This window comes from Pseudophryne corroboree, chromosome 10 (assembly GCF_028390025.1).
Source record: "Pseudophryne corroboree isolate aPseCor3 chromosome 10, aPseCor3.hap2, whole genome shotgun sequence".
Classification (NCBI taxonomy): domain Eukaryota; kingdom Metazoa; phylum Chordata; class Amphibia; order Anura; family Myobatrachidae; genus Pseudophryne; species Pseudophryne corroboree.
The window spans coordinates 114,251,793-114,540,150 of NC_086453.1; the positions used below are offsets into that span (position 1 = coordinate 114,251,793).

The 288,358-nt window shown below is 45.2% G+C and overlaps 1 protein-coding gene across 2 annotated transcripts; it reads left to right on the forward strand.

The window, feature by feature from the left end:
* Window positions 1-22,646: 22,646 nt before the first annotated feature.
* On the forward strand, window positions 22,647-230,179 carry LOC134965074 (sulfotransferase 2B1-like). Of its 2 annotated transcripts, XM_063941637.1 has the most exons (8): window positions 22,656-22,754; window positions 68,393-68,453; window positions 78,928-79,069; window positions 136,461-136,669; window positions 137,920-138,046; window positions 138,638-138,732; window positions 208,503-208,683; window positions 230,026-230,179. In XM_063941637.1, the coding sequence occupies exons 3-8, from the start codon at window positions 78,934-78,936 to the stop codon at window positions 230,139-230,141; spliced, it is 864 nt and encodes a 287-aa protein (XP_063797707.1). In that variant the 5' UTR covers window positions 22,656-22,754; window positions 68,393-68,453; window positions 78,928-78,933; the 3' UTR covers window positions 230,142-230,179. The 2 variants fall into 2 exon arrangements, with proteins under 2 accessions (XP_063797706.1, XP_063797707.1); XM_063941636.1 differs by lacking the exon at window positions 68,393-68,453 and having other exon boundaries at window positions 22,647-22,754.
* The last annotated feature ends 58,179 nt before the right edge of the window (window positions 230,180-288,358 follow it).

Here is a 288,358-nt window from a genome sequence, read left to right on the forward strand (position 1 = left end):
GTGCCCCCGTTACCAAATACCATCTAGGTTCCACTTCTCTAGGCAGGCGATACCGAGAATGTACACGGACGTCAGAAAAAGACTCACCAGTGTCCTAAAAAATGCAGTTGTACCCAATGTCCACTTAACCACGGACATGTGGACAAGTGGAGCAGGGCAGGGTCAGGACTATATGACTGTGACAGCCCACTGGGTAGATGTATGGACTCCCGCCGCAAGAACAGCAGCGGCGGCACCAGTAGCAGCATCTCGCAAACGCCAACTCTTTCCTAGGCAGGCTACGCTTTGTATCACCGCTTTCCAGAATACGCACACAGCTGAAAACCTCTTACGGCAACTGAGGAAGATCATCGCGGAATGGCTTACCCCAATTGGACTCTCCTGTGGATTTGTGGCATCGGACAACGCCAGCAATATTGTGTGTGCATTAAATATGGGCAAATTCCAGCACGTCCCATGTTTTGCACATACCTTGAATTTGGTGGTGCAGAATTTTTAAAAAAATGACAGGGGCGTGCAAGAGATGCTGTCGGTGGCCAGAAGAATTGCGGGACACTTTCGGCGTACAGGCACCACGTACAGAAGACTGGAGCACCACCAAAAACTACTGAACCTGCCCTGCCATCATCTGAAGCAAGAAGTGGTAACGAGGTGGAATTCAACCCTCTATATGCTTCAGAGGTTGGAGGAGCAGCAAAAGGCCATTCAAGCCTATACAATTGAGCACGATATAGGAGGTGGAATGCACCTGTCTCAAGCGCAGTGGAGAATGATTTCAACGTTGTGCAAGGTTCTGATGCCCTTTGAACTTGCCACACGTGAAGTCAGTTCAGACACTGCCAGCCTGAGTCAGGTCATTCCCCTCATCAGGCTTTTGCAGAAGAAGCTGGAGACATTGAAGGAGGAGCTAACACGGAGCGATTCCGCTAGGCATGTGGGACTTGTGGATGGAGCCCTTAATTCGCTTAACAAGGATTCACGGGTGGTCAATCTGTTGAAATCAGAGCACTACATTTTGGCCACCGTGCTCGATCCTAGATTTAAAGCCTACCTTGGATCTCTCTTTCCGGCAGACACAAGTCTGCTGGGGTTCAAAGACCTGCTGGTGAGAAAATTGTCAAGTCAAGCGGAACGCGACCTGTCAACATCTCCTCCTTCACATTCTCCCGCAACTGGGGGTGCGAGGAAAAGGCTCAGAATTCCGAGCCCACCCGCTGGCGGTGATGCAGGGCAGTCTGGAGCGACTGCTGATGCTGACATCTGGTCCGGACTGAAGGACCTGACAACGATTACGGACATGTCGTCTACTGTCACTGCATATGATTCTCTCACCATTGAAAGAATGGTGGAGGATTATATGAGTGACCGCATCCAAGTAGGCACGTCACACAGTCCGTACTTATACTGGCAGGAAAAAGAGGCAATTTGGAGGCCCTTGCACAAACTGGCTTTATTCTACCTAAGTTGCCCTCCCACAAGTGTGTACTCCGAAAGAGTGTTTAGTGCCGCCGCTCACCTTGTCAGCAATCGGCGTACGAGGTTACATCCAGAAAATGTGGAGAAGATGATGTTCATTAAAATGAATTATAATCAATTCCTCCGTGGAGACATTGACCAGCAGCAATTGCCTCCACAAAGTACACAGGGAGCTGAGATGGTGGATTCCAGTGGGGACGAATTGATAATCTGTGAGGAGGGGGATGTACACGGTGATATTTCGGAGGATGATGATGAGGTGGACATCTTGCCTCTGTAGAGCCAGTTTGTGCAAGGAGAGATTAATTGCTTCTTTTTTGGTGGGGGTCCAAACCAACCCGTCATTTCAGTCACAGTCGTGTGGCAGACCCTGTCACTGAAATGATGGGTTGGTTAAAGTGTGCATGTCCTGTTTATACAACATAAGGGTGGGTGGGAGGGCCCAAGGACAATTCCATCTTGCACCTCTTTTTTCTTTAATTTTTCTTTGCGTCATGTGCTGTTTGGGGAGGGTTTTTTGGAAGGGACATCCTGCGTGACACTGCAGTGCCACTCCTAGATGGGCCCGGTGTTTGTGTCGGCCACTAGGGTCGCTTATCTTACTCACACAGCTACCTCATTGCGCCTCTTTTTTTCTTTGCGTCATGTGCTGTTTGGGGAGGGTTTTTTGGAAGGGACATCCTGCGTGACACTGCAGTGCCACTCCTAGATGGGCCCGGTGTTTGTGTCGGCCACTAGGGTCGCTTATCTTACTCACACAGCTACCTCATTGCGCCTCTTTTTTTCTTTGCGTCATGTGCTGTTTGGGGAGGGTTTTTTGGAAGGGACATCCTGCGTGACACTGCAGTGACACTCCTAGATGGGCCCGGTGTATGTGTCGGCCACTAGGGTCGCTTATCTTACTCACACAGCTACCTCATTGCGCCTCTTTTTTTCTTTGCGTCATGTGCTGTTTGGGGAGGGTTTTTTGGAAGGGACATCCTGCGTGACACTGCAGTGACACTCCTAGATGGGCCCGGTGTTTGTGTCGGCCACTAGGGTCGCTTATCTTACTCACACAGCTACCTCATTGCGCCTCTTTTTTTCTTTGCGTCATGTGCTGTTTGGGGAGGGTTTTTTGGAAGGGACATCCTGCGTGACACTGCAGTGACACTCCTAGATGGGCCCGGTGTTTGTGTCGGCCACTAGGGTCGCTTATCTTACTCACACAGCTACCTCATTGCGCCTCTTTTTTTCTTTGCGTCATGTGCTGTTTGGGGAGGGTTTTTTGGAAGGGACATCCTGCGTGACACTGCAGTGACACTCCTAGATGGGCCCGGTGTTTGTGTCGGCCACTAGGGTCGCTTATCTTACTCACACAGCTACCTCATTGCGCCTCTTTTTTTCTTTGCGTCATGTGCTGTTTGGGGAGGGTTTTTTGGAAGGGACATCCTGCGTGACACTGCAGTGACACTCCTAGATGGGCCCGGTGTTTGTGTCGGCCACTAGGGTCGCTTATCTTACTCACACAGCTACCTCATTGCGCCTCTTTTTTTCTTTGCGTCATGTGCTGTTTGGGGAGGGTTTTTTGAAAGGGACATCCTGCGTGACACTGCAGTGACACTCCTAGATGGGCCCGGTGTTTGTGTCGGCCACTAGGGTCGCTTATCTTACTCACACAGCTACCTCATTGCGCCTCTTTTTTTCTTTGCGTCATGTGCTGTTTGGGGAGGGTTTTTTGGAAGGGACATCCTGCGTGACACTGCAGTGACACTCCTAGATGGGCCCGGTGTTTGTGTCGGCCACTAGGGTCGCTTATCTTACTCACACAGCTACCTCATTGCGCCTCTTTTTTTCTTTGCGTCATGTGCTGTTTGGGGAGGGTTTTTTGGAAGGGACATCCTGCGTGACACTGCAGTGACACTCCTAGATGGGCCCGGTGTTTGTGTCGGCCACTAGGGTCGCTTATCTTACTCACACAGCTACCTCATTGCGCCTCTTTTTTTCTTTGCGTCATGTGCTGTTTGGGGAGGGTTTTTTGGAAGGGACATCCTGCGTGACACTGCAGTGACACTCCTAGATGGGCCCGGTGTTTGTGTCGGCCACTAGGGTCGCTTATCTTACTCACACAGCTACCTCATTGCGCCTCTTTTTTTCTTTGCGTCATGTGCTGTTTGGGGAGGGTTTTTTGGAAGGGACATCCTGCGTGACACTGCAGTGACACTCCTAGATGGACCCGGTGTTTGTGTCGGCCACTAGGGTCGCTTATCTTACTCACACAGCTACCTCATTGCGCCTCTTTTTTTCTTTGCGCCATGTGCTGTTTGGGGAGGGTTTTTTGGAAGGGACATCCTGCGTGACACTGCAGTGACACTCCTAGATGGGCCCGGTGTTTGTGTCGGCCACTAGGGTCGCTTATCTTACTCACACAGCTACCTCATTGCGCCTCTTTTTTTCTTTGCGTCATGTGCTGTTTGGGGAGGGTTTTTTGGAAGGGACATCCTGCGTGACACTGCAGTGACACTCCTAGATGGGCCCGGTGTTTGTGTCGGCCACTAGGGTCGCTTAGCTTAGTCATCCAGCGACCTAGGTGCAAATTTTAGGACTAAAAAAAATATTGTGAGGTGTGAGGTATTCAGAATAGACTGAAAATGAGTGTAAATTATGGTTTTTGAGGTTAATAATACTTTGGGATCAAAATGACCCCCAAATTCTATGATTTAAGCTGTTTTTTAGTGTTTTTTGAAAAAAACACCCGAATCCAAAACACAGCCGAATCCGACAAAAAAAATTCGGTGAGGTTTTGCCAAAACGCGGTCGAACCCAAAACACGGCCGCGGAACCGAACCCAAAACCAAAACACAAAACCCGAAAAATTTCCGGCGCTCATCTCTAATATATATATATTATATACAATTATATATATATCCAATATTTGAAGAAGGCACTCACCAGACTATAGTTGAACTGCAAAAAGGCGTTTATCAAGTTTCACATCAAAAGAATTAATGCATGGTTGGTCGACGTTTCGGTCCTAGCCGGACCTTCTTCCAGACCAGAATATACAACCGTCACAATCATATATCTAGTGACCAACAAAGTGGAGCTATATACCCAGCCAAAACCCGCCCTGTATTCTATGAACCAATAATAATACTACTTTAATTAGATAAATCGTATATATGACACACATGATCCAGACACTGTGCTTATACATATAAATATATATCCACAGTCCATACTGCCAAACAAGTCGATTGTACCTGTATAACGAAGCGCTATCCCTCTCCTCACAAATGCATGTATCGTCGGTGGAACGCACGCCACTGGTGACCCGCATATGACTTCCGCCTCAGTGAACAGACCAGTCACTTCCGGACTCGCGGTCATTCACTGAGGTTACAGTGGAACGCATCACATGATTGACACGCAAGGCGCTTTCGCCTGCATGTGTGTTGTTGCTGGAAAGGGCAAAGAGCGCAACGGAATGGAGTAATTGAAAAAAAGACAACAGTAGTACACTGGAGGCATTGAGTGTCAAAAAATGAGTGCCAAAAAATGATGTGTGCCACAACAAAAAATAAAAATAAAATAAAATTGCTGACTTAAATTGAGGCGGCTTAGAGAGGTATTAATAGCTCCACATTGTAAATACAATAATGCAATCCATGAAACTATTGATAAAGAAAATAACACACTAAACACTTAACTATACTCACATAACTAACAATACATTTAAAAAACATATAAATATAAGTATATTTATGTGCTATGACTGAAAAGCTACATGGCCATGGTGAATACCCGTGAAATGCAAATAATATAATGTATCCACATAAATACGTATTTAAAGGGAAAATATGCATTCAAAGAAAAACACTAAGATGGTTCTGTTCATTCAGTCCCCTTGGTGATACAGTCCCCAGATAATGTATCCAGTATGCTTCTCTTTTTAAAAGTAGTGTGCCTCTATCACCTCCTCGTAGAGGTGGTGGAATCCAGTCAATCATCATATGCCGCAATGTGGTAAATTGATGTTTAAACTGTAAAAAATGGAGTGCTACAGGTTTATCCGTTTTTCCGCTGGTGAGTGCCAACTGTATTGAGGATCTGTGCTGGTTGATCCGTTCACGATAAGTTCTAATAGTTTTCCCCACATACATTTTCCCACAGGGGCATGTGAGATAGTAAACCACATGATCCATCAAACAGGTTAAGTGGTATCGCAATTCAATTTTGGTGCCATACAGTGGGTGACTGAAACAGCGTCCAGTTATCATAGCTCTACAGGTCATACATTTCAGGCATTTGAAACAGCCTGGATTCACATTCAGCCATGTAGTACCAGGAGTCGCCGACGGTCGCATGGTGGGTCTCATCAGCATGTCCTTCAAATTAGCACCTCTTTGCACACTTAGCAGAGGTGGTCGGACACCGACCTTCTTGAACTTCGGATCAGTGCTGATCAAGGACCAGTTTTTCTTGATTGATCTTTCCACATTATGTAGGCCAGTATTGCAACTGGTCTTAAATATAATGCGATCACGGGTCCTGTTTCTATTGCTGACCTTATTCACATGCAGTCTGCGAGCCTTATTCAAACATCTGTCAACCACTGTAGCTGTATAGCCGCGTTCGATAAATCGCTGTCTGCACTCAAGCAGTTGTTTGTCGGCATTGGTCTCATTGGAATTATTTCTTAGAACTCTAAGAAATTGAGAAACTGGTAGGTTTGATTTTAAACTGTCTGGATGGTGACTAGAGGCCCATAGCAGAGTGTTCCGATCCGTAGGCTTACGGTACAAGGTATACTCCAGTATTGATGGTATATCTGGGTTTTTGTATATCGCAATGTCCAGAAAATTAATGCTAGACTCACTCACTGTAGCAGTTAATTTAATTGGACTAGTCAAAGCATTCAGGGTATCCACCATGGTAAAAAACAGTTCGACGGAGCCCCGCCAAACGATAAAGAGATCATCAATGTATCTCTTGTAACATACAATGTGCTCTGCATAATTATGCAAGATGTTTTCGTGTTCATACTTTGCCATGTACAGATTGGCGAACCCCGGGGCTAAATTCGAACCCATAGCGGTGCCCGCCAACTGTACATAGTATTCATCCTGATATTGAAAATAATTGCATTTAAGAACCAATCTGATCAAACTCAAGATAAATTCAATGGGTGGGCCCTCATACGGTCCCTTCACCAACGCCTCCCTCACAGCATCAATTCCCTCTTCATGTGGAATAACCGTGTATAACGATGTCACATCTAGCGTGACCAATACACAGGTAGAAACATCATCAGTGATGAGAGCCAATGTCCTCAGGAGATCACTTGTGTCTCTAATATAGCTATCCATCGCCTTCACACAGGGTTGAAGAAAATGATCAACAAACCTGGCCAGTGGTTGTAATAGAGATCCTTGTGCCGATATTATCGGCCTCCCTGGTGGTGTGGTTAAGGATTTATGTACCTTAGGCAAGGTATAAATGATGGGGCAGATAGGATAGGCCACGGATAGATATTCAAAGACCTCATCATTGATCCACAAGTGTCGTAATGCATGTAACAACAAATCATCAACCTCTTTCTTAAACCTAGGGGTTGGGTTATAGGAGATTTTAAGGTAAGTATTGTTATCAGATAGCTGTTTTCTGATCTCAGTATCATAGTCAACAAAATCTTGGAGAACCACTGCTCCCCCCTTATCCGCATTCCTAATAACCAAATTAGTGTTGCGTTTGAGATCTCTCAATGCTTGCCACTCACTTTTGGTTAAATTAGAGTGTCCCTTATTGTCATTGCTGTTTAGTGACACCTCGTTGTCAATCACTTGTAAAAAGGTTTTTAAACTCGCATTATTAGAGACAGGATCGAATTTACTGGTGTTTTTAAATTTACTAAATGATCGTAATTCAGGCTGTGGTTGATTGTTGATAAATTTATTATCATAAAATTCTCTAAGGCGTAATTGGCGACCCATTTTATATCTTTGAATAGACCAATCAAAAGATTTAAAATGGCAGGTGGGCACAAAAGACAAACCCTTACTTAGCAGGGAGGTTTCAGCCTCTGATAATACGTGGGTAGAGAGATTAAATATTAGGTTCGGGAACCTCTCCCTCCTCGTCCTCGTGGTTTTGAACCTCCCCCTCCGCGGGTGGGGTCGCCTGTGGTAGCTTTGGCTCTCCGAGCTCTGGTGCCCGGTCCTAAAAAAGAGGATGAGGCTCCCGACCCGGATGGTGGTACACTGTCTGTAAACTCAGAATCAGAAGAAGAGTATCCCTGTGGATAATTGAATCTTTGTTGCCTATGGTTATACCTGTATATATATATATATATTAAACTGGTGGTGATTGATTATTAAACTGGTGGTCACTTCAGGACAGGTCACGTTGCAACTTGCAACTAGTACTCCGAGGCCTAAGCAGACAATCACAAAATATATTATTATACTGGTGGTCAGTGTGGTCACAACAATGGCAGTGTGGCACTGACTCTGGCAGCAAAAGTGTGCACTGTACGTTATATGTACTCCTGAGTCCTGCTCTCAGACTCTAACTGCTCCCCACTGTCAGTGTCTCCCCCACAAGTCAGATAATACACTTACAGTCACACTATCTAATCTATAAATATCACTTCAGCAAGTAGTATAGTAGTATACAGTAGTACTCCTCCTAATAATGCTCCCCGAAAATACTGTGTCTCTCTCTTCTCTAAACGGAGAGGACGCCAGCCACGTCCTCTCCCTATGACTCTCAATGCACGTGTGAAAATGGCGGCGACGAGCGGCTCCTTATATAGAATCCGAGTCTCGCGATAGAATCCGAGCCTCGCGAGAATCCGACAGCGTGATGATGACGTTCGGGCGCGCTCGGGTTAGCCGAGCAAGGCGGGAAGATCCGAGCCTGCTCGGACCCGTGTAAAAAACCTGAAGTTCGGGCGGGTTCGGATTCAGAGGAACCGAACCCGCTCATCTCTAATCACTACTGCAGACTCCCTGGGCTGCTATGTGTGGGACACTCTGCAACAGATATCAGTGTAGAAGCAGATTTTCCGTGACAGCGAGTAAACAGTACCTCACGCTGAGCAGTCCACTTTCTGAAGACCCTGGCAGCGTTTTCTGGCCACAGCTTCTGCACAGCAGAAGGCAGTGGAAATAGGAGTGTTACATCTTTCTCACTGACACCTAACCCTACTGCTGCTAGAGCCCAGCAGCCGTCTAGTGCCCTTTAGAGATGAGCGCCTGAAATTTTTCGGGTTTTGTGTTTTGGTTTTGGGTTCGGTTCCGCGGCCGTGTTTTGGGTTCGACCGCGTTTTGGCAAAACCTCACCGAATTTTTTTTGTCGGATTCGGGTGTGTTTTGGATTCGGGTGTTTTTTTCAAAAAACCCTAAAAAACAGCTTAAATCATAGAATTTGGGGGTAATTTTGATCCCAAAGTATTATTAACCTCAAAAAACATAATTTACACTCATTTTCAGCCTATTCTGAACACATCACACCTCACAATATTATTTTTAGTCCTAAAATTTGCACCGAGGTCGCTGTGTGAGTAAGATAAGCGACCCTAGTGGCCGACACAAACACCGGGCCCATCTAGGAGTGGCACTGCAGTGTCACGCAGGATGTCCCTTCCAAAAAACCCTCCCCAAACAGCACATGACGCAAAGAAAAAAAGAGGCGCAATGAGGTAGCTGACTGTGTGAGAAAGATAAGCGACCCTAGTGGCCGACACAAACACCGGGCCCATCTAGGAGTGGCACTGCAGTGTCACGCAGGATGTCCCTTCCAAAAAACCCTCCCCAATCAGCACATGATGCAAAGAAAAAGAAAAGAAAAAAGAGGTGCAAGATGGAATTATCCTTGGGCCCTCCCACCCACCCTTATGTTGTATAAACAAAACAGGACATGCACACTTTAACCAACCCATCATTTCAGTGACAGGGTCTGCCACACGACTGTGACTGATATGACGGGTTGGTTTGGACCCCCCCCAAAAAAGAAGCAATTAATCTCTCCTTGCACAAACTGGCTCTACAGAGGCAAGATGTCCACCTCATCTTCACCCTCCGATATATCACCGTGTACATCCCCCTCCTCACAGATTATCAATTCGTCCCCACTGGAATCCACCATCTCAGCTCCCTGTGTACTTTGTGGAGGCAATTGCTGCTGGTCAATGTCTCCGCGGAGGAATTGATTATAATTCATTTTAATGAACATCATCTTCTCCACATTTTCTGGATGTAACCTCGTACGCCGATTGCTGACAAGGTGAGCGGCGGCACTAAACACTCTTTCGGAGTACACACTTGTGGGAGGGCAACTTAGGTAGAATAAAGCCAGTTTGTGCAAGGGCCTCCAAATTGCCTCTTTTTCCTGCCAGTATAAGTACGGACTGTGTGACGTGCCTACTTGGATGCGGTCACTCATATAATCCTCCACCATTCTATCAATGTTGAGAGAATCATATGCAGTGACAGTAGACGACATGTCCGTAATCGTTGTCAGGTCCTTCAGTCCGGACCAGATGTCAGCATCAGCAGTCGCTCCAGACTGCCCTGCATCACCGCCAGCGGGTGGGCTCGGAATTCTGAGCCTTTTCCTCGCACCCCCAGTTGCGGGAGAATGTGAAGGAGGAGATGTTGACAGGTCGCGTTCCGCTTGACTTGACAATTTTGTCACCAGCAGGTCTTTCAACCCCAGCAGACCTGTGTCTGCCGGAAAGAGAGATCCAAGGTAGGCTTTAAATCTAGGATCGAGCACGGTGGCCAAAATGTAGTGCTCTGATTTCAACAGATTGACCACCCGTGAATCCTTGTTAAGCGAATTAAGGGCTGCATCCACAAGTCCCACATGCCTAGCGGAATCGCTCCGTGTTAGCTCCTTCTTCAATGCCTCCAGCTTCTTCTGCAAAAGCCTGATGAGGGGAATGACCTGACTCAGGCTGGCAGTGTCTGAACTGACTTCACGTGTGGCAAGTTCAAAGGGCATCAGAACCTTGCACAACGTTGAAATCATTCTCCACTGCACTTGAGACAGGTGCATTCCATCTCCTATATCGTGCTCAATTGTATAGGCTTGAATGGCCTTTTGCTGCTCCTCCAACCTCTGAAGCATATAGAGGGTTGAATTCCACCTCGTTACCACTTCTTGCTTCAGATGATGGCAGGGCAGGTTCAGTAGTTTTTGGTGGTGCTCCAGTCTTCTGTACGTGGTGCCTGTACGCCGAAAGTGTCCCGCAATTTTTCTGGCCACCGACAGCATCTCTTGCACGCCCCTGTCGTTTTTTAAAAAATTCTGCACCACCAAATTCAAGGTATGTGCAAAACATGGGACGTGCTGGAATTTGCCCATATTTAATGCACACACAATATTGCTGGCGTTGTCCGATGCCACAAATCCACAGGAGAGTCCAATTGGGGTAAGCCATTCCGCGATGATCTTCCTCAGTTGCCGTAAGAGGTTTTCAGCTGTGTGCGTATTCTGGAAAGCGGTGATACAAAGCGTAGCCTGCCTAGGAAAGAGTTGGCGTTTGCGAGATGCTGCTACTGGTGCCGCCGCTGCTGTTCTTGCGGCGGGAGTCCATACATCTACCCAGTGGGCTGTCACAGTCATATAGTCCTGACCCTGCCCTGCTCCACTTGTCCACATGTCCGTGGTTAAGTGGACATTGGGTACAACTGCATTTTTTAGGACACTGGTGAGTCTTTTTCTGACGTCCGTGTACATTCTCGGTATCGCCTGCCTAGAGAAGTGGAACCTAGATGGTATTTGGTAACGGGGGCACACTGCCTCAATAAATTGTCTAGTTCCCTGTGAACTAACGGCGGATACCGGACGCACGTCTAACACCAACATAGTTGTCAAGGACTCAGTTATCCGCTTTGCAGTAGGATGACTGCTGTGATATTTCATCTTCCTCGCAAAGGACTGTTGAACAGTCAATTGCTTACTGGAAGTAGTACAAGTGGGCTTACGACTTCCCCTCTGGGATGACCATCGACTCCCAGCGGCAACAACAGCAGCGCCAGCAGCAGTAGGCGTTACACGCAAGGATGCATCGGAGGAATCACAGGCAGGAGAGGACTCGTCAGACTTGCCAGTGACATGGCCTGCAGGACTATTGGCATTCCTGGGGAAGGAGGAAATTGACACTGAGGGAGTTGGTGGGGTGGTTTGCGTGAGCTTGGTTACAAGAGGAAGGGATTTACTGGTCAGTGGACTGCTTCCGCTGTCACCCAAAGTTTTTGAACTTGTCACTGACTTATTATGAATGCGCTGCAGGTGACGTATAAGGGAGGATGTTCCGAGGTGGTTAACGTCCTTACCCCTACTTATTACAGCTTGACAAAGGGAACACACGGCTTGACACCTGTTGTCCGCATTTCTGGTGAAATACCTCCACACCGAAGAGCTGATTTTTTTGGTATTTTCACCTGGCATGTCAACGGCCATATTCCTCCCACGGACAACAGGTGTCTCCCCGGGTGCCTGACTTAAACAAACCACCTCACCATCAGAATCCTCCTGGTCAATTTCCTCCCCAGCGCCAGCAACACCCATATCCTCCTCATCCTGGTGTACTTCAACACTGACATCTTCAATCTGACTATCAGGAACTGGACTGCGGGTGCTCCTTCCAGCACTTGCAGGGGGCATGCAAATAGTGGAAGGCGCATGCTCTTCACGTCCAGTGTTGGGAAGGTCAGGCATCGCAAACGACACAATTGGACTCTCCTTGTGGATTTGGGATTTCAAAGAACGCACAGTTCTTTGCGGTGCTTTTGCCAGCTTGAGTCTTTTCAGTTTTCTAGCGAGAGGCTGAGTGCTTCCATCCTCATGTGAAGCTGAACCACTAGCCATGAACATAGGCCAGGGCCTCAGCCGTTCCTTGCCACTCCGTGTGGTAAATGGCATATTGGCAAGTTTACGCTTCTCCTCCGACAATTTTATTTTAGGTTTTGGAGTCCTTTTTTTTCTGATATTTGGTGTTTTGGATTTGACATGCTCTGTACTATGACATTGGGCATCGGCCTTGGCAGACGACGTTGCTGGCATTTCATCGTCTCGGCCATGACTAGTGGCAGCAGCTTCAGCACGAGGTGGAAGTGGATCTTGATCTTTCCCTAATTTTGGAACCTCAACTTTTTTGTTCTCCATATTTTATAGGCAGAACTAAAAGGCACCTCAGGTAAACAATGGAGATGGATGGATTGGATACTAGTATACAATTATGGACGGACTGCCACGGTTAGGTGGTATAAAAAAACCACGGTTAGGTGGTATATATTATAATAATAATACAATTATGGATGGACGGACTGCCTGCCGACTGCCGACACAGAGGTAGCCACAGCCGTGAACTACCGCACTGTACACTGGTTGATAAAGAGATAGTAGTATACTCGTAACAACTAGTATGACACTATGACGACGGTATAAAGAATGAAAAAAAAAACCACGGTTAGGTGGTATATATTATAATAATAATACAATTATGGATGGACGGACTGCCTGCCGACTGCCGACACAGAGGTAGCCACAGCCGTGAACTACCGCACTGTACACTGGTTGATAAAGAGATAGTAGTATACTCGTAACAACTAGTATGACACTATGACGACGGTATAAAGAAAGAAAAAAAAATACCACAGTTAGGTGGTATATATTATAATAATAATACAATTATGGATGGACGGACTGCCTGCCGACTGCCGACACAGAGGTAGCCACAGCCGTGAACTACCGCACTGTACACTGGTTGATAAAGAGATAGTAGTATACTCGTAACAACTAGTATGACACTATGACGACGGTATAAAGAAAGAAAAAAAAATACCACAGTTAGGTGGTATATATTATAATAATAATACAATTATGGATGGACGGACTGCCTGCCGAGTGCCGACACAGAGGTAGCCACAGCCGTGAACTACCGCACTGTACACTGGTTGATAAAGAGATAGTAGTATACTCGTAACAACTAGTATGACACTATGACGACGGTATAAAGAATGAAAAAAAAACCACGGTTAGGTGGTATATATTATAATAATAATACAATTATGGATGGACGGACTGCCTGCCGACTGCCGACACAGAGGTAGCCACAGCCGTGAACTACCGCACTGTACACTGGTTGATAAAGAGATAGTAGTATACTCGTAACAACTAGTATGACACTATGACGACGGTATAAAGAATGAAAAAAAAACCACGGTTAGGTGGTATATATTATAATAATAATTAGAGATGAGCGGGTTCGGTTTCTCTGAAACCGAACCCGCACGAACTTCATGTTTTTTTTCACTTGTCCGAGCAGACTCGGATCCTCCCGCCTTGCTCGGTTAACCCGAGCGCGCCCGAACGTCATCATGACGCTGTCGGATTCTCGCGAGACTCGGATTCTATATAAGGAGCCGCGCGTCGCCGCCATTTTCACACGTGCATTGAGATTGATAGGGAGAGGACGTGGCTGGCGTCCTCTCCATTAGAAATTAGATTAGAAGAGAGAGAGAGATTGTGCAGAGTCAGACAGAGTTTACCACAGTGACCAGTGCAGTTGTTGTTAGTTAACTTTTATTTATTTTAATATATCCGTTCTCTGCTATATCCGTTCTCTGCCTGAAAAAAAACGATACACAGCAGCAGCCAGTCACACAGTGTGACTCAGTCTGTGTGCACTCAGCTCAGCCCAGTGTGCTGCACATCAATGTATAAAAGGCAAAGCTTATAATAATTGTGGGGGAGACTGGGGAGCACTGCAGGTTGTTATAGCAGGAGCCCCCAGGAGTACATAATATTATATTAATTTAAAATTAAACAGTGCACACTTTTGCTGCAGGAGTGCCACTGCCAGTGTGACTAGTGGTGACCAGTGCCTGACCACCAGTATAGTAGTATATTGTTGTATGTATTGTATACTATCTCTTTATCAACCAGTCTATATTAGCAGCAGACACAGTACAGTGCGGTAGTTCACGGCTGTGGCTACCTCTGTGTCGGCAGTCGGAACTCGGCAGGCAGTCCGTCCATCCATAATTGTATTACAATATATACCACCTAACCGTGGTATTTTTTTTTCTTTCTTTATACCGTCGTCATAGTGTCATACTAGTTGTTACGAGTATACTACTATCTCTTTATCAACCAGTGTACAGTGCGGTAGTTCACGGCTGTGGCTACCTCTGTGTCGGCAGTCGGCAGGCAGTCCGTCCATCCATAATTGTATTATTATTATAATATATACCACCTAACCGTGGTTTTTTTTTCATTCTTTATACCGTCGTCATAGTGTCATACTAGTTGTTACGAGTATACTACTATCTCTTTATCAACCAGTGTACAGTGCGGTAGTTCACGGCTGTGGCTACCTCTGTGTCGGCAGTCGGCAGGCAGTCCGTCCATCCATAATTGTATTATTATTATAATATATACCACCTAACCGTGGTTTTTTTTTCATTCTTTATACCGTCGTCATAGTGTCATACTAGTTGTTACGAGTATACTACTATCTCTTTATCAACCAGTGTACAGTGCGGTAGTTCACGGCTGTGGCTACCTCTGTGTCGGCAGTCGGCAGGCAGTCCGTCCATCCATAATTGTATTATTATTATAATATATACCACCTAACCGTGGTTTTTTTTTCATTCTTTATACCGTCGTCATAGTGTCATACTAGTTGTTACGAGTATACTACTATCTCTTTATCAACCAGTGTACAGTGCGGTAGTTCACGGCTGTGGCTACCTCTGTGTCGGCAGTCGGCAGGCAGTCCGTCCATCCATAATTGTATTATTATTATAATATATACCACCTAACCGTGGTTTTTTTTTCATTCTTTATACCGTCGTCATAGTGTCATACTAGTTGTTACGAGTATACTACTATCTCTTTATCAACCAGTGTACAGTGCGGTAGTTCACGGCTGTGGCTACCTCTGTGTCGGCAGTCGGCAGGCAGTCCGTCCATCCATAATTGTATTATTATTATAATATATACCACCTAACCGTGGTTTTTTTTTCATTCTTTATACCGTCGTCATAGTGTCATACTAGTTGTTACGAGTATACTACTATCTCTTTATCAACCAGTGTACAGTGCGGTAGTTCACGGCTGTGGCTACCTCTGTGTCGGCAGTCGGCAGGCAGTCCGTCCATCCATAATTGTATTATTATTATAATATATACCACCTAACCGTGGTTTTTTTTTCATTCTTTATACCGTCGTCATAGTGTCATACTAGTTGTTACGAGTATACTACTATCTCTTTATCAACCAGTGTACAGTGCGGTAGTTCACGGCTGTGGCTACCTCTGTGTCGGCAGTCGGCAGGCAGTCCGTCCATCCATAATTGTATTATTATTATAATATATACCACCTAACCGTGGTTTTTTTTTCATTCTTTATACCGTCGTCATAGTGTCATACTAGTTGTTACGAGTATACTACTATCTCTTTATCAACCAGTGTACAGTGCGGTAGTTCACGGCTGTGGCTACCTCTGTGTCGGCAGTCGGCAGGCAGTCCGTCCATCCATAATTGTATTATTATTATAATATATACCACCTAACCGTGGTTTTTTTTTCATTCTTTATACCGTCGTCATAGTGTCATACTAGTTGTTACGAGTATACTACTATCTCTTTATCAACCAGTGTACAGTGCGGTAGTTCACGGCTGTGGCTACCTCTGTGTCGGCAGTCGGCAGGCAGTCCGTCCATCCATAATTGTATTATTATTATAATATATACCACCTATCCGTGGTTTTTTTTTCATTCTTTATACCGTCGTCATAGTGTCATACTAGTTGTTACGAGTATACTACTATCTCTTTATCAACCAGTGTACAGTGCGGTAGTTCACGGCTGTGGCTACCTCTGTGTCGGCAGTCGGCAGGTATCCAATACTAGTATCCAATCCATCCATCTCCATTGTTTACCTGAGGTGCCTTTTAGTTCTGCCTATAAAATATGGAGAACAAAAAAGTTGAGGTTCCAAAATTAGGGAAAAATCAAGATCCACTTCCACCTCGTGCTGAAGCTGCTGCCACTAGTCATGGCCGAGACGATGAAATGCCAGCAACGTCGTCTGCCAAGGCCGATGCCCAATGTCATAGTACAGAGCATGTCAAATCCAAAACACCAAATATCAGAAAAAAAAGGACTCCAAAACCTAAAATAAAATTGTCGGAGGAGAAGCGTAAACTTGCCAATATGCCATTTACCACACGGAGTGGCAAGGAACGGCTGAGGCCCTGGCCTATGTTCATGGCTAGTGGTTCAGCTTCACATGAGGATGGAAGCACTCAGCCTCTCGCTAGAAAACTGAAAAGACTCAAGCTGGCAAAAGCACCGCAAAGAACTGTGCGTTCTTCGAAATCCCAAATCCACAAGGAGAGTCCAATTGTGTCGGTTGCGATGCCTGACCTTCCCAACACTGGAGGTGAAGAGCATGCGCCTTCCACCATTTGCACGCCCCCTGCAAGTGCTGGAAGGAGCACCCGCAGTCCAGTTCCTGATAGTCAGATTGAAGATGTCAGTGTTGAAGTACACCAGGATGAGGAGGATATGGGTGTTGCTGGCGCTGGGGAGGAAATTGACCAGGAGGATTCTGATGGTGAGGTGGTTTGTTTAAGTCAGGCACCCGGGGAGACACCTGTTGTCCGTGGGAGGAATATGGCCGTTGACATGCCAGGTGAAAATACCAAAAAAATCAGCTCTTCGGTGTGGAGGTATTTCACCAGAAATGCGGACAACAGGTGTCAAGCCGTGTGTTCCCTTTGTCAAGCTGTAATAAGTAGGGGTAAGGACGTTAACCACCTCGGAACATCCTCCCTTATACGTCACCTGCAGCGCATTCATAATAAGTCAGTGACAAGTTCAAAAACTTTGGGTGACAGCGGAAGCAGTCCACTGACCAGTAAATCCCTTCCTCTTGTAACCAAGCTCACGCAAACCACCCCACCAACTCCCTCAGTGTCAATTTCCTCCTTCCCCAGGAATGCCAATAGTCCTGCAGGCCATGTCACTGGCAAGTCTGACGAGTCCTCTCCTGCCTGGGATTCCTCCGATGCATCCTTGCGTGTAACGCCTACTGCTGCTGGCGCTGCTGTTGTTGCCGCTGGGAGTCGATGGTCATCCCAGAGGGGAAGTCGTAAGCCCACTTGTACTACTTCCAGTAAGCAATTGACTGTCCAACAGTCCTTTGCGAGGAAGATGAAATATCACAGCAGTCATCCTACTGCAAAGCGGATAACTGAGGCCTTGGCATCCTGGGTGGTGAGAAACGTGGTTCCGGTATCCATCATTACTGCAGAGCCAACTAGAGACTTGTTGGAGGTACTGTGTCCCCGGTACCAAATACCATCTAGGTTCCATTTCTCTAGGCAGGCGATACCGAAAATGTACACAGACCTCAGAAAAAGACTCACCAGTGTCCTAAAAAATGCAGCTGTACCCAATGTCCACTTAACCACGGACATGTGGACAAGTGGAGCAGGGCAGGGTCAGGACTATATGACTGTGACAGCCCACTGGGTAGATGTATGGACTCCCGCCGCAAGAACAGCAGCGGCGGCACCAGTAGCAGCATCTCGCAAACGCCAACTCTTTCCTAGGCAGGCTACGCTTTGTATCACCGCTTTCCAGAATACGCACACAGCTGAAAACCTCTTACGGCAACTGAGGAAGATCATCGCGGAATGGCTTACCCCAATTGGACTCTCCTGTGGATTTGTGGCATCGGACAACGCCAGCAATATTGTGTGTGCATTAAATCTGGGCCAATTCCAGCACGTCCCATGTTTTGCACATACCTTGAATTTGGTGGTGCAGAATTTTTTAAAAAACGACAGGGGCGTGCAAGAGATGCTGTCGGTGGCCAGAAGAATTGCGGGACACTTTCGGCGTACAGGCACCACGTACAGAAAACTGGAGCACCACCAAAAACTACTGAACCTGCCCTGCCATCATCTGAAGCAAGAAGTGGTAACGAGGTGGAATTCAACCCTCTATATGCTTCAGAGGTTGGAGGAGCAGCAAAAGGCCATTCAAGCCTATACAATTGAGCACGATATAGTAGGTGGAATGCACCTGTCTCAAGTGCAGTGGAGAATGATTTCAACGTTGTGCAAGGTTCTGATGCCCTTTGAACTTGCCACACGTGAAGTCAGTTCAGACACTGCCAGCCTGAGTCAGGTCATTCCCCTCATCAGGCTTTTGCAGAAGAAGCTGGAGGCATTGAAGAAGGAGCTAACACGGAGCGATTCCGCTAGGCATGTGGGACTTGTGGATGCAGCCCTTAATTCGCTTAACAAGGATTCACGGGTGGTCAATCTGTTGAAATCAGAGCACTACATTTTGGCCACCGTGCTCGATCCTAGATTTAAAGCCTACCTTGGATCTCTCTTTCCGGCAGACACAGGTCTGCTGGGGTTGAAAGACCTGCTGGTGACAAAATTGTCAAGTCAAGCGGAACGCGACCTGTCAACATCTCCTCCTTCACATTCTCCCGCAACTGGGGGTGCGAGGAAAAGGCTCAGAATTCCGAGCCCACCCGCTGGCGGTGATGCAGGGCAGTCTGGAGCGACTGCTGATGCTGACATCTGGTCCGGACTGAAGGACCTGACAACGATTACGGACATGTCGTCTACTGTCACTGCATATGATTCTCTCAACATTGATAGAATGGTGGAGGATTATATGAGTGACCGCATCCAAGTAGGCACGTCACACAGTCCGTACTTATACTGGCAGGAAAAAGAGGCAATTTGGAGGCCCTTGCACAAACTGGCTTTATTCTACCTAAGTTGCCCTCCCACAAGTGTGTACTCCGAAAGAGTGTTTAGTGCCGCCGCTCACCTTGTCAGCAATCGGCGTACGAGGTTACATCCAGAAAATGTGGAGAAGATGATGTTCATTAAAATGAATTATAATCAATTCCTCCGCGGAGACATTGACCAGCAGCAATTGCCTCCACAAAGTACACAGGGAGCTGAGATGGTGGATTCCAGTGGGGACGAATTGATAATCTGTGAGGAGGGGGATGTACACGGTGATATATCGGAGGGTGAAGATGAGGTGGACATCTTGCCTCTGTAGAGCCAGTTTGTGCAAGGAGAGATTAATTGCTTCTTTTTTTGGGGGGGTCCAAACCAACCCGTCATATCAGTCACAGTCGTGTGGCAGACCCTGTCACTGAAATGATGGGTTGGTTAAAGTGTGCATGTCCTGTTTTGTTTATACAACATAAGGGTGGGTGGGAGGGCCCAAGGATAATTCCATCTTGCACCTCTTTTTTCTTTTCTTTTTCTTTGCATCATGTGCTGATTGGGGAGGGTTTTTTGGAAGGGACATCCTGCGTGACACTGCAGTGCCACTCCTAGATGGGCCCGGTGTTTGTGTCGGCCACTAGGGTCGCTAATCTTACTCACACAGCTACCTCATTGCGCCTCTTTTTTTCTTTGCGTCATGTGCTGTTTGGGGAGGGTTTTTTGGAAGGGACATCCTGCGTGACACTGCAGTGCCACTCCTAGATGTGCCCGGTGTTTGTGTCGGCCACTAGGGTCGCTAATCTTACTCACACAGTCAGCTACCTCATTGCGCCTCTTTTTTTCTTTGCGTCATGTGCTGTTTGGGGAGGGTTTTTTGGAAGGGCCATCCTGCGTGACACTGCAGTGCCACTCCTAGATGGGCCCGGTGTTTGTGTCGGCCACTAGGGTCGCTTATCTTTCTCACACAGTCAGCTACCTCATTGCGCCTCTTTTTTTCTTTGCGTCATGTGCTGTTTGGGGAGGGTTTTTTGGAAGGGACATCCTGCGTGACACTGCAGTGCCACTCCTAGATGGGCCCGGTGTTTGTGTCGGCCACTAGGGTCGCTAATCTTACTCACACAGCTACCTCATTGCGCCTCTTTTTTTCTTTGCGTCATGTGCTGTTTGGGGAGGGTTTTTTGGAAGGGACATCCTGCGTGACACTGCAGTGCCACTCCTAGATGGGCCCGGTGTTTGTGTCGGCCACTAGGGTCGCTTATCTTACTCACACAGCGACCTCGGTGCAAATTTTAGGACTAAAAATAATATTGTGAGGTGTGATGTGTTCAGAATAGGCTGAAAATGAGTGTAAATTATGTTTTTTGAGGTTAATAATACTTTGGGATCAAAATTACCCCCAAATTCTATGATTTAAGCTGTTTTTTAGGGTTTTTTGAAAAAAACACCCGAATCCAAAACACACCCGAATCCGACAAAAATAATTCGGTGAGGTTTTGCCAAAACGCGTTCGAACCCAAAACACGGCCGCGGAACCGAACCCAAAACCAAAACACAAAACCCGAAAAATTTCAGGCGCTCATCTCTAATAATAATACAATTATGGATGGACGGACTGCCTGCCGACTGCCGACACAGAGGTAGCCACAGCCGTGAACTACCGCACTGTACACTGGTTGATAAAGAGATAGTAGTATACTCGTAACAACTAGTATGACACTATGACGGTATAAAGAATGAAAAAAAAACCACGGTTAGGTGGTATATATTATAATAATAATACAATTATGGATGGACGGACTGCCTGCCGACTGCCGACACAGAGGTAGCCACAGCCGTGAACTACCGCACTGTACACTGGTTGATAAAGAGATAGTAGTATACTCGTAACAACTAGTATGACACTATGACGACGGTATAAAGAAAGAAAAAAAAATACCACGGTTAGGTGGTATATATTGTAATACAATTATGGATGGACGGACTGCCTGCCGAGTTCCGACTGCCGACACAGAGGTAGCCACAGCCGTGAACTACCGCACTGTACTGTGTCTGCTGCTAATATAGACTGGTTGATAAAGAGATAGTATACAATACATACAACAATATACTACTATACTGGTGGTCAGGCACTGGTCACCACTAGTCACACTGGCAGTGGCACTCCTGCAGCAAAAGTGTGCACTGTTTAATTTTAAATTAATATAATATTATGTACTCCTGGGGGCTCCTGCTATAACAACCTGCAGTGCTCCCCAGTCTCCCCCACAATTATTATAAGCTTTGCCTTTTATACATTGATGTGCAGCACACTGGGCTGAGCTGAGTGCACACAGACTGAGTCACACTGTGTGACTGGCTGCTGCTGTGTATCGTTTTTTTTCAGGCAGAGAACGGATATAGCAGAGAACGGATATATTATATTAAAATAAATAAAAGTTAACTAACAACAACTGCACTGGTCACTGTGGTAAACTCTGTCTGACTCTGCACAATCTCTCTCTCTCTTCTAATCTAATTTCTAATGGAGAGGACGCCAGCCACGTCCTCTCCCTATCAATCTCAATGCACGTGTGAAAATGGCGGCGACGCGCGGCTCCTTATATAGAATCCGAGTCTCGCGAGAATCCGACAGCGTCATGATGACGTTCGGGCGCGCTCGGGTTAACCGAGCAAGGCGGGAGGATCCGAGTCTGCTCGGACCCGTAAAAAAAACATGAAGTTCGTTCGGGTTCGGTTTCAGAGAAACCGAACCCGCTCATCTCTAGTGCCCTTCATGATAAAACACTACTCCCAGCTAGCTAACAGCACCTGGAAGTCACTAGGTGGTGCAGATAGCGTCCGGGTTGCATTTCAGCAACTGGAACAGAAATCCCGGAAGTGCGGCGGCCAGAGCAGGCAGTCGCTGACAGTGTTAGCCAGCCCGCAGAAGGACACATGGAACCGGCCAAGCAGGGACTCTACCGGTACCCCGGTGGGCCAATTCGCCCCTGGGTGCAGCAGTATAAACTCCTGAAAATTTGTCGAGTTTTGGTCAGAGATGTGTGGAAAAGATATCTACCATAAACTTTTTACTCCAGAGTTTTGGCTATAAAAATAATTAGAATAATACAAAGAAGATATTTCCAACATATTCTTTGTATTTTTCATATACTTTATATAGTCAAATCTCTGGCACAAATGTTAGTATGACAGGAAAGGCTCTACCTCACCTGCCTCACCCTACAGCACGTCACTGCTCTCTGCAGGTCTTAAATCTGCCCCACGTTCAGTGCAGCATGGTTTTGCCAAGGTACACAGTTACTTGCCAATTTTTTTTATTCACGCTCAGTTTGTCCTTCCTGATAAATAACCAACAGCTGCAGAATGGGAGGAGTAGAATTACGTGTGCTATCAGAGCTATTATATTAAGGCAATACTGAATGAGCACATTCACAGGGTACAAGGTCTTTTATAGTAAACAAGCTGCTTTTCCAGAACTTTGTAATTGGGAAACTAAGCCACTGGACTGAAGGTACCTCATTCTATTAAGATTTCTCACTCTGTACCTCATTTCATTTCCGAATATGTCCTAACACTTGATTACCATACCACTGTTGAAATATGTTATGAATTAAATTATTTTAGAATAGCATTTGTTACATTTCAGAGTAGATTCAAGTGTGATTGTTTTATTTTTTATTTTTACAGGGGAAGGTGTAAGTTTAATATTTTATTTTTGGGCAGTACGGATGGTGTAGTGGTTAGCATTACTTCCTCACAGCACTGAGGTTATGGGTTTGATTCCCACCATGGCCGTAACTGTGTGGAGTTTGTATATTCTCCCCAAACTTGCGTAGGTTTCCTCCGGGTACTCTGGTTTCCTCCCACACTCCAAAAATATACTGGTAAGTTAATTGGGTCCCAACAAAAAAAAATTAGCCCTAGCGTGTACTGTATGTGTAGTAGGGAATATAGATTGTAAGCTCCACTGGGGCAGGGACTGATGTGAATGGACAAATATTCTCTTTAAAGCGCTGCAGAATATGTGTGCGCTATATAAATAACTGGAAATAATGAAGCAATGTACCCTGTTAAATGCTCTATCCACTAATTATGGCTTTTTGAGAAATACTGTATGCTTTAAATAGTACTAAATTCAGGTTTTCCTACAGACATTGGCGTTTCTATAATGGGTGCAGTGTGTGCGAGGCACACGGGCCCCCAGGTCTAGGGGGGCCCACCCCGCACACACTGCACCCATTTGCTTAATACTTACCTCTCTGAAGTCCCCCGTCGAAGCCATCCCTTTTCGGCAGCGCAATAGAGTTTGAACACTAGGGGGAACTAACTGTATTGCGCCTGCTGAAAACTCCGGAAAGATGGCACGGCGGCCATTTTTCCGGAGTTTCGCGCATGCGCATTAGCAAAATCTTCAGGAAAATGGCCGCCGCACCGTGTTCCCGGAGGTTTGCGCATGCGCAATAGAGTCTGTTCTCAGACTATTGCCGCTGCTGTGGAGAAGAATGGCACCGCCGGGGGACTCCGGAGAGGTAAATATTAATTAGTCAGAGAGGAGGGGGCCCCTGAAGCAGAAGGCTGCACACGGGCCTCCTCCTCTCTTAAAACGCCCCTGCCTACAGATGTGTATGTAACAAAAGTGTAGTGCCAGTCACACAAAATAAGAATTTACTCACCGGTAATTCTATTTCTCGTAGTCCGTAGTGGATGCTGGGTACTCCGTAAGGACCATGGGGAATAGACGAGCTCCGCAGGAGACTGGGCACTCTTAAAAGAAAGATTAGGTACTATATCTGGTGTGCACTGGCTCCTCCCTCTATGCCCCTCCTCCAGACCTCATTTAGGGAACAACAACTGAGCCTCATGCAACAGATGGCTCAGAACAATAACCCTATAGTTAAGCAATAACTATATACATGTATTGCAGAAAGTCCGCACTTGGGACGGGCTCCCAGCATCCACTACGGACTACGAGAAATAGAATTACCGGTGAGTAAATTCTTATTTTCTCTGACGTCCTAGTGGATGCTGGGTACTCCGTAAAGGACCATGGGGATTATACCAAAGCTCCCAAACGGGCGGGAGAGTGCGGATGACTCTGCAGCACCGAATGAGCAAACTCAAGGTCCTCCTCAGCCAGGGTATCAAACTTGTAGAATTTTGCAAAAGTGTTTGATCCCGACCAAGTAGCAGCTCGGCAAAGTTGTAAAGCCGAAACCCCTCGGGCAGCCGCCCAAGAAGAGCACACCTTCCTAGAGCCCACCTTCCTCGTGGAATGGGCTTTTACTGATTTAGGATGCGGGACGCTGACTCTAGCCGTCCTGGAAACATAGATTTTCAGGGCCCGGACTACGTCCAGCAACTTGGAATCCTCCAAGTCCCGAGTAGCCGCAGGCACCACAATAGGTTGGTTCAAATGAAACGCTGATACCACCTTTGGGAGAAATTGGGGACGAGTCCTCAATTCTGCCCTGTCCATATGGAAAATCAGATATGGGCTTTTACAGGACAAAGCCGCCAATTCTGACACACGCCTAGCTGAGGCCAAGGCCAACAGCATGACTACCTTCCACGTGAGATACTTCAACTCCACGGTCTGAAGTGGCTCAAACCAATGTGATTTTAGGAAATCCAACACAACATTGAGATCCCAAGGTGCCACTGGAGGCACAAAAGGGGGCTGAATATGCAGCACTCCCTTAACAAACGTCTGAAGTTCAGGCAGTGAAGCCAGTTCTTTTTGAAAGAAAATAGACAGGGCCGAAATCTGGACTTTAATGGATCCCAATTTTAGGCCCATAGTCACCCCTGACTATAGGAAGTGCAGAAATCGACCCAGCTGAAATTCCTCTGTTGGGGCCTTCCTGGCCTCACACCAAGCAACATATTTTCGCCATATGCGGTGATAATGTTGTGCTGTCACATCCTTCCTAGCTTTTATCAGCGTAGGAATGACTTCCTCCGGAATGCCCTTTTCCATTAGGATCCGGCGTTCAACCGCCATGCCGTCAAATGCAGCCGCGGTAAGTCTTGGAACAGACAGGGCCCCTGTTGTAGCAGGTCCTGTCGGAGCGGCAGAGGCCAAGGGTCCTCTGAGATCAGTTCTTGTAGTTCCGGGTACCAAGTTCTTCTTGGCCAATCCGGAACGATGAGTATAGTTCTTACTTCTCTCTTTCTTGTTATCCTCAGTACCTTTGGTATGAGAGGAAGAGGAGGGAACACATAAACCGACTGGTACACCCACGGTGTCACTAGAGCGTCCACAGCTATCGCCTGAGGGTCCCTTGACCTGGCGCAATATCTTTTTAGCTTTTTGTTGAGGCGGGACGCCATCATGTCCACCTGTGGCCCTTCCCAACGATTTACAATCAGCTTGAAGACTTCTGGATGAAGTCCCCACTCTCCCAGGTGGAGGTCGTGCCTGCTGAGGAAGTCTGCTTCCCAGTTGTCCACTCCCGGAATGAACACCGCTGACAGTGCTAGCACGTGATTCTCCGCCCATCGAAGAATCCTTGTGGCTTCTGCCATCGCCATCCTGCTTCTTGTGCCGCCCTGTCGGTTTACATGGGCGACCGCCGTGATGTTGTCTGACTGAATCAGCACCGGTTGGTTTTGAAGCAGGGGTTCTGCTTGACTCAGGGCATTGTAAATGGCCCTTAGTTCCAGAATATTTATGTGTAGGGAAGTCTCCTGACTCGACCACTGTCCTTGAAAGTTTCTTCCCTGAGTGACTGCCCCCCAACCTCGGAGGCTTGCATACGTGGTCACCAGGACCCAGTCCTGAATGCCGAATCTGCGGCCCTCGAGAAGATGAGCACTCTGCAGCCACCACAGCAGAGACACCCTGGCCCTCGGGGACAGGGTGATCAACCGATGCATCTGAAGATGCGATCTGGACCACTTGTCTAACAGATCCCACTGAAAGATCCTTGCATGGAACCTGCCGAAGGGAATTGCTTCGTAAGAAGCTACCATCTTTCCCAGGACTCGCGTGCAGTGATGCACCGACACCTGTTTTGGTTTCAGGAGGTCCCTGACCAGAGATGACAATTCCTGGGCCTTCTCCTCCGGGAGAAACACCTTCTTCTGTTCTGTGTCCAGAATAATGCCCAAGAACAGCAGACGCGTCGTAGGAATCAGCTGCGACTTTGGGATATTCCGAATCCAGCGGTGCTGTTGTAGCACTTCCCGAGATAGTGCTACTCCGACTAACAACTGCTCCTTGGACCTTGCCTTTATAAGGAGATCGTCCAAGTACGGGATAATTATAACTCCCTTCTTTCGAAGGAGTATCATCATTTCGGCCATTACCTTGGTAAATACCCTCGGTGCCGTGGACAGACCAAATGGCAACGACTGGAATTGGTAATGACAGTCCTGTACCACAAACCTGAGGTACTCCTGGTGAGGTGGGTAAATGGGGACATGTAGGTAAGCATCCTTGATGTCCAGTGACACCATGAAATCCCCCTCTTCCAGGCTTGCAATAACCGCCCTGAGCGATTCCATTTTGAACTTGAACTTCCTTATATAAGTGTTCAAGGATTTCAAATTTAGAATGGGTCTCACCGAACCGTCTGGTTTCGGTACCACAAACATTGTGGAATAGTAACCCCATCCCTGTTGAAGGAGGGGAACTTTGAGTATCACCTGCTGAAGGTACAGCTTGTGAATTGCCGCCAGTACTACCTCCCTTTCCTTGGGAGCAGCTGGCAAGGCTGATTTGAGGTAACGGCGAGGGGGAGACGCCTCGAACTCCAGCTTGTATCCCTGAGATACCACTTGTAGAACCCAGAGATCCACCTGTGAGCGAACCCACTGGTCGCTGAAGTTCCGGAGACGCGCCCCCACCGCACCTGGCTCCACCTGTGGAGCCCCAGCGTCATGCGGTGGACTTAGTGGAAGCAGGGGAGGATTTTTGTTCCTGGGAACTGGCTGTCTGGTGCAGCTTTTTCCCTCTACCCCTGCCTCTGGGCAGAAAGGACGCGCCTCTGACCCGCTTGCCTTTCTGAGGCCGAAAGGACTGTACTTGATAATACGGTGCTTTCTTAGGCTGTGAGGGAACCTGAGGTAAAAAAGTCGACTTCCCAGCTGTTGCTGTGGATACGAGGTCCGAGAGACCGTCCCCAAACAATTCCTCACCCTTATAAGGCAAAACCTCCATGTGCCTTTTAGAATCAGCATCACCTGTCCACTGCTGAGTCCATAATACTCTCCTGGCAGAAATGGACATTGCATTAATTCTAGATGCCAGCCGGCAAATGTCCCTCTGTGCATCCCTCATATATAAGACTACGTCTTTAATATGCTCTATGGTTAGCAAAATAGTATCCCTGTCAAGGGAATCAATGTTATCTGACAAGGTATTAGACCAAGCAGCTGCAGCACTACACATCCATGCTGAAGCAATTGCAGGTCTCAGTATAGAACATGAGTGTGTATACACAGACTTCAGGATAGCCTCCTGCTTTCTATCTGCAGGCTCCTTTAAGGCGGCCGTATCCTGAGACGGCAGTGCCACCTTTTTTGATAAGAGTGTGAGCGCCTTGTCCACCCTAGGGGATGTTTCCCAACGCAACCTGTCCGTTGGCGGGAAAGGGTACGCCATTAGTAACCTCTTAGAAATCACTAATTTCTTATCTGGGGAACACCACGCTTCTTCACACAATTCATTTAACTCATCAGATGGGGGAAAAGTCACTGGCTGCTTTTTCTCCCCAAACATAATACCCTTTTTAGTGGTAACCGGGTTATGTCAGAAATGTGCAACACATTTTTCATTGCCGTAATGATGCATCGGATGGCCCTTGTGGACTGTACATTTGTCTCATCCTCGTCTACACTGGAGTCAGACGCCGTGTCGACATCTGTGTCTGCCATCTGAGGTAGCGGGCGTTTTTGAGCCCCTGATGGCCTCTGAGACGCCTGGGCAGGCGCGGGCTGAGATGCCGGCTGTCCCAAAGCTGTTACGTCATCGAACCTTTTATGCAAGGAGTTGACACTGTCGGTTAATACCTTCCACATATCCATCCACTCTGGTGTCGGCCCCGCAGGGGGCGACATCACACTTATCGGCTCCTGCTCCGCCTCCACGTAAGCATCCTCATCAAACATGTCGACACAGCCGTACCGACACACCGCACACACACACACACACAGGGAATGCTCTGACTGAGGACAGGACCCCACAAAGTCCTTTGGGGAGACAGAGAGAGAGTATGCCAGCACACACCAGAGCGCTATATAACAGAGGGATTTACACTAACACAAAGTGAATTCGCCCCCAATAGCTGCTTCTATAACCTTTTGCGCCTAAATTTATGTGCCCCCCCTCTCTTTTTTACCCTTCTCGTAGTGTATACTGCAGGGGAGAGCCTGGGGAGCGTCCTTCCAGCGGAGCTGTGAAGAGAAAATGGCGCCGGTGTGCTGAGGGAGATAGCCCCGCCACCTCCGCGGCGGGCTTCTCCCGCTTTTTTAATAATATTAATGGCGGGGGATTAGGCACATATACAGTTTATAACTGTATTATGTGCACATTTGCCAAAAAGGTATACATATTGCAGCCCAGGGCGCCCCCCCCCCCCCCAGCGCCCTGCACCCACCAGTGACCGGAGTCTTCAGCCGCCGATTTTCTCCTGGTTCTTCCGTCTTCTGGCTCTGCAAGGGGGACGGCGGCGCGGCTCCGGGAACGGACGATCGAGGTCGGGCCCTGTGTTCGATCCCTCTGGAGCTAATGGTGTCCAGTAGCCTTAGAAGCACAAGCTAGCTGCAAGCAGGTAGGTTTGCTTCTCTCCCCTCAGTCCCTCGTAGCAGTGAGTCTGTTGCCAGCAGATCTCACTGAAAATAAAAAACCTAACAAATACTTTCTTTTCTAGTAAGCTCAGGAGAGCCCACTAGGTGCATCCAGCTGTGGCCGGGCACAGATTCTAACTGAGGTCTGGAGGAGGGGCATAGAGGGAGGAGCAAGTGCACACCAGATATAGTACCTAATCTTTCTTTTAAGAGTGCCCAGTCTCCTGCGGAGCCCGTCTATTCCCCATGGTCCTTACGGAGTACCCAGCATCCACTAGGACGTCAGAGAAATAAAATATTATTAGCTTTCTGACTAAGCAGGAACAAACCTATGCAAGTCTATGTTCAGCTGTATCTCAAGCTGCATCCAGCATTGTATCAGATTTACTTCAGGAGTAACCAGTCTGTGTACATAGGGCCTAAGGGGTCTATTTATTAAAATTATTTTTACTAAAATAATGTGAAATGGGTGTGAAAACACCCTTTTTCACATTATTTTAGTATTACCTGAATGTATTAAAGGGCATTTGAGCAGTTTTCATGAAAAACTGCTCCAAACCCTTTAATTCACATTTTTTTAGTAACCCACATCGCATTCCCCATACTTATAATGGGAAATGAGATGTTGCCGAATTTACTAAAAAAAAAAAAGTGAAACAAAAACGCAGTATGCCCTGTGATAAACTCGCCAGCTCAGGCTGGCGAGTTCACAGGGTAGCACTGCGAAAAGCACCGTTTTGCCCAGCTTTCTCTGCCCTTGGCAGAGAAAGCTGAGCGGGGACCCGGCAGAGTGATCAGATCGGTGTGTCCGAGAGACACACAAGCTGATCACAGTGTAAAAAACCCCCAAAACAACCCATACTCACCTGTCCAGGGAGCCGGAGTCCGCTGCTCCGGTGAGCGCTGCCAGGTGCCGGGTCCCCCATGTGCTGCAAAGTGACCCTGGTGCATTAAAGTGACGCTGCAAAGCGGCAGCGCACTTTACAGCACCGGGGGTCAATGCAGCGCACAGGATCCCGCGCCGGGCAGTCCAGCAGGAACAGCGTGGACCGGCTCCCTGGACTGGTGAGTATATTGATCTTCTGGGGGGGGGGGGGTTTCACTGCGCACGGGGGTAGTCGCAATGGGGGGGACGACCAGGCGGTGGCACATGCGCAGCAGGACATTGGGGTATTTTTTCAGAAAAACACCCTGATGATGCTGCAGTGTATCATCGCAGGGACAGAGCTAGACCACAAGCTCTGTCCCTGCATGCAATAATTGATACATCCCTGCGATGTAGTCAATTATCGCAGTGCGAGTTGGGGCGATTTTATCACCTGTCATCCACATCCTGGATGAAGATGGTGATAAATAGGCCCCTAAGTCAGTAGGAATCACTATTGTGATCCGCTGCGCAGTTTTCCGATTATCAGGAAACTGCACAGGCCCTGTTCTGCACATGTCCAGAGCGGGTCTTGCATGTTGCCCACATTTCTCTGACGTCCTAGTGTATGCTGGGAACTCCGTAAGGACCATGGGGAATAGACGGGCTCCGCAGGAGACTGGGCACTCGAAAAGAAAGATTAGGTACTATCTGGTAGGGATGTGCACTTGAAATTTTTCGGGTTTTGTGTTTTGGTTTTGGGTTCGGTTCCGCGGCCGTGTTTTGGGTTCGACCGCGTTTTGGCAAAACCTCACCGAATTCTTTTTGTCGGATTCGGGTGTGTTTTGGATTCGGGTGTTTTTTTCAAAAAACCCTAAAAAACAGCTTAAATCATAGAATTTGGGGGTCATTTTGATCCCAAAGTATTATTAACCTCAAAAACCATAATTTCCACTCATTTTCAGTCTATTCTGAATACCTCACACCTCACAATATTATTTTTAGTCCTAAAATTTGCACCGAGGTCGCTGGATGACTAAGCTAAGCGACCCTAGTGGCCGACACAAACACCTGGCCCATCTAGGAGTGGCACTGCAGTGTCACGCAGGATGGCCCTTCCAAAAAACACTCCCCAAACAGCACATGACGCAAAGAAGAAAAAAAGAGGCGCAATGAGTTAGCTGTGTGAGTAAGCTAAGCGACCCTAGTGGCCGACACAAACACCTGGCCCATCTAGGAGTGGCACTGCAGTGTCACGCAGGATGGCCCTTCCAAAAAACACTCCCCAAACAGCACATGATGCAAAGAAGAAAAAAAGAGGCGCAATGAGGTAGCTGTGTGAGTAAGATAAGCGACCCTAGTGGCCGACACAAACACCTGGCCCATCAAGGAGTGGCACTGCAGTGTCACGCAGGATGGCCCTTCCAAAAAACACTCCCCAAACAGCACATGACGCAAAGAAGAAAAAAAGAGGCGCAATGAGGTAGCTGTGTGAGTAAGCTAAGCGACCCTAGTGGCCGACACAAACACCTGGCCCATCTAGGAGTGGCACTGCAATGTCACGCAGGATGGCCCTTCCAAAAAACACTCCCCAAACAGCACATGACGCAAAGAAGAAAAAAAGAGGCGCAATGAGGTAGCTGTGTGAGTAAGCTAAGCGACCCTAGTGGCCGACACAAACACCTAGCCCATCTAGGAGTGGCACTGCAGTGTCACGCAGGATGGCCCTTCCAAAAAACACTCCCCAAACAGCACATGACGCAAAGAAGAAAAAAGAGGCGCAATGAGGTAGCTGTGTGAGTAAGCTAAGCGACCCTAGTGGCCGACGCAAACACCTGGCCCATCTAGGAGTGGCACTGCAGTGTCAAGCAGGATGGCCCTTCCAAAAAACACTCCCCAAACAGCACATGACGCAAAGAAGAAAAAAAGAGGCGCAATGAGGTAGCTGTGTGAGTAAGCTAAGCGACCCTAGTGGCCGACACAAACACCTGGCCCATCTAGGAGTGGCACTGCAGTGTCACGCAGGATGGCCCTTCCAAAAAACACTCCCCAAACAGCACATGACGCAAATAAAAATGAAAGAAAAAAGAGGTGCAAGATGGAATTGTCCTTGGGCCCTCCCACCCACCCTTATGTTGCATAAACAGGACATGCACACTTTAACCAACCCATCATTTCAGTGACAGGGTCTCCCACACGACTGTGACTGAAATGACGGGTTGGTTTGGACCCCCACCGAAAAAGAAGCAATTAATCTCTCCTTGCACAAACTGGCTCTACAGAGGCAAGATGTCCACCTCATCATCATCCTCCGATATATCACCGTGTACATCCCGCTCCTCACAGATTATCAATTCGTCCCCACTGGAATCCACCATCTCAGCTCCCTGTGTACTTTGTGGAGGCAATTGCTGCTGGTCAATGTCTCCACGGAGGAATTGATTATAATTCATTTTAATGAACATCATCTTATCCACATTCTCTGGAAGTAACCTCGTACGCAGATTGCTGACAAGGTGAGCGGCGGCACTAAACACTCTTTCGGAGTACACACTTGTGGGAGGGCAACTTAGGTAGAATAAAGCCAGTTTGTGCAAGGGCCTCCAAATTGCCTCTTTTTCCTGCCAGTATAAGTACGGACTGTCTGACGTGCCTACTTGGATGCGGTCACTCATATAATCCTCCACCATTCTTTCAATGGTGAGAGAATCATATGCAGTGACAGTAGACGACATGTCCGTAATCGTTGGCAGGTCCTTCAGTCCGGACCAGATCACAGCATCAGCAGTCGCTCCAGACTGCCCTGCATCACCGCCAGCGGGTGGGCTCGGAATTCTGAGCCTTTTCCTCGCACCCCCAGTTGCGGGAGAATGTGAAGGAGGAGATGTTGACAGGTCGCGTTCCGCTTGACTTGACAATTTTGTCACCAGCAGGTCTTTGAACCCCAGCAGACTTGTGTCTGCCGGAAAGAGAGATCCAAGGTAGGTTTTAAATCTAGGATCGAGCACGGTGGCCAAAATGTAGTGCTCTGATTTCAACAGATTGACCACCCGTGAATCCTTGTTAAGCGAATTAAGGGCTCCATCCACAAGTCCCACGTGCCTAGCGGAATCGCTCCCTTTTAGCTCCTCCTTCAATGCCTCCAGCTTCTTCTGCAAAAGCCTGATGAGGGGAATGACCTGACTCAGGCTGGCAGTGTCTGAACTGACTTCACGTGTGGCAAGTTCAAAAGGTTGCAGAACCTTGCACAACGTTGAAATCATTCTCCACTGCGCTTGAAACAGGTACATTCCCCCTCCTATATCGTGCTCAATTGTATAGGCTTGAATGGCCTTTTGCTGCTCCTCCAACCTCTGAAGCATATAGAGGGTTGAATTCCACCTCGTTACCACTTCTTGCTTCAGATGATGGCAGGGCAGGTTCAGGCGTTTTTGGTGGTGCTCCAGTCTTCTATACGTGGTGCCTGTACGCCGAAAGTGTCCCGCAATTCTTCTGGCCACCGACAGCATCTCTTGCACGCCCCTGTCGTTTTTTAAAAAATTCTGCACCACCAAATTCAAGGTATGTGCAAAACATGGGACGTGCTGGAATTTGCCCATATTTAATGCACACACAATATTGCTGGCGTTGTCCGATGCCACAAATCCACAGGAGAGTCCAATTGGGGTAAGCGATTCCGCGATGATCTTCCTCAGTTGCCGTAAGAGGTTTTCAGCTGTGTGCGTATTCTGGAAAGCGGTGATACAAAGCGTAGCCTGCCTAGGAAAGAGTTGGCGTTTGCGAGATGCTGCTACTGGTGCCGCCGCTGCTGTTCTTGCGGCGGGAGTCCATACATCTACCCAGTGGGCTGTCACAGTCATATAGTCCTGACCCTGCCCTGCTCCACTTGTCCACATGTCCGTGGTTAAGTGGACATTGGGTACAACTGCATTTTTTAGGACACTGGTGAGTCTTTTTCTGACGTCCGTGTACATTCTCGGTATCGCCTGCCTAGAGAAGTGGAACCTAGATGGTATTTGGTAACGGGGGCACACTGCCTCAATAAATTGTCTAGTTCCCTGTGAACTAACGGCGGATACCAGACGCACGTCTAACACCAACATAGTTGTCAAGGCCTCAGTTATCCGCTTTGCAACAGGATGACTGCTGTGATATTTCATCTTCCTCGCAAAGGACTGTTGGACAGTCAATTGCTTGGTGGAAGTAGTAAAAGTGGGCTTACGACTTCCCCTCTGGGATGACCATCGACTCCCAGCAGCAACAATAGCAGCGCCAGCAGCAGTAGGCGTTACACGCAAGGATGCATCGGAGGAATCCCAGGCTGGAGAGGACTCGTCAGAATTGCCAGTGACATGGCATGCAGGACTATTGGCATTCCTGGGGAAGGAGGAAATTGACACTGAGGGAGTTGGTGGGGTGGTTTGCGTGAGCTTGGTTACAAGAGGAAGGGATTTACTGGTCAGTGGACTGCTTCCGCTGTCGCCCAAAGTTTTTGAACTTGTCACTGACTTATTATGAATGCGCTGCAGGTGACGTATAAGGGAGGATGTTCCGAGGTGGTTAACGTCCTTACCCCTACTTATTACAGCTTGACAAAGGCAACACACGGCTTGACAAATGTTGTCCGCATTTCTGGTGAAATACTTCCACACCGAAGAGCTGATTTTTTTGGTATTTTCACCAGGCATGTCAACGGCCCTATTCCTCCCACGGACAACAGGTGTCTCCCCGGGTGCCTGACTTAAACAAACCACCTCACCATCAGAATCCTCCTTGTCAATTTCCTCCCCAGCGCCAGCAACACCCATATCCTCCTCATCCTGGTGTACTTCAACACTGACATCTTCAATCTGACTATCAGGAACTGGACTGCGGGTGCTCCTTCCAGCACTTGCAGGGGGCGTGAAAATGGTGGAAGGCGCATGCTCTTCACGTCCAGTGTTGGGAAGGTCAGGCATCGCAACCGACACAATTGGACTCTCCTTGTGGATTTGGGATTTCGAAGAACGCACAGTTCTTTGCGGTGCTTTTGCCAGCTTGAGTCTTTTCAGTTTTCTAGCGAGAGGCTGAGTGCTTCCATCCTCATGTGAAGCTGAACCACTAGCCATGAACATAGGCCAGGGCCTCAGCCGTTCCTTGCCACTCCGTGTGGTAAATGGCATATTGGCAAGTTTACGCTTCTCCTCCGACAATTTTATTTTAGATTTTGGAGTCCTTTTTGTACTGATATTTGGTGTTTTGGATTTTACATGCTCTGTACTATGACATTGGGCATCGGCCTTGGCAGACGACGTTGCTGGCATTTCATCGTCTCGGCCATGACTAGTGGCAGCAGCTTCAGCACGAGGTGGAAGTGGATCTTGATCTTTCCCTAATTTTGGAACCTCAACATTTTTGTTCTCCATATTTTAATAGGCACAACTAAAAGGCACCTCAGGTAAACAATGTAGATGGATGGATACTAGTATACAATTATGGATGGACGAGCGACTGCCGACACAGAGGTAGCTACAGCCGTGGACTACCGTACTGTGTCTGCTGCTAATATAGACTGGATGATAATGAGATGAAATCAATATATATTATATCACACTAGTACTGCAGCCGGACAGGTAGATATATTTATTATGTAATGACTGATGACGGACCTGCTGGACACTGTCAGCTCAGCAGCACCGCAGACTGCTACAGTAAGCTACTATAGTAGTATGTATAAAGAAAAAAAAAACCACGGGTAGGTGGTATACAATTATGGATGGACGAGCGACTGCCGACACAGAGGTAGCTACAGCCGTGGATTACCGTACTGTGTCTGCTGCTAATATAGACTGGATGATAAGGAGATGAAATATATATATATATATATATATAATATCACTAGTACTGCAGCCGGACAGGTATATATATTTATTATGTAATGACTGATGACGGACCTGCTGGACACTGTCAGCTCAGCAGCACCGCAGACTGCTACAGTAAGCTACTATAGTAGTATGTATAAAGAAGAAAGAAAAAAAATCCACGGGTAGGTGGTATACAATTATGGATGGACGAGCGACTGCCGACACAGAGGTAGCTACAGCCGTGGACTACCGTACTGTGTCTGCTGCTAATATAGACTGGATGATAAGGAGATGAAATCAATATATATATATATAATATCACTAGTACTACAGCCGGACAGGTATATATATTTATTATGTAATGACTGATGACGGACCTGCTGGACACTGTCAGCTCAGCAGCACCGCAGACTGCTACAGTAAGCTTCTATAGTAGTATGTATAAAGAAGAAAGAAAAAAAAAAAAACACGGGTAGGTGGTATACAATTATGGATGGATGAGCGACTGCCGACACAGAGGTAGCTACAGCCGTGGACTACCGTACTGTGTCTGCTGCTAATATAGACTGGATGATAAGGAGATGAAATCAATATATATTATATCACACTAGTACTGCAGCCGGACAGGTAGATATATTTATTATGTAATGACTGATGACGGACCTGCTGGACACTGTCAGCTCAGCAGCACCGCAGACTGCTACAGTAAGCTACTATAGTAGTATGTATAAAGAAGAAAGAAAAAAAAAACCACGGGTAGGTGGTATACAATTATGGATGGACGAGCGACTGCCGACAAAGAGGTAGCTACAGCCGTGGACTACCGTACTGTGTCTGCTGCTAATATAGACTGGATGATAAGGAGATGAAATCAATATATATATATATATATATAATATCACTAGTACTGCAGCCGGACAGGTATATATATTTATTATGTAATGACTGATGACGGACCTGCTGGACACTGTCAGCTCAGCAGCACCGCAGACTGCTACAGTAAGCTACTATAGTAGTATGTATAAAGAAGAAAGAAAAAAAAAAAACCACGGGTAGGTGGTATACAATTATGGATGGACGAGCGACTGCCGACACAGAGGTAGCTACAGCCGTGGACTACCGTACTGTGTCTGCTGCTAATATAGACTGGATGATAATGAGATGAAATCAATATATATTATATCACACTAGTACTGCAGCCGGACAGGTAGATATATTTATTATGTAATGACTGATGACGGACCTGCTGGACACTGTCAGCTCAGCAGCACCGCAGACTGCTACAGTAAGCTACTATAGTAGTATGTATAAAGAAAAAAAAAACCACGGGTAGGTGGTATACAATTATGGATGGACGAGCGACTGCCGACACAGAGGTAGCTACAGCCGTGGATTACCGTACTGTGTCTGCTGCTAATATAGACTGGATGATAAGGAGATGAAATCAATATATATATATATATATATATATATATATATATAATATCACTAGTACTGCAGCCGGACAGGTATATATATTTATTATGTAATGACTGATGACGGACCTGCTGGACACTGTCAGCTCAGCAGCACCGCAGACTGCTACAGTAAGCTACTATAGTAGTATGTATAAAGAAGAAAGAAAAAAAATCCACGGGTAGGTGGTATACAATTATGGATGGACGAGCGACTGCCGACACAGAGGTAGCTACAGCCGTGGACTACCGTACTGTGTCTGCTGCTAATATAGACTGGATGATAAGGAGATGAAATCAATATATATATATATAATATCACTAGTACTACAGCCGGACAGGTATATATATTTATTATGTAATGACTGATGACGGACCTGCTGGACACTGTCAGCTCAGCAGCACCGCAGACTGCTACAGTAAGCTACTATAGTAGTATGTATAAAGAAGAAAGAAAAAAAAAAAACCACGGGTAGGTGGTATACAATTATGGATGGACGAGCGACTGCCGACACAGAGGTAGCTACAGCCGTGGACTACCGTACTGTGTCTGCTGCTAATATAGACTGGATGATAAGGAGATGAAATCAATATATATTATATCACACTAGTACTGCAGCCGGACAGGTAGATATATTTATTATGTAATGACTGATGACGGACCTGCTGGACACTGTCAGCTCAGCAGCACCGCAGACTGCTACAGTAAGCTACTATAGTAGTATGTATAAAGAAGAAAGAAAAAAAAAACCACGGGTAGGTGGTATACAATTATGGATGGACGAGCGACTGCCGACAAAGAGGTAGCTACAGCCGTGGACTACCGTACTGTGTCTGCTGCTAATATAGACTGGATGATAAGGAGATGAAATCAATATATATATATATATATATAATATCACTAGTACTGCAGCCGGACAGGTATATATATTTATTATGTAATGACTGATGACGGACCTGCTGGACACTGTCAGCTCAGCAGCACCGCAGACTGCTACAGTAAGCTACTATAGTAGTATGTATAAAGAAGAAAGAAAAAAAAAAACCACGGGTAGGTGGTATACAATTATGGATGGACGAGCGACTGCCGACACAGAGGTAGCTACAGCCGTGGACTACCGTACTGTGTCTGCTGCTAATATAGACTGGATGATAATGAGATGAAATCAATATATATATGTATAATATCACTAGTACTGCAGCCGGACAGGTATATATATTTATTATGTAATGACTGATGACGGACCTGCTGGACACTGTCAGCTCAGCAGCACCACAGACTGCTACAGTAAGCTACTATAGTAGTATGTATAAAGAAGAAAGAAAAAGAAAACCACGGGTAGGTGGTATACAATTATGGATGGACGAGCGACTGCCGACACAGAGGTAGCTACAGCCGTGGACTACCGTACTGTGTCTGCTGCTAATATAGACTGGATGATAATGAGATGAAATCAATATATATATATATATATAGAATATCACTAGTACTGCAGCCGGACAGGTATATATATTTATTATGTAATGACTGATGACGGACCTGCTGGACACAATCAGCTCAGCAGCACCGCAGACTGCTACAGTAAGCTACTATAGTAGTATGTATAAAGAAGAAAGAAAAAAAAACCACGGGTAGGTGGTATACAATATTATATATATATTATATACAATTATATATATATATATATATTAAACTGGTGGTGACTGGTGGTCAGGTCACTGGTCACACTATCAGCAACTTGCAAGTAGTACTCCTAAGCAGACAATCACAATATATATTATACTGGTGGTCAGTGTGGTCACAATGGCAGTGTGGCACTCTGGCAGCAAAAGTGTGCACTGTACGTTATATGTACTCCTGAGTCCTGCTCTCAGACTCTAACTGCTCCCCACTGTCAGTGTCTCCCCCACAAGTCAGATAATATACAGTCACACTATCTATAACTTCAGCAAGTAACTAGTACTCCTCCTAATGCTCCCCAAAATTACTACTGTGTCTCTCTCTACTGTCTCACTCTCTTCTCTATAAACGGAGAGGACGCCAGCCACGTCCTCTCCCTATGAATCTCAATGCACGTGTGAAAATGGCGGCGACGCGCGGCTCCTTATATAGAATCCGAGTCTCGCGATAGAATCCGAGCCTCGCGAGAATCCGACAGCGGGATGATGACGTTCGGGCGCGCTCGGGTTAACCGAGCAAGGCTGGAAGATCCGAGTCGCTCGGCCCCGTGTAAAAAAACATGAAGTTCGGGCGGGTTCGGATTCCGAGGAACCGAACCCGCTCATCCCTACTATCTGGTGTGCACTGGCTCCTCCCTCTATGCCCCTCCTCCAGACCTCAGTTAGATTTCTGTGCCCGGCCCGAGCTGGTTGCACACTAGGGGCTCTCCTGAGCTTCTAGAAAGAAAGTTTAAATTAGGTTTTTTATTTTACAGTGAGACCTGCTGGCAACAGGCTCACTGCATCGAGGGACTAAGGGGAGAAGAAGCGAACCTACCTGCTTGCAGCTAGCTTGGGCTTCTTAGGCTACTGGACACCATTAGCTTCAGAGGGATCGACCGCAGGACCCGTCCTTGGTGTTCGTTCCCGGAGCCGCGCCGCCGTCCCCCTTACAGAGCCAGAAGCATGAAGATGGTCCGGAAAATCGGCGGCAGAAGACTTCAGTCTTCACCAAGGTAGCGCACAACACTGCAGCTGTGCGCCATTGCTCCTCATACACACTTCCCACTCCGGTCACTGAGGGTGCAGGGCGCTGGGGGGGGGGGCGCCCTGAGCAGCAATAAAAACACCTTGGCTGGCAAAATAACCACAATATATAGCCCCAGAGGCTATATATGTGGTAATTACCCCTGCCAGAATACAGAAAAAAGCGGGAGAAAAGTCAGCTGAAAAAGGGGCGGAGCCATCTCCCTCAGCACACTGGCGCCATTTTTCCCTCACAGTTCCGCTGGAAGGAAGCTCCCTGACTCTCCCCTGCAGTCTACACTACAGAAAGGGTAAAAAAGAGAGGGGGGCACTAAATTTAGGTGCAGTTTAATACTATAAGCAGCTATAAAGGGTCATAATTCAGTTAGTCCCTGCATTATTATAGCGCTCTGGTGTGTGCTGGCATACTCTCTCTCTGTCTCCCCAAAGGGCTTTTGTGGGGTCCTGTCTCCTTTAAGAGCATTCCCTGTGTGTGTGCGGTGTGTCGGTACGGCTGTGTCGACATGTTTGATGAGGAGGCTTATGTGGAGGCGGAGCAGATGCCGATAAATGGGATGTCGCCCCCTGTGGGCCGACACCAGAGTGGATGGATAGGTGGAAGGTATTAACCGACAGTGTCAACTCCTTACATAAAAGGCTGGATGACGTAACAGCTATGGGACAGCCGGCTTCTCAGCCCGCGCCTGCCCAGGCGTCTCAAAGGCAATCAGGGGCTCAAAAACGCCCGCTCCCTCAGATGGCAGACACAGATGTCGACACGGAGTCTGACTCCAGTGTCGACGAGGTTGAGACATATACACAATCCACTAGGAACATCCGTTACATGATCCCGGCAATAAAAAATGTGTTACACATTTCTGACATTAACCCAAGTACCACTAAAAAAGGGTTTTATGTGTGGGGAGAAAAAGCAGGCAGTGTTTTGTTCCCCCATCAAATGAGTGAATGAAGTGTGAAAAAGCGTGGGTTCCCTCGATAAGAAACTGGTAATTTCTAAAAAGTTACTGATGGCGTACCCTTTCCCGCCAGAGGATAAGTTACGCTGGGAGATATCCCCTAGGGTGGATAAGGCGCTCACACGTTTGTCAAAAAAGGTGGCACTGCCGTCTTAGGATACGGCCACTTTGAAGGTACCTGCTGATAAATAGCAGGAGGCTATCCTGAAGTCTGTATTTACACACTCAGGTACTAGACTGAGACCTGCAGATAGTGCTGCTGCAGCGTGGTCTGTAACCCTGTCAAACAGGGATACTATTTTGCGAACATAAGACGTCGTCTTATATATGAGGGATGCACAGAGGGATATTTTGCCGGCTGGCATCCAGAATTAATGCAATGTCCATTCTGTCAGGAGGGTATGAGAGACCCGACACTGGACAGGTGATGCTGACTTTAAAAGGCACATAGAGCCTTATAAGGGTGAGGAATTGTTTGGGGATGGTCTCTGGGACCGCGTATCCACAGCAACAGCTGGGAAGAAAAATTTTTACCTCAGGTTTCCTCACAGCCTAAGAAAAGCACTGTATTATCAGGTACAGTCCTTTCGGCTTCAGAAAAGCAAGCGGGTCAAAGGCGCTTCCTTTCTACACAGAGACGAGGGAAAAAGCTGCACCAGTCAGCCAGTTCCCAGAATCAAAATTCTTCCCCCGCTTCCTCTGAGTCCACCGCATGACGCGGGGGCTCCACAGGCGTAGCCAGGTACGGTGGGGGGCCGCCTCAAAAATTCAGCGATCAGTGGGCTCGCTCACAGGTGGATCCCTGGATCCTTCAAGTAGTATCTCAGGGGTACAAATCTGCCTTGCCGACAACTCCCTCAGGCAGGGAGGCTGTGCTAGAGGCAATTCACAAGCTGTATTCCCAGCAGGTGATAGTCAAGGTGCCCCTACTTCAACAAGGACGGGGTTACTATTCCACACTGTTTGTGGTACCGAAACCGGACGGTTCGGTGAGACCCATTTTAAATTTGAAATCCTTGAACACATACATAAAAAAATTCAAGTTCAAGATGGAATCGCTCAGGGCGGTTATTGCAAGCCTGGAGGAGGGGGATTACATGGTATCCCTGGACATCAAGGATGCTTACCTACATGTCCCCATTTACCATCCTCACCAGGTGTACCTCAGATTTGTGGTACAGGATTGCCATTACCAATTCCAAACACTGCCGTTTGGACTATCCACGGCACCGAGGGTCTTTACCAAGGTAATGGCTGAAATGATGATACTCCTTCGAAAAAAGGGAGTTTTAATTATCCCGTACTTGGACGATCTCCTTATAAAGGCGAGGTCCAAGGAGCAGTTGTTGGTCGGAGTAGCACTATCTCGGGAAGTGCTACAACAGCACGGATGGATTCTATACATTCCAAAGTCACAGCTGGTTCCTACCACACGCCTACTGTTCCTGGGGATGGTTCTGGACACAGAACAAAAAAAATGTTTCTCCTGCAGGAGAAAGCCAAGGAGCTGCCATCTCTAGTCAGAGACCTCCTGAAAACAAAAACAGGTATCGGTGCATCACTGCACACGAGTCCTGGGAAAAATGGTAGCTTCTTACGAAGCAAAATTCCATTCGGCAGGTTCCATACAAGAACCTTTTAGTGGGACCTCTTGGACAAGTGGTCGGGATCGCATCTTCAGATGCATCGGCTGATAACCCTGTCTCCAAGGACCAGGGTATCTCTACTGTGGTGGCTGCAGAGTGCTCATCTTCAAGAGGGACGCAGATTCGGCATACAGGACTGGGTCCTGGTAACCACGGATGCCAGCCTTCGAGGCTGGGGGGCAGTCACACAGGGAAGAAATTTCCAAGGACTTTGGTCAAGTCAGGAGTCGTCCCAACACATAAATATTCTGGAACTGAGGGCCATTTACAATGCCCTAAGTCTGGCAAGGCCTCTGCTTCAAAACCAGCCGGTACTGATCCAATCAGACAACATCACGGCAGTCGCCCATGTAAACCGACAGGGCGGCACAAGAAGCAGGATGGCGATGGCAGAAGCCACAAGGATTCTCCGATGGGCGGAAAATCACGTCTTAGCACTGTCAGCAGTGTTCATTCCGGGAGTGGACAACTGGGAAGCAGACTTCCTCAGCAGACACGACCGACACCCGGGAGAGTGGGGACTTCATCCAGAAGTCTTCCAACTGTTGGTAAACCGTTGGGAAAGGCCACAGGTGGACATGATGGCGTCCCGCCTAAACAAAAAACTAGATATTGCGCCAGGTCAAGGGACCCTCAGGCAATAGCTGTGGATGCTCTAGTGACATTGTGGGTGTACCAGTCGGTTTATGTATTCCCTCCTCTGCCTCTCATACCAAAGGTACTGAGAATAATAAGAAAACGAGGAGTAAGAATGATACTCGTGGTTCCGGATGGGCCAAGAAGAGCTTGGTACCCAGAACTTACAGAAATAATATCAGAGGACCCATGGCCTCTACCGCTCAGACAGGAACTGCTACAGCAGGGGCCCTGTCTGTTCCAAGACTTACCGCGGCTGCGTTGGACGGCATGGCGGTTGAATTCCGGATCCTAAAGCAAAAGGGCATTCCGGAGGAAGTCATTCCTACGCTGATAAAAGCCAGGAAAGAAGTAACCGCAAACCATTATCACCGTATTTGGCGAAAATATGTTGCGTGGTGTGAGGCCAGGAAGGCCCCAACAGAGGAATTTCAGCTGGGTCGTTTTCTGCACTTCCTACAGTCGGGAGTGACTATGGGCCTAAAATTGGGTTCCATTAAGGTCCAGATTTCGGCTCTGTCGATTTTCTTCCAGAAAGAACTGGCTTCACTGCCTGAAGTTCAGACTTTTGTAAAGGGAGTGCTACATATTCAGCCCCCTTTTTGTGCCTCCTATGGCACCGTGGGATCTCAACGTGGTTGAGTTTTCCTGAAATCACATTGGTTTGAGCCACTTAAAACTGTGGATCGGAAATATCTCACGTGGAAAGTGGTCATGTTATTGGCCTTGGCTTCGGCCAGGCGTGTGTCAGAATTGGCGGCTTTGTCATGTAAAAGCCCTTATCTGATTTTCCATATGGATAGGGCAGAATTGAGGACTCGTCCCCAGTTTCTCCCTAAGGTGGTATCAGCTTTTCACTTGAACCAACCTATTGTAGTGCCTGCGGCTACTAGGGACTTGGAAGATTCCAAGTTACTGGACGTAGTCAGGGCCTTAAAAATTTATATTTCCAGGACGGCTGGAGTCAGGAAAACCGACTCGCTTTTTATCCTGTATGCACCCAACAAAATAGGTGCTCCTGCTTCTAAGCAGACTTTTGCTCGCTGGATTTGTAGCACAATTCAGCTGGCGCATTCTGCGGCTGGATTGCCGCATCCTAAATCAGTAAAAGCCCATTCCACAAGGAAGGTGGGCTCATCTTGGGCGGCTGCCCGAGGGGTCTCGGCTTTACAACTTTGCCGAGCTGCAACTTGGTCAGGGGCAAACACGTTTGCAAAATTCTACAAATTTGATACCCTGGCTGAGGAGGACCTTGAGTTCTCTCATTCGGTGCTGCAGAGTCATCCGCACTCTCCCGCCCGTTTGGGATCTTTGGTATATTCCCCATGGTCCTTACGGAGTTCCCAGCATCCACTAGGACGTCAGAGAAAATAAGATTTTACTCACCGGTAAATCTATTTCTCGTAGTCCGTAGTGGATGCTGGGCGCCCATCCCAAGTGCGGATTGTCTGCAATACTTGTTTATAGTTATTGCCTAACTAAAGGGTTATTGTTGAGCCATCTGTTGAGAGGCTCAGTTATATTTCATACTGTTAACTGGGTATAGTATCACGAGTTATACGGTGTGATTGGTGTGGCTGGTATGAGTCTTACCCGGGATTCAAAATCCTTCCTTATTGTGTCAGCTCTTCCGGGCACAGTATCCTAACTGAGGTCTGGAGGAGGGGCATAGAGGCAGGAGCCAGTGCACACCAGATAGTACCTAATCTTTCTTTTAGAGTGCCCAGTCTCCTGCGGAGCCCGTCTATTCCCCATGGTCCTTACGGAGTTCCCAGCATCCACTACGGACTACGAGAAATAGATTTACCGGTGAGTAAAATCGTATTTTTTCCAACAGCTGGCAGTCTGCGGGAACATCGATCGCATTGTTGATCTCAGGCTGTGACGCAGTCAAAGCGTTGGGATCGCAAATACAGTAAAGAGGTGTTTAACACCTCCTACTGCATTTGCATTAGTATGGATCGCACTTGCAAAGCTGCCTGCAAGCAGCTTTACAAATGCTATCCATGCTGAATGAGGGCCTTAAGGGGCGTACACACGTACCGATGTATACAAATATGTGTTTTGAGCAATCTAGCACAGAATGCTCAGCACACATCTCTCCCCAACTCAGCACACAGTGTGTGCTGAGCGAGGGAGGTGGGAACAGGGGGGACGCTCACTTCACCCAGTGGTGATGTGAGCGATCTAACTAGATTTGGTCTGCATGCAGGCCAATTTAGAGACAGCAATAACAAAGTGCAGGGCCGCACATCACTATCGCAATGGGCCATACACATGGAGAGATGTATGCTTAATTTCTAAGCAATCTAGTCAGATTGCTTAGAAATTAAGTATACATCTCCCAGTGTACCCCACTTTAGACCACACAATAGTGCAGATATATCATAGATGTGGAGATACAGTATATCGTAGATGTGGCTTGACAATCTTAGTAGAAAATCGCATTACCCTGTTTGTACAAAATACAATAGGATTCCATATAAAACACAGTTATATACAAACAGAAATACCTAAAACGGTTTAATTTAAAATGCAAACCTGTTTTCCCCTTTTAAGAATGAAAGGAAAAACAATTATGTAAAGTGTTATTGATTTATGGAATCATATTTATAAATTATATTAATATTTAATATATCATATATGATTATTAATATATGGATATATTTTAATTAAATATGCGTTTATCATATATATCTGCAAATATATTATCTCAGGCTTACAAACTAAGTGGCTGATAAATATATGCAGTCCTTATACATATGACTTATGAAATTATGAAGTTATGATTCCTTAAAGAGAGTTCAAACTTGGAATTCACAGCTCTGATCATGCCGATTGTTTATTTACAGGCAAAATCAAATCATACAGAATAGGATATACACAGTGGTGACATATATACTAATAATGTTTATGCTTCCTTAACTATTGTACATACATAACAAAACACAAACAGTTTCACAAACTTTGACAATTACTAACACAGTTTAATCTTGCAAGTTACCAATCCTTTCCGCTCTCTCATGCACCAAGCTTCCTTCTGCATCTTCTACTTCATCTCCTGTTCTCTCTTCCTCCTGACTACTAACTTACTGACTGAATTCATGTGTATATACTGTATACCTATAACTTAACCATCTGCTGGTATGTTCTCATAGTGTTTTCAATGCAAAAGATAATTATAGGTTTGCCATTTACATTCCAAGGTGTCATAAAACAAACATTGAACTAAGATGGCTTGTCCTGCTCAAGAAGGCATGGTGTCATAAAACGTGTCCATTGTACTGCTGTAAGGTGGTAAACAGGACATGTGTTTTGGGGTCATAAAATGTAGTCCTTCCTTATACTGTACATCAAAGACCTTCCTTTGGTCATTTGAAGTGTAACAATATTTGTTTGCCTTGGGTGTTAGCATCTACAATTGGAACTTGTTGGTACAGTAGAAGTTCAATAGATCTTATGTTGTCATTGTTTTTGGCCTGCCATATAACTGGACAAAAGCCATATGACTTACACATTTCCTAAGATATGCAGATCCTTGATTGTGGTCTTAACTCTGCACCTAAACATTCACCTACACACACAAGCATATGTTTGCATATTATGGGCCTAAGCCAAGTGACCTATTCAATTTATCTACCAGATTCTAATTATTTATTTGTTGTGAATCAAGCATACAGTATACATATACATCCATCTATATACATGTTACTAAATTCTCTAAATATATAACTAATATGTTCAAACCTATTTCAGATTATATTCCTTACTATATATATATATATATATATATATACCTATACTATTCATTATGGTTAAATCACCTATTTATAATGAATTATATTTTAATTCAGACAATATCCATTACTCTAATACACAGGTTCTCAAACTCGGTCCTCAGGACCCCACACGGTGCATGTTTTGCAGGTCTCCTCACAGAATCACAAGTGACATAATTAGCTCCACCTGTGACCCTTTTAAAATGTATCAGTGAGTAATTAATACACCTGTGCACCTGCTGGGTTACCTACAAAACATGCACTGTGTGGGGTCCTGAGGACCGAGTTTGAGAACCACTGCTCTAATATTATATTAAGTGCGAACAATTACCCTTATGGCAACGGTGTGCCTATTACATAACTGAGACAGTCCCAATATAAGTATCATGTGAAGACAGCTCTGCAACATGATCAGCTACACAAGGAAAATAGATTAAGTAATACAACATTACTCAAATAGAGAGTGCTTTATAATTAATTAATAAAAAGGATTTATTTAGAAAAAATCCATTCAAGGTTTATAAAGATTTAAAACATAACTATCAGAGTTGGACTGGTCCACAGGGGTACCAGGGAAACCACCGGTAGGCCCCACTGCCTGAGGGCCCACTCCTTCCTCTAGGGATCAGGTTCCAGATTGGGCTCCTGTTTTATAAACGGTAGATATGTTGCATTACACTGCACTAAACTATTGTGTATTTCAAGCTGCTGTGGAGGCTGGCCACACCCCCTTTTAAGCTGGCCACGCCTCCCCCTTTTAAGCTGGCCACCACACAGTGATGGGCCCCTATCACTGCATTCCCCCGGTGGGCCCTTCCTGCCCCAGTCCGACACTGATAACAATAGTACCATTATAAAAGACTTATGGCTCTCTCCTTATCACCAATAATAGTTGTATCTGTGCTCCAATCCCATTTCCAATACAAAGTCACAGTATTTGTGGAATGGATACAAAGTCTCAAATACCAGTGGTGGGTCAGCGGTATGCTACTACCATCCTGTGCTCTGTTAATTGATCTCACCAGCTTGATCTTTAGTTGTCCTGATTGCACAGTCTCTTGCGCTCCAAAGAGCTGATCAGCTGTGATGTAAGTTTAGCAAGTGCCATGTTGTGTGCACCGGGAGGGAGGCTGCAGCTCACGTATCTTTGTCCATCCCCATAATGTCCGGGTAGCAGTCAGCAAAGGGAGCACAAGGTGAGGGAGAATGCCATCTGTCTTTAATTGTCCTTAACGTGTTTCTCCATCGTTTTAGTGTGGTCGTTTCTTCAGAAGGAAAGGATATGGTCTGTACTCCCAATGGTCACTTATTTAACCGCGTCAACTAACATCACAGCTGATAGGCACTTTGGAGCACAAGAGACTGTGCAATCAGGACAACTAAAGATCAAATAGATCTTTAGTTGTCCTGTCCTGTGCAATCAAACCAAGTAATCAGCACTATAAGCTGTGTGAGATAAAATCACAAATTTATTCATATGTAAAACTTATATAGAAAAATTATTAATACTGTTGCAACAGATTTAAAAGAAGGGCAAGAAAAGCACTGCTCATAGAAACCATAACACGCTGGGAAGTAATTCCATAAGAGGAGCCACAGTCCTAGGGAAGGAATTGTATTTGTACTTGTTTACAGTTTGCCGTGTGCGGGTTAGTCCTCCATTAGGTTAGCACTTCCTGAATATAAAGGAGGTTCCTTTTTAGTCTGTGTTACTGCTGGTACTTGTATAGACCAAGCCAGGTATTATGGCATAAATTCCAAACCGCGTCACAATGTGGTTCCAGCGGCTCCCAATTGTGGGCTTCTAGGCAATCCTCAGTTGTTCACTGTCCCAGGCTTAACACCAACGCATTTCACTGCTTCAGCAGCTTTGTCATGGTGTGTGTGCAGTGTACAGAGTGCCCTTATATAGCAGTGCTGATCAGAAATGGCCCACAGGTGTGTACTGAACAATTAACACAATATATATTAAAAACAAAATCTTATCCAGCTTATTTAACATGTGACATATCAGAGAGACAGTCCCAATAAATTAACACTTGAAATGAGGTTTAGAACTTATTAAATCCTTAATATTTCTATTGTATTGTGATCATGTGATCGCAAAAAAGCCGGAAGTCATGAACCTTCCTGTTTACCAATTGCTTAGCGACCGAGAGCCAAGCCTCGTTCTCTGCTCAGCGCTCGAATACGTAGCTAAGTGATTTTAAATATTGTGGTCACATGATCACCCCTTATAGCACAACAGGCTGGTGGCTTGATGAGGAGTCTCACCTATGAGACACTACTAAGTCCCACGTATGTACCCACTCGGTCACATGACCACAGTCGCGGTCACGTGACCGCAACCGCGGCCACATGACCGCCTGAGTAGGTTTCGTTATCTAGTAACAAGCGCCCAAGCAGCAAGTTTATATATTGGACTATTTGTCCGTACCGGCGGTCATGTGACCGTTAATGTTAGACCGGTTTGCCTGTTAACAGTCAAGGGGTGGGATATTAAAATCTCAACCTATATTCCTCATATCACTAAAAAAACAGTTGGTAAAAGAATAACCATTAGTACAAGGCAATATTACAGATATAGAAAATTACAAAGAGATGTTTTCTAAAAAAAAAGGATTTGATAGCAATAGCAAAAAATTACAACATTATTGTATCATTATCATAAACTATAGTTCCACATTCATTAGTTGGGAACCTACTAATCTAATGCAGCTCATTGTAAATAGACACATAGACGAGCATAGAATAATAGACGGATATAAAATATGAAAACCACAAATTGTTACATTGTTAGGAATATTCATATTGATATCACTGATGTACCTAGTGATAAACCAAAAGAAAGCACAGAGAACAACAAAAATAAAGAAGAATAAAATAAATTAAATACTTGAACTCTAAAAAAATATATATATCACAGGATCACATTAAGCTGTAATGCCTAATTTAAACCATTTGGGTATAATGAATCCAATTGGAACGTCCAGAAAATTTCCTGTTTACACTGTCCGGTAAATCTATCGCCCCCTCTCTGTGTTTTCTTAATGTGTTCCAGACCTAAAACGGTCAATGACTCAGGATCCTTATTATGGAATTTCGCAAAATGTCTGGAGACACTGTGTTTGGTAACACCATTAATGATGTTTCTACAGTGTTCCATAAATCTAAGTTTGAGGCTTCTCGTAGTTCTGCCTACATAGTTCAAATTACATCCACATTGAAGACGGTAAATAACCCAAGTAGTATTGCAATTTATAAAACTAGATATTTTGAGTATTTTTTGATCAATGGGAGATATTACCTCATTAGTTTTATTGCATACATATTGACAAGTTGTACATTTATTGGCACCACATTTGAAAAAAAAAACCTTATTTCCGACCTTAGCCAGGAACTATCCTTCAGAGGTTTTGGATGTTCAATTCTCAATTGACTAGGAGCCAACATTGGCCCTCATTCCGAGTTGTTCGCTCGCAAGGCGATTTTAGCAGTATTGCACACGCTAAGCCGCCGCCTACTGGGAGTGAATCTTAGCTTCTTAAAATTGCGAACGAAAGATTCGCAATATTGCGATTACACATCTCGTAGCAGTTTCAGAGTAGCTTCAGACTTACTCGGCATCTGCGATCAGTTCAGTGCTTATCGGCCCTCATTCCGAGTCGTTCGCTCGGTAAATTTCATCGCATCGCAGTGATTTTCCGCTTAGTGCGCATGCGTAATGTCCGCACTGCGACTGCGCCAAGTAATTTTGCAATGAAGATAGTATTTTTACTCACGGCTTTTTCTTCGCTCCGGCGATCGTAATGTGATTGACAGGAAATGGGTGTTACTGGGCGGAAACAGGCCGTTTTATGGGCGTGTGGGAAAAAACGCTACCGTTTCCGGAAAAAACGCAGGAGTGGCCGGAGAAACGGAGGAGTGTCTGGGCGAACGCTGGGTGTGTTTGTGACGTCAAACCAGGAACGATAAGCACTGAACTGATCGCAGATGCCGAGTAAGTCTGAAGCTACTCTGAAACTGCTACGAGATGTGTAATCGCAATATTGCGAATCTTTCGTTCGCAATTTTAAGAAGCTAAGATTCACTCCCAGTAGGCGGCGGCTTAGCGTGTGCAATACTGCTAAAATCGCCTTGCGAGCGAACAACTCGGAATGAGGGCCATCGTTCCTGGTTTGACGTCATAAACACACCCAGCGTTCGCCCAGACACTCCTCCGTTTCTCAGGCCACTCCTGCGTTTTTTCCGGAAACAGTAGAGTTTTTTCCCACACGCCCATAAAACGGCCTGTTTCCGCCCAGTAACACCCATTTCCTGTCAATCACATTACGATCGCCGGAGCGAAGAAAAAGCCGTGAGTAAAAATACTATCTTCATTGCAAAATTACTTGGCGCAGTCGCAGTGCGGACATTACGCATGCGCACTAAGCGGAAAATCACTGCGATGCGATGAAATTTACCGAGCGAACGACTCGGAATGAGGGCCATAGTTTTCAAGGATTTATATTTCCTGAAAATAAATTCAGGTTAAAGAGGCAGTATTTTTAATAAAATTGGCTTGCTGACTGACAGGCAGAGGCGTTCGCTGGGCTGGTGAGGGCGGGCCGGTGGCGTTGGGCCGCCGTTTTGGGGGTGCGGTCTGGGCAACGCAGGTGTGCCCAGACCATTTGGGGGGTGGGCCGCGGTGGCTGTATGACATCACATGCAGCTGCTGCAACCCGGAGAGCAATGTTAGTTCCCCAACAGCACGCAGGAGCTGTGCTGGTGGGGCGCTACTCTTCAGGTACAAAAGCATCGCCGCCATGGGTAGTGTGGGCAACATCACCTCAGTTTGCCCACACTACCTATGGAAGAGCTGCAGCGCAGCCGGTTTCCTGCACTGCCGGCTACTGGCACTCCAGTGTGAGAGAAGTCGACATGACGTCTCTGCGTACAGTGCGGCTATCCTATTTGGGCGGAGCCAGTACCGGCTATCCTATTTGGGCGGAGAGCTGGAGGCACTCGGCAGCTATAGGTATTGCAGCTTCGAGCGGGTGAGCGTGTCGGTTTGAGGCACTGCCCGCACAGTCCTCCTTGCAGCCTTGACCTGACAGGTGGCTCGGGGGACGGACTGGATCTGTTGCTTGACTGGGTGCAGGTCTCCGTGGCTATTTGAAATGTGATGCCGGGCTGGCTTGTGAGCCAATCAAAGCTCATGGTCTGGCAGCCAATCAGCTGCTGCCAGTCTGCGAACTCTGAGTGGGTGACGGCTAGCACCACATTTGAAATAGCTGCGTGCCCTTACAGCCCAACGCCCTGCGCGGCTGCTCTACTCGAACGTGCCTGGAGCCGGCACTGCTTAGATGGGTCCCGGAAGTCATAGTGTACTGAGCGGCCATGCGCTATTCTGCAAATTTTAGCCTGCTATATGTTCTCAGTCAAATATGAAAAGGATAGATTGTTGTGTGACTTGGCGCTTATAGGGATCACTAATCTCCTCTAGCCAGCTGCTGTTTCTTAAAGGGAAATACTCTACCCTTAATGCCACATACAGAGAAAAAAAACCCAGAAGAACAGCGCTTGGCTAAAAGAGATTTTTATTTACTCTAATGTATTAAACAATAAAAATTATGTTTGACCGGTCTATACACATACATAAAAACATTTATAAACAATAAACCACTGTATAGAACCACATTGCTGTGAGGCACTCCATGGTAAAGTTCGTTAAGTAAACTTGTCCTTGGATGCAGGGCCGGTTCCGGGGCTTCTGGCGCCCCGGGCGGCATTAGGGGGTGTGGCTTCATACAGGGGGCGTGGTCAGTTATCCCCCTGTACTGTTGTAGGATGTGCGGTGCGCGATGACGTCATCGCACACCGCACAGCAAAGGTCCTCTCCACGAAGGTAAACTAGACGCTAAGTGATGACGTCAACGCGCACCGCACATCATTACAGTGAAGGTCCTCTCCAGGAAGGGAAACTAGACGCGTAGCGTCTAGTTTCCCTTCACAGCGGGCAGCCCACGATGGGAAACTAGACGCATTGCGTCTAGTTTCCCTTCACAGCGGACAGCGGGCCGCGACAGCGGGGGGCCCCACAGCAGCAGCGGATCTTGCCATGGTGCGGCGCCCTCCGGATGGCGCCGGCGCCCTCCGGAAGGCGGCGCCCCGGCAAAAGTCCTGCTTGCCCGTGGCAAGATCAGCTACTACTTGGATGTATTATAGAATAATTCTGGAATCCCCTTCCTGGTCAGGAATAAAGTTATTAAAGGGAAAGGAGGTTATCCCAATGAACATAAAACACTCACATATGGATTCCACTACGTTCCAAGCATTTGCAGGGCGGGTGTCTGACGTAAATTCCGGGACCGGACAGGCTAAAGTGATCGCAGCGGCTGAGTAAGTTCAGACCTACTCAGAAACTGCACAAAACTTTTTTGTACAGCTTGGCTGCACAAGTGTTCGCACACTTGCAAAGCTAAAATACACTCCCCTATAGACGGCAACTATCTAATCGCAACGCTGCAAAAAGTTGCTAGCGTACAATCAACTCGGAATGACCCCCTAAGTCCAGTCTAATGGTGCTCACTTGTGCTGCATCAGTCCAGTGGTGGTGTCTGGGAGTAGTGCGGCAAACGCAGGCGTATCCAGGCGTTTGGAGGGCGGATGTCTGACGTCAATTCCGGGACCTGCAATGCTGGATTCATCGCACAGGGTAAGTAACTCTTACCCTGGTCTTGTTCTACACAAAACTTTTTTTGCGTAGCAGGGCTGCATGAGCGATCGCAGCCTTGCTACGCAAAAATACACTCCCCCATAGGCAACGTCTAGTTGATCGCACTGGCTGCAAAAAATTGCAGCGTGCGATCAATTCGGAATGACCCCCAAAGTGTACTATATTGCACTGTTTGACAACTATTACTACTACTACTACTACTACTACTACTACTACTACTACTTTTTTAAAAATGTTTAAAGATTTAGAACATATTAACATGGATCAACACTTGGAATACTTGTGAATAAAATTTGACCTAAACATTCGAATGGTGCAGGATCCCACCAGTCGGAATACTGACACCGGGATTCCAACGTGGATCGAAATGCCGGCGCTAGGATCCTGAACGCCAGAATCCAGAGCGAACGTCTGCCGGGACTCAAGACTGGTAAGCTGCGGAGGAGTCGGGGGAGATTAGATTTAGGCTGGGGAGGGGGGGGGGACGACATGATTAGACTGCAGTGGGGGGGATATTTGTTTAGGCTCTGGGGAAGGTTAGGATTAGGTACCAAAGGTGAGGGTTAGGGTCAGGCTTCGGGGGTGGGGGGGTTTAGGAAGGTTAGGGATCGGGGATAGTATACTTACCAAGTTGGTGTTGGGATCCTGAGCATCAGGATGCTGCTGTAAGCATTCTGATTGCCGGCATCCCAAGCGTCGGGATCCCAATACAATCCCATTCAAACACAAATACATAGAAGTACAAATTAAAAATATCAACTACAACTACTAATGGATACATTCATAATAAAATCAAGACTAATCAAGTAGTACATTCATGAAACGTAGGCAGCCCCCAGCATGTGAGGAGATGGACATAGATCTTGCGGCAGATGCAGTGATCTGCGACCAAATTTAAATAAGGTCCTATGTCCATATTTTCATGGAATTGCCCATACATAAAGTTCTGTTCTCACAAATACATTAAACATTCTCCGCATAAATTGCTCATTTTATGCACCACAGTAGTATCCTCATTAATGTTATGCCCCATAGTAGTGTCCTAGTTCATATTATACCACGCAGTGCCCCAGTTCATATTATGTCACATAGTAGTGCCCCAAGTCAACAATTTCCACACATTGTACTGACTCCAGTACTCATGTCACACAGTTCCCCCGGCTCACATTATGCCACAAAGTACTTAATTAAGCAATTCCGAGTATCTAACAACTTCAACTGTGTGCACTTGAGTCAAGCCATAGAGGCAACCCAAGTAAGCCTCTGGGCCCAATAACAATGGCACTCCCTGCACCCACTATAGATGGGAGGCGATCATGAGGCTGCCTGTCAGGATCCTGGTGGTCACAATGCCGACGCCGGAATCCCGACAGGCGGTGAAATGCCTCCACCATAATACCGGCAAGACAGGCTATTCTCCCTCTGTGGGTGTCCACTACACCCATAGAGGGAGAATTTAACCTGAGAGCCCGCAAGGGGCTTTCTAGTGCTCGCCCCGGCGCCGGCATACTGGCGGCCGCGATGCTGCTGTCGGTATCTTGACAGCTGGCATCCCGGCTGCCGGTAAATAGTATGTATTCCCTATAACTACTCTGATGCCTTCTGGTGCCTTAGGTTGCTTGATTGCTTCCTGCTTCTCAGCTAACAATACATAAATACAGCCCAGAGCCCCAGGTCCTCTTAATCCACTACTGACCGGCATAGATTCAAGCAGGAAACATAAGCAGCTGAACAAAAATAATGTATTTGTTAAAATTATTTTTAAAATATATTGAGCAGCATTAATATTTAAGCATAAGAAACTATACATTCCAATAGTGCGTTTTGTGATCACATTTGTATTAGGTATGTGTGGCCGGCACTTTTCGTGTTTTGGTTTTGGATTTGGATCCCCGCTCGTGTTTTGGAGCTGGATTGGTTTTGCCAAAACCACCCTTCCGGCTTTTGGTTTTGGATCTGGAGGATTTTTGAAAAAAACATAAAAACAGCTAAAATCACAGAATTTGGGGGTAATTTTGATCCTATGGTATTATTAACCTCAATAACATTAATTTCCACTCATTTCCAGTCTATTCTGAACACCTCACAAGAGAGACACTACGGAGGCTTTAAACCTAGGATTGAGCACGGTAGCCAAAATGTAGTGCTCTGATTTCAACAGATTGAACACCCTTGGATACTGGCAAAGCGAATGAAGAGCTTCGTCCACAAGTCCCACATACTGAGCGGAATCTCTCCATCTTAGCTCTTCCTTCACTTTCTCCATCTGTTTCTGCAAAAGCTTGATGAGGGGAATGACCTGACTCAAGCTGGCAGTGTCTGAACTGGCAAGTTCGAAGGGTTGGAGATCCTTGAACAACACAGAAATCATTTTCCACTGCACTTGAGTCAGGTGCATACCACCTCATTTGCCTATGTCATAGGCGGATGTAGAGGTTTGAATGGCCTTTTTCTGCTCCTCCTCTGAAGCATATAGAGGGTTGAGTTCCACCGTGTTACAACCTCTTGCTTCAGGTGATGGCAGGGCAAGATCAAGAGTGTTTGCTGGTGCTCCAGTCTTCGGCACGCAGTCGCTGATTGGCGAGCGTCCCAAAGTTTTTCGGGCCACCGAAGGCGTTTCCGGCACGGCCCTGTTGTTTCTCAAAAAATGCTGCACCACCAAATTTATTGTGTAAGCAAAACATGGGACATGCTGGAATTTGTCCTGATTTAATGCCCGCACAATATTGGTGGCGTTGTCTGTTATCACAAATCCCCAGGAGAGTCTAAGTGGGGTTAGCCATTGGGCGATGATTTTCCTCAGTTTCTCTAAGAGGTTGTAGGCGGTGTGCCTCTTACTGAAACAGGTAACACACAGTGTAGCCTGCCTTGGAGCGAGCTGGCGTTTCTGAGATGCTGCTACTGGTGCTGCTGCTGTTGTATCACCGTGCACAGCAACATGTACCCAGTGGGCTGTCACAGTCATATAGTCCTTAGTCTGCCCTATTCCACTTGTCCACATGTCCGTGGTTAAGTGGACAGTGGGTACAACTGCATTTTTTAGGACACTGAGGACACTTTTTCTGACGTCTCTGTACATTAACGGTATCGCCTGCCTAGTGAAGTGGAATCCAGATGGGATTTGGTACCAGGGACACACTACCTCCATCAGTTGTCTAAATCCCACTGCACCAATGGCGGATACCGGACAGACATCTAACACCAACATAGCTGTCAAGGCCTCAGTTATCCGCTTTGCAACAGGATGACTGCTGTTATATTTAATCTTCCTCGCAAAGGACTGTTGGATAGTCAATTGCTTAGTTGAAGTAGTACAAGTGGTCTTCCGACTTCCCCTCTGGGATGACGATCGACTCCTAGCAGCAACAACAGCAGCAGTGGACGTACCACTCAAGGATCCTCACGGAGAAATCCTGGTTAGGAGAGGACTCATCAGTCATGGCAGTGACATGGCCTGCAGGACTACTGATGTTCTTGACTGAGGAGGAAATTGACGTTGAGGAAGTTGGTGGTGTGGCTTGCAGGAGCTAGGGTACAACAGGAAAAAGGGATTTAGGTGTCAGTGGACTGCTAAAGGTCTTACCCAAAGTTTCTGAACTTGACAATGACTTCTGATTGATGCGCTGCAGTTGATGTATAAGGGAGGATGTTCCTAGGTGGTTAACGTCCTCACCCTTACTTATTATGGATTGACAAAGGCAACACACGGCTTGACACCTGCTGTCCAAATTTGTGGAGAAATAATTCCACACCGAAGAGGTGGCTTTTTGGTATTTTGCCCAGGCCTGACAATGGGTATATTCATCCCACAGACAACAACTATCTCCTCCCGGTGCATGATTTAAACAAACCACATCACCATCAGAATCCTCCTCGTCCACTTCTTCCTCAGCTCCAGGAACACCCATATCCTCATCCTGGTGTACTTCAACAGTGACATCTTTAATTTGAATATCAGAAACTGGACTGTGGGTGCTCCTTCCAGAACTTGCAGAGGGCAAGCAAATGGTGGAAGGAGCCACCTCTTCCCATCCAGTGTTGGGAAGGTCAGGCATCGTAACCGCCGGCACACTTGGACTTTACTTGGGGATTTGCGATACCATTTTAGAACGCACAGTTCTTTGCTGTGCTTTTGCCAGTGGGAGGATGAGGGCTTCCATCATCATGTGAAGCTGAACCACTAGTCATGAATATAGGCCACGGCGTTAGCCATTCCTTGCCACTGTCGTAAATGGCTTATTGGCAAGTTTGCATTTCTCCTCAGACGATTTAAAAAAAATAAATTTGGTTAATTTTACTGAACGTTGGCTTTTTGGATTTTACATGCCCTCTACTATGACATTGGGCATTGGCCTTGGAAGACGACGTTGATGGCATTTCATCATCTATGTCATGACTAGTGGCAGCAGATTCAGCACTAGGAGGAAGTGGTTCTTGATCTTTCCCTATTTTATCCTCCAAATTTTTGTTCTCCATTATTTTGTGGGAGTTATATAACAATGGCCCTCATTCCGAGTTGTTCGCTCGCTAGGTGCTTTTTGCAGCCGTGCAAACACTAAGCCGCTGCCCTCTGGGAGTGTATTTTAGCTTAGCAGAAGTGCGAACGAAAGGATCGCAGACTAGCTACAAAATAATTTTGTGCAGTGTCAGAGTAGATCCAGACCTACTCAGCGCTAATGATCACTTCAGACTATTCAGTTCCTGTGTTTTTCCACACACTTCCTGAAAATGGTCAGTTGACACCCAGAAACGCCCACTTCCTGTCAATCACTCTGCGGCAAGCAGTGCGACTGAAAAGCATCGCTAGACCCTGTGTGAAACTACATCGTTCGTTGTAATAGTACGACACGTGTGCGCAGAAGTGCCGTTTTTTTGCCTGATCGCTGCGCTGCTACCGAAATCTGCTAGCGAACAACTCGGAATGACCCCCAATATGCGGCACAGGAGAGCATACCCCTAAACCACACACACATGGCAAAGTCTGTAAAAATTATTTGGATAATAACCCTTTCATTTGGAGTTATTATAATAATATGCAGCACAGGAGAGTGTACCCTTAAACCACACACACATGGCCTGTAAAAATTATTTGTATAATAACCATTTTATTTGGAGTTTACTATAATAATATGCAGCACAGGAGAGCATACCCCTACACCACACAGGGCAAACCCTGTAAAAATTATTAGGATAATAACCCTTTTATTTGGAGTTATTATAATAATATGCAGCACAGGAGAGCGTACCCCTACACCACACAGGGCAAACCCTGTAAAAATTATTTGGATTAAATATTAATAACCCCTTTATTTGGAGTAAATAATGTACAGCACAGGACAGCACCACTGAAGTTATACGGCAGTACCACTGGACTGGACTTATGCAGCAGCACCACTGGACTTATGGCAGAACAGGACACCACCACTGGACTTATGGCAGCACAGGACACCACCACTGGACTGATGCAGCACAAGACAGCACCACTGGACTGGATTTATACAGCAGCACCACAGGACTTATGGTATCACTGGACACCACCACTGGAGTGACTGGACTGATGCAGCACAAGACACCACCACTGGACTGATGCAGCACAAGACACCACCGTTAGACTGGGCTTAGGGGGTCATTCCGAGTTGATCACTCGCTAGCAACTTTTTGCAGCGCTGCGATCAGATAGTTGCCGCTTATGGGGGGTGTATTTTAGCTTTGTAAGTGTGTGAACGCTTGTTCAGCCGAGCGGTGCAAAAAAGTTTTGTGCAGTTTCTGAGTAGATGTGAACTTCCCCCACTGCAGTCTAATCATGTCCCCCCCCCTCCCCTGCCTAAATCTAAACTCCCCCCGACCCCTCCGCAGCTTACCAGTCTTGAGTCCCGGCAGATGTTCGTTCAGGGATACTGTACCATTCGAATGTTTAGGTCAAATTTTATTCACAAGTATTCCAGGTGTTGATTCATGTTAATATGTTCTAAATTGTGTAATGTCTTTAAACATTTTTTAAAACATAATAGTAAACAGAAATAGTAGTAGTAGTAGTAGTAGTAGTAGTAGTAGTAGTAGTAGTAGTAGTAGAAGATGTCAAACATTGCAGTATAGTACACTTTAGGGGTCATTTCAAGTTGATCGCACACTGCAACTTTTTGCAGCCAGTGCGATCAACTAGACGCCGCCTATGGGGGAGTGTATTTTTGTGTAGCAAGGCTGCGATCACTCGTGCAGCCCTGCTATGCAAAAAAAGTTTTGCGTAGAACAAGACCAGGGTAAGAGTTACTTACTCTGTGTGATGAATCCAGCGTTGCAGGTCCCGGAATTGATGTCAGACATCCGTCCTCCAAACGCCTGAATACGCCTGAGTCCGCCGCACCACTCCCAGACACCACCACTGTACTGATGCAGCACAAGACAGCACCATTAGACTGGACTTAGGGGATCATTCCGAGTTGATCGCTCGCTAGCAACTTTTTGTAGCGCTGCAATCAGATAGTCGCCGCCTATGGTGGAGTGTATTATAGCTTTGCAAGTATGCGAACACTTGTGCAGCCGAGCAGTACAAAAAAATGTTGTGCAGTTTCTGAGTAGGTCTCAACTTACTCAGCCGCTGCGATCACTTCAGCCTGTCCGGTCCCGGATTTTACGTCAGACACCCACCCTGCAAACGCTTGTAGTGAATCATGTCATCATAGCCTCGTCCCCTGCATTTCAATGCCAATAATGTCATTTGCTCATTTGCATTGCCAGGGGTGGGGCTGCGATCATCCCTTGGTGAACCGACCTGGCTGCTCCCCAACGAAGGGAGCAGCCAAAACATCAGCATGTATGCGGAGTCATCATCTCTTCATTCCAAGGCTAATTTACAAAGGTTCATGCACGCCATATGCCAACCTCCTAATGCACCCACATGCATTTGGCTTTATTTGTTTCGTGAATTAGAGGAGATCAGGGAATGGAGAATGAGCATTTAGGGGAGTTTTCTTATGTTTTGCAGAGAACGCACAGGGGTATATTTACTAAGGTCCCGATTTTGACCGAGATGGTGTTTTTTCTTCAAAGTGTCATCTCGGGAATTTACTAAACTCAAATCTCGGCAGTGATGAGGGCATTCGTATTTTTTTGGAAGTCAAAGAAAAAAAATACGAATGAATACACCATCGGTCAAATACGACTGTTTTTTGATACAACTCAGTAATTTACTAAAAAAGTGTATTTCACGAACACTGCCGGCAATAGCCAAACACTGCCGTGAAAAAATACAAATCGTAAAAAAAAGCAAGTTTAAAACAGACCTGCTTTTTTTTACCGTGTTCTGATAGGCATGCACGGATCCATGAGATCCGTGCCTGTTTATCAGTGGGAAGGGGTGGGAAAGTGTTACATTTTCTGGAAAAAAATGCGTGGGGTCCCCCCTCCTAAGCAAAACCAGCCTCGGGCTCTTTGAGCCGGACCTGGTTGACAAAATATGGGGGAAAAAATGTCAGGGGTTCCCCCATATTTAATCAACCAGCACCGGGCTCTGCGCCTGGTCCTGGTTCCAAAAATACGGAGGACAAAAAGCGTAGGGGTCCCCCGTATTTCTCCTTCATCCACTAGGGGCCACTGGAGCGTAGTTACAATGGGGAAATAGTAGGCAGTAGTTGGGAGCTGGCACTTTAAAATTCTCACACTGTGGCTAGCTCCTCCCCTACTATCTCCCCTCCAAGCCTGTCTTAGTTTAGTGCCCGAGGTAGCTGGTTCACTTGGGTTTAGCTGAAGAATTTTCTATTTTTTCTTTATTATTTTATTTTTCTTTCACACACGCACAGACTGGCAGCTCTGCCACTGCCAGTCTGCACCGCGGGAGCTGCCGGCGGGGTCCCATCGCAGCTGCGTGCGGCTCGGGATGGGCCCCGGCTGAGGGAGACACAGCTCTCCTGAGCTGGCCGGACACCGCTGCGTGCGGCGCATGTCGGGACCACTCCATCCAGCAGAAGATTCCGGCAGCATGGCAGCGGTGAGTATCAGTGGCCGGACACCGCTGCGTGCGGCGCGTGTCAGGGTCACTCCGTCGGCAGAAGATTCCGACAGCACAGTATACGTGGCCGGACACCGCTGCGTGCGGCGCGTGTCGGGGCCACTACATCGGGACAGCGGTGAGTACAATTTATCCCCCTCCACTGTTGTATAATTTTACATTTACAGTGTGCCCACTGTTTATTTACTCAATTTAACTGTGCAGTGTGCTGAGTGATAGAGGGCATTTCTGGCGGCACTCACCCAGAGAGATCCCGGCTCCCCTCTAATAAAAGCCTTTGCTTAAAATTTAAAATGGGCGCCATTGAGGTGGGGGTGGAGCTTTAGCCCGCTCTGCACAGCGCCCGCTCTGTGCAGAGGGCTCAGCGCTTCCCGGCAGCGGCATACATTGCCGGCGGGGGATACAGGACGCTCACCGCTTCAGCTACACTGAAGCGGGTTAGTTTTAAATTTGGCGCCGAAACGGGGGGGCGGAGCTAACTCCCGCTCTGTACAGCGGGCTCAGCGCTTCCGCTCCCCGGCCGCTGCAGCATGCCGCTCACTGCTTCAATCACGGCCGCTGAAAGCTCCTTCCCCTACACTGACATAGTATCATGCCTGGCTGTCCTGTGCATGATACATAAGGAGGGGAAGGACCTTAATTCCGCTCTCCTCAGCGGGCTCCCCGCTCCCCGGCCACGGCTCACAACGCTCTATAGCCCAGAGGGATCTCTCCCTGCAGGGGAGACCTTTACCGGGCATTTCATAGAGGAAGCCTGCTCTGTAACAGGAGCTGTGTCTCAGCTCAATAAGGTTCAGGGCTAGTTGCATAACACTAGTATAGCAGATTAAGCAGAACCCAGGTTTTCTCTACCCTATTGGCTAGGAGTGTATATTTATTGGGTTCACTATTATATCACCCTGGAATATGTATTTCTCTACCCTATTGGCTAGGAGTGTATATTTATTGGGTTCACTATTATATCACCCTGGAATATGTATTTCTCTACCCTATTGGGTTCACTATGTGTATAGATATATATGTAATGTATTTATATCACCCGGGCATATGTATTTCTCTACCCTATTAGGTTCAATAGGGGTGTGTATAGGAGATACAGATATTTATAGATGGATATATGTGTGTGTATATATATATATATATATATATATACTGTATATACCATATATAGTGGATACAACAAAACCCTTCCACAATGTTTATTAATAACACAGACCTGGGTTCACATTTCCACATAGCTCTTGCCACATAACAAAATTTTCCCCTGGCTTTTCTCGCAGGCGGGCCGCCATTTTGAGAAACCAGTGGAACCTCAGAGAAACAGGTGTTGCACCAGTTCTTCTTAATTTAGCGGTACAAATAATGCTATTTGTAATTTGGGGGACTGTGTGTGGCATCAGAAGAATAGCCGCTGTGGCTCAGTACGCTAGTAGCAGGGACATTTATATATAAAAAAAAAAAAAACTTAAGAGGAGATCTCATAGCCTAGTGGCTAAGACTCCTAACCCACAGCACAGCGTTACCAGTTCAGGTCTCTGCTGCTCCAGACATAAGTTTATTTGAAACATATCTGTCACTGCACTTTATAGTGCAGACATTACATAGGGCTACGCTTCTTTAACCCACCTTTTCTCTTTTTGTTCGTATCACCTGGTACAGTCAGAGAAATCCCTGTTAGGTGTGGATTGTGCAGTGAAGCCATCTGTTCAGCCCTCAGCGCAGCTACAGCACGCTACTTTTTGAACACAGATTATGCAGGTAATGTCACTATTAACCAGAGACCCTGTACGTCATTTCTCCTCTCCAGGTTTCTAAAAGAACCTTGCTAACCTTCCATGTTACACTGCAGATGAGAGGCCTCTCTTTAAGGAGGCGATACATGTCCAGGATACTGATTATGTTTCGTGGAGTCTGAACCAGTATCTCAGAATATTGAGGCGTATTGAACAGCAGTTCGTCTGGTGCTGCAGGTAAAGGAGTCGGACTCTTCAGGTCCCCCGGGGTTTGACGCCAAGGAGGAAATGACAGCGACTTGTTCAGTTTCGGATGAGCTGGATATGCTCCGGTAGGCGGCCGGGAGACATCCGAATTCACAATTTCAGGTATCGAACAATGTTTGTTTGCCTAGCCTATCCTTTTCCCGCAGATAGCAGGAAACGATATCAGACCTCTCCAGGGTATACCCCTCAATGTCTCACCGGTCCAACAGGCTGCCGTTTTCCTGGGGCAACCTTGCTGAAGGATCCATCTGAGAGACATATGCCGCAGCAGAGGTTCGACCTTGTCCGGAGCAGGTAGGTTGTGGAACAATTGTACTCTAGGTTACATCTACTGATGCTTTGGGACAGATCAGAGTCACGATTCTGCTTTATATTCTTTTGAGGTCTTCACGTCTGTATACTCGGAACCTGCATTTTCGCTTCGGCTGTCTTAACCCGACGACCTCTGGGGCTGCGACAGTGGCAGGCGAACAGGGAATCCTAATGGGCAGATGGTTCACGGGAAGGAACTTCCTGCATGATTTCTCGAACCATTGGGGTAAGTCTACTTTTCTTTCCCCTACTGCTGCCCCAGCTCCAAGACGGACATTTACAGGTCCTTCCTTTAGATCTTTCCGTGCCCTTTCAGGGTTTCGACTCCATGTCAGGGGCGGTATCTCCGTCACCAAGGGATCTCATGGTAACGGGCTGAATCAAAGGTTCAGCATCCTCGGTCCAGTCTGATTTTAGGTCCTCCAACACACCCACAGGTCAGACCTTCCTACCACCTGGGAGGTCCCAGGGTAGGCGCAGGTCTGTGGTCTTTCTGGGAGGACTGGGAAGGCTTGGGCGGTTACAGACTCGATTTTGGAGTCCAACCATCTCAGGGGTCCCTCGGCAAGGGTCGGCCGGTTTACGATGACAAGAGAGTCATACTGCAGGCAGCGCTCCATATGCTTCTAACCGCATAGGGTGTGGATCCCTGTTGTCACATATCATTTGAATCAGAACGGTTCTCAGACCTTTGTTTTCTTTTCACGTGCCGAAGCCAGATGGCTCGACCAGGCCTATTCTAGCCTTAGAATCCTTTCAGTCTGTGATTGCTAGTTTTGAACAAGAAAGTGGGTTTTACGTGTCCCTTGTCTTCAGGGATGCCGGTTTACTGAACTCCGTTGGGTTTCCTCATCGGGCTTTTCTCATATTCGCATTACAGGATACTCATTTTCACGGTCAGTCCTTTCCATTCAATCTCTCTTCCGCTCCCACGGGTTCAGGAAGATCACAGAATAACTCTTTTTTAAGGGCAGGAAGTGATGTTGGTTCTCTAATTGGACAATCTACTGCTAGTATCCCACTATGCAGATTAGGTGGCTTCTGAATATCCGAAAGATCCAGGAGTTTCGGGTTCGACCCGGATCCAATTTATGCTCCTAGTAGACGTTTCTCAACCCGGTCCGTCAGAGGATTTTTTTCCTTCCTTGGCACCAGGTACTCTCTCTCTTCAGTCAAGTTGCGACGCAATGAGTGGTCGCCTACATTCCCCTCTGAGCGGAGGACAACAATCTTTTTTCCAGGTCAAGCCGCCAGGTCAGACTCCCGGGTGAGAATACATTCCCCGGAGTTTTGTCAGCTGGTCCGCTGTTGGCGGAGATTTCGGATCGACCTCAGGGCATTCTAACTGACTCTTTAACCCTTTACTACTCTCGGACGTGAGCTCTGGCGGCAGTAGCCGAGGATGCCCTTAGGGTTCCTTGGAGTTTCTGGTTAGTCTATCCTGCCTCCTTGTCTATTTCTACCTCACTTTCGGTAACACAGGAGGGGAGAATGCGCGCTAGTCCTCTCGGTGGCTCCGGTTGGGCCACGCATGACTTAAAGATCCAGCCTGCACCTGTTGTCAGTAGAGGAGCCTTGGCTCCTACCTCGACTGGACTGTCTACTTCAACAGGGTCCTTTTCTTTGTTCAATCTTACACTGAGTTCGTTTAACCGCGTGACTGTTCACGAGACCTCAGAAGGGAGGAGTTCCCTAGTTCGGTTATGCCTACTGGGCCCTGATTTCAGAAGTCTGTTACCTCTTCTCGCTTTTGCCACTTTTGGAAAACTTTATAGGGCATAGTGAGGATAATAGGGGTTTTTCCCTTTCTTTCAGTTACCATTCAGCCGTCATCTTGAGTTTCTCTGGGAGATTTTTGCTCGGCTGCGCTTCAAAATATATTGACCTGAATTTTAAGTCTCTGTCCTTTCGGTTTTCTTCCAAAAGAGAGGAGCCTGGCGGCTGTAAGTTCGGGCTCTCTTTCAGGGAGTACTCTATTGGCAACTCCCCCAGCTGAGTTTCAGACTCAGCGGTCGTTTCTTCCAGAAGGGGATGTCCGTTTTTCATATAAATCTGACACTAGTGTTTTCGGCCCTTTTTGAATGTTGTCAGGGCTCACCGACTTTCTCGACAGAGAAATTAGGCTATTCGACGAAGTGTTTTCTTCTTTGTTCTGTACGATGCTCACGTACTAAATAGCCGGGGTTCCAGCATACGCTGGGCTGTTGGATACATCTGACCATCAGACAGTCCTCTTGGCGGTTGCTCGGAGCCTCCGCTTCCGTTTTCATCGCACTCTACGAGTGTTGTGGGACCTTTGTGGGCGGCTGCCCATGGGGTCTCCATGAATACTTTGTCGAGCGGCTACTTGGTCGGACCGACATTCGTTTTGTCAAATTCTACAAGTTTGACACTTTTGCGGCCTCTGCATCACAGTTTGGCCGAGCGGTTTTACAGGACTCTCAGCGCTCTCCCACCCGTTTTGGGAGCTCTGGGACGTCCCCATTGTAACTACGCTCCAGTGGCCCCTAGTGGATGAAGGAGAAATCAGGATTTTGGTACTTACTGATAAATCCCTTTCTCCGATTCCACAGGGGCCACTGGACGCCCGCCCAGCGCTGTTCCTCCTTGTTTTTTGCTTAACGGTTTGCAGATCACTATATGACTGCTTGTTGAGTTCAGGCTAGCCTGGTTTTTTGTTAAATTCTGTTCCAGGTTTGGTTTGTGTTCTCCTGGTTTACAGGGCGTCATTAACCTCCTCTACCTTAGGGTTTGTTTATTACAGCTCTCCTCGGGCACAGTTTTACGAAGACTGGCTTGGAGGGGAGATAGTAGGGGAGGAGCTAGCCACAGTGTGAGAATTTGAAAGTGCCAGCTCCCAACTACTGCCTACTATTTCCCCATTGTAACTACGCTCCAGTGGCCCCTGTGGAATCGGAGAAAGGGATTTATCGGTAAGTACCAAAATCCTGATTTTTTAAACCAGCACCGGGCTCCACTAGCCAGGTACATAATGCCACAGCCGGGGGACACTTTTATCTAGGTCCCTGCGGCCCTGGCATTACATACCCAACTAGTCAACCCTGGCCGGGGTACCCTGGAGGAGTGGGAACCCCTTAAATCAAGGGGTCCCCCCCCCTCCAGCCACCCAAGGGCCAGGGGTGAAGCCAGAGGCTGTCCCCCCCATCCAAGGGCGGCGGATGGGGGGCTGATAGCCTTTTGAAAAAAATGTGAATATTGTTTTTAGTTGCAGTACTACAAGTCCCAGCAAGCCTCCCCGCAAGCTGGTACTTGGAGAACCACAAGTATCAGCATGCGGTGGAAAACCGGGCCCGCTGGTACCTGTAGTACTACTACTAAAAAAATACCCCCCAAAAAACAGGAACTGATTGGCTGGTACTTTGTCACAGCGGGCCCGGTTTTCCACCGCATGCTGGTACTTGTGGTTCTCCAAGTACCAGCTTGCGGGAGAGGCTTGCTGGGACTTGTAGTACTGCTACTAAAAACAATATTCAATTTTTTTTCAAAAGGCTATCAGCCCCCCATCCGCCGCCCTTGGATGGGGGGGACAGCCTCTGGCTTCACCCCTGGCCCTTGGGTGGCTGGAGGGGGGGGGACCCCTTGATTTAAGGGGTTCCCACTCCTCCAGGGTACCCCGGCCAGGGGTGACTAGTTGGATATGTAATGCCAGGGCCGCAGGGACCTAGATAAAAGTGTCCCCCGGCTGTGGCATTATGTACCTGGCTAGTGGAACCCGGTGCTGGTTTCAAAAATACGGGGGACCGCTACGCTTTTTGTCCCCCGTATTTTTGGAACCAGGACCAGGCGCAGAGCCCGGTGCTGGTTGATAAAATATGGGGGAACCCCTGACATTTTTTTCCCCATATTTTGTCAACCAGGACCGGCTCAAAGAGCCCGAGGCTGGTTTAGCTTAGGGGGGGGGGACCACGCGCATTTTTTTTTAATGATTTGTAACAATGTTATTTTTTTATACGAAAGGTGCACAATGAAGCCCTGCACGGATCTCACAGATCCGGCCGAGATTCATTGTGTTAATGTCAGCAGTGTTTTACTATTCACTCCCGTAAAACACTGCCAATAAATACGAATAACATCGACATCGGAAAACACGAAAATGCAGAATACGACAGCTTAGTAAATTAGTCGTAATAAATTCAAAAAGTTGCAAATTTACACTTGCGATGTCATTCGTGTTTGAACTTTAACCTCATTCTGAAAAATACGAATTTTAGTAAATATACCCCACAGTCTGTGTGTTTCCAAAAGACCAGAAATTGTTAGTCTATATTAAAATGTGATTGGTGGACAGGTAGACGCACTTACACGCTAAAGAAATATTGGGATTTAACACTTTTTGCTGTTAGTAAACAGCATTATTTTTTAATCAATATTTTATTTACTGAATGGAATCTTTAATGTCTTTTCTGTTTTAAACAGACATTAAACTACACATACAATCCATTTAAATTTGTTGTGCAGTAGAAGAAACATTGGGCAAGTAAGTTTTTAATCGTGATCAAGTTTTAATTGCAATACAATCTCTTGTTTTGTGCAGTTATCAGTTTCCATTATTTGTTAGCGATAATGGGTAAGAGATAAGATAGAATGTACTCTGACCTATATAATGCTTTTATGATGAAATTCTCTGTATGACAAATTATTTACTGGAATGCACAAATCAGTTATATTGTAATACAAGATGTGTTTTGCTTGGTGTATGATGCAAGGTTCCTTTATGATTGGATAAGAGATCATGCAGAAGAGAAAGTTTTCATCTGAATGAATGAATTGCATCCTCCACATCCAGTAAACCATAGACAAATTGTGTTTTTCAATGGCTAATGGAAGGGTTGTGCCTGACTCATTACCACTATGACATTTAGCTTATGTACAGTACTATGCCTTGGAGAATGACAGTTAGGAGCTGATTGGTTGGTAAGTTTTCTCTTTCCACTTTAACACTGTCCAAGGCTTAGTACACCTGCCCCATACAAACATATGTAATAAATGGGTACTAAAACTGTTAGTATCTTTCCTTTCCTTACAGTTATTAGGCCAGGGGGTTCCTGTGAGTGAGAAGAACTAAAGCAGCTAAATCAGTTTAGTAACAGTTCTCAGGAGCATGAAAGGTAGCGGTTATTCTAGAGAAGTAGAAAAGAAAAAAATTCCCCCAGCATGCTGTAACAATCAGCAATAAGATATGAATGCTACATAATAGAAATATAGTGATTTGTATATATCTGCAAACATGTTTGGACTGGCCCACAGGGGTACCCAGGGATCTATAACCTATAGATCTATAACCTATAACCTATAGGGATCAGGTTCTAGACTGTGCACTTGAATACATTGTACATATGTTACCTTATGCTGCACAGGACTGTGGTGTATTCTCTGCAGAGCATTGCTGTTATTAATCTGTTTCCTGATGCACTGCCAGTATTTACTATATATATTTATCAAGGGGACTAAACAAAGCATTCTCTAATGGTTACCCAAACCTCTGTGGCAGCTGGCCACACTCCCTCTGGAGACTGGCCACACCTCTAAACATGGGTCCCTACAACTGCATTCCCCCCGGTGGGCCCTTCATACCCCAGTCCGCAAATATATGATTAAGCTACCAGTCCATATCAAGGGATGTGCGTTCCTGGCAGTCCCTAATGCGACATGATATTAGCACTCACTCAGGGTCATATACAGTAATTGCCGCTCCCCCAACCCCCTGCCTTGCAATCTCTGCCTTGCTTACTTCATGCCATCAGGCCACCTTCCACTTGCTCATACCTCGTGTCACCTGAGTGTCTCCCCCCTTCCCCTAGATTGCAAGCTCCTTGGACCATGGCCCTCTTCCCTACTTTTCTTACAGTCCTCTTCTCTCACAGTTCAATTACAGCTCTCTCCTACACAGCGAGCATCTATACCTACATCTCCTCTCGCTTGTAACCGTTCATCTCTTCTAACGACTGCTTGCCCCTAGTAGTATGCTGATTACTCCTTTGCTTAATAATAATAATAATTTTATTTAGCGCTCTTTCTCCAATAGGACTCAAAGCGCTTAACAGATACATAGCATAATATAGTACAGAAAATAATGAAGTACAGAACAGCTTTTCATAAAATACAGAAGCATGAAGATACTAAAGGGACATTATGGAAATGATTGAGTAAACAGGAAAGTCTTGAGTCTACTTTTGAAGGATTCTATAGTTGGGGCCTCTCGCACTGTGCTGGGAAGTGAGTTCCATAGAGTCGGCGCCGCATGACTAAAAGCTCGACCCCCAGATGAATTACGGGAGATTCTAGGTACTGCTAAAAGTCCTTCATCTACAGATCGCAGTAATCAAGTGGGGCAGTAATGGAATCAGAAGCTGCTTCAGGTACCTTGGTCCCTGGTCATGTAGCGCTTTGAAACTCAGTAAGCCAATCTTGAAGATGATTCGCCATCTTACAGGCAACCAGTGAAGGGAGTAGAGTATGGGTGTTATGTGGCTAGAACGGGGCTGGTTAGTTAACAGCCTGGCAGCTGTGTTTTGCACCAGCTGTAAGCGGTGCAATACTTTTGCTGGGAGACCAAGGTAGAGGGCATTACAGTAGTCTAATCGAGATGATACAAATGCATGTATGACTTTTGGCATACATGACTTTTGCTTCATCTCAGCTGTATTGTGTACTGAGAACTGGGGTGCTAATTGTTACCTGTGCTCTGTTTTAGTTTTTCAGTTACTGTAATGTTACAGTCTGTGTAACCTTTATTTCTGTAATGTGTGTCATATGTAGAGATGTGTAGCGGCAATTTTCCGGGTTTTGTGTTTTGGATTCTGTTCCGTGGTCATGTTTTGGATTCTTACGCGTTTTGGCAAAACCTCCCTTAAGAATTTTTGTCGGATTCGGGTGCGTTTTGGATTCAGGCTTTTTTTTACAAAAAACCCTCAAAAACAGCTTAAATCATAGAATTTGGTGGTAATTTTGATCCTATAGTATTATTAACCTCAATAACCATAATTTCCACTTATTTCCAGTCTATTCTGAACACCTCACACCTCACAATATTGTTTTTAGGCCAAAAGGTTGCACCGAGGTCACTGGATGACTAAGCTAAGCGACCCAAGTGGTCAGCACAAACACCTGGCCCATCTAGGAGTGGCACTGCAGTGTCAGACAGGAGGACAGATATCAAAAAATGCCCCTAACAGCACATGATGCAAAGACGACAAAAAGGTGCACTGAGGTTGCTGTAAGCCTAAGCTAAGCGACACAACCACCTGGCCCATCTAGCAGTCTCACGCAGTAGCTGAATGTCAAGAGTGGGCCGCAATTGTTCAGTCCACTGACAGCATCTCCAGTACGCTCCAATCACTTTAAAAAATATATGCAATTGGTGGACTTATACGGCAGTACCCCAGGACTAATACAGCAGTCCCCCCTGGACTCATACGGCAGTGTCACACAGGATGGCACTTTTCAAAAACTAGGCCCCAAACAGCACCTCATGCAAAGAGGTCGAAGAGGTAGCTGTATGACTAAGCCAAGCGACACAAACAATTCCAACTGGAATTATATGACCAAATCACTGGAATTATTTGGCAAGATCACTGTAATTAATAATTATAAATCACTGATATTAATTGGTAAAATCACTGTAATGCTACGTCCAGATCACTGGAATTAATTGGCAAAATCTCGCTATCGCCTGCCTAGTGAAGTGGAATCTAGATGGGATTTGGTACCGGGGACACAATAACTTCATTAATTGTCTAAATCCCACTGCACTAATGGCGGATAACGGGCGCACGTCTAACAGCACATTGATTATACTGAGCACTGATGATACTAAGGAGAACTGACACTGAGCAGCACGATGCAGCACAAGACACTGTACTAGTATTAGTGAGCAGCACAAAAGCCCTCTGGAATTGTCACCCCCCAGATACCACTGTGACTGGAATGATGATGACCTATGCACAGTGACAGGACACTACCACAGCACCCTACAGCAGCAAGATGCAGCACAAGACACTGGACTATTAGTAATGTACTGTAGTATACTGGTCACCACAATGCAGTACAAGACAATGAGTAGTGATATTGAGCACTGATGAGGATACTAGAACTGACACTGGGCAGCGAGAACAGCACTGGACTATTGTACTGTAGTATACTGGTCACCACAATGCAGCACAAGACAATGAGTAGTGATACTGAGCACTGATGAGGATACTAGAAGTGACACTGGGCAGCAAGAACAGCAATGGACTATTGTACTGTAGTATACTGGTCACCACAATGCAGCACAAGACAATGAGCACTGATCCTGAGCACTGATGAGGATACTAGAACTGACACTGAGCAGCGAGATGCAGCACTGGACTATTGTACTGTAGTATACTGGTCACCACAATGCAGCACAGATACTGAGCACTGATATTGAGCTTTCCACTCAGAGAACGTAGCCACGTCCTCTCGCTCTCTTGACAATGCACGAGTGAAAATGGCGGCGACGCGCGGCTCTTTATATGGAATCCGAATCTAGAGAGAATCCGACAGCGGGATGATGACGTTTTGCCTCATTCGGGTTTTCCGAGTCAGGCGGGAAGAACCGAAGCTGCCTCGGACCCGTGTAAACCACGTGGAGTTCGGGGGGGTTCGGTTCTCGGAGAACCTGAACCCGCTCATCTCTAGTCATATGTATGGCGCTGCAATTCTTTTGTGGTGCCTTATTAAAAATTTTAATAATAATAATAATAATAATAATAATAATAATAATAATAATGTTATGTAGTGTAATAGTAGCACATACATGAATATATCTAAATTGAGAGCCAAGTCACCTGAAGTAACCCCTAGATTCTCCAAATGGCAGCTTCAGCGATATTATTTTCAGAAGTGTGGGAGATAACTTTTCTCTTTTTATTAAACTACTAGTAGTAAAAATAACAGTTATTCCCGTGGTCCCATAGTCACAGTACAAAGTCTGCCACTTTGAAAGGTCAAATTAGTTCAATCAATAATGGAGATAAGTGACGGAATAAATAAACAGCAAGAATTGCACAATACATGAAACGAGCTACATCAATCAGATTTTTGGCTTCAAGAAAACAAATTGAAGAATTTATCATAGTTATGAGCAATAACATAATGGTAGTACGTAAGAGCCATAGCCAGCTCTTGACATAAAAGGACATTAGGATGAAGAAATAGGCACCACAGGCTCATCAAGACTATGATCTTCTAATGTAGGTGCATCCTCCATATAATGAAAAAGTGGTAGCTATACAAATGCACCAAAGCTCCCCACATGATTTATATAAAGAGTGTGGCCTGGGTACCCATCATGCCCCTTTATAAGCCAGAGTCCCCTAATATCTTTTATTTGTTATCCAATCCCTCCTCATATACCATATCATACCTCCCAACATGACCCTCTCCAGGAGGGACACAATGCTCCGCTTCTGGACTTCCCTCTTAATTTATGATTGTCTGCACCTGTTTTGAACAGGTTAATGGGTAAGAAAGGTGTTTCAGCACAGGTGATGGCAATCCTAAATTAAGAGGGAAGTCCAGAAGCAGAGGATTCTGTCCCTCCTGGAGACAGTCATGTTGGGAGGTATGCCATAAGAATCCTCTCATATCCGTTTCTCTGATATCAAATCTGGGCCCCTTGTGGTACCTTAAGTGGGGGTGGGGGGAGGGTGTAGTGGGTGGGTTAAGTACAAATTGGAAGTACCTAGTCCTTGGTCAGCTTCTCGTTTGAGATACTCTTGCTGTATCACACCCTCGCAGAGAGGCAAGGACAGTACCCAGAACAGACACTAATATGTATGATTTAGATGGTAAGTAAAATAATTATGGTACTTATTCTGCAACCAGGATGTATGTTTAACTAGTGCAGCTCAATTATTCAAGGATAAAGATATTATCAATGTATACAATAAATCTTGCAATAAATGCATTAACACTCTTACTTTAGTTCAACACATATAAACACTTCTAAAAGACATTAACATCCTAACGGGCGGAATGTACAGAACTTTGCAATTTGGATGCATACATATTGCCATTGATAACATGCCTAGAGAACTTAATAATGCCAGTATGTATGCACAAAGGTGATTAAAACTGCAAAGGGAGTTCTTCCGATAAGAGCTGTACTTTGCGATGATAGAACTTCTGGATTTATGACCTGGGAGTCCTTCTGCACATGCATGGCGGCTGGCCAGCGTATGTGCAAGCCACTGGGGACACTGGGAAAAAAGTCCATAAGCTTCTTTTAAGCAAAACTATCTATAGAGGGGATTGCTCATCTGGTACCAGCTCCAGAAGGTTTTGCCCATATTTTGACCTTAGTGCACCACGCCAAAAGTATTAAAAATAAATGCAGTATATGTCAGCCTCCATACTCTGTATCACTAGTAGTATATATTATCATTTATCAACAGTGAGGCTTACAGCACATACTAACTCTGACAGGAAAGTCTTTGGATAACAAAGTCCAATATGTAATAACCTAAAACAGAGAACTTGAATGGTTATAGTTTAGTTCTTTATAAAGACATTATGTCAGGTCGTTGCACAATGAGACCTTTGCATGTTGGCTAGCAAAGAAATACACTCCTCATTCATTACAAAAGGATTTCATTCAGTAGATTAGATCTTCCTAAACTCTGCTATTACAATCCAAGTTTAAGGATATCAGTGCTTGAGCAAAGGTGGCTTAACTAGTAGCTCAGTCAATTTAATCTGAACTCAAGCATGGATTTTCCTTTAAAACTTGGACTGCAATGGCAGAATATGTTTTTCCTATGATTTGAGACTTGCTGTATGTAATAAATTCCAAGTTGGCTGGAGGTTCGGGTTCTGGGCTGAACTCAGACTTTTTTTAAAGCGGCAATTATTTACAAGGCATGGTTTTTCTTTGTACACGATTGCCACTTTAAAAAAAACTTCAGAGTTTGGCCGGGAACCCGCACCTCCGACCAACCCGGATTTAATTACATATGACCCTCTGAGTGTGATTACTAGCAGCTTAAATTTCCTCATCCAAATGGTCTGTTCCTCAAGGTCAGACTCTTCCTCCAAATGCATGCACAACAATGTAGATGGATGGAAGTACTGGTCACTGAAGCTTTATTTCTATTCTCTTAGCTCTGCTTCCTGCTGAGACTCTAGTGGCTTTGCTGAAAGTCTCTGTCACTCTAATCTCAAATTGTCTTCACTCAGCCCTGATGTCTCCATCTCACAAGATGGACACCACAGCTGTTCTACTCACACCCTCCTCAAACCAGCTTCCATCTGATCTCTCATAGGGCTTAATTCAGACCTGTTTGATCGCTAGGGTTTTTTTGCAGTCCTGCGTTCGCATAGTCACTGCCCATAGGGGAGTGTATTTTCGCTTTGTAAGTGTGCGAACGCATGTGTAGCAGAGCTGTACAAACAGATTTTGTGAAGTCTCTGAGTAGCCCAGGACTTACTCAGCCGCTGCGAACACTTCAGCCTGTCCGGGACCGGAATTGACATCAGGAACCCTCCCTGCAAACGCTTTTTCCAAACATTCCCATGAAACGGTCAGTTGACACCCACAAACAGCTTCTCCCTGTCAATCTCCTTGCAAACGGTCATGTACAAACCCATCGCGGAGCGGCTATCTGCTTTGTACCCGTGCACCGCGCCCGCACATTGCGGTGCATTCACATGCGCAGTTTAGGCCTGATCGCCCGCTGTACGAAAATGCAGCCCAGCGATCAGGTCTGAATTCAGCCCATAGTCCCTGCCCCACTGGAGTGTAATTCCCTAAAACACAAACAGTGTTCTTTATGGGCAGACTAGATGGGCAAATTGGTTACTATCTGCTGTGAATTTCTATGTTACTTTCCAGATATGAGCCCATGCTTTGATTTCTATCAGCAGCATTTAACCAAAGTGAGAACATTTAATACCCCTCTTAATAAGGATAAGTGTGTGTGTGTGTGTGTGTGTGTGTGTGTGTGTGTGTGTGTGTGTGTGTGTGTGTGTGTGTGTGTGTGTGTGTGTGTGTGTGTGTGTATAGTTCTTCATAGAAAAGTAAATCACATAATTGGGTGACAAACAAATTAATTGTTTTAGTCAACCTAACTAACATGACCACCTACTGTAGCAAAGTAATTTAATACCACTGACCTTGGTAGACTGTACATTATCATTCAATATTTCAATATTAATAATTGTATTTATAGTGCTTTTCTCCAAAAGGGCTCAAGCCACTCCTGACCCAGAATAAATACCATGCATTCCAATTAATTTCTAGCACCACAGTACCAGGAGTAGTAGATGTTTGATCCAGGAGGGGAAATGAAAGCCCTTAATACGTCAACTCAACCCATGACGTATTAGTAATCCTGGAGCTAAAATTACTGAATACTCCCTAATCACTAATCTGATGTTTAGTCTGCCCCATCATGGCCCTAATAATAGCGTCACCTACTGTCTTTGTCTATGTGCACTCAACTTAATATCTCCTGCATAGTTAAATTAGTAAAAAGTTGTACTTGGTGGTTGTAATTGTGGAAAGTTGGGTGAGGTTACTCGCTAGATGATAAAAGTAGGTCATTATTTATTTATTAGCAGTTTCTTATATAGCGCAGCATATTCCGTTGCGCTTTACAATTAGAACAACAATTATAGAACAAAACTGGGCAAAGACAGACAGACAGAGGTAGGAAGACCCTGCTCGCAAGCTTACAATCTATAGGGAAATAGGCATTGATACACAAGGATAGATGCTACCTGTCACATAATGGTTCCCCAGGTTGCTAGGTTCTTAATGGGTTGTATATGATATGATCACCCAGCAATGTTGGAAGACAAAATGTGAGTTTATGTGGACTGTACAGAGGGGATGTAACATGATAGGGAAGCTGTGAAGGTTATGTGTGTGGGTCTGAAATTTGGTAGGCTTGTCTGAAGAGATGAGTTTTCAGAGAACGTTTAAAGGTTTGGAGACGAGAGGAGAGTCTTATTGTGCGTGGGAGTGCATTCCACAGAGTGGGTGAAGCCCGGGTAAAGTCCTGTAATTTTGAGTGGGAACAGGTAATACATGTGGATGAGAGACGCAGATCTTGTGCAGAGCGGAGAGGTCTGGTAGGGAGATATTTTGAGATGAGTGAGGAGATGTATGATGGTGCAGTTTGGTTAATAGCCTTGTATGTAAGTAAAAGTATTTTATATTTGACACGGTAGAATACCAGTAACCAATGGAGGGACTGACAGAGCGGATCAGCAGATGAAGAACGTCTGGCGAGGAAGATTAGCCTCGCAGCTGCATTTAAAATGGATTGAAGTGGTGATAGCCTATGTTTGGGAAGACCAGTAAGGAGACTATTACAATAATCAATGCGGGAGATGATGAGTGCATGGATTAGAGTTTTTGCAGTGTCTTGTGTAAGATAAGGGCGTATTGGATATGTTTTTAAGGTGCATGTAACATGATTTAGAGACAGATTGAATGTGTGGAACAAAGGACAGTTCAGAGTATGTAATAAAAGTAGTATGTTAGTAAACTGACAAACAAAGAATATATTGGAAAATATGGCAGGGAAATGGAGAGATACATCAGAGTAGTCAAAAGAAAATGAATATATTTTAACAAAGAAAGGGTATAATAAATATGTTATACAAATTAAAAACACAATATGGAGATAACTTAAAATATATTCAAGCAAAGAAATAAACCGATATAAAAAGTCTAAAACAAGAAGAAAATCTTCTGTGTAAAAATTGGAACACACATAACTATAAAGAATTACATCATATTATCAAGATGGGCTGCGTACTGTAGCTGGGGTAGTCTGCCATGTAAGCGCAGACTTTTATTCATTTTGCAATAGGTTAGTTGATTCCTCAGCAATATAACCTGGATCCACTGTGTACAATCCACTAGGGAAATATGTGCACCAAGATCTGGGCCAATATGCAAGCATCATCATTGTGTAGGCAGTACAACCATCCATCAAGCAGATCATAGATTAGAGTATAATGATTATTATTATTGATGCCGGAGGGATTCTGCCTCTTGTCTAGATCAATATTCTTCTCATTTGTCCCCTAATGATACACACTACAGGAAAATCCTAGAATAAACCATGGCGTCTACTGCACACAAGGGAGCGTTTGAGTAGCGTTGTCGGTCTGTTCAATTTTAAATGTTGCTATAGCTGCTATTCTACATAGCTAAGAACTATAACTTTTATGGTTTCTACAGAGAAAGGGTTCATGTCTCTGAATTTCACACCCTATGTGCCCCACACATTGATGTTTCCAACAGAGTAGCAAAGGAAGCAGTTACAGAGCATTGTGCAGCTGCCGCTATTGGTGCTCTGCTATGTCTGTAGCCATTAAGTTCACTGCTGTGTGACCACTGTCACAAGAAAAATCACAGAATACTGTGTGTCAGAGTCATCATTCTTCTTTATTCCTCCTGACATTAAAATCTGTCCATAGGGAAATAAAAGTTTTTTGATCCATTCCGCTTTTAAGCAGTAAATGCAGAGCTGGGTAAGGGTGGATTGGTGACGATGAATAGACTGATGCCGCCATTAAAGCAATATTAGAGAAGATGAGGGCTGGGATGTCCCTCCCTGGAAACCTTGGAGCTCCATCAACATTTTGCTACGGGGCCCTAAGGTTCTGTTTACACCCCTCATCTCACTGTATACTGACTGTGAGGTACAGTATCTTTCTTTAACCCAGTACTGAACTGTACAGTAGTTTAGCAACTTTGTATTGTATAGCAGACCACCATGGTCCACACCGTCACCCAATAATTACTGGGATATAGCGCTTATCTAATCACACCACCTGAACACTAGCTGAAACCTTCTTCAAGATTACTGGCTGCAAATACTTTATCTCTAACTAGGTCTTTTCAGTTCTTTGTAAGGTAATATCTAAAAAGTTGAAGATTTTAATATCTATATATTGTTTTAATCTGTCTGCAGATAAAAATGACATTTGATTATTTCACATACAAAGGAATCAGATTTGCCAATCAAATACATTCAGAGGAGAGACTCAATTATGCAGAAAATGGATTTGAAGTTTGGGATGATGATGTCTACAATGTAACTTACCCCAAATCAGGTAATAAATAATGATGTCTACAATGTAACTTACCCCAAATCAGGTTTGCGTTGTTTTTCCATGATGACTAATGTCTGGCTCACGTGTGTGTGTGTGTGTGTGTGTGTGTGTGTGTGTATATATGTGTGTGTGTATGTATGTATATATATCCAAATGCACCCAAACTTCTAGGATCCGAGCGTACTTGAGCCAGGTGTTCCTGTCAGACTCTGTTTCCAAATCAAGGCAAAGCGTCATACTCCTGGCGTCAGATTCTTGTGGGTTTTGAATTTTATGTAAGGGACTCGCAGCCGTGACTTGGCATCATTTCACTTTGTTCTCAGTAATACTGCTGTGTGCTGCACTGTACTCTGCTGGTTAAAGTGGCTGTGCTGTGTCCAGAAACTCTGGACTCCATACAAGTGGCTGTCCTGTGTCTATCTGCTCCACTGCTGCCGACACATCTGTCTAGTGTCCAGTGCTGTTCTCGGCTCCAGTGTAAAAAACAAAAAAGTTAAAACTTTTTTTTTTAAGTAATCAAAAAGCTTTAATGTTTAGAAAAGTTAGAAAAAGTTTTGGGCATTACCCCACAGTGCATCCGTTATGTAAAAGTACTGTGACTCCACATGCCGTACCCCACTGCGTTCACTCTATCAAATACAAAGGTAGATGTACTGTATGAACCTGCATTATGTACTTTAGTGGTAGCTGCACATAGTATGTTTAGCAGATACAGCTTCTACTTATGTGTTATTGTGATCTTCTGGGAAATTGACCGCAACAGTTGTAGTATTAACCTACTAAAAGGGGAGCTACTGTATATCACGCCCCTCATTAAAAGTTAAAGGTGCCAATGTACAGTATTGAGTCTTTGAATCCAAAAAGTTTCACACCTAGCTATTTCTTTTTTTTTTAAGATTTCCACTTCTCTCTCATCTTGAACTACCGTGTGTTTTACCATTTTAATAGATACATTTAGTAATTAAGTGTTCCTGACATTCTGCAAAATGTCTAGGGACACTGTATGGTCACCTTACTGTATTTGGAAAATTCCTTATATGCCAAAATTTTGTTTCAACTGTCTTTCAATCTTCCCAATATACTTCACACTTTTTATCATGTACTCTATATCACATGTGGTGTTTGACAGTTCATAAAACTTTCTATTTTGTTGGCTCTGGAGTTATTAAAATGACTAAAGTTCATACTTTGAAGTGAGTACAGAGATAAAAGCCCTTAGATTTCCTTATCCAATTATTATCTTTTATCATGGGGAGAATACTAGGAGCCTGGGAATCTTTTAAGGATTTTGCTATTCTGAAAATATTTTTTTTCTTTGTTTTTTAAAGACCTTCCCAAGGATTGAATACAAGGAGAGAACATTCAAATATCTACTCATTATATTCCTTATTTGTTTTTCTTTATTGTTCTATTTAGTTATAAAAGAAACAAAAAAGAACTTAACTTTATCCTGTTTATCCTTATAGTTCAATAACTCACATAAGGAAATGGCTTTAGCTTTTACTACATTCTTTTATCAACTTCTCTGGATATTTTTTCTCTATTGGCTGTGTTTATTTTACATATTTTGGCATCTGTTATCACTGTTATAACACAGGATAACCAATAAAATGGGGCACCAATATTATATTATAAATATGTCTCCAGTATACCACCAATAAAATGGAACCTGTATTAATTACCATGGGTGTTTTGTGGGTAATAAGAGAATTTTCTCCCACCCGGTAACAAGGAAGCTCCATCTAGAAGAGCCCTCTCCGTCCCCCAAATCTTTATTTAAACTTAGCAAAGTAAAAATGTATTTTCTAACAGTAAGATTGATGAACTGGGCGGGCGTGTACACACGCCCGCCCAGTTCAGCTATCAATCACCGCCGGCTGCATAATGTGTACGGCCGGGCGGCTGATCGCCCGTACACACACAGCGATACATCGGCCGTTCAATAGAACGGCTGATATATCGGCCAGTGTGTACCCACCTTAACTGCAATTATCCTCCTCATTTACAGTATTTGTAAGGTGTCAGAAATAGTATACCTGAATACTAACTAAACATAATAGCAAGATGTGAGCACAAATACAAGCAGGTGATCCTCCCACCAGGCGTCAATGTGCAAGTTCTGCCACTGAACTTGTTGGCTTGGGCACTGCTGCTCTCCGATCTTCATCTCTTCATCTTGGTGACTCTATTAGTTTGCTCCCTCCACAATGGGAATCAACCTGGGACCATGGGCATGGCGGCCAGACAAGCTACCGTTCGGCCACAGAACATGGCCTTTTGCTAGGACACAACATTCAATTCATACTATAGGCCGCCTACCCACCCCTTCCCTTCCTGTGAGACTTCTTATTTCACAGACAGGGAGAACAGCTTAAATGAATAACAAAAGAGTATGTAAATGAAGGGCTCATGCCGGCTTTGGTTGGGGGAAGGGACCCAGAGAGAGGTCCTTTGCAATTGTGTGTTTTGTTTTGTTTTTTTACTTTGCTGCTACATTAGTGTAAGTGATTGCGAGCGGCCTAGCCCAATATACAGTATAAGCAGTAACTGCTTACACACTACTCCTTGTGTAAAGAGACACAAACTCATGTGTTTATAGAAGCAGTGTTTCTTTGGTCCTGACACAACACAAATATTTTCTACAATGGCCCTAAAGCCCACTGTTGAGTGTGTCATTGCTGCCCATGCGTTATTGGTGAAATTGTAAATATACCCCAAAGTCTTTCTTTTCTTGTTATATTGCAGTGTGTCCCCAACTGTGTAGAGTGCTTTTCACTGTGTGCATTGGTGACGCTCAATCATTTCATAATGCAAGCTAATCTTTTTCTGTGTTCACATTTCTAGTGAATGTAGGAGTCCTAAACGTGTAAAAAAATAATATACATCCGATCGTTACTTAATTAGGCCTTCTGTCATCTGTATGCTCCTGGAACAGTGATATTAATGGTTATTGTGATTTATTAATTGCTTATTCAAATGCCTCAGTGTTGTGAATGTGTTTGTTTTATTCTGCACCTTTTACTTTTTTTGTCTTGATATACATTTTATGTCATTTGGACATTGAAGGAGCTGAGGGAGGTGATGTGAGGTGGTTATTGTACAGTATATTGGACCTCATTCTGGTCCAGTTGATGTTGCTACTTCTTGCTCATGGGTCCTGCTATGTAGGAAGTAGGATGGCAGCAGATTGTCAGTGATAGACAGTCTGCTGCCACTCTGGGGAGGGGTGGCAATTACCTCAGTTTCCCATAACGGAGGCATGTTTCTGCTGTTTAAGGGAGAGAAGAGGCCATGGATCTCCGCAAGCTGCCTGATGGGGAGCCAGTGATCTGATCAAGCAAAAGGATAAAAACAGCGCTACCAGGTGCTAATATTCATACAAATATGCACATTTTAATAAATGATGTTAAATACCATAAACACATACACATAAAATCAAATGAACATCAAATACAAATAAAATAAGCCTCAATGCCAGTAATATGACCAAAGTGATTTGGCCAAGTGATGATTGAAAATGTTCCAATGCTTTAACATGCAATGACCATTTGATAAAGCAGCCAAACAGACAGTGAAACGCATTAGGTTGCCAGCCTATGACCAGGACGTCGCCAGGCCAGTGATTGGGACCATCTGCAGTGGTCCATGCAATTGACCATCCGTTGCTTTTTATAAATTTGGACATTTATGTTTGGGATGACCCACAGTGGTCTTTAGAGCTCTTACCCATTCAATATTCACCCATCCGGAGACCGATCCAGAATCTGTTTATGTGGACGTTTAATAAAAGGGGAGAACCACCATTTACATTGGCGTAGGACAGAATCATCTTCACCTCGCTAGGTGGAATACCCGGCTATCTTTCCACTTGGGACCTGGTAATTATAAACCGGTTATCGGTGCATGGTCATTGCATGTTAAAGCATTGGAACATTTTCAATCATCACTTGGCCTTTATAGAGTCCATGGAAAATCACTTTGGTCATATTACTGGCATTGAGGCTTATGTTATTTGTATTTGATGTTCATTTGATTTTATGTGTATGTGTTTATGGTATTTAACATCATTTATTAAAATGTGCATATTTGTATGAATATTAGCACCTGGTAGCGCTGTTTTTATCCTTTTGCTTGCTTTGCCACATGTGGTGACTGACTATCACCCTAATCTAACAGCCGCTCAAGAAATCAGCTCTGTTAAAGCGCCCGGAAAGAATATACTAATTTATTAGTATATTTTTAAAAACATTTTCTGTTAGCCAGTGATCTGATGCCTGCATCCTAGGACACAGGTGAGATCACAACTGCAGCAGGAGGTGTCTACTTGTAATAGACACCTCCTGCTCCATCACCATACAGCGCTATCACTGCTGCTTCCAAGGAAGTGACAGCCACTCCATCTACATCTGAATTAGGCCTATTTTTCCTATGTTTTATATAATTCACTAGAATAGTTTCTGTATGTCAAACTTTATTATTGTTCTTAGACACAATGATTTTTTTTTTAAATAACAGTTTTTATTTAGGTTTCAGAAAGACAAAATCCAAGAGTAATAGTACAGTTCTCATACATTGTCCGAAAAATAACAGAATTGAATAAATGACATAAGTCTACATCAGAGGATCTCAAACTCGGTCCTCGGGAGCCCACACAGTGCATGTTTTGCAGGTAACCCAGCAGGTGCACTGGTGTATTAATTACTCACTGACACATTTTAAAAGGTCCACAGGTGGAGCTAATTATTTCACTTGCGATTCTGTGAGGAGACCTGCAAAACATGCACTGTGTGGGCCCCCGAGGACCGAGTTTGAGAACCTCTGGTCTACATAATACAGTAACCCTAGGGCAGAGTGCTCAATTTGCCAAACGTGTACTTCCAATCTTGGCAACAAACAAATAAGAAACATAACAAATGCAAAACAGAGAAAACATCAAACAGTGTAAGTAGAGAGATAAGAAGAAAGAGTACAAGACAATGACACAAAAGGGGAAACGAGAAGACAAAAGTAAAACTCTACAATATTTGTGTTCGTAGGAGCGGCATTACCAGGCATTGGTATAAGGAGGTAGAAGAGGAATATCTATTACATTAAATCAATGTCAGACTGAGGGGAGTGCAACTGCGACAAATCTGTGGAATCATTAGGGAGTATGGTATGACCCTGCCGTCCCCTAAATTCCCTCCATTTCATCCAATTTCTTTGCACCGAGGGAGGCGATATAGAATACGCACCTCCTGCTGTTTCAAACTAGAAATGCTTGTATTATTAATAATAGTGTGGATGGTGGGTATTGACTGTGATTTCCAGAGTTGGCCTATTGCCGCTTTAATGGATATGAGGATATGACCAGCAACATACCTATTACAGTTCAGTAGGGCATGTGTTGAATAGTGGAATAAGGCAAACATGGGATTCAATGGCATCTCTAAACCCAGCACTTCCCGCATAAGAGAGAACACTTCCGTCCACAGCGGCCTAAAGAACGGGCACTCCCAGAAAATATGTAAAATGTTGCCCACATGCCTACAATTTCTCCAGCAGAGTTGGGACATCGAGGGCCAAATGCTATGAAGCCACTGCGGAGTGAAGTACGCCCTGTGACACAACTTATAAAACATTTTGGAATGTTGGAGACATTTAGAAATTTTGAAACACATTAAGGAGATCGTGTCCCACTCCTCCTCTTGGAGAACAATGGAAAGATCACTTTCCCATTTAAGCTGCGAAGGAGTCTTAACCATTTTGGTCAGAAGAACAATATACTAATACCACTTAGAAATTCCACCTCTATGACCAAGGGAGGACAGTCTAGAGTATAAAGGAGCTGGAAGGGAAATGGGACATCTCATCCCTCCAGCACAAGAATAAAGGCAATGGCGTATTTGTAAGTATTTAAAGAAGTCATGTTTAGGTATATTGAAATGGGAGTGTAAGCTAGAGAAGGGCGCTACACTTCCTTTCCGAGCAGAGATCCTTCAGAACCACAATCCCAGCATCTATCCAAGCTTCCAACGTGAGATTAGGGATGAAACTGGCAATAGTTCTGATAGGCAGGTTCACTGCTGGCAGCGAGATAGCTGGGTCAGACGCTACCACCAGATGCCAAAGCTTTAAGGTACTTCTAATCGCTTCCCCAGGGCCCTGCCATTTTGGAACACCATGAACAGGCAGCACGAAGAGATCCCTTATGTCAATCAATCCCAGAAAAGACCGTTCAATAAGGACCCATGGTTTAGGGTTGTGCGTGGAGAACCAGTCCCGAGCCTGGCTGAGAAGACAGGTGGAGTGGTACGCATCCAAACTGGGATAAGCTACCCCTCCAGCATTCTTTGGTAAAGTCAAAACCTGCCTAGCAATGCGGGGTTTAGACCCTTTCCAAATAAAGTGAGAAAAGATTTTGTTAGCCCGCACACTAAGAGGTTTGGGGAAGCTACGAGGGATAGCCCTGAACAAGTAGAGGAGTTTTGGGAGCAGTATCATTTTGGTTGCAGAGATACGTCCTAGCCAAGAAATTTCGTGAAGGGACCATTCTTTAATTTATTTTTCAAACGTACTTAATAAGGGTGTATAATTGCAATCATATAAATCCCTGTCTAGCGAGAGGTGAATACCCAAATATTTAATAGACCTCACTTGCCAAGCATTTCTGTATCTGTCCTTTAGCAAAGTCAATGTTTGTAGTGGAGTATGAAACGGTAGGGCTTCCGTTTTAGAAGTATTCAATTTATAGTAAGATATACTAGAATATGTATCCAGGATATTATGTAGGACTGGGAGGGAGGTATCAGAATGGGTTAAACAGAGCAAGATGTCATCTGCGAATAAACTGATCTTGTGATTCAATCCCCCTATCTCGGGACCTGTAATGGTCGTATCAGACCTAATAGTCTCGGCCAGGGGCTCGATAGCCAAAGCAAAAATGAGGGGTGACAATGGGCAACCCTGTCTAGTGCCGTTCGATATAGTGAACCCCCCTGACAGACACCCGTTAACAAACACCCTTGCAGAGGGAGCGGAGTACAAAGCAAAGACAGAATCGAAAAACCTCCCACAAAATCCAAATTTACTGTGAACAGATCGCAGATATCCCCAATAGCAGAGCCGGCCATAGGCATAGGCAAACTAGGCAATTGCCTAGGGCATTTGATATGCCTAGTGGCACCAGCAGCTTCTGCTGATTAAAATGATATGCGGCATGCCTATATTCTGTGTGTAGCATTTCATATGCAGATACAGCCACAGTCTCACACAATATATAGGCATGCTGCATATCATTTTAATCAGCAGAATCTGCTTGTGCATCCTAGCCACATAGCAATACAAATTGAGGCAAGATTTATGAGGACACATCTGTATCCAAGCAGAGGTAGAGGTCACAGTGTTAGTGGCAGTGTGAGTGCTGTGTGCATGTGAGTGGGTTGGTTGTGCAGTAGTGTTCGGAATATGTGTAAGGAGCAATATGTGTGTCATGTAAAAATGCATTAATAATGTGCAACATATGTGTAAGGGGCACTATGTGTGTCATTATGTGTATACGGGCATTAATAATGTGCGGCATATGTGTAACAGGGTACTACTGTATGTGTGTCATTATGTGTATAGGGGCACTAATAATGTGCAGCAAATGTGTAGGGGGCACTATGTGTGTCATTATGTGTATAAGGGCATCAATAATGTGTGGCATATATGTAAGGGACATTATGTGTAAAAGGGCATTAATAAAGGTTGTCATAATGTGTAAGGCACATTATGTTTATAAGGACATTAATAATGTGTAAGGGGCATTACTGTGTGGAATTATGTGTATAAATGCATTACTAATGTGTGGCATTATGGGTATAAGGTGCTCTACTATGTGGCGTTGCGTATAGAAAGGGCACTACTGTGTCGTCTAATATGAATAAAGAGCAATAGGGTGTAGTGTAATGTGAAAAAGAAGCAATTCAGTGTGATGTAATGTGAAGAAAGGGCTCTACTGTGAGGAGTAACGTTTATAAGGTAAAGTGATACTACTGTGGGATGTAATATGAATTATGGGCACTATCGCATGATCAAATGTGAATAAATTTGCAGTACTGTGTGGCGTAATTGGAATTGGGGTTATTGTTGTGTGGCCATGCCCTTTGCCAGCAAAAACACACCCCTTTTTGGGCTGTGCGCCAAATGTGCGAACTGTTCCTATTTAAAATATAGGGGGTACAAACACCAAAATAAGGACTACTATGGGTGAGGGGTGATGGTGCTGGGAAAGAGGTGCAAGGTCAGAGGCGGAACCAGCGGTGGTGCTAGGGGGCACCAGCCAAAATCTTGCCTAGGGCATCATATTGGTTAGGGCCGGCTCTGCCCAATGGAGTCTGTCGAACGCCTTTTCGGCGTCCAATGAAAGAATCAAAAGGGGCGTTTTATGTGCATTGCAATACTCCATGACGTTATAAACTCTCCGAGTGTTGTCCAGGGCCTGCCTGCCTGGGTCAAAGCCAACCTGGTCAGCAGCTATGAGAGGTGGTAATAGCGGGCAGAGGCGATTAGCGATAAGCTTCGCAAAAAGCTTTACGTCTGTGTTTAACAAGGCTATAGGACGGTAATTTTGGACAGATGTAGGAGGTTTACCTGGTTTAGGGATAGCAACTATCTGTGCTTCAAGCATTTCCCTAGGAAACCGCCCTACATCTGAAGCCTCATTAAAAACTGGCAACAGTACTGGGGCCAAGTCAGCCTTGTATGGTTTATAGAAATTGGATGGGAAGCCATCAGGACCAGGCACTTTATCTATCGGGAGATCATCAATAGCTGCTTTTAATTCCTTTAAGGTCCAAGGGGAACTAAGGGACAGGCAGGTCGACGAGTCCAGCATCGGGAGGAAGATTTTATTCAGAAAAGACTGAATTTCAGTCTCTAAGGGCTGGGGAGTAGCTGGGTCCGACTGTAAACTGTACAGTTGAGAATAATATTCTGCGAAGGTGTTTGCGATATCATAAGGATCGAACACTCTGGAGCCAGTGGAGGAACAGATATAATGAATTCTAGCTTTAGCTCGTTTACCTCGTAATTTCCTGCCCAAAAGTCAACCCGCCTTATTTCCAAATACATAAAATCTCTGGTTCAGGCGAGCAATATTACGTTGCACCTCCCGAAGAGAGAAAATATTCACCTTCTCCCTAGCAGCAAGCAAAAGTTTAAAAACAGTTCTATTTTGTGGATTAGCCTTATGCGCCAATTCAAGTCTGTCAGCTTCACGTTCAGCCAATCGTCATTCAGCATTTTGAGAGCGTTTGAGCCGTGAAGCTGCCTGAATTGCCGATCCCCGTTCTACTGCTTTAAGGGAGCACCAGTTGTTAAAGATCGAGGTGTCTTCTGGTTTGTTAATTTCTAGATATAACTGTATAGAACGTTGTATGACAAGAAATGCTTCAGGATGGCTAAGAAGGAAATTCCACAGCCTCCAGGGACCTGGAGATACCTTACGGGTACCTGGGTCCCATACTACCAATAATGGGGAGTGGTCAGACCAAGACATCGGCAAAATGGTTACTTTCCTAATAGCCGCTAACGACTCCTTATCAGTCAACAAAAGGTCAATTCTAGAGTACGAGGAGTGGACATGCGAGTAAAAAGAATAGTCCCTAACCGTAGGATGTTTAGTCCTCCACACATCGTAGAGATCATACTCCCCGAGTACGTGTCGAAAACCAGCGTTCTTATCAGAAGCAGTCCTAATCATAGATGAGGTAGTTCTAATGGGTCTGGATTTATCCATAGAGGGGTCTACAACCATGTTAAAAATAAAATCCCCCAATATTATAACAGCCCCTTTAGCCTGATTCTGTATTAGGGAACACAATTTCCTGCAGAACTCAAGTTGCCCAGAGTTCGGCGCGTAGCATGAGACCAAGGTAACCACAGTATTCTCGAGACGACCTATTAATATAAGGTACCGACCATCGGGTCCACTATTTGGGATTCTAAGTTAAAAGGACAGTTTAGGGAGAATAGTATCGCAACACCAGCCTTTTTTGAGGGGCCATTAGCCATATAGCAGGTAGGGAATCGGCTATCGTTAAATCTTGGGGGGTCAAGTTTCCTAAAGTGAGTTTCCTGAATAGCTACCACATTCACCTTTAGTTTATAGAAGTAGGACAGTGCTAATTTACGCTTCTGTGGGGAAATCAGGGGCAGATGTATTAACCTGGAGAAGGCATAAGGAAGTGATAAACCAGTGATATGTGCAAGGTGATAACACACCAGCCAATCATATCCTAACTGTTAATTTACATATTGGAGCTGATTGGCTGGTGCCTTTATCACCTTGCACATATCACTGGTCTATCACTTCCTTATGCCTTCTCCAGGTTAATACATCTGCCCCATAATCCCTTAACATTCAGTGATACCAACTTAACCATAGCTGAGTAACCGGGGAGCGAGCTAACCGCTTAAACCAACATGTACATAGAAAAACACTACCAGATCCTGAACACTCTAACACATCAGAGCAATAAACATGGGGAAGACACGACACAAAAGGGAAACAAACAGAGGGGGAAAAGAAAGAGACGACAGAAAAACGAAAAAGAGAAAGCAGACACCGTAAAGATACAGAGTCATAGTAAGGCGCCAAAACATCCAGCACCTCACACTACAAGATAGAGAGGTTAGTGGCCAACCTCCCCGCAATCAAATAACCGAAAAACACAAAACTTGGTAACCATATGGTCATACGGCATAGAGAACAAATAAGGGAAAGGCAATATAAACATGCTATCTTGAGTAGATCACTGAGTTCTAGATCCAGCAAATTATCATAGTGCCTAAAACAAAGATATCAATATGAAACATTTTGCGTACACCTAGCTCCCAAAATGTAACGTTAAACAATGCATAAACGATCAGAACTGGAAAAAAAAGGGAAACATGAACTCAATAACGGTAATCAGCAAAGGCAATGTCCATAGCAACCCTTATAGCAAGACATTATGAAAAGATAGCACCAGCTCCATGATGGGCGTTCCTGGCAAAGGAATGCAGCACAGGCAAGGCCCTATTTCTCAACCGTCGACCAGTCCTGCTGGAGTCGGCGGTCAGGAGAGCCGGTCCCGCGATCTCCCCCTAAATTCCATTTATGAACAAGTCTCATACCGTCTTCTACTAAAGACACAGCAATAGTAGAACCTTCTCTAGAAACAGGTGCGTGGGGAAGCCCCACCTATAAACAATACCAGCTTTCCGAAGAGCCACGGTGACAGGTTGAAAAGAACGTCTTTTGGTGAGGGTATACTGCGATAGGTCACCAAAGAGTTGAAGCAAACCTAAAGCCTCAGCTGTGTCAGAAGAAGGTCTAGCCGCCTTGAATAGGGACTCCTTAATGTGGAAGAAGTGGACTCTCATTAGGACATCCCTCGACAACTCCTCGGGAGCACTGCGAGCCTTCGGAACCCTGTGAATACGGTCTAATATCAGATCAGATGAAGTGGCGGAGGGCAGGAGTTTCTTGAAGACCTCAATAGTATAGTCATGAAGGCTGCTATTAGAAACTGATTCAGGGACCCCCCTGAGCTTAAGGTTGTTTTTTCGCGAGCGATCTTCCAGATCCGCCACTTTATCCCTCAAGGCAGCTACTTCCCCCTCAAGGGCAGTGGCGTAACTACTGCCCCCGCAGTCCTCGCGGTGGCTTGGGGGCGAGGGGCTGCGGGGGCGCCACTGACTTAGAACAGATTGACATGCGGACGAGCGTCCGCATGTCAATCTGCGGTCTCCTTCCCTCCGCTGCTGTGTTGGAGGGACACGGAGGGCACCGCGCGCGCCTCTCCAGTCCCTCCTGGCTCTCCGGCCGATCTAATAAAGGAAGTGCCGTTCGTGAGCTCTGATTGGCTCACGAACCGGCACTTCCTTTATTAGACCTGCAGGAGAGCCAGGAAGGACACGGGAGAGGCGCGCGCTGTGCCCTCCGTGTCCCTTCAACACAAAGGAGCGGCGGGGGTGGGGGAATAGGGGAGCAGGCACTGTGGGGGAATATCTGGCACTGAGGGCATTTACCTGGCGGCACAGTGGGGGAATATCTGGCACTGGGGGCATATACCTGGCACTGTGTGGAGGAATATCTGGCACTGGGGGCATATACCTGGCACTGTGGGGCAATATCTGGCACTGGGGGGAGCAGGCACTGAGGGGGCTTATGTGACACTGTGGGGGAATATCTGGCACTGGGGGCATATACCTGGCACTGTGGGGTAATATCTGGCACTGGGGGGAGCAGGCACTGAGGGGGCTTATGTGGAACTGTGGGGGAATATCTGGCACTGGGGGCATATACCTGGCACTGTGGGGGAATATCTGGCACTGGGGGGAGCAGGCACTGAGGGGGCATATGTGGCACTGTGGGGGAATATCTGGCACTGGGGGCAAATACCTGGCACTGTGGGGGAATATCTGGCACTGGGGGGAGCAGGCACTGAGGGGGCATATGTGGCACTGTGGGGGAATACCTGGCACTGGGGGCATATACCTGGCACTGTGGGGAAATATCTGGCACTGGGGGCATATGTGGCACTGGGGGGGGGTATATTTGGCACTGGGGGCATGTACCTGGCACTGTGGGGGAATATCTGGCACTGGGGGCATATGTGGCACTGGGAGCACGGCCCTACCAACAAGCACTACCCCCTAGCAACGAGCATGACACCCAGTGCATGAAACCCCTGGCAACGAGCATGACACCCTGAGCATGAAAATCCCTGGCACCGTGCATGGAACCCAGAGCATGAAACCCCTGGCAACAAGCAGGTAATTTAAAAGTAATTAGAAGCCTTACTGTAGAACTTAATGTGTAATGGGCATTACGGTGTGTGGCATAATGTATCACGGACATTGCGGTGTGTGTCATAATGTGTCAGGCATTACGGTGTGTTGTATACTATATCACGATCATTGTGGTATGTGGTATAATGTCTCAGGGTCATTGCGGTGTGTGTCATAATGTGTCACAGACATTGTATGTGCTATAATGTATCAGGGGCATTGCAGTGTGTAGCATAATGTATAACGGGCATTGCGATTCCTGTCATAATGTGTCACAGGCATTACGGTGTGTGGCATAATGTGTCGGGGGCATTACAGTGTGTGCATATTGTGTCATGTGCATTATTGTGTGTGGCATAATGTCTAAGGGCCATTGCAGTATGTGGCATAATGTATACTGGGCATTACTATAAGGAGGAAAAATGACAAATAATGTAAGGGGCATGAATCAGGATTATTTTTCTTTCCTGTGGTGGCTAACGTCTGGGCGTGCAGGTTGCAAAACTGGGGTATAAGGTAGTATTTCCCTGCAATGCCACGCCCCTTTATGCGAAGCCACGCCCATTTCAACGAAGCCACACCCCCTTTTGGCGGCGTCCCTTTTCTACTGCCAATTTTTTTTTGGGGGGGGGCGCCGAAGAACTTTTTGGCTTGGGGGAGAAAAATTTCTAGTAACGCCACTGCTCAAGGGTATTGTGAGAGTCGATGAGGGTGTTATGAGAGCCCACCACCTCGCCCATTTTTGTTTCCAGCTGACCGGTTCTCTCGCCCAAATCCTCAATAGAGCTCTGACAGGATTGCAACATGGCCCGAAATTCTGATGCCACTTCGTCCATAAACTGGTGTAACAGAAGCTTCATGTTAATAGCAAAAAGAAATACAACTCTGCGCTGGACAACAAAAGGCAGCAATCAATACCTTCTGGTGTTATCAAAACCAGAAAAAACAAGTATACAATGCAAAAGATGATATTATTTTGCGCCAATTTTTAATGGTAGATAGGAAATTTCAGTTATACAGTTCTTACTGTGAATAGTTCATTCGTCTTCTTAAGTGTATTGACTCATCGAATGGGGATGTTCACATGGAAAAAGAAAACAAACAAAATGTCCCAATGTATAGTATTGTCTTGATGGTAACAGTCAAAAAGATAAAAGAATATGGGATATATTCAGATCCTCCACTCAGTGGTGATAGAAGGCATAATGGGATCACCCAAATAAGTGCGGTGGTCAGGGAAAATTATGCTCACTTCAAAGCTTACTTTCAAAAAGTCTGGTCCATGCATATAAAGGTATCTTTAAATGGGTCCTGGGATGGCGTCCTCTAATGGGTAATACAGCCCCTCCACAGGATATATATGGAAAACGGGAACAAGAAAGATGCTCCAATGTGTAATACAGGTATGAACTTTTTAAAATGGAGAATACAGTAACCTTTAAACCGTGATGTTAGTAGGTAAGGGTCACCCACGAAGTGTGTCTCAATAATAAATGATGCTCACTTTAACGCTTACATAAAAGCGATGGATCCATACATATAAAGGTATCTTTCGATATTCTTTATCATCTATTCATCTGGCATGAAATCGTACATGTATGCTTACTTGAATTTAGCGTTGTCCACTCCTATAGCGGTTTCTTTCAGATCTCCTTCCCCATGTGTATGGAAGTAGGTAAAAAAACCGTTTGTATATAAAAACGGACTTTATTAAATAAAACAAAAAATGATAAAAATATAAAAGTTGCTTTTACACAGATACAGTCACCTGTTTCAGGGAAGGTGTAACAATGACAGCACAAAGTGGCAGATGAATAATCCAAAGGGCCCAAATTACCACTTCCACATGAGCTGAATCCCCCAGGTAACAGATCTGAGCAACATATGTTGCCTACTGTCAAGGCTTCGTTATCCTCCAAAAGTGGCGAGGAAGGGGAGTTATGAGTTGAGGATGCGGTCGCCATAGGAGAGGAAAGTGTAGGCGAAGGGGTCGGTCCGGACGCAGGAACCCCTTTCTCCTGAGACTTGTTACGATAAGGAGAAGGCTTAAAAAAGGCGACTTGAGAAATCTGTTTGGAGGCTTTGTGCTTCTTCGGAGGCATGATATAGCACTTCCCAGAGAAAATTTGAACACCGGTAGAAGGGGAGTACAGCGAGGGCCTCAGTACAGCAGGATGACTTCTATGCCATGTGTGAAAGTGTGTCGGTTAAAGTGACTGCGGGGAGGCACGGGAAGATCACATTTTAGAGGAGATCACATCCTATCATAACAACAGCAGGTTATAGATGGTGGCAACAGAGAAGTGGTGCCAATCAGGCTAGGACAGCGGGATGGTTATACTTAGAAAGTCTGCTATAAATAAAGGTTGAAAAGTTGAAAAAGCCCCTGACAGCCTTGGGTGTAGAGAATGGGCTGGCTGAATTACAGCCCTGCGGCAATAGAGAGGCCCAGGTGAATGAGGCAGATGTCAGTATGTTATAAGTAGGACCCGCTGTGGCCGCCCTCCCGGCTGGATCTTCACCCAGCTTCAGCCCCCGGACCCAGTGCAAGGCGGATGGAGGCCGCAGCCGCCTAGTGACAGAGGGAGCCGCTCAGCCCGCCGGTGCTGCCCAGTGAGCCGCTCACAGTCGTGGACGGACTGCTGTAGGGGCGGAGGTGCCACGCATGCCGCAGGACCTCCGGGCGCCAAGGGACAAGCAAGTGGGGGGGAGCTCACCAGCCACACGGGGCCGCCGCCGCCGCCGGACTCATAGGATCAACACTTCAGCCGCCAGGTCACGGGAGAGACTCTCACGGGTGCTGCCGCAGCTCTCATCGTGGGGGAAGGCGCACCTGGACTCCACTGCAGAGAAGGTACGCTCAGCCAAGCGCCCAGTCTGGGGGGAGACACACACCACAGTCCCCGGCTTCTCAGTGAGGGGAAGGCCACAACCCGCAGGGACCCTTAAAAGAGTCCCCCGGCTCCGTAGCTGCAGCCCCTCGATCACATGCACTGGGGGTTAATTTCTAGAGACTGTGGGGGTAGCGGGAGTCCCCAATATTGTAGATACTTTGCCAAAAGTGTAGAGCAAGCAGGAGCTCTCATAAAACACGTCTCCTTAGCTTGCAGGCTAGGCCACGCCCCCCGACACAATGATTTTTAAGATATTTCACTACACATTTAAACTGCATCCCCATCAGATAAATCATGCCTGCAGTTTTTTTGCCACCTCCATTTTGCCATTGCCGTGCGCTGGTAGAGAAGCTGGGGCCACTTGATTGCATTTGCCCCCCAGGCTAAAAGTTATCAGCCAGCCCCTGGGAGGAGGTTAGGTTTAGGATGCAGGGGGAGGGTTAGTGTTAGGCTGCGAGGACGGAAGGGTTAGTTTTAGGTACCCCTGGGGAGCATTGGGTTAGGTGGCGGGGGGAGGCTTCGGTTTAGGCTGCTGGAGGGGGGGGGGGGGATTTAGGTTTAAGCACCACCGGGGAGGGTTAGGCTGATAAAAGGGAGGGTTAGGTTTAGGGAGCCATTGGGGAAAGGTAATTATACTTACCTTCCCCTGTCAGGATTCTCAACATCAGGATGCCATGGTCGGTATTTTGACTGCCCGCATATCAATCCCAACCCGTATATTACAGTACTGTATATACACCATAATATATATAAATAAATGAATTAAAAAGCATCTACAATAAAGTAGTTCTAAAACTGCAAGCATTGTTTGACTTTACGATGGAGACTTCACGCATGCGTAGTGGCGGTTTTCAAAAGCGACACCTGATGAATGAACAGCAGTATTGCACTCACCGGAGAATCAGTTCTTTACACTGCGACTGAATACGCCTCCTTGTGACTGAATACGCCACCCTGTATTCAGAGGCAAACTTGATGCGACTAGTTTTTTGCACTAAACACCACACGTAGGCTGAATGAACGTGGCTACATCTGTATGTTTTGGGCTTCGTAAATGACCATAAGTAACATAAATAACCCGCAACTCCTTAATGAAATAAGTATAACTCGCATCTAATCAAGAGCTGGCTGTCATCAGATTAATACATCATATGTTTCCACTTCTTTTTCATCTCCCTCACCAATTCCTGATGCTCTGGAGCAGAGACTCTTAGAGCTGGGAAAGTTACATCATAAAATATGACATAGGTCTGAGGCAGACACTTCACTAAGTGTTATGCACACCAGTGCCTGCAGGAAAGTACTGGTGTCAGGACTGTTATGCACTCCAGTGCCTGCAGGAATGTACTGGTGTTTGAACTGTTATGCAAAACAAATGGACTTACAGACAGACTGGGGAATATGACATAACGTACACAGAAGGTGATAGGGTAACAAAATACACACAAAGTGAACAGAGAAGCCCAGAGGCTAAGGAACTGGGTATCTCCCTTGTATTAGAACTGCTCAGATGGGAAAAGCAAGATGTTGTGTTTTAATACGTAGAGAACCCGAAATGCTGTTGCTAAGGGCAACAGCAAAACCCTAAAGGGTTACCAACGGGTGTGGCAGTAAACTCCTTGGTCAGAGATGGAATGATAGACACAAGGAGAGTCTCCACAATCCTAATTCTCACTTGCAGTGCACAGGTTCAGTTTACTGCCACTAAACTGACCCCTGACACCTAGCACAGTGAGACAGGATTAGACAGGCAAGTCTTAGAATACAGCCGCAAACTTGCTAAGTTCACAGAGTAGTAACAGAACCTCAGCAAGCTAAACGACTGACTCCAGTCTTACTGCTAGGTCTGGATTGGCAGAGTGTAATACCAAATCCCCAGGCCTATTTGCAGTAAGCAACAAACAAATACAAAGCTACACAGTACTGGCTAACTTTCAGAAACTGACTAACCAACAAAGATTCAGCAGCATCTGCTTACCCTGAGAAGAGGCCTTATAAAGCAGGTGCTGTCCACGCCCCACTCAGACCTCACAGACTGTGAGCACAAAAACCAGCACCGGATCCCCTGCCATGCACAGAGCCTATAACCACTGCACAGCAAAAGACCCGAACCGGAGTATCAGCTGCGCTCAGGTCACTCCGCTAGCACTTGTCTCCCGGTTGCCATGACGACGTGGCAGCACAGGGCAGGAGACCCTAACAGTACCCCCCCTCTGACGAGGGGTCAAAGAACCCCTACCACCGGGTTTATCGGGGAACTGCGAGAAGAAAGAGCGTATCAGTCTGGGGGCATGAAGATCACAACTGCGCACCCACGACCGCTCCTCCGGGCCATACCCCTTCCAGTGCACCAAAAATGACAGCCGACCCCGAACCACCTTGGAGTCAAGAATCCTTTCAACAACAAACTCCCTCTGGCCACGTATCAGAAGAGGGGAAGGTCTTCCACTGGAAGAAGGATTACTAATCGCCCGTTTTAAAAGGGAACAATGAAATGTTTTATTGATACCCAAAGAACGGGGCAGATCTAACTGAAATGCCACCGGATTGATAACCCTGGTGATCTTATAAGGGCCGATGAACCGGGGGCCTAACTTATGAGATGGCTGTCTCAACTTCAAATTCTTGGTAGACAACCAGACGAAGTCTCCTAATTTGAAGCTGCAGGGTCTTTTCCGCTTATCAAAAACCCTTTTGGTCACTAATGACACAGACACAAGGGCTTTCTTCACTTTCCGCCAAATACCTCTAAGGACCGAAACCACAGAGGAACCACCAGGCGTGGAGTCCAGGGGGTCAAAAGAATTGGCCTTAGGATGATGCCCATACACACAAAGGAAGGGAGAGATCCCTGTAGCAGAGTGAGCCGCGTTGTTATAGGCAAACTCCGCCATGGACAGATGAGCAACCCAGTCAGTCTGACACTTGGAGACATAACACCTGAGGAACTGCTCCAAGGACTGGTTCACCCTTTCAGTCTGCCCATTAGACTGCGGATGGTAGCCCGACGACAAGCTGACAGAAATCTGGAGATCGGAACAAAATGCCCTCCAGAATTTGGCCACAAACTGGGATCCGCGGTCAGAGACCACATCAAGTGGCAACCCGTGGAGACGCACAACATGCAGCATAAATAATTCAGACAGGCGTCTGGCCGATGGCAGCCCAACCAGTGGAACGAAGTGCGCCATCTTCGAAAACCTGTCAACGACAACCCAGATGGCTGTCATCCCCGAGGATTTGGGCAAGTCCACCACAAAATCCATTGAAATGTGGGTCCATGGCTTAGATGGGATAGAGAGTGGATGTAATGGGCCAACAGGAACCCCTCTAGGAGTCTTATTTCGGGCACAGATGTCACATGCCCGAACCCACTGATCCACATCCTTAGCCACCGAGGGCCACCACACCGCCCTAGATAGCAACTCCCGAGTTCTGGCAATACCCGGGTGACCTGCAGACTTCTTGGCATGGAATTCCAGGAACACTCGCTGTCTTAACCTAGGAGGCACAAACAAAAGACCTACCGGAAGGTCTGGAGGAGCCTGCTCCTGTGCTCTAAGGACTAATGATAAGAGGTCCTGGGTAATGCCCACTTTAATACATGATGGGGAAACAATGGGCAACGGCTCCTCGGTGGTCTCCTGGATTGGAGCAAAACTCCGCGAGAGCGCATCAGCCTTGATGTTTTTTGACCCAGGGCGATATGTTATCAAAAAATTAAAGCGAGCAAAAAACAAAGCCCATCGTGCCTGCCTGGCATTGAGACGCTTCGCTGACTCTAAATATGCCAGATTCTTATGGTCAGTGAGAATTGAGACCACAAACTTAGCCCCCTCAAGCCAGTGTCTCCACTCCTCGAGTGCATCCTTAATAGCCAACAATTCCCGGTTACCCACGTCATAATTCATCTCGGCAGGCGAAAATTTACGGGAAAAGTAAGCACAGGGATGAAGGCGATTATCAGACACTCCCATCTGAGAAAGCACTGCCCCAATACCCATCTCAGAGGCATCCACCTCCACCACAAAAGGACGCTCTGGATCTGGGTGTCGCAGCACCTTGGCCGAAACAAATGCCCTTTTGAGACGGGCAAAAGCCGCTTTAGCCTCACAAGACCAGTGAGCAACATCCGCCCCTTTCTTAGTGAGTGCCACCAAGGGCGCCACTATAGACGAAAATCCAGCAATAAATCGTCTATAAAAATTCGCAAAGCCCAGGAAACGCTGAAGCGCCTTCAAACTAGTGGGCTGCACCCAATCCAGGACTGCCTGTACCTTGGAACCCTCCATTTGGAAACCTTCTGGGGAGATAATATATCCTAGAAATGCGATTTGCTGAACTTCAAATTCGCACTTCTCCAGCTTCGCCCCAAGCCGGTGGTCTCTGAGTTTCTGGAGGACTAAGCGTACATGCTTCCGATGTTCCTCCAGGGAATGGGAGAAGATTAGGATGTCATCTAAGTATACAACTAAGAATCTATCCAAATATTCCCTGAGCACATCATTCATGAAATCCTGGAAGACTGCCGGGGCATTACAGAGCCCAAAAGGCATCACCAAATATTCATAATGCCCTGAGTGGGTATTAAAGGCAGTCTTCCATTCATCCCCCTCTCTTATTCGGATTAGATTGTACGCACCGCGTAGGTCAATCTTAGAAAAAATGGTGGCAGTACGAAGCTGGTCAAACAAGACCGAAATGAGAGGCAGTGGGTATGAGTTTTTAATTCGTGATACGGTTCAATTCCCTGAAGTCGATGCAGGGTCGCAACGAACCGTCCTTTTTACCCACGAAGAAGAACCCCGACCCAACTGGAGACTGTGAAGGTCTGATAAATCCCTTAGCCAAGTTCTCCTGAATGTACTCTGCCATAGCCTGAGTCTCAGGACGTGACAGGGAGTACAACCTGCTCTTGGGAAGCTTAGCATTTGGCAACAAATCAATGGCACAGTCATAGGGGCGATGGGGAGGTAGTACCTCTGCAACTTTTTTGGAGAACACGTCCGCAAAATCTGCATAACACCCTGGCAATCCTGGCAAACTTAGCTGCGAGAGCCTGACTGGAAGGCTCAAGCAACTCCTGAAACAATCAGTACCCCAACTAAGAATCTCCCCAGAGACCCAGTCAAATTGAGGATTGTGGGCCCTTAACCAGGGTAACCCCAACACCAATGGGGCAAAAGTACAGACAGTCACATAAAAGGACAATTTTTCAGAGTGTGTGGCTCCAATAAACAAAGAAATCTGGCTAGTGCAAGAGGTAATTTTACCTTGGGATAATGGTTCCCCGTTTAACCCACAAATCTCAATTTCCGATGCCAAGGGTACTAAGGGAACAGAGTGTTTCAGGGCGAATTGGCGGTCCATAAAAACCCCGTCGGCCCCACTGTCCACAAAGGCCTCAGTCTTGACAGTTTGACCGAGGATCTTCAAGGTCACCGGAATGATAAAAGTCTTCTTGGGAAATTCTGACTTCTGGCCTGACAGGATATTTCTCATCACCCTCAGGCCCTGAAGTTTTCCGGCTTTTCAGGGCATGATACTACCACATGACCTTTATTCCCACAGTACAAACACAACCCCTGCTGTCTCCTCCGCGTCTTCTCACGCGAGGAGAGGTGGGTAGCCCCAATCTGCATAGGCTCCTCGTCAAATTCCTCAGAGTCTGAGGTTCCCTTGGGAAGGAAGGAAATCTCAGTCTCCCTTTCAAGCCTACGCTCTCTCAGCCGTCTATCCACCCGGATGGATAACTGCATGAGCTGATCCAAGCTATCAGGCAAGGGATATTGTACCAGTTGGTCCTTTATCTGGTTAGAAAGACCCCTTCGGTACTGGTGTCTCAGGGCTGGGTCATTCCACTGGGTATCATGGGCCAACCTCCGAAACTCTGTACAGTAAACCTCAACTGGCCTTCGCCCTTGCTTAAGGATCGAAATCTGAGCCTCGGCTGAGGCCGTCTTGTCAGGGTCATCATACAACATGCCCAGTGCCGTAAAAAAAGCATCAACACTTTTAAGCGATGGAAAGTCAGGCTGCAACCCATATGCCCAGACCTGTGGGTCTCCTTGTAGCAAGGAAATCACTATGCCCACCCGCTGAATCTCCGACCCAGAAGACTGAGGCCTAAGCCGGAAGTATAGCTTGCAGCTCTCCTTGAAACAAAAGAACTGCGAGCGATCTCCAGAAAAACGATCCGGGAGATTTACTTTCGGCTCCTTAACCCCTGCAGGTGCTGCTGCTGCGGGAGCTCCGCCAGCAGCCTGGGAGGTGTGCATTTTAATGGACAAATCATTAAATTGTCGAGTCAGGACCTGCACCTGATCGACCACCTGTTGCAACGTATTTTGAGGGGTATGCTCCATATTCCCACAAAATTTCAACAGGAGTATTAGGCTGCTGAATATGTTATGCACACCAGTGCCTGCAGGAAAGTACTGGTGTCAGGACTGTTATGCACTCCAGTGCCTGCAGGAATGTACTGGTGTTTGAACTGTTATGCAAAACAAATGGACTTACAGACAGACTGGGGAATATGACATAACGTACACAGAAGGTGATAGGGTAACAAAATACACACAAAGTGAACAGAGAAGCCCAGAGGCTAAGGAACTGGGTATCTCCCTTGTATTAGAACTGCTCAGATGGGAAAAGCAAGATGTTGTGTTTTAATACGTAGAGAACCCGAAATGCTGTTGCTAAGGGCAACAGCAAAACCCTAAAGGGTTACCAACGGGTGTGGCAGTAAACTCCTTGGTCAGAGATGGAATGATAGACACAAGGAGAGTCTCCACAATCCTAATTCTCACTTGCAGTGCACAGGTTCAGCTTACTGCCACTAAACTGACCCCTGACACCTAGCACAGTGAGACAGGATTAGACAGGCAAGTCTTAGAATACAGCCGCAAACTTGCTAAGTTCACAGAGTAGTAACAGAACCTCAGCAAGCTAAACGACTGACTCCAGTCTTACTGCTAGGTCTGGATTGGCAGAGTGTAATACCAAATTCCCAGGCCTATTTGCAGTAAGCAACAAACAAATACAAAGCTACACAGTACTGGCTAACTTTCAGAAACTGACTAACCAACAAAGATTCAGCAGCATCTGCTTACCCTGAGAAGAGGCCTTATAAAGCAGGTGCTGTCCACGCCCCACTCAGACCTCACAGACTGTGAGCACAAAAACCAGCACCGGATCCCCTGCCATGCACAGAGCCTATAACCACTGCACAGCAAAAGACCCGAACCGGAGTATCAGCTGCGCTCAGGTCACTCCGCTAGCACTTGTCTCCCGGTTGCCATGACGACGTGGCAGCACAGGGCAGGAGACCCTAACACTAAGATAATAGGCAGTGCCAAATTAAGGTCCACATGGGCCTGGAGCTGAGATTCCGGAAGGGCCTATTATGTGCTGTTGCAGGTAGTGTGATCATCGCAATAGAGAAGTTCTCCCGGGTGGGTAGGTGGTTGCTGTGACATACTATATCACTGAACTACCTCCCCACACTAAAACACTACATTCCCGCACTGCACTTCATCCCCACACTATATCACTATGATACTTTTCCACACTACATCCCTGCAGTATATTACTACACTACCTCCCCCCACTACATCTCCACACTATTTCACTATTCCACACCACATTACTGCACTACAATCCCACATCACATTACTGTGCTACTTTCCTCCACCACATTACTGCGCTACCTTCCTGCACCACCATACTGCGCTACCTTTCTGCACCACAGTACTGCACTACCGTACTGTGCTACATTCCTGCATCACAATACTGCGCTACCTACCCTCACCACATTACTGCGCTACCTCTTCACACACAATATAACTACATAGCAGTACTACTTCACTGTTCTGACTCCCCACAGTACATCCAGCACTATACTACCTCCTCACTCTGCTCCACTACACTACCTACCCATACTTAACTACCCTACCTACCAATACTACATTACTACACTGCTCCACACTAACACAGATGCTACATAAAAGCAGTAAATCCCCTCAATACATCACTGCATTACACTCCACTAACCCCACCTCCCATTCAGAGCCGGTGCAAGGTTTCTTAACACCCTAGGCCAGAGGTTCCCAAACTGTGTGCCGTGGCTCCCTGGGGTGCCTCGGGACACTTGCAGGGGTGCCCTGGGTTGGTGGTCCAGGACCAATTCAAATTATTCATGGTCAATATAATAGGAAAAACCAGTGCAGGTGGCTGCCAGTCATAAAATATGTGGCCAAACAAAAGCAAATCTTGTCCCTCCCCACACAACTGACCCTAAGGATGACATATAAACGCAATCTACTTAATGTAATATTTCTTTCTAAATTTCTCAATAAGACATTTTTGGCCTAGGGGTGCCATGAAAAAAAACCCTGATATTCTGGGGTTCCGTGATTACAAAAGTTTGGAAACCACTGCCCTAGGCAAATCTTTGGTGCACCCCCCCCCCCCCCCCCCCACTCACATACCCAGACCCTCAGGTGAAGAAGTGCAGGGGTGGCATCTTGTTAGTTTCACAACAGCCACCGCCTGATAACTGTGAGTTAGTACCACACCAATAGAATTTGATGGCAGATAAGAAGAACCACGTGGCCCATCAAGTCTGCCCTTTAGGGTTAAGGGCTAAAGTATTAGGTTTAGGTTTGAATTAGGGGTTAGGGCAGTGGTAGCCAACCCTGGTCCTCGAGAGCTACCAACAGTTCACATTTTCCAGCTCACCTGGCAGGTGCACATGTGCAGTTAATACTAACTGTCACATTTTAAAAGATCCACAGGTGGATTCTGTGAGGAGACCTGGAAAACGTGCACTGTTGGTAGCTCTCGAGGACCAGGGTTGGCTACCCCTGGATTAGGGTATTATGATTAGTTCACTGGGTTGGGTTAGAATATTAGGGATAGAGTATTAGAATTGTTTTAGAGGTTTGGGTTATGGTTAGTTTGGGGGATGGCGTTAGGGTATTAGGGATGGTTTATAACTGGGTTTATTTCTCAAAAGTGACATAGTGCAGTCAATCAAGCTGATGTTTCGGTCCCTTAATTATGGCACAACCTTCATCTGCAAAGGAAAATAGAAAATAACCTGTCTCCATAATTTTTGCCTGAAATAGAGAAGCCCACAATAATTATTAATAACTCCTGATGTTGGCATAGGACAAACCAGAAGTGCCACTGTTTAAAATGCCTTAATAGAATTCTCACTTAAATAAATAGGCAACTCAATATCTATATGACATACAGTGGCCATATACACTCATCACCATGGATAGGGTACTATGCATGCCACTCTATCCACAGACAGCAGTCCCACAGCTCTGGTTCTCATAATCACAGAGGGCTGTGTGGAACACATAAACACATGACAGGACACTTAACCAATGCAGTGTGATGACTGCTCTGTGCTGCGTTCCACCCACGTCTGCAGTGGAACACAATCACATGTATATAAGCGGGCAATTAACAGACCATACCTTCCAAGTATTCAAATCTATTCTAAGTCACCTCTAAATGCACTACTACTTTTTTTCTACATAAATTTACCACCAAAATTTACATATGGGCTTTTACACAAAATACATACAGGCAAATGTATCTGGTGACAGGTTTTTGCCAATCCTAACAATATATCGGGATCAGGACCTAGACACTGTCTAGGTTGACCACTATTGGCAGTAAGTAGGTCGACATGGTTTCTAGGTCGACAGGGCCTCTAGGTTGACATGTTCTAGGTCGACATGACAACAGGACGACATGAGTTTTTTTTTGGTTTTTTTAACTTTTTCATACTTTACGATCCACGTGAACTACAACTGGGAACGGTAACCTGTGCCGAGCGCAGCAGTAGTGGAGTGAGGCACCTTGCCTGAAGCTCGCAAGCCATGCAAGGGGACACGGTGCACTAAATGGGGTTCCCGGTCACTGTAGAGATGAGCGGGTTCGGTTCTCAGAGAATTGAACCCTACCGGACTTTGCCTTCCGAGTTAGGTTCCGAGCCAGGCTCGGGTTTTCCCGCCTGACTCGGAAACCCGAACGCTGCAAATTGTCATCATCCCGCTGTCGGATTCTTGCGGGATTTGGATTCCATATAAGGAGCCGCGCGTCGTGGCCATTTTCACTCCAGTCTCGGTGAGTGTATTGAGAGGACGTGTCCTCAGTGTTCAGTGTCTGTGTGGGGGCGGGAAAGTGAGGTGGCGAGTCTTGTGCTGTGTTGTGCTGCTCAGTCCAGTCCAGTGTAGTCAGTGTATTGTGCTGCATCAGTCCAGCCAGTCACAGTGTTGGTGTCCTCTGCTGCCATATGTCCAGTGTAGCTGTATAAAGTGGTGCTGTGTTGTGCTGTCCAGTCCAGTGTAGTCAGTGTATTGTGCTGCATCAGTCCAGCCAATCACAGTATTGGTGTCCTCTGATGCCATTTATCCAGTGTAGCTGTATAAAGTAAAGATGTGCACCGGAAATTTTTCGGGTTTTGTGTTTTGGATTCGGTTCCGCGGCCGTGTTTTGGATCCGGATGCGTTTTGGCAAAACCTCCCTGAAAATTTTTTGTTGGATTCGGGTGTGTTTTGGATTCTGGTGTTTTTTTTTTTTTAAAAAACCCTCAAAAACAGCTTAAATCATAGAATTTGGGGGTAATTTTGATCCCATAGTATTATTAACCTCAATAACCATAATTTCCACTCATTTCCAGTCTATTCTGAAAACCTCACACCTCACAATGTTATTTTTAGTCCTAAAATTTGCACCGAGGTCGCTGGATGACTAAGCTAAGCGACCCAAGTGGGCGGCACAAACACCTGGACCATCTAGGAGTAGCACTGCAGTGTCAGACAGGATGGCACTTAAAAAAATAGTCCCCAAACAGCACATGATGCAAAGAAAAAAAGAGGTGCACCAAGGTCGCTGGATGGCTAGCTAAGCGACCCAAGTGGCCGGCACAAACACCTGGCCCATCTAGGAGTGGCACTGCAGTGTCAGACAGGGTGGCACTTAAAAAATAGTCCCCAAACAGCACATGATGCAAAGAAAAAAAAGAGGTGCACCAAGGTCGCTGGATGACTAGCTAAGCGACCCAAGTGGCAGGCATAAACACCTGGCCCATCTAGGAGTGGCACTGCAGTGTCAGACAGGATGGCACTTAAAAAAATAGTCCCCAAACAGCACATGATGCAAAGAAAAGAGAAAAAGAGGTGCACTGTGTTCGCTGGACGGCTAAGCTAAGCGACACAAACACCTCAATATCACAGGAATTATTTGTTCTAATCAATGGTATTATTGGTCCAAATCACTGGAAGAAAATGACAAAATCACAGGAATTATTCGTTCTAATCAATGGTATTATTGGTCCAAATCACTGAAAGAAAATGACAAAATCACAGGAATTATTCGTTCTAATCAGTGGTATTATTGGTCCAAATCACTGGAAGAAAATGACAAAATCACAGGAATTATTCGTTCTAATCAATTGTATTATTGGTCCAAATCACTGGAAGAAAATGACAAAATCACTGCAATTATTTGTAAACATTTGTAGAAAGTCGCTGCTTTCTGATTACAGAAATGCTCAGATATTTCTGCGAATCCACAATCCCTTCCAAGAGGAAAAAGAAATTGAGAAACCGTTGTTTGAGAACGTTTGTTCTCTTTCTCTTACAAAGGAACAAACCACTTTCCAAGAAGACTGACGTTTTTGGGGTTATGGAGACAATGTTTTTGAATATAAATCCTAAAGCAGGTGGTGTATTAGACCAAAAGAGTGCAAGAGACCAGCCATGCAGTTTCTGAAATATTATGACAAAATGTTACTGTATTTCATAAGCACTCATTCCTAACTCTGCTAAGTACTGTTTGGTATACTGTATCTGACTTCCATGAGGTAGTTGTCCATTATTTCAGCTTCCATTGACCTTTTTGAAAGTGGTAGAAGTTATCGATTCTTTTTTTTTATTTTTTTCCCCTATTTTTAATTTTCTCCTGCATAGCCCAGTAAAATGTTGCAATGTTAAGTATTGATTTGTGCCTTCTGGGGGTCCACTTCTTCACCAAACCCAGCCAAATCTCATCCTAACCCTCTGTTCCACGTTCTCTATGTACCCCATCTGTGTCACCCATGTCTGTCTACCCCTCCCCTTTAGATTGTAAGCTCTCACGAGCAGGGCCCTCTTCCCTCATGTGCTTATCCTTTGTCTTACTTTAATAATCTTCAACTGTACCACATCCAGCAGTCTTCTGCAATCTGATACTTATTCCAGTGTCATCTGCTGATGTAACTATGTTTATTTACCCTGTACTTGTCCAATACTGTCATCAACTGTAAGTTGCTGTTTTCCTTTTTGATTATTTATGTACTCTGTAATTGGGCGCTGCGGAACCCTTGTGGCGCCATATAAATGAATGATAGTAATAATAACTATATAGGGTGTATAATCCCCAGGTGTATCTCACACATCGCTCAGTACAGATTACAGGATGTATAAAATCACCAGGTGTATAACACATGTCGCACAGTACAGTATACATACTGCTTACAATAATGCAGCACAGAGATAGTATACTTGACACAGAGCTGCAAGATACACAGCAATGGCCTACTGTACTTTACTATATATGTATACTGCTGGTCACCAAAATGCTGCACTGTCCTACTATATACTGCTCACAATAATGCAGCACAGAGATAGTATACTTGACACAGAGCTGCAAGATACACAGCAATGGCCTACTGTACTGTACTGTACTATATATGTATACTGCTGGTCACCAAAATGCTGCTCTGTCCTACTATATACTGCTCACAATAATGCAGCACAGAGATAGTATACTTGACACAGAGCTGCAAGATACACAGCAATGGCCTACTGTACTGTACTATATATGTATACTGCTGGTCACCAAAATGCTGCACTGTCCTACTATATACTGGTCACAATAATGCAGCACAGAGGTAGTATACTTGACACAGTGTTGCAAGATACACAGCAATGGCCTACTGTACTGTACTATATGTATACTGCTGGTCACCAAAATGCTGCACTGTCCTACTATATACTGGTCACAATAATGCAGCACAGAGATAGTATACTTTACACAGAGCTGCAAGATACACAGCAATGGCCTACTGTACTGTACTATATATGTATACGGCTGGTCACCAAAATGCTGCACTGTCCTACTATATACTGGTCACAATAAAGCAGCACAGAGATAGTATCCTTGACACAGAGCTGCAAGACACACAGCAATGGCCTACTGTACTGTACTATATATGTATACTGCTGGTCACCAAAATGCTGCACTGTCCTACTATATACTGGTCACAATAATTCAGCACAGAGATAGTATACTTGACACAGAGCTGCAAGATACACAGCAATGGCCTACTGTACTGTACTATATATGTATACTGCTGGTCACCAAAATGCTGCACTGTCCTACTATATACTGCTCACAATAATGCAGCACAGAGATAGTATACTTGACACAGAGCTGCAAGATACACAGCAATGGCCTACTGTACTGTACTACATATGTATACTGCTGGTCACCAAAATGCTGCACTGTCCTACTATATACTGGTCACAATAATGCAGCACAGAGGTAGTATACTTGACACAGTGTTGCAAGATACACAGCAATGGCCTACTGTACTGTACTATATGTATACTGCTGGTCACCAAAATGCTGCACTGTCCTACTATATACTGGTCACAATAATGCAGCACAGAGATAGTATACTTTACACAGAGCTGCAAGATACACAGCAATGGCCTACTGTACTGTACTATATATGTATACGGCTGGTCACCAAAATGCTGCACTGTCCTACTATATACTGGTCACAATAATGCAGCACAGAGATAGTATCCTTGACACAGAGCTGCAAGATACACAGCAATGGCCTACTGTACTGTACTATATATGTATACTGCTGGTCACCAAAATGCTGCACTGTCCTACTATATACTGGTCACAATAATTCAGCACAGAGATAGTATACTTGACACAGAGCTGCAAGATACACAGCAATGGCCTACTGTACTGTACTATATATGTATACTGCTGGTCACCAAAATGCTGCACTGTCCTACTATATACTGCTCACAATAATACAGCACAGAAATAGTATACTTGACACAGAGCTGCAAGATACACAGCAATGGCCTACTGTACTGTACTATATATGTATACTGCTGGTCACCAAAATGCTGCACTATCCTACTATATACTGGTCACAATAATGCAGCACAGAGATAGTATACTGTACACAGAGCTGCAAGATACACAGCAATGGCCTACTTTACTGTACTATATATGTATACTGCTGGTCACCAAAATGCTGCACTGTCCTACTATATACTGCTCACAATAATGCAGCACAGAGATAGTATACTTGACACAGAGCTGCAAGATACACAGCAATGGCCTACTGTACTATATATGTATACTGCTGGTCACCAAAATGCTGCACTGTCCTACTATATACTGGTCACAATAATGCAGCACAGAGATAGTATACTTGACACAGAGCTGCAAGATACACAGCAGTGGCCTACTGTACTGTACTATATATGTATACTGCTGGTCACCAAAATGCTGCACTGTCCTACTATATACTGGTCACAATAATGCAGCACAGAGATAGTATACTTGACACAGAGCTGCAAGATACACAGCAATGGCCTACTGTGCTGTACCATATATGTATACTGCTGGTCACCAAAATGCTGCACTGTCCTACTATATACTGGTCACAATAATGCAGCACAGAGATAGTATACTTGACACAGAGCTGCAAGATACACAGCAATGGCCTACTGTACTGTACTACTATAATACTGGTGGTCCCCAGTCCCCACAATGCATCACACTGAGCACAGATATTTGCAGCACACTGAGCACAGATATGGAGCGTTTTCAGGCAGAGAACGTAGATATTTTCAGCACACTGAGCACAGATATTTGCAGCACACTGAGCACAGATATTTGAAGCACACTAAGCACAGATTACGGAGCTTTTCAGGGAGAGAACGCAGCCACGTCCTCTCCGTTCAATCTCCAATGCACGAGTGGAAAATGGCGGCGACGCGCGGCTCTTTATATAGAATATGAATCTCGCGAGAATCCGACAGCGGGATGATGACGTTCGGGCGCGTTCGGGTTAACCGAGCAAGGCGGGAATATCCGAGGCTGCCTCGGAACCGTGTAAAATAGGTGAAGTTCGGGGGGGGGGGGTCGTATCTTGACGAACCGAACCCGCTCATCTCTAGTATAAAGTGGTGCTGTGTTGTGCTGTCCAGTGTAGTCAGTGTATTGTGCTGCATCAGTCTAGCCAGTCACAGTGTTGGTGTCCTCTGCTGCCATATATTCAGTGTAGCTGTATAAAGTGGTGCTGTGTTGTGCTGTCCAGTCCAGTTTAGTCAGTGTATTGTGCTGCATCAGTACAGCCAGTCACAGTGTTGGTGTCCTCTGCTGTCATATATCCGGTGTAGCTGTATAAAGTGGTGTTGTGTTGTGCTGCATCAAACCAGTGGTAGTGTCCTGTCCTGTCCATCAGTCACTCCAGTGACGAAGCAGTCACAGTGGTATACGCTGCTGCTATATGTCCACTGCTACAGTATTATAATAATAATAATAACAACAACCACAAGTCCCTTACAGTGTTGTGTTGTGCTGCTTCAGACCAGTGGTAGTGTCCTGTCCATCAGTCATTCCAGTGACGATATACGCTGCTGCTATATGTCCACTGCTGCCGTATAATAATAATAACAACAACCACAAGTCCCTTACAGTGTTGTTGTGTTGTGCTGCATCAGACAAGTGGTAGTGTCCTGTCCATCAGTCATTCCAGTGACGATACACGCTGCTGCTATATGTCCACTGCTACAGTATTATAATAATTATAACAACAACAATTACAAGTCCCTTACATTGTTGTTGTGTTGTGCTGCATCAGACCAGTGGTAGTGTCCTGTCCATCAGTCATTCCAGTGAAGAGGCAGTCACAGTGGTAGACGCTGCTGCTATATGTCAAATGCTGCCGTATAATAATAACAACAACAGCAACAAGTCCCTTACAGTGTTGCTGTGTTGTGCTGCATCAGACCAGTGGTAGTGTCCTGGCCATCAGTCATTCCAGTCATTCCTGTGTCGCATATTGTCTTATATAAATCCCAAAAATAAATGGAGAACAAAAATTTGGAGGATAAAATAGGGAAAGATCAAGAACCACTTCATCCTAGTGCTGAAGCTGCTGCCACTAGCCATGACATAGACGATGAAATGCCATCAACGTCGTCTGCCAAGGCTGATGTCCAATGTGATAGTAGAGGGCATGTAAAATCCAAAAAGCCAAAGTTCAGTAAAAAGAACCAAAAGAAGAAATTTAAATCATCTGAGGAGAAACGTAAACTTGCCACTATGCCATTTACGACACAGAGTGGCAAGGAACGGCTGAGGCCCTGGCCTATGTTCATGGCTAGTGGTTCAGCTTCACATGACGATGGAAGCCCTCATCTTCCCGCTAGAAAAATTATAAGAGTTAAGCTGGAAAGAGCACAGAAAAGAACTGTGCGTTCTGAGATGGTATCACAAATCCCCAAGGAGAGTCCAAGTGTGTCAGCGGTTGCGATGCCTGACCTTCCCAACACTGGACGGGAAGAGGTGGCTCCTTCCACCATTTGCACGCCCCCTGCAAGTTCTGGAAGGAGCACCCACAGTCCAGTTCTTGAATCTCACTGTTGAAGTACACCAGGATGAGGATATGGGTGTTGCTGGCGCTGAGGAAGAAATTGACGATGAGGATTCTGATGGTGATGTGGTTTGTTTAAGTCAGGCACTGGAGGAGACACCTGTTGTCCGTCGGATGGAGGAACCCATTGTGATGCCTGGCAAACTACCAAAAAAGCCACCTCTTCGGTGTGTAATTATTTCTCCACAAATCCGGACAACAGGTGTCAAGCTATCTGTTGCCTCTGTCAATCTGTAATAAGTAGGGGTAAGGATGTTAACCACCTAGGAACATCCTCCCTTATAGGTCACCTGCTGCGCATTCATCAGAAGTCAGTGTCAAGTTGTCAAACTTTGGGTAAGAGAGCAAGCAGTCCACCGACACCTAAATCCCTTCTTCCTCCTGTACCCAAGCTCCTGCAAGCCACACCACCAACTCCCTCAACGTCAACTTCCTCCTCAGTCAGGAACATCAGTAGTCCTGCAGGCCATGTCGCTGGCAAGACTGAAGAGTCCTCTCCTAACCAGGATTCCTCCGTAGGATCCTTGAGTGGTACGCCTGCTGTTGCTGCCGCTGCTGTTGTTGCTGCTGGGAGTCGATCGTCACTCCAGAGGGGAAGTCGGAAGACCATTTGTACTGCTTCCAGTAAGCAATTGACTGTCCAACAGTCCTTTGGGAGGAAGATGAAATATGACAGCAGTCATCCTGTTGCAAAGCGGATAACTGAGGCCTTGATAGCTATGTTGGTGTTAGACGTGCGTCCAGTATCCGCCATTAGTTCAGTGGGACTTAGAGAATTGTTTGAGGTACTGTGTCCCTGGTATCAAATCCCATCTAGGTTCCACTTCTCTAGGCAGGCGATACCGAGAATGTACACAGACGTCAGAAAAAGAGTCACCAGTGTCCTACAAAATGCGGTTGTATCCAGTGTCCACTTAACCACGGACATGTGGATAAGTGGAACAGGTCAGACTAAGGACTATATGACTGTTTCAGCCCACTTGGTAGATGTATGGCCTCCCGCAGCAACAACAGCAGTGGCACCAGTAGCAGCATCTCGCAAACGCCAACTCGTTCCAAGACAGGCTACGCTATGTATCACCACTTTCCGTAAGAGGCATACAGCTGACAGCCTCTTACGGAAACTGAGGAACATCATCACAGAATGGCTTACCCCAATTAGACTTTCCTGGGGATTTGTGATATCGGACAATGCCACCAATATTGTGCGTGCATTACATCTGGGCAAATTCCAGCATGTCCCATGTTTTGCACATACAATTAATTTGGTGGTGCAGAATTTTTAGAAAAATGTTCGATGTCGATGGCCCGAAAAATTGTGGGCCACTTTCGACATTCTGCCACTGCGTGCCGAAGACTGGAGCGCCATCAAACACTCCTGAACCTGCCCTGCCATCAGCTGAAGCAAGAGGTGGTAACGAGGTGGAATTCAACCCTCTATATGCTTCAGAGGATGGAGGTGCAGCAAAAGGCCATTCAAGCCTATACATCCACCTACGATATAGGCAAAGGCGGGGTAATGCACCTGACTCAAGCGCAGTTGAGAATGATTTCCGTTTTGTGCAAGGTTCACCAACCCTTCGAACTTGCCACACGTGAAGTCAGTTCAGACACTGCCAGCTTGAGTCAGGTCATTCCCCTCATCAGGATTTTGCAGAAGCAGCTGGAGAAATTGAAGGAGGAGCTAAGACGGAGCGATTCCGCAAAGTATGTGGGACTTGTGGATGGAGCCCTTCATTCGCTTTGCCAGGATTCAAGGGTGGTCAATCTGTTCAAATCAGAGCACTAAATTTAGGCCACCGTGCTCGATCCTAGGTAGCCTACATTGTATCTCTCTTTCCAGCAGACACAAGTGTGCAGAGGTGCAAAGACCTGCTGGTTAGTAAATTGTCAACTCAAGCGGAACGTGACCCGTCAACCAGAGCCGGCCCTAACCAATATGATGCCCTAGGCAAGATTTTGTCTGGTGCCCCCTAGCACCACCGCTAGTTCCGCCTCTGACCCTGCACCCCTATCCCAGCACCATCACCCCCCATAGCAGTCCTTTTTTTGTTTTCCTACCCTCTGTAATTTAAATAAGAACAGTGTGCACATTCGGCGCACAGCCCAAAAAGGTATGTGTTTTTGCTGGCAAGGGGGCATGGCCACACAATAGTACCCCCAATTCAAATTATGCCTCACAGTAGTGCAACTTTATTCACAATTTATCATACGATAGTGTCCCTTATTCACATTACATCACACAGTAGTACCAATTTACCTTATATACGTTACTTCTCACAGTAGTGCCCTTCATTAACATAACATCATGCTGAATTGCTCTTTATTCACATTACACCACACCATATTGCTACTTATTCACATTACACCACACCATATTGCTCTCTATTCACATTAGACTACACAGTAGTGCCTTTTCTATACGTTACGCCACACAGTAGAGCACCTTATATACATAATGCCACACATTGATAATGCATTTATACACATAATACAACACAGTAATGCCCCTTACACATATTACACACATTATTAATGTCCTTATAAACATAGTGCGCCTTACACATTATGCCAACCCTTATACACATCATTTCCCTTACACATATGGCGCACATTGTTAATGCCCTTATACACATAATGACACACATAATGTCCCTTACACATATGCCGCACATTATTAGTGCCCTTATACACATAATGACACACATAGTGCCCCTTACACATATGTTACACATTATTAATGCCCTTATACAAATAATGACACATATAGTTCCTGGCGTGAGTCAACTGGCTGCTCTGCTAACGTTGGGTGCCTATTTTTATGAAAATGCATCTTATTTGCATTGCTATGTGGCTAGGATGCACAAGCAGCTTCTGCTGATTAAAATGATATGCAGAATGCCTATATATTGTGTGCGACTGTGGCTGTATCTGCATACGAAATGCTGCACACAGAATATAGGCATGCCGCATATCATTTTAATCAGCAGAAGCTGCTTGTGCCCCTAGGTATACCAGATGCCCTAGGCAATTGCCTAGTTTGCCTATGCCTAAGGCCGGCTCTGCCGTCAACAGCTTGTCCTTCAATTTCTCCCTCCACTGGGGCTGCAAGGAAAAGGATAAGATTTCCTAGCCCACCCGCTGGCGGTGATGCAGGGCAGTCAGGAGCGAAAGCTGACATCTGGTCCGGACTGAAGGACCTGCCAACGATTACTGACATGTCTACTGTCATTGAATATGATTCTGTCACCATTGAAAAAATGGTGGAGGATCATACTGTATGAGTGACAGCATCCAAGTAGGCATGTCCGACAGTCCGTATGTATACTGGCAGGAAAAAGAGGCAATTTGGATGCCCTTGCACAAACTGGCTTTATTTTACCTAAGTTGCCCCCCCCCCTCCAGTGTGTACTCCGAAAGAGTGTTTAGTGCAGCCGGTAACCGTGTCAGCGATCAGCGTAGGAGGTTACTTCCACTAAATGTGGAGAAGATGATGTTCATCAAAATGAATTATAAATTCCTCCGGGAAGACCTTTACCAGCAATTGCCCCCAGAAAGGGACCTGTGATGGTGGATTCCAGTGGGGACGAATTAATACTCTGTGAGGAGGAGGATGTACATAGTGAAATGGGTGAGGAATCGGAGGATGAGGATGAGGTCGACATCTTGCTTCTGTAGAGCCAGTTTGTGCAAGGAGAGATTGATTGCTTCTTTTTAGGTGGGGGCCCAAACAAACCAGTCATTTCAGCCACAGTCGTGTGGCAGACCCTGTCGCTGATATGATTGGTTTGTTAAAGTGTGCATGTCCTGTTTATACAACATAAGGGTGGGTGGGAGAACCCAAGGACAATTCCATCTTGCACCTCTTTTTTTCTTTGCATCATGTGCTGTTTTGGGACTAGTTTTTTTAAGTGCCATCCTGTCTGTAACTGCAGTGCCAATCCTAGATGGGCCAGGTGTTTGTGCCGCACACTTGTGTCGCTTAGCTTGGCCATCCAGCTACTTCATTGCACCTCTTTTTCTTCTTTGCATCATGTGCTGTTTGGGGACTAGTTTTTGAATAGTGCCATCTTGTCTGCAACTGCAGTGCCACTCCTAGATGGGCCAGGTGTTTGTACCGCACACTTGTGTCCCTTAGCTTAGTCATACAGCCACCTCGGTGCAACTTTTAGGCCTAAAAACAATATTGTGAGGTGTGAGGTGTTCAGAATAGACTGGAAATGAGTGGAAATCAATGTTATTGAGGTTAATAATATCGTAAGAGCAAAATTACCCCCAAATTCTGTGATTTTAGCTGTTTTTATGTTTTTTCCAAAAATCATCCAGATCCAAAACCAAAATCAAAACACGGAAGGGTGGTTTTGGCAAAACCACGCTAAAACCAAAACATGAAAGTGGAATTAGAACTAAAACCAAAACACAGAACACAAAAACTGCCCGCCACACATCTCTAGTGAACATAGAGTCCCTGTCGTCCTAGAAACCATGTCAACCTACTTACTGTCGACCAATAGTGGTCGACCTAGACACTGTTGACCTAAGTCTAATCTACCTAACATACCACACCCAACACATCACTGAAAATTTACATACATGAAAAACAGACAATGTAGAAAACCTACAGTCAACCAAAGATTAAGAGGCCCATTTATCAAATAATATTTGCGGCTATGTTCCCGAAAACAGACGGTTAGTCGCAAATATTAAGTTTCCCTGGAATGTATAAAGGAGGGATCACATGCTGCGATCCCTCCATTGCCTCCAGCAGCCGAATCCCACACAGGTTTCTATGGGGGATGCGATGCTGCACGATATTGTTCCCAGCAGCTATCGCCATCTTTTGATTGTGGTAGCCCATTGTAGCCTACGGGCTATGGATCATGGAAAGAAGTTCTGGCTGGGTTCCCTGGAACCCTCCGCTGGAAATGGCATCAGTGCATCGCGGTCACGTGTGACCGTGCATGTGCAGGACCCCTGGCAGCCCGCAAAGCATATCGCAGGGACCATATCGCAGGGACCGTTCGGAGCCAATATCCCTGCAGGTGCTGGGTTATACATTAACCCGATAGGATCGCACATTGCATTACAATTCTGGGCAGTTAGATCCTGCCCAGATCACATTCACTATGCAATCAATGATAAATGGGCCCCTTGAAACATAGAATTTGATGGCAGATAAGAACCATTTGGCCCATCTAGTCTGCCCCTTAGGGTTAGGTTATTAGGGTTAGGTGTTAGAGTAGGATTAGGGGTTTGGTTGAGGTATTAGGGTCAGGATTAGGGTTATGTGGGTCAGTGTCAAAAGTTTTACTAAAGTCTAGATAAACTATCTATTACTTTAGTCACCAAGTCAAAAAAGTCCTTTCATCTACAAGTAGATCTTACTATCTGCTTTATGGCTCGTTTTTATGACACGCCTCTCATTTGGCAGTACACGACCGCGCTTTTACGTGTTTCTTTCACACACTGCCTGAAATGCTTTTTCAAAAGTAGGAAAGTATGATTGGGGGTGAGGGCCAATAATTCAGCACACATGTCTGTACCGGGTGTAGTATGGTATGCCGGCGGCCAGCATACCAGCGCCGGACTACCGACCGCTGGCATACTGACAGCTGGGCGAGCGCAAATTAGCCCCTTTCGGGCTCGCTGCGCTCGCCATGCTGCGGGCACGGTGGCGCGCTAGGCACACCACACTATCTATTCTCCCTCCAGGGGGGTCATGGACCCCCAAGAGGGAGAAAAGGTGTCGGTGTGCCGGGTGTCGGGATTCCAGCGCTGGTATACTGAGCACCGGGATCCCAACAGCCAGCAAACTGAGGACCACCCGTCTGTACCACATAGTTCAGTTTACAATCATTACAGCCCTTATATTACAACTATGGACAAGGAATCCACATATCCAACAAACAGACTACATACTTTACTAAGCCATAATATTAATGAAGTACTAATGGGATCAGCATTGTTAGACTAAAGCGGTGATCTTAGCTGGTTAATTTCATCAGCTATAAGATCATGTATGGGCTTCAAAAGCAACTTTATACATCAGACCCTTGTATTTGATCAGATATTGCAGCATCCAACCACAGAGTGCAGTTACCCATGCATACCTCCCAACATGACCCTCTCCAGGAGGGACAAAGGTGGTCATTCCGAGTTGATCGCTCGCTAGCAGTTTTTAACAGCCGTGCAAACGCTATGCCGCCGCCCTCTGGAAGTGTATCTTAGCTTAGCAGAAGTACGGACGAAAGGATCGCAGAGCGGCTGCAAAAAAAAATTGTGCAGTTTCAGAGTAGCTTCAGACCTACTCAGCGCTTGCGATCACTTCAGACTGTTTAGTTCCTGATTTGACGTCACAAACACGCCCTGCGTTCGCTCAGCCACGCCTACGTTTTTCCAGGCACGCCTGTGTTTTTCTCTGACGTCCTAGTGGATGCTGGGAACTCCGTAAGGACCATGGGGAATAGCGGCTCCGCAGGAGACTGGGCACAACTAAAGAAAGCTTTAGGACTACCTGGTGTGCACTGGCTCCTCCCTCTATGACCCTCCTCCAGCCCTCAGTTAGAATCTTGTGCCCGGCTGAGCTGGATGCACACTAGGGGCTCTCCTGAGCTCCTAGTAAAGAAAGTATATTTTAGTTTTTTATTTTCAGTGAGATCTGCTGGCAACAGACTCACTGCTACGAGGGACTAAGGGGAGAAGAAGCGAACCTACCTGCTTGCAGCTAGCTTGGGCATCTTAGGCTACTGGACACCATTAGCTCCAGAGGGATCGAACACAGGGCCCGACCTCGATCGTCCGGTCCCGGAGCCGCGCCGCCGTCCCCCTTACAGAGCCAGAAGCATGAAGATGGTCCTGAAAATCGGCGGCAGAAGACTTCGGTCTTCAACAAGGTAGCGCACAGCACTGCAGCTGTGCGCCATTGCTCCTCATGCACACATCACACTCCGGTCACTGATGGGTGCAGGGCGCTGGGGGGGGGGGGGGGGGGCGCCCTGAGCAGCAATATTAACACCTTGGCTGGCAAAATAATCACAATATATAGTCCCAGAGGCTATATATGTGAAAAATACCCCTGCCAGGATCCATAAAAAAGCGGGAGAAAGTCAGCCGAAAAAGGGGCGGGGCTATCTCCCTCAGCACACTGGCGCCATTTTCTCTTCACAGTGCAGCTGGAAGACAGCTCCCTAGGCTCTCCCCTGTAGTTTTCAAGCTCAAAGGGTTAAAAAGAGAGGGGGGGGGCACTAAATTTAGGCGCAAATCTGTGTATTATAGCAGCTATAAGGGAAAAATCACTGTGGGTAGTGTGAATCCCTGCATTATATAGCGCTCTGGTGTGTGCTGGCATACTCTCTCTCTGTCTCCCCAAAGGACTTTGTGGGGTCCTGTCCTCAGTCATAGCACTCCCTGTGTGTGTGCGGTGTGTCGGTACGGCTGTGTCGACATGGTTGATGAGGAGGCTTATGTGGAGGCGGAGCAGATGCCGATAAATGTGATGTCGCCCCCTGTGGGGCCGACACCAGAGTGGATGGATAGGTGGAAGGTATTAACCGACAGTATCAACTCCTTACATAAAAGGCTGGATGATGTAACAGCTGTGGGACAGCCGGTTTCTCAGCCCGCGCCTGCCCAGGCGTCTCAAAGGCCATCAGGGGCTCAAAAACGCCCGCTACCTCAGATGGCAGACACAGATGTCGACACGGAGTCTGACTCCAGTGTCGACGAGGTTGAGACATATACACAATCCACTAGGAACATCCGTTGCATGATCTCGGCAATGAAAAATGTGTTACACATTTCTGACATTAACCCAGGTACCACAAAAAAAGGGGTTTTATGTTTGGGGAGAAAAAGCAGACAGTGTTTTGTTCCCCCATCAGATGAGTGAATGAAGTGTGTGAAGAAGCGTGGGTTCCCCCGATAAGAAACTGGTAATTTCTAAAAAGTTACTGATGGCGTACCCTTTCCCGCCAGAGGATAGGTCACGTTGGGAGATATCCCCTAGGGTGAATAAGGCGCTCACACGTTTGTCAAAAAAGGTGGCACTGCCGTCTTAGAGTACGGCCACTTTGAAGGAGCCTGCTGATAAAAAGCAGGAGGCTATCCTGAAGTCTGTATATACACACTCAGGTACTGTACTGAGACCTGCAATTGCCTCAGCATGGATAGTGCTGCTGCAGCGTGGTCTATTACCCTGCCAGGACAGGGATACTATTTGCTAACCATAGAGCATATTAAAGACGTCGTCTTATATATGAGGGATGCACAGAGGGATATTTGCCGGCTGGCATCCAGAATTAATGCAATGTCCATTCTGCCAGGAGGGTATTAGGGACCCGGCAGTGGACAGGCGATGCTGACTTTAGAAGGCACATGAAGATTCTGCCTTATAAGGGTGAGGAATTGTTTGGGGATGGTCTCTGGGACCTCGTATCCACAGCAACAGCTGGGAAGAAAATTTTTTACCTCAGGTTTCCTCACAGCCTAAGAAAGCACCGTATTATAAGGTACAGTCCTTTCGGCTTCAGAAAAGCAAGCGGGTCAAAGGCGCTTCCTTTCTGCACAGAGACAAGGGAAGAGGGAAAAAGCTGCACCAGACAGCCAGTTCCCAGGATCAAAAATCTTCCCCCGTTTCCTCTGAGTCCACCGCATGACGCTGGGGCTCCTCAGGTGGAGCCAGGTGCGGTGGGGGCGTGTCTCGGGAACTTCAGCGACCAGTGGGCTCGCTCACAGGTGGATCCCTGGGTTCTGCAAGTAGTATCACAGGGATACAAGCTGGAGTTTCGAGGCGACTCCCCCTCGCCGTTACCTCAAATCAGCCTTGCCTGCTGCCCTCGAGGAGAGGTAGTACTGGCGGCAATTCACAAGCTGTACTTCCAGCAGGTGATAATCAAGGTACCCCTCCTTCAACAAGGCCGGGGTTACTATTCCACAATGTTTGTGGTACCGAAACCAGACGGTTCGGTGAGACCCATTCTAAAATTGAAATCCTTGAACACGTATATACGAAGGTTCAAGTTCAAAATGGAATCGCTCAGGGCGGTTATTGCAAGCCTGGACGAAGGGGATTACATGGTATCACTGGACATCAAGGATGCTTACCTGCATGCCCCCATTTACCCTCCTCACCATGAGTACCTCAAAATTGTGGTACAGGACTGTCATTACCAATTCCAGACGTTGCCGTTGGTCTGTCCCCGGCAACGAGGGTATTTACCAAGGTAATGGCCGAAATGATGATACTCCTTCGAAAAAAGGGAGTTATAATTATCCCGTACTTGGACAATCTCCTTATAAAGGCGAGGTCCAGGGAGCAGTTGTTCGTCGGAGTAGCACTATCTCGGGAAGTGCTACAACAGCACGGCTGGATTCTGAATAGTCCAAAGTCGCAGCTGGTTCCAACGACGCGTCTACTGTTCCTGGGTATGGTTCTGGACACAGAACAGGAAAAAGGGTTTCTCCCGGAGGAGAAGGCTAAGGAATTGTCATCTCTAGTCAGAGACCTCCTAATACAAATACAGGTGTCGGTGCATCAATGCACGCGAGTCCTGGGAAAGATGGTAGCTTCTTACGAAGAAATTCCATTCGGCAGGTTCCATGCAAGGATCTTCCAGTGGGATCTGTTGGACAAGTGGTCCGGGTCGCATCTTCAGATGCATCGGCTGATAACCCTGTCTCCAAGGGCCAGGGTGTCGCTGTTGTGGTGGCTGCAGAGTGCTCATCTTCTAGAGGGCCGCAGATTCGGCATACAGGACTGGGTCCTGGTGACCACGGATGCCAGCCTTCGAGGCTGGGGGGGCAGTCACACAGGGAAGAAACTTCCAAGGACTATGGTCAAGTCAGGAGACTTCCCTACACATAAATATTCTGGGACTAAGGGCCATTCACAATGCCCTAAGTCAGGCTAGACCCCTGCTTCAACACCAGCCGGTGCTGATCCAGTCAGACAACATCACAGCGGTCGCCCATGTAAACCAGCAGGGCAGCACAAGAAGCAGGATGGTGATGGCAGAAGCCACAAGAATTTTCCAATTGGCGGAAAATCATGTGTGAGCACTGTCAGCAGTGTTCATTCCCGGAGTGGACAACTGGGAAGCAGATATTGCGCCAGGTCAAGGGACCCTCAGGCGATAGCTGTGGACGCTCTGGTAACACCGTGGGTGTACCAGTCGGTGTATGTGTTCCTTCCTTTTCCTCTCATACCCAAGGTACTGAGAAAGTGAGAATACTAAGAAGGAGAGGAGTAAGAACTATACTCGTGGTTCCGGATTGGCCAAGAAGAGCTTGGTACCCAGAACTTCAAGAAATGATCTCAGAGGACCCATGGCCTCTGCCGCTCAGACAGGACCTGCTGCAGCAGGGGCCCTGCCTGTTCCAAGACTTACCACGGCTGTGTTTGACGGCATGGCGGTTGAACACCGTATCCTAAAGGAAAAAGGCATTCCGGAGGAAGTCATTCCTACGCTGATTAAGGCTAGAAAAGATGTGATCACAAAATATTATCACCGCATATGGCAAAAATATGTTGCTTGGTGTGAGGCCAGGAAGGCCCCAACGGCGGAATTTCAACTGGGTCGATTTCTGCACTTCCTACAGTCAGGAGTGACTACGGGCCTAAAATTGGGTTACGTTAAGGTCCAGATTTCGGCTCTGTACATTTTCTTCCAAAAAGAACTGGCTTCACTGCCTGAAGTTCAGACTTTTGTTAAGGGAGTGCTGCATATTCAGCCCCCGTTTGTGCCTCTAGTGGCACCGTGGGATCTCAACGTGGTGTTGGATTTCCTGAAGTCGCATTGGGTTGAGCCACTTAAATCCGTAGAGCTAAAATACCTCACGTGGAAAGTGGTCATGCTGTTGGCCTTGGCGTCGGCCAGGCGTGTATCAGAATTGGCGGTTTTGTCATGCAAAAGCCCTTATCTGATTTTCATATGGATAGGGTGGAATTGAGGACTCGTTCCCAATTCCTTCCTAAGGTGGTATCAGCTTTTCATGTGAACCAACCTATTGTGGTGCCTGCGGCTACGTGGGACTTGGAGGACTCCAAGTTACTGGACGTAGTCAGGGCCCTGAAAATATATGTTTCCAGGTCGTCTGGAGTCAGGAAAACTGACTCGCTATTTATCCTGTATGCACCCAACAAGTTGGGTGCTCCTGCTTCTAAGCAGACTATTGCTCGCTGGATCTGTAGCACGATTCAACTTGCACATTCTGCGGCTGGACTGCCGCACCCTCAATCTGTAAAAGCCCATTCCACGAGGAAAGTGGGCTCTTCTTGGGCGGCTGCCCGAGGGGTCTCGGCTTTACAACTTTGCCGAGCTGTTACTTGGTCGGGTTCAAACATTTTGCAAAAGTCTACAAGTTTGATACCCTGGCTGAGGAGGACCTTGTGTTTGCTCATTCGGTGCTGCAGAGTCATCCGCACTCTCCCGCCCGTTTGGGAGCTTTGGTATAATCCCCATGGTCCTTACGGAGTTCCCAGCATCCACTAGGACGTCAGAGAAAATAAGATTTTACTCACCGGTAAATCTATTTCTCGTAGTCCGTAGTGGATGCTGGGCGCCCGTCCCAAGTGCGGATTGTCTGCAATACTTGTATATAGTTATTGCCTAACTAAAGGGTTATTGTTATGAGCCATCTGTTAGTGAGGCTCAGTTATATTTCATACTGTTAACTGGGTATAATATCTAGAGATGAGCGGGTTCGGTTCCTCGGAATCCGAACCCGCCCGAACTTCATGTTTTTTTTCACGGGTCCGAGCGACTCGGATCTTCCCGCCTTGCTCGGTTAACCCGAGCGCGCCCGAACGTCATCATGACGCTGTCGGATTCTCGCGAGGCTCGGATTCTATCGCGAGACTCGGATTCTATATAAGGAGCCGCGCGTCGCCGCCATTTTCACACGTGCATTGAGATTGATAGGGAGAGGACGTGGCTGGCGTCCTCTCCATTTAGATTAGAAGAGAGAGAGTGAGATTAATTTGAGACAGAGACACTTGATTTACTGGAGCTTAGGAGTACTGTAGAGAGTGCAGAGTTTAGTAGTGACTGACCACAGTGACCACCAGACAGTGCAGTTTTATTTAATATAATCCGTTCTCTGCCTGAAAAAAACGATACACAGTGACTCAGTCACATACCATATCTGTGTGCACTGCTCAGCCCAGTGTGCTACATCATCTATGTATATATCTGACTGTGCTCACACAGCTTATAATTGTGGGGGAGACTGGGGAGCAGTGCCAGTTATAGGTTATAGCAGGAGCCAGGAGTACATATTATTAAAATTAAACAGTGCACACTTTTGCTGCAGGAGTGCCACTGCCAGTGTGACTGACCAGTGACCTGACCACACTGACCACCAGTATAGTTAGTAGTATACTATATTGTGATTGCCTGAAAAAGTTAAACACTCGTCGTGTGACTTGTGTGGTGTTTTTTTTTTTATTCTATAAAAAACTCATTCTGCTGACAGACAGTGTCCAGCAGGTCCGTCATTATGTAATATATACCTGTCCGGCTGCAGTAGTGATATATATATATTTTTTATATCATTATTTATCATCCAGTCGCAGCAGACACAGTACGGTAGTTCACGGCTTTAGCTACCTCTGTGTCGGCACTCGGCAGTCCATCCATAATTGTATACCACCTACCCGTGGTTTTTTTTTCTTTCTTCTTTATACATACATACTACATCTCATTATCAACCAGTCTATATTAGCAGCAGACACAGTACAGTACGGTAGTCCACGGCTGTAGCTACCTCTGTGTCGGCACTCGGCAGTCCGTCCATAATTGTATACCACCTACCCGTGGTTTTTTTTTCTTTCTTCTTTATACATACATACTACATCTCTTTATCAACCAGTCTATATTAGCAGCAGACACAGTACAGTAGTCCACGGCTGTAGCTACCTCTGTGTCGGCACTCGGCAGTCCATCCATAATTGTATACCACCTACCCGTGGTTTTTTTTTCTTTCTTCTTTATACATACATACTACATCTCTTTATTAACCAGTCTATATTAGCAGCAGACACAGTACAGTACGGTAGTCCACGGCTGTAGCTACCTCTGTGTCGGCACTCGGCAGTCCATCCATAATTGTATACCACCTACCCGTGGTTTTTTTTTCTTTCTTCTTTATACATACATACTACATCTCTTTATCAACCAGTCTATATTAGCAGCAGACACAGTACAGTAGTCCACGGCTGTAGCTACCTCTGTGTCGGCACTCGGCAGTCCATCCATAATTGTATACCACCTACCCGTGGTTTTTTTTTCTTTCTTCTTTATACATACATACTACATCTCTTTATTAACCAGTCTATATTAGCAGCAGACACAGTACAGTAGTCCACAGCTGTAGCTACCTCTGTGTCGGCACTCGGCAGTCCATCCATAATTGTATACCACCTACCCGTGGTTTTTTTTTCTTTCTTCTTTATACATACATACTACATCTCTTTATCAACCAGTCTATATTAGCAGCAGACACAGTACAGTACGGTAGTCCACGGCTGTAGCTACCTCTGTGTCGGCACTCTGCAGTCCGTCCATAATTGTATACCACCTACCCGTGGTTTTTTTTTCTTTCTTCTTTATACATACATACTACATCTCTTTATCAACCAGTCTATATTAGCAGCAGACACAGTACAGTACGGTAGTCCACGGCTGTAGCTACCTCTGTGTCGGCACTCGGCAGTCCGTCCATAATTGTATACCACCTACCCGTGGTTTTTTTTTTCTTTCTTCTTTATACATACATACTACATCTCTTTATCAACCAGTCTATATTAGCAGCAGACACAGTACAGTACGGTAGTCCACGGCTGTAGCTACCTCTGTGTCGGCACTCGGCAGTCCGTCCATAATTGTATACCACCTACCCGTGGTTTTTTTTTCTTTCTTCTTTATACATACATACTACATCTCTTTATTAACCAGTCTATATTAGCAGCAGACACAGTACAGTAGTCCACGGCTGTAGCTACCTCTGTGTCGGCACTCGGCAGTCCATCCATAATTGTATACTTGTATCCATCCATCTCCATTGTTTACCTGAGGTGCCTTTTAGTTGTGCCTATTAAAATATGGAGAACAAAAATGTTGAGGTTCCAAAATTAGGGAAAGATCAAGATCCACTTCCACCTCGTGCTGAAGCTGCTGCCACTAGTCATGGCCGAGACGATGAAATGCCAGCAACGTCGTCTGCCAAGGCCGATGCCCAATGTCATAGTACAGAGCATGTCAAATCCAAAACACCAAATATCAGTAAAAAAAGGACTCCAAAACCTAAAATAAAATTGTCGGAGGAGAAGCGTAAACTTGCCAATATGCCATTTACCACACGGAGTGGCAAGGAACGGCTGAGGCCCTGGCCTATGTATATGGCTAGTGGTTCAGCTTCACATGAGGATGGAAGCACTCAGCCTCTCGCTAGAAAAATGAAAAGACTCAAGCTGGCAAAAGCAGTAGCACCGCAAAGAACTGTGCGTTCTTCGAAATCCCAAATCCACAAGGAGAGTCCGACTCCAATTGTGTCGGTTGCGATGCCTGACCTTCCCAACACTGGACGTGAAGAGCATGTGCCTTCCACCATTTGCACGCCCCCTGCAAGTGATGTAAGGAGCACCCGCAGTCCAGTTCCTGATAGTCAGATTGAAGATGTCAGTGTTGAAGTACACCAGGATGAGGAGGATATGGGTGTTGCTGGCGCTGGGGAGGAAATTGACCAGGAGGATTCTGATGGTGAGGTGGTTTGTTTAAGTCAGGCACCCGGGGAGACACCTGTTGTCCGTGGGAGGAATATGGCCGTTGACATGCCTGGTGAAAATACCAAAAAAATCAGCTCTTCGGTGTGGAAGTATTTCACCAGAAATGCGGACAACAGGTGTCAAGCCGTGTGTTCCCTTTGTCAAGCTGTAATAAGTAGGGGTAAGGACGTTAACCACCTCGGAACATCCTCCCTTATACGTCACCTGCAGCGCATTCATAATAAGTCAGTGACAAGTTCAAAAACTTGGGCCGACAGCGGAAGCAGTCCACTGACCAGTAAATCCCTTCCTCTTGTAACCAAGCTCACGCAAACCACCCCACCAACTCCCTCAGTGTCAATTTCCTCCTTCCCCAGGAATGCCAATAGTCCTGCAGGCCATGTCACTGGCAATTCTGATGATTCCTCTCCTGCCTGGGATTCCTCCGATGCATCCTTGCGTGTAACGCCTACTGCTGCTGGCGCTGCTGTTGTTGCTGCTGGGAGTCGATGGTCATCCCAGAGGGGAAGTCGTAAGACCACTTGTACTACTTCCACCAAGCAATTGACTGTCCAACAGTCCTTTGCGAGGAAGATGAAATATCACAGCAGTCATCCTACTGCAAAGCGGATAACTGAGGCCTTGACATCCTGGGTGGTGAGAAACGTGGTTCCGGTATCCATCATTACTGCAGAGCCAACTAGAGACTTGTTGGAGGTACTGTGTCCCCGGTACCAAATACCATCTAGGTTCCATTTCTCTAGGCAGGCGATACCAAAAATGTACACAGACCTCAGAAAAAGAGTCACCAGTGTCCTAAAAAATGCAGCTGTACCCAATGTCCACTTAACCACGGACATGAGGACAAGTGGAGCAGGGCAGGGTCAGGACTATATGACTGTGACAGCCCACTGGGTAGATGTATGGACTCCAGCCGCAACAACAGCAGCGGCGGCACCAGTAGCAGCATCTCGCAAACGCCAACTCTTTCCTAGGCAGGCTACGCTTTGTATCACCGGTTTCCAGAATATGCACACAGCTGAAAACCTCTTACGGCAACTGAGGAAGATCATCGCGGAATGACTTACCCCAATTGGACTCTCCTGTGGATTTGTGGCATCGGACAACGCCAGCAATATTGTGTGTGCATTAAATCTGGGCAAATTCCAGCACGTCCCATGTTTTGCACATACCTTGAATTTGGTGGTGCAGAATTTTTTAAAAAACGACAGGGGCGTGCAAGAGATGCTGTCGGTGGCCAGAAGAATTGCGGGACACTTTCGGCGTACAGGCACCACGTACAGAAAACTGGAGCACCACCAAAAACTACTGAACCTGCCCTGCCATCATCTGAAGCAAGAAGTGGTAACGAGGTGGAATTCAACCCTCTATATGCTTCAGAGGTTGGAGGAGCAGCAAAAGGCCATTCAAGCCTATACAATTGAGCACGATATAGGAGGTGGAATGCACCTGTCTCAAGCGCAGTGGAGAATGATTTCAACGTTGTGCAAGGTTCTGATGCCCTTTGAACTTGCCACACGTGAAGTCAGTTCAGACACTGCCAGCCTGAGTCAGGTCATTCCCCTCATCAGGCTTTTGCAGAAGAAGCTGGAGACATTGAAGGAGGAGCTAACACGGAGCGATTCCGCTAGGCATGTGGGACTTGTGGATGGAGCCCTTAATTCGCTTAACAAGGATTCACGGGTGGTCAATCTGTTGAAATCAGAGCACTACATTTTGGCCACCGTGCTCGATCCTAGATTTAAAGCCTACCTTGGATCTCTCTTTCCGGCAGACACAAGTCTGCTGGGGTTCAAAGACCTGCTGGTGAGAAAATTGTCAAGTCAAGCGGAACGCGACCTGTCAACAACATCTCCTCCTTCACATTCTCCCGCAACTGGGGGTGCGAGGAAAAGGCTCAGAATTCCGAGCCCACCCGCTGGCGGTGATGCAGGGCAGTCTGGAGCGACTGCTGATGCTGACATCTGGTCCGGACTGAAGGACCTGACAACGATTACGGACATGTCGTCTACTGTCACTGCATATGATTCTCTCACCATTGAAAGAATGGTGGAGGATTATATGAGTGACCGCATCCAAGTAGGCACGTCACACAGTCCGTACTTATACTGGCAGGAAAAAGAGGCAATTTGGAGGCCCTTGCACAAACTGGCTTTATTCTACCTAAGTTGCCCTCCCACAAGTGTGTACTCCGAAAGAGTGTTTAGTGCCGCCGCTCACCTTGTCAGCAATCGGCGTACGAGGTTACATCCAGAAAATGTGGAGAAGATGATGTTCATTAAAATGAATTATAATCAATTCCTCCGTGGAGACATTCACCAGCAGCAATTGCCTCCACAAAGTACACAGGGTGCTGAGATGGTGGATTCCAGTGGGGACGAATTGATAATCTGTGAGGAGGGGGATGTACACGGTGATATATCGGAGGATGATGATGAGGTGGACATCTTGCCTCTGTAGAGCCAGTTTGTGCAAGGAGAGATTAATTGCTTCTTTTTTGGGGGGGTCCAAACCAACCCGTCATATCAGTCACAGTCGTGTGGCAGACCCTGTCACTGAAATGATGGGTTGGTTAAAGTGTGCATGTCCTGTTTATACAACATAAGGGTGGGTGGGAGGGCCCAAGGACAATTCCATCTTGCACCTTTTTTTCTTTTCTTTTTCTGTGCGTCATGTGCTGTTTGGGGAGGGTTTTTTGGAAGGGCCATCCTGCGTGACACTGCAGTGACACTCCTAGATGGGCCCGGTGTTTGTGTCGGCCACTAGGGTCGCTTATCTTACTCACACAGTCAGCTACCTCATTGCGCCTCTTTTTTTCTTTGCGTCATGTGCTGTTTGGGGAGGGTTTTTTGGAAGGGACATCCTGCGTGACACTGCAGTGCCACTCCTAGATGGGCCCGGTGTTTGTGTCGGCCACTAGGGTCGCTTATCTTACTCACACAGTCAGCTACCTCATTGCGCCTCTTTTTTTCTTTGCGTCATGTGCTGTTTGGGGAGGGTTTTTTGGAAGGGACATCCTGCGTGACACTGCAGTGCCACTCCTAGATGGGCCCGGTGTTTGTGTCGGCCACTAGGGTCGCTTATCTTACTCACACAGCGACCTCGGTGCAAATTTTAGGACTAAAAATAATATTGTGAGGTGTGAGGTATTCAGAATAGACTGAAAATGAGTGTAAATTATGGTTTTTGAGGTTAATAATACTTTGGGATCAAAATGACCCCCAAATTCTATGATTTAAGCTGTTTTTTAGGGTTTTTTGAAAAAAAACACCTGAATCCAAAACACACCCGAATCCGACAAAAAAAATTCGGTGAGGTTTTGCCAAAACGCGGTCGAACCCAAAACACGGCCGCGGAACCGAACCCAAAACCAAAACACAAAACCCGAAAAATTTCAGGCGCTCATCTCTAATAATATCACGAGTTATACGGTGTGATTGGTGTGGCTGGTATGAGTCTTACCCGGGATTCCAAATCATTTCCTTATTGTGTCAGCTCTTCCGGGCACAGTATCCTAACTGAGGTCTGGAGGAGGGTCATAGAGGGAGGAGCCAGTGCACACCAGGTAGTCCTAAAGCTTTCTTTAGTTGTGCCCAGTCTCCTGCGGAGCCGCTATTCCCCATGGTCCTTATGGAGTTCCCAGCATCCACTACGGACTACGAGAAATAGATTTACCGGTGAGTAAAATCTTATTTTTTGATCACTCCCTGAAAACGGTCAGTTGACACCCAGAAACGCCCTCTTCATGTCAATCACTCTGCGGACAGCAGTGTGACTAAAAAGCTTAGCTAGAGCCTGTGTGAAACTACTGTGGCTGTTGTGAAAGTACCTCACGCGTGCGCATTGCGCCGCATACGCATGCGCAGAAGTGCCGTTTTTTTTGCCTGAACGCTGCGCTGCGACCGAAAACAGCTAGCAAACAACTCGGAATGACCACCAAAATGCTCTGTTCCTGGACATCTCTTAATGTAGGATTGCCCTCACCTGTGTTGAACTAGTTACATGATAAGAAAGGTGTTTCAGCACAGGTGATGGCAATCATAAATTAAGAGGGAAGTCCAGGAGCAGAGCATTCTGTCCCTCTTGGAGAGGGTCATGTTGGGAGGTATGGCAGTGTCATGTACACCTGCATCTGAAATAGGATAGGGCAATTGGACAAGTAGCTCACTGGCTGCTTGGCAACTGTGACAAACAGCAAGACTGCAACATACAGTATGTGTGCACCACAACCACTGCTTAGCAGAGGAAGGAAAGCAGGTCAGTCATCGGACTTCCCCGAACAGTGCAACATTACATTTGCTCACAACAGCACAGGCGAATTAGCCAGCAGGGCCAATGTCCTAACACTAATTTATATACACTGGGAGGCAATGTACAGCTATAACTAGACTAGATCAGTATATACAATACAAGTTATGAAAGTAGAAAAAAAATCATATCAGGTGCAACAAAAGGATTTGAAAGCTGTTATACTGATTGAAGTGCAGGCAAATATGGACGAGATCGTCCATATTGGCCTACATGTACAGGCGACGGGGGACCAGCGATGAACGAGCGCGGGGCCGCGCATCGTTCATCGCTGGAGCCTCCACACTTGAAGATATGAACAGTATCTCGTTCATTTATGAACGAGATCGTTCATATCTTTGACTGATGTCGGCCAGTGTGTAGGGCCCTTAAGTTGGAGAAATCATCAGCCGGTGGAGCCAGGAAGCGCAGGCTGCTATTGTTCTTGGTACCCAGGGAGAAGGTTCCGCCCCCAGCCTCCTCCTCAGGCTCCAGCAGCTTCTCGTCCTCACATGACTTGTCAGCGGTAGGAGCGGATCTTCTACCCGGCCATCGGGGTGGCGGGGAAGGGGGAGTGAGCGTTGCAGGAGTGGTAGGCGGGGACCAGGCCCGTATCATGCGTCTCTGACCCGCCAGAATAGACAACGGGTGAGCAGGGAGCAGGCGCCTCACAGTCCGCTCAGCGCACATCCTATGACATACATCATTTTTAAACTGTATTCAGCACCGCCCCCTCAAGTGCCGGCGCCCATAGGCAGCTGCCTAATGGTGGCGCCGGCCCTGCTCCCATTACATTAGATCATACCTGACCCTCCACAGGCAGTTACCTATAAGGATGATGTCTGTGTCACTGTGTCTTTTAGAGATGGCTACTGAATTGCTGTCTCAACACAATGACTCGAATCATTTAGAAGTTCAAATTATTCGAGTCACTCACAGTTTGGTGTGTTGAGACAGCCCCCAGTAGCCTCTCCCAGTCAGTCGGGTGTGGTATGGAAGGTAGATAGTAACTAGGTCGACAGTGTCTAGGTCGACCACTATTGGTCAACAGTAACTAGGTCGACAGGGTCTCTAGGTCGACAGGGTCTTTAGGTCGACAGGTCAAAAGGTCGACATGAGTTTTTTTATGTTTTTTTGGTGCTGTTTTCTTCGTAGAGTGACCGGAAACCTCAATTAGTGCACATGTCCCCTCGCATGGCTCGCTTCACTCGCCATGCTTCGGGCAAGGTGCCTCGCTCCGCTACCACTTCGCTCGGCACAGATTACCGTTCCAATCGTAGTCCACGTGGATAGTTAAGTATGAAAAGGTTCAAAAAAAGAAAAAAATGTGAAAAACTCATGTTGACCTTTTGACCTATCGACCTAGAACTTGTCGACCTAGAGACCCCGTCAACCTAGAAACCCTGTCGACCTAGTTACTGTCGACCAATAGTGGTTGACCTAGATAGTGTCGACCTAATTACTGTCGACCTAGAGAATGGATCCCCAGTCAGTCAGTGATTGGGTAGCAGCACTCCTGGGTCCCACCCCCTGGGAGGGAGCAGCTCAGTGTCAGGGCTGCTGCTGCTGCTGCTGCTGTATCTGACTTCCTGTGAGACTGAGTTGAGACAGTGGAGACTATTCAGATTACTTAATAATTAATTGCAGCTGAATAGCTGACACACTACCAGAGGTCTGAGTCACTGTGCACTGACTGCCTGTGAGACTGATGCAGACTCAGTGGAGATGGATCAGATTCATTCAGTGCAGCTGAATATCTGACATACTACCAGAGGTCTGAGTCACTGACTGCCTGTGAGACTGATGCAGACTCAGTGGAGATGGATCAGATTCATTGATTCATTCAGTGCAGCTGAATAGCTGACCACTCCAAGATGTCTGAGTCAGGTGTGGATTATTGGGTCGACCCTGTCTAGGTCGACAGTCACTATGTCAACCACTGAAGGTCGACAGTGAGTAGGTCAACACTGACTGAAGGTCGACACATGACTAGGTCGACAGGTATGCAATGTTGACATGGTCGTTACGTCTACACAATTTGTTATTTTTTGGGGGGGTTTCTTGACCCGAATTTCCATTTGAAACCACTGACAGTTGAAACGAGTTTGCTCGTCATGCTTCAGGCACAGTGTCTCGCAACACTCGCCACAAGGTTTATAACCAACTTTATGCCCACTTGGATAGAGGAGGTATGAAAAGGTCCTAACCCCCTAAAAAAACGGTGTCAACCTTTTGTGTGTCGACCTTGCCCATGTTGACCTAATGACCATGTCAACCTTGCATACCTGTCGACCTAGTCATGTGTCGATCTTCAGTCAGTGTCGACCTACTCACTGTCGACCTTAAGTGGTCGACCTAAAGACTGGATACCATCTGTGTCACTCTCTCCATGAGTCCAGCACTGCCAGCAGTCTCTGCACTCACTACATGTGCACAGTCTGCAATGCATTACAAAAGAGCCATGTACCCTACCGAGACACTACACTGAGCTGAGTCATGTGTCTCAACTCAGTTCAATGTACTGTATCTCTTTGCCCATGACTAGTCTCTTTCCTCGGGTTCCAGGCTGCAGGCACAGAACCTCCGCCCCTGGAGAATCTGCACAGGGAGGACAGGCTCAGATAGGACAGGGGATGAGGAGAGGCTGGCCTGAGGATGGGGGAGGGAGGAAAAGAAGGCAGCTGGGGCTATAGAAGTAGGAGGGGGCAGGCATGGACCTGGAGGTGGGAGGGGCTGTATGGATGTCTCTGCCTAGTCACAATGCAGCAGCAGGATAGCCCATAGCTGGGGAGGGACAAGCCACAGCATCCTAGCATGTCAGACTCGGTACACCGTCAGAGGTGAGCAGCAGGGCAGGCGGGACTAGGTGCATGGGTAGAGGAGGAGGGGTTTGATGCTGGAGGGGGCGGGGCCTAGGACACTGCAGGCTGCAGTAGAAGGAAACATTTATTTCCGATCTACAGCACCATAGAGATATGCAGTTTTGGAGAGTGGGCCTGTAGCTGCAGCTCCATTAACCCTATTGTTAATCCGGCCATGATGAAAGGATGTGTATGAGGAGTCATTTAACTTCTGTAATCCTATTAAAAACCAGTGTATACCTCAGATCTGCACAACATGCAGCATAGTTTCACTCAGATACTTGCAGTTCAGGTTGGCATGAAAAGGACACAATTACGGTCAACAGGATGACATGGCCTGCACTCTAACAAATCAAACCTATATTAAGTTTGTGTCCTTCGTCTTCCTGCATTTGTTTGATTGAAGCCACATATCACTCATTTCTAGGGAGAACAGCAGATCTTCATTGAGGCAGCATTAATATCTTGTAATATCCATGCTCTGCACAGGCACTTCTTCCTTCACAGAATGCAGCAGAAGAGCACCTCCCATGACTCCCACAGGACAGGCCGCACTCTCAGAATAAAAGGGTTAAAAAAAAAAGAACAAGTGAAGGATGTGAATGGTGAGAAGTAATAGAGCACCACAATCTCGCTGGGTGCTCCTTGACACCTCTTCACAGCTGATCAGACATGGCACACCTTAGAATTAAAACCTGCAGCAATATCATTGCAAAAGTACTAATGCGTCCAATAAATCAGCCTCATGGTATCAATTTAAAAATGTTTAATATTTCAGGACCACTAGTGGCTATTTTTTTTTACTTACTAATATCGCCGCCCCCCCCCCCCCCCCCCCCCCTCATCTCCACTCATCTGTATTTTTGGAATGCCCTCTTACTTCTAGTATCAATTTTGCAGCCTTCTAACTCCAGTCCATTCCACATCGTAGCACTGCTGCCTGACTTCACTTACTTATCCCATGAGAATACAGGTATCCATTATTGTGTAGCTGGGGGTGTGCTCTGTGCTCCCTATAATGGTTACTTGTATGTTCAGATATCCGTGCAGCCCAGGTTAGAGTAGGAAACTCTTCGGTTGTTTCCTTGTTTTTTTGCAATCTCTAGGGGGAAGGGACCAACCTTTGGCGCTACTGGATAATGCTCAGCAATGGTAAATTCCTAAAGAGTGAATAAATCGCAGTTTTGTGCAAAAAATTATTAAATTAATTAGCCTGTTATAAGATCATGAATAATAGTTGATAACAAGAGAATACAGTGTAATTCTATTTCCTATTTCTGTGTAAATTGAGGTATGTAGATATTGTAAAGTATATACAAAGTATATATGAGTAGAATAAATAAATAAAATAATGGAAATAGGATCTTTCTATAATTGAACTTGTTTAATAGGCTAATAGTTTGTTAAAATGACAGTATTTTTACACACCTTAATACCTGAGCGCGCTCTTTGCGGTATAAATACTAACATACAGTATAATTGTCAGTATAATTAAAACAATTATCACATTGTATATAAATGTATATAAATAGAAATATAAAATTAAAAAGTAAAGGAGACTTGCCTGACGAGTCACTATTTTCTTACAGAACTGGAGACCGGTCTCCTTTACTTTTTAATTTTATATTTCTATTTATATACATTTATATACAATGTGATAATTGTTTTAATTATACTGACAATTATACTGTATGTTAGTATTTATACCGCAAAGAGCGCGCTCAGGTATTAAGGTGTGTAAAAATACTGTCATTTTAACAAACTATTAGCCTATTAAACAAGTTCAATTATAGAAAGATCCTATTTCCATTCTTTTATTTATTTATTCTACTCATATATTCTTTGTATATACTTTACAATATCTACATACCTCAATTTACACAGAAAGAGGAAATAGAATTACACTGTATTCTCTTGTTATCAACTATTATTCATGATCTTATAACAGGCTAATTAATTTAATAATTTTTTGCACAAAACTGCGATTTATTCACTCTTTAGGAATTTACCATTGCTGAGCATTATCCAGTAGCGCCAAAGGTTGGTCCCTTCCCCCTAGGTATCCGTTATTGTCTCCTCTCAAGAAACAGCATCCTTGTCTTCTAAAACATACATAAAATCCTAATTTGCCATACCACCAGCTGAGTATCTCTTACTCTCTCATAAATGCTATACTGTAATTACTTTCAACTTAGGACAAAATTCTGAGGAACCTAACTCTACACCTCTTATTCTCTGAGGAGAGGCATGATATTAAAGAAATCTACATAGTGGGACTGGGATGATTGCCACATATTATTGGAGATATTTTCATTGAACATAGCATTGAACATATTTGTATCCACATAAGCAGTGCTCCATAGATTTCTATGGGTCTGTTAAAATGGGCAATTTACCAATTTACCAATCTCTGAAATCTTAGCTATCTTTAGACGGCATATAGGCTGAGTTTTCACGATCTCAGTATCTCTCCCAGCCAGCCTACACTTGTGCTTGTCCTCCCAATGTGCAATAGTTAAGCTGCTGTCCTTCCCGCCAGTAAAGTTATCACGTGATGCTCGGCACCAGGAGTCAGAAGAGCTTCTCCAATCAGGGCTCAGCACATTTTACCCTGATCCCCACTGCTAATTATATCCATCTTGGAAGGACTGTGGGCGGGATGTATGAAACATTGGTGAGAGATAAAGAGGAGCAGTTGGCCAAAGCAACCAATCAGGTCCTGTTACTTCAAAGACTGTCCCAAATAAATGACCGTTAGAAGCTTATTGGTTGGTTTGGGTATTTCTCCACTTTATCTCTCTCCAAGGCTTGATACATCTTCCCCTCGTCCTTCCAGTAAATTCTAGGTGCCGCACCTAATTGAGTAATCGAAATCTCCCCACTGGCCAAAACTGCAGATCTTTCCATTTATTTTACTGTAGTATGCCAAACCTGAGCCCTATTGCTTATCAAGAAAATGAAATATATATTAATAATCTAGAAATACTACTGTTTTGAATTTCTCTATTTCTAGGTTCTAACTGGATTATACAGATCTTGAATTTAATAAAGCACAAAGGAGATGCCACACTTAGCAACAGTGTACCAATCTACGCGAGATCACCATGGTATGAAACTATTACTGCTGAACCACAGATCAAGGTCCTTGTGCCTCCTAGAATTATGTCTACCCATCTACCAATCAACATGTTTGCAAAATCTTTTTTCAAGTCTAAAGCTAAAGTAAGCAAAACATGGAAAATAGAATGTTTTAATATATAGGAGCAGGATAATGAGACTCGTAATAGAGCTTACATTATTAAATTATTATTCAACTCATCCTCAGGCTGTTAGAATGGGTGCTGAGACATCACAATATTCACTTACTTATGAGTGTGTTTCATCTTCACAGTTAAACAAATACAATTTGCAGATGACACCAATGTGGTGTGCTTAATTGGGGATGGTGATGAAGACCTGTTTAGGGCAGAGGTGCATTGTCTTGTAAAATGGGGGAGGCTAATCAATTGTTGCTAAATAATAAGAAAATAAAGGAAATTACAGTATTTTAGGCAGACAGAGAACAGATCTGCACTTACTGTACATATAAGATGGAGAAATGGAGAGGGTAAGGGAGTTTAAGTTCCTAGTGGAAATATATTTTAGAAGATCACACATTGCTTCTGTAGTGGAAAAGGTGCAGCAATGCATAGGCTGTGTGCTGCAAGCTTATCCAGAAACAGGTTTGAACAATTTTTATAGATGTGTTATTGAGAGGTAGGGGTCTATTCATGAAGCAGTGAAAAGTGTGGAACAGTGAGCCTGTGGAGAAGTTGCCCATGGCAACCAATCAGATGTTCCGTACAATTGTACAGTATGAAAATTATAAATGTTGCTTCAATGCTGATTGGTTGCCATGGGCAACTTCTCCACTGGCTCACTTCTCCACACTTTTCACTGCTTCATGAATAGACCCCTTAATGTGTTGCCATTGGATTTCCTCGTCAACTGTTTTTGGAATTACACTTCATTTGTGTTTGATGCGTTTGTAGTGATAATAAACATCTGAATTGAATTCTAAAGGTAAGTATTTACTATTACTAATACTGGTCATGCTTTTATAGCCAGGTTTTTTGGGCATGTTACGATGTGTGTATACTGCATGTAAGTAAGCTAAACAGTGGTTGTCTCATCAACATAATGAGAAGACCTCACCATGGCCTAGTCTGAGAAGAAAATTGGCCAAAAAGGAGACATTACAACTGTTACAGAAAGCTACATATTGCCCATTGTCTAGTTTAGACAGGCTGTAGAGCATAAAAACTTTGATATAATAATTAATAAGAAGAATTTTATTTATATAGCGTTCTTTCTCCAACAGGACTCAAGACGATATGTAGGAACATTTTGGAAAAATGTGTGGCTCAACTTTTAATTGTATCGAAACTGCATTTACATATTTAGCTAGTGAACATAATGCTTGTTTTCCTTAGATTATCTACACAGTGCGAAATCCTAAGGATGTCGTTGTATCTTTATTCCATTTTACCAAGATTATCAAAGTGTTTTCAGAAGTTAAACCGTTCCAGGAAGTCTTGGATGACTTTTTGCAGGAAAACGGTGAGTTTATTATACATGGCTCTTTTTTTATTAGTCTGAAAATCATTGGAAGTTCTGGAATGTTTATGCATTTGCAAAAATTTTATAATACTGTATGTAAGGGCACTGAGAGCAAGGTCTGTCTCAGTGGCAGACATGTGGTGGCACATCAACATCAGAAGATATTCAGTGATCTCAATGAGATGTGGCCACATCCCCATAACCTTGCCAAGTCCCACTATACTATTGCTGGTGAACTTTTCTCATTATGTCCTGTAATATTCTTCAATGAGTGGAGAGTCAAGTGCACATACTTCGAAGTAAATTTTGTCTATATAGTACATAATTAATTGCCAAATGGGAAGTGTGTTAGGAGAAAAGAAGGAAAGCTGATATTAAGCTCACAACTATTTGTAGATGTAATTATGCCTATGACATATCACTGGTCTAGATGCATGGCTACTGTGGTGAAAACTGCACCATAAGGTGACCACCCTGCTTTTGTCCCCATCTGCTGGTTATTTTTTTTTTGCTAATTCTGGTTTATAATAAGAGTATACAGTAATTATTTTAGATTTTGTTTAACACACTGTACAATTGCTTTACTTTCAGCTATGTATGGCTCTTGGTTTGAACATGTGAAAGGCTGGATGCAAATGAAGGATGACAGCAGATTCTTTTTTATTGCCTATGAGGAGCTCCTGCAGGTATGGTTAAGCTACACCCAAACTGTCCACACTGACACGCAGGGCAAATGTATGCCATCTCCGTATTTCCTCTTGGTATTCCCACCACACGCTATTTGTGTGTATTTCCTTGTAGTAGGGAATATAGATTGTAAGCTCTGTGGGGCAGTGACTGATATGAATGACTAAATATTCTCTGTAGAGTGCCACAGAATATGAGTGCACTATATAAAGGTTTATAAATAAATAATTACATTTACAAACATACACTCACATTCTGCAGAAAATGTAGATTTTTTTTTTTTTTTAAATGTTTATTTGTTATTTATTTTATTTTTTTAAGTTTATTTATTTGGTTTTTCAAGCAAAACCAGACAAAATCATCCAAAAAGGCTGCAAGGGTCAGGCATGAATATAATGGAAGGGTCTTGTTAATACAAACAACAAACTTGGATTGTACCTATACAAATAAGTAGACAAATAAGGTTTTGTAAATTAGACACCAATAATGGGAAGGAAGGGGGAGACAAAGGGGGACAAAGGGGGACACATCATGAGAGGGGGAGGTACGGGTGTAGGTGATTATATACGCTAAATCATAAAAACAGATACAAGCAAAATATATGGAACAAGCTCACAACAGTTTCCATACAACATAGAAAACTGTAGGCTAATCAAGATGTTTCATTAGAAACCACTGTGTATTTTCAAATAACTTAGATATATGCTGTTGCATAGATATTTCCAAAAAGTTGCTGAAAGGTTCCCATTTGGAGCAAAAAATGTTGACGCCTTTCTCAACATCCGGGATAGTTGATCTCCTGTCAAAGTATAGAAGTTGTAAAAGTTTGTGTTTAATATCCTATTTTTTCCCTTTTTAATAGAATCGAATACATACAAGGCTCACAATAAATATCACAAATATTTATGTACTGCCCTGTCTGCTTTGGGTTCGTTATGCCTGCAGTCAGAATGCCGGTGCTCAGAACACCGACTGCGGCATCTCGACAGTGTGAATCCTGACAGGGGGAAGGTAAGTATACTTGTGTGGTGGTATTCCAGTGCCAATATTCTGTTCCCATTCGGGATTCTTGCACCGGCATTGTCAGGTGTATCGGGATCTCGGCATCAGTATTTTGACTGCCAGGATCGCGACCGGATCCCCCCTGTCTTGTGGGAGTGTCATGGGAGTATGAAAAGCTTGTGTGTACTGGGAAGGGAAATCTGTTTCTTACGGATCTCCAGCACCTAGCATGGAACTGGTGCAAGTGCACCTGCTAATGATGAATGTCGCTGCAGCTGGCATAAAATCACTGTGCTGCTGCGCTTCCCACTTGCAGACCCCTGCATTAGTCCTATGGATTCTCACGGCTGCCAGCAACTACAGCCAATTTGTGTGTGAAGCAGAATTATCTCCTAGAACCGGGCAGAGTATGAAGGCAGAAAAATCTCAAAGCGCCACCTTCCCTATTTTCCTTCTCTCCTGAATTAAAACAGTGCAGTTTTCACCTAAAATACAGCTTTGTTTGGTCTCATTTATGGCTTACTGTACATGAGTCATGACAGTGAGAGAACACCAGGGCTGTTATATTACATTTTGACACATTTGGGTGCATGAAGCATATTGGGCAACATGCACTTGGAAGTGTATTTTTCTGGAGTGTGATTAAAAGGTACTAACTATATTCCATTATATACAGTGTATAGGATGAGACCCAGATCTTTCCAGCTCAAAGATCTTTTACTGGTGCAGCAATATGAAGCTAGATGGTTATAGGAAGCTATGGATTCTGTGTGGGGCTGGAGGGATCTGTCCACACAAGGAAGAAATAGGAGATGTAACCACACCTATGGGCTGCCCAGTGTATACAACTGTCACAAGCCATCGCAGCCCGTGACTTCCCCGCAGCGTCTGGTCATTGGTAAGTGACCAGACGCTAGTGAGGCTTCAGCTTCCCTGGCCGCCGCTCCCTTGGTAACCAGGGACGTGGGTAGCTTCCTGCCCACCGACTCCCTAGCAACCGGGGATGCTGGTGGAAGGGGCTGCACTAGGGATTTGTGATTGTGCAGCAGGACAGCTGCACAGAGTTGTTCATCAAGGGAGGCTTGGCTGTGCTCAGGTGGTGATTGGCTCATGCTTCCTTTATTGCCTGTGTCTGCCTCTCATCAAATGCTTGTCATAGTTCTAGACTACATCGGGAACCCTTGTATCAAAGGATTATCTTTGTCGATTATTTGCATGCTTTTCTGTTAAAGTCTGCTGCAGAATTCCTGTGTCCAGCTCTATGTCAGCTGCATTATCTGTCACGTGTAATTTGGTTATTCCTCTCTATTTAGGTCTTGTTAGCCTGTTATGTTTATACATCTCTCCCTCATGCTTCTACCCTCCTGCATTCTTCCTCACCTCTGTATTCTCCAACTCCACCAATTTATCCCCATGGGCAGTAAGCGCAGGAGTTCCAAACTCAAACCGATGTGGCTTAACAAGAAAGTCAAGGCTGAAATCATTAAAAAGAGGCAGTTTTAAAGGCATTTAAATCTAATGGAAAGGAGGATTCATTCCATTACTACAAGGAATGCAATAAAAGATGCAAAAATGCAATAAAAGCAGCTAAAATTGAAAATGAAAAGCTAATTGCTATAGAGAGTAAAACCAGTCCTAATTTTTTTTTAAATACATAAACAGTAAAAGGTTAAAAAAGGAGAACATAGGTCCATTAAAAGATGAATTTGTAGTATTGTTAAATTATGACGGATCAAAAGCAGAAATACTGAACACATTTTTTTCATCAGTGTTCACCAGAGAAGAACTAACAGTGGGAGTAGTTCATAGCGATAGTGACAGTAAAGTTTCATGGTTAGATTACTTATTTAAGTGAAGAAGTAGTCAGGGAGAGATTACACAAAATAAAGATTAATAAATCACCTGGCCCGGACGGACTTCATCCGAGGGTTCTTATGGAGCTTAGGTCACAACTAGCAAGACCCCTGTACTTGATTTTCAATAGTTCAATTAGATTTGGCATGGTACCAAACGATTGGCGTATAACGGGGGTAGTGCCATTATTTAAAAAGGGATCCAAAAATCATCCAGGTAACTACAGGCCAATTAGTTTGACATCTATAGTGGGGAAAATATTGGAACGAATTCTAAGGGATAGCATACAGGAGTATCTACAGACCACTAAGATTATTAGCAAGAACCAGCACGGGTTTGTGAGGGACAGATCATGTCAAACTAACTTAGTTAACTTCTATGAGAAAGTGAGCGCCAAGCTTGACCAAGGAAAAGCAGTGGATGTGGTCTACTTAGATTTTGCAAAAGCCTTCAATACAGTGCCTCACAGGAGATTAAACATCAAATTAAAAGAGCTTGGCCTAGGAAAAACTGTTTGTACATGGATAAGTAACTGGCTGGAACAGGGTACAGCAAGTAGTTGTCAACGTGATGTCCTCAAGCTGGACACCGGTTTTCAGCGGAATTCACAGGGGTCCGCACTCGGGCCTCTACTGTTCAACATATTTTTCAATGACCTAGAAATAGGCCTGGAAAGCACAGTGTCAATCTTTGCAGATGATACTAAACTGTGTAGGGTAATTAACTCAGAAATAGACGTGGAGTCTCTGCAGAATGACTTATCTAAACTTGAAATCTGGGCGTCTAAATGGAGAATGAGGTTCAGTATAGAAAAATGCAAGGTTATGCATTTTGGGACTAAAAACAAACTTGATGCTACATATTAAATTGGGAAAGTCTAGGGGTAACAGTTTTGGAAAAGGATTTGGGGGTACTCATTGATAATAAACTTAATAACCATATACAATGTCAAAGCACAGTAAAGAAGGCAAGTAAGGTGTTAACGTGCATTAAACAGGGAATTGAGACAAGGGACCAGGATGTAATTCTGCCACTGTACAAATCATTGGTACGTCCGCACCTGGAATATTGTGTTCAGTTTTGGCCACCACTGTATAAAAAAGATATCGGTAAACTTGAGAGGGTTCAAAGACGAGCTACTAAATTGATTAAAGGGCTTGAGGGACTGGATTACGAGTAAAGGCTTACTAGGTTGAACATGTATACATGGGAAAAGAGGCATCTAAGAGGAGACATTATTAATGTCTTCAAATATGTAAAGGGGCACTACAAAGAGTTATCAGAGGAATTTTTTATTAAAAGAACTCTGTTTAGGACACGCGGGCACACGCTGAGGCTGGAGTAGAGGAAATTCTGCACGCAACGGAGGAAAGGGTTCTACACTGTTAGGGCAATAAGGATTTGGAATTCCTTGCCAGGGAAGGTGGTAATGGTGGACACTGTAAATGCATGTAAAAGGGGATTGGATGAATTTCTGATTGAAAAGTATATCCAAGGTTACAACACTAAAAATAATGAAGTTGTTAATCCGGATGTAACGTAATTTGTAGTTGAAAAGAATATACCTGATGGCGCAATCAATATAAATAATGTTGTATATAATATAATATCTGTCACCTTGTGATCATATGACAAATGGTTTTATTTCGTCAGACCTCAGAAGCCTGTCTCTAATGGCTTCAATATAACAAATACAATTTATAAGGAAAAGAGGTCGCGCTATAGAACCAATTAATTATTCCACACCATTTCCAATTAAAAATATTTATTTAAAACATATAACCATGTAAAAACATAAATGTATATTTTATTCCTAGAGTATTAAGGTTTGGTGTGGTCACAACACCCTCGACTGCATACCAATTATAAATTAATATTTCTCATTAATAAAATGTGCTGAATAGTATAATGTCCAGACCGGCAATATATTATGCCACAATTTCAGTCTGTAATAGGATCCTTTATGTTAATTTGCACCCAATGATAGTAGGACACTGATGTTTTCGTCCAGACACTATGCACCACAATTGTAAAGATCACAGGTACCTTTGCTCACTCTGTCCCTTGTGCTTGTAATACGGGACCTGTTTGCAAGTTTGAGGAGCTTATATGTGTGACCCGAGCGTCCCCGGGATTACACAGTATAATGGACAACTGTTACCTGCGATTTGTAGCGGTGTGGTGCATGTACATATGGCAGTTTCTGTGTCCGTTTAGCAGGATGAAGAAAGGTTTCCGTACGGGCAACCCGACAGTTCCCACGAGGGGGCAAATGCTGTTGCTCAGCCCGCTCCAGCGGTCAGCCACCTCGCTGCTCCGGCTTCCAAAGAACACTGTTCTCTCCGACACCGTGCGATGGTAACTTCCACGGTTTGCTCGTAGCAGGTGCCAAGTGCTCTGGAAATGCCGGGAGAAGGTCTGAACCATTCAGCAGTCAGCGATCACTTAAACAGGGAGTCCTAGACGCGTTTCGTAACATCCAGTTACTTCTTCCATAGGCGGTACCGCCTATGGAAGAAGTAACTGGATGTTACGAAACGCGTCTAGGACTCCCTGTTTAAGTGATCGCTGACTGCTGAATGGTTCAGACCTTCTCCCGGCATTTCCAGAGCACTTGGCACCTGCTACGAGCAAACCGTGGAAGTTACCATCGCACGGTGTCGGAGAGAACAGTGTTCTTTGGAAGCCGGAGCAGCGAGGTGGCTGACCGCTGGAGCGGGCTGAGCAACAGCATTTGCCCCCTCGTGGGAACTGTCGGGTTGCCCGTACGGAAACCTTTCTTCATCCTGCTAAACGGACACAGAAACTGCCATATGTACATGCACCACACCGCTACAAATCGCAGGTAACAGTTGTCCATTATACTGTGTAATCCCGGGGACGCTCGGGTCACACATATAAGCTCCTCAAACTTGCAAACAGGTCCCGTATTACAAGCACAAGGGACAGAGTGAGCAAAGGTACCTGTGATCTTTACAATTGTGGTGCATAGTGTCTGGACGAAAACATCAGTGTCCTACTATCATTGGGTGCAAATTAACATAAAGGATCCTATTACAGACTGAAATTGTGGCATAATATATTGCCGGTCTGGACATTATACTATTCAGCACATTTTATTAATGAGAAATATTAATTTATAATTGGTATGCAGTCGAGGGTGTTGTGACCACACCAAATCTTAATACTCTAGGAATAAAATATACATTTATGTTTTTACATGGTTATATGTTTTAAATAAATATTTTTAATTGGAAATGGTGTGGAATAATTAATTGGTTCTATAGCGCGACCTCTTTTCCTTATAAATTGTAATTTGTAGTTGTTAACTAGTCATAAAACATTCTTCAGCAGGTACATTAAAATCAACTCAACTTAATAGTTGTTGAAAGCGATGGGCATTTTGCCTCTTTTCGACCTCAAATACTACGTTACTATGTTCAGAGTCCTCAGTGTTATATGTACTTCCTGAACCCGACAACTAAAAAAAACCCTGAACCCGACAACTAAAGGGGATCCATGTTTACACATGGATCCCCTTTCCCCGACGGCCAATCAGGGAGCCAATCACATCATAGCGCTCTCCTGATTGGTTGTGCGCTCCTGACCTGTCAATCAGGAGGAGTGCTTAGGCTATAATGGAGGTTCGCGATCCTCCATTATAGTCAAGGGTTGGAACTTTGTGGCCTGCAGTAAACCATGAGGTTAACTGAGGTCACTTTTGTGGGTGACCTTAATTTACCTCCTACGCTATAAAGAGACCCCCCCCCCCAGTCTGTTTCTACTCATTTACAAGACCCTGGATCCTGCTATTGTCAGCTACATGATTAAACAAATCCAGGCTGTCTATTTGTTTAATTCTAAAAGATTATGATTTTATGAATAGCCTAAAGGCCCATATAGACGGGCCGATTTGGGAGAGATGTGTGCTGAGCGAACCGCACATCTCTCCCGCCGCTCAGCACAGCGCGATCTGTGCTGAGCGTGCGGGGGGAGACGGGGGGGGGGGCGCTCACTTCACCCAGCGGGTGAAGTGAGCGACCCGCTAGATTGGCCTGCATGCAGGCCAATCTAGCAGCGGCGATAGCGATGTGCGGGGCCGCGCATCGCTATCGCTGAGGGGGCTACACACGGAGCAATCATGCTGATATTCTAAGCAATCTAGTCAGATTGCTTAGAATATCGCTCTGTGAGTACCCCCCTTAACACATTACTCCATTTCTGTGATTTACAGTATATGGTGATTGAACAGCACTGCACAAAATTAATTTATTTTTTGCATTGACTTTATGCAGTAAAAATGGTTGTTTCATTTTAATACAGTATGTTGTTACAATCAATAGCATTGCATACTGTATTGGAATACTGTAGTACTAACTGTAAAAAAAGTACTATACAGTGAGAGTCGCAATTGCTTCATAACCTATGTTTATTAACTGTGTAATATACATGCTGATTGAATTGCACAACACAAGATTAACTTACTATGCATTAGCCATATGCATTGAAATATGTACTTGCTATACTCATGAATTGATGTGTTGTCTCCAATAATAACATTGCACAAGAATAATCTATTATGTAGAAGCTCTACACAGTGCGAACTGTATTCTGCTATACCTAGTAATTAAAATACTACTATAACATATCTGCTCACTACCTGATACTTTGTTCTCTGTACTCCCTCTCATACATATCATAGGAGGTATCCAGCAATGCTTATTTAAAGCATCATTGCTCCCCCTTTTGGACAGCAGAAGTGTACCACTTTACTGCACTTTCTATATTGGAGATTTGGTCGTATCACACCCTCATTGCTCATTCAATGTGTAAACAGATTAACAAAAGCAGAAGTTGTCCAGCTCAATTTTGTTTCTGTGAATCTCTCTTTTCTTTTTTAAGAAATTAGGGGAGTTGATCGCTCGCTAGCTAGTTTTAGCAGCCGTGCAAATGCTATGCCGCCGCCCACTGGGGAGTGTATTTTAGCTTTGCAGGAGTGCGAACGCATGTGCAGCAGCGCTCTGCAAAAACAGTTTGTGCAGTTTCAGAGTAGCTCTGAACCTACTCAGCGCTTGCGAGCACTTCAGCCTATTCGTGTCCGGATTTGACGTCATACACCCGCCCAGCGAATGCCCAGCCATGCCTGCGTTTTTTCAGACACGCCTGTGTTTTTGCAAACACTCCCTGAAAACGGTCAGTTGACACCCAGAAACGCCCGCTTCCTGTCAATCTTCTTGCAGCCGTCAGTGCGACTGAAAACTTCGCTAAAACCTGTGAACAACCACAACTGGCTTTGTACCCGTACGTCACATGTGCACATTGCAGGGCATACGCATGCGCAGAAATGCCAATTTTTAGCCTGATCGCTGTGCTACGAACAACGGCAGCTAGCGATCAACTCGGAATGACCCCCTATATCTGGTTATTTGAGCTAAAAAAAATGCTCAACTGTTCATAAACATTTGTCTTTATTGTGGCATAAACTATGAATGTATTCTCAGCTTCCGCTTACCAAAAGTGTACATAAACATAACAGGTCACAATAGTCCCATTCTTGCTCATCATATTACTGAGCTTTGGAGAAATCAAGTTTAGATTTCTTTCATTTTGGAACTCAATGTACTGTATTTCTCGTGACTGAACCACTGATGTGATTGAACCATTAATGTTATGTTGCAAAACTGTTTCCATTAACTCAGATTTTGGATAAGCACAACTTGTGGTTTCTTTACTTGAACAATAATTATATTTTTCCTGAAATAGTAACCACTGCACTGAGAATTTCCTTGATAATATGTTACAAAACTGTTTTTTTTCTATATATATGTTTGGAGAAACAAAGCCAATACTGTCGTTTTTTTTATTTCTCTATTACAGTTGAGAAATGATACATCCCGTGTGATTGAACTCAATAAGTGTAAAAAAACAAAAAACTTCTCACTCTGATTGTCACCCTAAAATTGGGCCCACTAACCCAAAATCCCTTTTCCTCCCCTATTGGTGTACACTTTATTGTGGATATTTGGGCGGAAGGGGGAAACAAAACAGACCATCTTTTGTAGTCACTGCTCTATTTATGCAATGACCGAAATTTGTAATAATTTTATTTAATACCTTTTTATTAATATGTCTATGTTGCCTTTTCTGTTTTTAAGTGTATATTAATAAAATGTATGTTGTATTCAGTCTTTACACATATTTAAGCAAATATAAATATAAAAGTGTGCCCCAGATAGGCTAACAGTCCTTCTTGCCCTTGCAAACCCCTTTAACACAGTTTTATGAACTATTATCTAGGAGAACACCAACACAGGGATATTTAAAATCATTGATAATATAGCTGCATGTTGGTAATACATCTAATATATATATATATATAGGGATGTAGAGGCCGGCACTCTCTCCAAATGATGATAAATACCCAGGTGCCTCCAGAACTGGTCTCCCGACCATGTATAGACAGAGGATGACAGTGGCACTCTCTGGATTTGGAAAATAAATACAGGACACGGCGGTCACTGTTTCACATATCAACGTTTCGATAATTTAATATCGTCATCAGGATAAAAGACAAGACAAAATACACACATTTAAATACCCACTCACCCCACCTCGTGCATCCAGGTCATCGCCGCGGACGCCGGGTCCTCTGACGACACCCCATCGCGCTGCGCACTTCCTGTGCGCCCGGCAGCTCGTGCGGTGACCTAGCAACCAATGTAAACAAATGTGATGTCACTGTGCACCATGGAAACATAACACAACACTGACGGTCCGGAACTTCTATTGACGGAATCAGGTCAAAACTGGTAGCAGTTAACATAGATCTGAGATCACCAATACATATAGAGCAAATGTAAACATAGTTTGCAACTCAAATAGTGAATAAAGCCAATGTGGCTAACGGGATCAGATCTAAACTAAAAACTACGACCACGCTCTTTATCAATAAATAGTCTGAATAGATACAGGCAATTGTGTATGTAGAGTAACAGATTATTTAAGAGCATACAATGCCGCACAACCAGTAATAATAGTGTAAAGTAAATCATACCATATTAAGTAAAGCTATCAAGAAATGAATGCATATCTTCTACAAAAAGTCATCTGTAAAAATCATCTCAAAGAAAACAGTCAAGGGGGAGATGTTCATTTAAGCCATTGGGGGCAATGGTATTCAAACGGTGTATCCACCGTGTTTCTCGCTGTAATAGCGCTTTGCCTCTATCCCCACCTCTCAAACATTTAGGTTCAGAATCAATGATTTTGTACCTAAGTGTTGCCAATCCATGATTTAGTAATTTAAAGTGTCTGGCCACCGGTTGGTTTGATCCACCTTTGCCATCTTCTAGTGCATTTCGTATGGAAGACCTGTGGAGCGCCATGCGCTCCTTGAACTGCCTTGTGGTCTTCCCCACATAGAGGAGACCACATGGACAGCGAATAATATACACTACATAGGTGCTACTACAAGTTAGCACCTGTCGAATGGCTATCCGTTCCCCTGAATGTGGATGGAAGAACGAGTCGCCACACTATAAATAACTGCACGTAGTGCAGCCCGTGCATCGATAACATCCCACTTTCCTGGATAGAAATGTACTAGGGCCAGAGGCCTTTCTTTCAGAGATGTCATTCTTGACCAGCCAGTCTTTTAAACTACGATTTCTGGTATAGCTCGCCATAACTTTGGTGTTGTTCAACATCGGTAAATCAGGGTCGGAGGTTACAACAGGCCATAAATTCTTGATGGACTTTGTGATAGCAGGACTGGCAGTATTGAATTGTTGTAAAAACGGCATGATGTCTGTCCGTTGTTTTTTCTTAGCAGCCGATGGAACTAAAGTTGATCCACGAGGAATGGCCAGTACTTTATTTTTGGCTTCAACAAGGTTGTCATAATTGTAACCCCTGGTGACAAATTTTTTGATCATGATGTCAATTTCCTTGATGGTTTGAGACAAATCATCAGAAATACGATGAATCCTCAGGAATTGCGAGAAGGGTAATCCCTTCTTCGTAGAGGTGGGGTGTTGACTGCTGTTATGCAAAATGGTGTTCCTGTCAGTCTCCTTCTTGTAAAGTCCTGTACAGATTTTACCATTATTGAGGGAAATTTTAACATCTAGGTAATTGACACATTCTGAGCTTATCTGGTAAGTGAAGCGAATGGTACCCTCCATGGAATTCACAGCCGTAATAAGATTGGAAAACTCCACTTCTGTGCCAGTCCAGATCAATAGCAGATCGTCAATGTAGCGCATAAAGAAAGGGATCTTTTCTGCCACACTGCTATCACTAAAGAACGCCTGTTGTTCCACCTCAAACATATAAGTGTTGGCAAAGGCTGGTGCCACGCAAGAACCCATGGCACAGCCCTGTTGTTGTACAAACCAGCGGGAATCAAAGAGAAAATAATTTATTTTGAGAGTCAGTTGTAACAGTTTTATAAAGAATGACAGATCTGGACCGGAATACAAAGGACTTCCAGACAGGAGCCGGAATACTGCTTCCAAACCCCCAGAATGGGGGATATTGGTATACAGACTGACAATGTCCAATGTAAACAAAAATGCATTGCTGGGCAGTACTGGTAACTTCTGTAGTAGTGTGATTAAAGTAGTCGTGTCCTTTAGGTATGTCTTTTGTGCCTGGACCACCGGTTGAAGAAATGTATCCAGATACTGTGCAATTTTGTAATAAATAGAGTCCCTGGCAGAGATTATGGAACGGCCGGGGGGTGCCGTAGGGTGTTTATGTATCTTGGGCAGCGTGTATAGGACTGGGGCTATCGGGTTCACTTGTATCAGTGCATGCATAGTGGAACGAGTGATAACTCCACCGGTAACCGCTTCCTCCAGAACCACTTTAAGTTCCAAGTTAAATCTGATGGTGGGATCCGAAGTTAGTTCAGTATATACTGCAATGTCTTCCAATTGCTGGTGTATCTCATTTTTATACATCTGGAGATCCTGTATTACAATCCCGCCCCCTTTGTCTGCGGGGCGGATAACAATACTCTTGTCACTACTCAGGTTCTTCAGAGTGGCCCATTCAGATTTAGACATATTGGATCTGGTTGGTTTTAGAGTATGAACAACTTCTTTAACCGCCAAATCCAAGGACCGGTTAAAGCATCTTAATGCTGGATTCATGCTAGTAGGGTCAAAGGTTGATGTACGCTTCAATTTGGATAACGGGTTCATTTGCCCTGGAACGACATCACCTGATTGTCCAAAGTGTTCCCTATGTTTCAATTTTCTGTTGAAGCGGTAGGAGTCTAGTTTCCACTGAAAGTCATTGAATGTAGAGGTCGGTACAAAAGTAAGGCCTTTCTTTAGCAGACTCTTTTCTTCAATGGTTAACACCCTGTTGGATAAATTGAAGATCATTTCTTCGTCTTGGTTTTGTTTTTGCGTTTTGAGGACCCTTTGCCATTGTCGTCCTCTTCTAGTAAAAGGTCTCCTGTGGCTTCTCGCTGTGCGCGAGTACTCACCCCTAAAGGGGGTTTACCAGTGTTGAATCTGCCACGTGTCTCATTTTCACTCTGCGACGACTGTCCGCCACTGGATGTCTCTGTATCCCCTGCAAATTTCCTAAACCGCCTCTGACGTGGTCTATAGTCCCTTTTATGTCCTGGGAATACTGCCCATGGATAAATTCCACCTTCTGTGTAGTCCTTCTGGACCACGACAAGCTTATTCCATTTAAACTTTACTAAATCCCAGCGATAGGACTCAACTTGTGTAGTTAACTTCGCTAGCCAATCTGTACCAGAGTCCTGTTTAAGAGTGGAGAGATGCAATGTTTCAAACTCCACTTTCTTGAGTTTAATTTCCTTTAATTCTCTTTGCTGATTCAGCTATTACCAGAAGGATGAGGTCCAGACTGCACTTATTTAAGATAGCTGCCCACTTGCGACAGAATTCTGTATTAAATTTCCCTATGGTAGGGGAATTTCTCACTTGAAATCCCCTTGGGATCTGTCCACTGCGGTGATAATCCGACAGGGTGACTCCATGCAAATGGTAATCAATTTTCTTTTTAGATAGTCTTAATAATTGAGTGTATAGTTGCTCCGCAGACTCATTGCTTTCAGACTGATCAAAATGTTCAGGGAAACGTATACTGTCCGCATCCGCATCCGAGAAGCTCCAGATTTCACCCGCAGGAAGCGAAATGTTTCTGATGCCAGTGTTATCCTGCATAGCAGCAGGGAGATTAAAAGTCACACACCAGTGTAAGCATGCACTGGACTGAAGATGAGATATGTATAGCTAATTTCAGGCGGTGCCTTGCCAAAAAAGTGCAGCTGGTAACAGTTGGTCAGAAACGTCCCATAGCCAGTATGCACCGATATGCAGGGATGTAGAGGCCGGCACTCTCTCCAAATGATGATAAATACCCAGGTGCCTCCAGAACTGGTCTCCCGACCATGTATAGACAGAGGATGACAGTGGCACTCTCTGGATTTGGAAAACAAATACAGGACACGGCGGTCACTGTTTCACATATCAACGTTTCGATAATTTAATATCGTCATCAGGATAAAAGACAAGACAAAATACACACATTTAAATACCCACTCACCCCACCTCGTGCATCCAGGTCATCGCCGCGTGTGCCGGGTCCTCTGACGACACCCCATTGCGCCGCGCACTTCCTGTGTGCCCGGCAGCTCGTGCGGTTACCTAGCAACCAATGTAAACAAATGTGATGTCACTGTGCACCATGGAAACATAACACAACACTGACGGTCCGGAACTTCTATTGACGGAATTGGGTCAAAACTGGTAGCAGTTAACATAGATCTGAGATCACCAATACATATAGAGCAAATGTAAACATAGTTTGCAACTCAAATAGTGAATAAAGCCAATGTTGCTAATGGGATCAGATCTAAACTAAAAACTACGACCACGCTGTTTATCAATAAATAGTCTGAATAGATACAGGCAATTGTGTATGTAGAGTAACAGATTATATAAGAGCATACAATGCCACACAACCAGTAATAATAGTGTAAAGTAAATCATACCATATTAAGTAAAGCTATCAAGAAATGAATGCATATCTTCTACAAAAGGTCATCTGTAAAAATCATCTCAAAGAAAACAGTTAAGGGGGAGATGTTCATTTAAGCCTTTGGGGGCAATGGTATTCAAATGGTGTATCCACCGTGTTTCTCGCTGTAAGAGCGCTTTGCCTCTATCCCCACCTCTCAGACGTTTAGGTTCAGAATCAATGATTTTGTACCTAAGTGTTGCCAATTCATGATTTAGTAATTTAAAGTGTCTGGCCACCGGTTGGTTTGATCCACCTTTGCCACCTTCTAGTGCATTTCATATGGAAGACCTGTGGAGCGCCATGCGCTCCTTGAACTGCCTTGTGGTCTTCTCCACATAGAGGAGACCACATGGACAGCGAATAATATACACTACATAGGTGCTACTACAAGTTAGCACCTGTCGAATGGCTATCCGTTCCCCTGAATGTGGATGGGAGAACGAGTCGCCAAACTCTAAATAACTGCACGTAGTGCAGCCCGTGCATCGATAACATCCCGCTTTCCTGGGCAGCTATCTTAAATAAGTGCAGTCTGGACCTCATCCTTCTAGTAATAGATGAATCAGCAAGAGAATTAAAGGAAATTAAACTCAAGAAAGTGGAGTTTGAAACATTGCATCTCTCCACTCTTAAACAGGACTCTGGTACAGATTGGCTAGCGAAGTTAACTACACAAGTTGAGTCCTATCGCAGGGATTTAGTAAAGTTTAAACGGAATAAGCTTGTCGTGGTCCAGAAGGACTACGCAGAAGGTAGAATTTATCCGTGGGCAGTATTCCCAGGACATAAAAGGGACTCTATTTATTACAAAATTGCACAGTATCTGGATACATTTCTTCAACCGGTGGTCCAGGCACAAAAGACATACCTAAAGGACACGACTACTTTAATCACACTACTACAGAAGTTACCAGTACTGCCCAGCAATGCATTTTTGTTTACATTGGACATTGTCAGTCTGTATACCAATATCCCCCATTCTGGGGGTTTGGAAGCAGTATTCCGGCTCCTGTCTGGAAGTCCTTTGTATTCCGGTTCAGATCTGTCATTCTTTATAAAACTGTTAGAACTGACTCTCAAAATAAATTATTTTCTCTTTGATTCCCGCTGGTTTGTACAACAACAGGGCTGTGCCATGGGTTCTTGCGTGGCACCAGCCTTTGCCAACACTTATATGTTTGAGGTGGAACAACAGGCGTTCTTTAGTGATAGCAGTGTGGCAGAAAAGATCCCTTTCTTTATGCGCTACATTGACGATCTGCTATTGATCTGGACTGGCACAGAAGTGGAGTTTTCCAATCTTATTACGGCTGTGAATTCCATGGAGGGTACCATTCGCTTCATTTACCAGATAAGCTCAGAATGTGTCAATTACCTAGATGTTAAAATTTCCCTCAATAATGGTAAAATCTGTACAGGACTTTACAAGAAGGAGACTGACAGGAACACCATTTTGCATAACAGCAGTCAACACCCCACCTCTACGAAGAAGGGATTACCCTTCTCGCAATTCCTGAGGATTCATCGTATTTCTGATGATTTGTCTCAAACCATCAAGGAAATTGACATCATGATCAAAAAATTTGTCACCAGGGGTTACAATTATGACAACCTTGTTGAAGCCAAAAATAAAGTACTGGCCATTCCTCGTGGATCAACTTTAGTTCCATCGGCTGCTAAGAAAAAACAACGGACAGACATCATACCATTTGCACAACAATTCAATACTGCCAGTCCTGCTATCACAAAGTCCATCAAGAATTTATGGCCTGTTGTAACCTCCGACCCTGATTTACCGATGTTGAACAACACCAAAGTTATGGCGAGCTATACCAGAAATCGTAGTTTAAAAGACTGGCTGGTCAAGAATGACATCTCAGAAAGAAAGGCCTCTGGTCCTAGTACATTTCTATCCAGGAAAGCGGGATGTTATCGATGCACGGGCTGCACTACGTGCAGTTATTTAGAGTATGGCGACTCGTTCTCCCATCCACATTCAGGGGAACGGATAGCCATTTGACAGGTGCTAACTTGTAGTAGCACCTATGTAGTGTATATTATTCGCTGTCCATGTGGTCTCCTCTATGTGGGGAAGACCACAAGGCAGTTCAAGGAGCGCATGGCGCTCCACAGGTCTTCCATACGAAATGCACTAGAAGGTGGCAAAGGTGGATCAAACCAACTGGTGGCCAGACACTTTAAATTACTAAATCATGGATTGGCAACACTTAGGTACAAAATCATTGATTCTGAACCTAAATGTTTGAGAGGTGGGGATAGAGGCAAAGCGCTCTTACAGCGAGAAACACGGTGGATACACCATTTGAATACCATCGCCCCCAAAGGCTTAAATGAACATCTCCCCCTTAACTGTTTTCTTTGAGATAATTTTTACAGATGACTTTTTGTAGAAGATATGCATTCATTTCTTGATAGCTTTACTTAATATGGTATGATTTACTTTACACTATTATTACTGGTTGTGTGGCATTGTATGCTCTTATATAATCTGTTACTCTACATACACAATTGCCTGTTTATTGATAAACAGCGTGGTCATAGTTTTTAGTTTAGATCTGATCCCGTTAGCCACATTGGCTTTATTCACTATTTGAGTTGCAAACTATGTTTACATTTGCTCTATATGTATTGGTGATCTCAGATCTATGTTAACTGCTACCAGTTTTGACCCGATTCCGTCAATAGAAGTTCCGGACCATCAGTGTTGTGTTATGTTTCCATGGTGCACAGTGACATCACATTTGTTTACATTGGTTGCTAGGTCACCGCACGAGCTGCCGGGCGCACAGGAAGTGCGCGGCGCGATGGGGTGTTGTCAGAGGACCCGGCGCCCGCGGCGATGACCTGGATGCACGAGGTGGGGTGAGTGGGTATTTAAATGTGTGTATTTTGTCTTGTCTTTTATCCTGATGATGATATTAAATTATCGAAACGTTGATATGTGAAACAGTGACCGCCGTGTCCTGTATTTATTTTCCAAATCCAGAGAGTGCCACTGTCATCCTCTGTCTATATATATATATATATAGTGTTAAAGTCAAATTACTTTCTAAGAAATATTTAAATTGCCAGCTCTAATATATTCTGCGGACGCCAGGCGCATCTTATTACAATATACGATAAAAGTGCGCTGTATGTCGCAAACACTACATCCCTTAAGAGAAAACAATACACGCACACATTTCTGAGTTCCAAAGCTCATTTATGTATATATTTGTTATTAAAAGGATATGTATTCAATATATCACATGTACAGTGTATATATATATATATATATTTACATGGTTACAATTTACACAGGAAGCAGTTATTACAAACTAATTAATTACAGACACGGCCAGCATACAATTACCATCTCCCTCAATGCTCACTACGCTCCCTCTCCTCCATGTTTAGCTCTCCCTCCATGCTCACAGCAGCAGAGTATCGGCAGAAACCCATCTCGATCAGCACCCAGCAGAAAAACAGGAAACTCTTCTGTGTGGGTTCAGCTATACACTGTATGTTGGGGGAGTATAGGTTTTCTGTTATTGGTCTAGGGGAGGAAACATTCTCATTCATGATGAGTCATTGGTCAGTTCATATGCAAGCAACGTCCAGCCTTGATTGTGTAATTACAGGAGATAGCCACTGGTCCCTTTCTGCAAGCATGCTGTCTTCCAGGAAGTTCATTGTTCTAATAAGAGTGACTTTAGCTTTCATTTAATCATAACTAATTGTTGCAATGAGCTACAACTTAATCACAGGCATCAAATTGACACACACATTCTCCCAATCATCCTGACACCATGCATGACATGCTCATCTTGCTCCGCTCCAACAACACACACTCATGACGCTATACTCAACTATATAATTTAAAACCCTGTAATGTCTAGTGCTTGATATGTTTCATTTATGTGCTGTATGAAATATGTGTTGAATATATCTTTGTGTTATGTCTGTGTGAGTGCGTATGTTACCATACATTGCTGTGCTCATTTGTTTGAAGTTTGGATGTTCTCTCTTTGTAATATTTTTAACTTTGACAGTCCACCCTTTGGCAGTAAATAATAACTGCCATAAATTATTAACATAAGAAAAATATTTCAAACAATAATCGGTGACCTAGACACACGTATGTATTCATTTCGCAAATTAGACATTTCACTATATTTGGGGAAGACAGGGAGGAGGACGAGACATCCTCTATATGCACTCGGCTGTCACGGGACCACTGGTTGGGTGCGGGACAACATTCAACCTATAGAGTATGCTGGGACAGTGCTATGGCCTATGATGTCTGATTTGATCGAACGTTTCACACATACATGTACATACGTCTTTGTACACTGATGTTCAGATTCGATAGAGGTTCTGCTGAGTAGAGGGAGAAAACACAAACAAATCGTGAAAGAGACATAAAATTTTCATGATTTACATTCCTATCATTCTCTGAATATTGTTTCCATTTCTGGAACATATGCTAGGTCTGTTTCATCATTAAACAAGGGTTATAAGTAGTGTCCTTCCTAGATAACATAAACCTTCGGAGTTCAGGGAGAGCCACTCATAAACTTTTCTTCCACATATATTAATGAGCTCTTTATCTGCTATGTGTGAATAGCCATTGTCTGATTGTTCCTGATTACCTCCCAATTTCCTGATTTCCTGAAATTGGTGAGATTTAAACATACCAAGGATTTATCTATAGTACTGGTGGATCTTAAGACTAGGGGGTCTAGTTATATTATACTCTTTGTCCACCGGTTCCCTCCCCCTTTGTGTAATTCAAGTACCTCTGCTAACTCTAAAAAAAATATGGCACTAATCCTGCATCATTTCGTCTTAGAGGTACCTGTGAGCACATCCAACATTCCGTGTGGTTTAAGACCTTACCCACTAGTGAGTGGTAATCACTCAATGGATGTCTGTCAAATGCAGCCTTATTGCTAGACTGACATCTCTGGATGCACTCATCTTCAATTATGGGGTCACAATAACTATAAAATACAGTATTCCTCAGACAATAGCCAATCACATTACCTCCGAACTCCGTAACTACTAGACTTTTGATTTTCTCTGGCTTTAACAAAGTGATAGGCTGATCCTGGGATTATATAAAGAAATCACTCCTTCCTGCAGAACCAGTTCCAGTCCCACACTCGACTCCTCATGAAAAACCTCACAAAAATTGAATGTCCTGAAAAAAAATGTTTGTCAGCGGGAAAAAGGAAAAAAAATAGAACAAAACAAATCTTGTCCATAGCAAATCAATTACAACGACTGGTCTTTCTGTAATCCTTTACTACGCTCAGGTAGTGTTCAACAGTGCCACCTCTCAGTCTTCACGGAACAGACTCTCTGGTGATACTTCTGCGATCTCACTCCATTTACGAGTTCCTTCCGGACTACTGACTTTCCTGCGATGGGAATCGTGGACCCAAGTCTCTCTCTCGGCTACTTTCACTGGGATCGTGCGGTCAACAAAACTTGGTACGGTCCTTCCCACCTGTCTATTAGGTAACCTGAGCGTAAGAACAATCACACAGTCTCTTGGTTCACAATCAAGACAGTTAGTATTTGGCATATAAGAAATCAACAGTTTCAAGTTCTTTTGTCAAGTTCTCAAATGCTGGCTCATCTCGATAAGGTACTGTACTGACACCTCATTGGTGTATTTCTGATCATTGACATGAGGTTGTCTTCCAAAAAAAATTTTTTTTTTTTTTTTTTCCGAAAAGGGTGATTCGTTAAGTGAAGATTTGGGAGTGGTTCCGATGCCACATAATACTAGTGGCAGTATCTATGACCACAATAGTCCAGTTTCAAGCTATCACTTAGCTCCTACTCCTAGGGGTACCATATCTACACACACATTTCTGCAAATTTTCTTTATGGTAAACACAGCAGCATCCATGGTGGCAGGAAATGCCTCTACCCAGTTTGAGAAAACATCAGTGCACACCAATACATAACAATGATTCCTAAAGGGTGTTAACTGTACGAAGTCGTTTTGTATTACCTGAAAAGGTCCGTCTGCAGGAGGGATATGGGATGGCTCTGTTAGTACTACTTTACCAAATGTTCTTCCTCATGCAAGTAAGACAGGTCATTGCTTTCCAGCTTGCCTGAGAAGAGAACCCTGGTACACGCCAGTAAGCTCTTACCAATTTGCACATACCTTCCTTACCCTTAGTGAGTCAGAACATATACCACCTCAGCTAGGCTTGGGAGATACGTCCTGGGGGCCAATGGCTTACCTTGTCCATCTCTCCAGAGTCCTGAGGACTCCTAACCATACCCATTCAACTTCTAGACCTCCTTTTCCTGTAGGTAACACAAATTTGTATCTTAATTTACCTGTTGTGTGTTTGCAATGTAGAGTACCATGAGCATAACTCAAAAAAGAAAAAGAAAAAAACATCTCTAGAGGAGAGAAGAAGAAAATATCAGGTCTGCATTCACCAACGGGCTATCACTTATGTCTGGACTCGTAGCAAAGGTCTGATTCAGATATTCCATACCATCATGCATATCACTGTCTATACAAAATTTCCCTTCACCAGTATTCTCATCCTTCCTCTACCCTTTGTGCATGACAAGGCACACTGCAGTAATACTGGTGTCATCATGCTGATGAGACATACCGGGTTCGGGCAGAACTTTGAAGGACCAATACGGCATGTGGTGTATGAACTGTCAAATCATGTACCAGTACTACGTCGCCGGTATTTGACCCTTGTCCTACACAACTGTAATTTATCCCTTGATACCTGGTGTCCTGTTTGGAAGAGACGAAACAGAAACTGCTTTGTATCTGCCAGGGACGACTCAAATGAATCAGTGCACAACAACAAGTCATCAACATATTGTATCAGCACCGGCCCACTCTTAGGCTGAAAGGACTGCAAACAGTCATGCAGGGCTTGGGAGACAATACTCAGGCTGTCATTCGAAATATTGGGAGAATTGGGTCCATGTATTGTACCACCCTGTGTGAACGCAAAAGATGAAGAGGAAACTGTGGAGAAACAGAATAGAGGTTGGTGACAGATAAGTTTGTAGAGGTGAAGGGGATTTTATTAAAATGACAACTGGATTGGGCACTACGGGGAATTGATTAACTACTTGGTCTACCCCCCCTTAAAGCTTGTGCATACTGTGTCACTACTGGGACTACTTCAGCCATCAATCCAGTGTCCTGTCCATCCTAAGTTCAAAGGGAACCCGGTATCTGTGAGATAATTTCCTCTACCTGTGTCACAACTGAGGGCCTGAGCTGACGGAAGGCAGCCTCAGTTGTAGGGGCTGAGATGTACCGGAACCTGGGAGGTTGTATCAGACCCCTGGACATGTAAGTAACATGAAGAGAAACCGCCCGAAGGCGTGACCACGACAACTTGAGTAAAAGTCAATGATATTTATTTATGACAAACTCCATGCATCACAGTAGCAGTAAAAAGTAACATAAAAATCAGCAGAGAAATAATAATACAGTTCCTGGGTACTACAGGGTGGCAGGGGCCACAGAGCTCTGGTGGTATGAGACAGTTCTTATTATCTGCAAGTTGGAAAGTCCTTACCAGGCTCAACTGTAGCAATGAGGAAAGCCCAGGGTCGTACCAGCTTGTGTTCCAGGGAAAGCTGGACTGCTGTAGATAAAATGCTGCTGTGGGTACTGGTTAGAACCAGACAGGTGTTGGCACGGAGTGGATACTGGCTGGAACCAGTTAAATAATAAATAAAGCTTGAGAGCGATGCAATGTAGATGAAATGTAGAATTTGAGAGCGGAGAAATAATAATACCGGTGGAGAGTGGTAAACTGCAGAAAGGACACCGGTCCTTTAAGAGAAGCTGTACACTGCTGGAAGCTGAGCTGGAAGCAGGTGATGTTGTAGCTGGAAACAGGTGAGTCCAGAATGGATCGGAGAGTCAGGCTACACCGCAGATGGAATGCTGGTGCGGGTCTCTATAGCAGAAGTCTGGAGACAGGAGCTGGAACCTGGAAGACATTCACAGAAGAGAGACAAACTGGAACTAGGTTTGACAACCAAAGCACTGACGCCTTCCTTGCTCAGGCACAACCTATTTATACCTGCAGCAAGGAAGGCATTGGCTAGGCAATTATGCAAATTAATAATACTGACAACGGATTGGTAGGAATGATCAGCTGACAAAATCCAAGATGGCTGCGCCCATGCAGACACTTGGAGGGAAGTTTGGATTGTACTCCATGTGGTCTGGAAAACAGTAATGGCGGCGCCGGCCACCGGAGACAGGAGACGCCAGGCTGACAGATGCACATCCGACCACGCGGACACAGCGGAGGCCGCGGCTGACGTAATCGCCACTCTGAATGCAGAAGCTCAGGGACGGCGGCGGAGGCCGCGGGAGACGCCATGCCAGATGTATAAGGCGTTACTGTGACTGCGTCCAGAGAGACAGGAGAGGATGCGGGAATGTGCACATCAGGATAACAGATGGGATCCGGTCCTGGAGCGCTGAGCCAGCCTTAGGAGGCATCTGATAGGTAAGAAATGGCGTCCAGATACCCGGATCGTGACAGCACCCCCCCCTTTAGGAGTGGCCCCAGGACACTTCTTTGGCTTTTTAGGAAACTTGGAATGGAATCTCCGGACCAAGGCAGGAGCATGGACATCAGAAGCATTGGTCCATGAACGTTCCTCAGGGCCATAACCCTTCCAGTCAATAAGATACTGAAGTTGACTGTAACGGTGACGTGAGTCCAGGATCTTGGCTACTTCATACTCAACGCCTCGTTGAGTTTGGACTTTCGGAGTTGGAGGAAGTGAGGAATGAAACCGATTCAAGATTAGCGGTTTCAACAGGGAAACATGGAATGTCCTGGGTATCTTTAAGAAGGGAGGCAACTGGAGTCTGTAAGCAACAGGATTGATGACTTGATCAATTTTAAAAGGACCGATGTAGCGAGGTGCAAACTTCATACTGGGAACTCTTAACCTCAAATTCTTCGTGGATAACCATACCCGATCACCCACCTTGAGAGCAGGAACTGCTCGACGCTTCTTATCCGCAAACTTCTTGTACCTGAACGATGCCTTGAGCAGAGCTGATCGTACGCTCTTCCAGATATTGGCAAACTGATGCAAGGTGATATCCACTGCGGGAACAGAAGTTGCTGGAAGCGGTTGGAACTCAGGGACTTTAGGGTGGAATCCAAAGTTGGTGAAGAATGGTGTTGAAGAAGATGAAGAATGATACTGGTTGTTATGACAGAACTCGGCCCAGGGAAGTAATTGAACCCAGTCATCTTGAGAGGAGGACACATAGATGCGGAGAAAGGACTCCAAGTCCTGATTCACCCTCTCAGTTTGACCATTGGTCTGAGGATGGTAAGCCGTGGAAAACTTTAGCTTGACTTGGAGGGCTTGACATAAACTTCGCCAGAATTTGGCTGTGAATTGAACTCCTCGATCTGAGATAATTTCTTCTGGAAGACCGTGGAGTCGAAAGATCTCTTGTATGAATACTTGAGCCAACTTGGAAGCTGACGGAAGACCGGTGAGAGGAATGAAGTGTGCCATCTTGGTGAACCGGTCAACTACCACCCAGATGGTATTAAACTTGTTGCATATGGGCAAATCTGTAATAAAATCCATCGACAAATGGGTCCATGGTCGACGGGGAACAGATAGTGGAACCAGTTGCCCCGCAGGCGACTGGCGGGATACTTTATGTTGAGCACACTTTGGGCAAGATGCAATAAACTCCAAAACGTCCTTTTTCAGAGTTGGCCACCAATAGGACCTAGAGATAAACTCCAGGGTTTTTTGGATACCTGTATGTCCGGCAAAGCGGGAAGCATGGGCCCAATGCATGAGCTTCTTCCTTAGTGTCGGCTTCACAAAACTTTTCCCTGATGGGGGCGTAGAGTCTATCCCTACCGTGGAGAATGCCAACGGACTTATAATAGGATGCTTGTCTGAAGACTCTGACTCATTTTCTTGCTCCCATGAGCGGGAAAGGGCATCGGCCTTGCGATTCTGAGAGCCCGGACAGAACTGGAGTTTAAAGTCGAACCTGGAAAAGAAAAGTGCCCATCTGGCCTGACGAGGGTTGAGACATTGTGCGCCTTTCAGATATAGAAGGTTCTTGTGGTCTGTAAGGATGGTGATTGAATGAGAAGCTCCCTCCAACAGATATCTCCACTCCTCTAGAGCGAGCTTGATGGCTAGCAACTCCTGGTCGCCAATGGCATAGTTGCGCTCCGCTGGGGAGAACTTCCGTGAGAAGAAACTGCAAGGATGTAAATGGCCATCTTTAGCCCTCTGAGATAACACCGCTCCTACTCCAACGGAGGAGGCATCCACCTCTAGGATGAAAGGAGAGTCGATGTCAGGCTGTTTCAGGACAGGCGCAGAGATGAACCTCTGTTTTAAAAGATGAAAAGCTTGCATGGCTTCTTCAGACCACTTGGACGGGTTAGCACCCTTCTTGGTGAAAGCAGTAATAGGCGCCACAATGGTGGAAAAGTCTTGTATAAACTTTCGGTAATAATTGGCGAACCCTAAGAACCTCTGGACCCCTTTGAGGGTTAAGGGTACCGGCCAATTCTGGATTGCTTGTAGTTTCTCAGGATCCATCTCTAGTCCGGAACCGGACACAATGTACCCTAGAAACGGAATGGACTTGACTTCAAAGACGCATTTCTCTAATTTGCAATAGAGATGATTGACACGGAGACGGGACAGAACCTCCTTTACCCAAAAACGATGTTCCTCTAAATTGTTGGCAAAAATGAGGATATCATCTAGATAGACCACGACATGACGGTATAGAATGTCTCTGAAGATCTCATTGACGAAATGCTGGAAGACAGCTGGAGCATTGCTCAATCCGAAGGGCATGACGAGGTACTCATAATGTCCGTCACGGGTGTTAAATGCGGTCTTCCACTCGTCACCCTCACGGATCCGGATGAGATTGTATGCACCTCTCAAGTCCAGCTTTGTAAAGATGGTAGCTCCGCTAACTCTGTCAAAGAGCTCAGTAATCAGGGGTAAAGGATAGCGGTTCTTGATGGTAATGTCGTTCAAACCTCTGTAGTCGATGCACGGCCGCAGACCACCATCTTTCTTTTTTACAAAAAAGAAGCCTGCGCCGGCTGGAGAAGAAGAAGGTCGAATGAACCCCTTTGCTAGGTTCTCTTTAATGTATTCCTCCATAGAATGCGTCTCGGGCAGAGACAACGGATAAGTTCGGCCTCGAGGTGGAACCTTCCCTGGAACGAGATCAATCGGGCAGTCCCATTCTCTATGAGGAGGAAGGATATCAGCAGAAGCTTTACTGAACACATCCGTGAAATCTTGATATGGAGGAGGTGGAACATCAGACGACCTGGGGGAGGAAGAACAGACAGGCAACACTTTAAACAAACATGTCTCAGCACAGGAGGGACCCCATGCCAGGATTTGCGTAGTCGTCCAATCAATTGTAGGATTGTGAAGACGGAGCCATGGAAGGCCCAGGACCACAGGATGTGTGGCTCTTGGAATCACTAAAAGTGAAATAAGTTCGGAATGAAGAACTCCCACTCTCAGACGAACTGGTAGAGTCCTTAGAGCAATAACTGTATCAAAAATTTTACTGCCATCCACGGCAGTTAAGGAAAAGGAGGAAGGAAGTCTCTCGGTGGGTAGGGACCACCGTTTAACATAGGCTTCGGTAATAAAGTTCCCAGCTGCTCCGGAATCCAGGAGGGCAATGACGTTCTGATAACGTTGAGCAACTTGAAGCGAGACTGGGAGATTACAATCTTGAGGAGATGGAGAGGAGATCATTACTCCTAGCCGGCCCTCTCCTTGGCGAGCTAGGATTTGAAGTTTCCCGGACGTTTGGGACAGGCATGAATAGTGTGAGACGGGGCTGCACAATACAGACAGAGAGACTCAGAGAGACGTCTTCGGCGCTCAGCAGGAGTTAAACGGGAACGGCCAATTTGCATGGGTTCATCTTTAGTTGGTGACAGTTGGCGAGGAGGAGGAGCAGAAGATTTTGGAGCAGATGATCTTCCACGCTCAGTTGCTCTCTCTCTGAAACGTAAGTCAACTTTTGTACAAAGTGAGATTAGCTCATCTAACTTGGAGGGTAAGTCTCTGGTAGCTAACTCATCTTTAATACGCTCGGATAAACCATGCCAGAATGCAGCATACAGGGCCTCGTCGTTCCATGCCAGTTCAGATGCCAGGATCTGGAACTGTATAAGATATTGTCCTACAGTATGTGATCCCTGGCGTAAACGGAGAATCTCAGACGAAGCTGAAGTTACCCGGCCTGGCTCGTCGAAGATGCGCCTGAATGTTGACACGAATGCAGTGTAAGAAGATAGCAGGGTGTCGGACCTCTCCCATAACGGTGATGCCCAGTCAAGGGCTGAGCCACTGAGAAGTGAGATGATGTAGCCAATTTTTGTACGGTCACTGGGAAAATTGCCAGGTTGTAGCTCAAACTGAATCTCACACTGGTTGAGAAATCCCCTGCAGAATCTTGGAGATCCGTCAAATTTTGCTGGCGTTGGAAGATGAAGACGTGGAGCAGAAACGGGTAAGGTGGGTGGGGTTATAGTTGGAGTCACTGTGGTTGACGCCCCAGATGCACCTGATCCACGGAGAGTTGTCTGAATCCCATCCAGCCGAGTAGAGAAATCCTGGAGACAGCGGATGATGTGGCCCTGTGCAGCCTCCTGATGTTCAAGTCGGGCTGCCAGTTCTTGCATCGGCCTGGCCGCTTGATCCTGGTCTCCGGCTGGATTCATTTGGTCAGTGCTTACTGTCACAACTGAGGGCCTGAGCTGACGGAAGGCAGCCTCAGTTGTAGGGGCTGAGATGTACCGGAACCTGGGAGGTTGTATCAGACCCCTGGACATGTAAGTAACATGAAGAGAAACCGCCCGAAGGCGTGACCACAACAACTTGAGTAAAAGTCAATGATATTTATTTATGACAAACTCCATGCATCACAGTGGCAGTAAAAAGTAACATAAAAATCAGCAGAGAAATAATAATACAGTTCCTGGGTACTACAGGGTGGCAGGGGCCACAGAGCTCTGGTGGTATGAGACAGTTCTTATTATCTGCAAGTTGGAAAGTCCTTACCAGGCTCAACTGTAGCAATGAGGAAAGCCAGGGTCGTACCAGCTGGTGTTCCAGGGAAAGCTGGACTGCTGTAGATAAAATGCTGCTGTGGGTACTGGTTAGAACCAGACAGGTGTTGGCACGGAGTGGATACTGGCTGGAACCAGTTAAATAATAAATAAAGCTTGAGAGCGATGCAATGTAGATGAAATGTAGAATTTGAGAGCGGAGAAATAATAATACCGGTGGAGAGTGGTAAACTGCAGAAAGGACACCGGTCCTTTAAGAGAAGCTGTACACTGCTGGAAGCTGAGCTGGAAGCAGGTGATGTTGTAGCTGGAAACAGGTGAGTCCAGAATGGATCGGAGAGTCAGGCTACACCGCAGATGGAATGCTGGTGCGGGTCTCTATAGCAGAAGTCTGGAGACAGGAGCTGGAACCTGGAAGACATTCACAGAAGAGAGACAAACTGGAACTAGGTTTGACAACCAAAGCACTGACGCCTTCCTTGCTCAGGCACAACCTATTTATACCTGCAGCAAGGAAGGCATTGGCTAGGCAATTATGCAAATTAATAATACTGACAACGGATTGGTAGGAATGATCAGCTGACAAAATCCAAGATGGCTGCGCCCATGCAGACACTTGGAGGGAAGTTTGGATTGTACTCCATGTGGTCTGGAAAACAGTAATGGCGGCGCCGGCCACCGGAGACAGGAGACGCCAGGCTGACAGATGCACATCCGACCACGCGGACACAGCGGAGGCCGCGGCTTACGTAATCGCCACTCTGAATGCAGAAGCTCAGGGACGGCGGCGGAGGCCGCGGGAGACGCCATGCCAGATGTATAAGGCGTTACTGTGACTGCGTCCAGAGAGACAGGAGAGGATGCGGGAATGTGCACATCAGGATAACAGATGGGATCCGGTCCTGGAGCGCTGAGCCAGCCTTAGGAGGCATCTGATAGGTAAGAAATGGCGTCCAGATACCCGGATCGTGACAACCTGTGATTGACATGAATCTAGAACAGTGAAATGCAACATTAGTCTTTGAGGGTATCTAACATACCTTGTACTTCCTGAGCGGGAGTACAATATATATGTATTTCACATTTAACAAAATCTCTGTCGATTAAATTAGTCAGGGGCCACTGCTGCTAGGAAAAAAAAAGAAAGGGTTTAGCATCATAGAGGCCCAATCGTAACTTCAGCAGGTTTTGTCAAAGGGTAATGTTTCGTTCCTCCCATTTGCCGAATTAGTGTTTACCAGTGATCTAATCCTGACGGAGAATTTTCTAGTACAGCAAAAGAAAAAAAAATCAACAAGCTTCTAGGTCATGCGAAGTATTCATTCAATCCTTCTCATCCCATATTAAGGGTCTGTACATGGTCCAACAAACATTTCCGAGCTCATCTTGACTACTGTAACTAAAAGAAATACCCGGGGGTTACCCTATCTCTTTCCACTTTCCAACTAGTTTATATGTTGGCTGTAACTGCTTCCACATCTACATATGGCGATGTACTTGCTTTCTCTTTTTTTACTTATTTATTGTTGCTACAAGTTCAAACAGTTCTTATATTTCCGTTCTTGTCTTATATGACTTTAGTTAGACATACTACCTGCAATACCTCAGGATCAAACTCACCAACCCTTGGAAATGATGCCCTATCATCAGCAGTCATACGCAGCTCTCCTGCCTGAACCCTGGCTACCGAACGACTTCCGCTTGTGCAATTGGATCCCATTGCAGACTTTTTAAACACAATACTCAACTGCACAACGAAAAATGGTGAAAGTTAACCTAGCGCTTTCACTCGCTCCATCTCCGCTGGCTGTACCACGACTCACTCCAATAGTGACCACCGCGTACCCAGTGAGGACCCTATCAGCAACTGGTTTCTATTCACTGGAATTTGTGTAGGATGAGAAACAGACTATTGATCACCCTTTCCAGTGAATGTCTTACCTTGGAAGATTTTTTTCCTGAGAGAGAAACAGTGAAAAAGCTTCCTTCTACTATACTCAAATCACGTTTGCGTATGCTCTACACAACGCGTATGATGACGCAATTTGTGCAAAAGCAAGCAAACTGGTATCGCGTTGAGCCACGTATTGTGCGCACAAATGTGCAGTCCAATCGCACAGCGTATAGATACTTGTTATCTATCTGCCCTACGATCACTGGAGTCGAATTCACAAGCTGCGCTCCACAGCCGGAGTGTAACACAAAAACCTTAAACTTCAATTCACAATCTATACTCTATCATGCTTCTCCGCAAGTTTCCTCACTACTTGCGTATTTTCTCTATTATTAACGTAAGTTAGCTGACCTTACGCCACTGAGCCTCTGCTAACTCAGTGGGATCCCGATTTCCGGGGTTCAATCCACTCACTCTTACTTTCAGCTCACACAAATACACAGTGTTTTTCTGTACAGAAAAATGTCACTCCTTTTGACTGATTGTTTAAACTGTACTGCCTCTGGGATAAAACTAAGTATTACAATAATCTGCTTTTGAAATCGGATAGTTATGTGCTATAGTATTAAATGTATTCTATCCCGCCTGAAACTGAACTGCTATCGTGTGGTTATACCTTGCGCTTGCAACTTTACGCAACCTTATGTAAACACGACCGTGCGTGTCTCTACACCACGTGCGCAACCCTGCGCCATGTGCGCGCTTCTGTACGCTGTCTTCACGTACCGTACCACATGTACAAACGTGCGTTCGCAACTCAATAAACCACACTATCTCGATAAATGTGAGCAATAAAACTACTATTGCTCACTAACACAACACACAATTGTTCCTTACATTCGCCGGAAGTCACCCACAAAGATGATCCCCTGTTGAATGTATACCTAAATGTTTAGGCTGGAACTGCGTTTCGTGTTTTTATAATTACTCCCTTAACACACTAATTCAAATATATATATAGCTAATAAATGTATACGATTTCACACAGATCTATAATGACTGCAATAATCTATAATTTAAATGTTATGATTCAGATTGGATAGCTATCTTGCAGAACATACACTGATATAAATATACACATAATTATTATAATATTATATATATATATATATACACACACACACACACACACACACACACACACACACACACACACACACACACACTATATACTGCACTTCTATGAAACACCTCACCCCTACACTGCCTCTAATTTGCATATCAATAGAGGTTTGCCTGCTTGTACAGGAAAGTGGTTGAACAGGTTAATTAACATGTCAATGCCTATCCTACCCTAGTAGAGGGTTAGCAAATCCTGGGAAAGAAGAAAAACATTTTTTTTTTTATATCTGTGTGTAATTCCCTTACATCAAGTATTCATTTATCTCACCATTAACTCTCACTAGGCCCAATTGAAACTATCCATAGTTGACTATGGCATGGGTTAAATAAATTCATTGGTAGCTTATAAATGGTGTTGGATTTGTACATATATGTTGTTTCTGTGTGACAAAGGAAACTGATTGTTTTAACCAGACTGAAGGTCAGCTATTTAGCTAAATTGGATAAAGTGACCTTCCTAAAATGGCCACTGCTCCTCCCCCTTTCACATCAATGTGCTTAACCAAGATGGTGGACAGGCCATGTGGCTAGCCCAAAATGGAGGACAGACCATGCGGCTCTTTTGTCACAAACAAATCACACTCTATACAAGCACCAAAAGTTACTTTAGGCCTGGGTTTAAAAGTATACGAATTTGCCTCAGCATGCTAACACAGCTATATTATACCTATGCAACAACTTTTAAATGTTCTTTAAATTTACTTAACAGACCACAGCCGCGTTTGTACAGTGCATCATTAAGAACGTGATATTGCGGACGCAGCCCCCATCTGTTAAAGTCAAATTACTTTCTAATAAATATTTAAAGTGCCAACTCTAATATATACTGCGGACGCCAGGCGCATCTTATTACAATATACGATAAAAGTGTGCTGTACGTCGCAAACACCACATCCCTTAAGAGAAAACAATACACGCAGTTCCAAAGCTCATTGATGTATATATTTGATATTAAGAGGATATGTATACAATATATCACAATGTACAGTATATATATAGTTACATGGTTATAATTTACACAGGAAGCAGTTATTACAAACTAATTAATTACAGACACGGCCAGCATACAATTACCATCTCGCTCAATGCTCACTACACTCCCTCTCCTCCATGTTTAGCTCTCCCTCCATGCTCACAGCAGCAGAGTATCGACAGAAACCCATCTCGATCAGCACCCAGCAGAAAAACAGTTAACTCTTCTGTGTGGAATCAGCTATACACTGTATGTTGGGGGAGTATAGGTTTTCTGTTATTGGTCTAGGGGAGGGAACTTTTCTCATTCATGATGAGTCATTAGTCAGTTCATATGCAAGCAACGTCCAGTCTTGATTGTGTAATTACAGGAGATAGCCACTGGTCCCTTTCTGCAAGCATGCTGTCTTCCAGGAAGTTCATTGTTCTAATAATTGTTGCAATGAGCTACAACTTAATCACAGGCATCAAATTGACACACACATTCTCCCAATCATCCTGACACCATGCATGACATGCCCATCTTGCTCCGCTCCAACAACACACACACATAATGCTATCCTCAACTATATAATTTAAAACCCTGAAATGTCTAGTGCTTGATATGTTTCATTTATGTGCTGTATGAAATATGTGTTGAATATATATTTGTGGCATGTCTGCGCGTATTTGCAAGCAAAGCAACTCATCTGTTTGGAGTTTGGATGTTCTCTCTATGTAATATTTTTGACTTCGACAATAGATGGGAAGCAGTTAGCTTCCCGATAAATGGGATCCTGGCGGTCAATATACCGATGCTGGGATCCTGAAGGAGGACGCAATGCAGGCCTCCCAGTCCGATGCGTCCCGGAGGGGAGCAGCAGCGCGCATGCCAACTGCAGCCACCACAATAATGTATTTCAAAAACTGCTGGACAATCTATGTGAAATCTAGATTGGGAATATTAAAATCAGGTACCACCTACATTGTAGGCTAGACTTTGTGGTTTATACCCTTACATGTCCCTGTGGTTTATGTTATGTGGGGCTTACTACCCAGTGTTTTAGGGAACGGATGGCAAACAGGTATCAGTGATAAGTCCGTTGCTCGACACTATCTACAACGAGGACACCAGGTAGCAAATTTGAAATGTAGGCTAATCGATTGGGTTCCACCGTTAAGTCACGGCGGTGACCGTACCCTAGCCTTACGCCAAAGGGAAAGTTTCTGGATTGCTCACCTCAATACTGTTTCACCTAAAGGCCTCAATGAACATTCTGCTATGAATGCTTTTCTGTGAATTATACCACCACGAGCTATAAATTCTAAAAGGTGCCAACATTGGGATAGCTTTTAGGACTCTGTGGCCCTATGGAGTTTACCTTACCAAAAATTTTTTTTAATCTGTGAGTGTTACAACATGAGACATAACTTGATAATATCTACTAAAATATTTTATGTTACATATAAATGGATCATACGTCTATTGAATATTGATATCATTTTTTGTAGTGAGGAATACCTCACATGAAGGAAATGTAATCTTTAGATATTTTGGTTAATTGTCTCATGTTGTACCACATTGATTTTGTATTTTGCTTTTTGTCACATGTATATGTTTTTGTAGTGTGTCCGCACGTAGTGACCACCGCGTCCCCTCAATAATTTATGTCTAGGATCATGTCTCTGAATTGAGTAATCATGAGTGTAATTAAATCCTACACCATTTGTGAGATTAGTTGCATTCCCCTTTTTATTATGGTCTATGTATTTAAATCTGTTAACTTTGCCATAGGCGTTTGCGGAGGGCTGTCTGTTCATAATGTGAACAGTCTTTTGCATCCTTGCGGCCACCGTAGAGACTGGAGCGCACCGCGCTTCCGGCTTCTAGGTCGTGGAACGCATTGCGTTCCACTGAAGACGCGATCTATGCCCGGAGTGTTTTGCGCTGTGTTTGGCAGCGTGTCTCGCTTGTGTACTTGTGGGAAGTTAGGTGTAGGCGGCTGAGGACATCAGCATAAGCATGATAGATCCTTGTGTAGCAAGAGAGTGGTTAGGGAGACCTTTTGGTAGGGTGCACAACTCACTTCCTGTGTAAGGGGTATATAAGGACAGCCCATCAGCTTCCAAGCTGTGTGGCTGTTAGAGGTTGTGAGGACCTGATCACTATTGGTGAGTACTGTATTATACTATATATCAGGCAAGAAAGTAACTGTATTTTGGGCTTCTAACAGATTGAGAGGTTGGCTTACTATATATTCATTTACAGTGATCACCTTGGTTGTCTAAGCTGTTCCATGACTGTGAATTCTAATAAACATAAGTGTAAGTACTATGGTTTGAGCTCACTTACTGGTGAAACTATAGACACGTGGATTGTATGTATATATATATATGTTCGTGTGTGGATGTGCACATACAGATATATGCATTGATTTGCCCATTTACAGAATCTCCATTTGAATATGGCCTCACTAACCATACAGCCCGGGTATTGTCTGAACCTGACATATTGATTTGTCTGAGTAAGTGCACAGAGTCACTGGCACTATGATGCTAGTTGTACTACGCTTTATAGGTTTTCAATACCTTATATTTGTGCACGACTATACATGCCTTTGGTGTAGGTGTATATACACGGTGATTACTAACAGAGACATTGGCTTATGTTTTTGACTCACATATGGTGCCAAACGAACTCGTTTGATAATTGACACGAGGGGCGTGGTGGTCTACTGATGTTTTATTGTATCTTGTTTCTTCATTGTATGTATTTTTATTTTTTCTATTCTCTGTTTTTTCAGTAATCAATATATGATGCTTTCAAAATATTGTGTATAATTGGAAGCTTATCTTGATAACGATCCCAAACTGAGGATCGAAACGTCGACTAAATAAGCCTAATCTCGACTGCAATAAAGCTATTGTGAAAAAGTGAACTTGCGAGAAATCATTTGATTGGATAAGTGCACCTCCACATTGCTGGACTTCTGTCTAAATACTGTGGGTCTACCATTTTATGGAGATTTCCACTAGGAGCACCCCACCGTTGTCTTAAAATTTCTGATGCGAGTGCAGGATTATACATGTTATATTCTATGGTTGACCGTGTACCTCCATATTTTCTGACACCCATCATTAGATTGTGTATTAATCAAGTTACAAAAAAAGTAGAACATCCAAGTGTTCGGACAGTTTTTTAATTTGTGAGTAAAATTGTATGTTTTTTTGTTGTTTGAAGATTGTACTGGTTAGGTTCTCTATATACCACAGATATCCTTACAGCATGGCCCAAGGTGGCTCATGCCTATTTGATGAGGGGTTGTTATCCAAGGCCGAGCAAGGCATCATTTTATTTACTGATGATGACATTGAAAAAGTCCTATTCGATAAATTAGATTTCGACACCCTGCCTGCTGATTCATCCGCAGACATATTCTATAGGATATTGAGACTAAAACGCCGAGAGGTGGATTTATTATTACATGGACAGTTTTTGTCCGAATATCATAGACGGAAACTGATACCCCGTGGTTTCAGGGTCAGTAATGTACCCACTTTGGGTCGAAACAACCCCGTCTTATGTAGCAGATGGTGTTCCATCCTTAACAAATGTTCGCTCGATCTGTTGATACTAGTTATTGAGGAAGTAGGAAGTGAACTTAAGAAGGTCAAGATCGAGCAACTTGAGACCATCTCGTTTTCCACACTACGGGATGATAAGAGCAACAATTGGTTAGACAGATTGCAGACGCAGGTGGATTCATATAGGAAGGAACTTACCTCATTTAAAAGAAAGAAACTGTCCACTGTAACAGCGGACTATCAAAACCATACTGTTTATCGGTGGTTGTTAGGCAACAGTAATCCACAACAAAGTGATCGGGCAGGACGGTTCTTTAGGAAGCGTAGACACAACCCCTTTTCACGAGAGATTGCCTAATCCATATCCACATCTGACACCGATTTATCTGACACTCAGCGGGGTAACACCTCCCATTTTTTAGAAACGGCAACGGGACCCAAGGGCCTTCCACCAGCCCGCGGAGACTCGCAAAACACCGAACAAGCACGAGGAGGGGCGGTTATAAAAAGAAGGGGGCGCAGGAAACAAAATTAGATTTGGTATTTAATTTATCCAAACGCAGTCTTGATCAGCCTGAATTAAGTCTTCTTGCTAGAGGATTGTCATTTGTCCCCACTTTCCCGCATCAAGCTTTCCAGGGTACAGTTGATCAGTACCGGTTTGGGAGAAACCTCAGACTTAGGGAACATTTCTCTTCTCAGCCTAAATTGGCTGATAAAAAGGTTTTTTTTTAAAGTTCTAAATTTGACCCCATTTCCCACAATCCCAGCATGAAGACATTCCTCCGACTGGTCAATGACGATGTGCAGCATTTTAAGCCACCACGTCTCTTCGATAACCTTACCCCTGGTGAAAGAAACGCACTCAAGAGGTTGAGAGATGATACCTCTGTCGTAATAAGACCAGCTGACAAGGGTGGTGCCGTGGTAGTCCAAGACTGGACTGATTACGATATTGAGGTGAGTCGTCAGTTGGCGGATACCAATGTATATCGTAGGGTATTGACTAACCCCATACCCTCGATTAAAAAGACCATTGATCTGAGTTTAAAAAGAGGATTAGAGAGCAACTGGATAGACCAGGATCTTTTTGATTTTTTGAGTATAGAGGAGCCGAAGTGCCCCATTATCTATACACTCCCAAAAATCCACAAAACGGTGACCAATCCGCCTGGGCGACCGATTATCGCAGCCGAAGGCTCATTGTTACAACCGATAGCCAGGTGGATTGATTCTATATTGCAGCCACATGTAAGCAAATGTCGCAGTTATATACGCGACACAAGTGACTTTCTTCATCAACTAGGATCGATTGAGGTCCCTAGGGGCAACTGTCTTCTATGTACCATGGATGTACAATCACTGTACACGATTATACCACACAGTGATGGACTGGAAGCAATAAGGGAGGTACTTACTGGAAATTCAGTTGGTAATGTACCTACTGAATTTATTCTAGAACTGACCAGCCTAGTCTTGAGTCTTAATCATTTCAAATACAAGGATTCATATTTTTTTCAACTCTCGGGCACAGCCATGGGCTCTAATTTGGCGCCCGCATACGCTAATCTGTATATGTCCAACTTTGAGGAAACCCATATTTTGCCCATTTATGGTTCCAAAATTTCCTTTTATAAACGATTCATCGACGACGTCTTCCTAATCTGGGAGGACACACAGGAATCCTTTATTGAAATGGTTAGCAATATTAACACACTTAACAGCCCGGTCAAATTCACTTGTGAAAGCTCTTATCACTCAGTTCATTTTCTAGATGTGAATGTATCCATACATGATGGAGCATTTGTCACATCTCTATACAGAAAGTCCACTGACAGAAACACCACCTTACTGACTAGTAGTTTCCATCCCCCCTCGTTAAAGAACAATCTACCCATCTCGCAATTTTTGCGAGTTATGCGTATCAACAATGATGGAGTAATTAGGGAGAAACAATTGGTGGACATGGAACAGAGGTTCAGCGAAAGAGGTTACTCTACCAAAATGATCAGTAACAGTTTACGCAGGGCCAGGAATTTATTCAGCAACACTGCACCTAAGGTGGCAGCTAATGACAATCATATGGTCTTCACTACGAAGTTTGACAACTATGCACATTTTACACGCAAAACATTGCGTAAGCATTGGCCAATTTTAAAATCAGACCAAGGGTTACCCTTTACGCATATGAATCCACCAATAATGGCCTATAAGCGAGGGCCAAATTTACGACAGATGTTGATGATGCCCACATTGGTACCTGAGACTAAATTGAATTTTCTCCAGATCATGAGTAGGAAACCGGGATGTTTCTCTTGTGGGAAATGCACGACATGTAGATCCCTGCTGACTGGTTCTACCTTTCCCCATCCACACTCTGGTAGGAATATTAAAATCAGGTACCACCTACATTGTAGGCTAGACTTTGTGGTTTATACCCTTACATGTCCCTGTGGTTTATGTTATGTGGGGCTTACTACCCGGTGTTTTAGGGAACGGATGGCAAGCCATTGGTTATCCATCAGGACCGCAATACAAACAGGTATCAGTGATAAGCCCATTGCTCGACACTATCTACAACGAGGACACCAGGTAGCAAATTTGAAATGTAGGCTAATCGATTGGGTTCCACCGTTAAGTCACGGCGGTGACCGTACCCTAGCCTTACGCCAAAGGGAAAATTTCTGGATTGCTCACCTCAATACTGTTTCACCTAAAGGCCTCAATGAACATTCTGCTATGAATGCTTTTCTGTGAATTATACCACCACGAGCTATAAATTCTAAAAGGTGCCAACATTGGGATAGCTTTTAGGACTCTGTGGCCCTATGGAGTTTACCTTACCAAAAAAAATTTTTAATCTGTGAGTGTTACAACATGAGACATAACTTGATAATATCTACTAAAATATTTTATGTTACATATAAATGGATCATACGTCTATTGAATATTGATATAATTTTTTGTAGTGAGGAATACCTCACATAAAGGAAATGTGATCTTTAGATATTTTGGTTAATTGTCTCATGTTGTACCACATTGATTTTGTATTTTGCTTTTTGTCACATGTATATGTTTTTGTAGTGTGTCCGCACGTAGTGACCACCGCGTCCCCTCAATAATTTATGTCTAGGATCATGTCTCTGAATTGAGTAATCATGAGTGTAATTAAATCCTACACCATTTGTGAGATTAGTTGCATTCCCCTTTTTAATATGGTCTATGTATTTAAATCTGTTAACTTTGCCATAGGCGTTTGCGGAGGGCTGTCTGTTCATAATGTGAACAGTCTTTTGCATCCTTGCGGCCACCGTAGAGACTGGAGCGCACCGCGCTTCCGGCTTCCGGGTCGTGGAACGCATTGCGTTCCACTGAAGACGCGATCTATGCCCGGAGTGTTTTGCGCTGTGTTTGGCAGCGTGTCTCGCTTGTGTACTTGTGGGAAGTTAGGTGTAGGCGGCTGAGGACATCAGCATAAGCATGATAGATCCTTGTGTAGCAGGAGAGTGGTTAGGGGAGACCTTTTGGTAGGGTGCACAACTCACTTCCTGTGTAAGGGGTATATAAGGACAGCCCATCAGCCTCCAAGCTGTGTGGCTGTAGAGGTTGTGAGGACCTGATCACTATTGGTGAGTACTGTATTATACTATATATCAGGCAAGAAAGTAACTGTATTTTGGGCTTCTAACAGATTGAGAGGTTGGCTTACTATATATTCATTTACAGTGATCACCTTGGTTGTCTAAGCTGTTCCATGACTGTGAATTCTAATAAACATAAGTGTAAGTACTATGGTTTGAGCTCACTTACTGGTGAACCTATAGACACGTGGATTGTATGTATATATATATATGTTCGTGTGTGGATGTGCACATACAGATATATGCATTGATTTGCCCATTTACAGAATCTCCATTTGAATATGGCCTCACTAACCATACAGCCCGGGTATTGTCTGAACCTGACATATTGATTTGTCTGAGTAAGTGCACGGAGTCACTGGCACTATGATGCTAGTTGTACTACGCTTTATAGGTTTTCAATACCTTGTATTTGTGCACGACTATACATGCCTTTGGTGTAGGTGTATATACACGGTGATTACTAACAGAGACATTGGCTTATGTTTTTGACTCACATATGGTGCCAAACGAACTCGTTTGATAATTGACACGAGGGGCGTGGTGGTCTACTGATGTTTTCTCTGACGTCCTAGTGGATGCTGGGGACTCCGTAAGGACCATGGGGAATATCGGCACCGCAGGAGTCTGGGCACAAATAGAAAGCTTTAGTACTACCGGGTGTGCACTGGCTCCTCCCCCTATGATCCTCCTCCAAGCCTCAGTTAGATTTTTGTGCCCGAACGAGAAGGGTGCACACTAGGGGCTCTCCTGAGCTTCTTAGTGAAAGTTTTAGTTTAGGTTTTTTATTTTCAGTGAGACCTGCTGGCAACAGGCTCACTGCATCGAGGGACTAAGGGGAGAAGAAGCGAACTCACCTGCGTGCAGAGTGGATTGGGCTTCTTAGGCTACTGGACACCATTAGCTCCAGAGGGACCGATCACAGGCCCAGCCTTGGAGCTCGGTCCCAGAGCCGCGCCGCCGGCCCCCTTACAGAGCCAGAAACAAGAAGAGTCCGGAAAATCGGCGGCAGAAGACATCCTGTCTTCCACAAGGTAGCGCACAGCACTGCAGCTGTGCGCCATTGCTTCTCAGCACACTTCACACTCCGGTCACTGAGGGTGCAGGGCGCTAGGGGGGGGCGCCCTGAGCAGCAATAGAAACACCTTGGCTGGCTAAAAATACATCACATATAGTCCCTGGGCTATATGGATGAATTTTAACTCCTGCCAGATTTTCACAAAAAGCGGGAGAAAGGCCGCCGAGAAGGGGGCGGAGCCTATCTCCTCAGCACACAGGCGCCATTTTCCCTCACAGCTCCGCTGGAAGGACGTCTCCCTGACTCTCCCCTGCAGTCCTGCACTACAGAAACAGGGTAAAAAGAGAGGGGGGCACTAATTGGCGGGTTATTAACAATACAGCAGCTATAAGGGAGAAACACTTATATAAGGTAGTCCCTATATATATATATAGCGCTCTGGTGTGTGCTAGCATACTCTCCCTCTGTCTCCCCAAAGGGCTAGTGGGGTCCTGTCCTCTATCAGAGCATTCCCTGTGCGTGTGCTGTGTGTCGGTACGTTTGTGTCGACATGTATGAGGAGGAAAATGATGTGGAGGCGGGGCAATTGCCTATAATAGAGATGTCACCCCCTAGGGAGTCGACACCTGAGTGGATGGGTTTATGGAAGGATTTACGTGACAGTGTCAGCTCCTTACAAAAGACAGTTGATGACATGAGACAGCCGGCTAATCAGTTAGTCCCTGTCCAGGCGTCTCAGAAACCATCAGGGGCCCTAAAACTGCCGTTACCTCAGGTGGTAGATACAGACGTCGACACGGATTCTGACTCCAGTGTCGACGGTGAGGAGACAAACGTGACTTCCAGTAGGGCCACACGTTACATGATCACGGCAATGAAAGAGGTTTTAAACATTTCTGATACTGCAAGTACCACTAAAAAGGGTATTATGTGGGGTGTGAAAAAACTACCCGTAGTTTTTCCTGAATCAGATGAATTAAATGAGGTGTGTGATGAAGCGTGGGTTTCCCCCGATAAAAAACTGATAATTTCTAAAAAGTTATTGTCATTATACCCTTTCCCGCCAGAGGTTAGGGCGCGTTGGGAAACACCCCCTAGAGTGGATAAAGCGCTCACACGCTTATCAAAACAAGTGGTGTTACCGTCTCCTGATACGGCCGCCCTCAAGGAACCAGGTGACAGAAAACTGGAAAATATCCTAAAAAGTATATACACACATACTGGTGTTATACTGCGACCAGCAATTGCCTCAGCCTGGATGTGCAGCGCTGGGGTGGCTTGGTCGGATTCCCTGACTGAAAATATTGATACCCTGGATAGGGACAGTATATTGTTGACTATAGAGCATTTAAAAGATGCATTTCTATATATGCGAGATGCACAGAGGGATATTTGCACTCTGGCATCAAGAGTGAGTGCGCTGTCCATTTCTGCCAGAAGAGGGTTATGGACGCGACAGTGGTCAGGTGATGCGGATTCTAAACGGCATATGGAAATATTGCCTTATAAAGGGGAGGAGTTATTTGGGGTCGGTCTATCGGACCTGGTGGCCACGGCAACTGCTGGGAAATCCACATTTTTACCCCAGGTCGCCTCTCAGCATAAAAAGATGCCGTCTTATCAGGCTCAGTCCTTTCGTCCCCATAAGGGCAAGAGGGCAAAAGGTTCCTCCTTTCTGCCCCGGGGCAGAGGAAGGGGAAAAAGACTGCAACAGACAGCCACTTCCCAGGAACAAAAGCCCTCTCCCGCTTCTGCCAAGTCCTCAGCATGACGCTGGGGCCTTACAAGCGGACTCAGGCACGGTGGGGGCCCGTCTCAAGAATTTCAGCGCGCAGTGGGCTCACTCGCAAGTGGACCCCTGGATCCTTCAAGTAGTATCTCAGGGGTACAAATTGGAGTTCGAGACGTCTCCCCCTCGCCGGTTCCTGAAGTCTGCTTTACCAACGTCTCCCTCCGACAAGGAGGCAGTATTGGAGGCAGTTCACAAGCTGTATTCCCAGCAGGTGATAATCAAGGTACCCCTCCTGCAACAAGGGAAGGGGTATTATTCCACGCTGTTTGTGGTGCCGAAGCCGGACGGCTCGGTGAGACCTATTTTAAATCTGAAGTCTTTGAACACTTACATACAGAGGTTCAAATTCAAGATGGAATCACTCAGGGCAGTGATCGCGAACCTGGAAGAGGGGGACTATATGGTGTCTCTGGACATCAAGGATGCCTACCTCCATGTCCCCATTTACCCGTCTCATCAAGGGTACCTCAGGTTTGTAGTACAAAACTGTCACTATCAGTTTCAGACGCTGCCGTTTGGATTATCCACGGCACCCCGGGTCTTTACCAAGGTAATGGCCGAAATGATGATTCTTCTTCGAAGAAAAGGCGTTTTAATTATCCCTTACTTGGACGATCTCCTGATAAGAGCAAGATCCAGAGAACAGTTAGTAGTCGGAGTAGCACTATCTCAAGTAGTGCTACGGCAGCACGGCTGGGTTCTAAATATCCCAAAATCGCAGCTGACTCCGACGACACGTCTTCTGTTCCTAGGGATGATTCTGGACACAGTCCAGAAAAAGGTGTTCCTTCCGGAGGAGAAGGCCAGGGAGTTATCCGAACTAGTCAGAAACCTCCTGAAACCAGGGCAAGTCTCAGTGCATCAATGCACAAGAGTCCTGGGAAAAATGGTAGCTTCCTACGAAGCGATTCCATTCGGCAGATTCCACGCAAGAACGTTCCAGTGGGATCTGCTGGACAAATGGTCCGGATCGCATCTTCAGATGCATCAGCGGATAACCCTGTCCCCAAGGACAAGGGTGTCTCTTCTGTGGTGGTTGCAGAGTGCTCATCTTCTAGAGGGCCGCAGATTCGGCATTCAGGACTGGGTCCTGGTGACCACGGATGCCAGCCTGAGAGGCTGGGGAGCAGTCACACAAGGAAGAAATTTCCAGGGCTTGTGGTCAAGCCTGGAGACATCACTTCACATAAATATCCTGGAGCTAAGGGCCATCTACAATGCTCTAAGCCTAGCACGACCCCTGCTTCAAGGTCAGCCGGTGCTGATACAGTCAGACAACATCACGGCAGTCGCCCACGTAAACAGACAGGGCGGCACAAGAAGCAGGAGGGCAATGGCAGAAGTTGCAAGGATTCTTCGCTGGGCGGAAAATCATGTGATAGCACTGTCAGCAGTGTTCATTCCGGGAGTGGACAACTGGGAAGCAGACTTCCTCAGCAGACACGACCTCCACCCGGGAGAGTGGGGACTTCACCCAGAAGTCTTCCACATGATTGTGAACCATTGGGAAAAACCAAAGGTGGACATGATGGCGTCCCGCCTCAACAAAAAACTAGACAGGTATTGCGCCAGGTCACGGGACCCTCAGGCAATAGCTGTGGACGCTCTGGTAACACCGTGGGTGTACCAGTCAGTGTATGTGTTCCCTCCTCTGCCTCTCATACCCAAGGTACTGAGAATCATAAGAAGGAGAGGAGTAAGGAATATACTCGTGGCTCCGGATTGGCCAAGAAGGACTTGGTACCCGGAACTTCAAGAGATGCTCACGGAGGACCCGTGGCCTCTATCTCTAAGAAGGGACCTGCTCCAGCAGGGACCCTGTCTTTTCCAAGACTTACCGCGGCTGCGTTTGACAGCATGGCGGTTGAACGCCGGATCCTGAAGGAAAAAGGCATTCCGGATGAAGTCATCCCTACCCTGATCAAAGCCAGGAAGGATGTAACCGTGCAGCATTATCACCGTATTTGGCGTAAATATGTTGCGTGGTGCGAGGCCAAGAAGGCCCCTACAGAGGAATTTCAACTGGGTCGTTTCCTGCATTTCCTGCAAACAGGACTGTCTATGGGCCTAAAATTAGGGTCCATTAAGGTTCAAATTTCGGCCCTGTCGATCTTCTTCCAAAAAGAGCTGGCTTCAGTTCCTGAAGTTCAGACGTTTGTCAAAGGGGTGCTGCATATACAGCTTCCTTTTGTGCCTCCAGTGGCACCTTGGGATCTCAATGTGGTTTTGGGGTTCCTAAAATCACATTGGTTTGAACCACTCACCACTGTGGACTTAAAATATCTCACATGGAAAGTGGTAATGCTGTTGGCCCTGGCTTCAGCCAGGCGCGTGTCAGAATTGGCGGCTTTATCCTATAAAAGCCCTTACCTAATTTTTCATATGGATAGGGCAGAATTGAGGACTCGTCCTCAATTTCTCCCTTAGGTGGTTTCAGCGTTTCACCTGAACCAGCCTATTGTGGTACCTGCGGCTACTAGGGACTTGGAGGACTCCAAGTTGCTGGACGTAGTCAGGGCCCTGAAAATATATGTTTCCAGGACGGCTGGAGTCAGAAAATCTGACTCGCTGTTTATTCTGTATGCACCCAACAAGCTGGGTGCTCCTGCTTCTAAGCAGACTATTGCTCGTTGGATTTGTAGTACAATTCAGCTTGCACATTCTGTGGCAGGCCTGCCACAGCCAAAATCTGTAAAAGCCCATTCCACACGGAAAGTGGGCTCATCTTGGGCGGCCGCCCGAGGGGTCTCGGCTTTACAACTTTGCCGAGCAGCTACTTGGTCAGGGGCAAACACGTTTGCAAAATTCTACAAATTTGATACCCTGGCTGAGGAGGACCTGGAGTTCTCTCATTCGGTGCTGCAGAGTCATCCGCACTCTCCCGCCCGTTTGGGAGCTTTGGTATAATCCCCATGGTCCTTACGGAGTCCCCAGCATCCACTAGGACGTCAGAGAAAATAAGAATTTACTTACCGATAATTCTATTTCTCGTAGTCCGTAGTGGATGCTGGGCGCCCATCCCAAGTGCGGATTGTCTGCAATACTTGTACATAGTTATTGTTAACTAAATTGGGTTATTGTTGTAGTGAGCCATCTTTTCTAGAGGCTCCTCTGTTTATCATACTGTTAACTGGGTTCAGATCACAAGTTATACGGTGTGATTGGTGTGGCTGGTATGAGTCTTACCCGGGATTCAAAATCCTTCCTTATTGTGTGTCACGATCCGGGTATCTGGACGCCATTTCTTACCCATCAGATGCCTCCTAAGGCTGGCTCAGCGCTCCAGCACCGGATCCCATCTGTTATCCTAATGTTCACATTCCTGCATCCTCTCCTGTCTCTCTGAGACGCTGTCACAGTAACGCCATAATACATCTGGCATGGCGTCTCCCGCGGCCTCCGCCGCCGTCCCTGAGCTTCTGCATGCAGAGTGTCAGAGTGGATTACGTCAGCCGCGGCCTCCGCTGTGTCCGCGTGGTTGGATGTGCACTTGTCTGCCTGGCGTCTCCTGTCTCCAGTGGCCGGCACCGCCATTACTGTTTTCATTACCACATGGATTACAAACCAAACTTCCCTCCAAGTGTCTGCATGGGCGCAGCCATCTTGGATTCTGTCAGCTGATTATTTCTTCCAATCTGTTGTCAGTATTGTTAATCTGCATAATTGCCTAGCCAATCCCTTCCTTGCTGCAGGTATAAATACACTGTGCCTGAGCAAGGAAGGCATCAGTGCTTTGGTTGTCAAACCTAGTTCCTGTTTGTCTCTCTCCTGTGATTGTCTTCCAGGTTCCAGCTCCTGTCTCAAGACTTCCACCATAGAGACCCGCACCAGCATTCCACCAGCGGTGTAGCCTGACTCTCCGATCCATTTTGGATTCATCTGTTTCCAGCCACAACATTACCTGCTTCCAGCCCAGCTTCCAGCAGAGTACAGCTTCTCTTAAAGGGCCGGTGTCCTTTCTACAGTTTACCACTCTCCACCGGTATTATTATTTCTCCGCTCTCAAGCTCTACATTTCATTCATATTGCATCGCTCTCAAGCTTAATTTATTATTTAACTGGTTCCAGCCAGTATCCACTCCGTGCCAACATCTGTCTGGTTCCAACCAGAACCCACAGCAGCTATTTTATTTACAGCAGTCCAGCTTTCCCTGGAACACCAGCTGGTATGATCCTGGGCTTTCTTCATTGCTACAGTCGGGCCTGGTAAGGACTTTCCAACTCGCAGATAATAAGAACTGTCTCATACTACCAGAGCTCTGTGGCCCCTGCCACCCTGTAGTACCCAGGAACTGTATTATTTCTCTGCTGATTTTATGTTTCTTTTACTGCTACTGTGATGCATGGAGTTTGTCATAAATAAACATCATTGACTTTTATTCAAGTTGTCGTGGTCACGCCTTCGGGCGGTTATTCTTCATGTAACTTACATGTCCAGGGGTCTGATACAACCTCCCAGGTTCCGGTACATCTCAGCCCCTACAACTGAGGCTGCCTCCCGTCAGCTCAGGCCCTCAGTTGTGACAGTAAGCACTGACCTAATGAATCCAGCCGGAGACCAGGATCAAGCGGCCAGGCCGATGCAAGAACTGGCAGCCCGACTAGAACATCAGGAGGCTGCACAGGGCCACATCATCCGCTGTCTCCAGGATCTCTCTACTCGGCTGGATGGGATTCAGACAACTCTCCGTGGATCAGGCGCGTCTGGTGCGTCAACCACAGTGACTCCAGCTATAACCCCACCCACCTTGCCCATTTCTGCTCCACGTCTTCATCTTCCAACGCCAGCAAAATTTGACGGATCTCCAAGATTCTGCAGGGGATTTCTCAACCAGTGTGAGATTCAGTTTGAGCTACAACCTGGCAATTTTCCCAGTGACCGTACAAAAATTGCCTACATTATTTCTCTTCTCAGTGGCTCAGCCCTTGATTGGGCATCACCGTTATGGGAGAGGTCCGACACCCTGCTATCTTCTTACACTGCATTCGTGTCAACATTCAGGCGCATCTTCGACGAGCCAGGCCGGGTAACCTCAGCTTCATCCGAGATTCTCCGTTTACGCCAGGGGTCACGTACTGTAGGACAATATCTGATACAGTTCCAGATCCTGGCATCCGAACTGGTCTGGAACGACGAGGCCCTGTATGCTGCATTCTGGCATGGCTTATCTGAGCGTATTAAAGATGAGTTAGCTACCAGAGACTTACCCTCTAAGTTAGATGAGCTAATCTCACTCTGCACGAAAGTTGATTTACGTTTCAGAGAGAGAGCAACTGAGCGTGGAAGATCATCTGCTCCAAAATCTTCTGCTCCTCCTCCTCGCCAACTGTCACCAACTAAAGATGAGCCCATGCAAATTGTCCGTTCCCGTTTAACTCCTGCTGAGCGCCGAAGACGTCTCTCCGAGTCTCTCTGTCTTTATTGTGCGGCTCCGTCTCACACCATTAATGCCTGTCCCAAACGTCCGGGAAACTCCAAATCCTAGCTCGCCAAGGAGAGGGCCGGCTAGGAGTAATGATCTCCTCTCCATCTCCTCAAGATTGTAATCTCCCAGTCTCGCTTCAAGTTGCTCAACGTTATCGGAACGTCATTGCCCTCCTTGATTCCGGTGCAGCTGGGAACTTTATTACCGAAGCCTATGTTAAACGGTGGTCCCTACCCACCGAGAGACTTCCTTCGTCCATTTCTTTAACTGCCGTGGATGGCAGCAAAATTTTTGATGCAGTTATTTCTTTAAGGACTCTACCAGTTCGTCTGAGAGTGGGAGTTCTTCATTCCGAACTTATTTCTTTTTTAGTGATTCCAAGAGCCACACATCCTGTGGTCCTGGGCCTTCCATGGCTCCGTCTTCACAATCCTACAATTGATTGGACGACTACGCAAATCCTGGCATGGGGTTCCTCCTGTGCTGAGACATGTTTGTTTAAAGTATTGCCTGTCTGTTCTTCCTCCCCCAGGTCGTCTGATGTTCCACCTCCTCCATATCAAGATTTCACGGATGTGTTCAGTAAAGCTTCTGCTGATATCCTTCCTCCTCATAGAGAATGGGACTGCCCGATTGATCTCGTTCCAGGGAAGCTTCCACCTCGAGGCCGAACTTATCCGTTGTCTCTGCCTGAGACGCATTCTATGGAGGAATACATTAAAGAGAACCTAGCAAAGGGGTTCATTCGACCTTCTTCTTCTCCAGCCGGCGCAGGCTTCTTTTTTGTAAAGAAGAAAGATGGTGGTCTGCGGCCGTGCATCGACTACAGAGGTTTGAACGACATTACCATCAAGAACCGTTATCCTTTACCCCTGATTACTGAGCTCTTTGACAGAGTTAGCGGAGCTACCATCTTTACAAAGCTGGACTTGAGAGGTGCATACAATCTCATCCGGATCCGTGAGGGTGACGAGTGGAAGACCGCCTTTAACACCCGTGACGGACATTATGAGTACCTCGTCATGCCCTTCGGATTGAGCAATGCTCCAGCTGTCTTCCAGCATTTTGTCAATGAGATCTTCAGAGACATTCTATACCGTCATGTCGTGGTCTATCTAGACGATATCCTCATTTTTGCCAACGATTTAGAGGAACATCGTTTTTGGGTTAAAGAGGTTCTGTCCCGTCTCCGTGTCAATCATCTCTATTGCAAATTAGAGAAATGCGTCTTTGAAGTCAAGTCCATTCCGTTTCTAGGGTACATTGTGTCCGGTTCCGGACTAGAGATGGATCCTGAGAAACTACAAGCAATCCAAAATTGGCCGGTACCCTTAACCCTCAAAGGGGTCCAGAGGTTCTTAGGGTTCGCCAACTATTACCGAAAGTTTATACGAGACTTTTCCACCATTGTGGCGCCTATTACTGCTTTCACTAAGAAGGGTGCTAACCCGTCCAAGTGGTCTGAAGAAGCCATGCAAGCATTTCATCTGTTAAAACAAAGGTTCATCTCTGCGCCTGTTCTGAAACAGCCTGACATCGACTCTCCTTTCATCTTAGAGGTGGATGCCTCCTCCGTTGGAGTAGGAGCGGTGTTATCTCAGAGGGCTAAAGATGGCCATTTACACCCTTGCAGTTTCTTCTCCCGGAAGTTCTCCCCAGCTGAGCGCAACTATGCCATTGGCGACCAGGAGTTGCTAGCCATCAAGCTCGCTCTAGAAGAGTGGAGGTATCTGTTGGAGGGAGCTTCTCATTCAATCACCATACTTACAGACCACGAGAACCTTTTATATCTGAAAGGCGCACAATGTCTCAACCCTCGTCAGGCCAGATGGGCACTTTTCTTTTCCAGGTTCGACTTTAAACTCCAGTTCTGTCCGGGCTCTCAGAATCGCAAGGCCGATGCCCTTTCCCGCTCATGGGAGCAAGAAAATGAGTCAGAGTCTTCAGACAAGCATCCTATTATAAATCCGTTGGCATTCTCCACGGTAGGGATGGACTCTACGCCCCCATCAGGGAAAAGTTTTGTGAAACCGATGCTAAGGAAGAAGCTCATGCATTGGGCCCATGCTTCCCGTTTTGCCGGACATACAGGTATCCAAAAAACCCTGGAGTTTATCTCTAGGTCCTATTGGTGGCCAACTCTGAAAAAGGACGTCTTGGAGTTTATTGCATCTTGCCCAAAGTGTGCTCAACATAAGGTATCCCGCCAGTCGCCTGCGGGGCAACTGGTTCCACTATCTGTTCCCCGTCGACCTTGGACCCATTTGTCGATGGATTTTATTACAGATTTACCCATGTGCAACAAGTTCAATACCATCTGGGTGGTAGTTGACCGGTTCACCAAGATGGCACACTTCATTCCTCTCACCGGTCTTCCGTCAGCTTCCAAGTTGGCTCAAGTATTCATACAAGAGATCTTCCGACTCCACGGTCTTCCTGAAGAAATTATCTCAGATCGAGGAGTTCAATTCACAGCCAAATTCTGGCGAAGTTTATGTCAAGTCCTCCAAGTCAAGCTAAAGTTTTCCACGGCTTACCATCCTCAGACCAATGGTCAAACCGAGAGGGTGAATCAGGAATTGGAGGCCTTCCTCCGCATCTATGTGTCCTCCTCTCAAGATGACTGGGTTCAATTACTTCCCTGGGCCGAGTTCTGTCATAACAACCAGTATCATTCTTCATCTGCTTCAACACCATTCTTCACTAACTTTGGATTCCACCCTAAAGTCCCTGAGTTCCAACCGCTTCCAGCAACTTCTGTTCCCGCAGTGGATATCACCTTGCATCAGTTTGCCAATATCTGGAAGAGCGTACGATCAGCTCTGCTCAAGGCATCGTTCAGGTACAAGAAGTTTGCGGATAGGAAGCGTCGAGCAGTTCCTGCTCTCAAGGTGGGTGATCGGGTATGGTTATCCACGAAGAATTTGAGGTTAAGAGTTCCCAGTATGAAGTTTGCACCTCGCTATATCGGTCCTTTCAAGATTGAACAAGTCATCAATCCTGTTGCTTACAGACTCCAGTTGCCTCCCTTCTTAAAAATACCCAGGACATTCCATGTTTCCCTGTTGAAACCGCTGATCTTAAATCGGTTTCATTCCTCACTTCCTCCAACTCCGAAAGTCCAAACTCAACGAGGCGTTGAGTATGAAGTGGCTAAGATCCTGGACTCACGTCACCGTTACGGTCAACTACAATATCTTATTGACTGGAAGGGTTACGGCCCTGAGGAACGTTCATGGACCAATGCTTCTGATGTCCATGCTCCTGCCTTGGTCCGGAGATTCCATTCCAAGTTTCCTCAAAAGCCAAAGAAGTGTCCTGGGGCCACTCCTAAAGGGGGGGGGGGGTGCTGTCACGATCCGGGTATCTGGACGCCATTTCTTACCCATCAGATGCCTCCTAAGGCTGGCTCAGCGCTCCAGCACCGGATCCCATCTGTTATCCTAATTTTCACATTCCTGCATCCTCTCCTGTCTCTCTGAGACGCTGTCACAGTAACGCCATAATACATCTGGCATGGCGTCTCCCGCGGCCTCCGCCGCCGTCCCTGAGCTTCTACATGCAGAGTGTCAGAGTGGATTACGTCAGCCGCGGCCTCCGCTGTGTCCGCGTGGTTGGATGTGCACTTGTCTGCCTGGCGTCTCCTGTCTCCAGTGGCCGGCGCCGCCATTACTGTTTTCATTACCACATGGATTACAAACCAAACTTCCCTCCAAGTGTCTGCATGGGCGCAGCCATCTTGGATTCTGTCAGCTGATCATTTCTTCCAATCTGTTGTCAGTATTGTTAATCTGCATAATTGCCTAGCCAATCCCTTCCTTGCTGCAGGTATAAATACACTGTGCCTGAGCAAGGAAGGCGTCAGTGCTTTGGTTGTCAAACCTAGTTCCTGTTTGTCTCTCTCCTGTGATTGTCTTCCAGGTTCCAGCTCCTGTCTCAAGACTTCCACCATAGAGACCCGCACCAGCATTCCACCTGCGGTGTAGCCTGACTCTCCGATCCATTTTGGATTCATCTGTTTCCAGCCACAACATTACCTGCTTCCAGCCCAGCTTCCAGCAGAGTACAGAGCTTCTCTTAAAGGGCCGGTGTCCTTTCTACAGTTTACCACTCTCCACCGGTATTATTATTTCTCAGCTCTCAAGCTCTACATTTCATTCATATTGCATCGCTCTCAAGCTTAATTTATTATTTAACTGGTTCCAGCAAGTATCCACTCCGTGCCAACATCTGTCTGGTTCCAACCAGAACCCACAGCAGCTATTTTATTTACAGCAGTCCAGCTTTCCCTGGAACACCAGCTGGTACGATCCTGGGCTTTCTTCATTGCTACAGTCGGGCCTGGTAAGGACTTTCCAACTCGCAGATAATAAGAACTGTCTCATACTACCAGAGCTCTGTGGCCCCTGCCACCCTGTAGTACCCAGGAACTGTATTATTTCTCTGCTGATTTTATGTTTCTTTTACTGCTACTGTGATGCATGGAGTTTGTCATAAATAAACATCATTGACTTTTATTCAAGTTGTCGTGGTCACGCCTTTGGGCGGTTATTCTTCATGTAACTTACATGTCCAGGGGTCTGATACAACCTCCCAGGTTCCGGTACATCTCAGCCCCTACAACTGAGGCTGCCTCCCGTCAGCTCAGGCCCTCAGTTGTGACATTGTGTACGCTCGTCCGGGCACAGTATCCTAACTGAGGCTTGGAGGAGGGTCATAGGGGGAGGAGCCAGTGCACACCAGGTAGTACTAAAGCTTTCTATTTGTGCCCAGACTCCTGCGGAGCCGCTATTCCCCATGGTCCTTACGGAGTCCCCAGCATCCACTACGGACTACGAGAAATAGAATTATCGGTAAGTAAATTCTTATTTTATTGTATCTTGTTTCTTCATTGTATGTATTTTTATTTTTTCTATTCTCTGTTTTTTCAGTAATCAATATATGATGCTTTCAAAATATTGTGTATAATTGGAAGCTTATCTTGATAAAGATCCCAAACTGAGGATCGAAACGTCGACTAAATAATAGAGATGAGCGGGTTCGGTTCCTCGGAATCCGAACCCCCCCGAACTTCAGCCTTTTTACACGGGACCGAGGCAGACTCGGATCTTCCCGCCTTGCTCGGTTAACCCGAGCGCGCCCGAACGTCATCATCCCGCTGTCGTATTCTCGCGAGGCTCGTATTCTATTGCGAGACTCGGATTCTATATAAGGAGCTGCGCGTCGCCGCCATTTTCACACGTGCATTGAGATTGATAGGGAGAGGACGTGGCTGGCGTCCTCTCCGTTAGAATAGATAGAGACACTTGAGTTGATTTACTACTAACTTAGTAATTTTGGGGAGCATTAGGAGTACTCAGAGTGCAGAGTTTTGCTGATACAGTAGTTACTAGTGACCACCACCAGTTTTATTTATTATTTAATATAATCCGTTCTCTGCCTGAAAAAAAACGATACACAGTCACATACCATATCTGTGCTCAGCCTCAGTGTGCTGCATGATAATATCATCTATGTATATCTGACTGTGCTGAGTGCTCACTGCTCACACAGCTGAATTGTGGGGGAGACTGGGGTGCAGTTATAGCAGGAGTACAGTGCACACTTTTGCTGCCAGTGTGACTGACCAGTGACCACCAGTATATTGTCTGCCTGAAAAAGTTAAACACTCCTGTGGTGTTTTTTATTTTTATTCTATAAACGCATTCTGCTGACAGTGTCCAGCAGGTCCGTCATTCATTATATTATATAAATATTTACCTGCAGTAGTGTTATATTTTTTTGTTCATCTCTATCATCTTTATCATCTCTATATTAGCAGACGCAGTACGGTAGTCCACGGCTGTGGCTACCTCTGTGTCGTCAGTGCTCGTCCATAATTGTATACCTACCTGTGGTGGGGTTTATTTTTCTATCTTCTTCATACTAGTAGTTTAGGAGTCTGCTGACAGTGTCCAGCAGGTCCGTCATTATATTATATATACCTGCAGTAGTGATATATATATATTTTTTATATCATTATCATCTCTATACTAGCAGACGCAGTACGGTAGTCCACGGCTGTAGCTACCTCTGTGTCGTCAGTGCTCGTCCATAATTGTATACCTACCTGTGGTGGGGTTTTCTTTTCTATCTTCTTCATACTAGTAGTTTAGGAGTCTGCTGACAGTGTCCAGCAGGTCTGTCATTATATTATATATACCTGCAGTAGTGATATATATATATTTTTTATATCATTATCATCTCTATACTAGCAGACGCAGTACGGTAGTCCACGGCTGTAGCTACCTCTGTGTCGTCAGTGCTCGTCCATAATTGTATACCTACCTGTGGTGGGGTTTATTTTTCTATCTTCTTCATACTAGTAGTTTAGGAGTCTGCTGACAGTGTCCAGCAGGTCCGTCATTATATTATATATACCTGCAGTAGTGATATATATATATTTTTTATATCATTATCATCTCTATACTAGCAGACGCAGTACGGTAGTCCACGGCTGTAGCTACCTCTGTGTCGTCAGTCACTCGTCATCCATAAGTATACTAGTATCCATCCATCTCCATTGTTTACCTGAGGTGCCTTTTAGTTGTGCCTATTAAAATATGGAGAACAAAAATGTTGAGGTTCCAAAAATAGGGAAAGATCAAGATCCACTTCCACCTCGTGCTGAAGCTGCTGCCACTAGTCATGGCCGAGACGATGAAATTCTATCAACGTCGTCTGCCAAGGCCGATGCCCAATGTCATAGTACAGAGCATGTAAAATCCAAAACACAAAATATCAGTAAAAAAAGGACTCAAAAATCTAAAATAAAATCGTCGGAGGAGAAGCGTAAACTTGCCAATATGCCATTTACCACACGGAGTGGCAAGGAACGGCTGAGGCCCTGGCCTATGTTCATGGCTAGTGGTTCAGCTTCACATGAGGATGGAAGCACTCAGCCTCTCGCTAGAAAAATGAAAAGACTTAAGCTGGCAAAAGCACAGCAAAGAACTGTGCGTTCTTCGAAATCACAAATCCACAAGGAGAGTCCAATTGTGTCGGTTGCGATGCCTGACCTTCCCAACACTGGACGTGAAGAGCATGCGCCTTCCACCATTTGCACGCCCCCTGCAAGTGCTGGAAGGAGCACCCGCAGTCCAGTTCCTGATAGTCAGATTGAAGATGTCAGTGTTGAAGTACACCAGGATGAGGAGGATATGGGTGTTGCTGGCGCTGGGGAGGAAATTGACAAGGAGGATTCTGATGGTTAGGTGGTTTGTTTAAGTCAGGCACCCGGGGAGACACCTGTTGTCCGTGGGAGGAATATGGCCATTGACATGCCTGGTGAAAATACCAAAAAAATCAGCTCTTCGGTGTGGAAGTATTTCAACAGAAATGCAGACAACAGGTGTCAAGCCGTGTGTTGCCTTTGTCAAGCTGTAATAAGTAGGGGAAAGGACGTTAACCACCTCGGAACATCCTCCCTTATACGTCACCTGCAGCGCATTCATCATAAGTCAGTGACAAGTTCAAAAACTTTGGGCGACAGCGGAAGCAGTCCACTGACCAGTAAATCCCTTCCTCTTGTAACCAAGCTCACGCAAACCACCCCACCAACTCCCTCAGTGTCAATTTCCTCCTTCCCCAGGAATGCCAATAGTCCTGCAGGCCATGTCACTGGCAATTCTGACGAGTCCTCTCCTGCCTGGGATTCCTCCGATGCATCCTTGCGTGTAACGCCTACTGCTGCTGGCGCTGCTGTTGTTGCTGCTGGGAGTCGATGGTCATCCCAGAGGGGAAGTCGTAAGACGACTTTTACTACTTCCAGTAAGCAATTGACTGTCCAACAGTCCTTTGCGAGGAAGAGGAAATATCACAGCAGTCATCCTGCTGCAAAGCGGATAACTGAGGCCTTGGCATCCTGGGCGGTGAGAAACGTGGTTCCTGTATCCATCATTACTGCAGAGCCAACTATAGACTTGTTTGAGGTACTGTGTCCCCGGTACCAAATACCATCTAGGTTCCATTTCTCTAGGCAGGCGATACCGAAAATGTACACAGACCTCAGAAAAAGACTCACCAGTGTCCTAAAAAATGCAGTTGTACCCAATGTCCACTTAACCACGGACATGCGGACAAGTGGAGCAGGGCAGACTCAGGACTATATGACTGTGACAGCCCACTGGGTAGATGTATTGACTCCCGCCGCAAGAACAGCAGCGGCGGCACCAGTAGCAGCATCTCGCAAACGCCAACTCTTTCCTAGGCAGGCTACGCTTTGTATCACCGCTTTCCAGAATACGCACACAGCTGAAAACCTCTTACGGCAACTGAGGAAGATCATCGCAGAATGGCTTACCCCAATTGGACTCTCCTGTGGATTTGTGGCATCGGACAACGCCAGCAATATTGTGTGTGCATTAAATCTGGGCAAATTCCAGCACGTCCCATGTTTTGCACATACCTTGAATTTGGTGGTGCAGAATTATTTAAAAAACGACAGGGGCGTGCAAGAGATGCTGTCGGTGGCCAGAAGAATTGCGGGACACTTTCGGCGTATAGGCACCACGTACAGAAGACTGGAGCAACACCAAAAACGCCTGAACCTGCCCTGCCATCATCTGAAGCAAGAAGTGGTAACGAGGTGGAATTCAACCCTCTATATGCTTCAGAGGTTGGAGGAGCAGCAAAGGGCCATTCAAGCCTATACAACTGACCACGATATAGGAGGTGGAATGCACCTGTCTCAAGCGCAGTGGAGAATGATTTCAACTTTGTGCAAGAGTCTGCAACCTTTTGAACTTGCCACACGTGAAGTCAGTTCAGACACTGCCAGCCTGAGTCAGGTCATTCCCCTCATCAGGCTTTTGCAGAAGAAGCTGGAGACATTGAAGGAGGAGCTAACACTGAGCGATTCCGCTAGGCATGTGGGACTTGTGGATGGAGCCCTTAATTCGCGGAATTTTGAGGAAGCCCCTGTGAGAGGAGCGAAACGCGTCAGAAGCAGAGCATTGGACCCTTGTACCAGCCTTCATTGCACTCCCTAATTACCACATCAGCTAGCGGTAACATCTGTGGACAAACCGGAGATCGGGAGATCACAACCGCGACTGTGGTGTCTGCATACGGCACATAGAGGTGTGGACTCACAGAGCTTGGAAGTCGGGTAAAACACTCAACACAGCAGGCGCCAGTGCAGCGCCATTCCCGCAGCCCGAGACCGCCTCGTCTGTCATTGGATTCTCCCGTGGTACAACAACCGGTGTGAGCTACACGTAAGGCTCCAGTGTGGAGTGATCATTTCTGCACAATAACATTTCCTTATAACGAGTGGCAGCTTATAGAGGAAATTCAATACACAGCAAGGGTGCAAATCACAGTTGGCAATTTGTTTTTTATTTCAACATATGGACTGAGTTTTATACATTTTTTGATAAAAAAAATGTATTCTCTGTGCACAGAGTTTACCTAGATCCACCTCCTTTAGATATGCAAAGATATTGTTAGTGATTTTATTGACCGGTCTAATAGTTTATTTGAGAGTATATATATAGATACATATGTCTATTTTTCACTAAATAATAAAAAATATAGATTATATGAAATTATCAATTTGTTTTTATTTTGAACTTTTGAGCCATACCATATTATTTATAGCGCAAGAGGGGATTTGTTTAGTGGTTTAGTGTTACCGGAGATTTCTAAGTACCGGTTCTTTTTGACTTGATTTACCCCAAGTCGAGCTCTCTCCTGCAGCTTAGGTATTTATTAATCATAGTATTATTTGTATACAAATTTTAATACTATTAATTTGATCACCAGGATGTGGTGATGATTTATTAGCGCCTGGTTATATTTTCTTAATTCGCGGGTGGTCAATCTGTTGAAATCAGAGCACTACATTTTGGCCACCGTGCTCGATCCTAGATTTAAAACCTACCTTGGATCTCTCTTTCCGGCAGACACAAGTCTGCAGGGGTTCAAAGAACTGCTGGTGAGAAAATTGTCAAGTCAAGCGGAATGCGACCTGTCAACATCTCCTCCTTCACATTCTCCCGCAACTGGGGGTGCGAGGAAAAGGCTCAGAATTCCGAGCCCATCCGCTGGCGGTGATGCAGGGCAGTCTGGAGCGACTGCTGATGCTGACATCTGGTCCGGACTGAAGGACCTGCCAACGATTACGGACATGTCGTCTACTGGCACTGCATATGATTCTCTCTCCATTGAAAGAATGGTGGAGGATTATATGAGTGACCGCATCCAAGTAGGCACGTCAGACAGTCCGTACGTATACTGGCAGGAAAAAGAGGCAATTTGGAGGCCCTTGCACAAACTGGCTTTATTCTACCTAAGTTGCCCTCCCACAAGTGTGTACTCCGAAAGAGTGTTTAGTGCCGCCGCTCACCTTGTCAGCAATCGGCGTACGAGGTTACTTCCATAAAATGTGGAGAAGATGATGTTCATTAAAATGAATTATAATCAATTCCTCCATGGAGACATTCACCAGCAGCAATTGCCTCCACAAAGTACACAGGGAGCTGTGATGGTGGATTCCAGTGGGGACGAATTGATAATCTGTGAGGAGGGGGATGTACACGGTGATGAATCGGAGGATGATGATGAGGTGGACATCTTGCCTCTGTAGAGCCAGTTTGTGCAAGGAGAGATTAATTGCTTCTTTTTTGGTGGGGGTCCAAACTAACCCGTCATTTCAGTCACAGTCGTGTGGCAGACCCTGTCACTGAAATGATGGGTTGGTTAAAGTGTGCATGTCCTGTTTATACAACATATGGGTGGGTGGGAGGGCCCAAGGACAATTCCATCTTGCACCTCTTTTTTCTTTCATTTTTCTTTGCGTCATGTGCTGTTTGGGGAGTGTTTTTTGGAAGGGCCATCCTGCGTGACACTGCAGTGCCACTTCTAGATGGGCCAGGTGTTTGTGTCGGCCACTTGGGTCGCTGAGCTTAGTCATCCAGCGACCTCGGTGCAAATTTTAGGACTAAAAATAATATTGTGAGGTGTGAGGTGTTCAGAATAGACTGAAAATGAGTGGAAATTATGGTTATTGAGGTTAATAATACTTTGGGATCAAAATGACCCCCAAATTCTATGATTTAAGCTGTTTTTTAGGGTTTTTAAAAAAAAAAACACCCGAATCCAAAACACACCAGAATCCGACAAAAAAAATTCGGTGAGGTTTTGCCAAAACGCGTTCGAACCCAAAACACGGCCACGGAACCGAACCCAAAACCAAAACACAAAACCCGAAAAATTTCCGGTGCACATCTCTACTAAATAAGCCTAATCTCGACTGCAATAAAGCTATTGTGAAAAAGTGAACTTGCGAGAAATCATTTGATTGGATGAGTGCACCTCCACATTGCTGGACTTCTGTCTAAATACTGTGGGTCTACCACCATTGTCTTTAAATTTCTGATGCGAGTGCAGGATTATACATGTTTTATATATATATATATATATATATATATATATCTCTATAATATATATATATATATATATATATATATATATATATATATATATATATATATATAAAAAAAATTCAGTGCTAGACACACCCAGTAGGCGGTGCTAGACACGCCACTCCAATTGTGCACCTCCTGCGCATGACTATGGGGGTAGTGTTTGTATGGGTGTGTCCATTTGCATGTACTCACTGCCGTCAGCATATCACAGACAGAGCTCCTGCTTCCTACTGCCAACCTCCAATCCGGGAGTCCCGTACAGCGCAGCAATGGACAATGTACTCACCAGCGCTGCCTATAGCTAACAGCGCTGCAACACACATAGGGCGGCCAATCAGGGTCACAGAGCATGATTCGCTCTCAGCTAAAGTGTGCTGTGTGCAAAGTATACTTTGCACACACGTAGTTACGGCCCTACCATTTACTTCCAAATATTGTGTCCAATTATCTTAGAAAACTGTGGGCTTCATGGTTTCTTCTTTGTGCTGACATATTATTGAAGGCCAATCTGTTGCCTTGAGTTTCATCAAATAAACCTACATGGAGAATGAAGCTATTAAGCTTAGCATGTATATAAGAAAGAGCTGACATAGTGTAGTTCTCTTATAAATATTTAGTATACATAAAAGCAAACTAAAACAAAACATGATGCCTGTACATCAGAAAAAGATATGAGAGGCAATGTAATAAACAGAGTATGAGAATCAGGAAGTGAGAGATTTTGTGTGAGTTTGCCTGTTTTTTCTTAAAGTGGCAATCATTTACATGGCCAAATCAACCTGGTTTGTAATGTAAATAATTGCCATTTAAAAAAAAAAAAAAACAGGAGAACTCTCACAAAATCTCTCACTTCCTAATTCTCACACCCTATTACATTGCCCCCATAGTATACCTCCCAACATGAGCCTCTCCAGGAGGGACAAAATGCTCTGCTCCTGGACTATTCTCTTAATTTGTGATTGCCATCACCTGTGTTGAACAGGTTAGTGGATAAGAAAAGTGTTTCAGCACAGGTGATGGCAATCATAAATTACGAGAAAAGTTCAGGAGCAGAACATTCTGTCCCTCCTGGAGAGGGTGATGTTGGAAGGTATGCCATACTGTTTACCTGAAACCAGTGTTCTTATAGAAGAATTCAGTACTGAGAGTAACGATCCTGTTTTGAATTTCAAGGTTTACAGGACAAAATGCATAGTTTATTCTTAACTAAGTTTTAAATGATAAGGGTGAGGGCAAATTGGTACTGTGGGCTGGATGTAATGAAGTCTAAGTTGACCTTAGCGGCAAAACCAGGAACCCACACCTCTGGCCAACTCGGACTTCATTACATCCGGCTCTATATTTATAATGAGTCCATGTATATTTAAATTAGGGATGTGCGCCGGCCCAAATCTCAGGTTTTGGGTTCTTGTTTTGGATCTGTATCTCCTTCGTGTTTTGGATCTATATTTGTTTTGCTAATTCCTCCCTTGCGAGTTTTGGATCTGTAGTTGTTTTGGATCTGTATCTTTTTTTTTTTTAACTCATAAAAACAGCTAAAATCACAATTTGGGGGTGTTTTTGTTCCCAAAGTATTATTAACCTCAATAACATTAATTTCCAGTCAATTTTGACCACCTCACAGCTCACAATACATACCCTCCAACCGTACCTTTTTAATAGGTACAGTACCTTTTTTTTATGGTCTGTACCAATTTATGGCTCTCCAAACTTCCATTGAAAGTATAGGAAAATGGGTGTGACCACGCCCCCTTTACTCATGGCCACACTCCCTTTTCTAATTTGGACCGATTTTTATGTGTAAAATGTTGGAGGGTATGACAATATTGTTTTCAATAAGCTAAGCCACAAACATGGCACATCTAGGAAACAGAATGGCACTGTATTAGCAGACAGGGTGGCAATTTAATAAACTATGCAAATGTTTGTCATCACAGTCAGCAATGCTCAAAACAGCACAAAGAAAAGAGGTGCAAGATGGAATTGTCCTTGGGCCCTCCCACCCACTAGGAATAGTAATTAAACACTGCGGTTTAGTTTCACCAACAGTGTCGCACAATGTAAGAGTAGGAAATAAAATATATTACTGTGGTACCACCTTCACCCACAGCATAACACAATATACAGTATGTGCATCAGAAATAGTAATTGAAGTCTATGATTGACCTTCACCAACAGTGTGGCTGAATACATGTATGCGTACGAAATAATAATATACTGCGGTCTGATCAGCAGTGTCACAGTACTTATGAAACTAAAATAAAAATTGTATAGTACACTGGGGTACAGCATAAACAAAAAAAATACATATATATTTTTAAAATTATATTTTTAGGCTTTTTGTTTTTACCTTTTATTTTAATTTTACACTGGGACAGAGCCCCTGGACGGACGCACAGAGCACCCTTTTCAGATACAGCAGACAGAGCACCCCACCTAGACTGACACAGCAGAGCACCCCTTTCAGATACAGCAGACAGAGCACCCCACCTACACTAATACAGCAAAGCACCCCTTTCAGATACAGCAGACAGAGCACCCCACCTGGACTAATACAGCAGAGCACCCCTTTCATATACAGCAGACAGAGCACCCCACCTACACTAATACAGCAAAGCACCCCTTTCAGATACAGCAGACAGAGCACCCCACCTGGACTAATACAGCAGAGCACCCCTTTCATATACAGCAGACAGAGCACCCCACCTACACTAATACAGCAAAGCACCCCTTTCAGATACAGCAGACAGAGCACCCCACCTACACTAATACAGCAGAGCACCCCTTTCATATACAGCAGACAGAGCACCCCACCTACACTAATACAGCAAAGCACCCCTTTCAGATACAGCAGACCGAGCACCCCACCTACACTAATACAGCAGAGCACCCCTTTCAGATACAGCAGACAGAGCACCCCACCTACACTAATACAGCAGAGCACCCCTTTCAGATACAGCAGACAGAGCACCCCACCTGGACTAATACAGCAGAGCACCCCTTTCAGATACAGCAGACAGAGCACCCCACCTGGACTAATACAGCAGATCACCCCTTTTAGATACAGTAGACAGAGCACCCCACCTGGACTAATACTGCAGATCACCCCTTTTAGATACAGTAGACAGAGCACCCCACCTGGACTAATATAGCAGATCACCCCTTTTAGATACAGTAGACAGAGCACCCCGACTAGATTGATACAGCAGAGAGAGCACCCCTTTCAGATACATCAGACAGAGCACGCCTTTTAAGATACATCAAACAGAAAACCCCTTTTCAGATACAGCAGACAGAGCACCCCGCCTGGACTGATACAGCAGAGTACCCCTTTCATATACAGTAGACAGAGCGCCCCGCCTGGACTGATACAGCAGAGTACCCCTTTCAGATACAGCAGACAGAGCACCCACCCCATGCCAGACTACACAGTACTGAGATGGACACGTCCGTCTAGTACACTCTCCACAGCCAGAGTGAAGTTGACACCAATCACTGGGGACCTTTTGTAGAATCTAAAACCCACGAGAATCCAACAGTGGGATAATGATGTTTTGCCTCATTTTGGGATCCGAGTAAGGCGGGAAGCCCCAAGCCGGGCTTGAATCCCGCCTCAGATCGCAATGTTCTGGTGGGTTCAGTTCACCGAGAACTGAACCCGCTCATCCCTAGTTCTATCATGTCTATCCCAGTGGCAAAGGCAGGGTTTTTATCTGGGGGGGGGGGGGGTATCCTTATGATTATGGAATACACAAATACATATATAACACACACATGATTCACGGGTCTTCTGACCTATTGAATAATGGGACCGATGTGGCTCTACTGAGCATGACCAACCGTGATGCTGGCAGCTCTGAGTGGATGCCAGGGACTGGTGACTGGAGGAGCTCGCACAGGCTCTTTCAAACTGCAGGTCCATTGCAGGTTGCCGGCAGGCTGTCTAAAACACGGTGAGTGACGTGCTACTGGGGGCAGGGCAACATACAGCATTCAGTCACTCCATCCTACCGACCCCCCTTATGGCCACTCCCCCTTTAAGGCCCATATTTATCAAGCCTTGGAGAGTGATCTGGACTTGGATTGCAAAGTCCAGGTGGGAGAACCAGACCCTCTCATCTCTAATTTAAATGCTTTCATTGTGTTGGTAAAACTATACTTGCCTCTGGTAGAACAGGCGAGATTCAGTTTGTAGGTGCTGGTGGTATGGAGCTACAAATGCTTCATCGCAGACCCACACCCTCATGAAGTAATGTTGTGTTTTGTGGCATTACATCCATGGGGCCATGATGACGTGATTCAAAGCAGATCACTTCATCCCAGGCTCTCCACCACCCCCTTTCCCCACAAATTCATGAGTCTCCTGAACATTTTGGGATAGTAAGCAAGTATGGATAGAACTGTACCCGGGTTGTACAAATTGCATTCTTTTAGAAGTATAGTCTGAGACCTGAGTGCATCCACCTCCAAGCCTGTATAAAAGATATTTTGGGAAGGTTCTAGGGCACCCCACAAAATCTGTGATAGTTTATGAATACATTTTTCCCTCTTCCTTTTTTCTTATTTAAATATCATAAAATTAAATCTTAAATCTGTGTAGTATAAGATGGGTGAGTGCACACAGCCAATATTCAGAAAAGAATGATTAAAGTTTTTATCTTGTACAAAATTAGCTTGGAGTGGCATGGCATGGAGACACATCACTAGGTCACTCCTATAAAAACTTACGCTATGGGGGGGCGTGGCCTGGCTGCTGAAGGAGGCAGTAGTGTCCTGCAAGAGCTCCTGTGACCCGGGGCTTTTATACCCTCATAAATTCCCTCTCCGAGCTCCCTAAGCGCTCTCAGCACCCCCCCTGTCCCTCCTGCGTCCCCTGCTGGGCCCCCGTTGGTGCCGCGGAATCGGGGAGCAGTTTTTACTGCTCCTGCGGGTTGCGTCCTACGGGGCTCACACAAGCCGGGGCCTCAATTTCCCCCTTAAACCGACAGTGGCTCCAGGGCCCTCCGAATCGGACCGCGGACCTCTTCCGGAGCTCCGTCCTTCGCACCGCCGCCAGCCGCGGCTAGGAGACGCTCACTGCTGCCCACTACTCACCTCTGCCGCCCGGAGATCCTGCGACCCGCCGCACAGGACGGAGCCGACGTGCGCCCGGCGGCCATCTTTGATCTCTGCTGTTGGTCTGCCTTGGCTCTCTCTCTCCTGCTGGGCCCTGGACGTGAGTACGATCCCCGGGCTCATAGTCTGTGGTGCCCCGGCGGGGGAGGGGGGGTGACCACAGGGCTGCACAGTACATCAGGGGTGGTGGTCTCACTGACGCCCGCAAGCGGCCCGCAGCGCTGGTGTGCTCTCCACTCATTTATTTATTTATTTCATCTGGCTCCCTGCTCCTCTTGGGACTGACACAGATCATCATCCGCTGCTGCCACTCATATATAATACAGCCCTTCGGTCCGGTAAGGGCCGCGGAACCTGGAGGGGAGTGTCACGGCCGCATGTTTCCTAGCGCATGGTGTCTCGCATTCACACATACACCACACAGGTTCAGATGTCCTGTCGCTGGGAGTAGCTGAACAGCTCCCTAGCTATGTGTCTGCCTGCCTGATGTTGCCCTAATGCCACGGGGGGGCTTTTGCATGACGACGGTCCACATGCTTTTCTAGTGCCGAGGATATGTGAAATTGTAATACTGCACTGCTTTATTTGAAGACCGATCTCATGGTGAGGGGGATAAAGAAAAGAAAGGCCAAGACCAAGCCGGACGCGATCCCAGCCTCTGCGACCCGACACTCGTCGGATTTACGTCAGTTCTTAACTACTCCGACCTCAAACACCTCTGCTTTCTCTGCTGTCCCGGCCTCCCCAACTCTGCACGGTCTGGTAGATGACATGTCGTCCCCTGGGAATTCACAGCCTCCGCAGGCCGCCTCTTTGTCTGCAGAGATTAGCGAGATCCTGTCTCATGTTAAATCACTTCCCACGAAGCAAGACTTTTCGGCCTTGGAGACTCGCTTGCTTTCCACTATCACTCAGGAAGTAACAGCACTTCGACAAGACATGTCTCAAATTGCGGCCCGTGTAGATATTCTGGAACGCCATGAGTCGGCTAGCTTGGATTCTCTGACTAAATTTAGGGAGGTGCTTTCTCATCAGAGGAACGATATCTCAAATCACGTATTGAGGATATGGATAATCGCGGCCGGCGAAATAATATCAGAGTCAGGGGCCTACCTGAGAGCGTTCAACAGGCTGACCTGACGAATGCTTTAACTACAATATTTGGAGAACTTATTGACCTGGACCCGAATACGGACATTGTATTTGATAGAGCACATAGAGCTCGCGGTTTGTCGTCTGACTGGCCACGTGATGTAATTTGCAGGCTTCACTATTATGTCTAAAAAGAATAAATTCTGAGGTCGGCCCGTCAGCTGGACAGTATTGCATTTCAAGGAGACAAGATTCAGTTATTTCCTGATCTCGCCTGGTCGACCTTACAGCAGCGTCGAACCTTGAAGCCTCTCACTGACGCCCTAAGGAAACTTGAACTGAAATATAGATGGGGCTTCCCTTTTTCCCTTCAGGTTTCTCATGGTGGCAAGGTCGCGGGTCTCTCCAGTCCTTCAGTCTTACAGGCCTTCTTCACAACCCTGGGAATACCTCCGGTACTGTTGCCTGACTGGGAAGCTTTTCACCACCTACCAGACCTACCTGTCGTGCTCCCTCCAGACGACGCGTGGCAACAAGTGCGTTCCCCGCGGACGCGGGGGACTACTCCTGGTCCTCGTTCTTCGGAACCTCCATGAAGGAGAGGTGTCGATCCATGCTGAAGTGAATTCTCCTGTTACTATGGTCACGCATTTGAATTTTTCTTCCTATGACTTTTTTGTATTTCTATCTTCTTAAATATTGCTATGGTTGCTCACACATGAGATCGGTTTTTGTAATGTTGTAAAGGTCTCAAGTTGGTTTATATATATATATATATATATATATATATAGAGAGAGAGAGAGATATGCACACATATTTTTTCTTACTTTTTTTATTCTTATTATTTTTCTCTTAACGTTTCACCCGTGCTTATATGCACTCCTCGGTAATACTTTATAAGTGTTTAGCTTCTATTTTGTGGATGGTCGCGGTCCTTGGCCCCCCGTAGGACCCCCATTATGCTGCATCCTCTGTTTCTTTGGACTGGGAGTCGGCAGGATTCCGCTCCTGTCCTTTTTGCAGCTATCCTTCCTCTAATACTATCAACGATGTTAAATACAATGGTATTTTGTGGCGTGGTTTTCCACTCTGCATCCTCCTTTCCTTCTTTCTCTACTTTCCTTCTCTTTCTATTTCCTTTCCTTGCTGTTCGTCCTACCCCCCCTCAAGTGTCTGTTGTAGAGATGACTATTGTGAAGCTCTTAGGTCTGCTGTAACAATGGGGGTGAACAATTTACATGTAACTACCCTTAATGTTAAAGGATTGAACGTTCCTGAGAAAAGGTCTAAACTCCTCAAATGGCTTAGAGATGAGAGAGTTGACGTTGCCTTTATTCAGGAAACGCATTTTAAGATGGGTCATGTGCCGTCTCTAAAATGTCACTACTATCCTCATGTCTTCTTGTCCAATAATTCTGCCGGTAAGACATTAGGCGTGGCTATATTATTGGCTCGCCACTTACCTATCCTTAATGTTACCTCCCATAGACTAGCTGAAGGTAGGGGGTTGCTGGTAAAATGTGATATATACGGCCAACGCCTTTCTTTTTTGAACGTATATGCTCCCAATGCTAAACAACCTTCCTTTTTGTCCTCGGTTTTAGAAACTGCGGAATCTCTCTTAGAGGGGGTGGTGGTGATGGGAGGCGACTTAAATTGGACTCTTGATCCCCTTCATGATAATTCCAAAAAGATTTCTTGCAGGCCGGAGAGGGAGCATAGGGGAGTGAGACGCACCCTGCTCGACCACCAGCTGATTGACTCATGGAGACTGACACATCCTGCCGAGACAGATTATTCATTTTTCTCACATCCACATCAGACATATTCTAGAATAGATTACCTGTTTCTAAGCCACCGACACCTACACCTTCTTTCTGATACTTCTATAGGAAAAATTGTTTGGTCGGACCATGCCCCTGTTAACCTCACATTACGCCTTCCGCCCACTACACATCGCCAATGGTCCTGGCGTTTTAATGACACTTTTTTACAGGACGCCGACTGTCGGTCTCGAATTGACAAGGCCTTAGATTCCTATATCTGTACCAATGACCTAGATGACACTTCTAAGATCTCGATATGGGAAGCACATAAGTGTGTCATTAGGGGGGTTTGTGTCCAAATATGATCTATCCGTAAAAAGCAGAGGGAGAAACTCAGAGGTGATTTATTGTCTAGGATACAAGCTCTCGAGCTTTTACACAAGAAATCCCAAACCCCACAACATTATGCTGATCTTGAAGCTGCTAGGGCCGATCTGAATAAATTGCTCTCTGACAGAGTCAAATTTTCTTATCGGAAGTGCCGTAGCAGATACTACCAATGGGGTAACAAACCCGGGAAATTACTGGCCAAAGCCCTTAGAGAACAACGGGCACTCACTTTTATTCATACCGTTAAAAATAATCAAGGTCAATCCCAACATGAGACACCTCACATTGCTAGGGCCTTTCGGGCATATTATTCCGCCTTGTACAACCTTTCCGGTCCGACCGGAAGAGCAGATACGCTGTCCCACCAATCAGCCATTGCTGACTACTTACAGGCCTTAGACTTTCCCACGCTTTCCACAAAGGAAGCAGAAGATCTAGACGCCCCTTTCTCCACTGAGGAGGTTATGAAAGTTATTGAATCTTCTCCCAACGGCAAAAGTCCAGGCCCTGATGGGTATACCATTGCTTATTATAAAGCTTACAAGGAGAAATTGGTTCCTCTTCTCACGAGAGCCTTCAATACTATATCAGAACACTCGACTTTTTCCCCGCAATCTCTCGAAGCCCATATTGCAGTCCTACCCATGGAGGGCAAAGACCCAGTCTTTGCTCCAGTTACCGGCCAATTTCGCTATTGAATATAGACATAAAACTTTTTGCCAAACTGATTGCAAATTGCCTTAAACTATTATTGCCCGGTTTGATACATGGAGATCAGGCTGGATTTGTTTTAGGTCGAGAAGCCAGAGATAACACCTCTAAAGTGCTTAACATGATTCACTATGCTGGCCAGCTTACGTCCCCTTCAATCATGTTGTCAACAGATGCTGAAAAAGCGTTTGATAGGGTGGATTGGGACTTTCTGTCTGGCATACTGAAACATCTAGGGCTAGGCAATACCTGTTTTCAAAGAATCCTATCTCTTTATACTTCCCCGACCGCCAAAATTAGGATTAATGGCTCCCTTTCTGATTCCTTTTCTATTACCAATGGCACATGACAAGGCTGCCCACTATCCCCATTGCTCTTTGTCCTTTGTATGGAAACATTAGCTCGAAGCATTAGGGCCAATCCGAATATTTCGGGTTTGCTAATAAAGGGGATTGAATACAAATTGGCTTTATATGCGGACGATTTACTCGCTATAATTTCTAAACCAGTCACCTCTTTACCAAATCTGATGGCAGAATTCGAGAAGTTCGGAGCCCTCTCTAACTTCAAAATAAAATTTTTCCAAATCTATTGCCATGAATTTAACTACCTCCCCTGACGTAGTAGAAGGTCTGAAACGCGCCTTCCCTTTTACTTGGCACGACCATAAACTAAAGTATTTGGGGGTACTACTGTCCAACGATCTAACCAAATTATTCTCCCTGAATTTTAGTCCCCTGTTGGCGCAGCTTCGCCGAGACTTCCAGAAATGGAAGAAATTAAGATTATCATGGTTCGGCAGGATCAATGTTGTCAAAATGAATGCCCTCCCTAGGATATTATTCTTTCTCCAGACCCTTCCTATACACATCCCCCTACTTTGGTTCCGAGATGTCCAGACTCTTATTCGTGCATTCATTTGGGGATGTAAAACACCTAGGTTTAAGCACGACATTTTATTTATGAGAAAGCATCAAGGTGGACAACAACTCCCACATATTTCTAGCTACTATCATGCAGTACACTTGAATAGGATTCTGGAATGGTCACGAGCTAAGGATCGCAAACAATGGGTTCTTCTAGAAGAGGGTTGCCTCCCACATTATATCGAAATTGCACCTTGGCTTCCTATCCTTCTGAGGACTACCCACCCCACAGTCTCCCCCACGCTTAAACTATGGGCCACGATGAGATCTCGGAGCCTTATATCCTCCAAATGGTCCCCTTTAACCTCCTTTCTCCATAATCCTGAATTTGTTCCAGGTCTCCATGGGACAGCTTTTGCTCCGTGGGCAGAGGCCGGGATTTTCAGGGTCGGTCAGCTGGTGAGCTCGGGTAGGGTGCGCTCCTTTTCAGATATTCAGTCTCATTGGAATATACATGGCGGAGATTTTTGGAAGTTCCTACAGGTGCACCATTTTATAACTTCTTCTAAGAACCTTTCTGATATAACTAGGGATCTCACCGAGTTCGAAAAACTATGCGTTTCTCCCAATTCTCCCACACATACTATATCACAAATTTATGCGCTTATCATGGAGGACTTGTTTCCGCAACCTCCTACCTTCATGTCTTCCTGGGAGAAGGAACTGCCTGGGTTACCTACACAGATCAATTGGGATTCCGTATTTAGTAACGCCCAGGCGAGCTCTTTATGTTTATCAACACTAGAGACCCTCTATAAACTCATATATAGGTGGTACAGGACTCCTCTTGTTCTTAATAAAATGTTTCCCGCTCTCTCGAATCTTTGCTGGAGATGTAAAAACGCCCCAGGGAGCTTTGTGCACATATGGTGGGACTGCCCTCTTATAACTCCATTTTGGGCAGAGGTATTTAAATGTTCCGAACTGATAGTGGGAGATGTAGTCTCGAAAGACCCGGGGTTTTGGCTCCTTAATCACACCTCCGCGAGCCCACAATCCTATAAATGCTCCCTATTAAGACATCTTAGCAATGCAGCAAAAGCGGTTATTCCAACTCTTTGGAGATCCACCTCACCTCCTTCGATTAAACTATGGTTTACAAAGATCGATTACTTTTTAGACATGGAAGACCTTATCTCCTTCTCATCTGGGAAAACCGTTAGCTTCACAGCTGTCTGGTTTCCCTGGTGTGGCTTTAAAGAGTCTCCTGTGTATCGGTCCTATATGTCTACATAGTTCCTCTCCCATTCCGAGTAATGTGTTTTTCTAATGTGTTTCAGATCCCTAATTGATAAAGTTCCCTTCCTTATTTTCCAAAAGACTCGTCCTTTCTACGCAGACACTCTCCCCTAACCCTGAATTTCTTAACTTTTCCCTTCTTTCCTTTCTCCTTTTCTCTCTTTTTCTCTTTCTCCCTATTTTTCCTAAGCTGTTTTGTTAGAATGTTCTCCTCTATATGTTTTGATGTAAAATAAGCAGACAATTTTTGTTCCCCACACTATGGGCGCTTTATACGTATTGTATTGACGTATATGATATGTACTGATTTTGTCCCTTTCTTTTGGAAATGTATTGATGTTATGCTGCTTTAATTAATAATAAAAACAGTTTACATAAAAAAAAAAAAAAACTTACGCTATGGAGCTCAGTAACTGCTACTTTGTTCCTGTATTCATATAAGGGATATCATAGGTAGGACTAATGATTCTAACAATTATATAATTGTAATGTTTTTTTCAGGACCTTCGAGGCAGTGTGGTGAGAATCTGCAAATTCTTGGGGCAGGAGTTAGATGATGCACAGATTGACTCGGTTGTAGAACAGTCTGCTTTCAAAGCCATGAAGGAAAACAAGATGTCAAATTACAGTATTTTGTCCCCAGAATTTATGGATCACTCTAAAGGATCCTTTATGCGCAAAGGTAAATGGGTCTCTTTCTTCTAAAAATGTTAGTGTTCAATTAATATTTGTTAATTATCTGTACTACTGTATATATAGGAATCCAATTCTCTTATGTACAGATGTCGCCATGCTCCGTATGGTGCAACATGGTTTGCTGCATGGCATGCCGTTCTGTGACTATTCACAGCTGGTGATTGCTCCATTAATTCCTGAATAATTGCAACCTGGCACACCATGCAGCATGTAACATTGCAATATGATCATGGCTTCATCTGTATTCAAGAGAACAGGAACTCTCTTAAATACATAAACAAACAAACGCAATGCAAACTAATCCCTGAACAACAGTAGATGCACAAACACAGTGAAGCAGATAAAAGAGGTATACTGTATCATATCTGTATTTGTTGTTGCTGTTGTAACATGCTCTAAATGTCAACATGTCCATAATGTTGACAAATAACATGTCGACACTGACATAATGTCGACATTGTCAAAATGTTGGCACTGTTAATGTAGGCAGTTACAATGGGATTTAATATAATAATTTTTTATTTTTTTTATTTATTAAAAGTTTGTTATGTAGCGCAGCAAATTCCGTTGCGCTTTACAATTGGAAATAACAATGATATAACAAAACTGGGTAATAACAAACAGTCATAGAGGTAGGAAGGCCCTGCTCGCAAGCTAACACTCTATAGGGAAATAGGCATGTATATACAAGGAAAGGTGCTATCTATTGCATTGTTGTCCGCCAGATTGCAAAGGTTCTTGGAGGGCTGTATGATATGGTCATACAGCAATGATGAACTGGGTTCGAGAGGAAAGGAAAGTGAAGAATGAGAAGACATGTGAGGATATGTGTGGACTGTGTGGAGTGGATGCAATTTGATAGAAAGGTTTATGAAAGTTATGTGGGCGGTTCTGGAATTTGATACGCTTGCCTAAAAAGGTGAGTTTTCAGGGAACGCTTGAAGGTTTGGAGACTAGAGGAGAGTCTTATTGTGCATGGTAGGGCATTCCACAGAGTGGGTGCAGCCAGATGAAAGTCCTGCAATCGTGAGTGGGTGCGAGTAATGAGTGTGGATGAGAGACGCAGGTCTTGTGAAGAGCGAAGAGGTCGGGTTGGGAGATATTTTGAGATAAGCAAAGTGATGTACGTTGGTGTAGTTTGGTTAATGGCCTTGTGTGTGAGTAAAAGTATTTCATATTGAATACGGTCGAATACAGGTAACCAATGGAGGAACTGACAGAGTGGATCTGCGGACGATGAACGTCTAGCGAGGAAGATTAGCCTCGCCGCTGCATTCAGAATGGATTGTAGTGGTGAGAGTCTCGTTTTGGGAAGACCAGTTAGGAGACTCTTGCAATAATCAATGCGGGAGATAATGAGAGCATGGATTAGAGTTTTAGCAGTGTCTTGTGTAATGTATGGTCGTATTTTGGATATGCTTTTTAGATGCATGTAACATGATCTTGAGACAGATTGAATGTGGGGAACAAAGGACAGATCAGAGTCAAGGATGACACCTAGGCAGCGAGCTTGTGGGGTAGGCAGTGGCGTAACTAGTAATTTTTCTCCCCCAAGCCAAAAAATTCTCTGGCGCCCCCCCCCCCCCCCATAATTGGCACCAGTAAAGTGGTGAATCTGTGCGCGCCTCAAAAAGGGACGTGGCCTTACTGAAATGGGCGTGGCTTTGCATAAAGGGGCGTGGCATTGCAGGAAAAGACTACCTTATACCCCAGTTGTGCAACCTGCAACCCAGACGTTGGCCACCACAGGAAAAAAAAGAATCCTGATTCATGCCCCTTACATTATTTGTCATTTTTCCTCCTTATAGTAATGCCCATTATACATTATGCCACATACTGCAATGGCCCTTAGACATTATGTCACACACAATAATGCCCATGACACAATATGCCACACACCATAATGCCCCCGACACATTATGCCACACACCGTAATGCCTGTGATACATTATGACAGGCATCGCAATGCCCATTATACATTATGCTACACACTGCAATGCCCCTGATACATTATAGCACATACAATGCCTGTGACACATTATGACACACACCGCAATGTCCGTGATACATTATGCTACACACTGCAATGACCCTGAGACATTATACCACATACCACAATGTCCGTGATATAGTATACCACACACCGTAATGCCTGTGACACATACCGCAATGCCCGTTATACCCTATGCCACACACCACAATGCCCGTTATACATTATGCCACAGACTGCAATGCCCCTGAGACATTATACCACATACCACAATGCCCGTTATATAGTATGCCACACACCGTAATGCCTGTGACACATTATGACACACACCGCAATGTCCGTGATACATTATGACACACACCGCAATGTCCGTGATACATTATGCCACACACCGCAATGCCCATTACACATTAAATCCTACAGTAAGGCTTCTAATTACTTTTAAATTACCTGCTTGTTGCCAGGGGTTTCATGCTCTTGGTTCCATGCACGGTGCCAGGGGTTTCATGCTCAGGGTGTCATGCTCGTTGCCAGGGGTTTCATGCATTAGGTGTTATACTTGTTGCCAGAAGTATCATGTGCTGGGTTTCAAGCTTGTTGCCAGGTGGTAATATTCATTGCCAGGGGTTTCATGCACTGGGTGTCATGCTCGTTGCTAGGGGGTAATGCTTTTTGCCAGGGATTTCATGAGCTGGGTGCTGTGCTTGTAACCAGGGGGTAATGCTTGTTGCTAGGGCTGTGCTCCCAGTGCCAGATATTCCCCAACAGTGCCAGGTACACATATACCCCCCAGTGCCATTTATGCCCCCCCAGTGCCAGGTACACATATACCCCCAATGCCAACTATGCCCCCCCCAGTGCCAGGTACACATATACCCCCCAGTGCCAAATATGTCCCCCAGTGCCAAATATGCTCCCCATGGCCATATATGCTCCCCCAGTGCTAAATATGCTCCCCCCAGTGCCAAATATGCTCCCAAAGTGCCAGGTACACCCCCATCCCGCCCCTCCCCTCCTGGCTCCGCCGGAGGGAGATTTCATGAGCTGGGTGCTGAGCTGTGAGTTTTGTGAAGGAGGGACACGGAGGGCACAGCGCGCGCCTCTCCTGTGTGTCCCTCCTGGGTCTCCGGCGGCAGCGGCATGTCTGTTCAATGAAGTGCCCATTCGTGAGCTCTGATTGGCTCATGAACGGGCACTTCATTAAACAGACACGCCACTGCCGCCGGAGACCCAGGAGGGACACACAGGAGAGGCGCGCACTGTGCCCTCCGTGTCCCTCCCAGCAGAAATCAGTGGCAGCGGCTAGGGCGCCCCGCAGCCCTGCATGCCTCCAAGCGCTCGCAGGGGCTGTGGGGCCCGAGTTACACCACTGGGGGTAGGGTAGATATTCGAGTTTTCAACAGTGATAGAGATATCAGGTTGGTACCTACTATTGGCTGGTGGAAATATAATTAACTCTGTCTATGAAATATTAAGTTTCAGGTGGCGAGATGTCATCCAGGATGAGATGGCAGAAAGGCATTCAGTGACACGGCCCAGTACAGATAGGGACCAGTCAGGGGAGGATAGGTAGATTTGAGTATCATCTGCATACAGATGATACTGAAATCCAAAAGAGCTGATTAGATTACCAAGAGATGAGGTTTAGATAGAGAAAAGTAGAGGACCCAAGACTGAGCCTTGCGGTACTCCAACTGAAAGAGGTAGCAAAGAGGAGGTAGATTCAGAGAAGCAAACACTGAAGGAGTGATTAAATATGTAGGATAGGAACCAAGAAAGGGCTGTGTCTTTAAGACCTAGGGATTGTAGTGTTTGTATGATAATAGAGTGGTCGACAGTGTCAAATGCAGCAGATAGATCTAGAATAATAAGTAGTGAGTAATGGCCTGTAGACTTCGTAGTGACGAAATCATTAACCACTTTAGTCAGTGCTGTCTCTGTGGTGTGTTGGGAAGCCTGACAGAAGTGGGTCCAATAAAGTGTGTGAGTTAAGAAAGTGTGTGAGTCGAGTGTAGGCAAGTCTCTCAAGTAGCTTAGAGAGACAAGGGAGCTGAGAGATAGGGTGGTAGTTTGAGAGAGCGTTAGGGTCAGAATTTTGTTTTTTTTAAATGGGAGTAATCACTGCATGCTTGAAGAGTGAAGGAAATATACCAGTAGAGAGAGAGAGAGAGAGAAAGAGAGAGAGATTGTAGATGTTAGTTAAGGTAGGGATGAGCACGGGAGACAGAGCTTTACTTATTTGTGAGGGTAAAGGATCAAGAGGAGAGGTAGTAAAGAAGCAGGATGAGAAGAGTGATGATACTTCATCTTCATTTGTGGGATCAAATGAAGAGAGAGTGCCAGATAGTTCAGGTAAAGAACGGAGCAGGTCACTGGCAGCCAAAGAGCATATCATTTCATCTCGGATCTTGTCAATCTTCTCCTTGAAGTAGGAAGCAAGATCCTGTGCCTTGATAGTGGCTGGTGGGGTAGGTGAGGGAGGATTCAGAAGTGATTTAAATGTATTAAAGAGTCATTTGGGATTAGAGGCTTGAGCAGAGATAAGAGTTTGGAAATGTTTGTTTGGCAGTGTCCAGGGCATTTCTATAAGAGTGGTAGACAGTCTTATATGTGAGGAAGTCACTTGAAATATGAGATTTACGCCACTGACGTTCAAGTTTTCGCATGAGTTTTTGCAGTTGTCTTGTTAATTTGGAGTGCCATGGTTGACATCTAGGCCTACGTGGAGTGTGATGGGTAGCTGGAGCCACTTCATCAAGGGCTAGTTCTAGAGTCTCGTTCAGGTGTGATACAGCCATCTAAGGAGAGGTGAATGCAGAAATAGGTGAAAGCAGTTGTTGGAGTGAAGTGAAAAGTTCTTGAAGATTAATTGTGTTGATATTCCTACGGGTTTGTGGAGGTTTGGAGGACTTCAGCAACACAAAGTTTGAATTAACGGAGGAGAGCATGCAGGTGATAAGGTTGTGATCTGAGAGGGGGAAAGGAGTGTTAGTGAGTTCAGAGACAGAGCATAGTCTGGTGAATACTAGATCAAGGCAGTGGTCCTCCTGATGAGTAGAGGAGTCAGTCCATTGGGAGAGGCCAAGAGAGGAGGTTAGAGAGAGTAGTTTGTAGGCATGAGCAGCAGCTTTTGGACAATCAATAGCAATATTGAAATCACCCATGATAATGGTGGAGATGTCAGAGGATAGGAAGTGAGGGAGTCAGGCAGAAAAGTCTTCCAGAAATTGTTTGGGATGCCCAGATGGGCGGTAGATATCTGCAACACGCAGAGAGAATGGAGCGTAAACCCTAATGGAATGTACTTCAAATGATGTAAATGTGAGTGATGGAACCTGTGGTAGAACAGTGTATGTGAAAGATTGGGAAAGTAAAGGTCCAACTCCTCCTCCTTTATGGTTACCAGGCCTGGAGGTGTGTGTAAAGTGGAGACTACCATGTGCCAGTGTTGCAGGGGAGGCTGTGTTTGATTGTGTGAGCCAGGTTTCTGTTATAGCCAGCAGATTGAAGTTGTTAGATATGAAGAGGTCATGGATGGATGTTAATTTGTTACAAACAGAGCGTGCATTCCATAAGGCACATTTTAGTGATCTGTAGGGTGATGGAAGACCTGTGATGTTTATGAGATTAGCTGGATTTCTATGTTGCTGTGAATCAGGTGAATGTGAGTGATGCAAGTGGCTGGGTCCCGGATTTGGTGAAATGTCACCAGCTATCAGAAGCAGAAGAGAGAGATAAATGTGGGTGTCAGAGGTTTGTGAAAGTTTTTTAAGGTGAGATGTCAGTGGCAAACGCAGGATTTCCATGGGGGGGTTTCCGTACATGTATGTATTCATGGGTTTGTATACGCATATGTGTGGGTGGATATACATGTACTGTGTATGAATATACTGTATATATTCCCAGTAAAAAAGGCAGGTGCACTCAGATTTTACCAAAAAACTGTAATGATGCAAAGTCACAGCACATCAACATGTCAGGGCTACAGGCCCCCGAAACGTGGATATGCTGTGACTTTGCATCATTACAGTTTTTTTGTAAAATCTGAGTGCATCTGCCTTTTTTATTGGGATTATAATTATTTACAGAGGGCACTCGGGTATTATTTTGAATGTCAGAGGAGTGCCGGACCACCGTACATACACATTAAGTAGCATACATACATACACACACAGTATACATGGACACAGCATACATGCACACACACACACACACACACACACACACACACACACAGTATACATAGAGATGTGCACCGGACATTTTTCGGGTTTTGTGTTTTGGTTTTGGATTCGGTTCCGCAGCCGTGTTTTGGATTCAGACGCATTTTGGTAAAACCTCCCTTAAGAATTTTTGTCGGATTCGGGTGTGTTTTGGAATCAGGTGTTTTTTTTTTCAAAAACACCTCAAAAACAGCTTAAATCATAGAATTTGGGGGTAATTTTGATCCTATAGTATTATTAACCTCAACAACCATAATTTCCACTAATTTCCAGTCTATTCTGAATACCTCACACCTCACAATATTATTTTTAGTCCTTAAATTTGCACCGAGGTCGCTGGATGACTAAGCTAAGCGACCCAAGTGGGCGGCACAAACACCTGGCCCATCTAGGAGTGGCACTGCAGTGTCAGACAGGATGGCACCCTTATGTTGTATAAACAGGACATGCACACTTTAACATACCCATCATTTCAGTGACAGGGTCTGCCACACAACTGTGGCTGAAATGACTGGTTTGTTTGGGCCCCCACCAAAAAAGAAGCAATCAATCTCTCCTTGCACAAACTGGCTCTACAGAGGCAAGATGTCCACCTCCTCCTCATTGTCCGATTCCTCACCCCTTTCACTGTGTACATCCCTCTCCTCACAGAGTATTAATTCGTCCCCACTGGAATCCACCAGCACAGGTCCCTGTGTACTTTCTGGAGGCAATTGCTGGTAAATGTCTCCACGGAGGAATTGATTATATTTAATTTTGTTGAACATCATCTTCTCCACATTTTCTGGAAGTAACCTCCTACGCTGATCGCTGACAAGGTTACCGGCTGCACTAAACACTCTTTCGGAGTACACACTGGAGGGGGCAACTTAGGTAGAATAAAGCCAGTTTGTGCAGGGGCCTCCAAATTGCCTCTTTTTCCTGCCAGTATACGCACGGACTGTCTGACGTGCCTACTTGGATGCGGTCACTCATATAATCCTCCACCATTCTTTCAATGGTGACAGAATCATATGCAGTGACAGTAAACGACATGTCAGTAATCGCTGGCAGGTCCTTCAGTTCAGACCAGATGTCAGCTATCGCTCCTGACTGCCCTGCATCACCGCCAGCGGGTGGTTTTGGAAATGTTATCCTTTTCCTGGCAGCTCCAGTGGCAGGAGAAAATGAAGAAGGAGCTGTTGGCAGGTCACGTTCCGCTTGACTTGACAATTATCTCACCAGCAGGTCTTTGAACATCTGCAGACTTGTGTTTGCCAGAAAGAGAGATACAACGTAGGCTTTAAACCTAGGATCGAGCACGGTGGCCAAAATGTAGTGCTCTGATTTCAATAGATTGACCACCCGTGAATCCTGGTTAAGCGAATGAAGGGCTCCATCCACAAGTCCCACATGCCTAGCGGAATCGCTCCATTTTAGCTCCTCCTTCAATCTCTCCAGCTGCTTCTGCAAAAGCCTGATGAGGGGAATGACCTGACTCAGGCTGGCAGTGTCTGAACTGACTTCACGTGTGGTAAGTTCAAAGGGTTGCAGAACCTTGCACAACGTTGAAATCATTCTCCACTGCGCTTGAGTCAGGTGCATTCCCCCTCCTTTGCCTATATCGTAGGCAGGTGTATAGGCTTGAATGGCCTTTTGCTGCTCCTCCATCCTCTGAAGCATATAGAGGGTTGAACTCCACCTCATTAGCACCTGTTGCTTCAGCTGATGGCAGGGCATGTTCAGGAGTGTTTGCTGGTGCTCCAGTCTTCGGCACGCGGTGGCTGAATGCCGAAAGTGGCCCGCAATTCTTCGGGGCACCGACAGCATCTCTTGCACGCCCCTGTCGTTTTAAAAAAAAATCTGCACCACCAAATTCATTGTATGTTCAAAACATGGGACATGCTGGAATTTGCCCACATGTAATGCATGCACAATATTGGTGGCGTTGTCCGATATCACAAATCCCCAGGAGAGTCCAATTGGGGTGAGCCAATCTGCGATGATGTTCCTCAGTTTCTGTAAGAGGTTGTCAGCTGTGTGCCTCTTATGGAAAGCGGTGATACAAAGCGTAGCCTGCCTAGGAACGATTTGGCATTTGCGAGATGCTGCTACTGGTGCCGCTGCTGCTGTTGTTGTTGCGGGAGGCAATACATCTACCCAGTGGGCTGTCTATATTATATTGAGCTGAGATTTAGCTGATATTGGGCTATTCAGGCAGAGAACGTAGCCATGTCCTCTCGCTATCTCGACAGTGCACGAGTGAAAATGGCGGCGACGCGTGGCTCTTAATATGGAATCTGAATCTTGCGAGAATCCGACAGTGGGATGATGACGTTTTCCCTGTTCGGGTTTTGCGTGTAAGGCGGGAAGAACCGAGGCTGCCTCGGACCCGTGTAAACCACGTGAAGTTCGGGGGGGTTCGGATCTCTACAAACCGAACCTGCTCATCTCTAGTATACATGCACACAGCATACAAACACACACACAGACTATACATGCACGCAGCATACATACATACACACTGTATACATACATACGTAGTATACATACGCATAGCATACATACACACACAGTTAACATGCATACATACATTAATAGTCTACATGCACACATACACACACACACACACACACACACACTATACATGCATTGCATACACACACACACACACTAAACATGCATATAGCATGCATTGTATACACACACACACTACACATGCCATACATACACACACCATTATAAGTAACTACAGTCTTCCATCCCCATCCCCCCCAGGCAGCCTATTTTCTTACACACCACCGGCCTCTCCTTCAACCCCAACATATCTAACACCCACCTGGAGTCAGTGAGAGTACCAGACACATCCACTGTCTACCCAGTGCCCTCACCGTCACTAGCCTTTTTCTCTTTCACCTCACGTACATTACCTCCTGATCTCCTGAGAGGAGCTGTGTACTGTGCTGTCACTGCAGCTCCCTCTACAGGCACCAAGCAGCAAGTTTCTGTGTGTAAGGATGGAGCTGCTGCAGCCTGTCTGAGTACCTCACACTGTATACACAAAGTAAACAAAAACAAAAAACTATCAGCAGCGCAGATGGATTGGCGGCCGGGGGGGGGGGGTTCTAGGTACTCGGAACCCCCCCTGCGTGCGCGTATAGAGTTTGTAGATGTTATTGTCAATGAGTATAGGGAAGTGAAAAGCTCATGAGTGCTAATAAGAGGGGAGTGTATAATTTAAGGGGCAACATGGGGGGGCAATAATTATAGATGTGCGGCGGACACTTTTCGGGTTTTGGTTTTGGATCTGGATTAGTTTTGCCAAAGCCACCCATTCGGGTTTTGGTTTTGGATCTGGATGCTTTTTGGAAAAAAAACATAAAAACAGATAAAATCACAGAATTTGGGGGTAATTTTGATTCTACGGTATTATTAACCTCAATAACATTAATTTCCACTCATTTCCAGTCTATTCTGAACACCTCACACCACACAATATTGTTTTTAGGCCAAAAGGTTACACCGAGGTCGTTGGATGACCAAGCTAAGTGACACAAGTGAGCGGCACAAACACCTGGCCCATTTAGGAGTGGCACTACAGTGGCAGAGAGGATGGCAGTTTTAAAAACTAGGCCCCAAAGAGTACATAATGCATAGAACAAAAAGAGGTGAAATATGGAATTGTTTTGGAACCTCCAACCCACTCACCCTTATGTTGTTTAAACGGGATATGCACAGTTTAATAAACCCATAATTTTCAGCGACAGGTGGTCCCCCCTGGAAAAAGCTTGCCAAGTTCTCTGAATCATAGCTAGCTACAAACATACAATTAACTTCTTTAATGACTTTTCACATTATGAGAAGAGGTAAGAGGAAGAAGAAAGTGTCAAGAAGGTGATTAAAATTAGAGAGGCACACACAATGAGGAACAACACACAGGCTTTCACCTCCACTCCTAAATTGGTGTGGAACGTAAAGGACTTAATCAAAGCAAATACAAAAAATTACATTACTGGACAAACTGAAAAACTAGGGGCCAGAGCCTCCAAATGTGTACCCCCTTCTCCATGTTCAGGGATTAAGATAATCTCGGATTTAATGCTAGGATGCAAATAAACTGGTGTATACCACAGGATCAAGATTGGATATTTTCCCCTCCATGGTGTCTGGAGACTTATTTAGTGAAAATCTTTTGGTTTTCTTTTTTTCCATTTCTTTATTGCATTTTTATTTACATATTTTGTGGCAGATGCCTTATTTTTGTTTTTCACAGCTCCCAGTTACACGCATGTGAGCATATCTGTGTGTCCCAGTAACACACATGTGAGCATACCCGTGTGTCTTGTTTATTTTTTTTATATTTCATTTTTAAATAAAGCAGCCCCTTATATGTTTTAGCAGCCCCTCCTTAGCCCCCACAGCAGCCCTGGATGGGACAAGTTGAGTTCGGGTGGGTTCGGTACAATACTAAGCAAGACTGTGCAGTGAATTTTTTGTTATTCAGCCCCTGCCCTAGTGCAGTTTACCACTCTATAGTTGAAAATAATTTCATTCATCATTTCATCATTCATCATTTCAAGTAGGACTGTGGGAGGAAGCAATGCTAACCTCTGTGCCCACAGCATGCCTCAGCCTGGCAAGCCAGACATCTTCCTGGCTGTAAGCCACCAAGAGACTCCATACTGGGCCTTATTCAGTAACTGTTTGTGCCTCACAGGAGCTCCTGGCCCATCTAATGCTGCAGTGCAATGGAAAGCTGATGCAATGCAAGATCACTGAATCTCTGTTCTTCTAACACAGCAAGGTCTTGCGATAACTAGAGATGAGCGGATTCGGTTTTACTCGGTTTTACTCGGTTCTCAAAACCGAATCTTATTGGCTATCCAAAACACGTGACATCCGTGAGCCAATAAGATGTCGTTTTGAGAACCGAGTAAAACCGAGTAAAACCGAATCCGCTCATCTCTAGCGATAACCCTACTCAACTCTTAGGAAATGAAGATCCCTGTACAACAAATGCACATCTTCTAAATAAATAATCCCAAAATGTGGAACATCGATAATAAATCAAAATTAAGGTTGACTAATTGGAGCCATTCATTTGAGTGAGTCCCTAAGATGAAATAATTGAGAAGAACCTCTCTCTAATGTTCCGGCAGATAATCTTACTTTTACCTCTCTGTCAGTTGTGCTGGATTATGAATCAGTCTCTTCTGAGTCACACTGACTTTGGGCACAAATGTGGTCTCTCCCCACTTTATTAAAAAACAATTTGTCAAAATAGCAATTTCCATTTCCACCTTTGCGGCTATGTTTTCACAAATCTGTTTGTGATGTTGAAGCTTGTTTCATATCAGCTCTAGGCTTTCATTTAAACCTACGATCAAGTACAGCAGCACCCCTGGAATTATACGGCAGCACCCCTGGGCTTATACAGCATAGGCAGCACCCCTAGGGAATTACAAAGCACAGCCAATGAGAGTCAATAGCACAGCCAATGACAGTCAACAGCACAGCCAATGACAGTCAACAGCACCTCTGGACTTAAACGGCAGTGGGGCAGCACCCCATGACTGATAGGGCAGAGGGACAGCACCCCATATACAGCAGCACCCCTGGAATGATGTAGCAAAGAAAATAAGTGCAAGATAGAATTTTCCTTGGGCCCTCCCACCCACCCATATGTTGTATAAACAGGACATGCACACTTTAACAAACCAATCATTTCAGCGACTGGGTCTGCCACACAACTGTGGCTGAAATGATTGGTTTGTTTGGGCCCCCACCAAAAAAGAAGCAATTAATCCGTCCTTGCACAAACTGGCTCTACAGAGGCAAGATGTCATCCTCATCCTCAGATTCCCACCCCCCCCCCCTTTAGTGTTTATATCCTCATCCTCACAGAGAAATAATATTCAAACAAATTACATAATTTAGGTGTCTGCTTACACTATTAATCAAAGTTTCTGAACTTGACAATGGGGGTAATTCAGACCTGATCGCTAGGGCGCATGTTTTGCATGCTTGTGATCAGGTAGTCACCACCTACAGGTGGGGGGGGGGTTTGCTGTGCAGGTGTGCATTCCTATGTGCAGAGAGCTTCACAAACAAAAATTTCTGCAGTCTCTACACAGCCCAGGACTTTCTCAGCCGCTGTGATGATCGGGGTCAGAGCTGACGTCAGAAACCCTCCTTCCAAATGCCTGGATCCTCCTGCGTTTTTCCGGACACTCCTCTAAAACAGTCAGTTGCCACCCACAAACGGCTTCTACCTGTCAGTCACCTTGCGCTTGCCCGTTGGATCGCTTTTTTCGCACCATCACGTCACTGCCCGGCGCTCCCCGTCACTGTGGACCGATGCGCCTGCGCATTGTGGTGCATATGCATGCGCAGTTCAGACCTGATCGCAGGCTGTATGAAAATGCAGCCTAGCGATCAGGTCTGAATTACTCCCAATGACTTATGGTGAATGCGCTGCAGGTGACGTATAAGGGAGGATGTTCCTAGGTTGTTAACATCCTTACTCTTACTTATTATGGATTGACAAAGGCAAGAGATGGTTTGACACCTGTTGTCTGGATTTGTGGAGAAATAATTCCACACACCCAAGAGGTGGCTTTTTTGGTATTTGACATGACAATGGGATTTTTCATCCCATAGCCAACAACTGTCTCCACTGGTGCCTTATTCAAACAAACCACATCACCATCAGAATCCTCATTGTCAACATCCTCCTCAATGCCAGCTACACCCATATCCTCCTCATCCTGGTGTACTTATACAGTGACATCCTCAATCTCAATATCAGCAACTGGACTGTGGTGCTCCTACCAGCACTTGCAGAGGGCGTGCAAATGGTGGTAGGAGCCTCCTCTTCCCATACAGTGTTGTGAAGGTCAGGCCTAGACATCGCAACCACAGACAGTGCCAGCACCCCTGTATTTTCACAACACCCCTGTAATTTTACAGCATACACGATAGGGCCAGTTTACATTTATTTTCACTGCACCCCTGTATTTTACAGCATACAGGGCCAGTGTACTTTTATTTTAATAGCAGCACCCCTGTATTTTTACAGCATACAGGGCCAGTGTACTTCTATTTTAACAGCAGCACCCCTGTATTTTTACAGCATACAAGACAGGGCCAGTGTACATTTATTTTCACTGTACCCCAGATTTTTTACAACATACAAGACAGGGCCAGTGTACATTTATTTTCACAGCACCCCAGATTTTTTACAGCATATACGACCGGGCCAGTGTACTTTTATTTTCACTGCACCACAGATTTTTTTTTCTCAGCATTCAAGAAAGAGCCAGTGTACATTTATTTTCACTTCACCACAGATTTTTATACAGCATACAAGACAGGGCCAGTGTACTGTACATTTATCTTCACTGCACCCCACATTTTTTACAGCATACAAGACAGGGCCAGTGTACATTTATTTTCACTGCACCCCAGATTTTTTACAGCATTCAAGACAGGACCAGTGTACATTTATTTTAACAGCAACCCAGAATTTTTACAACCAGCACCCCTGTGTTTTCACACCATACAGGAGGACAGTGCCCCTGCCCCCTGTACAACACAGTGACAGCCATGACAGCAACACCCATATACAGCTGCAGCACCCCTAACAGCACATGAAACACCAGTGACAGCCAAGACCGCACCCCTAACAGCACAGGTACACCACAGTGACAGGAGCAGCACCCCTACAGAGCACACACTGACCCCTCCCGACGCCACCACCCACAGAGAGACAGAAGTCTGTCTCCCTCACTCCAAGTTCGGAGTGAAAATGGAGCTGTTTATATGGAATCCAAAGCCCGTGAGAATCCGACCGCGGGATGATGGCATTTTGCCTCGTTCTGGTTTCCGAGTCTGGTGGGAAATCCCAAGCCAGATTCGGAAACTGGCTCAGAACGAGATGTTCAGGGGGGTTCGGTTCTCTGAGAACCAAACCCGCTCATCTCTAATAATAATAATAATAATAATAATAATAATAATAATATATATATATTATATTATAACCCTAGGTGTGACCCTAACCACAACTGAACTTTAACCTGAACTATAATTGCAGCCTCAGGCTAACCCAAACCCAAATTTCAACTGGATGTTAACCCTATAATCCTGTGTCAACATTCTCACTGTCAACATACACAGTGTTGAGATTTTGACACATCGACATGCCAGTGTCAACACTCTGAATGATGGCATTTTGATTGATGACAGTGTGACTGCATACTGATGGTAAATCATCCCAATAAACAATATGTAATTTTTTATGTAGAATTTCACTTATTGGGTATGGTAAATAGCTATATGCTGTATAAGAGAATGAACAATAGCATACAGTATTATCTTTCACAGAATAAATCTACTGAAAATTACTGTACATGGCAATAGATATTACCTCTGAGTATACTGCGCAAAAGTCATAAACATTCATATTTCATCAGTTTTCGAAGATGATCTAATACCAGAAATACCCATCAAAGGATGCTGAAATAATACATTCTGGGGGATTCTGTATTCCTTCTAGATGTGATAAGTGATTCAACTGATGCTAGGCTTGAGTATCCTTATCCTTCTAGCCTAGTGGCTTCCAACATCCCAGGCAAGGGCATAGCTACCATAGGTGCAGGCAGTGCATGGGGCCCATAGCTGAGAAGGGCCCACTTTCCCTATCAAAGTTACATGTGTTATATACATTTTTCACTATTGGGTGGTACTTAGGGGTTCTTTCAAACTTTTTCCTTGGAGCCTGCAATATATCTAGGTATGCCCCTGGATCTGCTCATTGTAGTGTGTGATAAAATAAACTGGAGGGAATTTTAATGTTATATAATATGAATCGGGCACTGTAATGAGACGTCAATATGAACAGGGAGCACTATATATCATAATGTGAATTGGGGGTACTGTGCGGCATAATGTGTACTGGCAGCTCTGAAATGTGACATAGGGTGAACTTAAGCACCACTCTGATTCATAAAAGAAACTAGGACACTTCTATGGGACATAACATTAAACAAGGCTCTACTATGGTTCAGAAAATGAACTAGGGCATTATAATAGGGCATAAAATTATCAACTGCTGCAGAGAAGTGTCCTCTAGAAGAATTGGGACGGGGAGCCCTTCAAAATATTGCTATTAGGCCCACAAAGTTCTGGCTAAACCACTGATCCCAGGTCTATTACTGTACTTTCCATTACTGTACTTTCCATTTGACAAGGGTACTGCTTCTCATTAACAAGAATCAGGCCCTATAATGATATCAAAATACAACATGTAGGGGATTGGAACATACATTTCACAAGGTGGCTTTATGTAGGGTTCTTAGGAAGTTTTAGAGTTGCAAAGTTTTGTAAAAATTACGTTGTTAAAACCTTTTTCTTGCAGAAAAGGTTTCTCTACATTCATACTAGATAAAGTAATATACGCGCTCCCTAAGTAATGTTGAAGCAGCTTTCAATATCAAAAGGAATTTATTCTAAATGGAATAAAAATAAGAGCACTAGTAAGAAAGGGGAAGCATTCGATGTCTCGGCTGTCGGGATCCCGGCGCTCAGCATACTGGTGCCGGGATACCGACAACTGTTCTCCCTCTTGGGGTGTCCACGACACCCCTGGAGGCAGAATAAATAGCGTGGCAAGCCTGCAAGGGGCTCTTTTGCACTCGCCCCACTGCCAGCATTCCGGCGTCGGGATCCCAGCTTCGGTATGCTGGGCTTCGGGATCCCGACCGCCAGGATATCGTAGTACACCCGTAAGAACGTTATATATGTAAAAACAATTAAGTCTGACTTTACATAACTTGCTCTTTTGAGTTACACTATGTACATTGTAGTATGTATGTGGTTAGCAGTGACCATGTGTAATGGCTCATTCCAGTTTGCATTTTATGTTATACTTCTGTTGTTTCAGTTCCCTTTGGCTTTTATGGGGTGTCCGGAGTCCACCCTCAAGGGTGGGTGGTTGGGGGGGAGTAATGTCATGAGCCACAGCAGTGGTTCATTCCTGCTTTGCATTATATTAATGTATTTAATGTTATATTTCTGTTTGCATGCCAAGGATTTCTCTTGTACTTGTTTAGAATACTGTTGCAGGCCGCCCATGGTGAGTCTGTTTAACTGCAGCTTGTTTCCTGTGCTGTCTCACCTGGCAGATAATTAGGCCATTATAAGGTGAGTCTGTGTAACTGCAGCCTGTCTCTTGTATGTGTGGCCTGGGCTGTCTCACCTGTCAGTTAATTAGGCCATTACCTTGTGCCTGGCTTTCAGCCATCCTGATTGAGGTGTGTTTCCTTTATTACCCAGCCTGCCCTGCATCTGGGGCCAGTGACAGAAGGTTTTTGCTCCTCTATGTGCTTATGCCTGGTCCTTGTCCTGTGGAATGTTGTCTTGGACTTCTGCAGTTGGAGCCACTGCATGGTTTAGAGTTCCCGGTCCGGTCTAAATCTTGTGTGTTCTGACCTGCCAGAGTGTGAAGCACATTTTCCGCCTGACCTGAGTTCCTGTTTGTTCATGTGAGACCTTGCCTGGAAGAAGTATCAGACAGCTTTGGTTGTTCCTGCCTTGTCTTGCTCTGTCTAGCCTAGTCTGGAATCCAGGAGTCTCTTGCAGCTAAGTGTTCTTGTTTATGCTTCGCTTAGCTCTGTCTAGATTAGGAACTCATTGCTTTATTTTTTATTATTACATCCTGTGCATTGTTGTGCGGAAATATACTGTTCGGTTGCTTAAAACCTCTCAGGGCATTGTTGCCCCACAGTTGGTATTCTTTCCCGTAGGTAGTCCTGCAGGGTTTAATTAGCTTTCCCCTTACTCACTCGCTGTCTCGGTTGGTGCCTTGTTGCCAAATAAGAACTGGGGGCATCGGAGTCTTGGCGGACCTAATTCGACCCATTCAAATGTGGCTGCTAAAGGCAGAAGTCTAGCTCTGCAGGCACCATCTGACCACTGGGAGGAGTAACGGAGTCAGGGGTAGAGTAGGTGTAGCTACGGTTACTCATTCCCAGCCGCAGCTCCACACATGAGTTCTCCTACTTCCTAGTTGCCATCCAGTATCCAGAGTTCCAGATACTCGTTTCCTAACATTATTACCAGCTCTACAACAAAAAACAAAACTAAACGGAGTTGTTTTCTTTTTTGGACGAATCCAGTTCAGAATCCAGTTCAGAATCCAGCCTTTTGTCTAGTTCAGAATCCAGCCTTGTCTTGTCTAGTTCAGAATCCAGCCTTGTCTTGTCTAGTTCAGAATCCAGCCTTGTCTTGTCTAGTTCAGAAACCAGCCTTGTCTTGTCTAGTTCAGAAACCAGCCTTGTCTTGTCTAGTTCAGAAACCAGCCTTGTCTTGTCTAGTTCAGAATCCAGCCTTGTCTTGTCTAGTTCAGAAACCAGCCTTGTCTTGTCCAGTTCAGAATCCAGCCTTGTCTTGTCTAGTTCAGAATTCAGCCTTGTTTTGTCTAGTTCAGAATTCAGCCTTGTTTTGTCTAGTTCAGAATTCAGCCTTGTCTTGTCTAATTCAGAATTCAGCCTTGTCTTGTCCAGTTCAGAATTCAGCCTTGTCATGTGTAGTTCTAAATCCAACCGTGTCTAATCCAGTCCAGTCTGTCTAGCCTGATATCCTCCTGAGTTTACTATGCAAGCCCTGCAGGCATCTCTCTCAGCCCTGAACTCTGCTTTCAGCGTCCTGAAACCAGAGCGGCTGGAAGTTTTGCAGCAATCCTTAAAGCAACTACAAAATGTTTAAAAGAGAAAATGTTTTAAAGATTTCTGCAGCCCAAGTTCTCAGAAGAGGAGCATCAGCATCTCAGAAACGTAAATTTATACCTATATTGTGGGGGTTCAGGCCACTATCTACAGACCTGTGATCTGCGCAGGCCGCAATGTGGCGACATGTCCTGCCCTCTGGCCAAGTTGAGTCAGGATTCAAGACATATTCCTGTTTCTACTGTGGCAGAGGTACTTGTCATGAAACCCACACAAAAAAGCACTCTGTCCTATCCTCGGACTAGGGAGCCCCATTATAGATTCAGGAATCAAAGGAGAATGTTTCCCTCATCTTTTTACTTTCCTGTTAAATCAGAGTTGCAAACCCCAGTAGGGGAATCTCAGGGTTCAGGAGCAGTGCCTGAATATCAGGGTCCAGGAGAGGCATTGGATATAATGGCTCAGGTGTCAGTCCACGAGGGGGTCTCAGAAGCTGTTACCCCAGGTGGGGACTTGAAAGGCACAACCCCAGAAAGGGTATCTAAAGCCACAGCTCCAGGAGGGAACTCAAGAAGCACTACCCTAGAAGGGGTCTTTGAAGCAGTATCCCTGGGTGGGGTCTCAAGAAGCACAGTCCCAGAGAGGTGTTAGATGGTCCAACCCAGAGAGGGAGTCCGATGGTCCGGTCCCAGAGAGGGAGTCCGATGGTCCGGTCCCAGAGAGGGAGTCCGATGGTCCGGTCCCAGAGAGGGAGTCCGATGGTCCAATCCCAGACAGGGAGTCCGAAGGTCCGTTCTTTATGAGAAACTCAGATGTTCCGGTCCCAGAGAGGGAGTCCGATAGTCCGGTCTTTGTGAGAAACTTCGATGTGCCGGTCCCAGCAAGAGAGGCCGACGTTCCGGTCCCAGCAAGAGAGGCCGACGTTCCGGTCCCAGCGAGAGAGGCTGACGATCCGGTCCCAGTGAGAGAGGCCGATGAGCCGGTCCGGGCAAGGGGGTCCGAGGTGACGACCCCAGGAATAGACTTGAATGCCACTGCCCCAGAGGGGTTCCTGAAGGCCACTGCCCCAGAGGGTTTCCCAAAGGCCACTGCCCCAGAGGGTTTCCCAAAGGCTACTGCCCCAGAGGGTTTCCCAAAGGCTACTGCCCCAGAGGGGTTCCCGAAGGTCACTGCCCCAGAGGGTTTCCCGAAGGCCACTGCCCCAGAGGGTTTCCCGAAGGCCACTGCCCCTGATGAGTTTCAGAATGTCACAGCCTCGACTAAGGTCTGTAGTGACCTTGTCCCAGTAATGCACTCCAGTCAGTCAGATGGGAATGAAGCGGATCCTGACTCTTTATATGATATCTCTACATCTATAGTCTTTGATGGGGACTTAGTCCAATTTCTTGCGCTCACCAAACACTATGTCACCATTATGCAGTCTAGACCATCTTTGGGCATCACTTCGGAGAAGTTTGTGCTCTATCTGATTTATTCCTTTAGAGGGGAGCCTCTTGAATAGGCATCCAACTCAATTATAACCGAAGATCCTATTCTTCAGAATGCCCGGGCATTCAGTGATGCTGTTATTAATAAATATGCTCCCAAAGAAAATGGTTCAGGTTCCTCTAAGTCACTTGTCTTATCTGCTGAGAGTCCACCGAAACTATAAAGATGACACATCAATCTCAGCCTATTGTATTGACTGTGGGATGTGCTGTTCTATCTTCTTCTAGCAGTAATCTCAATCATGCTCAGGGGATAAAGAAGAAGAAAAAGAAGAAATAATTGCTGAAACTTGCCTTGTTTTAAAAAGAAAATTCTTGTCTTGTTGTGTTCAGTGGCCACGGTCAAGGGGGAGGGGGGGGGGCACTGTTACAAGCTGTAGCCACAGCTTGCTTCTGTCTTCCTGCCATTGTCTGTTTGTACCAGCATGTCAGGTTTTTGTTACTGTATCTCTTGTTTTGGAAAACCTGGTTGTTTGGGTCCTTTGACCCCCTCCTCCAGGTGGGGTACTGTTATGAGCCGCTGCAGTGGGTCATTCCTGTTTGCATTTTGTTTATGTATTTTATGTTATACTTCTGTTGTTTCAGTTCCCCTTGGCATTTATGGGGTGTCCGGAGTCCACCGTCAAGGGGAATGGTACTGTTATAAGCCACAGCAGTGGTTCATTCCTGTTTTGCATTCTATTCATGTATTTTATGTTATATTTCTGTTTCCATACGAGATTTGTCATGTACTTGTTTAGAATACTGTTGCAGGCTGCCCTTTGTGAGTCTGTGTAACTGCAGCCTGTCTCTTGTATGTGTGGCCTGGGCTGTCTCACCTGTCAGTTAATTAGGCCATTACCTTGTGCCTGACTTTCAGCCATCCTGATTGAGGTGTGTTTCCTTTATTACCCAGCCTGCCCTGCATTTGGGGCCGGTGATAGAAGGTTTTTGCTCCTCTATGTGCTTATGCCTGGTCCTTGTCCTGTGGAATGTTGTCTTGGACTTCTGCAGTTGGAGCCACTACATGGTTTGAAGTTCCCGGTTCGGTCTGAATCTTGTGTGTTCTGTCCTGCCAGAGTGTGAAGCACATTTCCCTTATGACCTGAGTTCCTGATTGTTCATGTGAGACCTTGCCTGGAAGAAGTATCAGACAGTTTTGGTTGTTCCTGCCTTAGAAACATAGAATTTGACGACAGATAAGAACCACCTGGCCCATCTAGTCTGCCTTTGTCTTGCTCTGTCTAGCCTAGTCTGGAATCCAGGAGTCATTTGCAGCTAAGTGTTCTTGTTTATGCTTCGCTTAGCTCTGTCTAGATTAGGAACTCATTGCTTTATTATTTATTATTACATCCTGTGCATTGTTGTACATAAATATACTGTTCGATTGCTTAAAACCTCTCAGGGCATTGTTGCCCCACAGTTTATATTCTTTCCTGTAGGTAGTCTTGCAGGGTTTAGTTAGCTTTCCCCTTACTCACTCTCAGTCTCGGTTGGTGCCTTGTTACCAAATAACCTGGGGGCATCGGACTCTGGGCGGACCTAATTCGCCCATTCAAACACGGTTGCTAAAGGCAGAAGTCTAGCTCTGCAGGCACCATCTGACCACTGGGAGGAGTAACGGAGTCAGGGGTAGAATAGGCGTTGCTGCGGTCATTCATAACTGGCCGCAGCTTCACCCGTGATTACTGGAACTCCGCAGTTGTCACCCATTACGCAGAGTTCCAGGTACTCAGTTCATAACATTGTACTCAGTTCATAACAGTTTACACACTTTTTGATTATGTAACTGATTCGCCCACCACCACCTGCATCCGGTGTATGTCCAGCGCAATGTTCCTAGATTACCCTAAGCCTGAAACTATAGGTGGGGCAAAAGGGTGATAATAAATGACACATTCTGACATATGGAGCTCCAGATTTGTATATTGTCACTTTTTCTTGCAGGAATCTCTGGTGATTGGAAGAATTTGTTTACAGTAGCCCAGAGCGAGTATTTTGACAAACTTTATCAGGAGAAGATGAAAGACATCAATACAACTTTTTATTGGGAGAAACTATAATCGAGTCATTCTAAATAAAATGTGTATTAACATTAAAACTGTTAAATATTAATCACACATCATATTGCATTGCAACCACATCGTATGTATCTGCCTGATTAAAACAAATGTTTTCACATTAGGGGGGTAATTCAGACCTGATCGCTGCTGTGCATTTTCACACAGCAGGAGATCAGGTCTAAACTGGGCATGCATATGCACCGCAATGCGCAGGCACGGTGGGGAGCGCCGGGCAGTGACGGGATGGTGCGAAAAATCTCATCGCACCGGCGAGTGCAAGGAGATTGACAGGAAGAGGGCGTGTGGGTGGCAACTGACCATTTTTGAGGAGTGTCCAAAAAAACGCAAAAGGGACCAGGCGTTTGGAGGGAGGGTTTCCGACGTCAGCTCCGGCCCCGATCATCGCACTGAAAGAGTAATTCCTGGGCTGCACAGAGACTGCAGAAAATTAGTTTGTGCAGTCTCTCCAACACATTCGAATGCACACATACACAGGGATTTCCCCCTCCCCTGTAAAAAACGCATCCTAGTGATCAGGTCTGAATTAACCCATAGGTCTGAAATCTGGGAGTTTGTTGTTTTAGTAGCCAAGGCAAAGACCTCCAAACATCACATGACTCAAGGTGGGATGTACTAATCACAAAAATGCAGCGAAAGCTCACTAAATGCCAGAAATACATATGGCTTGTTACATACTAGGGAGGCCAATCCCAGACCTTTTTTTTTTTCTATCCCGGGTATCTGGATTGAAAAATTATTAATCTCGGGATTCCCGGGATACCCGGGATTGGGTTGAAGATTTTAAATTGAAAATCTTCAGTAACCACTCCCCCCCCCTCCTTCCCGGACCCGCCCAGCCCACAGAACTACTCACCATCCTCTGGGAGTGCGGTCGGGTACATTTCCTGAAGGCGGTGGGTGTCGAAGTGCGGTCCAGGCAACGTGGGAGTCTGGAGTCAGACTGCGCAGTGTGACCTATGACTTCACGTCAAGTTGTGCAGTGCGCACAGCTGGGGGTGGGGGAACCGGTTGAAGGGAGCTGAGCAGCGTCTGAGTCTCCTGAGAACGCTCAACGCTGTCCGGCATTAAAATAACCTGGGGGTTTTCTAATCCCGAAATCCCAGGGACTGGATACTCCAATCCCGGAATTTAATCCAAGACAATTTTAGGCCTAAATCCCGGGATCCCGCTGATCCCGGTCCCGGGATTGGCCACCCTATTACATACATTATATCGGATCAGGAGTCATGGGTGTAAATCACTTAACCTTACACTCTAAAGTAAATTTAGACACTGACACATAGAATTTGGCAGAGAAACTGTTAACTATTTATTGACTGCAGATATGATTATTACTTTAATGATGTACTGTCTGGCTGATTCTTGGTCATCCTTTCTTTGCCACAATCTACAATGCACAAACACAACTAACAACGGGCTTTGCAGGTGGATACCACCAAGAGTGCACCAACAAAAGATATCCAGTATAACATTTGTTCTGTCCAATTTTCCATCAGCCCAAGACCTTAATCTCCAATACAGAGAAACCTGCCACTGAAGCTGGTTTTAAATGGGTGTGTTCCAACATCCAGAAGCAAGAGGCTAATATACAACACACATTGTTTCCAAAATTACCCATACCGGTACTTGGTAAGCAGAGTCCCGTCCATAGGCATGAGCCATGAGCCAGGAACATCCAGGTGCAACTACGCATAATGCCTATCCAGAATAACAGGGCAGAGTCACGGGTCCATTGACGGGCCCAACGAAAAGCACCTAGTTTTGTTGGTCTTTAACCTTAATATTCTACAGAGGACCAACCTCTCACCCATGAGTACATCCAATTGGAACGTAGTAGCATCCACCCATTTGGAAAATGCCACAAGCTCTAAAACCTGCAAGGCCCCATGAAATGCCAAGGAAAAAGCTACTTGTAACAGAACCTCACTTTACCAAGAAACCACCACCCCTTGAACTGCCTCTAAGACAGATGGGAGCAGATGCGCATCCACAGGTCTCCTGCGGTTAGCTACTGGCTAAAAGACCTGAGCACAACCCTTTAAAGCCTTCATATTCAGAAAACCGTTAGTAAGGTAAGGAATGCTCCTCAACTTACAATAAAACAATGGGCCTAATTCAGACCTGATTGCTACTCAACAAATTTGCAGAGGTTTGCGATCAGATAGTCGCCACCCAGACTGAAAACCACCCCGTGCAAGTCTGCGTACACCTTGCAAAAATGTCTGCGAACACCGGTCAGCTGCAAATCCATTTGCAACTCACTCACCATCAAATGATTTTTCCAGTCGGTGCAGTCTGTGCTTAGCCCAGTACCTACTCCTACAGTGCGATAGAATCAGACTGATCGGACTGGAGCTGACGTCACACACCCATCCTGAAAACCAGGGACGTGCAGTCAGGGGAGGCAGGGGAGGCAGTGCCTCCCCTGTCGTTAATGATTAAAATAATATAAAGAAGATACTTATGACACATATTCTGTGTCATAAGTATCTCCTTTATATCAATGTAACCATTATCCCTGTCTAAATGGGGTTGGGAGGCACCGATCGCGGTGCCTCCCGGTCAGATAGGGAAAAGTATGGGGAGCGGGGGGCGGGAGTGGGCGGGTCCTAGCAATGGGCATTAAAAGCCCATTGAAATAGCATAGGAAAGCGGCACCATTAGTGGTGCCGCTTTCACACAGGGACGTGCTTTCAACCTATGAAAGCACGTCCCCTGTCAGTCTGGCCACAGTGATTGGCCAGCGGATCCGTCACTGGATCCGCTGTCAATCACTGTTGTGGGCGCGGCGGAGGTGCGGGTGTCGGCGGAGGTGCGGGTGTCGGCGGAGGTCCTGGCGGCGGAGGTGTAGGCGGCGGAGGGCGGGTGACGGCAGAGGTGCGGGCGGCGGCGATGCAGAGTTTGGCAGCGGAGCGGTAACCCATTTCAAAAATGGCGCCTCAGCGTCATTTTTGAAATTGAAGATGGCCGCCGCGAGCCAATCACGGCTCGCTGTGTCATCGCTCCACCCCCTCTGGCTGACTTATATAAGTCAGCGCGAGGGAGCGGCTGTCAGTCCGACGGCGGAGGAGGAGCGGAGAAGAGCTCCTGAAGGCTGAAGATGCCGGAAGTCCTCGATGGGCGGCGGCTATGCAAAAGAGCTTAGCAGCCGCCGCCCACCAGGTGAAGACACTGGAAGTCCTGGGGAAGGCGGCGGCCATGCAAAAGAGCTTAATGGCCGCCACCTCCCAGGTGAAGACGCCGGAGGAAGACGCTGGAAGCCCTGGGGAGGTGGCGCCCCCCAGGTGAAGACGCCGGAAGCCCTGGGAGGCGGCGGCCATGCAAAATAGCTTAAAGGCCACCGCCCCCAGGTGAAGACCCTGTCAAATAAACTATTTTTTTTTTTAAAGAGACTGGTGTTTTTATTTTAATATTTTCTTTACAGGTGGTTCTCCATGTGCCAGCATGCTGGGGCAGGCTTGCTGGGACCTGTTGGCCACCTGTAAAGAACAATATTACTGTTCTTTACAGGTGGACCACAGGTGCCAGCGGGCCATTTATGTCCGGGCATGCTGGCACTTGTGGTTCTCCAAGTGCCAGCATGCTGGGCAGGCTTGCTGGGACCTGTAGGCCACCTGTCAAGAACAATATTAACTATGAACCCCGCACCCACCGCCACCAGGGGTGCGGGGCATAGCACTGGGCTATCAGAGCAGTGCTGGTTATTGCTCGGGAGGGGGACCCCATGTTTATTTTTTGGTTCCGAGGAATTCCAGCCCTGGGCTGACTGGTTTGGGGGGGCAGATTAATGTTATGGCAGGGGGACCCCATACCGAGTGTCTCCCCTGCTATGGCATTACCCCCCCCCTAGCTGGTTCTGCTCGGTGCTGGTTTCACGAATGTGGGGAGGGGGCTACACTTTTTTTTTTCCCCACTCTATGGGGGGGGGGGGGGATGAAAGGCTGCTTGTGCCTCCCCAGCCACCGACCTCACCGCACGCCACTGCTGAAAACGCTTGGAAACACCTGTGTTTTTCCTGACAGGTTCTATTCCAACTCTATGGATGTCATGGAGTGGGAATAGCCCTTGGGCCCCTGCGACATTCTGGCAGCCGGGATCCTGGCGTCAGTATGTTGTCCGCCGGGATCCCGGCCGCTGGGATCATAACTACATTCCATTAGAATCTGCAGGCTTGCAATGCAGGAGCAAAAAGTAATATCAGTAAAGTAAAGTGTCTGCCCAATCCTAGGTATTAGTGCTAAGAAATGTGTGTGTGTGTGTGTGTGTGTGTGTGTGTGTGTGTGTGTGTGTGTGTGTGTGTGTGTGTATATATATATATATATTCCAGAACAATTGAAGTGGCACTCACTGTGTATCCAATAATGTCTGCTGGGGTGCCAGAATTCCAGGGAGAAAACTTGTTTCCACAAGGTCCCATATTATAATTAATTTGATATAAAGAAGGTACTCACCAGACTTATAATGAATTGCAAAAAAAGTCTATTTATCAAACCTCACATCAGCAGCTTAATCATGGTTGGTCGACGTTTCGTTCCCAAACCGGACCTTTTTCCAGACCAGAATGTACAATCGTCAGAATCACAAACCAAATGACCCCCAGTGTGGAACTACAAGTACCCCCCCGTGGCCCACCCGTTAATTCATCACCCAATCAGAGTCCAAAATTCCTCATCAACAAGATCAAGTAATTAACAAACACATTAAGCACACTTCACTTCCTGTTAGAGTAATCCAGCTAATTATATGCATCACATTTAAACAATTTCGCCAGTGCAGTTACGCTCACCTCATTCTCCATTCTGCATTCACCAACTGGTGGAACGCACGCCGCGGGTGACCCGCATGGCATTTCCGCTATCTCTGAGCAAAGTGTTACCACTTCCGGATGCGCAAATAGGCGCTGGAACGCAGCGTGACACGCTGCGCTGTAATCAGCTCAAAAGTCAATATAGTTTACACAGTAAATAATGTTAGTCAAGTAAATATGGCTATAACGGTGTTAAAGTTAATGTATCAAACAATTCGATCTTAATAAATCAGGCCGCCCAATCAGGTATCTGTAATTCCACACTGGTTCAAAACAGTAAAATGGAAGCTTGGTAACCAATACATACAAATACATACAGACAATATACTATTAAAATACCCATACTGATAGACTGAATCACTGGATAACCATGGTGGACCCCCCATACTGGACACAATACAAAAACAAACAAAATAGCAAAATAGCAAAAAAATTATTAGAACACAATGTCCAATATATTTAAAGAAAAATACTCAAATGATTTTGTTCATTCAGCCCTCTTGGTGACACTGTTCCCAGATAGTGAATCCAATAGGCTTCCCTTTTTAGGAGTAATAAACCCCTGTCTCCCCCCCGTAGGGGTGGCGGAATCCAGTCAATAATCATATGACGTAACGTGGCGACTTGATGTTTCATCTGCATAAAGTGAAGAGCCACTGGTTTGTCAGTTTTACCGCTGGTGAGTGCCAATTGTATTGAGGACCTGTGTTGGTTAATACGTTCACGGTACGTTCTCACAGTCTTTCCCACGTACATTTTCCCACATGGGCAGGTGAGGTAATAAACCACATGGTCCATTAGACACGTAAGATGATGTCGTAAAAGAACTTTTGTCCCGTAAAGCGGGTGGTTGAAAAATTGCCCGGTAATCATAGCTCTGCAGGTCATGCATCGCAAGCATTTGAAACATCCCGGATTTACATTCAACCAAGTAGTTCCAGACGTCGTCGTTGGTCGCATAGTCGGTCTCATCAGCATATCCTTCAGATTAGACCCTCTTTGTACACTCAGTAAAGGTGGTTTGCTGCCAACTTTCTTAAATTTGGGGTCAGTACTGATCATAGACCAATTCTTCCTTATTGATCTTTCCACAGTATGCAAACTGGTGTTACAGCTGGTCTTAAAGATTATACGGTCATGATTCTTATTTTTGCTGCTGGTATTTTTTATGTGTAATTTACGTGCTTTGACCAAACACTTTTCCACCACGGAGGCTGCATATCCACGCTCAATAAAACGTTGTCTGCACTCAAGCAGTTGTGTTTCAGCATTAGTGTCATTGGAATTATTTCTTAGTACCCGGAGAAATTGGGAGACAGGTAGATTGGACTTTAACTTGTCCGGGTGATGACTGGATGCCCATAATAGGGTCTTTCGATCTGTGGGCTTACGGTATAGAGTATAATCAAGTATTGATGTGAAGATGGATCTTTATATATAGTAATGTCCAAAAAGTTAATGGTAAACTCACTTATAGTTGCAGACAATCTGATTGGACTATTGAGGCCATTAAGGGTGTCCACCATGGTCTGATCCCCGCCAAACAATAAAGAGATCATCGATGTATCTCTTATAGCATACAATATGCTCAGCATAATTCACCAAAATATTCTCTTGTTCATATTTCGCCATGTACAAATTGGCGAACACCGGGGCCAAATTAGATCCCATAGCAGTGCCCGCCAATTGTACATAGTACTCATCCTGGTATTGAAAATGATTGCATGTAAGTACCAATCTGATCAAACTCAGTATAAATTCAATCGGAGGACCCTCATAGGGCCCCTTGATCAGTGCTTCTCTTACAGCGGCTATTCCCTCTTCATGAGGGATGACCGTGTATAGTGATGTTACATCTAGGGTTGCTAGAAAACAGGTGGATACATCATCAGTGATCCGAAGCAAGACCCCAAGGAGATCACCGGTATCACGGATATAACTATCCATCATTTTAACACAAGGTTGCAAAAAATGATCGACAAATCGTGCCAACGGTTGTAAAAGCAAAAAAAGAAGAGAATGAGACAGCGCTTCTTACTTTGAACAAAAATGTTTTATATTTATATCTGAAACACAATAAATCTCATTATCACATATCAATACCGGCCAGTATTATTTAAAAGAACAATACAATATTTATATTATACAATCTTAAAACAACAAAACCACTTGATACTATCTGGAGCTGCCAATTTCAATACTCTATTAGCTATAATATTCATGCATACTTTATGGAGACAAATTTGCATATATCGTTTTTAAAGTAGAAATCCCTCTGTAACTATTTCTAGCACAGTTCTTTTTAGGTACCACATACAGATGTACCAATCAATTCCAATGATATGCGGCAGTCCCGTGCATATGCCAAAGAAATAACGGGGTATTGTGCCGTATAGATAGAAGGTAGATCTTCCGAGGCAATAGCAAGATGTTTATTTATACCATATTATTGGATGGCAGATCTTTCCAGCACTTTGTAAGCCATACACCAATTTACTGGTGTTTAATATGTAGCAGTTCTTAAAGGTGCACCATGCAAAGCACCAATTACCTCTCCCAGCCACTTCTTTCCCTTGGAGCCTTGCCTGTGCTCCAAGGCTGCTGTATGGAGTCCGTTCAAATCACCCTTTGGCACTGGGGTGTTTGAATGAATAAGAGCCGGCCGGCTTTCAAACAAGACTGTAGGAGTGCTTTTTTTCTCCCAGTGTGTTCTGCTTGTGACAAACGCGTTTCTCCGCCTCCCCATTAGCATCGGTGGCTTCCTCAGTGTCAGACACTGAGGAAGCCGCCAATGCTAATGAGGAGGCGGAGAAACGCGTTTGTCACAAGCAGAACACCCTGGGAGAAAAAAAGCACTCCTACAGTCTTGTTTGAAAGCCGGCCGGCTCTTATTCATTCAAACACCCCAGTGCCAAAGGGTGATTTGAACGGACTCCATACAGCAGCCTTGGAGCACAGGCAAGGCTCCAAGGGAAAGAAGTGGCTGGGAGAGGTAATTGGTGCTTTGCATGGTGCACCTAAAAGAACTGCTACATATTAATCACCAGTAAATTGGTGTATGGCTTACAAAGTGCTGGAAAGATCTGCCATCCAATAATATGGTATAAATAAACATCTTGCTATTGCCTCGGAAGATCTACCTTCTATCTATACGGCACAATACCCCGTTATTTCTTTGGCATATGCACGGGACTGCCGCATATCATTGGAATTGATTGGTACATCTGTATGTGGTACCTAAAAAGAACTGTGCTAGAAATAGTTACAGAGGGATTTCTACTTTAAAAACGATATATGGAAATTTGTCTCCATAAAGTATGGATGAATATTATAGCTAATAGAGTATTGAAATTGGCAGCTCCAGATAGTATCAAGTGGTTTTGTTGTTTTAAGATTGTATAATATAAATATTGTATTGTTCTTTTAAATAATACTGTCCGGTATTGATATGTGATAATGAGATTTATTGTGTTTCAGATATAAATATAAAACATTTTTGTTCAAAGTAAGAAGCGCTGTCTCATTCTCTTCTTTTTTTGCCTTTAAATCTGGGGTATTTGGAACTTAATCCCAGAGACTAGCTGCTAATTACTTTGAGGAGAGTGGCGCCAGGTGTATATATTTTTGTGGAGATTGGTTGTCAAAGCGATCCCTGTGCAGATATTATAGGTCTTCCTGGGGGTCTTTCCAAGGATTTGTGCACTTTAGGGAGGGTGTAGATAATTGGGCATATAGGGTGAGCTACCGATAAATAGCCAAAGACATCATCATTAATCCATGCACATTGTAGTGCCTGTAACAGTAGATTATCAACCTCCTTTTTAAATCTAGGAATGGGATTATAGGGAACTTGAATATAGGTGTTATTATCAGACAATTGTGATTTAATTTCCAAATCATAGTCAACAAAATCCTGGAGGACTACAGCCCCTCCCTTATCAGCATTCCTAATAACCAGGTTAGCATTTTGTTTTAAATATCTAAGTGCCTGCCACTCGGCATTAGATAAATTAGAGTAACCTTCATTGCCCTTATGGCTTTTTTGTATCTCATTATCAATTACCTGCAAAAAGGTTTTTAAACTGGCATTATTGGATGCCGGATCAAATTTACTTGAATTTTTAAAGGACCCAAGTGATCGTGCTTGTATCTCAGAATGTGGCTGATTATTGACAAATTTGTTATCAAAAAATTCCCTTAGAGGCAATTGGCGTCCCATTTTGTATCGCTCAATCGACCACTTAAAAGGTTTAAAGTGGCTGGTTGGAACGAATGAGAGGCCTTTATTTAACAACGAAGTTTCAGCCTCTGATAGTACGTGACTAGATAAATTAAATATTAAGTTCGGGAGCCCTTCCCTCCTCGTCCTCGTGTTTTTGAGCCTCCCCCTCCGCGGGTGGGGTCGCCTGTAGCAGCTTTGCCCCTCCGAGCCCTGGTGCCTGGTCCTAAAAAAGAGGAAGAGGCACCAGCCCCAGATGGAGGTATTGTATCAGTGAACTCAGAATCAGACGAGGAATATCCCTGTGGATAATTGAACCTTTGTTGTCTTTGATTGTATCTACCCTGTCGATTACGTCGCCATCTAGTGGACTGATCCTCTCCAGATAGCCATTTATATACTGAATGTTGTTGATAATCAGATTCAACAGTCTCCCATTTCTTCCTTTTAAACGCTAATAAATCAGTTCTATATTTATCAACCTGCAGTTTTATTTTCTCTAACCAGTTTTCTGATTTATCAGCTTTTAAATTTGAAGTATATTCACGTTCAAATGTCTCAATATCACCTTTCACTTTTTTAAGCTCTATCCCTACCTCCTCCACCACAAGCACCAGCAAATCAGACGAACACTTATTTAATATTCCACACCATTTTACACAAAATGATGGATTTTTTCTGCCAATTGTAGGGATATTGGCAATTCTAACTACATTCCATTAGAATCTGCAGGCTTGCAATGCAGGAGCAAAAAGTTATATCAGTAAAGTAAAGTGTCTGCCCAATCCTAGGTATGAGTGCTAAGAAATGTGTGTGTGTGTGTATATATACACTGCTCAAAAAATTAAAGGGAACACTAAAATAACACATCCTAGATCTGAATGAATGAAATATTCTTATTAAATACTTTGTTCTTTACATAGTTGAATGTGCTGACAACAAAATCACACAAAAATTTACAATGGAAATCAAATTTATTAACCCATGGAGGTCTGGATTTGGAGTCACACTCAAAATTAAAGTGGAAAAACACACTACAGGCTGATCTAACTTTGATGTAATGTCCTTAAAACAAGTCAAAATGAGGCTCAGTAGTGTGTGTGGCCTCCACGTGCCTGTATGACCTCCCTACAACCCACACAAGTGGCTCAGGTAGTGCAGCTCATCCAGGATGGCACATCAATGCGAGCTGTGGCAAGAAGGTTTGCTGTGTCTGTCAGCGTAGTGTCCAGAGCATGGAGGCGCTACCAGGAGACAGGCCAGTACATCAGGAGACGTGGAGGAGGCCGTAGGAGGGCAACAACCCAGCAGCAGGACCGCAACCTCCACCTTTGTGCAAGGAGGAACAGGAGGAGCACTGCCAGAGCCCTGCAAAATGACCTCCAGCAAGCCACAAATGTGCATGTGTCTACTCAAACGATCAGAAACAGACTCCATGAGGGTGGTATGAGGGCCCGATGCCCACAGGTGGGGGTTGTGCTTACAGCCCAACACCGTGCAGGATGTTTGGCATTTGCCAGAGAACACCAAGATTGGCAAATTCACCACTGGCGCCCTGTCCTCTTCACAGATGAAAGCAGGTTCTCACTGAGCACATGTGACAGACGTGACAGAGTCTGGAGACGCCAAGGAGAACGTTCTGCTACCTGCAACATCCTCCAGCATGACCGTTTTTGGCAGTGGGTCAGTAATGGTGTGGGGTGGCATTTCTTTGGGGGTCCGCACAGCCCTCCATGTGCTCGCCAGAGGTAGCTTGACTGCCATTAGGTACCGAGATGAGATCCTCAGACCCCTTGTGAGACCATATGCTGGTGCGGTTGGCCCTGGGTTCCTCCCAATGCAGGAAAATGCTAGACCTCATGTGGCTGGAGTGTGTCAGCAGTTCCTGCTAGACGAAGGCATTGATGCTATGGACTGGCCCGCCCATTCCCCAGACCTGAATCCAATTGAGCACATCTGGGACATCATGTCTCACTCCATCCACCAATGCCACGTTGCACCACAGACTGTCCAGGAGTTGGTGGATGCTTTAGTCCAGGTCTGGGAGGAGATCCCTCAGGAGACACCATCCGCCACCTCATCAGGAGCATGCCCAGGCGTTGTAGGGAAGTCATACAGGCACGAGGAGGCCACACACACTACTGAGCCTCATTTTGACTTGTTTTAAGGACATTACATCAAAGTTGGATCATCCTGTAGTGTGTTTTTACACTTTAATTTTGAGGGTGACTCCAAATCCAGACCTCCATGGGTTAATAAATTTGATTTCCATTGATAATTTTTGTGTGATTTTGTTGTCAGCACATTCAATTATGTAAAGAACAAAGTATGTAATTAGAATATTTCATTCATTCAGATCTAGGATGTGTTATTTTAGTGTTCCCTTTATTTTTTTGAGCAGTATATATATATATATATATATATATATATGTAAAAAATGAAGTGCAATAGAGCGCCTACTGGTGTTTAACAGGATTCTGGATTTATAGGATTTCTATATAGCCAGTTCACCATGTGAAAAGTGCAAAGTGTAAGTTAAGAAGGATTGACTTAGCTTCCTTGGGAACAGCTTCAGTCTGATGACACTTTTAGGACATGTAAAACAGAAATAAAAACCAACATAGTGTATACTGTTTGATTATATACAGTGTTCAACACTTTAGGGACCTTGCTAGTCCCAATATGAGTAAATAAGCTGGATGGTAGGTAATATTTCCAGTACACAAAGGCTGGACGAATTTATAAAACAAACAATTTAATATAACAAATCCTGAAGTAAATGTAGGTAGCACACGTACAAGAATAAAATTGTATATACAGCTTATCTGTCCACAAACGGAATCACCAGGTGAGCAACAGCCCAATCCTATTGGTGGATATTAAAAATGTCCCGAAGCAAATGCAGGTAACATACGTACAAGATATAAAAATAAATACAGCTTATCTGTCCATTCAGAGAAGTCACGGGTGAGTCATAAGTCCCGGTCCCGACGCGTTTCGTCCTGTGGCATAGGACTTCATCAAGGGGATGCATGGTGGGGACACAGCAGGGTATTTATGAGGTTGATCATTAGTCACATGACCAACAGGAAGCAGACATCACTTCCTGTGATGACTGAAAGTATATGCTATTACATTTTCAATATCTCTATTTAAACATTAGTATTGGTGTAAGCAGATAAAAACCACATATCTATTAAATTAAACATATAAAAACGAGGGCTTTCTGTGCTAAACGGCTCTGTAGCGGTTGTGAACCGCATCTTGAGCCGCATGACATCACTTCCGCCCAGCGCTGTATAGAGCGGTCGTGCGCCCTGTGACACGCGGCGTGAACCGCAAACGTCACTTCCACCGGATACTAGAGGGAATAGTTCAAGGTGACACATAGTGTTACAGCCGCCGCGTCACTTCCCGCTGAGGAGTATCTCTTATGAGTCCGGCTGAAGTAGGATAGAGATTTAAAAGTCCTGGAACGCACGGCCATCTTTAAATGCTTTAGCCCAATAAAATTTTGTTGGTAGTGGCGCCGTGGAACGCACGGCCATTTTGGCTGAGAATTAATACACAGGAAGACAATAAACGAATCGTTTGTATCTAAAAGTAATTAAAACAATTTTTAGTGTAATGATACATATTAACAATAAAAATACAATAAAAAAGTTTGCAGAATGGAGTTATAAATATTGGTTAATGATCTCAACTCGGTGAAGGTGCAATAAAGTGAATTATAGGAAAACCATATATCCGAGTATGTGGCTAGAAGTGAGGAGACTTAAAAAAAGGGGGGGGGGGTGGATAATTACAAAAAGGGTGCAATCTCAAACCCTTCATTAAAACCAAGGGGGGCAAGTGTCTTGAGTTCGAATATCCAAAACATTTCACGTTTAGATAATTTATTAAGAATGTCTCCACCTCTTTCTCCAAGATTAACAATTTCGATACCTTTAAAAGTCATATCTTCAGGGTTAGAGCGATGCACTTCATGAAAATGCCTATATATTGCATGTGTGGTTACTTTATTTTTGATATTCCTTACGTGTTCCTGAATACGTAGCTTGAGGACTCTCTTCGTCTTGCCGACGTACTTAAGTCCACATGGACACTCCAAAAGATAGACCACTATTACAGAGTTGCAGTTTACAAAATGCTTTATAGTATATTCCTTAGAGTTATCACTGTTAAAAAACTTTTTCCGATTGCGGTGTAATAGCTTGCAGATATTGCAACTTCCACATTTAAAACAGCCATGACATAACTTGTGTTGATTGGATGTGGTGGACTTCAAAAGACTTGGTGCCAAGATCTCCTTAAGGTTACTTGTTTTTCTATAGACCACTTGAGGTTTTGTAGGCAGGATATCTTTTAAAACTGGGTCCATCATTAAGATGTTCCAGTGTTTATTCAAGGACTGACGGATGAGTTTTTCGTGGCAACTATAGGTTGTAATGAAGGGGGCCGTGATCCTTCTCTCTGTCGCTTCAACTTCTGTCTTTTGTGGTGGTTCAAGTGTGGTCCTAGTTTTCAAAAGAGCTTTTTCAATCACTTCCTCTGGATATTCTCTTTCTATGAAGCGTTCAGCATATATTTTTAGTTGGATGTCTTGGTCCTCTTTCTGGCTGCAGTTCCTTTTGACCCGATGGAACTGGGAGTATGGAATATTGGTTTTCCAGCTCTGTTGATGACAACTCTTGAAGTGCAAGTAACTATTGGTGTCTACTTTTTTAATGTGGTTGCAGGTGGTGATTTTAGATTCCTTTGAAGAGAGTGTCAGATCAAGGAACTCTATTTGTGTTTGATCATGTTTTTCAGTGAATTTCAAATTGTATTGATTAATAGATATATTCCTGAAGAATTCCAAGAAGGATGATTCAGTGCCATCCCAGATTATAATGATATCATCTATATATCTTTTGTACAATATCAGTTGATTAAGAGATGGATTGTTGGAATAGATATGTTCTTCCTCCCAGCTTCCCATCAGTAAATTTGCAAAGCTAGGGGCAAAGATTGTCCCCATCGCTGTCCCGCAGGTCTGCAGAAAGAAGGAATCTTGAAACTTGAAGTAATTGTGACTTAAGATGAATCTTATGAAGTCACAAATAGCCTCTTTGTGGACTTGTGTCATCTCTGTGTCTTTATCAAGATATTTTTTGCAAGCTGCGACTCCGATGTCATGAACGATGCAGGTATATAGACTTTCGACGTCGATCGTCACCCACCAGTAGGTTTCCTTCCATATTCCATCTTTGAGGGCGTCCAATACACTTTTAGTATCTCTAAGGTAAGATGGGAGTTTCGTGACATATCGGCTCAAAAAAACGTCTATGTATTCAGACAGGTGTGATGTAAGTGAGTCAATACCTGCAATTATTGGTCTTCCGGGGGGATACTGAAGGTTCTTATGTATTTTGGGCAAAAAATAGAATATTGGAATGACCGGAGATGACGTCATCAGATATTGGTATTCTTCTTTATTTAATACATTGCAACGTAAATAGTGAACCAACATGATTCTTAGCTCGTCAATAAATTGTGTGGTGGGATCTTGTTGTAATTTCTTGTATGAATTAGTATCATTGAGAAGACGTGTTGCCTCTTTCACATAATCTGGTCTGTCCATAATTACTGTTCCTCCCCCCTTATCAGCTTGTTTGATGACAATTTCCTGATTCTTCTGAAGATTTTTTAGTGCTTGTTTCTCCTTATTCTTTAGATTATTTGATTTGATGGGTGGTAAATCTTGGTCACATAAGTCCTTCTTGACCAAGTCATGAAAAACAGTTATGTAGTGTCCTTTAGATTCCAAAGGATAATAGTTAGATTTTTTCTTTAGCCCAGATTTTGATTCTTGGGATGGAACGGCTTCAGTATTTTTTCTGGCAAAATGCCTTTTCAATGTGAGATTTCTTGTAAATTTATTGAGATCAATGAAAGTGTTGAATTTATTAATTTGATTGCTCGGCGCAAACTTGAGGCCTTTACTTAATAGTGAGGTCTCTGAGGAGGTTAAATTGTGTTTGGATAAATTGAAAATTCCATTCGAATTGGCATTCAGATTGGCTGATACCTTCTCTTTGCATTTTGTCCGCCCTCCGCCCCGAGTACCTCTTCTTCTTGAAATGTTCTTTTTGCTGTTGGGGATTTCTTGAATCGTTCCCTGAAGAAGGTTTTCCTTTGAGTTTGGGGGTTCTCTCTGTGGGGGTCCGGAGATAAAAAATCAGAATCGCTATTTGATTCCTGTCTCTGTAGAACAGAGAATCTGTTATTCATATGAAATCTTCCTAAGCGTGGTGTATAGGTAGTAGATTGTGGTGCCGCAAAATTTCTCCTTTTGTTTGGTTGATTCGGTGTATTTCTCCAACCTTTCTTTCTTGGATCCTGATAAACAGGAACCTTAATGGTATGGTGTGGTTGGAATCTGCTCCAATTTTTCACTTTATTGGATAAATAATCCTGCTTATCCCGTTGGAACTTTTTCTCTTTCCCTTTTATGACTTCTTCCTCGATGCGTTCAATTTTTCTGGTCAATGTTAAATCGTTGGCTTTGAAAATTTCTTTATCCTGATGGGGGGATAAGAGATTCTCCTTGATCTTCAGGTCCTCCTCGATTTTAGTGAGGGTTTTGGTTTTTTCGGTGATGATTAGTTTCATCAACTTCACTGAACAATCGTGTAGGATCTTGTCCCAGTTGGCAATGAACTCTTGATCATCCACTCCAAATGTGGGGTTCTTTAAGATGCGTAGTCCCCTGGGGATCCTATCTGCAGTCAAATAATGTTCTAATCCCTTAATTTCCCACCAGGTTTTAATCTCTCTTGTGAGTAGTCTTTCTGTATCCCAGAACAATGTATCTAAGTCATCAATATGCGCAGTGGTTTGAGGTGTAATATGATTGTCGTCACTAAATATTTTTTGACAAAGATCATTCCTTTTGTCTATACCTCGATTTTTAAACATTGTGTGGGTGTCTGAGGGTAGCCGGCAGCTATACAGTAATGAAATTAAATATATAAAAAATGAAGAACAGCGCCTAGGCTAATCCTAAATTTAGACACACAAAGTGAAATATATGATGAATGTGATCAAAATAAAAAATATAAAAAATATGTTTCGACACCCCCCATGGATCAATGGGTGGCAGCTCGTGCCCAGTAAGTAGATAAAATGTAAAAAATGAAGTGCAATAGAGCGCCTACTGGTGTTTAACAGGATTCTGGATTTATAGGATTTCTATATAGCCAGTTCACCATGTGAAAAGTGCAAAGTGTAAGTTAAGAAGGATTGACTTAGCTTCCTTGGGAACAGCTTCAGTCTGATGACACTTTTAGGACATGTAAAACAGAAATAAAAACCAACATAGTGTATACTGTTTGATTATATAGTGTTCAACACTTTAGGGACCTTGCTAGTCCCAATATGAGTAAATAAGCTGGATGGTAGGTAATATTTCCAGTACACAAAGGCTGGACGAATTTATAAAACAAACAATTTAATATAACAAATCCTGAAGTAAATGTAGGTAGCACACGTACAAGAATAAAATTGTATATACAGCTTATCTGTCCACAAACGGAATCACCAGGTGAGCAACAGCCCAATCCTATTGGTGGATATTAAAAATGTCCCGAAGCAAATGCAGGTAACATACGTACAAGATATAAAAATAAATACAGCTTATCTGTCCATTCAGAGAAGTCACGGGTGAGTCATAAGTCCCGGTCCCGACGCGTTTCGTCCTGTGGCATAGGACTTCATCAAGGGGATGCATGGTGGGGACACAGCAGGGTATTTATGAGGTTGATCATTAGTCACATGACCAACAGGAAGCAGACATCACTTCCTGTGATGACTGAAAGTATATGCTATTACATTTTCAATATCTCTATTTAAACATTAGTATTGGTGTAAGCAGATAAAAACCACATATCTATTAAATTAAACATATAAAAACGAGGGCTTTCTGTGCTAAACGGCTCTGTAGCGGTTGTGAACCGCATCTTGAGCCGCATGACATCACTTCCGCCCAGCGCTGTATAGAGCGGTCGTGCGCCCTGTGACACGCGGCGTGAACCGCAAACGTCACTTCCACCGGATACTAGAGGGAATAGTTCAAGGTGACACATAGTGTTACAGCCGCCGCGTCACTTCCCGCTGAGGAGTATCTCTTATGAGTCCGGCTGAAGTAGGATAGAGATTTAAAAGTCCTGGAACGCACGGCCATCTTTAAATGCTTTAGCCCAATAAAATTTTGTTGGTAGTGGCGCCGTGGAACGCACGGCCATTTTGGCTGAGAATTAATACACAGGAAGACAATAAACGAATCGTTTGTATCTAAAAGTAATTAAAACAATTTTTAGTGTAATGATACATATTAACAATAAAAATACAATAAAAAAGTTTGCAGAATGGAGTTATAAATATTGGTTAATGATCTCAACTCGGTGAAGGTGCAATAAAGTGAATTATAGGAAAACCATATATCCGAGTATGTGGCTAGAAGTGAGGAGACTTAAAAAAAGGGGGGGGGGTGGATAATTACAAAAAGGGTGCAATCTCAAACCCTTCATTAAAACCAAGGGGGGCAAGTGTCTTGAGTTCGAATATCCAAAACATTTCACGTTTAGATAATTTATTAAGAATGTCTCCACCTCTTTCTCCAAGATTAACAATTTCGATACCTTTAAAAGTCATATCTTCAGGGTTAGAGCGATGCACTTCATGAAAATGCCTATATATTGCATGTGTGGTTACTTTATTTTTGATATTCCTTACGTGTTCCTGAATACGTAGCTTGAGGACTCTCTTCGTCTTGCCGACGTACTTAAGTCCACATGGACACTCCAAAAGATAGACCACCATTACAGAGTTGCAGTTTACAAAATGCTTTATAGTATATTCCTTAGAGTTATCACTGTTAAAAAACTTTTTCCGATTGCGGTGTAATAGCTTGCAGATATTGCAACTTCCACATTTAAAACAGCCATGACATAACTTGTGTTGATTGGATGTGGTGGACTTCAAAAGACTTGGTGCCAAGATCTCCTTAAGGTTACTTGTTTTTCTATAGACCACTTGAGGTTTTGTAGGCAGGATATCTTTTAAAACTGGGTCCATCATTAAGATGTTCCAGTGTTTATTCAAGGACTGACGGATGAGTTTTTCGTGGCAACTATAGGTTGTAATGAAGGGGGCCGTGATCCTTCTCTCTGTCGCTTCAACTTCTGTCTTTTGTGGTGGTTCAAGTGTGGTCCTAGTTTTCAAAAGAGCTTTTTCAATCACTTCCTCTGGATATTCTCTTTCTATGAAGCGTTCAGCATATATTTTTAGTTGGATGTCTTGGTCCTCTTTCTGGCTGCAGTTCCTTTTGACCCGATGGAACTGGGAGTATGGAATATTGGTTTTCCAGCTCTGTTGATGACAACTCTTGAAGTGCAAGTAACTATTGGTGTCTACTTTTTTAATGTGGTTGCAGGTGGTGATTTTAGATTCCTTTGAAGAGAGTGTCAGATCAAGGAACTCTATTTGTGTTTGATCATGTTTTTCAGTGAATTTCAAATTGTATTGATTAATAGATATATTCCTGAAGAATTCCAAGAAGGATGATTCAGTGCCATCCCAGATTATAATGATATCATCTATATATCTTTTGTACAATATCAGTTGATTAAGAGATGGATTGTTGGAATAGATATGTTCTTCCTCCCAGCTTCCCATCAGTAAATTTGCAAAGCTAGGGGCAAAGATTGTCCCCATCGCTGTCCCGCAGGTCTGCAGAAAGAAGGAATCTTGAAACTTGAAGTAATTGTGACTTAAGATGAATCTTATGAAGTCACAAATAGCCTCTTTGTGGACTTGTGTCATCTCTGTGTCTTTATCAAGATATTTTTTGCAAGCTGCGACTCCGATGTCATGAACGATGCAGGTATATAGACTTTCGACGTCGATCGTCACCCACCAGTAGGTTTCCTTCCATATTCCATCTTTGAGGGCGTCCAATACACTTTTAGTATCTCTAAGGTAAGATGGGAGTTTCGTGACATATCGGCTCAAAAAAACGTCTATGTATTCAGACAGGTGTGATGTAAGTGAGTCAATACCTGCAATTATTGGTCTTCCGGGGGGATACTGAAGGTTCTTATGTATTTTGGGCAAAAAATAGAATATTGGAATGACCGGAGATGACGTCATCAGATATTGGTATTCTTCTTTATTTAATACATTGCAACGTAAATAGTGAACCAACATGATTCTTAGCTCGTCAATAAATTGTGTGGTGGGATCTTGTTGTAATTTCTTGTATGAATTAGTATCATTGAGAAGACGTGTTGCCTCTTTCACATAATCTGGTCTGTCCATAATTACTGTTCCTCCCCCCTTATCAGCTTGTTTGATGACAATTTCCTGATTCTTCTGAAGATTTTTTAGTGCTTGTTTCTCCTTATTCTTTAGATTATTTGATTTGATGGGTGGTAAATCTTGGTCACATAAGTCCTTCTTGACCAAGTCATGAAAAACAGTTATGTAGTGTCCTTTAGATTCCAAAGGATAATAGTTAGATTTTTTCTTTAGCCCAGATTTTGATTCTTGGGATGGAACGGCTTCAGTATTTTTTCTGGCAAAATGCCTTTTCAATGTGAGATTTCTTGTAAATTTATTGAGATCAATGAAAGTGTTGAATTTATTAATTTGATTGCTCGGCGCAAACTTGAGGCCTTTACTTAATAGTGAGGTCTCTGAGGAGGTTAAATTGTGTTTGGATAAATTGAAAATTCCATTCGAATTGGCATTCAGATTGGCTGATACCTTCTCTTTGCATTTTGTCCGCCCTCCGCCCCGAGTACCTCTTCTTCTTGAAATGTTCTTTTTGCTGTTGGGGATTTCTTGAATCGTTCCCTGAAGAAGGTTTTCCTTTGAGTTTGGGGGTTCTCTCTGTGGGGGTCCAGAGATAAAAAATCAGAATCGCTATTTGATTCCTGTCTCTGTAGAACAGAGAATCTGTTATTCATATGAAATCTTCCTAAGCGTGGTGTATAGGTAGTAGATTGTGGTGCCGCAAAATTTCTCCTTTTGTTTGGTTGATTCGGTGTATTTCTCCAACCTTTCTTTCTTGGATCCTGATAAACAGGAACCTTAATGGTATGGTGTGGTTGGAATCTGCTCCAATTTTTCACTTTATTGGATAAATAATCCTGCTTATCCCGTTGGAACTTTTTCTCTTTCCCTTTTATGACTTCTTCCTCGATGCGTTCAATTTTTCTGGTCAATGTTAAATCGTTGGCTTTGAAAATTTCTTTATCCTGATGGGGGGATAAGAGATTCTCCTTGATCTTCAGGTCCTCCTCGATTTTAGTGAGGGTTTTGGTTTTTTCGGTGATGATTAGTTTCATCAACTTCACTGAACAATCGTGTAGGATCTTGTCCCAGTTGGCAATGAACTCTTGATCATCCACTCCAAATGTGGGGTTCTTTAAGATGCGTAGTCCCCTGGGGATCCTATCTGCAGTCAATGTTTTGGATATTCGAACTCAAGACACTTGCCCCCCTTGGTTTTAATGAAGGGTTTGAGATTGCACCCTTTTTGTAATTATCCACCCCCCCCCCCCTTTTTTTAAGTCTCCTCACTTCTAGCCACATACTCGGATATATGGTTTTCCTATAATTCACTTTATTGCACCTTCACCGAGTTGAGATCATTAACCAATATTTATAACTCCATTCTGCAAACTTTTTTATTGTATTTTTATTGTTAATATGTATCATTACACTAAAAATTGTTTTAATTACTTTTAGATACAAACGATTCGTTTATTGTCTTCCTGTGTATTAATTCTCAGCCAAAATGGCCGTGCGTTCCACGGCGCCACTACCAACAAAATTTTATTGGGCTAAAGCATTTAAAGATGGCCGTGCGTTCCAGGACTTTTAAATCTCTATCCTACTTCAGCCGGACTCATAAGAGATACTCCTCAGCGGGAAGTGACGCGGCGGCTGTAACACTATGTGTCACCTTGAACTATTCCCTCTAGTATCCGGTGGAAGTGACGTTTGCGGTTCACGCCGCGTGTCACAGGGCGCACGACCGCTCTATACAGCGCTGGGCGGAAGTGATGTCATGCGGCTCAAGATGCGGTTCACAACCGCTACAGAGCCGTTTAGCACAGAAAGCCCTCGTTTTTATATGTTTAATTTAATAGATATGTGGTTTTTATCTGCTTACACCAATACTAATGTTTAAATAGAGATATTGAAAATGTAATAGCATATACTTTCAGTCATCACAGGAAGTGATGTCTGCTTCCTGTTGGTCATGTGACTAATGATCAACCTCATAAATACCCTGCTGTGTCCCCACCATGCATCCCCTTGATGAAGTCCTATGCCACAGGACGAAACGCGTCGGGACCGGGACTTATGACTCACCCGTGACTTCTCTGAATGGACAGATAAGCTGTATTTATTTTTATATCTTGTACGTATGTTACCTGCATTTGCTTCGGGACATTTTTAATATCCACCAATAGGATTGGGCTGTTGCTCACCTGGTGATTCCGTTTGTGGACAGATAAGCTGTATATACAATTTTATTCTTGTACGTGTGCTACCTACATTTACTTCAGGATTTGTTATATTAAATTGTTTGTTTTATAAATTCGTCCAGCCTTTGTGTACTGGAAATATTACCTACCATCTAGCTTATTTACTCATATTGGGACTAGCAAGGTCCCTAAAGTGTTGAACACTGTATATAATCAAACAGTATACACTATGTTGGTTTTTATTTCTGTTTTACATGTCCTAAAAGTGTCATCAGACTGAAGCTGTTCCCAAGGAAGCTAAGTCAATCCTTCTTAACTTACACTTTGCACTTTTCACATGGTGAACTGGCTATATAGAAATCCTATAAATCCAGAATCCTGTTAAACACCAGTAGGCGCTCTATTGCACTTCATTTTTTACATTTTATCTACTTACTGGGCACGAGCTGCCACCCATTGATCCATGGGGGGTGTCGAAACATATTTTTTATATTTTTTATTTTGATCACATTCATCATATATTTCACTTTGTGTGTCTAAATTTAGGATTAGCCTAGGCGCTGTTCTTCATTTTTTATATATTTAATTTCATTACTGTATAGCTGCCGGCTACCCTCAGACACCCACACAATGTTTAAAAATCGAGGTATAGACAAAAGGAATGATCTTTGTCAAAAAATATTTAGTGACGACAATCATATTACACCTCAAACCACTGCGCATATTGATGACTTAGATACATTGTTCTGGGATACAGAAAGACTACTCACAAGAGAGATTAAAACCTGGTGGGAAATTAAGGGATTAGAACATTATTTGACTGCAGATAGGATCCCCAGGGGACTACGCATCTTAAAGAACCCCACATTTGGAGTGGATGATCAAGAGTTCATTGCCAACTGGGACAAGATCCTACACGATTGTTCAGTGAAGTTGATGAAACTAATCATCACCGAAAAAACCAAAACCCTCACTAAAATCGAGGAGGACCTGAAGATCAAGGAGAATCTCTTATCCCCCCATCAGGATAAAGAAATTTTCAAAGCCAACGATTTAACATTGACCAGAAAAATTGAACGCATCGAGGAAGAAGTCATAAAAGGGAAAGAGAAAAAGTTCCAACGGGATAAGCAGGATTATTTATCCAATAAAGTGAAAAATTGGAGCAGATTCCAACCACACCATACCATTAAGGTTCCTGTTTATCAGGATCCAAGAAAGAAAGGTTGGAGAAATACACCGAATCAACCAAACAAAAGGAGAAATTTTGCGGCACCACAATCTACTACCTATACACCACGCTTAGGAAGATTTCATATGAATAACAGATTCTCTGTTCTACAGAGACAGGAATCAAATAGCGATTCTGATTTTTTATCTCCGGACCCCCACAGAGAGAACCCCCAAACTCAAAGGAAAACCTTCTTCAGGGAACGATTCAAGAAATCCCCAACAGCAAAAAGAACATTTCAAGAAGAAGAGGTACTCGGGGCGGAGGGCGGACAAAATGCAAAGAGAAGGTATCAGCCAATCTGAATGCCAATTCGAATGGAATTTTCAATTTATCCAAACACAATTTAACCTCCTCAGAGACCTCACTATTAAGTAAAGGCCTCAAGTTTGCGCCGAGCAATCAAATTAATAAATTCAACACTTTCATTGATCTCAATAAATTTACAAGAAATCTCACATTGAAAAGGCATTTTGCCAGAAAAAATACTGAAGCCGTTCCATCCCAAGAATCAAAATCTGGGCTAAAGAAAAAATCTAACTATTATCCTTTGGAATCTAAAGGACACTACATAACTGTTTTTCATGACTTGGTCAAGAAGGACTTATGTGACCAAGATTTACCACCCATCAAATCAAATAATCTAAAGAATAAGGAGAAACAAGCACTAAAAAATCTTCAGAAGAATCAGGAAATTGTCATCAAACAAGCTGATAAGGGGGGAGGAACAGTAATTATGGACAGACCAGATTATGTGAAAGAGGCAACACGTCTTCTCAATGATACTAATTCATACAAGAAATTACAACAAGATCCCACCACACAATTTATTGACGAGCTAAGAATCATGTTGGTTCACTATTTACGTTGCAATGTATTAAATAAAGAAGAATACCAATATCTGATGACGTCATCTCCGGTCATTCCAATATTCTATTTTTTGCCCAAAATACATAAGAACCTTCAGTATCCCCCCGGAAGACCAATAATTGCAGGTATTGACTCACTTACATCACACCTGTCTGAATACATAGACGTTTTTTTGAGCCGATATGTCACGAAACTCCCATCTTACCTTAGAGATACTAAAAGTGTATTGGACGCCCTCAAAGATGGAATATGGAAGGAAACCTACTGGTGGGTGACGATCGACGTCGAAAGTCTATATACCTGCATCGTTCATGACATCGGAGTCGCAGCTTGCAAAAAATATCTTGATAAAGACACAGAGATGACACAAGTCCACAAAGAGGCTATTTGTGACTTCATAAGATTCATCTTAAGTCACAATTACTTCAAGTTTCAAGATTCCTTCTTTCTGCAGACCTGCGGGACAGCGATGGGGACAATCTTTGCCCCTAGCTTTGCAAATTTACTGATGGGAAGCTGGGAGGAAGAACATATCTATTCCAACAATCCATCTCTTAATCAACTGATATTGTACAAAAGATATATAGATGATATCATTATAATCTGGGATGGCACTGAATCATCCTTCTTGGAATTCTTCAGGAATATATCTATTAATCAATACAATTTGAAATTCACTGAAAAACATGATCAAACACAAATAGAGTTCCTTGATCTGACACTCTCTTCAAAGGAATCTAAAATCACCACCTGCAACCACATTAAAAAAGTAGACACCAATAGTTACTTGCACTTCAAGAGTTGTCATCAACAGAGCTGGAAAACCAATATTCCATACTCCCAGTTCCATCGGGTCAAAAGGAACTGCAGCCAGAAAGAGGACCAAGACATCCAACTAAAAATATATGCTGAACGCTTCATAGAAAGAGAATATCCAGAGGAAGTGATTGAAAAAGCTCTTTTGAAAACTAGGACCACACTTGAACCACCACAAAAGACAGAAGTTGAAGCGACAGAGAGAAGGATCACGGCCCCCTTCATTACAACCTATAGTTGCCACGAAAAACTCATCCGTCAGTCCTTGAATAAACACTGGAACATCTTAATGATGGACCCAGTTTTAAAAGATATCCTGCCTACAAAACCTCAAGTGGTCTATAGAAAAACAAGTAACCTTAAGGAGATCTTGGCACCAAGTCTTTTGAAGTCCACCACATCCAATCAACACAAGTTATGTCATGGCTGTTTTAAATGTGGAAGTTGCAATATCTGCAAGCTATTACACCGCAATCGGAAAAAGTTTTTTAACAGTGATAACTCTAAGGAATATACTATAAAGCATTTTGTAAACTGCAACTCTGTAATGGTGGTCTATCTTTTGGAGTGTCCATGTGGACTTAAGTACGTCGGCAAGACGAAGAGAGTCCTCAAGCTACGTATTCAGGAACACGTAAGGAATATCAAAAATAAAGTAACCACACATGCAATATATAGGCATTTTCATGAAGTGCATCGCTCTAACCCTGAAGATATGACTTTTAAAGGTATCGAAATTGTTAATCTTGGAGAAAGAGGTGGAGACATTCTTAATAAATTATCTAAACGTGAAATGTTTTGGATATTCGAACTCAAGACACTTGCCCCCCTTGGTTTTAATGAAGGGTTTGAGATTGCACCCTTTTTGTAATTATCCACCCCCCCCCTTTTTTTAAGTCTCCTCACTTCTAGCCACATACTCGGATATATGGTTTTCCTATAATTCACTTTATTGCACCTTCACCGAGTTGAGATCATTAACCAATATTTATAACTCCATTCTGCAAACTTTTTTATTGTATTTTTATTGTTAATATGTATCATTACACTAAAAATTGTTTTAATTACTTTTAGATACAAACGATTCGTTTATTGTCTTCCTGTGTATTAATTCTCAGCCAAAATGGCCGTGCGTTCCACGGCGCCACTACCAACAAAATTTTATTGGGCTAAAGCATTTAAAGATGGCCGTGCGTTCCAGGACTTTTAAATCTCTATCCTACTTCAGCCGGACTCATAAGAGATACTCCTCAGCGGGAAGTGACGCGGCGGCTGTAACACTATGTGTCACCTTGAACTATTCCCTCTAGTATCCGGTGGAAGTGACGTTTGCGGTTCACGCCGCGTGTCACAGGGCGCACGACCGCTCTATACAGCGCTGGGCGGAAGTGATGTCATGCGGCTCAAGATGCGGTTCACAACCGCTACAGAGCCGTTTAGCACAGAAAGCCCTCGTTTTTATATGTTTAATTTAATAGATATGTGGTTTTTATCTGCTTACACCAATACTAATGTTTAAATAGAGATATTGAAAATGTAATAGCATATACTTTCAGTCATCACAGGAAGTGATGTCTGCTTCCTGTTGGTCATGTGACTAATGATCAACCTCATAAATACCCTGCTGTGTCCCCACCATGCATCCCCTTGATGAAGTCCTATGCCACAGGACGAAACGCGTCGGGACCGGGACTTATGACTCACCCGTGACTTCTCTGAATGGACAGATAAGCTGTATTTATTTTTATATCTTGTACGTATGTTACCTGCATTTGCTTCGGGACATTTTTAATATCCACCAATAGGATTGGGCTGTTGCTCACCTGGTGATTCCGTTTGTGGACAGATAAGCTGTATATACAATTTTATTCTTGTACGTGTGCTACCTACATTTACTTCAGGATTTGTTATATTAAATTGTTTGTTTTATAAATTCGTCCAGCCTTTGTGTACTGGAAATATTACCTACCATCCAGCTTATTTACTCATATTGGGACTAGCAAGGTCCCTAAAGTGTTGAACACTGTATATAATCAAACAGTATACACTATGTTGGTTTTTATTTCTGTTTTACATGTCCTAAAAGTGTCATCAGACTGAAGCTGTTCCCAAGGAAGCTAAGTCAATCCTTCTTAACTTACACTTTGCACTTTTCACATGGTGAACTGGCTATATAGAAATCCTATAAATCCAGAATCCTGTTAAACACCAGTAGGCGCTCTATTGCACTTCATTTTTTACATTTTATCTACTTACTGGGCACGAGCTGCCACCCATTGATCCATGGGGGGTGTCGAAACATATTTTTTATATTTTTTATTTTGATCACATTCATCATATATTTCACTTTGTGTGTCTAAATTTAGGATTAGCCTAGGCGCTGTTCTTCATTTTTTATATATATATATATATATATATATATATAGTAGCACCAATCTTGGCACTATAGCCCTTCCAGCATCATCTCATTACCGAGACGAAGCAGGAAGCTACATCGTCAAGATATAGTACAGGTTGAGTATCCCATATCCAAATATTCCGAAATACGGAATATTCCGAAATACGGACTTTTTTGAGCGAGACTGAGATAGTGAAACCTTTGTTTTTGATGGCTCAATGTACACAAACTTTGTTTAATTCACAAAGTTATTAAAAATATTGTATTAAATGTCCTTCAGGCTGTGTGTGTATAAGGTGTATATGAAACATAAATGAATTGTGTGACTGTAGACACACTTTGTTTAATGCACAAAGTTAGAAAAAATATTAGCTAAAATGACATTCAGGCTGTGTGTATAAGGTGTATATGTAACATAAATGCATTCTGTGCTTAGATTTAGGTCCCATCGCCACGATATCTCATTATAGTATACAATTATTCCAAAATACGGAAAAATCCCATATCCAAAATTCCTCTGGTCCCAAGCGTTTTGGATAAGGGAGACTCAACCTGTACCATCTTTTCTGATGAAGCAGGGGAGTAAAAACTCCTCCCTCTGGTGACCCCCACCAGAGCGAACATTGCCGATATTAATCTTGTACATTATCATGCATGCACTAGCAGTATTTACTATATATATTTATCAAGGTGTTCAGACCATGCACTAATGGTTAGCCGAGCTGCTAAGCATGGGCTAGTACCACTGCATTTCTTTGGTGGGCCCTTCATGTCCCAGGCCAACACTGGCAGCACTTACAATTGTTTATAAAAAGGGTATCTATTTGTACTCATTCCCACGTGCAGCTCATTTTATTAGTTACAACGTCAGAGGATAGTGTCTAGCACCACATACTGGGCATGTCTAGCACTGCCTATTGACATTCTTTTCCATTCCATATGCACCTTACCTATATGGTGGTTTCTCACAATGGGGGAACCTCTGAAGAAATGTATCCTTCTTGGGCAGACAGCGTCTTCAGTCAGTTTTTACTATTCATGTAGGATATCACATGGTCCGGAAGATACCTGTTTGTGTAGGAATATAACGATTGTCATCATCATACAACAGAGGTTCAACTAGATTAATTTCACCTCTTGCCTGCTGTGTCTCTCAGCCACACCGTCATCTCCCACCTTCATCTCTCAGCCACACCATCATCCCCTCCCTGCATCTCTCAGCCCCATCATCATCTCCTCCCTGCATCTCTCAGCCACATCATCATCTCCCGCCTGCATTTCTCAGCCACACCATCATCTCCTCCCCGTGACTCTTAGCCAACACCATAAACTCCTCCCTAAATCATCTCTCAGCACACATCATCTCCTCTGAGTCATCTCTTAGCCCCGCCATCATCTCCTCCCTGCATCATCTCTCAACCACACCATCTCCCCTGCATTTCTCAGCCACACCATTATCTCCTCCCTGTGTTTCTCTCTCAGCCACACCATCATCTTCCCCTTGCAATCTCTCAACCACACCATCATCTCCTCCCTGCGTCTCTCAGCCACACCATCTCCCACCTGCGTCTCTCAACCACATCATCATGTCCTCCCTGAGTCATTTCTCAGCACACATTCACCTCCTCCGAGTCATCTCTCAGCCACACCATCCCCCCACATCTCTCAGCAAAACATCTCCCCCTGTCTTATCTCTCAGCCACTTCAACATCTCGTGCCTGTGTCTCTTAGCATACCATCCTCTCCCCCTGTGTCATCTCTCAGCACACCATCATCTTCTCCCAGCGTCATCTCTCAGCACACCAGCATCTCCTCCACTATCATCTCTCAGCCACACCATCATCTTCCCCCTGCATCCTTCAGCACACCATCTCTTTTGCATCATCACTCAGCCACACCAACATCTTCCCCGCTGCGTCATCTCTCCACAGACTATCATCTCCCTCCCCTTTGTCTCTCTCAACCACATCATCGTAGCCTCTTACCACATAAAACAGCAGCATCCTGTCACACAGACACACACACACACACACACACACACACGCACAGTCATACAAAACATACTGCTCTGCTCCAGCGACGGTAATCTTTGGAGAGTGCAATGCATCATGGGATTTGTAGCTTCATTTCTGCTGCTCAGATCCTGGGGGTATATTTACTAATATTCGTGATTGAGTCGATTTGTGTTGTGTTTAAACTAATTTTTTATCGGGTGCATTTTACTGCAACTTTTTGAATCCTGATACGGTAATTTACTAAGCTGCCGAGTTTGCCACATTCGTGTTTTCCGATGTCGATGTGATTCATAATGTCAGGCAGTGTTTTACGGGAGTGATTAGTAAAACACTGTCTGACAAAACACAATGAATCCCGGCCGGATCTGTGAGATCCGTGCAGGGCTTCATTGTGTACCCTAAAAAAAGTGTTTAAAGTGTTAAAAATTCTGGAAAAATGTGTGTGGGGTCCCCCCTGCTAAGCATAGCCAGCCTTGGGCTCTTTGAGCCAGTCCTGGTTGTAAAAATACAGGGGGGGAAATTGACAGGGGTTCCCCCATATTTTAACAACCAGCACCGGGCTCGCGCCTGGTCCTGGTGCAAAAAATATGGGGGGAAAAAGACGAAGGGGTCCCCCATATTTTTAACACCAGCACTGGGCTCCACTAGTCAGAGAGATAATGCCACAGCCGGGGGACACTTTTATATTGGTCCCTGCGGCCGTGGCATTACCCCCCCCCAACTAGTCACCCCTGGCCGGCGTACCCTGGAGGAGTGGGGACCCCTTAAATCAAGGGGTCCCCCCCTCCAGCCACCCAAGGGCCAGGGGTGAAGCCTGAGGCTGTCCCCCCCATCCAAGGGCGGCGGATGGGAGGCTGATAGCCTTTTGTAGTAAAAAAAAGAATATTGTTTTTTGTAGCAGAACTACAAGTCCCAGCAAGCCTCCCCTGCAAAAAAAACCACCAGAAAAAAGGCGCCCCAATTGAACCTGTGCTGATATGCTGTTTGCTGCTCTCACAGTATTTTTTTGTAGTAGAACTACAGGTACTAGCGGGCCCGGTTTTTCCCAGCAGGCTGATACTTGTGGTTCTCCAAGTACCAGCTTGCAGGGGAGGCTTCCTGGGACTTGTAGTTCTGCTACAAAAAACAATATATTTTTTTAACACAAAAGGCTATCAGCCTCCCAAACACCGCCCTTGGATGGGGGAGACAGCCTCGGGCTTCACCCCTGGCCCTTGGGTGGCTGGAGGGGGGAGACCCCTTGATTTCAGGGGTCCCCACTCCTCCAGGGTACCACGGCCAGGGGTGACTAGTTGGGGGTGGTAATGCCACGGCCGCAGGGACCAATATAAAAGTGTCCCCCGGCTGTGGCATTATCTCTCTGACTAGTGGAGCCCGGTGCTGGTGTTAAAAATACGGGGGACCCCTACGTCTTTTGTCCCCCGTATTTTTTGCACCAGGACCAGGCGCAGAGCCCGGTGCTGGTTGTTAAAATATGGGGGAACCCCTGTCAATTTTTCCTCCTGTCATTTTACAACCAGGACTGGCTCAAAGAGCACGAGGCTGGTTATGCTTAGGAGGGGGGACCCCACACAATTTTTTAACATTTTTTTTACACTAAACAGACCCTTTCCCATAGATAACCATGCACAGATCTCACTGATCCATGCATGATTATCCAAACTCACCAGGAAGAAGCAGGTCTATTTTATTGCTGCTTTTTTTAACGATTCGCAAAAAAAAAACGACTGCAATAGAGCATTCAGAAACTAACACCCAAATACGAATGAATAGTAAATTCCCGTGTTGTATGAACAAACAGCCGCGTTTGACCGATGGTCTATTCATTCGTATTTCTGAACTTAGCCATGAAAACCATTACGAATTGCCCAAACACTGCAAAGATTTGTGCTTAGTAAATTCCCGTGTTGCCACTTAGAAAAAAAAAACACAAATCGGACAAACTCTGATTTTTAGTAAATATACCCCCTGGTGAGAATAGCATTTTTCATGTGAAAATAGGAGTCTGCCTCTGACACAGTAAATTCACATAGGCCCTCTGGGCTTCTCCTGTAGGATAGGGAGCTAATCTTAAAGCCTACTGCTCCTTTGGACACTTTAGCCTAGTAGCCATGCACTCAAAGTTATGTCATCAGATGGTGTCAGCTTTTGCAGCACCTCCCGCTCCCGTCCGGGTTTGCTGCCCTGTAGCCATTTCAACAAACATAAGTTTATTGTGACACACTTAAACATATATATACTTAAACTAGCTTAGCACTAAGAAATAACGACACGGACACCAACTGCTAGATTTGAAAGGTCAACAGGTATTTTTTTGTTTGATGACCTAATTTTAACTATGTATTGGAGGATAAATTATATATATGGATATGTCAATATGTGTATAGCTAATGCTGAAAAGAAAAATTACAGGTTCAAACAACAATGGGTTAGTGGTGAACTCCAAAGTGCCCTGAAATGTTTAAGCTCTTTTGCGAAAACATTTTTTAAGTCCCGATCTCCAATAGTACCTCCGCACCGATAGTGCTTTTCCAGACACGATGATAAAGGTCTCCGGCAGGTATTCTATCTGTCCCTACCCTACCTTTAGGACCTCTGGTCTTGGATCTCGTAGCGGTCCGTGTGTTTGCAGTGGCCGGCGTCTCTCCTTCCTGACCAGAAGTTGGTGAGGCGCCGCGGAGCGTCACTTCCGGGTGACGCGATGATGGGATTTGTGTGATCAACGCGTTTCATGCACAATGGCACTTCATCCAGGATACTGAATGATGTTGGGCAAGGTATTGGCAGACTGGTATAACAGGAACAGCTCCAGGATCAGCAACCTCCTTACATCAGACCAGGAAATGTAATTGCTGGTCATTACATTTCCTGGTCTAATGTAAGGAGGTTGCTGATCCTGGAGCTGTTCCTGTTATACCTGTCTGCCAATACCTTGCAAAGCCAAGCTACAATAGTTCTTGGATTCCTGGCCTGTCTGTCTACATCCCATAAGGTTGGCTAAACAAGGAGGGAGAAAAGAGATCTCCCCAGCCACTCACATAATGATTCCCCATGAAAGCAAGCAAACAACGCTCCACAGACACACCCAGGGAAGCGTTCCTAACCCTATACGCCCCCAATCATGCCAGGTCACGACAGAAGCACAAAGTGTGGGAGGAGTTAAAAACTGCCTAGCCAATCCCTCAAAACCAACTCGATGATCTGACATATAGAAGACGGGGACGGGAAACCAATAGCTGCCACCCCCGGAACAAGACCCCGAAAGTTTGCCACTCAAAACCGGGAAGGGGGTCCACTAAATTATCCAGGAAACCCGCCCCGTGTTGACGGTCCTACAACGCAAAGTTGAAGCAAATTAGCAACTACCGGATCTGTGTAAGCCGGACCTACTGTATGTGTACCCAAACACTCCTAAAGAACACCAACTTCTGAACTACGCCAGCCGGAAGGAAGTGCAGAGAAAAACCTAGCCGAAAACCAAATTATATTTGGGCCAATGAAGGGGAAAACAACCAAGAATCAAGCAATTCCTGGGGGACCGGGGAACGAAAGGATGCATGAAAAGCAAAAAACAGCTGAATATCTCAAAACAGGAACAAGAAACAGGAGCCGAAAGGGAAAGACTGTACACGTAGAAAAATTGCAGAATCGAAAACCTAGAAAACACAATGAACTAGGATGAACTGGAAGAAAGGGAAAGGCGGACTCAATAACCAGCTGGGCCGGAGGGCCCTAGGACCTGCAGCCCTTACCAAATGCAGCGAACAAATAGTCGTCTATGTCAAGATAATCAGCCGGTCTGGCATCGGCGTAGCAAGCCGAAAAGACTAAATAAACCCCAGAAGCACTGATGAAAATGACTATAAGCATAAGGGTGAACATGTAGACATACGTACCCTCCCTAATCATGTCCCTCAGATGTGTACGCAAACCCTTAAAAATGGCTGTGTCCGCGCAAGGGACCATCTCCGTAAACAAGAGAGGTACTGCTGCAATGGAAGCGCCCCTCCCAGTGGCTGTCCGATCTTTCTTGAGAATGCAAAGCGCAAATGAGCCTAGCCAAGTTACGCGGGCACCTAGGGGACCCGGAAGACCCCGTGTCAGAAGATGAATTCGAAGAAGAACCTGAGGAAAAAGAACAAATAACAGCCAGCTCACCGGTTCCTGATGGTCCGTCGGCACCTTCAGCCATGGAGGCGGGACCAGGTGACTTCTCTTCAGGAACCCCGGATACCCCGGACACGGCAGTCCCAGCAAGCCTGGCCCTAGCGTTGACGAGCGCAACCTCGCGGCACTGGAAACAAGTTCAGCTGCAAAATTCGGAAGAGACAACAGGAGGTGAAACACTAGCAACGACACCGATGCCCAAGAGGGGGTGGAAATAGGAGGGGGTGAGGAACCCCGTAGATGCGGGGGAAGGGCCCGGAGGAAAGGGAATAATGGGAGGAGAAAAATGAGATGGCAAAAACAGAGACTGCTGTAGGGAAGCATGCACAAACTACTTTGAAGAAGCCCAGGAAAAGGAGGGGGGGCAGGGGACAGTGGCGGACCCAGAAGAAACCAACAAAGGGAAATAAGGGGAAAGGATGGGGGACTGAGGAACGGGAAGCTGGGCAAAATGGTTGTACTATAATTGGAACACACCGGGCCCAGACCAAACCCCAGCACTACATAAATTGAAAACAACCCAGAGGGACGGTGTGAGAAACACCGCCCGGCACAGTAAAAGAGGAGGAAAGAGGACTATGAGCAAAAACTAGATGCAGCACACTGGGTTGGCCAGCAGATGGCATACCAACCTCCTGCAACAAACCGTTCAAAGCAGGGAGCACAAACTGGGACAGTGAAAGTATGATTGGTGATGCCAAGGTACGGCCGGACAGGAAAATGGGAAGACCCAAGAGCGGCGGGGGCCGCAGTAGCATAGCCTGTGCGGGAAACCACTAGGCATGGAACAGCACAACTAGCCTGCGCCATGCCGAGAACATCGGCCGGTGCCGTGGCACAGACCATAGGGGGGAAGGAAAACGGGTACCCAAAAAAGTGAGGCCCCTGCATGGGGACCACATGACCCATGACACCCACAGCCCCAGCACCCAATGCGCCGCCCATAAAGCCACCCAAGCCCAATGCAGGAGCCGCCAGCAGAGACGGTGCACCCGCCGCCGTAGCCCTGTCCCCGGCGTGCGTGGCCGAGACACCACGCGCACCAGCAGACTGAGAAGCCAGAGGAGGAGAGAGCACACCAGTGAAGGGCCCTGCAGAGACCGAGGTAACAGGGGGCGAGGCAGGAGGGGAGGAAAATACCTCAAACACGGGAACGCCTAGAGCCTGCAGCCGCAAGGGGGAGAGCCGCATCCGCAAGACGGGGAGGGGGGCGGGAAGAGACCTGAGGTGACGGGGCATGGTGGAGATGAAACCAGGCTGGGAGGAAAGAAATGAGAGAAGGGGACAACTAGCAAGGGAGAAGAAAAAGTGGGGCAAAAGAGTATTATGCGGAAATACACAGCGAAGCAGACAGGGAGAACCAGTAAATGAATATGTGTACTTAGCCTTCCAAATGGCAAAGAGAAATATGGCCCCCAGGACCTGCCTATAAGTACTGTAGTATTATACTCTACTCCTACAATCTCTCTAATAGGCAGACAAAAACACCTGACTCAAAATGACATCACTAAGCTAGCACTGCCCTGTCTTTAACCCATTAGTCACAAAAACCAGGGCGCTTATGTGACTTCATGCTTATGCAGCCTTCAGCTTGCTTTCTCATAACCTCCTTTACTTTACACAGTGTGTCTCCCTTGTGGATAAACTTAGCAGGTTTAATTAAATTAGCAAGTTTAAACCAAAGTGAAAGCTAGCAGCTAGCTTTGGGTGTGCTCCACCCTTTCTGACCACACTGCCATAAAATAAATGCACAATTATACAGTGTTTCCCCGGCCTCTAAGTCACATGCACCAGTTCAGTTATGTTATCTGTGACCAATTGCCATTTAAAGGCTGGTCCACCTGACTCACTCACAATGCTGCTGCTGTTAGCACTCAGTCTTACCAAGTCGTGGTGCAGCAAGTAGCGTAATGCATTGTGTCTTGCTATGGCTTTGGGTAGATCAGTCACAGTTTGCTGTATAGCAGCGTCCAGTAAAATAGTCCCTGTTTGGGCACCAAATGTGACAAGGATCACATGCAACAATGTAAAAGTTCCTTATTATACGTTAATTTCTCTACAGCTTCTAAAACAGTATGAGCCGAGCTGCCAGTGTAGAAAATAATAAAAAAATAATATTGTTGTATAATTTGTTTGTACTGTTCTGTGCACTGTATCCTAGTACGCTGTACCCCAATATGTGTGCATAAAAGTGGTCTCATTACTCCACACTGTGGGAGTCGAGCTGCCAGTTTATATATGTATATATATATATACCAACAAACGAAATCAGAGGCGGCACTCAGAGTCTTTGAAAGCAGTGGAAAAAACTGTATTTGTGAGGTCAACGTTTCGGGGACCACCTCCCCGTCTTCAGGACAAACACACAGTGACAAAGGTGAGCAATAAATACACACTTACCCCCCTCCTCTTTCTGATCTCCCCGCCAGCGTCCGCCGCAGACACGCCAGCCGCACTTCCTGTTCAATGTTCTGCATGTTTCGTCTATACCGGAAGTGACGTGTCGTTGTGGGCCGCGTGACCATGGCAACGCTGGAGGGGAAGGAGAAAAAGTGAACACTTTAAGCCAAAATGTTATATATTAACAATAAAATCGTGCTTCATATATATGTTTAAAACCGGTGGCTCCTAATACTTAGCTGCACCGCTGTCATCCATTAAATGGATCATCATTAAATGGATGCAATTAATAAAAAATACAATTCATAAAAAATGTCATACATCATAAAAACCCGTCAGTGTATTCACATTAACCCATTTAATACCATCTGTGCATAAACTTATCGTGCAATAAGACCCGCGCATCAATAAAATAATTTTTGTTAAATTGATGTCAGGATGAATGCTTAACTTCAGTGTTATAATTATTTGTGCCCAATAAACCACACCCTTATAGCATATATTAAAATCTAGTGATTTAGATGTTTGGCTGCTTGTTAGATGTTCTGTTTAACTTGAGACTATTCTCTTTTTATCATACCCTCTCTCCAAATATGTAACCCTTTTATCTATGCCTCTAAAACATTTCTGCTGAGGACATATTTACTGACAATCACTTCTATTGCTTTGTGTTTATTACTAGCCTCACAGAAAGTTAATCAGACCCAGACTATCATTCAGACCTCCCGGTTTCAAGGTGTTTAACCTGTGAATCCACCTGGACTCTAGTTGTAATAACTGTTGTCCTCGGTTACCACCTCTGGGCAATATTGGCACATGATCAATGATCCTGTGTTTAAATGTTGCCATGCCATGTCTATTTTCCAAGAAATGTCTGGCCACAGGCTGATCTCCACTGCCGGTGGCCAGAGCATTGCGTATTGCCTGCCTGTGCTGTGCCATCCTTGTCTTGAACTGGCACTCAGTTTTGCCTATGTAATAGCGCCCGCACGGGCACATAATGGCATAAATCACGAATTTGGTGCTGCATGTTAGCGGCCACCTGATGGGGAATTTCTTCCCTGAGTGCCGCCTCTGATTTCGTTTGTTGGTACATGTCAGGGAGAGGATCCCTGGGCACCGGAGCAAGGTACACCCTGAGGGGGAGGACTGGAGTGCCGGAGTTTACCTGCGATATTATATATATATATATATATATATATATATACTGCTCAAAAAAATAAAGGGAACACTAAAATAACACATCCTAGATCTAAATGAATGAAATATTCTTATTAAATACTTTGTTCTTTACATAGTTGAATGTGCTGACAACAAAATCACACAAAAATTATCAATGGAAATCAAATTTTTTAACCCATGGAGATCTGGATTTGGAGTCACACTCAAAATTAAAGTGGAAAAACATACTACAGGCTGATCAAACTTTGATGTAATGTCCTTAAAACAAGTCAAAATGAGGCTCAGTAGTGTGTGTGGCCTTCACGTGCCTGTATGACCTCCCTACAACACCTGGGCATGCTCCTGATGAGGTGGCGGATGGTCTCCTGAGGGATCTCCTCCCAGACCTGGACTAAAGCATCCGCCAACTCCTGGACAGTCTGTGGTGCATGGAGCGAGACATGATGTCCCAAATGTGCTCAATTGGATTCAGGTCTGGGGAACGGGCGGGCCAGTCCATAGCATCAATGCCTTCGTCTTGCAGGAACTGCTGACACACTCCAGCCACATGAGGTCTAGCATTGTCTTGCATTAGGAGGAACCCAGGGCCAACCGCACCAGCATATGGTCTCACAAGGGGTCTGAGGATCTCATCTCGGTACCTAATGGCAGTCAGGCTACCTCTGGCGAGCACATGGAGGGCTGTGCGGCCCCCCAAAGAAATGCAACCCCACACCATTACTGACCCACTGCCAAACCGGTCATGCTGGAGGATGTTGCAGGCAGCAGAACGTTCTCCTTGGCGTCTCCTGACTCTGTCACGTCTGTCACATGTGCTCAGTGAGAACCTGCTTTCATCTGTGAAGAGCACAGGGCGCCATTGGCGAATTTGCCAATCTTGGGGTTCTCTGGCAAATACCAAATGTCCTGCACGGTGTTGGCTGTAAGCACAACCCCCACCTGTGGACGTCGGGCCCTCATACCACCCTCATGAAGTCTGTTTCTGATCGTTTGAGTAGACACATGCACATTTGTGGCTTGCTAGAGGTCATTTTGTAGGGCTCTGGCAGTGCTCCTCCTGTTCCTCCTTACACAAAGGCGGAGGTAGCGGTCCTGCTGCTGGGTTGTTGCCCTCCTACGGCCTCCTCCACATCTCCTGATGTACTGGTCTGTCTCCTGGTAGCGCCTCCATGCTCTGGACTCTACGCTGACATACACAGCAAACCTTCTTGCCACAGCTCGCATTGATGTGCCATCCTGGATGAGCTGCACTACCTGAGCCACTTTTGTGGGTTCTAGACTCCGTCTCATGCTACCACTAGAGTGAAAGCACCGCCAGCTTTCAAAAGTGACCAAAACATCAGCCAGAAAGCATAGGAGCTGAGAAGTGGTCTGTGGTCACCACCTGCAGAACAACTCCTTTATTGGGGGTGTCTTGCTAATTGCCTATAATTTCCACCTGTTGCACAACAGCATGTGCAATTGATTGTCAATCAGTGTTGCTTCCTAAGTGGACAGTTTGATTTCACAGAAGTGTGATTGACTTGGAGTTACATTGTGTTGTTTAAGTGTTCCCTTTATTTTTTTGAGCAGTGTATATATACATACCCTCCAACATGACCCGCCCCACTAGGTACAAAATGCTCTGTTTCTGGACTTCCCTCTTAATTTATTATTGCCATAACCTGTGAAGAAACAGCTTTCTTATCATTTAACTAGTTCAACACAGGTGATGGAAATCATAAATTAAGAGGGAAGTCCAGAAACAGAGCATTTTGTACCTAGTGGGGCGGGTCATGTTGGAGGGTCTGCATATATATATATATATATATATATATATATATGTGTGTATATATATATATGTATATATATATATATATATATATATATATAGTTGTATAATTTGTGTACTGTTCTGCACATATCACCCCTGTATGTTGTGCACCCCAGTGCAAAGCAAAAACCAATCCATAGCTATGTAACAAACCATGACATTGGGATAGGTGGGGAAGTGTACCTTATACCAACACAGTGGAGAGTACTTTCTCTCTTGTGCAATGTGCTCAAACCCTTCAAAGTAGCCACCTGTGAAGTGGGTTCAGACAATGCTAACTTGAGTCAAGTGATTCCCCTAATTATAGTAAGAAAGACTGTTGTATCCTGCGCTCTGCTCCTACAGGTATAAGCTTAGGAAGCAAGTTTGCAAGGGAGGCTTAACCCACAAACCTCAAGAGATAATGTAAATACAGAAAAGAATTCTTGCAACTGCGCCTGAAGTAATGCGTCAATTAAACGTATGGAGTAAAAATCTGAAAATTTATTGTGTTAACAATCCACCTTGGGATCTCTTATTTTAATATAAATTAGCACACTTAAGAAAAACGGTAAGTGTAAAGACACAGAAAAAATTCCAAATAAAATATAAGAAAAGAGCAAGGGGAAAAAAGGGGAAAAGAAAAAACAGGCGGGGGGAGGGGGTAGAAAATATCTGGAAAAAAATATTATATATATGTGTATATATAAGCGTCAAAAGACTGATGCATTGGAGCGTGGCGTCCCACCTCCTAAATGCACTATAGGGTAGTAGTGTAACTAGTCCTGTAAACTGACCATAGAGTCCCAGATTTGCATACAACTCAAAGTTTGGGTGGAGGAGATGCCTTGGTTCAAATGTCTGTTTATAAGAAGTTGATGCAATGATGTTAACTTTGCAAAGGATGATGGATTTCCGCAGTGCACTGCAGTGAATAGGGTACCCTTAGTGGATGCACGGGGGGAAAGGTAAACACAAGGAGATCGGTGTCTGCCTGCTCCGGACTGGCCGCTCGTTCCCTAAATCTGGAGTCACGAAAAGCGCCTGTTACTACAGACGCTACCCGCCGACCAGATCGAGGGGAAGCGGTCCTGTCTCTACGGGGAAAGTGGCGTTCGCTAAGAGACCCGAATGGGACTCTCCGCTACGTCCTTCCCCCTGAACAGAGCTGCTTACCTGTGTCTCCTGTGTTGTTTCCCAGCGCCCGTCTCCACTTCGTCTGGTTGTCCGCCCTGCGGCTTCTGATTCAACCTACTTCCTGGTTCACAGGCTTGCGGTCATGTGATACTTGTCCTCCGGTCCTTGTTCCTCCTCACCTCCGGGGCCGCTGTCTGTCAACACTTGTGCTGGGCTACATGTCAGTTTGTTTGTTGAGTTTGCAAAAGTGGTAATAGAATTACACACTAATTGTCAGGTAATGTCAGGTAATGTTCTCCTACGCGTATCGACCCGTGTGGGTCTTCGTCGGGGGGGAAGGACGTAGCGGAGAGTCCCATTCGGGTCTTGAAGCGAACGCCACTTTCCCCGTAGAGACAGGACCGCTTCCCCTCGATCTGGTCGGCGGGTAGCGTCTGTAGTAACAGGCGCTTTTCGTGATTCCGGATTTAGGGAACGAGCGGCCAGTCCGGAGCAAGCAGACACCGATCTCCTTGTGTTTACCTTTCCCCCCGTGCATCCACTAAGGGTACCCTATTCACTGCAGTGCACTGCTGAAATACATCATCCTTTGCAAAGTTAACATCATTGCATCAACTTCTTATAAACAGACATTTGAACCAAGGCATCTCCTCCACCCAAACTTTGAGTTGTATGCAAATCTGGGTCTCTATGGTCAGTTTACAGGACTAGTTACACTACTACCCTATAGTGCATTTAGGAGGTGGGACGCCACGCTCCAATGCACCAGTCTTTTGACGCTTATATATACAAATATATATAATATTTTTTTCCAGATATTTTCTACCCCCTCCCCCCGCCTGTTTTTTCTTTTCCCCTTTTTTCCCCTTCCTCTTTTCTTATATTTTATTTGGAATTTTTTCTGTGTCTTTACACTTCCCGTTTTTCTTAAGTGTGCTAATTTATATTAAAATAAGAGATCCCAAGGTGGATTGTTAACACAATACATTTTCAGATTTTTACTCCATACGTTTAATTGACGCATTACTTCAGGCGCAGTTGCAAGAATTCTTTTCTGATTCCCCTAATTAGGCTTTTGGAAAAGCAGCTGGAGAAATTGAAGGAGATTAAACAAAGCAAATCTGTGAAGTATGTCTGGCTTGTAAATCAAGTCCTTTATTCACTTTGCCAAGATACAAGGGTTGCCAATATCTTGAAATCAAATCACTACATTTTGGCAACCATGCTTGATCCTAGGTTTACGTATGTCAAGCCTTTCTTTCCCCCAGATCTTAAAATATGCAAAGAGTTCCTGGTGAGCAAATTGAGAGCTCAAGTGGTCACAACACAATGACATCTTCTCCTTCAGTTTCTCCTGGCTGTCAGTAAAAAGCCCAGCTTTCCCAAAAGTCACGGTGGTGATGCAAAGGGGTCAAGACAACATTTTGACATCTGATACGTTCACCATCCAAAGGACAGTTAAGGATTATTTTCATGACACCATACAAATAGTTATGTCAAAGAGTTCCTTTGGCTACTGGAAAGAAAAAAAACAATTTGGAGGCCCTTGTAGAAAACTTACTTTTCTTTACTTAAGCTGCTCTCCAATGTGTATTTAGAAAGTTTCAGCACAGCCAGGAACCTTATCAGCGATCGGCATAGGAGGTAACTTCCTCAAAATGTGGAAAAGATTATCTTCATCAAAATTAACTAAAAATTTCACGAGGAAGACCTTTACCCACAATTATGCAAAAGTATAGAGATTTCTGTAGTGGTGGATTCCAGCGGGGAAGAATTGACATTGTGTGAGGATCATAGGTGTGCGCAGGACATTTTATTAGGGGGTGCACTGTCGGAGGAGCGTGTTTAGTCCCACCTATTGAGCGTGTCTGGCCCCGCCTATTGGGCGTGTCTAACACCACCCATTGCACTCAAAGCAATATAAATCACATTACACAAGGGGCGTGGTCGCTGCAAATGGGGGGGTGTCAATGTGACACAATACCTGTTTCTCATCACCCTGGGAGCATTACTTTCCATTCCATATGCACCTTACCTATATGGTGGTTTCTCACAATGGGGAACCTCTGAAGAAATGTATCCTCCCTGGGCAGACAGCGTCTTCAGTCGGTAATCACTATTCATGAAGGAAATCACATTGTCCAGAATATGCCTGTTTGTGTAGGTATATAACCAGCATCATCATGCAACAGAGGTTCAACTAGACTCGTGTCACCTCCTGCCCTCTGTGTCTCTCAGCCACACCATCATCTCCTCCCTGTGTCTCTCAGTTACACCCTCATCTGCCGCCTGCATCTCTCTGCCACACCATCTCCTCCCCTACCTGCATCGTCTCTCAGCCACACCATTATCCCCACCCTGTGTCGTCTCTCATCCACACAATCATCTTCCACCTGTGTTTCCCTGCCACACATCTCTCATAATCCACCTCACTTTGTGTCTCACAGTCTCCCCCAATTACTCTGTGCCTCTCAGTTCCCCCTTCATTCTGTGTCTTTCAGCCTCCCACCTTCACTCTGTCTCTCTCCCTGTCCACCTTCGTTCTGTGTCTCTCGGCCTCCAACCCTTCACTCCGTGTCTGTCAGCCTGACCCCTTTACTCTGTGTCTTTCAGCCTCCACCTCCCTTCATTCTGTGTCTAGTGCCACTAAGAACACAATGCCTACGGTAGTAGTGCCCCTTACACAATGCCCACAGCAGTTGTGCCCTTACACAATTCCCATAGTAATAGTGCCCCTTACACAATGCCCACAGCAGTTGTGCCCCTTACACAATTCCCATAGTAGTAGTGCTCCTTACACAATGCCCACAGCAGTTGTGCCCCTTACACAATTCCCATAATAGTAGTGCCCATTACACAATGACCAGAGCAGTTGTGCCACTTACACAATTCCCATAGTAGTAGTGCCCCTTACACAATGCCAACAGCAGTGTGCCCCTTATACAATGCCCACACTAGCAGTGCCCCTTGCACAATGTCTTTACCGTAGTTGTGCCCCTTACATAATGTCCACACAGTAGTCGTGTCCCTTACACAATGCCCACAGCAGTTGTGCCCCTTACACAATTCCCATAGTAGTGCCCCTTACACAATGACCACAGCAGTTGTGCCCCTTACACAATGCCCACAGTAGCAGTGCCCCTTACACAATGCCGACATAGTAGTTGTGTCCCTTACACAATGCCAACACAGTAGTTGTGCCCCTTACACAATGCCCACAGCAGTTGTGCCCCTTACACAATGCCCACAGTAGCAGTGCCCCTTGCACAATGTCCACACCGTAGTTGTGCCCCTTACACAATGTCCACACCGTAGTCATGCCCCTTACACAATGCCCACAGCAGTTGTGCCCCTTACACAATTCCAACAGCAGTGTGCCCCTTATACAATGCCCACACTAGCAGTGCCCCTTGCACAATGTCTACACCGTAGTTGTGCCCCTTACACAATGTCCACACAGTAGTCATGTCCCTTACACAATGCCCACAGCAGTTGTGCCCCTTACACAATTCCCATAGTAGTGCCCCTTACACAATGACCACAGCAGTTGTGCCCCTTACACAATGCCCACAGTAGCAGTGCCCCTTACACAATGCCCACACAGTAGTTGTGTCCCTTACACAATGCCCACACAGGAGTTGTGCACCTTACACAATGCCCACAGCAGTTGTGCCCCTTACACAATGCCCACAGTAGCAGTGCCCCTTGCACAATGTCCACACCGTAGTTGTGCCCCTTACACAATGTCCACACAGTAGTCGTGCCCCTTACACAATGCCCACAGCAGTTGTGCCCTTTACACAATGCCCACAAAGTCGTGCCCCTTACATAATGCCCACACATTCGTGCCCCTTACATAATACCCACACAGTCATGCCCCTTACACAATGCTTGCACAGTTGTGCCCCTTAAATAATGCCCACACAGTTGTTGTGCCCCTTACACAATGCCCACACAGTCGTGCCCCTTAAATAATGCCTACACAATAGTTGAGCCCCTTACATAATGCCCACACAGTAGTCATGCCCCTTAAATAATGCCCACACAGTAGTCGTGCCCCTTACACAATGCTCACACAGTCATGCCCCTTAAATAATGCCCACACAGTAGTCGTGTCCTTACATAATGTCCATAATAGGAGTGCCCCTTACATACTGTAATGCCCATAGTGTGCACCTGGTCCTTACACAATTTGTCACCCAGGTCATCCTCCTCTGCCTTAGAAGAACGCTGGCTTGGAACACGAGGAGGAGAGAGAGAGAGCACGGTCCGATGGCCGGGAGGCTGCGTGGCATGACATCATCTAGAAGCGGAGCCTGAAGGAGTTTTCTCTGTCCGTGCACCTGTGCAGTGCGTCGCCGTTCAGGAGAAAAGTAATGGATAGAAACACTCCGGACCTGGCGGTGAGCGGCGGGGACAAGAATCACAGCAATCACTGCAGCACAGTGCGTAAAGGGGTGCATGACATTAGGGGGTGCCTGTGCGCACCACGGACCCCCCGTGCGTGCGCCTATGGTGAGGATTATGCGTACACTGATGAGGGTGACGATAAGGATGGTAGTGACGATGACATCTTGCCACTGCAGAGCTATTACCATAACTGCCTTAAGCTGATTGGTAGCTTGTTTTGTAGGGGCCCAACCAAACCAAGCATTTCAACCACAAAAGTGGCAGTTCCTGTCGCTAAAGTGTTGTATTGTTAAACTGTGCACATCCTTATTAACAGCCAATATAAGGGTGGGTGGGAGAACCCAAGGACAATTCCATCTTGCACCACTTTACATTTCTCCCACTGCTGAGTGGCAATGTTTCTTTGATTTGCTATAAACTGACATGTGTTTGTGCCCACAGGTCTGTCATGTAGTAACCAGCCAGCTCGCTGCAGCCTTTGGCCTAAAGAGGATGAAAACAATACTATGAGCTATAAGGTGGTCAAAACTGACTGATAATTAGTGGAAATTAATGTTATTGAGGTAAATAATACTCTAGGAACAAAAAAGGACCAACTTACAGTATGTGATTTTAGCTTTTTTGTTGTCAATTTTTGGAAAAGTCCAAAACCAAAACCAGGCACGACAAAAATTCAAAACCAAGTCCAACATCAAAACCAGATGATGAATTAGAACCAAAACCAGCAAAAATGGTCCAGCATGCATCTCTAATGTATATACTGTATATATATATATATATATATATATATATATACACAATACAGTTTACCCGGCACTCCACCTCGTATGTAACTGGTTCTGGTGCCCTCATGAAACAAATACAAACAAGCAGGGATGCGGCACTCACGAACACTTTGAAAGAAAGTCACAGACACCAGTTCTGGTATGATCAACGTTTCAATCCTTTACGGATTTTCGTCAGGAACAAGCATTGTACAAATAATGAAAAACTCACCTTATATCCCCACCACATTCACAAGTGACCCACAGATGGACGGCTTCTCGCTCCGGTGCGGGAGTCCGTGAGCACTGGCGCCGAGTAGTGACGTCATCGCGTATCCACGCGACGCACGTCATAATGCTGTCATGGCAACCCGGCAGCTGAAAACAACAAAGAGGAATACTAATAACAACTGCCCCACTAGTATCAACGGGCAGACTGCTGTTTTTACTCACGTTGCCATGATAGCATTTAAACATATGTGCTAATCAGGAGTCAACAAAACAGATAAAATACCACATACAATTGTCGCATATAATCAAAATGCAAAACGATTGTTGCCATGGCAACTCAGCTAGAGTAATGTAACTATACACTAGGTATTAATGCAAACACGGTAAATACATAATCATATTGCAGAATGCGTAACATCATGGCAATTCAACAGAGGTGGTAAGAGAGGATTATAAATACAACCAAGGTAAACTCAGTGTAAAAATAAAAATAAAAAATAAATAATAAAAATAAAGAAATCAACACAAAACCATAACATTCCCCACAGATATAATGAAACAATACCAGAAAAAGAACAGCATGAATATAACATATTCTGTCAAGCAAATGTAGAGAAGGTAATGGCATCATTCAGACCCTTGGGACTAATCACATCCAGGCGGAAAATCCATTCAGCCTCACGTTTAAGCAGCAATGCATTACGATCACCCCCCCCCCCCTACGTAACGGGGGAATATGGTCGATCATTCTATATCTGAGGCTGTTTAAGGGGTGCCTGGCTAGCAAAAAGTGTCGCGCCACTGGTTGCTCACTAGAGCCATTATTAATGGCCAAACGTATAGCTGAGCGGTGTGCCCCCATCCTTTCTTTAAATTTTCTCTGTGTTTTCCCAATATAGGAAAGCCCGCATGGACAGAGTAATTGATAGACTACATAAGAGCTTTCCCAAGTAAGGTGGAAACGAATCTTGTACCTAGTACCTAAATGAGGGTGACAAAAGGTATCGCCTGCAATAAGAAAACTACAAGTAGTGCATGGGCACTTAAAGCATCCATTCTGTTTTTTGGCCAGAAAATTCCTACTCTCGTTGCTACCAACAATTGAAACATCTGTTTTGACCAATAGGTCTCTCAAATTTTTTGGGCGTGAATAACACGTCATTAATGCAGTATTAGCCAATCCAAAGTCTGGGTCCGATGTTATAATGGGCCATAGTTTTTTGGAAGCGTGATTAATCTTAGGTGAATGGGTATTGAATTTATTAACCCAATGTAGCCTATTAAGGTTTTGTTTAGGTGTCTGTTTCAATAATAATTTATTTCTGTCCAGGGACATGGCTTTCTTTTTGGCCAACAATAAGGATTTTAAATGGTACCCCCGATTGAGGAATTTACCAATAAGCCAGTCAATCTGGTCAGACGCTTGGGATGCGTCACTATTAATTCTAATGATACGTACCATTTGAGAAAAGGGGAGCCCCATTTTTAAATTAAGTGGGTGACAACTCTGAAAATGAAGAAGTGAATTTCTATCGGTCTCTTTGGAAAATAATGTAGTTACTAAATTACCCCCTTGAATACTAATTTTTACATCGAGAAATTTGATGTCAGATTGGCTCATCTCAAAAGTTAATTTAACCGGTGAGGCAGAAGCATTATGGGCCTCAAGCAATGATTTTAACTCAATATCCGTCCCTACCCAGATAATTAACAAATCATCAATAAATCTTGTATATAACAGAATTTTCTCAGCCACAGCAGGGTTGTCAAAAAACAATATTTTTTCCACATCAAACATGTATGTATTAGCATAACTGGGGGCCACGGAAGATCCCATGGCACACCCAGTTATTTGGAGATAAAACTTGTTATCAAACATGAAAAAATTCCGCTTCAACACTAATTCCAACATTTGCATATATATATATACACACACAGTGGAGCAAAAAAGTATTTGGACAGGCACCGATTGTGCAAGCTGACCCACTTAAAAAGATAAGAGAGGTCTGTAATTTCCATCATAGGTAAACTTCAACTGTGAGAGACAGAATCTGAAAAAAAAACAGGAAATCACATTGTATGATTTTTAAACAATTTACTTGAATATTCTTGTGGAAAATATATATTTGGACACCTACCAAGCAGCAAGATTTCTGGCTCTCACAGACCTGTTACTTCTTTAAGAAGCTCTTCTATCCTCCACTCACTACCTGTATTAATGGCACCTGTTTGAACTGGTTATCTGTATAAAAGACACCTGTCCACACCCTCAAACAGTCAGACTGCTACCTCTCCACCATGGCCAAGACCAGAGAGCTGTCTAAGGACACCAGGGACAAAATTGTAGAGCTGCACAAGGCTGGGATGAGCTACTCGACAATAGGAAAGCAGCTTGGTGAGAAGAGATCAACTGTTGGCGCAATTATTAAAAAATGGAAGAATTACAAGATCAACCTCCTTCGACCTGGGGCTCCATGCAAGATCTCACCTCGTGGTATTTCAATGATCTTGAGAACGGTGAGGTATCAGCCCAGAACTACACGGGGGGACCTGGTCAATGACCTCAAGAGAGCTGGGACTACAGTCACAAAGGTTACCATTAGTAACACACTACGTCGTCATGGATTGAAATCCTGCAGCGCCCAAAAGGTCCCCTTGCTTAAGCCAGCACATGTCCAGCCCCGTCTAAAGATTGCCAGTGACCATCTGGATAATCCAGAGGAGGATTGGGAGACTGTAATGTGGTTAGATGAGAGCAAAATCAAACTTTTTGGTATAAACTCCACTCACCGTGTTTGGAGGGAGATGAATGATGAATGGCATCCCAATAACACCATACCCACTGTGAAGCATGGGGGTGGAAACATCATGCTTTGGGGCTGCTTTTCTGCAAAGGGGACAGGACGACTGATCCGTATTAAGGAAAGGATGAATGGGGCCATGTATCGTGAGATTTTGGGCAAGAACCTCCTTCCCTCAATAAGAGCATTGAAGATGGAACGTGGCTGGGTTTTCCAGCATGACAATGACCCCAAACACACCGCCCGGGCAACTAAGGAATGGCTCCGTAAGAAGCATTTCAAGGTCCTGGAGTGGCCTAGCCAGTGTCCAGACCTCAACCCAATAGAAAATCTGTGGAGGGAGTTGAAAGTCCGTGTTGCCTGGCGACAGCCCCAAAGCATGACAGATTGTTAGGATCTCCTGCTCTGTGCTGCCACGTCGCCATGGCAACCGGGAGGCAAGTGTTAGCGAAGTAACCTGAGCGCAGCTGATACTCCGGTCCGGGTTTTTACTGTGTAGTGGTTACAGGCTCTGTGTACGGCAGGGAATCCGGCGCTGGTTTTGTGCTCACAGTCTGTGAGGTCTGAGTGGGGCGTGGACAGCACCTGCTATATAAACCATCCTCTCAGGCTAGGCAAATTCTGCTGAATCTTTGTTTGTTAGTCAGTTCCAGAGAGTTAGCTAGTACTGTGTGACTTTGTATTTACTTGTTGCTTACTGCGAATAGGCCTTGGAATTCGGTACTTCATTCTGCCAATCCGGACCTAGCAGTAAGACTGGAGTCAGTTGTTTGACCTGCTGGGGTTCTTTTGCTCTTCTGTGAACCCAGCAGGTTTGCGGCTGTACTCTCAGACCTGCTTGCTTAATCCTCCCTCACTGTGCAGGGCGTCCAGGTGTCAGTTTAGTGGCAGTAAGCTGAACCTGTGCCCTGCAAGTGGGGGTTAGGATTGTGGATACTCTCCTCGTGTCTATATTTCTATCTCTGACCAAGGAGTTTATTCCCACACCCGTTGGTAACCCTTTGGGGTTTTTTCTGTTGCTCTTAGCAACATCATTTCAGGTGCTCCACATGTTAAATCACTACACATCGCTTCATTGTCCGCTCTATTCCATCTGAGCATTCCTGACACTAGGGAGACACTCAATTCCTGAGCCTTTGGGCTTCTCCGTTCACTTTGTGTTTATTAGTTATTCCATCACATCCTGTGTATGTTATGTTATACTGTCTGTGAGTTCGTTTGCTTCGCTTCCCTCTCTGTTCATACACCGGTATACTCCTGTTAGCACTGGTGTGCGTAACATATTCAGCAGCCCTACTCCTGTTGAAATTTTGTGGGAATATGGAGCATACCCCTCAAAATACTTTGCAACAGGTGGTCGATCAGGTGCAGGTCCTGACTCGACAATTTAATGAGATGTCCATTAAAATGAACACCCCGCAGGCCGCTAGCGGAGCTCCCGCAGCAGCAGCGGCAAGTTCAGGGGTTAAGGAGCCGAAAGTAAATCTCCCGGATCGTTTTTCTGGAGATCGCTCGCAGTTCTTTTGTTTCAAGGAGAGCTGTAAGCTATATTTCAGGCTTAGGCCCCAGTCTTCTGGGTCGGAGATTCAGCGGGTGGGCATGGTGATTTCCTTGCTACAAGGAGACCCACAGGTCTGGGCATATGGGTTACAGCCTGACTGTCCGTCGCTTAAAAGTGTTGATGCTTTTTTTACGGCACTGGACATTTTGTATGATGACCCTGACAAGATGGCTTCAGCCGAGGCTCAGATTACGGTTCTTAAGCAAGGGCGACGGCCAGCTGAGGTTTATAGTACGGAGTTTCGGAGGTTGGCTCATGATACCCAGTGGAATGACCCAGCCCTGAGAAACCAGTACCGAAGGGGCCTTTCTGACCAGATAAAGGACCAACTGGTACAATATCCCTCGCCTGATAGCTTAGATCAGCTCATGCAGTTATCCATCCGGGTGGATAGACGGCTGAGAGAGCGTAGGCTTGAAAGGGAGACCGCAGTTTCCTTTTTTCCCAAGGGAACCTCAGACTCTGAGGAATATTCCGAGGAGCCTATGCAGATTGGGGCTACCCGCCTCTCCTCGCGTGAGAAGACGCGGAGGAGACAGCAGGGTTTGTGTTTGTACTGTGGGAATAAAGGTCATGTTGTAGTATCATGCCCAGAAAAACCGGAAAACTTCAGGGCCTGAGGGTGATGGGAAATATCCTGTCAGGCCAGAAGTCAGAATTTCCTTTAAAGACTTTTCTCATTCCGGTGACTTTGGAGATCCTTGGTCAAACTGTCAAGACTGAGGCCTTTGTTGACAGTGGAGCCAATGGGGTTTTCATGGACCGTCAATTCGCCCTGGAACACTCTGTTCCCTCAGTACCTTTGGCATCAGAGATTGAGATCTGTGGGTTACACGGGGAACCATTGTCCCAGGGTAAAATTACCTCCTGCACCAGCCAAATTCCTTTGTTTATTGGAGCCACACACTCTGAAAAATTGTCTTTTTATGTGACTGTCTGTTCTTTTGCCCCATTGGTTTTGGGGTTACCCTGGTTAAGGGCCCATAACCCTCAATTTGACTTGGTCTCTGGGGAGATTCTTAGTTGGGGTAGTTATTGTTTCAGGAGTTGCTTGAGCCTTCCAGTCAGGCTCTCGCAGCTAAGTTTGCCAGGATTGCCAGGATGTTATGCAGATTTTGCGGATGTGTTCTCCAAAAAAGTTGCGGAGGTACTACCTCCCCATCGCCCCTATGACTGTGCCATTGATTTGTTGCCGGATGCTAAGCTTCCCAAGAGCAGGTTGTACTCCCTGTCACGTCCTGAGACTTAGGCTATGGCAGAGTACATTCAGGAGAACTTGGCTAAGGGATTTATCAGACCCTTACAGTCCCCAGTTGGGTCGGGGTTCTTTTTCGTGGGTAAAAAGGACGGTTCGTTGCGACCCTGCATCGACTTCAGTGAATTGAACCGTATCACGATTAAAAACTCGTACCCACTGCCTCTCATTTCGGTTTTGTTTGACCAGCTTCGTACTGCCACCATTTTTTCTAAGATTGACCTACGCGGTGCTTACAATCTAATCCGAATAAGAGAGGGGGATGAATGGAAGACTGCCTTTAATACCCACTCAGGGCATTATGAATATTTGGTGATGCCTTTTGGGCTCTCTAATGCCCCGGCAGTCTTCCAGGAATTCATGAACGATGTGCTCAGGGAATATTTGGATAGATTCTTAGTTGTTTATCTAGATGACATCCTAATCTTCTCTCATTCCCTGGAGGAACATCGGAAGCATGTACGCTTAGTCCTCCAGAAACTCAGAGACCACCAGCTTGGGGCGAAGCTGGAGAAGTGCGAGTTTGAAGTCCAGCAAATCGCATTTCTAGGGTATATTATCTCCTCAGAAGGTTTCCAAATGGAGGGTTCTAAGGTACAGGTAGACCTGGATTGGGTGCAGCCCACTAGTTTGAAGGCGCTTCAGTGTTTTCTGGGCTTTGCAAATTTTTATAGACGGTTTATCGATGGATTTTCGTCTATAGTGGCCCCCTTGGTGGCACTCACTAAGAAAGGGGCGGATGTTGCTCACTGGTCTTGTGAGGCCAAAGCGGCCTTTGCCCGTCTCAAAGGGGCATTTGTCTCGGCCAAGGTGCTGCGACACCCAGATCCAGAGCATCCTTTTGTGGTAGAAGTGGATGCCTCTGAGATAGGTATTGGGGCAGTGCTCTCTCAGATGGGGGTGTCTGATAATCGCCTTCATCCCTGTGCTTACTTTTCCCTTAAATTTTCATCTGCCGAGATGAATTATGATGTGGGTAACCGGGAATTGTTGGCTATAAAGGATGCACTCGGGGAGTGGAGACACTGGCTTGAGGGGGCTAAGTTTGTGGTCTCAATTCTCACCGACCATAAGAATCTGGCATATTTAGAGTCAGCGAAGCGGATCAATGCCAGGCAGGCACGATGGGCTTTGTTTTTTGCAAGCTTTAATTTTTTGATAACATATCGCTCTGGGTCAAAAAACATCAAGGCTGATGCGCTCTCGCGGAGTTTTGCTCCAGTTCAAGAGACCACCGAGGAGCCATTGCCCATTGTGTCCCCATCATGTATTAAAGTGGGCATTACCCAGGACCTCTTATCATTAGTCCTTAGAGCACAGGAGCAGGCTCCTCCAGACCTTCCGGTAGGTCTCTTGTTTGTGCCTCCTAGGTTAAGACAGCGAGTGTTCCTGGAATTCCATGCCAAGAGGTCGGCAGGGCATCCGGGTATTGCCAGAACTCGGGAGTTGCTGTCTAGGGCGGTGTGGTGGCCCTCGGTGGCTAGGGATGTGGATCAGTGGGTTTGGGCATGTGACGTTTGTGCCCGAAATAAAACTCCTAGAGGGGTTCCTGTCGTCCCATTACATCCACTCTCTATTCCGTCTAAGCCATGGACCCACATTTCCATGGATTTTGTGGTGGACTTGCCCAAATCCTCGGGGATGACAGCCATTTGGGTTGTCGTTGACAGGTTTTCGAAGATGGCGCATTTCGTTCCACTGGTTGGGTTGCCATCGGCCAGACGCCTGTCTGAGTTATTTATGCAGCATGTTGTGCGCCTCCACGGGTTGCCACTTGATGTGGTCTCTGACCGTGGATCCCAGTTTGTGGCCAAATTCTGGAGGGCATTTTGTTCTGATCTCCAGATTTCTGTGAGCTTGTCGTCAGGCTACCATCCACAGTCTAATGGGCAGACTGAGAGGGTGAACCAGTCCTTGGAGCAGTTCCTCAGGTGTTATGTCTCCAAGTGTCATACTGACTGGGTTGCTCATCTGTCCATGGCGGAGTTTGCCTATAACAACGCGGCTCACTCTGCTACAGGGATCTCTCCCTTCCTTTGTGTGTATGGGCATCATCCTAAGGCCAATTCTTTTGACCCCCTGGATTCCACGTCTGGTGGTTCCTCTGTTGTTTCGGTCCTTAGGGGTATTTGGAGGAAAGTGAAGAAAGCCCTTGTGTCTGTGTCATTAGTGACCAAAAGGGTTTTTGATAAGCGGAGAAGACCCTGCAGCTTCAAATTAGGAGACTTCGTCTGGTTGTCCACCAAGAATTTGAAGTTGAGACAGCCATCTCATAAGTTTTGCCCCCGGTTCATCAGCCCTTATAAGATCACCAGGGTTATCAATCCGGTGGCATTTCAGTTAGATCTGCCCCGTTCATTGGGTATCAATAAAACATTTCATTGTTCCCTTTTAAAACTGGCGGTTAGTAATCCTTCTTCCAGTGGAAGACCTTCTCCTCTTCTGATACGGGGTCAGAGGGAGTTTGTGGTTGAAAGGGTTCTTGACTCCAAGATGGTTCGGGGTCGGCTGTCATTTTTGGTGCACTGGAAGGGGTATGGCCCGGAGGAGCGGTCGTGGGTGCGCAGTTGTGATCTTCATGCCCCCAGACTGATACGCTCTTTCTTCTCGCAGTTCCCCGATAAACCCGGTGGTAGGGGTTCTTTGACCCCTCGTCAGATGGGGGGTACTGTTAGGATCCTCTGCTCTGTGCTGCCACGTCGCCATGGCAACCGGGAGGCAAGTGTTAGCGAAGTAACCTGAGCGCAGCTGATACTCCGGTCCGGGTTTTTACTGTGTAGTGGTTACAGGCTCTGTGCACGGCAGGGAATCCGGCGCTGGTTTTGTGCTCACAGTCTGTGAGGTCTGAGTGGGGCATGGACAGCACCTGCTATATAAACCATCCTCTCAGGCTAGGCAAATGCTGCTGAATCTTTGTTTGTTAGTCAGTTCCAGAGAGTTAGCTAGTACTGTGTGACTTTGTATTTACTTGTTGCTTACTGCGAATAGGCCTTGGGATTCGGTACTTCATTCTGCCAATCCGGACCTAGCAGTAAGACTGGAGTCAGTTGTTTGACCTGCTGGGGAGCTTTTGCTATTCTGTGAACCCAGCAGGTTTGCGGCTGTACTCTCAGACCTGCTTGCTTAATCCTCCCTCACTGTGCAGGGCGTCCAGGTGTCAGTTTAGTGGCAGTAAGCTGAACCTGTGCCCTGCAAGTGGGGGTTAGGATTGTGGATACTCTCCTTGTGTCTATATTTCTATCTCTGACCAAGGAGTTTATTCCCACACCCGTTGGTAACCCTATGGGGTTTTTTCTGTTGCTCTTAGCAACATCATTTCAGGTGCCCCACATGTTAAATCACTACACATCGCTTCATTGTCCGCTCTATTCCATCTGAGCATTCCTGACACTAGGGAAACACACAATTCCTGAGCCTTTGGGCTTCTCCGTTCACTTTGTGTTTATTAGTTATTCCATCACCTCCTGTGTATGTTATGTTATGTTATACTGTCTGTGAGTTCGTTTGCTTCGCTTTCCTCTCTGTTCATACACCGGTATACTCCTGTTAGCACTGGTGTGCGTAACACAGATCTAGAGAAGATCTGCATGGAAGAGTGGGCCAAAATACCTGCTACAGTGTGTGCAAACCTGGTCAAGAACTACAGGAAACGTTTGACCCCTGTAATTGGCAACCGAGGTTATATTACAAAGTATTGAGTTAAACCTTTTGATTGTCTAAATATTTATTTTCCGCAAGAATATACAAATAAATTGTTTAAAAATCATACAATGTGATTTCCTAGGTTTTTTTTTCCCTTCAGATTCTGTCTCTCACAGTTGAAGTGTGGGTCAACCTGCACAATCGGTGGCTGTCCAAATACTTTTTCCCCCACTATATATATATAGATATATATATATATATAGATAGATAGAGAGATATAGATATATATAGATATATATCTATATATATATATATATATATATATATATATATATATAAATAATGTGCACTCACCAGGACTTCTTTTTGCTGGTAGAAAAACAGTTTTATTTAGAGGTGAGCGGAACCCTACCGAACATCACGTCCCGAGCCCGAATCCGAGTCCGGCTCGGGTTTTACTGCCAGACTCGGAAACCAGAATAAGGCAAAACATCATTATCCCGCTGTCGGATTCTCGCATGTTTTGGATTCCATATAAGGAGCCGCACGTCGCCACCATTTTCACTCCAGTCCTGGAGAGTGTAGTGGGAGGACATGTCTCCTCAGTATCTGTGCTAGAAAGTGGTGTGGCACATGGGGTGGCAACCTTCTCTTATGTGTCATTCCAGTGCTGTCTTGTGCTGCATCAGTCCAGTGGTGGTGTCTTGTGCTTCATCAGTTTAGTCACAGTGGCAGTGTCCTGTGCTGCCATAAATCCAGTGCTGCTGTATAAGTCCAGTGCAGAGGTGCTGTGTTGTGCTGCATCAGTCCAGTGGTGGTGTCCTGTGCTGCCATAAGTCCAGTGCTGCTGCCGTATACGTCCAGGGGTATTGCCGTATAAGTCCAGTCGTACTGCCGTAAAAGTCCAATCCAGTGGTGCAGCCGTATAAGTTCAGGGGTTCTGCCATACAAGCCATGGGGTACTGCCGTATAAGTCCAGTGGTAATGCCGTATAAGTCCAGTCCAGTGGTACTGCCATATAAGTCCAGTGGTACTGCAGTATAAGTCCAGAGGTACTGCAGTATAAGTCCAGACTAGGTACTGCCGTATAAATCCAGTGGTACTGCCGTATAAGTCCAGTGGTACTGCCATATAAGTCCAGTCCAGTGGTACTGCCATATAAGTCCAGTGGTACTGCCATATAAGTCCAGAGGTACTGCTGTATAAGTCCAGAGGTATTGCCGTATAAGTCCAGAGGTATTGCCGTATAAGAACAGTGGTACTGCCATATAAGTCCAGTGGTACTGCTGTATAAGTCCAGTGGTACTGCCATATAAGTCCAGTGGTACTGCTGTATAAGTCCAGTGGTACTGCCATATAAGTCCAGTCCAGTGGTACTGCCATGTAAATCCAGTGGTACTGCCGTATAAGTTCAGTGGTACTGCCGTTCAGGAGCATAGCCAGAATTTTGTGGGCCCCATTGCAACATTTTGAAGGGGCCCCCATCCTAATGCTTCTAGAGAGACACTTTTCTACAGCACTTGTTAATTTTATGCCCTATAATAGTGTCCTAGCTCAGTTTCTGAACCATAGTAGACCCTTATTTAATGTTATGCCCCATAGTAGGGGATCAGTATTAAATGCCGCCGGCCGAAATCCCGGCGGTCAAAATACTGACGCCGGAATCCCGACCACACAATCCCGACAGGGGTGGCGAGCGGAATGCAGACCCTTGCGGGCTCGCTTCACTCGCCACGCTGCGGGCACGGTGCCTCGCTACGCTCGGCACACTATTGTATTCTCCCTCTATGGCTGTCGTGGACACCCACGGAGGGAGAATATGTCGGGATTGTGGCGGTCGGGATTCCGGCGTCAGTATTTTGACCGCCGGGATTACGGCCGACGGCATCTTGACCGCATCCCCATAGTAGTGTCCTAGTTTCTTTTATGAATCACAGTAGTGCTTAAGTTCACCCTACTGTATGTCACATTTCAGAGCTGCCAGTACACATTATGCCGCACAGTACCCCAATTCACATTATGATATATAGTGCTCCCCGGTCATATTGTGCCTCATTACAGTGCCCCTGTTCATATTATATAACATTATAATGCCCTCCAGTTCATTTTATACCACACTACAATGAGCAGGTCCAGGGGCATACCTAGATATATTGCAGGCCCCAAGGAAAAAGTTTGAAAGGACCCCTACGTACCACTCAATGGAGAAGAATGTATGTAACACATGTAACTTTGACAGGGAAGGGGGGCCCCTCTCAGCTCTGGGCCCTATAGCAGCTGCACTGCCTGCATTTATGGTAGCTATGCCCTTGCAGCCATTTAAATCCAGGGGTACTGCCATAAGTCCAGAGGTACTGCCGTATAAGTCCAGTGGTACTGCTGTATAAGTATGGGGGTACTGCCGCATAAGTCCAGTGGAGCTGTCCTGTGCTAAATATTATTTATTCCAAAAAAAGGGGTTATTAATATTTAATCCAAATAATTTTTACAGGGTTAGCCTTGTGTGGTATAGGGGTATGCTCTCCTGTGCCACATATTGTGTTATATAACTCCTGAAAAATAATGGAGAGCAAAAATTTGGAGGTTAAAATAGGGAAAGCTCAAGAACCACTTCCTAATAGTGCTGAAGATGCTGCCACTAGTCATGACATAGACGATGAAATGCCATCAACGTCGTCTGCTAAGGCCGATGCCCAATGTCATAGTAGAGGGCATGTAAAATCCAAAAAGCCAAAGTTCAGTAAAATGACCCAAAAAAAGAAATGTAAATTGTCTGAAGAAAAATGTAAACTTGCCAATATGCCATTCACGACATGGAGTGGCAAGGAACGGCTAAGGCCCTGGCCTATGTTCATGATTAGTGGTTCAGCTTCACATGACGATGGAAGCCCTCATCCTCTCTATAAAAATTAAAAGAGTTAAGCTGGCAAAAGCACAGCAAAGAGCTGTGCATTCTAAGATGGTATCACAAATCCCCAAGGAGAGTCCAAGTGTGTCGGCGGTTGCGATGCCTGACCTTCCCAACACTGGATGGGAAGAGGTGGATCCTTCTCCCATTTGTAGCCCTCTGCAAGTGCTGGAAGTAGCACCAACAATTCAGTTTCTGATATTCAAATTTAAGATGTCACTGTTGAAGTACACCAGGATGAGGATATGGGTGTTGCTGGCGCTGAGGAGGAAGTTGACGAGGAGGATTCTGATGGTGATGTGCATTGTTTAAATCAGGCACCAGGGAAGACATTTGTTGTCCGTGGGATGAATAAGCCCATTGTCATGCCTGGGCAAAATACCGAAAAAGCTACCTCTTCAGTGTGGAATTATTTCTCCACATATCCGGACAACAGGTGTCAAGCCGTGTGTTGCCTTTGTCAATCCGTAATAAGTAGGGGTAAGGACGTTAACCACCTAGGAACATCCTCTCTTATACGTCACCTGCTGCGCATTCATCAGAAGTCTGCGTCAAGTTGTGAAACTTTGGGTAAGAGCGCAAGCAGTCCACTGACACTTAAATCCCTTTTTCCTTTTGTACCCAAGCTCCTGCAAGCCACACCACCAACTCCCTCAACATCAACTTCCTCCTCAGTCAGGAACATCAGTAGTCCTGCAGGCCATGTCACTGGCATGACTGACGAGTCCTCTCCTAACTGGGATTCCTCCGGAGGATCCTTGAGTGGTACACCGACTGCTGCTGCCGCTGCTGTTGTTGCTGCTGGGAGTCGATCGTCACTCCAGAGGGGAAGTCGGAAGACCACTTGTACTACTTCAAGTAAGCAATGGACTGTCCAACAGTCCTTTGCGAGGAAGATGAAATATGACAGCAGTCATCCTGTTGCAAAGCGGATAACTGAGGCCTTGACAGCTATGTTGGTGTTAGACGTGCATCCGGTATCCACCATTAGTGCAGTGGGATTTAGACAATTGATGGAGGTAGTGTGTCCCCGGTACCAAATCCCATCTAG

What these genes read in the sequence shown, in the direction of transcription:
- LOC134965074 (XM_063941636.1), top strand. Translation starts at nt 78,934, where the DNA reads ATGACATTTGATTATTTCACATACAAAGGAATCAGATTTGCCAATCAA. An exon ending in TGTAACTTACCCCAAATCAG is followed by an intron (nt 79,070 to 136,460) that starts GTAATAAATAAT and finishes CTCTATTTCTAG; the next exon opens with GTTCTAACTGGATTATACAG. An exon ending in TGACTTTTTGCAGGAAAACG is followed by an intron (nt 138,047 to 138,637) that starts GTGAGTTTATTA and finishes CTTTACTTTCAG; the next exon opens with CTATGTATGGCTCTTGGTTT.